This window comes from Gymnogyps californianus, chromosome 3 (assembly GCF_018139145.2).
Source record: "Gymnogyps californianus isolate 813 chromosome 3, ASM1813914v2, whole genome shotgun sequence".
In the NCBI taxonomy this organism is placed as follows: domain Eukaryota; kingdom Metazoa; phylum Chordata; class Aves; order Accipitriformes; family Cathartidae; genus Gymnogyps; species Gymnogyps californianus.
This window is the reverse complement of record NC_059473.1, coordinates 36,813,963-37,057,755: the sequence shown is the minus strand read 5'-3', so window position 1 is coordinate 37,057,755 and position 243,793 is coordinate 36,813,963. Positions and strand designations below refer to the sequence as shown.

General features: G+C 39.8%; 5 protein-coding genes across 9 annotated transcripts; 2 read left to right on the top strand and 3 right to left on the bottom strand.

Annotated features, from left to right (window-relative positions):
* Positions 1-1,054: 1,054 nt before the first annotated feature.
* Positions 1,055-75,037, bottom strand: STRN (striatin). Of its 3 annotated transcripts, XM_050894066.1 has the most exons (19): positions 74,720-75,037; positions 61,730-61,833; positions 54,206-54,279; positions 50,961-51,039; positions 48,741-48,905; positions 36,393-36,528; positions 34,313-34,448; positions 30,547-30,657; positions 28,153-28,239; positions 27,459-27,602; positions 24,607-24,743; positions 19,222-19,397; positions 18,156-18,203; positions 17,368-17,489; positions 16,359-16,526; positions 14,042-14,182; positions 11,687-11,794; positions 10,257-10,343; positions 1,055-10,170 (listed from the first exon to the last, which is right to left on the bottom strand). In XM_050894066.1, exons 1-19 carry the CDS (start codon positions 75,035-75,037, stop codon positions 10,001-10,003), a joined length of 2,511 nt encoding a protein of 836 aa, XP_050750023.1. In that variant the 3' UTR covers positions 1,055-10,000. The 3 variants fall into 3 exon arrangements, with proteins under 3 accessions (XP_050750023.1, XP_050750024.1, XP_050750025.1); XM_050894067.1 differs by lacking the exon at positions 28,153-28,239; XM_050894068.1 differs by lacking the exons at positions 27,459-27,602; positions 28,153-28,239; positions 30,547-30,657 and having other exon boundaries at positions 74,720-74,780.
* A 3,942-nt stretch (positions 75,038-78,979) lies between these two features.
* On the bottom strand, positions 78,980-135,170 carry HEATR5B (HEAT repeat containing 5B). Of its 2 annotated transcripts, XM_050894065.1 has the most exons (37): positions 135,045-135,170; positions 134,279-134,490; positions 132,499-132,607; positions 131,304-131,453; positions 130,622-130,799; positions 130,092-130,249; positions 128,813-129,062; positions 127,069-127,224; positions 125,419-125,669; positions 124,863-124,974; positions 123,481-123,633; positions 123,088-123,187; positions 122,289-122,398; positions 121,318-121,481; positions 119,106-119,281; positions 117,775-117,880; positions 115,797-115,987; positions 114,083-114,242; positions 111,073-111,262; positions 109,561-109,730; positions 107,121-107,265; positions 106,967-106,971; positions 106,045-106,225; positions 103,927-104,178; positions 101,687-101,868; positions 100,509-100,577; positions 98,189-98,368; positions 96,636-96,873; positions 95,728-95,988; positions 94,621-94,748; positions 94,291-94,435; positions 89,435-89,704; positions 86,905-87,129; positions 84,608-84,616; positions 84,223-84,371; positions 81,008-81,221; positions 78,980-79,375 (listed from the first exon to the last, which is right to left on the bottom strand). In XM_050894065.1, the coding sequence occupies exons 1-37, from the start codon at positions 135,168-135,170 to the stop codon at positions 79,071-79,073; spliced, it is 6,180 nt and encodes a 2,059-aa protein (XP_050750022.1). In that variant the 3' UTR covers positions 78,980-79,070. The 2 variants fall into 2 exon arrangements, with proteins under 2 accessions (XP_050750022.1, XP_050750020.1); XM_050894063.1 differs by lacking the exons at positions 84,608-84,616; positions 106,967-106,971 and having other exon boundaries at positions 84,223-84,374; positions 106,045-106,284; positions 130,628-130,799.
* Positions 135,171-138,440: 3,270 nt separating this feature from the next.
* Positions 138,441-147,313, top strand: GPATCH11 (G-patch domain containing 11). 2 transcript variants are annotated; one of them, XM_050895196.1, is made up of 9 exons: positions 138,441-138,803; positions 138,890-139,113; positions 140,138-140,179; positions 140,259-140,379; positions 141,117-141,207; positions 142,381-142,485; positions 143,301-143,382; positions 143,932-144,017; positions 146,891-147,313. In XM_050895196.1, exons 1-8 carry the CDS (start codon positions 138,757-138,759, stop codon positions 143,985-143,987), a joined length of 768 nt encoding a protein of 255 aa, XP_050751153.1. In that variant the 5' UTR covers positions 138,441-138,756; the 3' UTR covers positions 143,988-144,017; positions 146,891-147,313. The 2 variants fall into 2 exon arrangements, with proteins under 2 accessions (XP_050751153.1, XP_050751152.1); XM_050895195.1 differs by having other exon boundaries at positions 138,445-138,803; positions 138,890-139,116.
* Positions 147,130-166,419, bottom strand: EIF2AK2 (eukaryotic translation initiation factor 2 alpha kinase 2). Its single transcript, XM_050895194.1, has 16 exons — positions 166,369-166,419; positions 165,672-165,798; positions 161,950-162,064; positions 160,614-160,783; positions 159,686-159,812; positions 157,918-158,000; positions 156,887-156,971; positions 156,393-156,427; positions 156,091-156,225; positions 155,553-155,672; positions 154,161-154,268; positions 152,271-152,463; positions 150,017-150,142; positions 149,355-149,450; positions 147,328-147,390; positions 147,130-147,246 (listed from the first exon to the last, which is right to left on the bottom strand). The coding sequence occupies exons 2-16, from the start codon at positions 165,773-165,775 to the stop codon at positions 147,130-147,132; spliced, it is 1,677 nt and encodes a 558-aa protein (XP_050751151.1). The 5' UTR covers positions 165,776-165,798; positions 166,369-166,419.
* Positions 166,420-171,164: 4,745 nt separating this feature from the next.
* On the top strand, positions 171,165-175,503 carry NANP (N-acetylneuraminic acid phosphatase). Its single transcript, XM_050894856.1, has 2 exons — positions 171,165-171,254; positions 171,513-175,503. The coding sequence occupies exons 1-2, from the start codon at positions 171,165-171,167 to the stop codon at positions 172,206-172,208; spliced, it is 786 nt and encodes a 261-aa protein (XP_050750813.1). The 3' UTR covers positions 172,209-175,503.
* The last annotated feature ends 68,290 nt before the right edge of the window (positions 175,504-243,793 follow it).

The following is a 243,793-nucleotide window of genomic DNA, read 5'->3' as shown; positions in this document are numbered from 1 at the left end:
CTAGTTTAACCCCTTCTCTGACTTCTAATAAAAACTCTGATAATGCAGTTCAAGAACTCCAACACTCACAGAAATGACTTCTTTCTAAGCACAAAGAGAAACGGTAGTTAAAAGTTTCACCATATGGCCGAAGAGAATATACTCACTTTTCTCACACCCAAATCATTATGGGGACCCATCTTGTTCATAGGCAAACCCATAAGGATGTTAGGAAGGCCTCCCATGTGGGAGGGTCACTCCTACATCGCTCCTGAAATCTTCTTTCTCCCCGCCTCAGGAATCTTCTACTGACCCCCTCTGGAGGCAGAACACCGGGGTGAATGCAACTGTATTGTCATTTCATAAAGCAATTCCTCCTTTCCTATGGGGAGGGAAGATGAGTGGGACTAAATCAGAAGGGTTATTTTACCTACCATGAAGAGGAGATGAGAACTTCGCTTATCCCACCTACAAGCTTAGAAAAAACAGGATGGACTCGCTAACAAGTTGTTCTGCTCAGTTCTGTGTAGGTTCCCATACCACCCCCTCAACAGTGCCGTTCTGAGCATCTTCCCGTAGCAACGCGACTACCATCTGTGATGTGTGGTTTGCTCCCCCTCATCCTCTCCCCAAGGGCAGAACCATGCGCTTATTTTTATGTTAAATTAATGTTCTTCCCAGGAAGTGCACCATGTCTCGCTGCGATCAACGCACCGCTGACAGACCAGCTCCTGCACAACGGCACCGTACCCACGCTGCATGTCTGTTCACCCCATGAAGATACTGGGGACTGTGTGCCTACGTGCATGGAAAGATGCAGGGTGCCAACGGTGCCAAGACGGCAGAGCAGTACAAAACCAAGTCATACGGAGAACAGAAAAACAGAGACACTACTGTGCACGGTAACACGTTGCACAGTTCCAAAGGAAGTTCACACGAAGTTACTTCGTGCCCCTCCAAACGCATGTCTACTTGTTCTAGTCTGAGTGCACTTCCCCCTCCTCGTACACACTCTGAGACCACACACATCTTGTGATAAAACACAGAATTATGAACACAATACAAAATGTTGAAAAATAGTATTTATTAGCACCCAATTTACATAATTATATGGTACAAATGACACTTACTTGCTGCTGTAACATTAAATAAAGCTGCTTTTAAAAACCATTGCTTATTTCTGGAAGTCCATGTGATTTTGCTCAGCACAGAACGCAGGTACAGTATACAGCTACCCCACTTCACTACTGTCATACCAATACAAATACCTGCATGGTTACCTCAATGTGGTCTCATTTTAAACATCACACTAGCATAAGCAGATCTATATAATTTTAATGACAAAATATTTACTTGACTTATTCAGGCAAGTGAATGTAGCTTTAAATATAACCTATCCAAGAAGTTTCACAAAATATGAATTGCAGTGAAAAAGAGAAAATTCAGGGCTGCAATTGAGAAGCTCAAAAATATACTGGCATATTTCAAAATAATCTCCCTCTGAATTTTCTATCTTTGCCATTTTAGATATTTATCCAGGATTTTAAAGTACTGAATTTTAGTAAGAAGTTTAATATTAAGTGTTTAAAGAAGCATTTTCAATTAAAGCAAAAATTTATACTTTTTTAATAAATGCTTATCAAATCTTTGGAGAGCAAATCAGTTTTTCACTTTTCTCATGTCCCATGATTAAGAAGCCTTTCTGAAATCATGAAATACTTTAAATTTAGGGATGCTTACTCCCAAGAAAACTATTTCCTTCACAAGTTAGAAAACAGAATTTCTCATTTAAAATAACATTCACTTTTGTACCACAGTAGCATTTAAACAAGGTAATTTGGTGGTACTGAAATTCTGACACAGCCTTGTACTGAGCCATACACAAAAACTGACAAGCAGACTATTACTCAACGAGTAGGTATTTCTCATTTTGATCCACCACTCTGTAAGACACTTGAAGCCCAACATTGTTTCCAAGTAGTCATTTAAAACTGGCGTGCAAAATCATAACCTCAGCATAATTCTGAAGGGGAGTCTTAACTTCCTCTATTTGTTTATGTATCAGTCACAGTAGCCTTTTCATATCAACTATCTGTCATGGAAGTGACCCAAAACAGAAGAGTAGCAACTGTAATTACTAACATTTAAGTGGTTATCACCTGTGGTATCTTCTCCAAAAGAGAACTGTCAGGTAACTTAAGTTCAATAGTTATTCTTGTAGAGAGGAAAAAAAAAAAAGTATATTAATGTAAGCAACAAAACCAAATCCAAACTATGATCCATAAGGCAAAGAAATTTGTCTTTTTTAACCTGACAGTTTCTTTTAGAAGAAACCAATTGAAGATACTTATACGAAATACAATGCAGGTAGCTGATATGCTGACAAATGTCAACAGAAAATCTTACAGCAACAATAGGCTTCTCATCATGGATTTCCTTCTACAAGTTTTTTCAGATGCATGATTCAAGGAAAACATAGCACAAGACCGCTTTTCAGTCTGCTTGGGCTACAAAGGTACAAGAAATTATTAGCTAACATGCTCAGTTTGCATTTCCAGAAAAAGTGCTAACACATATGAAACAGTTTTCAAAACCTATGCATGTTTGTACATGTCTGACTGCAAGGAAACAATTCTAGGAGCCATACCTCTGAAAACAAGCTACATTCAAAAAGCACTATATCTTGATGACAGGAAGAATAAAAAAATAAATTCTTAATGGAAAAATATTAGCTTGAAGTCCATCGTTTATCCCTTATACAATGTTTTTGGCTGCTTTTAGTAAGTAATGCAAAAATAATGAAAATATTTGGCTTGGCAACAAGTTATCCCCTCCCTTTCAGAATAGTACAAATCCAGCTGCACAAATCTTTTCGCAATGTCCCAGTCTAATACTCTGGTGTGAGGACCAAGGGTTTCTTGAAATAGCAAGGAAGTAATTTTGGGAGCCTGCAATTCAAACTGAGGGAATGCAAGTAGACCAGACTTGAGGATCGTGTCAACACAAGGCTTTGAGCAGCTTAAAAACACACATGCAGGCATGGTTTAAACGTGGGTGTGATCTCCCAGGATCACAGCATGGCTTGGCAGCACGAGCAGAGCGAAACTAGTTTAACAAACAATACCACAACCCAGACTTAATCAGGAAGAAAGTTGGGCTAAAAAGCATATATTATTACTAAACACCTTTTTATCTCAGCCATAGTTTGGATTTTGTCATCTAGCAACAAATCTCTCCTGACAATGAACCAGTTGAGACCCACAAATTGTACTATTCAACTGGATTTACACCTTCTGTAGTGGAATTAATCTTAAATGATACAGCACTTGGTAAATTTTCACAACAGACTACAGAGCAGCAAGATTAAGTCAGCAGGTGGGGTAAGAGATAACTCAGTAGAATTAAATGAACTGGGAATAAGGAGGTACAAATCAGCCTTTTGGTGGTGGGAGGGGTAGGGCTGAAGCTGAAATCCCACCACCCTTCAAAAAACACTCTAAGAGAAAATCAATAGTCCTTTATGAAATTTACCCTGCAATGAAACTCCACTGCAGATGAGATTTTAAGATTCTCAGAAAATAAAGCCTAAAGGAAGATGTAACTGAGAAGATAAAAAACAGGTATCAAAAGGACAGATAACCTGCACAACAGGTATGTTCATTAGCACAGGCAGAGACATCATTTTAAAGGTCTTATTTCCCACCACCCTCCCTCCTGGGGGTAGTCCCAACAGCTGAACAAGAGCACTTGCCTGAGCAAGGACTATTTACACAAAGGTCATCCTAGTCCCACCCCACACCCCAGGTGTTTGTTCATTTGCTCTGTTGTATGTAATACTATCTTTTACAATGTGGGTTATTTCTTGTAAAACACCCCCTATATAACTGGATGGATGAACACTCTGGTTTTCATCAGTTTCTCTGCTGCTCAGTAGAAACACTGCAGAGGTTTTGACTAGCACTTTACAGGCCATTCGTTTCAGTGACGGTGTTCGTCTCTAAGCTTAAAGACACTGACGATTAAAGAGTCAAGACTGTTCACCTATTGTAACCCTCTTCAACTAAACATGTTATCAGATTTAGACAAAATATTCTCAACACCTTCACGTCCTTATGGAAAAAGGGATCTTCCTGAAACATCTGAGTAGTTTTTTCAGGGAAATCTTTGCTTCCTCTCTGTCACTCAATACTAATAGCTACACTGAGCACCCCTACAATGCTCACCAACAGCAGATGCCCAAGAAAACTCAAATTAACATGTCAATGATTGCAACATCTTATACAAACCAATTTACCATATGTAAGTAGTTTACTATCATATTCTGATTTCTTCACTCTTAACAGTGTAGTCCAAAACAACTTCCACTAAACAGCCATAAATTTCAGAATGTTTTTAAATGCTATATTATAAGCAGCATCATATTTTCACAGTTATTTCCATTAATCTTATCAGCTCACCCATTAGAAAATTGAAAGACATACATGCTAAGCGAGTCACAAATTACCTGGAACCACTGGTCCCATTCACATCTCATTTGCATGAGAAAGTACTGAAGGAGTATTTTTTACAGAATGGGCTATTTAATGTGAAGTGAGTCATACAGATGACACTGTATGTAATATATATTAAATATGTAGATTATGACTGAAGGAAAAAAAAGAAAAAAAAGGAGAAATAAGCCTAAAATTCTACTCTGCTTTCCAAATTTTGTGGCTTTGGTTCAATACTGACAGACATCATGAGACAAAGTCTTAGTCCTGCAATTTTGTTTTTAAATAAATGTTTATCCGGAAGCAAAAGAGTAGTCCCACTACAGTGCCTGAGAAACTTATCTTTGCATAACTGGGTTCCCAACATGAAGACTATGTCAGCAGAAGAGTAAGTTCTGTTCTTAGAATTTAAGTAATAAGCTATTACAAATCTCTTGCCATCTCCTCATCTAAAGTGACATAGTTTTGAAATATGAACAATCTCTACCTTTTACTTTGACACAAGAGTGCACAATTTGGAATCTGGATATATACGAGACTTTATCCTTCATACAACCTGCCACCAATGGACAAATGAATAAACCTGAAGAATCATTATGGGAAAGCCTCGCTAAACTTGTTACTCTAACCTTTTTCCTTTGCGATACCATCTGGCTAAACTCTGCACTGCTCCCCAGCTGAATTCTCCCACGATGACACCAGTCACACGGAGGACACATCGGTTCTGGCCATCTAACCCACTATCTATCCCCTACAGAGTTCAGCAAACGGTCTCTCTGCTTCCCTTGCTGTTCAGCACACAATCCAAATGACCACTGCCTACGTATCTTCAAAGTAAAAATACACATAATCTCATCTGCAGATACTCCCATGCTGCAGAAATTACTTGTGTCAGATTGCAAACCTGATGCTTCAGCAAAGAGGACTCAAAGGAGAACACTGCTACAGTCTCTTGTACAGGCACAGGGACAACCACAGTGGCTCATTTTCTTCCTTAAATCAACCCATGTTACTAGGTTTCACTAGGTTTACTAGGTATTTCACACAGGTGTCAAGTAGGCTCCGTAGGACAGTCTACAAAGACACTGCCAAACCACAGCCTGCAAATGCTTCCAAATACACATCTTCAAAGGCATTTAAAAAAAAACCCAAAACTTGCTTATCTGATGGTTATGCCCACTTTTTAATTTTTTGTTTCCTTTGGGATGGACTAACACTTCTGCCAATCGAACACTGCTCAAATGACACATCAGTTTATGGAAATTGCTGCTGCCCAAAATTACATTGTTAAAACATGAGGAAGAAGGTAGGGAAAGGGGACACATCTGTGATCAAACAGGTGTACTGAAAAAGGTGGTGTAACTAAGTCCTTTATCAATTACACATTTATTCAAAAGGACAAGTTTCTGGTTACTTTAAATTCACAACTGCAAAATGGTGTTGTATGACCTAATCACAAAGCTGTACGGTGAACATCACACACTTGCTCAAACACATTACATATGGGACTGCTTTAACATAACATTATTTGAAAACATACGGCCTAAAAAATAACCTACAGTACGTGGCATATAGTTCTACAGGCTTCTTGCTAAAAAACATAAGTTATCAAAATAAAGATGACTGAGATCCCAAAATATTCATCGAGTGACTTTCTTACAAGTAATAAAATCTTTTATGTGGTATGTCAAAAGTTTTCTCTTTGAGGCACAAAAAAAGAAAATGCAGACACTAGGATTTTGCAAGAGTGAAGAAAATGTTTTCCACAACATAATTATATCTAGAGCTTCTTCCAGGCTACCCCAAATCATTTTGTGCAAGCGTTTTGGTAACTGAATCAAATATGTGAAAGCAAACAGCACAGTGAAGTAAATTAGAAATAAAAATGAGAGTATTTAAACCTAGCGGACCAATTTTCAACATACAGAAGGACTGAAAATTCTCCCATTAAGTTAGTTAGTAAAATCAAAATCAGTAGCACAGGCTAACATACACAAAAATTACATGAGTTTACCGTTAAAAAATGTACCATGTAAATTAGATATGGGAAAAACAGTAATGGTAAAACGCCATATACTGATGTTGCACAAAAATGCTTTTTTGCAAGAATAAGCCTTAGGTCCAGTTTTGTTTACGTCTTCAATAGATGTATGTATCACATTCATGAAAGTTACCAATTACATTGAACCAGGAAGAACTGCACATAAAAGGGAAAAAATAAAAATAATTTAGTGCCCTCAGAGATTAGAAGTTCAAAGCTTATAAAACTCAGGATAATCATGAAACAGGGATTAAGTATCTAGCTGCAAAAGAAGCATAACAACATACTGAAAGTGAAGAACCACCTTGAGAAGCAACAATGCTCAAAAGTTACTTAAAACAGTTGTCAGAAATGAAGAAATACAATTTGGGTTTGTGAGACACTAGCCAGAAGACCAAAAGTTTGGTCTTCCTACACAAAAGCATCATGTTACAGAGGGGAAAAAAACCAACCAAACAAAAACCACCCTTAACAGATGACCTTCAGACTAAGTCCAACAAATCATGCATGTGGAATGGTGTTGAAGGCACCAAGATATGGAGAACCGAGCTAAAAAGCTGAAAACAAGAAAAAAGTTGTGTAAAAAGAGCAGACTAAAAAATAGCTTGAAGAAAGTGGAAAGGAATGGAAATATACAGCTAGAACCAGTGCGTGCATGCAGGTTCCAAATCACAAAGATGATGAGGAATATGTAAAATGGCACAAAACATGGCTTGGAATACTGGCAAGAAGTTACAAAAAAGAACCACTAAACATCATGTAAATCCTCCTGTCAGTGAGACGTAATCGTTTAAATAATCTTCGAAAGGAAGCCTAATTGTTTAGAACACATATAAAACCTCACTGGCCAAGACAATATCAAAATGCACAAGTCTACAACCCTGCTTTAGCAAGCTTGTAAGGTTATCTAGTCTATGGACTAGATAACCTAAATAGTTTTTGCATCTCTAACTCCTATGATGATGTTCAGAAGATCTGACAGGCTCATGCACAATACCCTGCAGTCCTACAAGTATGTGAGCAAGTACAGTAAAAAGACATTGACATCAATTATGAAGACCAGCACAAAAATATATATACTCCACAACCTCTTTGTAAGGCTACATTTGTTTTGTTTTGTTTTTTAAAGGCACCTCATCCTCTAGCTATTGCCAGCTTTTAAAAAAAAATCACTTTTCAGTTTGAGCAAGAGCTCAATAGTGAGAAGGAAACATCTTTCAATTCACATTTGAACAGCCACTTCTTACATTCCAATTGTAATCAGAATGACAGTCTTTAAAAACAAGCATGCCAGCCTATTAGTTTTATGTACAGCAATTTAAACAACTGTAACTACATATTGTATTGTGTAAGCAAAAAGCACAACATTCATTTCATACTCACACCATTATCCTTTGTATACACAAACTCAAGAGAACTCTTAATACTAAAACATTAAAATGCACCCATGGAGTCTTCCCTTACTAGACACATTTAATACATGTTTACAATATATATACACATATATAATATACATAACTTTTAGAATTTTTCAAATAAATCTTTGTAATTTCCTCTTCAAAAAGAAATAAAATAATGACACTGAAAGAATATGAGTCAAGTACACAGAACTCTCACAAAGTTGAATGCTCAGTTTTGCAGCCAAGTTTCCCCCTTTCCATCATAACCAAAACACTTTATAAAAACTAAATAATCTGAATTACTATTGTAGTCATCTGTTTCATGGTAAAAGTTCTAATCTTATCTATGGAAATATATTGCATATCAGTATCATGAAGTGACATATCTGAATATTCTGAGCAATAAAAGGTATTCCAGGATATTTTAGCAGTAAATATAATGTGTTGCAGGCTCAAACAGCACAGGTCAACCTTTTATTCCAAATAATATAGTTCATTTAAACTCTGAGATCAGCTTCAAATGTGGTCCCATCCCCAAATGCCACTCTAAAAACAACACAGTCAAACCCTATGTTGATATCTTTCAACAATTCCTTTTTAAAAAGTGTCAGTTTAAAGGTAAAGATTTATTTATCAGTTTCCAGTCTTAACCTCAGGCTGGCGCGTGGAAGAGTTGCATTGGGTTCTTTCCTACTCACATCAGCACCAGAAATCCTCTCCAGCAGAAATTCTGCCTTCCATTCCCATTAGAGGAAAACACCAACTTCAGGCTTATAAGCAGTAATAACTCTGATGACACGTAATAGAAAAGAATCCACTCACCTTCCTTTAAGAAGGGATAAAAAGACTAAAAGATCAGATTAAAAGTTATTTGTCATTCAAATCAACAGAGAAGCTCTGAATACATAAACAAAGCACATCTGTTGAGTAATTACCAGAAGCACTCATTCTTCAGGTAACCTAATCAACGGCACGATACACCCAGTGAAGCAGACAAGTTAAAAAGTTCCACAAATGGTGAATCTGGGAAATACCTCTAGAAGTAGCAGAATCTCTCAGACTGATGGAACTTGATATAGTTCCCACCTATTGCACTAGCAGGACTCATACAAAGCATCAGGTATAGGTTTAATCTTCAAAAGAAGTATTTTGGTGTTATCCTTAATGCCCAGAATGATACCCTTTTTAGCAGGAACAGAAAGAGGAGATGAATGTTTGATAGTTAAATTGTAGGACAGCTTCCTTGGAAAGCTCTGTGATAATTTCTTGTGCCAGATCTCCAAGAATAAACAGCATTATAAACCTGAATAAGTTAAATCTGCTACTACAGTATATACAGACTGCTTCAGTCTGTTGTTAATTGGGACTAGACTAAAGGCTCAGCTTCTAGCCACACACTAATACAGTCTTTAAAAAGTTATACAAATTTTTTTGCAAACTAAATATTTAGTGTATAACACAGAAGATATAACAAAAACTTTACTATATTTTAATTTATGTTAGTAATTTGCTTTCCTTTAATTGCATTTATCTTAGGCTAGCAGCCAGGTGGCTGAGATTAACTATCTGCTACTGCTCTCTGAACAAGATCTACTTTATTAATACCAAAGGGATGACAAAGTGCTTCTCACATGACACAGTAATGAGCATGTGAACTGACACTTTTTCCAGGTGATTTAATTTTAAGTACATTAAGATTCCTCAATGAGAAGCATCCTAGGAAGTTTCCCTCTTTTCCTACTCCCTGATGCAATTAGACCCCGTCTTTCCAGTACCCCATTTTATTAATACAGAATACATAGACCTAGTTTCACCCAAGGCCTGCCTGGACGAAAATTCACACCCTCTGAAATAAAAGCATTTCTTTTGTGTTTTAACTATTTGAAACTGAGAGTTTCCAAGCTCTCAGCACCAGCTGAGCTACAGAAACCAGAACAAACGTCAATTTAGAAAACAGCACCCTGCAAAACTAAACACTTACAAACATTCTCTGAATTATAGGGCAGGATAAGAAGACTCATGCCCTCCTCTTCTCTTTTGCGCAGCTGGTTAAATATATACAAAGCTAGAGTTGAAAGGGAAGCACTCTGTCATACAAACACTTTAGCCAGGGCATCTGCTCCTGCACTGGCAATATAACATTTGGAGGGGTGGAATGCCACATCATGAATGGACTCATCAAATTTTTTGCGATGAGCAGTAAATTCTTGGATGCAGGTCTTGCTTTCAAGATTCCACAAGCGAATCGAACAGTCATGACCTAAAAAAAGGGGAAACAGTTTTCTTTACAATTCTCATGTCTGCCACCATTATGAGAAAAAGAAATTGAAATCTGAAGGTACTTACTGCCAGACATCAAATACAAGCCATTAGGATCAACAGCTAAACTTGTAACTGCATCTAAGTGAGCTACCATGGAGTGGATCAGTTTTCCTTTGAAAGAAAAGATTTATTTAGGTTATTTTCTGCAATTCACTTTGTTATCTGTATTCACTGCTTAAACCCTACCACAGCTCATATTATAAATACATGATCTTGTCCCATGACTGAATCACTAAAATTATGCAAGAAGTCATTCTTTTAATTTTTACAGTCTCAGGAGAGCCACAGTACCAATATCACCAACTTTGTTAGACCTTTGTTTTATGTCTGCAAAACCACCGTGAAGCTGCAATCACTGTGCATTTTAAATATCTGCCTTTTAAGTGAATTAAGCGAGTTCAGGAATAAGATCCTGACTGGGAAGGAGGGCAGGGGCTGAGTATACTAATAAGCAATGAATATAAAATACATAAAAATATGGGATAATTTTAGTCAATTCAGAATAGTTATTCTATTATATTCTCAGCTTATTATAATTACAGTAATGATTTCATGTTAAAAATAAGAAATCATGTGTCAAATGTGGGGTGTTTTGTTGCAGAAGATAATAAAACAGAAAAAAAATGAGCGGCTGTTTCCTCTACTGTTTATTACAGAACTACATCATCAAACAAATCAGCTATTTTCAGCTTTTTCCTCAGCTTCCATTGGGTCCTTTCACCTCTTCTTATTTAACATACATCTGGGGAGTGGCAGACTTAAAATCAACAAGAATATTGAGAGATCTCAATTTAACTTTTAAGACAGCGTGACCTGGAAGCAGAGAAGTCACAAATAAGCAAGATTCGCAGTCAGAATACCAGATTAATACTACCATTCCTATCAAAAAGTCCTTTAAAACCTAAGAGATTTATAATTACACATCTCAGTGTGACTCTCACTACAAATTAGAAAAAGTGTTAAGCTGTCCAGCTGTTTCTGCAGAAGTGAGAGATTTGGAGAAATACAGTGGATCAAATTGAGAATGACGCCTACAAGGGAACTTCTACCTCCAAGCCATCAGGCAGAGGTCTTGGAAGCACTAAAGGAGCGCCAGAGCTTCCTGCCCTCAGATCAAAATAACACAGACAACACAACAGAAGAAACATGAACATAAGCACATAAAGATTTTGAAAAAGCTTCCTTTTATGTTAAATATTGATAACCCCCATACATAAGGCATTTTAAAAGAATGGACAGAGAATGATGCAGGTTCCTTATCACTGTGCCAATAAAGTTTTAAGCGGGCTGGCAATCTTTGGGCTCTACTGGTGATGAGAGGTTTGTGTTTCAGAGGATAGCCAATTCTTGACATCCCTCAGCATTTATGTGAATAATATTAATCATAACAAAATTCTGTTTATGTTTTATGTTATACAACCGCCATGACTAGGTCCTGCTGAAAAGATGCATACCTGTATTGTTGTCGTAGAATTTGATGTGTCTGTCTTCATGAGCAGTGATACTAATTGGAAGAGTTGGATGGCTGATGACTCTGTTTATCTGACAGGAGGAACTGACTGCTAAGAAAAAACCCACACATATCAATACACGTAAATTGCCAAGTTCTTTGAAAGATTGCTACTAAGAAAAAAATATGCAATCAATCTTATTTGCAAAATAATTCTTACCTTTATATAATGGAAACTCTCAGCTAGAACCTTATGTAATGTGGTTTACTCTAAAATACTTTCCAAATTACACACAGAGGCATACATAAACCATATGTATGAGTGTAAATACAAACAAATAAGGTCCAACTTTTGGCCACGGTTTTAGATGGGTGCATCAGGCAAGAATGTGAAGCCAAAAACTGAGTGGAAAATACCTTTTTTGCACTTCCCCACCTCCACACTCCTCCTCTCATCAAGCCAAACCTTCTTCATAACAGACAGTACAGGAAAATTAACACTGCGGGCAGTATGTTTCCAAGCAAACAAGATCCCATGCCCTCACCCTCACAGAGCAAAACCCACCTACTATTATTTGATATACATGGATTAAAATTCTTATTGAAGAAAAGGATGCTTGACTATTCATAGGAAAGCCATTTTCCTAGCCTTCAGGAATCTTGAAATATCATATATATATATATATACACACACACCAAAAAAGTATTGGAGTTTTTTGATTAACACAAATAGCCACTCCACAGAACACCAAAATAGTTATCTTCTTTCATGTGGCAGTTGACTGTAGTTAAACTGCTGCCAAAGAACACTCACATAATCTAATCAAAATTCTTACTAAAATAAACAAAATAGAATACTACTATAGGATCACTTGCTACTAAGGTGGTAAAGACTTCAATTTACATCTTTCTACAAAACTCTGAACCATCAAGTAGTGTCAGCATCCACAGGACACTTAAAAATTATGAAAGTGTAAATTAAGGAAAAAGACACATTCATATCAATAAACCCCCCTAAAATTACTAAAAGCATGAGAGACTGCGTCACAGCCAGCTATCCTCACAGTTTTAAAATGCCAAGCAGAGTGAGGCTTATACTAAACAGTAGAGTCCTTAAGCGGTGGTGGTAGGGCATTTCAGGTGACTCATTTTCCTCTTGCCTAGTTCTTGTAGAACTAATTATATTTTTTTTAAATACATGTAAGCTTTATAGTACTGTTACATAACTAAAGATACTAAACAGGGACTGCTGGTTGCCATACCACAGTCTCATTTTCTTAAAGGAATATTACTGAATTACAGTAAGGAGAAGGTGAAAAAAATGGGGGGGGAAGAAAGGTAACTTTCACTGAATAGAGATAACTGATTTAGGACTGCTTTTTCAGACAGGAACAAAGATGTGGGTTAAAAAAAGAAATCCTGCACAGTAAGGAATAATTTAAAAAAGGGAAATGGCACTTTCCATTCCCTCTTATAAAACTACAGAGTCATTTAACTATTTTAAAACAGACAAACAAAGCTAACAAGGAGGGCTTACTCCCTTTTAAAAATATAAGAAATAGCAGAATTCAGTGACATAAAACTTTTAGGGAAAAAAATTATCAAAATTTTTAAAAAGACTGAATGTTTATATTGTTATCAGGTTACCATTTTGGCCTCAATATGAAACGTCATGCTTCAGCTCATTCCGGTCTCTTTCCTAATGCCAGGGTAAAATAACTTACTGATTGCAGGCTCCTTACAGTTTCGTCTAAAACTTCTGATATTGGCCACTACCATGCTCCAAGGCATTATATGGGACCTTGTGAATACTATTCCACTGGAGCTTTGCTTTTCTCCTACAGTGAAAACTTCAACTAAATCCCAACTGCAAATGAGCCAAGAGCGTATATAAAACTTAGAAAAGGGATATCTCTAAGGAAAAATAAAAAAGAATACACACACACACTCCCAAATTTTTAATAAATTCAACTTTAGATTTTCCTGATATTACCTCTATCTTGCAATTTTGGACTGAAGAGAGAATGGAAATCTTGAAGATGCAAAGATCACTGGGCCGCATTAAAGAAACCTGTGCTTTTCCTTGTGCTACTGTTCCTTGAAGAGGAATTCAGACAGTGTGAGCTTGTTCCTTCTACCTTCTTTCAAAAGTATGTGCACTCTTCTGCTACTGAAATACCCACGAGGTCTGTTGTAGTAGTAATAATTTACTGTTACATCTCAAAACACAGCTTGTAACACAATTCATGTTAAAATTTATCATGACACTGCCTAATTGTTTGGAAACACCGAAAAGACTATCAACAGTATCGATCTTGAACAAGCAATTTTTTTGTTTTGGGGTTTTTCTGATACATACTAGTATCCACACTGGACTCCAGGGTAAGAATTCGTTGCTGTGTCTCCATGTTAAAAATGCTAGTGTGTCCACTGTTAAATGATGCTACCATGAGGCTTGGGTCACTGCTCACAAGATCTACCGACGAAGGGATTCCCATTTCTAGAAAACAATGTAGAGAACATTTTCATAAGATTTAGTTGGTGTAAAGAAAACCAAAAAACAAACAAAAAACCCCAACCAGTAAGCACTTCAATATCAAAAGGGCCATGATTATGAAAGGAAATGTTACATTTTAAAATCTACATTATGCCAATCTAAATAGATTGCCCTGTATGATCACTATTTTAATCCTATTTTTCCGATATGCATATCAACAACATTCTTTACTAAGATGCTGTATCTGGAACTGTGGCTGGACAGAAATCTACTTTGAAATTAAAAAAGTAAGAACTCCCTGCCCCCTTTTCCTTCTTTGAACTGTAAGAGCAATTCTCAAACAAACCTCCATTGCACCAAGTAAAAGGACATGAAATTGAAGTGGTGAAACCATTTACATGACGGATGATTAATGTTATTATTAACCTGGGCAAATTCAGAGCTTAAAAATCCCCAAAGCTTTCCAGGTGAAAATTTTATACACTGACACTGTCAGCATGGAAAGTTACATAAATACATTATAAACTCATATTACAAAGCTTCATCCATCCTGCCTATTATGGTATACATCTGATCTCCTGTAGCTATCTCAACACTACAGGACAGAAGGTCAAATCAGCAGAGCTCGGGTATAGGAAATATCCCTTAGAATTCTTCTCCTTGAACGTCCCGTTCACCACCCGCTATGTGAAAGAATAACAACGGTTGCAACAGATGCCAGGAGGAGGAGGAAGAGGTAGAGAGAGAGACACTGAATGTTAAGCAACCTAATGTCCATGGATCCAGATAGCGCAGGAATATCATCACCTCTCTAAACCTAAGATTCATGGCAGAAACATCTTTCTTGGACACATGACCTCAGGAATGTTGCTCAGGAATGGTGGTACTTATCTACAGGTACTCCAAAAAAAGCCAAAAAGGACTGGTGTGAGAAGAAAACATGTATTGTTTCTGAAGTGACCTTTTCTACCACTGCCATGCCTGCTTATCTGCAGTTTCCTGATAAGCCTACAATGGTTATTCTAAAGGACTTAAATGATGACTGCTAGATATTTTAGAGACTTTGTTCAAGGTTCTCATTAAGCCATAGAAAAACTCAGTTTCAAAGGAGGATCTCTGAATTTCACAACTGGGTTTCATTCAAGTTTGGAATATAAAAACCCCAAAGATTAGCTCTGTAAGGCAAGACTACTCCCCCTTAATTTAATAATTAAAACCAAAACCAACAAACACCCCCCCCAACCCCAAACAAAAAAAACACTACCAGGAAGTTTTCAAAGTAGACACGCAGGCAAGCTGGCAGCAAACCAGTTATGTTTTTCACAGAACTCTGCAGACCTTTGGAAACATAGTTCTGCAACAACTAAAATACATGAAACATTTCTATTTTGCTCAGTCTATTTTAACTAACAAGTAATGGCAGATCTGACCAGCTTTACACCATAATTCAGTAAGTCTGTTCAGTTATGCCAAAGTTTATTTTGCCTCAAAGTTGTTCTGAAGAGCCAAGGAACTGTCTCAGTCCATCAGCTCTAAGAGAGTTTGGCAATGCCAACGGGCTCATTCTAGAGCACTTACTCAGACAGCAACTTCAAGAAACTAGGCTCTAAACAGCAGGATTTTGATTTGTGCATGACATTTCAGTAACTAAATCCAAAGGAGTAAATTTTTGTGTAGCAGTGTTCAGGATGACTAGACGATTGCTATTTAGTTAATGCGCAAACTCAGAAATTCAACTGGAATCTCTGTGTTAGAGGCACAAGGAACATAATCTGGAAGGTACAATGACACTGGCCTGAGACGAAGCACTGCCTACTCCAAACCTCTGTTGGGGGAAGAAAGGGCTTTTTATTGTGGACAAATCAAAAGCAAGGGCCTAATGGAAACTCAGTTTGAATCTGAACTATGGAGTTGATACATTACACTCCATGGTTATAGTAACATCAGCAGATCATCTGCAACACTTGGCTTTTAGATGTATGTGATTGTCCCCCTGCGTGTAGGTATCTATTCAGCTGGTGTCAAAGGAGAAGGGACCCAAAATTCACTCTTCCCAAAAATATTCATAAAGATATAAAATCCAGCAAAACAAACAAGAAGGATTTCTATTCAGTAGCCAAAATTATGGCAGTCTGAACAGTGATGCTCATGAACTTTAAGGTAGGGCAATTTTCTGTACCTTGATTATCATTAAATATATTGAGAGCTGGAGCGATTTCTGTAGCTTTCCATAGACGTATAGTGCCGTCTGCTGAACAGGACAGCAAACGCTGGTGTGCTCCACTGTAAACCAGACCCCACACTGCATCTGTATGGCCTACAAAAGCACCTCTTAGAACAGAAGGATCTGTGAACAAAACACAACAAACCACACTTCAAAACAAAATTTGAATTAAGTCAATAGTGGTATCTTGGTCTGTGTTTATGGACCAACCTTAAGAAGCTAGTCCATAAAAAAACCCAAGACCAATCAGGTCATGTCAATATAGAAGTCTCAATTATTCTTGTATGAAGATGCTTGAATTTCATCAGCATACGTGGCATTCAGTTATCCAGTTTACAACTAATGGCACAAAACAATGTTTCAGCAGAAGAGACAGTATCAAAGTTGGCAAAACACACTCTGATTTTAAAATTCACTCTCAAACAACCATTAATGGCACATCAGTCCCTTTTTTCCAAAAGCCAGCTTTGAGGCCAACCACATCTGAAGCTATGAGAAGTGAAAAAAATGTTTTAAAACACAGACACAAGGCTGACATCCATTCAGATCTGGTAAATCTTACCGAACTGGCCTTTTTAGCTGTTTGCAGACAACATTAACAGCTTTGGTCTCAGACTATACAACCTCTTTTTATCTCAACTGCACAGAGATTTGTCAAAGAAAAGAACATTAAAATACACATTTGCTGTACTTGCCAAGTATCAGGTTTAGTCCTGTACTTTTTCAATCTAGCTGTTTCTCAAAATTGTGATGAGATCAAGGCCTTTTTTAAGAAAATGACAAATTTTATCTTCTCATCAACCGGCATCAGTATTAAAACAAAAGTTTACTTACTTGAAGCCAACATTCAATTTTCTCTTTTAAATTTTCAAAGAAGCGTTACCTACAAATTATACTATTTTAGCCACATAACGTTAATGTCACTAAACGTGTCATTTCACTGGTGTGTGTCACAGCAACGTACCATAAGAGTCATAGGGGTCGATGTTTGGGTTGGTTGTATTCCAGCCATGGATGAGGCCATCCGTTCCCCCACTGTAACACTGTTCACCATTACTGCTCATCACCACACAGAGCACTGGTCCACTGGAAGAACCCCCCCCAAAGAAACGTTGACTATTAACATTTTCATTATGTGAAAAATAATGTCAATGGAATCTTCAAATTTCCCTTTTAGATACAATTCACTTGCTGCACAGACTGCAACAAAAATTATGCATAGTCAGATCATATGTTACAACCCCACAAAAAAACCTTCACAATATTTGGTAACGTAACTACAATCAGGACAATTTAATCATTATGCACATGAAATATGACAAGTGTCACACTTTTAAACTATAGGCTTTGTTATTTTGCATAAACAGCTTTCTTGCCTTTTTTAAAGATCTAAGGCTCTTTCATGAAATCAGTTCAGTACATTTAAATTCACTGCAAACAGCTTCATTCTACAGATGCACGTATCTGACAAAAAGGCAAAAGCTGCAATGATGAACAGAACACCTAATCGAATTTGAACTGTATAATTTGCAGGTTTTTCTTTTTAAAACTGTGGTGTACCTAGCTCCAGACATAAACAATTATGCAGAAAGGAGATGAACATAGGCAGATATTTTAAATAACATGGGAACTAAAAGCATCACATGAAATCACTAGTTGACAAGGTGGAAATTACTTTTTTAAAAAATTCTGTGTCTGTTTAAAAATCATATATTCCTCAAAATATGACAACATTTCTCAGGAAATACTCACTTATGTGCTCTGAAGGTATATATTGGCTCTACATCAAGAGAAGCACTCCTAAATGAAGTACAAGAAAATGTTAACATGTATATGATCTTACACAATGCTTTACAAAAATGTGCCAGAATTGCTAAATTCTTAAAATCACTGCTACATCTTTTGAAGTGTTTCTCCCACAACTTCCTCTCCTAACATGATATTTCGTATGTCTAGGAATTCTTTGCATTCTTGCAAAATATTATAGGATTTGTTGGTTTGGTTTGCTTTTTTGTTTAAAGATCTTCAAGGTAGGGAGTCCACAAACTGTCACACACCAATCAAACCAGTAGGTAGGTGGGGAAGGAGTGGAGGGCCATCAGTATCACATGGAATATATCATTAAGTGTTCCAAATCCCTACCAGAGCAAAGGAGCTTATGACACCTTGTTTTTATATCAACGCTGTAGCACAGTTACAAACCACTTCAAAAACTGCTGCTCTGGACTTTACCAATCTGGTACTTGTTACAGACTGCAGGAAGACCACATGCTTCGCCCAGTCCTCCTAAAAGGTATGATGTACTCCCTTACTGTATTAGCCCCACTACGAATTTGCTTTCATTTCTGCAAATCCCCAGCAACATGCAAGATACAGTGTACCAAGGAACCTAGCAACATCTCAGTCAAAGTTTAAAGCTGTACACATGTATATGCATATATATGTATACATATATATGTATAAATGTATAAAAATGCATTTTTATACATTTACATACACATGCAAGCACACTAACAGGCCACATCCAAATATTTTCACTAGTAAATTAATATGCCATGTTACCTACAAGGAAAATATAAAAAAGTGAATGGTTTTCATTTTCACAAACAAAACACATTCACAAACACGCACAGATTTCTTCTGGCACTCTTTAGAAGTCTCCATCCTTCTCTAAGAGCTTGTTTTCCTACTCTTAAATTCAAGGAACAATTTCCATTAACTCCAAGGGCCATCCAGTGAAGTGGCATCTACAACTATGGTTTTTTTTTCTTTGTAAATGAAAACGTTTTTTGAAACAAAGCAAAAAAAAAAATCTTACTTTTTTGCTGGGGCTGTTTTTTGTAAATTCCACATTTTTAGTGTATGGTCCTCTGAAGCTGTTATTAAGACTGGTTCAACCGGATGAAAAGCGAGACCTCTTATTCCATCAAAGTGACTTCTTAATGTGAATTTGGGGTTCCAAGTCTTTCTCAATGCATCCTTATTGTTTGCTATCTAATTAAAAAAAAAAAATGCCAAATTTACAGTTAATCTGGAATGCACAAGGAAAGGAAGAAATCAGAAATTTAGTTTGGCATTTTCAGAAGATGTCAAATTACCTCACCCACTTTTTATAACAACCTGCTCTTGAGCAACAGTCCATTTAACACTGATCAGACAATTCAAAATGAGAACAAAGGTAGACGTATTCCACAAAGGCAACAAGTAATGTTGCATCCACAGTAATATATTATGTGCAAATCTGAAATACTCCACATCTGTTAAGTTACACAATTTAAAAGCTGGAAAGTACCTTTCTGACTGACACTGCTGTGAACTTACTTTGGTATTTGAAATTTGATCTATACCCACTGGCTCATTCATTAACACTGGGCCTGACTCAACCAAGCTGTAGTCCCTGAATATCCGAAGTATCACTGACATGGCACCTCTGAAGTAAAGATCTAAGAGAAACAGAGAAGGGTCTAGCAGCACAGAAAGGAACACAACCTAACTTACTCACCTAAGGCAACACAAGCTCTGTAACAATGCAAGACAAGTAAAGCTTGCCAGAAAAAAAAAGAAGGGGAAAAAAAGAAAAAGGGGTGTGTGTGTGTGTGTGCAAAAAGGACTTGGCTACACACTAAGAATGTAACTGGTAAGCAATAAGCTATCATATATACAGACACAACTATTTGGCAATAAACGCATTTTAGCAGACCCAAAAAGAAAGCCTTTAAAAAAAAAAAATAACAGTTACTTCAACATTGCCCCTTGGAACAAATGTTGACATAAAATGCCAAACAGACTTTTATGACTCTGTCAGTCAACACTGCCATAGTTAAGTTTACCTTCCCATAACCACTGCTAATAGTGGTTATGGTATCCTGGTTTTGGCTGGGATAGAGTTAACTCTCTTCTTAGCAGCTGGTACAGTGCTGTGTTTTGGATTTAGTGTGAGAATACTGTTGATAACACTCTGATGTTTTAGTTGTTGCTAAGTAGCGCTTATCTTAAGCCAAGGACTTTTCAGTCTCCCATGCTCTGCCAGCAAGCAGGTGTGCAAGAAGCTGGGAGGGAGCATAGCCGGGGCAGCTGACCTGAACTAGCCAAAGGGGTATTCCATACCATGGAACATCATTCCCAGTATATAAACAGGGGGGAGTTGGCCGGGAGGCGCGGATCACTGCTCAGGCATCGGTCAGCAGGTGGTGAGCAACTGCACTGTGCATCACTTGTATTTTCTTGAGTGTTATCTCTTTTTTTGTTATATTCCTTTTCATTACAATTATTATTATATTATTATTATTAGTTACTAGTGTGTTTTATTTTACTTTAGTTAAACTGTTCTTATCTCAACCCACGAGTTTTACTTTTTTTTTTCCCTCCTCCCCACCCCACTGGGAGGGGGAAGGGGAAGCGGCTGCATGGTGCTTAGTTGCTGGCTGGGGTTAAACCACAACATATGGAGAACCAGGAAAACAAACAATGGTAACTCAAATATTGATTATTTCATTATGTTGAAAGCTACAGATAATCCCAAATAATTTAGTATCATTAAACTGCAAAGAAGAGACAACTGTTTTGAGCCCCTTCAAGAATCTACATTTTATTCTGGAATGTGGGGCGGGGTGGGAGGGAAGGTTTAAGAACAAAAGTGCTTTTTCTTAAGTTTTGTTACTTCTGGATTTAATAATAAAAATATGCTTCAATTAAGAGGTTCTATAGATTTTAAACAATGAGAAAGGAGTCATAGCAAACAGCAGGTTTAGTCTCATCATATTCTTAGTAATTATGTACTGTCTTGCTCAGGGAGACAAGTCAGTTTCTTTGCCAGTTTACTGAGCTGAGTTGGCTCAACGAGGGAACAGACAAATGCTTGAGCTGATGCAAGGATGGGGCAGGACTGCAAAGTTAGCAGCTCTGGCAGATTTTCTGGAGATTGGCCAAGAAATTCTCAGCAAACAGAGTACAAGACGTACAGAGTATTCACAGATATCTGGAGAGGAATTTGGTTGCCTCAACACAGGCATCTAATGCTGATTAGGTGATGGAGGGAACCCCACCTGCCCTCCAACTGCCATACCAGCAGCCCAGGTCCTGTGTCACATCTGTGAAAGCCACAAAGACACTTCAGACAGCCTAACAGTGCATGCCAGTTCTGGCAGGCTAATATTCTCTATTTGCTTCTCATTCACTCAAAGATGTTCTTCCAAAGGAGTCCAAGATGATTAGCTTGTAAATTGGGAAGTAGATGGAGGGCAGTCCCAGCCAGCAGACCAGCAGCAGAGGTGGAAACAGATCCTAGCCCTGATGCACTGCCTGCCTGGCTGCACCACCATCACTCCTCTTTACCCACGAGTCTCTCACGAGGCTGGGTTACTAACACAGCAGCCAGCCTCCTTTTCTCTCTCCCCACTAAAATCTACAGTGAGGTAATGTGAGACTTGAAAAGCAGTTGGGGGGAGGAGGGGGAAGCGGGGGTAGGATGTTCAACCCCCAAATTAGCACCTGATCTGGATTTGCCACTAATAGTAATATTTGTGTCTATACAGACAACTTGAAAGCTCCAGAAACAGCAGTGATATGCAAGTAGGATTATGGACACTTCTCTTGTTCAAAGTTGCAGGAAATCAAGCAAGAGCCTACTGCAAAGTCCAAAACTTCCAAGTCAGTACATAGTATTAAATGTAATGATTTTGTAGTTTAGATACTCTTACGTACAGTACTCAGTCTATTATAATTTTATGAAGCTTCTTAATCTACCCAGAAGACTAGGGAAAAAAACAGAACCAACCTAAGTGAACATCTGTTAAGACACCAATGTGTAAAGGAAGGAAAAAGAAAAGATAAACTTAAGAGAGTATTGGCTACCAATCTGGGAAATTTCAACGTGTTACATATTCTAAAAAACTTACCCACAAAAGGAAAATTTTCTCTTTTAAGTAATGAATTCATAATCTCCATTACCAAGTGAAAACCATTCCTTAATTTACAGACAACCAAAGCAACGTGTAAAAAATGTAAACCATGAAATGAGGTAGGCTAATGTTGCCATGTTTTAGAAGAAAAGAACCCAGTAGAGATGTCAGTGGGATGAAAGGGACTGAAAATAGGAAAGTGTCTGCAACTCTTGAGAGCAAGTACATTTAAATACAGATCCACATGAATCTTTCAACTTCATTCTCCATATGAATCAAAATTGACACTTAAAAAAACCGTACTAAATTTCCACTAATCCTACCCGATTCACATTTGGCAGCTGGAAGAAGGTATGAAGTACTCCAAAACAAAAACATTATCTTATTTGTAAGCTAAACTTCCAGTGAAATTTGAAATGGAAAAACTAGCCTTTCATTTTGCTTTAATAAACAACACAGTGACAAGAGCAAGGAGCTTTGTAAACATTTTTTTTTTTTTTTAAATTGTCGGCACTAGAAAAAGGTAAGAGTTGAGGTAAGCATGACTATGAATTCCTGATCACAGGACTTCATAAAGGCATTTAACAAGTGAACAAACAGAAGTTAATATTCTCAACCATGCAGAATAGGATAGGGGTGGATAAAGAAATGCTAGATTCCATAAATGAAAGCTGTTAGTTAAGGACATGGAGACATGGACAAACACAATAGTTTATATGGACACTTGAACAATGAAATCAAGCACTGAAAGCATTAAGGTCTTGTACAGATGGTTTAGTTTTGTCATGTCCTCTGAATTTAAAAATTCAGCATCTAAGTTTTAGGTGTAACTGTAACAGAAATGAAATTTGTACATCATCTTACCCTTTTCTGGAGACAAAGTTAGGGAAGATTAGCAAAAAAATTAAGAGCTGAGCCCAAATTAGGAGATAATACTAAATACTGAATTTTAGCAGAGACGTCCTATATCATTGCAATCCTGATGATTCACAACACATCACATGCTCAGAAACTTGCTATAGTAGTAGAGCACATCTCTGCAGTGTCACTCTTAAAGTGCATGAAAACTTTTATTAACTATGTAATTTATTGCTTCACAAGTACATACAGGGGTAGAACTTCAAAGTAAGGACCTGCAGGTTGTTTCTGAAGTCTCAGATTTGATTTGTGATAGTAAAATCCCAGATGGTGATTACTTAAGTCAGATTTACGGAAGAGTAGGATTCCTCCCTGACACGCAATACTAAAAAATCATCTCTGAAATCCCTCAGTCTTGACAGAGCTGGGCAATGCAATAGCAAGATTAATCTGAAGTTGACAGATCACAAAGTAGCAGATGATTAAAGTCATGCCTGAAGTATCTTTTCCCAAGAAATCAGAAATACAGACAAAAATTGTGTATGACTGCAAAGAAGCAATTTTAAGAAAGATTTTTCATAAAAAGTGAAAGCAAAAGAAGCCGTAGGCTACACACATAGCCACAGAACTGCTGGCCACAAGAGCCTCCTAAAAAGTCTCTGGTCCAGCTTCCCATTTGAAATGAGACTATTGCCCACACCAGGCAATGGAAGCCACAGCTCTCCCCCAGCCAAGTCTTGAACATCTCCCAGGAGAGGGATTCCACAGTTTCTCTGGGCAACTTGCTTCAGTACCACCTCCTACATAACACTTTTCCCCCTAATGTCCAACCTGAACATAATTTGCTACTGCTTCCTCCTGTTTTAACACCTGGCACTATGGAGAAGCTTGGCTCTGCCATCCTTGTAAGCACCATTCCAGTACATGTAGGCTGCTATTCGAGCACCCCTTAGCCCCCTAACAACTGAACAAGACTAGCTCCCTTAACATCTCCTCACCCATCACATGCTACTGGACTCTCTCCAATTTGTTTACAACCCTCTTGAAGTGGAGGGGCCCAAAAGTCCATACAGGTATGGGCTCACCAGCCCCACGCAGAGGGGACATTAACTTCCCTCAATCTGCTGGCCATGCTACTCCTAATTTTGTTGAGTGTCACTGCGGTTACAAGTACCCTGCTGTATCACTATCACTAATTACATTTACTTTCAACTTTCAACTATTTGAATGACATGACAGGCAAATGAGAGAAGGAGAGAGGCTTGCAGAGAGCTTGAAGGCTGCTGTGTATGGGAAGAACAGATGTCAAGTAAAAATTTGTGACGTCCTCTGGCAGCATAATTTTAACAGGAAAATGTTTTCTGCTGAGTCTACACATATGTAACTTGCATCTGCCTTCAGCAAGTAGACAGTAGGACCTTGAGTTACCATTAATAACCACTTACATCGTAAGTCAGTGAATCTGCCTCATTGGCTACTGTAAGGCCTGCCAGTTCTCCAAGACCCAGCTCATTTTCAAGTGCTTCATCTGTTCCCATAATGAAAGATTTCCCTGAAGAAGGAGGGAATGTTAAAGCTTCCACTGCAAGAAAACAAAACAAAAATATCTGGAAACATGAGTTTATACAACATTGATTAATAAAAGCAAATTTTCCACTTCCAAAATACTAAACATCTCTCAAGTAGCTGAGGGCAAAAAGATATAAAAAGATGCATAAAAAATAGCCATTCTAAAGATAATCCGTGTACTTACCAATAAACAGTATCCTCTGAACATAATACTTACACTTGAGGTGTGCATGACTCAAGATAGTAAGTGTAATTAGCCACAGGAGGGAAAAGTACACTACCATTCACCCATATATAGTGCAAAAGTAACACAGAAAAGCTCAGGCCCTTCCCCAACTCTGCTATAAAATATGCGAATAGGCTCTGGAGAAGTAGCAAAAATGTAGACAAGAATAGCTGGTGGGAGCAGCTGGACTCTTCCTTCCTAACACCATATCCACACACATCCAAAAGTAGGTCTACAATGAAGCTGTTTACCTGCACTCCAATCTAGCAATACGAGTGGAAGCTGACAATTCATTGCTACTTGCAGAATCAGTTTAACTGCCAAACAGGTTAGTCAGCACTGAATTCCAGGTTTTTACTAGCAGTATCCAAACTTACTAATTCACAGCTACTATAGCATGCCTATAGGAGCCCCAGTCACTGTAACAAACACATCTATAGGCAGATTCACTAGAAACGGGAGGATCAAAGGCTAAGAGGAGTACAGTTCACACACACCACATAAGGCTCTGCATCAAGTGGTACAACTCAAAAGAAGTTGTGCCTTTACCAACTTCCCTGTACAATAGCTCTCCAAGTCTATACATCACAAAAGGGGGACTGAATAGATGAAAATGTGTTATCTTCTGGACACAAGAGACTTGACTCAATTTTATATACCTTTTGTCTCAAATTACAAGGGTTTTTCAGTAAATTACAATTTTTTCCCCTTTTAGCTCCATTGTAAATACAAGCCTTGGCAAATACTGTTGCTACCAGGGAGAGAGAAAAGGAAACGCCATCTCATTCCCAGCGTCTTATTTAGTCTAACAGCACCAATGCCAAGTTAAAACCAAGCAAACCATGGTTTACAATGAATAGCCTGATCTGTTCAGGCTGCTTCCCTCTTGTCCCGAAGGCATCAGGTTCAGATGCCATTCAATTTCCCTCCAGTACACCTAGCATAAAGGAAGCTAATCTCTTCGTGGTCTTTCCATTCCACTCTTGTATCTCTATTGAGTGTCCTGTTTGCTTTCTATTACTTTTTACAACCAAATAAAAGCCCTTTAAGCTCTGCCATTTGATTAGGTCTCTTAGTAATTACCTTTTAATCACAAACATCTCTTAATTTCTTCACCCTGAAGTCTAAACTACCATTCTCTTTTTCTCTCTTTTGAACTTACGATGTAATATTCCACTCAATACGCAATACATACAGGACATCAAATTTGAAAAGTTACTAGAATAAAAAAATTGTATGCCAAAAATATCATAGAGTCTCAGATTTATAAAGGAATACACAGCTAATAGTTTGTAATACTGAACTCAGACTGATAACAATCAGCTGTCCTCTTCTGGTTTTGTGAGAGTCCACCTGAGTCTCTGAATTAAAAAACACATTCTTGAAAGGACAGGAAAATAGAGCTCTGCTAATATGGCTCTCAGTACATGTGAGAAAAGTTGGAAAGGAAACATTCAACAAAAAATTCCTCCACTTCTCAAAGTGTTGCTAAGTTACCCCCTTCTTTCATAAAGAAAATCACTGAGCATGTAGGAAATAGAACTACTGAGATCTTTGGTAACTATGCCACACACCGGGGCTTTTTATGCATCTTAATTGTAACTTGGCCGATCTACTTTTTCCACACTCACTGAAAGACTGCTAAGTGAAACCCGTGTTTTGCTCATTTTTCAAAAGACGTATTTACCATTTAAATAAAGAGCACATGATATGATCTTCTACAAATTAATGTAGCCTCATATATTTATTTTATTGTGCTGCATATTATAGCAATTCAAATGTTGAATCAAATAGATGACTTAGCAACTTTCAGACATAATACTAATAAAGGTAACGACATGCCTCATTGCAAAGATGGGTGGCTTTTCATACTTGGACTAGCCGCTATGAGAATTTTTTTTAATTTTTGAAACACTATGAAACACTATGAATTTTGGAACATTATGAAAATTAATACACTGGCAAGCTGTAAGTTGTTCTGTATGATTCACCACACAATCACCACATGCATTTAAAAGCTATACCTAGCCACTTGTGTTTACCTGCAGAGCCCCTATCTTTGCAGTTAAAACAGAACACATATATATATGTGTGTGTATATATGTATATATATAGATACATTTCAAATTGCCTTCATGGGGAGAAAAACAGATGCTCTTATGCCCTGAGAGTTTATGTTCCACACTTGACTGCCAGGCCTGAGCACAAACAAAAGCAAGTGACTTAAGATCCTGATATTACAAAGCCACCAAGTGCCAAATGAGTTTTCTCCATCATGTTCAAAGGTATTCAGCCAAGACTTTACCTAGGTAGGTGTCTTGACCTTACTAATAGTGACCAGAGGGGAGGAATGGGAATGCCATTTATCACACTTACACAGAACTCATAATGCTGAATCAGTATTTGTAAAGTGCTTGCAAAGTCTTAGAGGATAATCTTTAAACAGAAGTAACTATAAACATCTACCCTTTACAAAGGCATATGCACACTTTTAATACTTACCTTCATCTGTTCTGTTTATCTCGTGTTCAATGAGCCTTGAGCTACTGGGCCTAGAAGAAGGTGCAACAGATGGCTGTAATGAAGGGAGATCATCAACATCTCTCAAGTTTGCAAGCATATCTTGCAGCTTTGACCTGTTGGGCCCTAACCAGAAAAAACAAAAAATTAAATGGTTTATGCATAGTTCATGACGGCACTACTTATATCAGATACGCTACAGCAGCACATGCAAGAATGGATCCTACCTTGCATTGTAACGTTACCACAGAAAAACTAATGAGCACCTATTTTCAGCAGTAACTAATCATCCAGCATGAAATGAGTTTCTTGAAAAGAAAGTGATAGAAGCAACTGAGAATTGTGAACGCACAATTTTCCCCACATTTATAAACTCTTACTGCTATTTGCATGGGATGCTGAAGAATGCCTCCAACTGAGTCACATTGGTTATTAGACTATTTATTTTTCCAAAACAATAGATGACATTTGTGAATATTTTTAAATTTGTGCATCAGGTACTTTGTGCAGCATGTTCTTATGACAACATGATTATTTTAAATTTATTTGTGCAGTAGTGTAGTATCGTGAACTATATAATCCAAAAAGTTATATTAAAATATAAATGCAGCTGGATTCACTGGCCTACTTCCTGAAGCTACATATGGTGAAGACCCATGCCCTTCTTGACACTTACCTGTGCTTTGCTCCATCATTTTCCCACATCCCTGTTTTGACTGTTTTATATAGGATTGAGGCTGAAACATATCTTCGGTAGTTTTTCCTGTTGTAAGTTTAATTAAGAATGGGAAAATGTCTTACCCATAGTCCATTATGTTTTTTCCTAGACCAGTAAATAATACAGCTATTTTTAAGCAGCTTTAACACAGAAGTGTACTCTAATATATGTATTCTCTCATAAAACCATTCTATGATTCTATTCTCTTATTACTTCACAGGAGTGTTTACTACAGCCTTGCAAAATCATAAGTTTACTAATGCAGTTGCAAACTCTACTTTCCCCACCCTAACCATAATGACTGATAATAAACTAAGTTGTATTTAACTTCTCTGTCACAAAAATATTACTTGATTCAGGAAAACAGTAAGTAGGATTTTGCAAGATTGTTTTACTGTAATACCTGATTTATAAAAACAGTATTTTACTTGGTAGCAGTTCAGTGTCTAAGCACCATTTATGATGAGATTAAAGTCACAGAAACACACTTTGTACAATTTAATGTCAAGAAATTTAGTCCCTTCTTTTTCCCTGGACTTCCTTCCTCACATTCTTCTTCACTACGTGCAATATCATGAATAGCTGAAAACAGGCTGTGATTCTTCCTGATTTTTCTGCATTGATGCCCTTCCAATGATGGTTTGTCCATGGAAAGATGCTTAATTTCTGTACTGCAGTAAACCATTTGGTCTCCCAAGATCAAACCAATCCAATCAATCCAAAAGGTACTGTAAATGTACTGAGCAGTAGTTATCTTCATGAAGGAGCACTGGATGTCCAAGTGCTGCCTTACATCAGGAATTTTTCTTATAAATATATAAAACATGTTCCAATAAAATCTATGTCTATATTAACAATTAAATACTAAGTTTTATTATGAAAAATAAAAAGCACTCAACAGCCGTTCAAGAATATAATTTCAACAGTTTGATTACATAATTTCTGCTAAATTAACCCTACAACTATTTACCCTGAACTACATAGCACATCTCTGTATTTTAAAAATCACAGACAAGTTACAAAAATCAATTTCATTGACGTCAGATATTGGTATGCCCTCTCTATCTTAACTATAAATTTAAAATCAATTTTGTGAAACATGAATACTTCAGATGGCCAGCTCAGCTTCTTGTCTGACTTGCAATTAATTTCCAGTAACTTAAATGATTCCAAAGATGACAAAAATATCACTTGAGAAATTTAAAAAATGGTAATGATTTACTTTTTTTCATAAAAAAGAAAAAAAGGTTTAGTGTATTTGATAGAATAATTTCAGCAACATAACCAACTGCTGAGCAGCAGCTTATCACAGTATCAACACAAAAAGTAACAAAACAAGTCAGCCTCAATGATGTGAGGATCTGACACCTTTTGCATCATTGTGCATGTCTCTTTGGAAGTGAGAATTTCCTTGGTATTCATAAGCATCTTCCCACAAAGGGAGAAACCTCCCTTGAATTTCTTACTGGGCTACATGCAATGTTATTAATTTACATCATTCACACATGAATTCTCAATATGGCTAGATGTTTGAAATATAGCTGTGAATATAGTGTTTCATTTTAAACACTTCATCTGAGTTCAAAAAGTTTTAAGGCTTACTTATCAAAAAACATTGATTTTACAAAACAGATTTGTATTTCAAGAAATGTAACAAAAAATATAATACAGGGCTAGAAACTGTATTTCAGATACTGATCACAGTTTTTTTGTTTAGATACCCAACATTTTTAAAGGCTAGTCCCACGTGTATGAAAGTCAATAAATAAATCCTGTGATTTACAAATAAACTGATGGTCAGAGTTGCTTCCTATTTCGAGCCCTGCATAACAAATTATGATGACAGCATGACTTTCATGTTGTGAATGTTAAGTATAAACAGGGGTAGAAATTAACCTGTTTTCTCCCTCTGTCATCTAATAGGATACTCAAGACAGTTTCTGGTTGGTTTTTTTTTTATTTACATACCAGATTTTAACTCTTCCTGTGAAACTGGCATGTTTCCAGCTAAGAAAGGGTTCTGAAGTCTTCTGTATTAACATGTGAACTATTAAACCAATGTCTTTTACAATTTAAGTTTCTGAATAACAAAAGTATAATCCATGCTCAAAGCAAGAATTTTTAATTAATCCAACACCTGGTTGGAAGAAGTTATATCTAATCCAACTATTTATCAAGTAACTTGATTGACTGTCATTAATTTCAACCCCTGAGAACTGGTGAACAGGAAAGCAGTCAGGAGCAGCAAAGTAAAAGAGTAAGTAATTTTAGGAAAACATTGAAAGAGAGATAGAATTAAGGGTGTGAAAGATGCGAGATTTATGATTTTAAGGTGCAATGTTTTCCACTTACTCTTCACCCCCTTTTTCCCCTTGCGCTCCTTTTTGTATTGTTCCTTGAGTTTGGTTATTACTCCCTGGTCGACATTCCAAGCTTCAGGCATGAGACACTGGTCTTCCTTTTCTAAACAAAGTGAAACAAATGAAACATCCTTTTTCAATAACATCACCAAGTGATCTCCACTGAAGGAGGTAACAGCTGCTGTCAATGGCATTTGTCTTTTATTTTAAACAGACAGAAATAGCACCAAGCTTGTGAAAGATGTAAAACTGCTACTCACATTCCACTTCTATTTGCTCAGAATTTTCTTAACAAAAAATTGAGATGAAATTTCACATGTCTAATTTCTATAACCAAGCACATAGCTGTTCATAACTGTAAGCAACATTTACTTTATAATAAATCAGAACATATTTTTCAGCTTTTTCTTTCCTCCAGGGAAAGAATTATTATACCTAGAAGCAGCAGCTATGTTACTGGTCAACATAACTTTATAACTCGGATGTTGTGTCACTGCATTTCAAATTCTCATTTCATTGTCTTTGTGCTACGTTGTCATTTACACAAAGCAGCAGCACATTTAAATAATTTTGGAACATAGCATACATGTCACCAAGGTTTGAATAAAATCTTAAAGCCCTAAAACCATGAAATTTCACAAAAAGGGGAAGGCCTGAGTTATTAGTCTTTGAAAAAATACACAAAACATTTCAACATGCCTAATGAAAAAAAAAATCCTCACTTTTTTTTTTTTTTTAAAACATGTCTCAAATTGCTTCCCCTGTGACATGATACAGAGAAGAAGTATTCTTCCAATAGTACAGTATTTGGAGATTTTGAACAAAACGTGTTATGTGAGTTCAAATCTTCAAGTCATTTTTTCCATATATGGAAAGACTGTACTGAGGCAGCTTAAAAAAATAATTTGCGAGGAGGGAAGTAGTACAGCTTTTCCTCATATATATTTATTTTCATGACCATTACAGCTACAAATTTTTTTTAAATGCATTATCTTTTTGCTTTGTTTTCCTCATTAAAATCTCAACCTTATTATTTAAAAATTAATTCCTTTCAGACCAAGTTTGCTTTGTACATCAATAAACTATTCTAGATCTTTTAAAATACGAAGAATAATAAACTTATCCTCAGACTAATATGCTGAAAGGGTATTAAATGTCTGTAGAGAAAGCACAACACTATCAATCACAATCTGAAGGAGTCACTATGATTAGACAGAAGATGCAAAACCAGACATGGGTTATTATGGGGACTGACTTGTTAGAAATTAAGTATGCTGAAAAAGACCTAGGGATCCTCCATCAACATCAAACTGGAGTCAGCAGCATACTCTTGCAGCAAAGGCAATCAACCGTACCCTGGGCTGTATTAACAAGAATGTAGCCAATAGGGTGAGGGAAGTGATTATTCCCCTCTATTTGGCACTTGTGAGACCACACCTTGAGTACTGCATCCAGTATAATATTTCTTATACTGGGAAACCTTGGAAGTATAATGCCAAGTATCTAGTATTGACGTAGTCCAGGGGAGCCACTAAGATGGTTAAGGCAGCTGGAGCAGATGAGCTACAAGGAGGGGCTGAGACTACTGTGAGTGTTCAGCGATGGCAAAAGAGGCATCTTAGTGCTGTCCACAACTACCTAATGGGCAGGTGTAGAGAAGACAGAGGCAGACTCTGCTCAGACTTGCATCACAGAAGACCAAGTACTTTTTACCATGAGCACAGTCAAATACCAGAATACTGTCCCTGAGAGTTTATGGGAACTCCTTTCTTGGCAGATATTCAAAACTTGACCAGAAGGCGGCCAGAGTAACCTGCTGCAAATGAACCTGAGCAGGAGGTTGGACTAGATGATCTCTCGCTACTCTGAACCCTCCAGTCATGATCCTACGCTCATGAGTGACAAATTAATTCAAGAAGCAAAGTCTTGAGGTCTTTTTGCAGCAGCTATGAAAATAGAGAGGTATTAATAAGCTGAAGAGAGACTCTAAAAAAGATGGTCTGTGGGCTAAGTCATGTCCTTTTAATACATATGCCCAATTAAGTACCACTAATGATCAAAAATTGCGTGAAGAACTCAAAAAAGGTTTATAGGTTATACACTTTAATCATGCTTTTCCTCCCTGGCTAGACAAGACTTTTTGCTCTCCTCCAACAAAAAGTTTAAATGGATTTATATTAGATTGTACTGTTGCCAGGAAAATACTTCATACACTAATTTTCTACAGACTGTCCCAGGATGCTTCCTGCATATCCCACAGGTTCTGTTCAATTTCACAAGTGCATCCTGAACTACTACTGTGCAAGTGCTTTATAGCTTAAAAATTACCTGAACGCTTCTGAGGACCTTTTAAGCAACATGCATTCAACAGATTACTGTAACTGATCAGTAGTGCTTGGGATCCAAAATGAAGCAAGGACTTCCTCTGTTTGCTTCTATCCTCGCTACACAACATCACTCTTCTATGCTACATTTAACAGTTTCACTTAAATCAAATTAATGTAAGTGATTCATAATGGCAGTTCCTTGAAGAAGCTTATTCTTATATAGTTACCACAAAAGACACAGGTTGTGAAACAAGTAATTGAAAAACATGAACATCTATAACTCAAAAACCCCCTTAATATTTCTAGAAATGAAACTACTACTTTCCATGATAATTTATTTTTAATGTTAGACTTTTGCTCATTTGTACTCAGCTGTCATCAATGAAAGTAAAAATAAACCAGAAGTTTGAATTTGAGAACAAAAAAGCTCCTGTTGGCCTACTAACTTTTCGGTGACACAAGCAATAGCTACACTTATCAAGCATAAATGGATAGAATTTTAAAGAGAGGTATCAGAACCACGCAATAAAAATATTTTTCGTAAAAAAGAGTAACATTTCTTAATTGGTCTGGTGAACAGAATACTGACTGCTGTATCTTATGATATTGAGACACATCCTCTTAAGCAGAGAGACTACACCACACTGAAAAATAATTTGGAGTCCAACCAGGAGTTGGACATGGCTTCAGTAAAATACAGCACCTCGGAGCTGTTAGCTCACATGGGAGCCACAGCTACCATGGCTTGTTTGTCTGTCAAGGTTTCACTTCCATTATAAAACTCAATTATTTCCCATTCATCTTCCATAGCTCCCTCTGTGTCCACTTATGCTTAAGACTTTCCAGAGCAGCTTAAGGAGGAAACAACTCCCCATCAAGGTAGTTAACCAGTGCTCTTCCTTCTTCCCTTCCCTATGCAGTGGGTTTATGCGGAATAATTATGTCAAGGTAAAGTGGATGCTGGCACTCTGGGTTGCAGGACATGAACCTCAAAGGACAGAGAACAGTTTGTGAAATGTCTCTCTAATGACTGTTAGATATCTCTCTATCAAAGTGGGTGAAAGCAAAGATGACAAAATAACTTTCACGTCATAATTGTAAAATGCAGCTTTATCGGAGCCCTTCATTAGCATGGGTCACTGGAAAAACACATTGAAATTCCACTCAAAATTCAAATTCCATCTGCCTTATTATTAAAGAAAAGGAAAAAGACAATAATGAGAAGCATAAACCTTGAAGAATCCTTACATTAAAGCAGTATACAGAAAAATGAGAATATTATGTCAAGTGGACTTCAGTCTGCTAATTCTTTACTATAGAAATACTCAAAAGGTGTTGTGATCGTGACAGAGATCTCAATTAATCAATCACTCACAATATATTCTTAGCACAATTTTTTTTGTCCTCGTACAATCCATTAAACTTCCTTACCCCAGTCCGTTCCATCTCCTGAACTTCTCGATTCCCCATCACCTTCATCTGAGGTAACCAAGAAGTCAAACTCTTTCAAAGCTTCTTCTGTATCTCTGTCTTCACTGCTGTCAGATAGCACTCTTTTCCTTACAATCTAAAAGGTCAGGAAGGAGAGAAAAAAGCTGAATTAAGTTACATGCACATCTTTATACCGAGCAGTACTGCCTTGTCTTCTATGCAAAATCCTAACAGGAAGTTGAAGAAGCAGAAAAGTATACATTAATAAGCAAATCTGGAATAAGCATATAGACTTTGTTCAAATTTCTAAGTCAAAATGAAATTTGTCTGTAGATCTTTCTTCCTGCAACCACCAATAATCAATCACTTGATAATGAATGCACACTGACCTAGACCACTACTATTTTTTTTTAATACCAGAAAAGTACAAACTTTCTCTTAATACGGATGAAGAAAAAAAAAAAAATGCCACACAAAACCCACAAATAAAAAACCCAGAACGCTGTAGAAAGGACTTCAGCAAAACCAAACTCACTCTGCTTCTCTGAAAATAGCCTTTTTAAGTCTCACGTCTGAAATCACTCTACATGTGGACTGAAAGACAAGTCTAGGAAAAAAAACCCACAACTGACAAGAGCTAATTTGCTTAGATTTAGCAAAAATCATTCCATCCTGAATACTTCCTTAGATATTGCTGTTATTTAAATACAGTACTTCCATGTTTAAACCACATTTCCCTTTGAAATTCAAAAGCAAATTTGGTAAAAAAAAAAAAATTTACCAAATTTTGGTAAAAGAAAAAATACATGTTTTAATGAAGAACCTTATTGTATTCTTTCTGCAATAAATTTACTCTTCCCTCAATATTCAATAAATTATTACTCTTCCCTCAATATTCAATAAATTATTCTTCCCTCAAAATAGACTAGATGCTTTACAATTATTTGACTAACAGGTGAGCTGATGCCACGATACATGAAATCTGTAGCATAAATTTTACTTCTACAGAAAAAGAAAAATTACATTCATCACAATAGTTTGACTTGGAACCTCGCTAAGGGTCTGAAAAGACTTCAATACATAGGCCAACATCCCATAGTGCATGAGGATGAATGACTGTTTCCTCTAAATACAATGAACCAATTTCAAGACCTGAAGCAATTCTAAACTTCAAGCTTCATTCCTTCAGTAGGCTTATTGAACATACTATATTACAGATGATTTTACAGAAGAGTCTCAGACATTAGTTCACAGCTCATGAATGACAGGAACAAGTTTACAAAGATCCTCATTAAAACTGATGATTTTTTAAGTGTTCATTCTTAAAACTGATCGTAGAAACAATCACATCGATCATAACTTATCTGCTTCAATTGTTAGGAAACACAATTCATTGAGTAAATATTAATCTTGAAAAGCAGAGGATAAAATTGAGTACTGATTGTATGTATCTATTTTATGTGATCATATGACCAAATCATATAGCAAAGTATAGATAATGACGGAGTTTCAGGTATTTGACTGAACAAATAAAAAAGTTTATTAACCACATGTTAGAGTTTTTCTAGTTATACTTTTTCTTCCTTCCACAAGCTATTTAAAGAGAAATGTGCTATTTCAGTTCTGTATCCTACAAGGATAAATTTCTACAAGTCATTTTAAATATCAATACATTTATATAAATATTCAAGAAACAATGCATTTTTGACATGCAACATTACCAACAATACCTCCAAACTAAGCTGAAAATTGTAAAAAAAGGACATCTGCTACCTTAAAAATTGTATCCCATATATATAAAAAATACTAGGCAGGATGGACTAGTAGAAAGACAATTTAAAAAACTTTAATCTATCACTGCTAACTTACAGCAATAAAGATGGCAAAGCTTAACTTGTATGCACAAACTCAGAAATGCATATATAATTCCTCTTATGCACACATGCTTGGACAGACCATCATAAAGATGCATTAATGATTTGCACGTGTACATACACAGTCATATACTTTGCATATAGGCATCTCATTAATCTCACTTTTTCTGTTCTTCGTAACTTTTTCAATTATTTTTTCCACTCACTGTTGCGGTATCAATGATTGTTTTCTCTCTTCCTTCAATATCTTCTTCATCTTCTTCATCACTAAAGTCTGCAGCTGCATTTTCAAGAAACTTGAAGGTCTCTAGCAGAGAGGCAGAGTCAGTCAATTCAGGTTTCCTAAACAACAACAACAACCACCACTATCGTGAGTCAAAAGAAATCATAACAAAGTCACTTTTGCAATTACCAGTATGTTCTGTATTATGACATCCAACAACACATGAGACTAAAATAAGCCTACAGGTAAAAATAGACTATTACAGGACAGGTAAAAATGTTTGTGGATTAAAAAACTAAACATCATCCATAAACTGTCTTATTAGAAGCAAAAACTATTCTTCATCCAGCTGCAATTACCAGGACAGACACTCCAATTTTTTATTTGAAAAGCATTTTAAAGCAACGTTCATCTGATACGTGCCTAAAAGCAACATCAATACTGATATACCATCACTGAAAGCCTCAGCAACAAGGACATGAGTTACAGCTACTAAGTTGGCCTCCCACATGTACATCAGGGTACAGGAAAACTTTGCTGTTGCTATCTGATGTTCCTCACCTTGCTGGGAAACATCAAACTCTAGATCTATCATTCATTAACTTTTGAGACATGATAAATTTGCCACTATAAAACAATATCATGGAAAAATATCATTGATGACTAAATAATGTTTATGCAGATGTTAACATCAAATGAATAAGGAAATGGATGAAGATTGGGTAAAATTACAACTGCACTGGCACAGATTCAGGCAGTGCCTCAGAACAGGAAGCATAAGGGTTGTCATATTAACAACTGAAGAGGAAGAATCCAAGAAGCAGCACTGTAACCATTATTAAAACTCTGATGAAAGTACAATTAAAGCAATCCTAAAATTACCAACAGGTACCGTGTTTTCTATGCAGAAGATGCACTTCTCCATCAATCCCTCAAAGATAAAGTGGTGAAAAAAAAAAAAAATTATTCAGCTTGAATTGTAATGATCACTTCCAGTAAAACCTCATACATTCTTTATATGACTTTACAGCAGTAAAGACAAGCTTTATTGTTTTCTTACCTTTAATCAGTAGTCTGTTCCTCATAGTTCATCACTAAATGCACATCATCTTGATTTTCACAACCACTGAAACAATAGAAGTCTCTCTCTCTTTTCAGAATTGTAGCTCTAAATTGTCTTGTACAGTCACCCTTACCACCAGCAAGTGCCTTGCTAATGCTACATTTTGCTTCTGCTGTGACCCATTTCAAAATGTTCAATCAACTAGCAAGCCTATATAGTAAGGCCTTTTAAACTCCCTGCAGCATAAACACCTGATTATCTGTCCATCACCCACTTATTCCAGTGTTTCTTCATAACACTTTTCAAAGGTTTATTACAGGAAACATCCACAGGCAAAAGCTCTGATGTGTAATAAGGCATGATAAGCAGCACACTTCCTTCTTTACGCAGTCTATGCTCAAGCAGTTCTACACTTACATGACAACAATTAGCAGGAGTGGCTTCTTCATAGCCCCAATATGTCTGCATCTCATTAAGACAATTTGCTATTCTACCCTTTTTTCATTTACTCATCTTTACAGCCCAAAAATACCAATAAAGATTTCACTTGCCATTAGAAATTTCACATACATAGCACCATAATATACCATGATGTACAGTATGTTTTCATGGTCACTGGTTTTACTGAGAATATTCCTTCCACTTTCTTATATCTTATCTTAGATAAGAACAATGTCAAACATGCTTCCAATTTGCCTTGCTTCTTGCAGTATTTTGACCCTCTTGTTTCTATCTCAAACCTGAAAGCACTCTGTAATATTTTTCTTTTTCCTTAAGTAATCACTACTTTGGCAGACTATAATACCTCATGAATCTGTAGTAATAATATATGTTTTCACAGAAATCCTATGGTACTGTTATTTTGCTGTTTCCAACACACAAATCTTGATAAGACAAAACTTGTAATGTGCTTCACTTGACTAACTTCTTGATTTTCAGCAACTTTTGTGTGTCCTGGTCAACTTTTAGTGGACTAAATCATCCGACCACAATTTTATTTCTGTTTTTTCCTCTGTATTTTGCTGTGTAAAAATCTGCCACGTAAAAACATCATGGCTACCGATCTATATTAGCAACTATCAGACATGCTACAGTAAATAGCAACGTATGAACTAATACCAAACATAGAATATAAAATTTTAATCAACAGAACTTGTTATTAAGAGACTGATATCCTTCTACAGGCACAAGTAGTTGCAGTAATTCATACCTAGATTTGGTTCTGTACTCATTTGATCTTAAATCAGGCGCTCTCACACTGAAGTTCAAAGTGAGCACCGGAAGAGAAGGTTATATCTTTTTTAAGTAACTGGTCTGAATTCAACTATCATATTAATTATTACGTACTTTAGTGGGCAGGATATATACACATAATTGTGTATCTCCATTTACACAGCGGGGTAAAAGACATCTCATGCATTGGAAAACACAGTAGTTTATCATGTATTTCAGAACTCCTGCACAGTACAAAAACGTATAAAGTCATTACAAATAATCTTCTGTGGTACTATGCTAAGGCACAACTTCCAAGAAAGAATTCATAAGGACGAAAAAAGAGAACAGAAGTGACAGAATATTTAAACTATTTAAAGGTTCTACAGGGAAAAGAAGCTTCAAGCTGACAAGCAGGTTGACTGGCTATACTGTACCCCAATACACTTTAGTTGTCAAATCAAAAGTAACTCAATAATTTAGCTATTTTTCATTTAGCTATTTTTCATCCTTTAGCAGCACATAAACATCATGCATTTTAGATATCACTGTCAGCACGAACACTTAGGAATACTGTAAAATATACTTAAGAAAATGTCTAGCCTTAGCTGATTTATGTTATGTGCTTTGATGGCAATTCGAAGCTTGCTTGTTTCATTATTTTCCATCTGTTTAGTTTGTTTCTCTTATGGGGTCATTCACAAAGCAACATAAAAAAGCAGTAGTTGCAAAAATATATTCAGAGATAGGGCAGTATAATAAATTACTTTAAATTCCATTTTAGAAAAAGAAACACAACTCAACATTTCCAGGGCTTTTGTATTCTAGAATACTTTTTAAAAAATTAATGGGTGAAAACAATAGAATGGAGCTCCAAAGGCAGGGACTGATACATGAACTGTAGTATTACAAGCATGAGTGAGGCAAGACTAGCAAGGTTCAGGACCTGTTGCAAATAAAGGGAGACCAAAAAAATCAAAAAGGTCAATTCCTCTTTACTGGACTGTCCTGGATCAAAACATATGCGAAGGAGAACATAATTTTCAAAGTGCAAGAACTTAGGTGTTACTTTTTCCTTCTTCCTCAGCCATACTGTCTAAAGAAAAACTGCTGGGGAAGAACAAGCCAGAAACCCCAGACAGCAGGAGCAGCTACAGAAGCTGCCAAAGCAGAGAGCATAGAGCAACCAGATTTTGGCAGGACTTCCTCAACCCTGTGGTCCTCAGCTCTTGTTCTGAATCTCTTTCCCACTGCTCCCTCCTCAGTCGTACTCTGCAACAGTATCCTTGCATGGTTTTCTCCCCAGCACCTAACCTTGCCTTCTTTCCTTGAGGGTTTCATCCCAGTTGACTTACCACTTCCTAACCAAACCTAAAAAAAAAAAAAAATAAAAATCATTTAACCAATATAACATCTTCTATCAGATACTGTTAACTCTGTGCATTACATCCTCCTCTCCAGTAGCCTTATCCAATTAGACAGGAAAGTCTTTGTGGCAGAGAGACTACCTGCTACTCGTGTCTGCACCTGATTAAGTACAAACAGGACTGCTTGTCACAAGCATAACAAGTACAATGAGTAGTGCCAGAAAGTAAAGTGTCGCTACACTAATGCTGCTGGGTTTTCCATCTTACTACTAATGGATAGGCAGTGTGCAGGTTTTGTGAATATTACTCTTGACACAGGGAACTTCTGATCCCCAAAGATAAGATACTCTTTCCTGTTTAAAACACAAAATTCCTGTTACAAATGGGCTGGTAACTGAAGTACTTACCTCTCTTAAAGCAACATAAACCTGAAATCACATGAATATTTTTCTCCTCAGGAGAAGTTGCCAGAATTTTCTGCAGCTGTGACTGCCCTGAAAATCTCATCCCAACTTGTATTTTACAGGCTGTTCAATTATTCAGATTTGTCTTAACCCCTTGGCCCCTTTAAGACTAAAAATAATAAGAATAATCTCTTCCCATGAAATCTAAGAAATATGATTTGTGGATATTCCACATGTACTATTTGAAGCAAGCGTGGCTCTCGCTGGGCCCCAGTGGGCCATACACCCAACTTCATGTTCTGTCCTACAGTGACATGGCTCAAGACAAGTATTTCTGTGTAAACATCCAGTTGGCCCTGACATCAAAATATTAGCAGCTTTACAAAATATATAGTGTTCAACTGGCTCTCAACATTTAATATTCAGAATCTTGAACATAAATCCTGTTTCTTACTGAGTGAAAAGTATAAATCATAACCTAACAGGAAAGGTGAAGTTGTTACGTGGAAACTAAAATAGCACATTGATGATACCTTTGCTGCTCCCAACACAATCCAGAATGTTTCATATGGCAAAGTCAAGTTTAACTTAGACTAAAGCCACATTACAGACATGTATTTTCTTTGTAACCAACACATTCAGTATTTCTATCATTACCTTCTCCTTTGTTGATAATAACTCTTGGGAGTCTGTGGCCATGTCCAGGGAGACTCTCATAAACTTCTCCCATGAACTGCCCAACCACAAGGCCATTAACTGCCTCGGTCCTACTCGCTCCCCGAAAGGAAAAAGTAGAGGGTTTTTTTGTTTGCTTGTTTTATCCAAGACATACACAAGTTATATTAAATAAAACCAGATTTTATTGATAAATTCAGAAGCAGGAAGAAATACCACAGTAAAGTTAAATAAACACAAGTTCAGCTTAGGCTGAGAAATGTTTCTGGGGGCCTGTACAGGAAAAAGCCTGTTGTGACCCAGCATTCAAAGCATTTAGCATACTCTTTCTTGAGCCATTTTCTTTGGCTCGGTTTCCTCCTACTATCAAAACGTGCTACTGCAAGGTCATAAGTTTTATTAATTCCCCACAGAATTTAGTTATTTCATGTTTTAACACACACAGTCTTTTCAATGTGGCTAGCTGAGTTCTTTCAAACTGGACACAGTAAATAAATGCATGCAAATTCAAATGTATTCCTTTCTGTGAGGACTGCCTTTAAGAACAGTTTGTTAAATCTTCAATACTGCGCAAAATCTTTCATAATGCAGCGCAGAAAATATCAAACTAATAATTTATAAAACTATGGAACACTTACAATCATCAAAATTTACACACAAGGAACACGGGGCAGGCTAGACAGTCTGTCACGATCTTTGAAACTTCTTATGAATTCACACCACACAATACAAGAACCAGTGCAATACATACTATGACTGGTAAGCAACACTTACAAAATGGTTTGGATGTAAATTGGAATCGCAAAGGAATGCCATTTAAAAAGGAAAGGCCACTTCTCTTGCCAAATCTTGTCAGATAACTATAATATGTCAAATAAACAAGCTTTTTAAAGAATAAAAATAAAAAATAAATTAAATGTTTGAAGAACCAAAGTAACTTTTAGAAGTTACTTCTTATTCTTTTTATTTCTCCATTCACCTCCCCTCTCTTTGCTTCTCTCTCTCCCCCACTGCACAACTTCTGTCTCTTTCTCCCCATTCCGTCTGTACCATGAGTCTTATGTGACATTTCCAAGAAGCATCCCTCAAACACTTAAGCCATAGATCTGTGCCAAGGAAATGAAAAGAGTGGTCCATTGTTACTACTTTCTTCACACAAAACCCCAATTTATCTTTTTTTTTTTTTTTTCTGCTTTAATGCATCTGTTGAAAGTGTCCAGGTCTGGCCTAAATCAGGTATCTTTGAAATGCCTGTTAGGTCACTGCAAGATGGAGGCAGGGACCAACAGGCAAAAGGTGGAAAAAACCACCAGTAAAGGGAATAAGGCAAACAGATTTTGGATTTTTTCTTTTTGTAATTCAATATTTTAGTCTCACATACTATTTTGGAAATCTTCTTCATGGCAGATATTACCTCAGGTTGTTAAATTCAGAGATAATTTTCCCAAATAAACCATTTTATAAGCTACTCAGCACACAACATTCATCAGCCAGTATGCAGCATTTTCATTACATGGGTCGGTGTTAATAGGATTTAGAGATGCAAAAGAGTTATTCAAGGCCTTCTGGTATAGAAAGACTTTCATTTGCTGAAGTGTCAGTTGGAATGATTTGTTGTACATCAGAAAGATAACATCTTTAAAATGTTTAATTTTAATCTTTGAAAAGGTATTTGGATTTGCTCTCAAATGTTGAGATTTAATGCCTTTTTGCTCATGCAAAGTATAGGCAGTGGAAGCCATATGCGGTTCAAAAGAAAAAAAAGGGCAGTAGATCAGTTTCAGAGAAAGACTGATATATCATTCAGGATCATTTTTCTTTAAAAAGTTTCTATTCGCTATTTAAACATAGTTCTAGTGATCAAACCCTTAGCAAGAACTCAGATAATTTATCTATATTGTTTTTACATATACACACATCCATATATATATGTGTATATACACACACATATGCTTGGTATACCCTCATTCCTTTCCAGTTCTATTCCTTTATCATATTTGCCTCCACTCATATCAAATGGTAGTCAAATACACACCTTCAAGAAGGTAAACTAATTTGACTATTTAGGTTTCAGTCAGTAAGATAAAGCTATTAAAAAATGAGGTAATAAGTGAACTGAAGATACTTAAATACTCTCATGTTTTCAAGGCTAAAAGTGAAATTTGCAGGCAGCTTTCATTTCTGTTTCAGTTTGTTGGGGAAAAGCACCCATTCCTCTCATTGCAGGTGTTAAGAATTTCAACTATTATTATAAAGTTATTATTTTAGTATCTATTTTTGAGTCCAGTCATGCCAAGTGGTACTTATCTTTTGTAATGGAAGTGAGCTGATTGATGAAACTGAAAACAGATTCCCTTTTAAATTCCATGAAATAAGTGGAAACAGGACTATCTCTATCTCAGGTTATCATATTAACATTTCATTTATGGAATCAAAATCTTGCAAGGTGCATTCAAAATCCACATGATGTCTTGAGTGCTAAAGTTTTCAAGAGGATCTGTACATTAGCAAATAAATAGGCAATGTAAGAATACAAGTTTGGCCACAGATGTAGCAGCTAGTAACACATAAAGACTGAAGCTACTTCACCTAATAGTAAGAAGAGAAACTGATTTGGCTGTAAAAGACTTTCAGACAATAGTAGTTTGTTCATCACTGTACCAAAAGAAGAAAAAAACAAAGAGGTGGGAGGAGTTCTCTGATGTAACTGCAACGCTCTAAGATATACAAAATTAAGCTGAGAGGTATGAGGGACCAGATGGCATTTTCTAAAATAACTGGAGCCTAGTAGAATTCAAGTTACATATTGTCTGCTGCAAATAAATATTATTGTCTTAAGTATTTGCACTATAGTAACTACTGTACACTTCTACATACCAAAGTAAACAGCATCAACTTCACAATAATCACCCCAAACATTCTCACCAGCCTTTCCCATAAAAAGGCTCAACTTACTGTCAATATCACAGCACTGAGTGTCCGAACCCCAGCTGTTGAAGTAGGTATAACTGGTATAACAGACAACAAGTTCTGGTATAACAGACAACTCGTAAAAATTTGTAAAAGATGTAGTGAGCTGAGCACAGGAGGAATATCCTCCCTACCCACCACAAAGTATACACTTCACACATCCCTGGGGTGAGATGAAAAATGCCAGGGCTTACCCTTAAAACAATCAAAGGCATTCCCCCCCCCCCAAAAAAAAAAAAAACAGAGAGAAGTGTGGGTGTCTTCTGTTGTCAGAAGTACAGTCAGAGGTAGATCAGAGGTATTGCTGAAGGAGGCTGAGCAGCACCAACACTATACACAGATTAATGGGCTTACACAAAAACTATGCTAAAAACAGACTGGGTTGAGAAGTATGTCAGCTCTTCCGCTCTTTTACTGGAATTTCTCTCAGTACCAATTTGTTTTGTTCTCCATCACTTTCATTTCACTGAGAAAGCATTGGTTGATTACCAATAAACAATAGTCAAAACATAAAGGAAGTTTTGTTTCCTGTTTCCATTACCTCCCCTCTCCTCCCAAAGAGGTAACCATATGGCAGCATAAAAGCATCAAATATGTTGTTTTTTTTTTTACTTTCTTTGCAATTTATCACGAGTGTTCAGTTGTACAGAAGGCAGTTGAGCCAATGTGTTCTTTCTGCAATTTACACGGCTATATGGAGAAATCTTTAAGGAAATTTAAAGCTAATGTGCCTTCCATTTTCCTGTTCCTGAAATGCATCATTGTATCCATTTTCCTTCTATTTTTCACTGTGCCATTTTCCCGTCTATTGTACATTATCTTCATCACATTCACCCACATTCTTTCCAAACTCGTATTGATTTGTCTTCATTGTTTCTCACCCACAAGCTTTCTCTTTATTCAATCCCTGTACTCTGCTTCTCACATTCTTCCTTCCATGTAAACATTTTTCTAAAAATCAGACTTAAAATCCGCAGTCTCAGCTGAATCCACAATATTATGCAGTTCTTCCAAGATCAAACAAATCAAATGTTCTATGAGCTGCGTTTTCTCACTTTAACAGAAGTATTCCTTGTTAGACTAGACTCATTTCCGTGCATTACATTTTGTCCAGCACTCTGCTCTTCAAATGTAACTAAAACATCTTCAGGTTGACCACTAGCCTCAGACTTGCTAGCAGATATTGACATCAATGTTCATTAAATGTCTTGAACCACAAAATTTGCCAAACTGCATTGGCTTGAGCAGTTCACAGGCTTCTGTGGTGACAGCAAAGCTTTCTCCTACAAAGAGTTTCACTGTATCTGTACAGCCACAGCGTGTCTTCCACCTGCATTTTAGTTTGCAACTGTCCCAATGTCTGGTGGTCCTCTCACACACACACATACGTCCTTAAACTTCCTGGGATTGCACTAAGGTTTCGGTTGGTTTCTTGTTCTTCCAACCTCTCACTGTAACTTTCCTCCTCTACCACTACCAAACTGCAGGCACTTGTTCATTGCTGTCCTGGTTTCGGCTGGGACAGAGTTAACTCTCTTCTCAGGAGCTGGTACAGTGCTGTGTTTTGGATTTAGTGTGAGAATACTGTTGATAACACTCTGATGTTGTAGTTGTTGCTAAGTAGCACTTATCTTAAGCCAAGGACTTTTCAGTCTCCCATGCTCTGCCAGCAAGCAGGTGTGCAAGAAGCTGGGAGGGAGCAGAGCCGGGGCAGCTGACCTGACCTAGCCAAAGGGGTATTCCATACCATGGAACGTCATGCCCAGTATATAAACAGGGGGGAGCTGGCCGGGAGGTGCAGATCGCAGCTCGGGAACTAACTGGGCATCGGTCAGCGGGTGGTGAGCAATTGCATTGTGCATCACTGGTTTTTTTCTCTCCCCCCCCCCCCCCCCCCTTTTTGTGTTATATTCCTTTTCATTACTATTATTATTATTATATTTCATTATTGTTATTGTTAGTATTATGTTTTACTTTAGTTATTAAACTGTTCTTATCTCAACCCACGAGTTTTACTTTTTTTTTCCCTTTCCTCCTCCTCACCCCACTGGGAGGGGGAAGGGGAAGCGGCTGCGTGGTGCTTAGTTGCTGACTGGGGTTAAACCACGACAATTGCACTCCTTCCAACAGTACAAGCTTGCTGCAGCCCCAATCCTCTTCTCTCTTTACATGCGTGCTAGGAATAACAAGAGGCTGCTAAAAGAGCTGCCAATCTTTTCGCCCTCCCAGTAAGCAGCCTAGCACTGGTGAGGTGCTTCAAAGAGTGCCCCTACCTCGACCGTGAGCCAGAATTTAGCTGAGCCACCGAAATTTTTCCCAGTTCTGCCAATTGGGTAGAAAAGTGTTGAATTAAGTTTTCAAACACAGTAAGAATTCCAGTTGGGATCAGGAGCAAGATCCACGTGCCTTAAATCTTAGTCACCTATGCAATGCTAATACTCTTCAAAAAGAAGCTGTTCTATACATGTTTAAGTAATGCTGACAATAGATGAGGCAGGTAACAGGTACGTATGAGCTAATCGAGAACATCTTATCTCATTTCTGATTTCCCATCTGCCATAAAGCTGCACTTTGAAATCTCAGAGGCAAGCAATGATGCAGTTGGCGGGAGGTGAACAGTGCCACATGCCACAGAAACAGTGAGGTGTAACATTTTACAGTATCTAGTAGCACAAGATGAAATAGCTGTTGAATAACAGGCACTCTCTGCCAGGAAGAAAGCCACAGAATGCCTCCTGCACGGAAAATTTAAAGAGATGGTCTGAAAGCGTACTCGAAATACCCAGAAGAATCACAGCATTGAAAGCTAGTCCTGTACTCAGGCTGACCAAGGAATTTTAGTAAAATCCCAACTTCTTCCTCTCAGTGAGGGAGATCTCAGCAGACATCCACAAACTCAAAATCACCCATGAAGACTGACATGACTATGTTGAACAAGATCCCTGGAAAATTCTTCCGCTGTAAAACCCTGGAGTCACTTCTCACACATCATGCATCAAAACATGCCCCTAAGCTTTCTAATACAGTCTGTCATCTTACGCATCACAAGTGAGATGAAAACAGTTTCTCAAAGCATGCAGCCTGACCAGCCTTGCAGCTGACAAGCTTGCAGAGCCTCTGTGGAAGGGAACTCATTTTTCTCCATCAGTGAATATCCTCAGCTATAGGGTAGACTACAAAGTGTTAAACCTAATACCAGATCTACCCAGAAAGCAAGTAGACAGGAAAGAAATGCAAATGTATCCAGAACTGTTATATCAAAACCACTGTCCAACCATTTCATCCATCTAATAACTACCTTATAAATACATCCATCTGTTTTAAAACCAAAGTAAACACATTTAAATAAATTTTAAAGTGTAAGAGCAGCAGCTTTATTTACCCACTTGCCCTGAGAAGAAGTGACCCCTTCACCAGAAATCAAAGTAAAATTGTTACTGTAATCTATCAAGCATTCCTTGTTCTTCAAAAACAAAGCTGCTGTACATAAATGACATGGCTTGTCAACTACGTAGCAGCACAATATATTTTAGTAGCTTGCGTGTTTTCTCATACGTTCAAATTTTCCACCTCACAGCGTTAAATTTAATTACATAACAATGAACTTCTGCCCTTATGTAACTTGTTGGCCTGAAGCTGCTGCAGCTATCTGCTGGGTATAACGAAATTTTACAAATGCTTTTCAAAAGACAGAATGTGTCATGCAACAGTATTAGACCTTAGAGAAAAAAAAAAAAAAAAAAAAGGTCTTGAATTTTGCCACATCAGTATAGAAAAGGAAAAAAGAGGGAGAATCTCTGAGGAAAGCTGTGCTTGCTGATGCAGCACAAACTACTGGGAACAGCTACCTCATGTATTGTTCAGACAAACAATTCTGCATCATTTTCATTATTTTTTCAAGTTTTGCAACTACAATATCTTAAACAAGAACAAATTGTTTTCCTGAAGCCTCTACAGTTAAGTTTCAGATTTAACTTACTTTTTTTTTTTTTTTAAACTCTGCATGGAAAAGAGAAGAAAATGGAAAAAAGCCTCTTATGTTTTCAACATTACTTAAAAGCAAAAGTAAGCACAACAAGCTTTTACTCTCCTTGACTGACTTTTCATGGTATTAGAAATATTGAAAGACAGAAATTAATACCTTACATTTCAGTCACATTTACATATGTACATCCATTAGCGGAAAATCAAAAACTTACAGGAATCAGAATGTAACAACTGACTTTGTTTTTCAGATCCAGTAAAAAAAATTCTGTATCTCACATAGATTACCATGTCATAGTCAGCACAGACCAGAAGAGCAGAGCCTGTAATTGATACGGTAAAGTCTCCAGCAATACAAATAAACCATTAACTTGAAACAACACTGACCTCTAACCACTTAGCAATTGTATCTCAAAGAGGCTTGATTTGACTTTGTGCTGCCACCCAGCTGAAAAAAAAACCAACTTATGGTGCTTTTAAGCTGTGAATCTTAAGAGTTACTTCCATACTTATTGCTTAATGTAATAAAATTAGTTAGAATTGCTCTAATCTCCAACTAGGGAAAAAATCCTGAAATCGTCTCAGTAAATAAAAATTTGTTCTACACCGTTAAGTGCATTTATGCAGAAAGATAACAATGTCATCTTGAGGCTTACCCAATCATTGCGTTTTCTTTAATCTGGCCCTCTGTGCCATTTACCATCGGCTCTTGATTTCTGTTTTCCTTCTCTGAAGCATCACTTGAGAGGCCCAATAAAGCTCGTACTCGTTTTGACTTCACATCCAATATCGTGTCAGTGTAGCCCACTTCTTGTAGATACCTATAGGAACAGAACTCATGCTAATCTTCCATGCACATCTCACTTATTCAAAACAGTAAATGGAAACGTCTCCCTCAACTCATCTTCAACCCCTTAGCTTAGCAAAGTATGGTGCTGTGCTAATGAAACATGCTTATAAATCATCCTGTACCAGCTGCAGAGGGATCGCCTGTTGCAGTACCAGCCTCTACAGTCACTGAGGGGGAAAAAAAAAAAAAAAAAAGAAAAAAAAAAATCAAAGAGCCTAGCAGTCAGAGGTTATACAATACGTTATTCATTCATTTACTAAAATGGATGGAAAAGCACTTTCATTTAAAATATTTACAACTGGCTTATAAAAATCACCACAGTTGCATGTACAACATGGCCATTTTATTCTTCAACATGTGGAAACTACACATAAAGCCTTACAAGAAGCATCAGATACGTTCCTTATGTAAGCATTATTAGAAGCCTAGAAAACAGAGGGAATAAAAACAAATTCTGTAGCTACTAGTAAGAGTTGTTATTTACAACAAAGACAAAATCTTTGTCTTGCCTTTTCCTTATTCTGCAATGGATCTGCAAAATATTGATTTGTCTTGCATATAAGGGCTGGGCAGCAAGAATCCCGGACTAGCTTGTATGAAAACCTCAAGGTCTAAAGTTGGCTCTTTCATCAATATGCCATATTGCCGGGGGGGGGGGGGGGGGGGGGGGGGGGGGGGGGCGGCAGAAGCAGGGGGGAAATAATGATTCTAAAAAAAAAAAAAAAAAAAAAAAGTAAAAAAAAAAAAAAGTAAAAATTGGTCTCTGTCCCTTCCTCTAGAATATGGAGTTAATAGCACTGTCTTCTCAGGAGCACTAGACTGATTAAATGGTCAATATTCTAGAGGACTCTAAAAAGGGGAAATGTTATTTTACAATAACAGCTGTTACAAATCAAGGACATGCACTTTTCCTGCAAGAACATTCTCCAATTATTTAACAACATCTTCCACATAACCACATTAGGAGAGAAATACTGATTGTTGGCTATATAAAAATCAAACAAGTCACCTATGCTAAACAGAGTCCATCAGTAATACGCACCCTGTATTCAGCACTGTGTCACTTATTCATGAATTGCGCTGAAAAGGAATGACTTGTCTTCAAAATCACTGATCCAAGTCAAGACCACTTTATTTACATTTATTTAACATACATGCAAAGATTTGAGCTCTTGCAAAAGAAAAGCATGTACAAGCCAACCAACAGACAAATTTAACTTTTGTATAATTCCTTGGAAAAAGGTCCTTTAATATAAGCTCCAGACTGTCCTTACTGTCTCCCTCCCCTCTCATTTAATCCTCTGTAACAGCCCCCAAAAAATTAGAAAGCAGAAGTTTTGCTAGCTGATCAGTAGACCTTAGAATCTATCAGCATAGGGCATGAGGCAAACACATGAAAAAACACATAGAGACACTCTGATGAGAGGTCTTTAAGAGACCTCTCCAATTTAAACGAAGGGTTGTAACCAAGGCAAAAAAACCACACAAAAATGTGACCAAATATCTTGGAAATTAATTAACTCATTATGACCACAATGCAAAAACTAATTTAGATTAATAGACATTTGCTTCATTGAGATGAACTGAGAATTAGAAAACTTCTAGTCTAACCTTCTGGATATTAGTCTTTTCTGCACCTTGAGCAGACCAAAATAAAAGTTATTCCTCGCCAACACCAGTTATTTTTATTTTACATAGCTCTTACTTGTGTGTGTTGTTTTGATTGCAAAAAGAATTGCAAAGTGTCATGACCCACTGTTCTCCCAAGCAGATTGTTCTCAGTGAGAGAAAAGCAAAGGAGATTAGGTGTTTGTGATTTGACAAGGCTTCTCATCTGAAGTTCTGAAATATTAAAATTTTTCAAAAACCTAGGAAAAGTAGGGCAGAAGCTGAATGAACTTCATCACACACACTAACTTCTTGAAAGAAAATCTAACAGAAAAAAATCATATACCACCATCATCACATTTCATTACCAGATTCTCTCCTTTGCATTCATTATTCAAGTCCTTTTTTCAACACTTACTGTCTTAGCAGCTGTCGTCCTTGTTTCCATATTAGCTGACTGTTCTGTTGTGGCTGAATCTCTGTCTCATTCCCTTCATCTGGAAAAGATTATTTAATTACGAACATTTTTTTCCTTGTCCTACTTTTTAAAAAGATGTCCATCCACTTGAAAAGACAAATGTGATTTGTGTTAAAATGATTAGGAATGGTTCAACAACAAAATAAAAGATTCAAAGTGCCAATAATCAATCAAGAGAGAAAAATATGCACATAGCATATAACTGTAGTACTACGTACACATAAAGACTGTCAGCTACATCCCACTGTATGAGAGCAAGTTACACTAGTCATCAGTGCCTTCCCTTCTGTCTCACATCCAAAAGCCCCATCGTACTCCTTTTTCTTTAAGGGCACACAATCACAGACATCTGAAGTTCCATTTTTGCATTAACCTTCCAATATAATTGCTGCTCATAATTTAAGTTTGAATACAAACATCTTTAACTGCTAACAGTATCAAATGCAACTGCAGCATGATATCTATTTACAACTTACTGTCCAACCAATTTCCTTAATATTTGACTGTTCAACATAAAACCAACAGACCTACTCACATCAACTTTAAATTCATCCATATTTGTATTAGTTTTCTGGAAGGAAAAAAAAAAATACAACAGGGGTTGTTTGTTTATTTTTTAACCTGAAAAGCTGTTGAAAAATTTTCACCACATTTTCCACAACCATAAATTTGTACCCAAACAGTACTACTCCAGGAAAATCCACAAAAAAAATTCTGTGGCTGTTCTCGTGAGAAACCTATCTGAATGCTGGCAACCAACAGCTACACATTTATTCCATATATAGCTTCATACTACATGATGGTGGGTTTTTTTCCCCCTCCTCCAGGAGATACATAAGCATATGCTTCCCAAGATAAAAGATCTTGGCTTATTATCTATGAAAGCGTCTACAAAACTTGAAACCCTTGTGGTCCAAACACTGAAGGATGAACAATCTTCTTGTGTAAACAAAAATTAAGAACCAGAAAAACCGGTGGTATAATCCTATGAGTAACTTGATATGTGATGTGGGAAAGCTGTTGTCCTTACCGGGAAGTCATTTACCTTTAAACAACTGAATTAAAATCCACACACAAAAAACCCACCACCCACCCAAAGAAGCTATCAAAGACTAATCAGAATTCACATGCAAGGAGAGCCATATGAATTTTATCCATCTCAAATTCACAAATCCATTTAACAGCAACCATAGGAAATAATCAGTTGCACACTGATTTTCTGGCAACAACTGAACACAGCTGGACCCAATGCACAACTACCAAAGCTCAGTCTATAAGAATTAAAACATGACTGAGATAAATCTGCCTGAAAATTCCTTTTGCAAGCAAAACCCCTTCTTCCGAAGGCACTATTAAGTATATCTACAGGCAAGAATTCTCTTTTGCTTAGTCTCCTCAAAACTGATGACTGCTAGCGGTAACAGCAGTTTACAGATGAGAATGAAGGGACTTGCATTACGAGCAAATAATAGCAGAAGATATCACAAGCAGTAAAAAAAAAAAACAACATTTAAAAAAAAGGCATCCCTTTATCAGGAGATTGAACTCTTTCTTCTAAACTGTATTACGGACTCCCCAAGAGATCATAAAGAAAACAAACCCCAAGGACCCATTTGGAAGAACTACTAGAAACACTTCCACAGTTTTTCCTGAGTGGGCAGGAAAAACGGGGCGGGGGAGACACAGACATACAAGTAAATATCTATAAAAGACAACTCCAAAGGAGCATGATAACAAAGTTTCTATTTTAAGTGTGTATCTTTAATCAGTCCAGATTTTATATAGAACAAAAGTGTACATTTCTGGCAGCTACATATATAGAATGCAATTGGATAAATCACGATAATGGAAGTTTAACGAAGGTAATTCCACTAATGTTCACTTTGCAGAAGTAATGCACTGGCTACGGCTCTGCTGGGCAAGCCAAGCCTTGCAGTACATTCCTCACCTGGAAACTGGAGCAACATGCTATAGCTGCATCCTGAGAAATTACAAAAACCAAGGATGTCTAGGATCTTGGTATGATCAGGACAAAGTTTTCTAGTGGTCCAGATACAGACTGGGGTCTTCCACTTAGTAACACCAAATTAAACTATTTCTTCAGTTAAGGAAATAACCTTGATAATAAAGTGTAGTAAGACCTCTCAAAAATTCATTATCTTGGACAAGAAAAGCCTGGTGTAAAGTTTCATCAGTTGGCATGGGGTTGGATTTTTTGTTTGTTTGGGTTTTTTTAATGACCTTCTAAATCCAATGAGATAAGAATTAACCATGACAGTAAATCAGACCATCCCTTCCACAAACCAAGTGACAGAGCTGAGGTCTGCAGACTTTCTATATTCTTCCTTTATGTACAGGTGGTTCTAGTTTCCTTGCTGTAGTAGGAGCATCAGGGGACTGAGATACAAAAATCATCACCTATTACTTCTCCTTTCAAGGGCTTGACCTATAACCAGATCTCTGTACCCCTTCTTTTTTTTCCTGAGGAAAGGATAGGGAGATAGAGAAAGGGATGAAAGGAAGTAGTTTAAATTCTTAATTCCTCAAGTTCAGTGCTTAAAACTATTTGTGTGAAGTAGGAGATGCAACCTCTAGAAAAACAAATCAGCTTTCCAGAGACCAAGGTGAAAAACTGTCCTCCCACAGCATAGCACTGAAGTTCGTTGTACGCATTTCCAATGTTCATTGGAATTTTGTAAATAAATTCCCCACTCTCAAACTCTCACTTATGTCTAATATGCACTTTCATTATTTTTCTCCTGGAATACCACTGAGCTAATTGAACAAAAAATTGTGTACTATACATTTCATGTCCTTTGCCATTAACTTTTTATTCAGAAAAATTATTCAAAGATAAAAGGATTATATAGTTATAAATCTAGTATCTCCCTGTTCCAAAACATCCACACACATTACTAAGGAAGAGAAAAATTATTCTCTCCAGGAGCAGTTTGTTGGTTTGGGTTTTTTTAAATCTAAACTCATTTGATTTATTAATAGACTCTTTCAGAGCATTAGCATATATTTTTAATTTTACAAGAGTAAAATACAGTCTTTATTAATTACCTCTATTCCCACTGCTTCCATTAAGTGGCTTATTTTATCAATGCTATCATTTCAGCATTTGCACAAACCACAGTTAAGCTTTTATGCCAGTAATGAACTCATTCTTAATAAATTCTTACCGGAATCATAGTTTGGTGGCTTCATATCTCCCTGATTCAATTCTGTGCCATATTTTAATTTGTGGTATTTAGCCCTGAGAGAAAAAAAAGAAAAAAGAAACTATTAGCACATTTAAAGGGTATCTCTAAACACATAAATATCATCTGTCTTCACTTGAAAAGCCACTCCTTTCTTCTAGGCTAGGAACAAAACAAAACAAATAATTTCAGCAGGACTTCAGATATGTAATTTTGCCTAATTATTTTTTCCAAGGTTGACACATAATTGCAAAGTGAATACTGATGAAACACAGGGATCAGCAGACTGCAGATTTTACAAAATGTTCTTGCTACAGAAATGGTTCCTTCCCTGTGGACACAGGCTACTCTCTGCTTCCCTCCCCACACCCCTTTTTTTCTAGCCGTCACTATGAAACATTTTTACTATCCATGTCAGTTCAGTGCCATCTACTTCGTATTTCCTATTGTCACCTCAATTAAGCAAACCTTAGTTTTACTCTTCGAAATGCTGGGCTTTCCAACAGCAGTAGGCCCTCGGTTAGAACTACTCTAAATGAGACTTAACACTGACAGCAGCCCATTTACATCAGTTTCTCTTAAAGCTGCTAGATCTGCCACTTGACCAAGTTCAAAAATGGAGACTACCAAAAATATTTAGCCTACGGAAGGCCTATTGTAATAAACCCCACAAAGCATGCTACATGATGACAATAAGAGTAGATAGAAGAAAAAGAGAAATGCTTTTTAATTTGAAAAGCTTCATCCTAAAGAGTCAATGTCTATAGACTTTTAAACACACAAAATTATGCCACAGTAGTACAGCAGTACAAATGCACATATAAGTTATTAAAGATTCATTAGAGTAGTCTTATAACACACTAACAGAGAAACTGAGGCAGAGAGCCTTAGCCAGTTTCACAATCTGTTCCCCCCTTCTCTCGCACTCACTGTAACTTTCGTCTCTATGATTGTTTTCTGCCAAACATGAAAATTTAGACAACTCAAAAAAACCTGATTCCCGATAAAGTTTTGTAGACATTCATAACTGAGTAGAAAAGTGTCACTCATACTAGTTCCTACCCTGAAAGAAAGGCAGGGAAGAATTCAGGCAACGTTGGGAACGCAGCCTGGCAGTAGCGGGACGACCAACTAGCACACACGCATGCACAGCTCCAGTGCAAATGTAGGGAGCTAGGTGTAAGGTGGCAAGATACAGGCTACAAAAGACAAAAAGAAAAAAAACCAAAACCCCCTCACATACACCAACATGAAAATGGGCTTCATTAGCTCCACTACTCACAAGGGAACTCTTTCACTTAAAATTTGTTTTTAAAAAAATTAATGGGTGTGACACTTCATAGTTGCATGAGGCAAATCTCACTAAGCTCAAATGACTGTATCAAGAATGACTGTAGATAATGTTTTCAAGTTACCTGCACCTCTTGACTGCTTCTCAGACATCTTCATTACATTACTGTTTTCTTTTGCCTTTTCCTATTTCATCAAGAAAACTCATCATTTCTAACAAAATCGTGCTGAGGGAAGTGATGCTTGGTAGTTCTTATGCTTCAGTATCAACAATACTAGCTTCCTACTAATCCAGCTGCATTTTAATTATAATAAACATTTAATTCTGGATGAGAAGGGTAAGTGCAGAGTGAAGAAATGCCTCTTAGGCATAGCAACAAAGACAGATAAAGGAACTGACTTCCTCCTCAAGAGCTAGAGCCCTAAGCTCTAACTCAGCTGAGCAGCAACCAGCAAGGAACGGAGAAAGGATGCACTTGAAATTTATTAACAGCAATGAGTGAAGGATAAACATTTTGGTCGGTACAGAAAAGAATAACCAAGAATAGAACAAAATTAAAGCTGAAAGCTCAATCAAAATATTTATCTTTCCTTTTCCAACTATCTGTTTCCTGTATCTCACCAGCAGAGAGATGTTACCCTGGTAAAACAACTGCATTTCATTATTGTTAAATACTAATGCTATGTATACTTGTTCCCCCACCATCACTAATAAAAAGCAATGACTAATCAAGAACTATGAAATCTTCTACTCTGTCACTAACTTACCTCACCAACTTAAAAAACTACACTTTGTCAAAAGCTTCAAGTTTTTACGTAGTCATCAATTCAAGTAACCCTAATGTTTAATCTATTTTGATTTGACTTATCAAAAGTGAGCAAATTTTAATACTTTAATCTGGATTAGTGACCTATACTGTGCTCTACTCAATTCCTGCAAATAATTTCAGAGAGCAGTTAGTTTTGTGGCATGAGGCATTTGCTTTTAGCTCACGGGTCTTATATAAAGTTCCATTATCCTCTGTGCATTCACTGATTTTCATATCAAAGTTTTGTTAATAAATTTCACCCTAAGAACCAAAGTAAAATGTTTGCTAGGTTAACTGAAAGGATCGTTCCTTGTACTTTTCCTATTCCTCAGATCTCTCACCTGTTCTCCAAAATCCATTTTTCAAAAATTCAGCCTGCATTTTTTTAAACTTCTCAGTATATTTATTCCAATCTGTTTAAATCTGTGTATGCTAATTTTTTAAATTTCTTTCCCTCTTAAATCAACAGTAATATTCTTCTTTCTTCTTATTGAAGTTTTCCCCACTCATTAAAGGCATTATCAAATCAGTTCAGCAACGTGAGATTATTCATTCTATCCATTCTAAACTATTAGTAGCAGGGGTTTTTAACTGGTTCCTCCCCATAATGCAACAGTTTTTAAAGCCTTTGTTATTCTTCTTTACTTCAATAGGATAACCTAGATTACACGGTCTTGTACGCCACTGACCCTTAAATTTATTTTAAGGCCAAGCTGGACTAAGATTTCATCTTTCAGAAGATTTAACTTTGTATATCAGCGGTAGAGACCAGTAGAAATACAGATATGGCAGAAGAATCATGTCCTAACAAAGACAGGCAATTGAAGAGCTGACAATCCCAAAAAGCAATCCTTATTTTTAATGTTGCTGGGAAAGTTAAAAACAAAAAGCCATAGACCTTTGCCTGCACAAAATGACAAAAAACCCAATGCCAAAGTCAAACTTGAATTAATTAGAATCAATTAGTATAAATTCAGATATCTGAGCAAGACACCAGTTAGATGTGAAACAGAAACATGAATATCATGTCAGAGTACTTGACCCAGTGAATTCACCTTCAGCTATGGCCAGCTTGTAAAGTTCAGAGGAATATTTAAAAAAAAAAAAAAAAAAAATCGATACAGATTGCTAACAGTCCATCAAGGAAATATCTTCTACACTTCTTCAGGCAGCAAGTATGAGATTTATTATTAGAAACTTTCTTATGATACAGCTGAAAATGTCACAGGTATGACAGACAAACAATCTTCTTTCTAAAGCACACTAAGGAAAGGGCTGAACACAATGATTCAGACTCCAAGACCAGAAGGGAGAGTCTTGACCATTCGGTTACACATATTGCAATCGAAGGCTATGAAACTTCTCACAAAAGAAACTTTAATTCTTTTCTACACAAATTCTGAATATAGCTTATTCCATTAGCATGTTTATATTTAATCTATTTCTACAATAACAGAATATCTCCTGCCCACTTGTCATGCTTAATTTCTCCGCTTTTTCAGAAATCACACAGTCCACGTATTAACAGCTTTAAACTGGCGCTCTAGAGTTCACATTGAACTCTAGTTCACACATCACAGCAGTGAGATACTATTATCACAAAAAAGAGCAAATGCATTTTTTCTGTAAATAAGTATAAAGAAAAATCAAAGTTTCTCCAACCTTTGTATCATCTGGTCAAAAACAAGGACAGTGGTTTTGGGGCAGGGGAAGGAGAGAAACAAATCATAAAGATGAGCCTTTATTATCTGAAACTTGTTCAACTTGGATGATTTACCTTCAATTTCCAAAAAGTACATCTGAATTATTAACAGTATGCAGAGACTGAAAAATGACTTGAAAATAACTAGCTGAAGGATACAACTTTATAGAAGGTATTTTCCATCTGAAAACTAGCCTTCAAGTTGTTTGGAAGAAAGCTATTTTGGGGCTGTGAGATAAGTATGAATATTACCACTGCTCTGGCTTTTGCACTTCATTACACAATTCTCCTTTTTTGATCAGCAGTATTTTCTTTAAACTATGTGTCTTCTATGCAAACAGTGCTTGGAGACATTCAACATGGCTGCCACAACACTTCAAGAGTTGCTTAGGAAAATGCTAAAAGCTTTCATCCTTCCAAATTTCCTAAGACAGAGAGCAGTGAAACTTTTCTGAATACTTCACACAGAAACAAGTTTGATCCCGATCAAAAAAGGCCACTATTTCTTGGAAATATCTGTCGCCAGACCTGAAGCATCTGATCCAGCTGTGCTGAGGGAGCCTGCCAAAACATCCGTAGAAGATCTGGGAGCCGCCGCCAAACCAAGAGACATAAACAAGAACAACTGCCAGGAACAGCACGGCGAGATATTCTACCCAAGGGAGAAGGCGCCAGCCTTATGCTGATCAGACACACCAGTGCAGAAAACAACACAAAATTGAATCAAGTGTTTCTAGAGACATGGCTCAGGAGTCCAGTTCTCTGGTTAAAATATGTTAAGACAGGAAATGAGCTAGACTAGATGAAATAAGACATGTACTTGAGAGAAACAGTATTACATTTCAGCCAGCTCCTGAAAATCCAGAGGAAACAATGCAATTTACTGGTGGTGGAGCAAGAATTGATAAAGTAATAAAACGTAACCCTCAACAGCCTCACACTGCAATCTACTGGATGTTGGCAAAACTACATCAAAACTACTGTTGAACAAATGATAATGCTTAACTATTAACTACCTCCTTCTAAGCTCTTTACTATTCAGTGTATTAAGACTCTTCAGCAGAAATAACTGGGCTTCCTACACACACAACAAAAAGGTTACTAACATAAAGACCAAACATTGAACTAAATTTGTCAGAAAAACAAGATAATCTGTAAAACTCATTTTCTACCTTACCCACTATAAAATTACATAAGTGCCATGAACTAGAGAACAATGACAATGCTTCCAAAGTTGTTTATTTATAGTAAACTTTGAAAACATTTGGTTGATAAAAGAAATGCTGAACACCCACTACACAGAACAGCAGCTCATAAAAGCACGTATCTGAGAAAACCAATGTCACTCATTTCTTGCTCCTGGTTTCCTGAGGGCACTGCAAACATGGGCTACTCTGGGCCACAATTTCATATTCTGTCCCATTACTCATAACTTATTTCATCTAGCTAAGAAAGATTTGGGGCGCTGCAAGGCCAGGGCAGAAATGAAGGAATGCAGGAATGCTTCCCTGCCCACTCCCATCCGCACCAATCTTCCCCTAACTTGACCAGAAATATTTTCCTCCTACCTTGCAGGATCTCATTTTCCAGCTCTGAGACCCCAGTGGAAACAGCCAGCATCCCAACTGACAACTGCCTGACCTGGCCAACAGCCGATTCAGGAAAATGCTGGGAAAGAGAGCAGTGCTTCCAAGCTCAGTATGTTGCCATTCTTTTAAGTATCAAGCAAGAACACTTGCTGGGAGACATTTCCAGCAGAAATACAAGACTGTTTCTTCAGAAAATGGCAAATAATACTGCTGTTTAAAACCATACACTCTTACAAATAGGTGTCTCCAGCACACACCATTCACAAGCATCACATTTACTTTAAAAACCATTGCACACCCATACTGAAACTGTCAAACTGGATCAGAACAGCTGACTGTAGCCTACTGACCTGAGTAACTGAGGCTAATACCACACACTGCAGAAAAAAATACAACAAAAGATAAGAAATACCTATGTAAAAACTGCTAATAAGAAACCACCAGGTGTTTTTCTCCTAATCTTGACAGTGACTACTGCATCAGGATTTAAATGTCTTAATTTAGGTGGATTTACCGAATGCAACTGGGGGGCATTTTCACTATCCACGTGGAAGTTTGATTTTTTTGTTGTTGTTGTTTGTTTGTTTTTAATCTTACAAAGCTTCTCTGATAGCACAAGGAAATGTGTTTACATAGTCTGGTAATTTTAGATAAATTGCTAATTCATCTGGGTTATAAACATGAAGTATGAGAGATATCCCTAAGTAATCAGGAATAGCTCCCTCAGTTTTGAAATACAAGAAGTCTTACAGAATTTATATACCTTAGAGCATATCTTTAACTGCACAAGAATGTACTCCATTGCCTCTGTCTTTTTAAAGTGACTCTAACCTTCACAATCATGCCTCAAATGTAAGCCTTTCAATGGCTATAAACTGCAATCTCCATTATGCATACATTTGATATTTTTTTGTGCTATTTGATATAAGATCAGTACCATAACAAGGCCTGGGCAAAAAGGGTATCTACCTTAAGCATTCCTCTGAGAACTCCCCAAAGGGGAAGAAGCAAGTACGCTGGAGCCCTAAGGCTACTGCTGGCCAGGAAACAGGCTGCAGCTCCATGCTAGCAGATGAATTGGTTGCTACCAGAAAGAGGCAAACTGGATGGTGCAAGGCATGTCACATGTGCTAAAGCAGCCCAGATAAGGTGAGCAAATCTAAATGCAATACAGTGATGTACAACTATTAGTGTCCTTTTTAAATTATCTAGCAGCAATATCCTATTCCTCATTTGCATATGTGTATATTTCTAATTGTATTTCTACTAATACAAACTATCTAAAAGAGGTTTATTTTATTATTATGTTATTAAAGAGAAGTAGGAATTATCTGATAGGAAAATGGTATGTAAGCAATGATTGCTTTGCAGTAGTACAATAAATATACTCTTTGGTCAAGAATTTTAAAAGACTTTTTACTCATAGAAACAAATTTAAAACTAAACTTGGCCTAAAATAAATCAGTTGAACAGAAAGACTTCCGGAAACATGATAAAAAACCAATTTGTTTGCCTCAAAGGTTAGAATAACAGGAAAGTATATGTAAGAATAAAATGGTAAAGTAGACTGGGGACTTCTACTGAAATCCCTGTGAACAAAGAAACAGACATTTGATTAACTGGTGAACACGAACATTCTTTCACTCCTCACACAATTAGCCTCCAGAAGATATTCCTGTAGAGTCTATCATACTGAAAACACTAAAAACTTAGCAAGATTAAAAACTAGTAATTACTAGACTGAAGACAGTTATTCAGTATTTCAGTTGTCAGAGATTATTAAACAAAGCTAGTACTTTGAATAAAAAGAGAATACACTGTAATTCTAGGGTATAATCTATACAGTTAGGTGGAATTTTACCAAGGAAAAAGTATTCATCATTGACCAGCCATGGGTTTTATTTGCATGTTTTTGGATCCATACTATGTTAGCTATTGTTTTTACCATAATGCAGACATTTAGACTACTAGGTTTATTTAGTATAATAATATTTGTCAGTTTGAGAACTGAATATATATAGAAGAAATATTTCTTGGTTTTGTCAAATACAAAGGCAAAAGAAAGTATCTGTCTTCAGAATTTCTTCATCATGTACTCATCACTAAAGCAGCGTACCTTTCCTGTTTAAGTGCATATTCCAGCATTTTGATTCTTCGCACTAGATCCTTCTTCAGATTTTCTTGTCCTTTCCTTTCACCTTGAAGAAAGGCGATCTGGGCCTGCAAAAGGAAGTGTTCAATTTAGAATCTGCTTCCTAAAACCATTCAGCATAGCTCTTAAGTGTGTGTGTCTCCCCCAAGTTATTTTAAAATTTATTTGTACAGTTCAAAAGAAATTGGCTCACTGTGTTTCATAAACATTAAACACTTAGACAAAACACTGCACAGATAAGCCTTCTAAACTGCATGCTCATTACAGATCAAAAAAAAAAAGATACAAAATAAAGCAATTTTAGTTTGTTTGACAGGGTTTATTTCCTCTCTTGGCTAAACATTTAATAAAGGATAAGGAATAGATAAAACAAGCATACAAAAAGCCTTCAGCAGATAAAAGCATTTACCAACAATAAGCAGGAGAACATGATGAAGTATTTCTGCTCACTAACTGTAGTAGTATATAATTAGTGTACGGTTCTATAGATACATGTTAGATACATGATACTAGTCAAAGAACCGAAGTACAGCATGTTCAGCTAAAAGAAAAATAAAACGCCATTTGCAATACAGTGCCAAGTGTTAATTATAATACTTACTAAAACAGGTTAAAGAAAGCTCTCCAGAAATACTGTAATTAAGAGAGAAAAAAAATGGAAAACAGGGAAAGGTGTTTTGGTGAGGGAGAGTAGGAGAGAAATGGTATAGAAGTAAGTGAAAATCAAGTGGAAAACAGACACCTAACCTTTATTGACTTCCAGGAGAGAATAAGTATTTAGTTGCCTGTGAAAAATCTCCTTTAAATAGAAAATGATGATATATACAAGATATTCATTCCTAATCATAAAAGCAGAACTACCTGCTTTTGTACCTCATGCTCAAATCAAGTCCATTATAAGAGGCAGGTTCTTGTGCTCTCTCAACCCATGAATACACTTTTAGACAAAAATACCTACGGGCAGTCACCACTTCACACCTCGGCCTCACCTGCATTGCAAGCCACCCGCCATTTTCAGGATCAGAAGGTTTCTGCCACCTTTGCAGATAAGTCTCCAAGTACCTCATCTGTCTCTTGAGAAGCACAAACAGGATAAAAGGCAACTGATCTAGACCATCAGCTGTTGAACACGAAGACCAGTAAGCCTTTCATTTATATAAATGCCCATTGCAGTTCTGTAAGCAGTGTTTTCTGTAGGTACTGCAGTCTGTACCAATCTCTAGGGAAAGCCAGGGAGAAACAAGCAGGAGTATACTCTCCTCACCTGCTGCAACCGTGCAAGTAGTCCTCAGATATTTTAGTTAATGGAGACAGACCCTTTTAAAAAAATAACTTATCTGACTTCAGATTTTTACCCCAAGGCGAGAAAAACAGTGTCTGTAAATGCCATTTTTCTCTCCAACAACTATAAAGGGAACGCACACAACTAACTCGGCTGAATTTTGGAGATCAGGCAAGATGAACTTACTCCAAAAGGCCATTTGCTGGTGGCCAGCTATAGCAGCTGCTCTAAAACATGACACCAGCTGACATAATTTCATTGCTCAAGTACAGTCAGTAAACAGCTTGACAGACACCTGAAGAATCCTTAACCACCAGTCACCAACTAGAGCAGCCAGTTTATGACGAGTGAAAAACACTGGCTGCTCTCCAATGAAGTCAGGCTTCACCTTCACTGGGGTAAATGTATTTCACTGCCAAAAAAACCTGAGCTGAATCAAAGCAAAGGCCTCTGTCACTCTGGCATTGAGCTTCTCCTCACTTAATAATCAAACTGGGATGAACAAAAAACTACAATTGAATTCTAACATTCGTTTTATGCTCAGGTTTAGGGAAAGACACAGAAGAAAGAAATGCTGGCTTTGGAGCCTGCATTTCCTACCCTGAAGAATGTAACTGTGCAAGAAGCATGTCAACTCAATAAGGTCATCATCTCTCTCAGTAACAAGAGGAACACCTCAAGCACATACAACTTAGTTTGCAGTAACTGTACAGACACCCAGATTATAATGCATATACGAGTACACTGTGATAGTGGTTTCTCTCTCCCTGCCTCCAAATAGGCCCAGCAGAAACAAACAAGTGCCCTTCTAGCCCAAAAGTGAGAGAACACCAAAGCACACTATTAAAAATAGTGGAACATGATATAAATATGCATTTGGCTGGAATGAAAAAGATCATCCAATGCGATCAGGACACAAGCTGAAGCGATCTATGATGTGACCTGCTGTCTGCACGCAATTTCTAGCTAAGAACAAACTGACTGAACAGGCTGGAATGAAGCATTTTTATCTGGCAGGTTGGCAAAGGACAGTCATTAATGACCTGGCTCACGCACTGCTCTACTACAAAGATCAAACCAGCACTACCATACTAACAGTTGAGGTTAAAGTCATCTTCCATTGGTAGCAGCCTAAACAAAGAAAAAAAAAATGCAACTTCTCAGTAGTTTTGACAGCTTACTTTTGTAAGAGAGAGAGACATAAATGGATTTGATTAAGAAATATCATACAACACCTCCTTCATGTGAAAATGAGCAGAGTCACACTTCTGATACAGGGCAGGCCTGGCTCCCTGACTTGTCTAACCATTTGAGAACCAAAATTCGAAACTGTTACCAGAAGCTTCTTAAGCACATAAAATAATGTCCTAGCTCTACCTCTGGAGCTGAAGCATCTACGTCTTATGATTCAACATGAAGGAAAAGGATTGTGCTCTATCTCCTCGAGGCCACTGGCAGGCTGTATGTATTATACACATATTGCACAGGAAGAAAGAGCACTGGAAGAAATATCAATGGATTCTTTGATATTTCAATGACATCTTTTACTGTCAGTGGTATGCCAATAATCTTACGGGTGTCTTATAACTTTTCTTTTTCCTGGACTTCCAAGAAATCCGTGTGTTTTACTCAAAAAGCATGCAGCAACAACAGAGTGAAATTCACAGCCCAAGAGCCGTCTCTCCAGCCCTATACAACTTATTGCCAGGATCTTTCAAGGTTACTATATACTTTACAGATCAGTAGTTTTACTGGCAAATCAAGAAACAGATAAGTGCACCAGAGGGCTTGAGAATAATTTTGCTCTCTCCTTGGAGGCTGCGCAGTTTCTAGCATAGTTTGTTCATTCTTTTCTTCTGAGTAGCATCCTTATGTCCAATACTCATTATTTTTGAGAAATTCTAGCTCTGAAAATGAAAATGCTTACATTTGGTCTTTTTCATAATATACAAAGGGGAGAATATTCCCCCTCTTTCCCACAGGATGTTAGCAACCCTTATCCCTCATTCATATAAGTACTGGATAACTACAATTAAGTCAGCCTCAGTGGACAACAAAGCATCAGTTATATATGTAAGCTCAAACTTTATTTAAGAAATTCTTAATGATAATATTCAGATTTGTAATGCACATAAGGACAGCATTAAAATAATAACTGAAATTTTATACTAACAATAATACTGTAACAGTCCGTATGTCATAAGCAGATTTCATTGTTTACACTGTTTGGCAATTAACTGAAAATATGCAGAGGAACCTAAATGTTCATACCATAAATGAAACAATTTGTAGTATAAATGAAAACTGAATGACTACACTGACTTTAAATATCTAAACCGACAAATGATGAGATCTAGCAGTATTTTCTCAGTCTCTAGGACAAAACAGTGATAACTCTAGGATCACCATTTCCGATCAAAATATGTGTGAAACGTAGACAACACCTGTCTAAATGTCTGTGCAGACATTTAAAGTGTAAGAGGTCTGGGTTTAAACATGACGAAAAGTATAACTGAACTGTACAACTACAGTTTTCTTGTAATTCAGATGTAAACAACAGAATTTTATCAATAGATTGAGACTCCACAGGCCATTTCCCATAGTTGCAGCTTTAGCACAAGGCAAACCTGAAGCCTGTGCTACCTGAGGGAGTAGGAGAGCAAAGGAGGATCACTTCCGCTCTAAATGATTTGCAACACTGTTCTACACTTGTGCTTTCGCCACTCCTGGGAAGGTTTGCCAAAAATTTCAAGAATTCACAAATATGCCCAACAAACAGGTTCTGCAACAACTGACCTTCTAGCTAATAAGGTTAAAATGCATCAAGTTGTAAGCTAGTCATTGCAAACCTCTAAACCACCTACAGGGATCACGCAAAAACTCATAGTGTTCCTAGCCTTATGGGTGGGGCGCATTGTCTCCATAAAGCACCCGGCCCCACTGGCTCCGCAGCGAGGAATCAAGGCAGCATCCGCCTCAAGTTTATTCCAGGCTAAGTGCTACAAGTTACTGTATTACAGCTCAACTGTGAAATTAAAAATCAAGAGTCAGGAGGAAAAAAAAAAACCACACAAAACAAAAAACACAACAAAAAACCAACAAACCAAAACCACACAAACCAGAGAATACTGGGAAAAGAGATGCCTGGAACAGCCTATTTCAGCTACAATTGTACAGTCCAGTATTTTGGGTTTTTTCCACTTTATCTCATTAAAGTTTTTAGTATTACCAACTGCAACAAAACTTAGAAGTTTCATGCGCATCCGGTCTAAATTAATAGCACTATAGCTATCTTAACTATTCCACTTCTTTACCAAGATATTTTAAGAATAACATTCATTCTTATATTAAAAAAAATTTCTAATGGGCAACAACATTGTTGTTTTATGAAATTCCCCAAAAGACTCTTAAGGTCACATTACTGTGAAATGGACAAAAGGGTGAGGCAATGTTTTAGGTAGCACTGGGTTAGAAACAACTTTTTTTAAAATGTTGTTGACTTCCTAATACAGGCTTAGCAGTCATAACAATATAATCAAATAATGAAATTGCATTTTAATAAATGTGAATTTTACCAATGTTTAAAAAAGTAAACTGAAATTTACACTTCCTGGAATCAGCAACCACAACAACAAGGATGTTAAAGTGTATTATACCTGCACACCTTTTTAGGCTGACACCTTGACATTACAAAACAGTAAGAGATTAAAAAAATATTTACCTTTAACAGAAAATGTTTAAAAAGAAACAATACTATGGCTGCTAAACAAATGATACATGTTTAGTATCAACTTCTATCAGTTCCTGAATTTTACAGCTCTTTCAAGTTAAAAGGTGATTTATTTTTTTTAATTCTTAAGACTCAAGAACTATAAAAAGCCTTTCCACTGTTTTCTTTAAAATATTTATCTTAATATTTTAAAGTAAACTTCACTTCAAATGTATGGGCACTTGAAGGTCAACAGGCATCATTTGACAAAGTAAGAGCTACTAAGACACGCAATGCTGTGTATACTGCTTCTGTAATGCAACAACAAGAGCACAAGGGAGGAAAAAAAACACAAGTATTGCAAAAAATATGTAGATAGCTAAAATAACTAAATACATATACGGATGAATCAGCCTGGAACAGTCGTGCTAACCGGTCTACCGAGATCTGCCAGGAGGATTCTGCAGGCTGCTGGGGTGCTCAGTATTTTAGATTATAGTTGGCTCACTGAAGCGCTACATATTTAAGTATATTTGTAAATAAGTGTAGGTATGCCCGGGAGGTGAGAGAAGAGATAAAAAACAGGTACAGAGGAGGGGGGAAGGGAAATATCAGTGGTCTAGTACAACTGGCAAACAATTTTTCAGGCACCATACTTAACATTGCAACACACACCTACTAGCACTCCGTGCCAAGAGAGGCTAGGAAGCTTTTGGAAGCGCCTATAGCTGTTTAAGATAACACAAAACTGAAGTGGGGCCACAGGCTGAAACGAGTGGTAGGCACTGAGGCATATTTAGCCTCACTCCACACAGAAGCGCTTCATCCCCTTCATCCGCACCTGCGCGCTCACCCTGGACGATAACGCCTCGTGGGACTAATGCACAGCACAATCTGCTACTGGCAAATTATTTCTGCTGGACTTCTCAGAGATGTCCTAAAACCGGCATCAGAGCTAAGCCCTGAAAAAATTAAACCATCCAAAAGAGATCAAAGGTTTAGCTTACAGTAAAAAAAAAAGGTTGAAAAAGCCATTTACTTACATTCTTCATCTCTTTGAAAAGATTGTTTGAAAAACAATTTCTTATCAGTGAATTCAAAACTCCTAATAGATCATCCAGAATCACAAATTATTTAGTAATCTACTTCTGGCAATACCTTGATTACTAATTTAAGCATGTCAACCAACAGGAACACTTCTCTTTCTGCAGTTTGAAGTGTTTTACTAGGCAGATCTCTGTTCAGATAGCCATATCCACTCTTCAGTGCTGCCCTTCACTGTTCTAACAACTGCAAACATCAAAATACTTGCGGAGTTAGCCAAGCAATGTATATTCAGTTTATTTAATCATTCTTCATAAGCAAAAATTTTCTCGAATCCTCCAGTCATTTTTGTAGTACACTTCCTTAAGTGGTGAGCGTTAACTTTTCTTTTTCCTTTTGGGTCCCAGGAGCATGCTCCATGTAGACTGATGTAAGGACAAAAAAAGAGCAAGTTTTAAATGTGATGTAATTCTATAGGCAACACTGCAATGACACGTCACAAAATAATCACATAGTATGAGCTGAAATCCAAACTGCAAATCTCAAACATAATTCCTTTCCACTTGCTGTACAAGAAAGGCAGAAATGCAGCAACAGCAGTCAGCACCAAGACTGATAAATAGACTTATGGCCTACATTTAAACTGAGACAATGGAAGTTCACAGGCCGAATGAATCACTTGGGGTATAGCAAGACAAGGGAGAACAAATCTGGAGGAGATTTTTAGATTCGGCTTTGGTAACAAAAAGAGGAGTGAACCAGACTTGACCACACAAGCACTTGCAAAGGCAACTGGCACACTCCCGTTTCTCGCTCCTGCAGCCAGGAGCAGCTACTCCTTGTATTCAGGCATGCACCACCACCCTGAACTGACCAGAGCATCAAGTGAAATAGATACAAAAATAACTGATTTTGTTCTCGTCTCCTGTTTACAAGCTTGGATATGAACATCGTGCATGCCATTTTTGTTCCGATGCTTTTGCAATCCTGCCCTATGTGACTGCCCTGAAGGGAAACATATTCCTGGCTAAGAGCAGAAAAAACGCAGTCTTTCCACACTGCGATCTTTAATTTAACTTCTTTGTCACTGGGTTATTTTCAAAATATTCAATATTAGTTAGCATATAGCAAAGTCTTTTCAAATAGGAAAAGAACATCTTCTAGATGAATCATCTACAGGCCATACAGAACAGGTCACTGGCAAAGTGAACCTTTGTTTTCGCATTTCAGAGTATTTTCATTTCTAGTGTATTCTCTGCAAAGCTTGGATCCTGAGCACTCTGAAGTAATTCAGAAGAGTTGTTTCAAGTATCTAAGTGTTTCTCAGCATTTCAAAACAAAACATAACACTCCTTCATCTATTTCTAAGTCAGTTCTTGCCACTTTTTAGCTAAGGAACTTAGAAAGGAGGACTTGACAAGGCCTGGCAGCCTTGTGAAGCCAAATATGTGAGTAGGTTGCTGACCAATACCTATTTTCTCAGAAGACTGTGTACAGATATCAGTTTTAGTTGAGGCTTGGCATTTGTACAGCCTTACTTCTTTTAGCATTAAATTAAGATGAACCAAAAGTCTCTGGAGATGCATGTGATCTTCCTTGGGGAATTTTACACAGCCTGTTCTAGAATTAGTAAATAGTTTCAATGTCTACTGAAATGTTGATAAAGGTTGAGTTATGTTTGCAACTTGTTGTTCAAACAGTGCAAAGTTACTTACCCCGATGCAATAAAACTGACATGAGCCAAGACCTTCAGCAGAAAAAGGAGGGCTACAATTTGAGTAGGACACAGATACAGATTTAAATTATAAACATGCACTAGTAAAGACACACAGGATGTTTCACCATATGCTAACCTGACATCGGAAACCAAAGTTTTCCACCCAGAATGTAACAACTTATTCCATTTTTGCTTAATTCAACAATTCTATAACAAAACATGAAAATCAGAAAATCCTCTTCTTTTTTAAAGCATAACTTTCTGTGAAAAGTGTTTGTAAGCTTTAAAGACCACTTGGAGACAATGTAACATTGGAAAACTGTTCATGCCATGTCAATATTTACAGCAGCACTTTCCTAAAAGAGTTAGGCCCATTTATGAAACACATTTTCATTACACTTTCATCTTTCCCAACTGAACACGCCTCAGTATTGTGACCATGGCTTATTTTCTTCCACCTTTCTTTTGATTTATCTGATCTGTATTTAAAACAATAAAGTTGAAAATATTGTCCTTCTGGGGTGGAGAGGAATTTAACATTAATCACTGTTTTCGTTGTAATAACTGCCTTATGAGAAAAAATATTTTATTGGAAGAATTGGCAGAAGTGCTGTAGAAGTCATCTTTCACAGAGAATCTCAGAGATTCGACTCACATCATCATATTTTAAAATCTTATACAAAACTTCTTCAAACTGTGTTTTATCTTCTATTTCATTGGCCAAACCAAATCTTTAGGAGTTTTCCATCAAGTAAATAACTGATTTCATCAACTCACTGCTCATCACTTTTTCTCTGAACAATATTTTCAGACTATCCAGCTATCAGAATGATTTTAACTAGAAACTTAATCCAATAAGAGGACCGTTATCTAAAAGCCAATAAACTGTAAATATCAACTATTTCTGAATCAAGTAACAAATGTCCTAAATCACACTATAGCCACAGCCATCTGTCTGATTTGCCCCTTCTCCTCACTACTTTAACTTGTCTATCTCCAAGGACAATCTTGCCACATAGCGTGCCTGGTTTCACCGCCTGCCTCTTGCCTCAGAAAAGCAGCAGCAAGGGGGAAGATCACCATCCATCCATGACCCCCCCCGACAAGACCTAACATTACTAAATCTGACTTCCATAACCGACCTCAAGTGCTTATCTATTAATTCCATCACATTCCTTCTATTACAGTTGTTTGCTATCATTTAACTACATTTTATCTCATTTCATTAACTCTTTCCCTATCATTTGGGTGGTGTGTTTTTTTTTCTTTTGGCACTGCCTTACAAGCAATATTTTTAACAAAGTTGTGGAAAGACAAGTACATTGTATCCACCCATTCTCCACAATTTCCTTGCAAACGTTTTCAAAGGGAAGTTTACCCAGGAAAAATAATTTTAATGTAACACTATCAGGTCCCACTACTCCATAGCAGCCTACTACTCTAAAGAAACAGTTATCAGTTAGAAGAAATGAAAACTTTAGTAGAGAAGAGGACAAGAGCTAGAAAATTCCTTAGCAGGATACAGGGAGTCTATACACTCAGTTACATACAGCATAGCAGTCTGTTGCAATTTAGAACATTTGTGAAATGCGGAGAAATGCCAAAGTCTGCAAATCAGCATTTTTGCCAGAAAAATGTTTGTCAGAAGCAAAACTTTCCACAGCAACATATGCATTGCTTGCAAAGACAAAATTTCTAGTCAAAACAAAAGCCATACACACACACACACACAAGCCTTCCAAGCTCATCCAGCCCAGAAGCAGCAGAGCTCAACAGCTTTGTCGCTTGCTGGGACAAGGACCTGCGTCGGCAGCACTCCGCCCTGCGGGGGGTCCGAGCCGCAGGGGCAGAGCCCCCATTGCTCTCTCCCAGGGGTGGCAGATGGCTAATTAAAAGGAAATAACATCCGCAACAGAGAACCACCCCCAACCAGTCAGAAGGCGTATGGTTAAGGCAAGACACCAATATGGGAGGCAGTTCAAACCCTGCTTGCCTCAAGCAAAGATACGAATTTCAGTGCCCTGCATATGCATTTGATCAAACTCTTGGCTATTTTGGGATGGGCTTGTCCAATACATAATGAAAAGTCTGAAATGCCTCAGAAACACAGTCCAGAAAAAATGCAGAATGAAACAAAACTGAAATTTAAAACTTTTGCAGAACAGGAAACCCTTTCTTGTCAACTCTCCCAACCAGCTGCTAGAAGAACCTAAGAAAAAATTACTCATTTCTGAAAAGATATGAAAATAAATGATAATGCTATAAAACACAGTTTGTGAATACTAAAATGAGGATTAATAATGTTAGTATTTATTCTAGTGAATTACTTCACAGGGCATCACAAAACTTTATTCTTAGGATAATTTTTCAATCTACAGATGCCAAAGTACTGTAAACAGAAAGTAAGCATTAAAAGTGAAATATGTAATTAGCAAATAAGCATCTAGGGGAACCCTGTATGAATCGGTTTTCATTCTTATTTGAAATACACAGTTTATTAATGATACCTGCATAGATATAAATACTCAAGTCCTCTCTCACCCTCAATGAGGAAGATTATATAATAGAGGCAACAATAATTTCAAAAGGTTCAAGAAAAATAATTGGAAAATCAGAGTAAACAGGAATATTTACCAGGGAAAGAAAAATATAGGCATTTGATAGGAAGACAAACCTTGGAAAGGCAGTACTAGACCAGTAACTAAGAACAGAGAGTAAGCTGCCCAGCCTGCCAACTCACAAATGTCATAAACTTGGGTGTGTGTCACCCAAACAAGCATCACATAATGCAACAGAAAGGTACTCTACCTGAATATTACATTTAGTTCCACACAATTAATTACAAGGAAAAGAAAAAGAAAAAAATAAAAAGAAGCCCAGAGGCAAAGAAAAGGAAGATAGGAAATCACAGTAGGACTGACTTACAAGGTGTTTTTTGGAGAGAGGGTATAGCTTAACTAACCAACAACTACAGAGCAGAAGCCAAGCACGGTAATACTGTGGCATAAAGTATCTGAAGTATTTAAATATCATGGCAGGTAAGAAACTGGAGATAAAAAAAGTCTACCTCTAAGAAACAAGATGAACTGCAGAAAGAATTTATGGGATACTAAGAAGACCATACAAAATAGGTCTTCTGTCACACAGCCTCCCAAGAGAGTGGATAACCTAACACTGAAATTTACATTGGATAGAAGACTAGTAAAGTACAATCAGGAGCACTGCATCTTTATCTCAAGAGAGAGAAACTGCCCAACCTCAAATTTCCGTTACTCTTTTAAACATTTCCAAATATACAGGCCAACAAAAGGCTTCAGGAGGAGTACGGAACCGGTTTTTAATTAATGCTGCTCATCCCTCAGCTGTACACGTACAACTTCTAAAAGCCATCCTGTAGTTGCTGAACCCCTAACACAACTCTCTCACATGGATCGAAGAACATTCAACTGCAAATGGTCACAGCAGATGTAATGCCTGATGTCTGTAGAGACAGCCAAGAATTTTGCACCTCTCTGAACTCCGCAGCAGATAAATGCTGTTACAGCTTGTGGCAATGCCAGCCACAGCTAATTATAACTTTATTGAGATGTTTTGGCAAGAGCCAAAGGTGTTCAAGCAAACGACTTGTAATCGGGTTATATTCCCAGTTCTGCCACTGATAATACACAACTTCCGCAAATAGTTTAAATACTCTACTTCTTTCCTCCTGTCTCATCCATAACACTTACCACGCTTTTGAGGGATGCTTGGGGGAGGAGGGGGGAGTAGGAATGGCATGCTAGCCTCTGTTGAAGGGCACTAGAAATATGCAAAGTGTTATTACTGTTAATGCATTGGCAGAATTTCTTAGGTCCTATAAAACAGATTTTTTTTCTCCAAAGCAATTTTTGAGATCTGTATCAGCTATGCAAAAATGTCAAGATATTTATGAGACTCCACTGGATATCTGACACATGATGTTCTTCTTATACATAGCTAAGCTAGTTACTTTCTACATACCATTTACTGGATGTAGTGAATAGAAACATGATTCAGCTACTAACAAATTTTTCATTGAATCATTGAAGGTAAAATAAAAATTACTCTTGTCCTCATGACCACTTCCTTTAAATTCCTACATGTCACATCTGCCACTCTTCTCAGAGCGGTTGTTTGATGTTACCATAGAAAATACAATTTAAAAGATGATTTCCCTACTAATTAAAAAAAAAAACCAACCCCCAAAAAACAGAGAAGTGGTTCACATTGCTAAAGAGGCTCAAGACTCTCTTGACAAAGATTGTACTTTCAAGGAAAGACATAGAAATGAGATGGACAGGAAGCAAGAGACAAAGAAAGGAGACCTAAAAAGGAAGCCGAGTAGACACTTTTCAGTCTCAAACGTGGCCAACTGAGAACCAAACAGCGGGCTGCTGGTAATGTGGACAGCGTTAAGGTTTACAACAGAGATCTTCTTGTAAACAAAGCCAAAGAGGAACAACAACGAAGGTTGCATTATCGACTGTTACTAGAGTTAATGTAACGTGCCCATCACTGAAGTATCTGACAGTAATGGCTCTAGGCCAGCAGTTCACAAATTCTTTAACCACAAGATCCCTATCAGTCGTTTAATGCATTAATGAGCGTATCAACCCCACCGCTTTTCAACTGAAAACACGACGTAACGTGTCCCGTAACACCAAAGGAGTTGCAGCCGGTCTCACAGGCCTGGCCAGGGGGCCGAGGGCCCAGGGGGACCGCGAACCAGCACCGAGGGCCGGGGGGGGAGCCGCCGGCCGCGGCGGGGCAGCGCCACAAGCGGGGCGCGCAGCTCGCCGGAGGCAATTTTTAACAGTGGGTTATGAAACCAGTGACAAGTTTAGGCGGCCAGCCCTGGAGGGGCACCCGGAAAACTCGGCAGAGGCGGCGAGAGCCGCGCGGCGGGCAGGGGCCGCTCCCCTCAGGGCCGGCCGCCATGTCACGCCCCTCCGCCCGGCGGCGGCGGCGGGGGGCGGCCGCCCTCTGAGGGGGAGGGAAACGGCCCGCAGCGGAGCCGGGCGGCCGCTCCCTCACGGGGGAAGGGACAAGGGGGAAGCCGGGGCTGCGGTTAAGGGCGGCCGCTCCCCTCCGGCTGCGCAGGGCCGGGGTCCCCCGGCCCTGCGCAGCCGGAGGGGAGCGGCCGCCGGAGCCGGGGGCGGGGGGGAAGGAGGTCGCGGGTATTACCTGCAGCTCCGCCCGCTCCGCCTCCCACTCGGCGCGCTCCGCCTCGAAGCGGCCCCACTCGTGCTGCAGGAAATGCAGGATGCCCGGCACGCTGTACTGAGCCCGGGACGCCGACACTGGTGCGGCGGCTCCGGAGGCTGAGACCCCCCCGCCGCCGCCGCCGCCGCCTCCTCCTCCTCCTGCTGCCGCCGCGGCGGCCGCTGCCGCCGCCGCCTCGCCCGGCTCCAGCCCCGGCCCACCCGCCGGCGGCGGCAGAAGCAGGGCGTTATTGTTGTTGTTGTTGCTGAAGAAAACGCCGGGCCCCGCTTGCTCGTCCATGGCCGGGCCGGGTCTGCCGCGCTCTCCGCCGCCGCCCCCTCCTCCGCGAGCCGCCGCCCGCACCCAGCCGCGTCCCGGCAGCAGCAACAACCTGGGCGCGTCCCGCCCGCCGTCACCGCCTGACAGCCCCCCCGCCGGCTGCTACGGTGGCCCGGCGGGAACAATCCCAGAGCGCGATTCGCCCCGGACACTCTCGAGGCATTCTGGGAAATGTAGTTCGGCTGGGTGGCGGGGCGCCCCGCGGAGGGAGAGGCGGGAAGATTTTTTTTGCCCAATCGCTTTTTTTCTCCTCCTGCCCTTATTTCGAGGAATGACGTTAGAGCGCGTGAGCCGCATCCCCATGACGTGCCATCCCAGGGTAGAGACCGGCAAGCCGTGACAGGGTGCAGCTGGCAACGCACCCCCGGGCCGAGTCGGCTGGGCGGGGGCGAGGGTGACCGCGGGGAGCCGCCCCGCTTCCCGCCGCGCAAAGCCGCGGCAGGAGGGGCAGGGCAGCTCCGAGAACCAGCGGAGCACAGATTAATCGTCATCTCCACCTCAGAGCAGGATTTAAATGACTTTGGCACACTCGCAGCCCACCCTGGGGACATAAAAAGCGCAGGTGTCTCGCAGCAGTTCCACAAACTTTGGTCAAGCCCTGCACTTTCACCCCCGGCTTTTCTGTTTTGGCCCTGTTCTGAGCAGTGCTCAGTGTCAAAGCACCGAAAACTATAAATCCATGCCAGGGCTACAGGGGTTTCTTGAAAATCTTTACAAATGCTGAAAAGGAGAGCAAAACAACATTTTTCAGGAATTACCATGCTGCCTCTTCTGCGAGGAAAGGGAAAACAAGATACTTTGAGACTGACAGCAAAGCCCTGGGCTGAGGGCGCAAGCTGTCAGCAGCACTGCTCTCTCCTACCTCTCCCAAAGACACAAAAAGACAAAGTTAGGCTTGCTTTCCATGCTGCATACGTACTAACACCAGAGGCTTGCTGAAGACAAACGCACCACTACCAACAGGCTTTACAGCAGGGCTAAGTGCTCGCAGTGTGTGAAAGATGGCACGTGGCCGCCCAGGCTGCTGCGGTAGGGTTGCTGTGGGTGCTGAGAATGGGCCCTGCCGTTCCTCACCGCGCCCTGGGTGCACCAGGAGCACCCCGCTGCTTACTCAAGCAGCGCATCCTGTTTCCTTCTGGCTGTTCCGAAACTGTACTCGCCCACTTTGTAACCGTGCCCTCAGAGATTAGAGCTGTGGCTGGTGGACGACCTCTTTGTGCTTTCAAAGAGGGAAAGACAACTAAGGAAGCTTACAGAGAGCGTCAGAGAGCAGAGGGGAACAGGAGTGAAAGCACAGAAGAGGGAGCGCGCTCTGGGGGACCTTGGCAGGGAACCGCGGTAGAACAACAAGGCTCACCCAGAAAGGAAGGAAGCGGCAGAGAGAGAGAGAGGAAAGACGTGAAGGGGAAACGGAGCAAACAAGCTTCATGAAAAAGCACATTAAAAAGGCCATTGACAAAGAAAAAGATGAAAAGGAGGGTGGCAAAGAACAATAAGCACTACGGGCATTTCAAGTCATTTTGGTTTTTTTAATCAAATGAAATTCGATGCCAAAATATTATGAAAAACCACATGGTTATACCTTTAGTATCAGGAGCAAGCAGAGAAGCAAACAAGGACTAAACTGGGGAAGGATGTATACAAATGGAAGTTGTGCATGTTGTATGCAGTCACACAGTATACAAAGAAAAGCCTCTCCGTTCTCTACCCCTCTACATCTAGCTAGTGCCATTTTCCCTTGCGCTTTTTTCTATTTTTCTACCAACTTCTTAGTTATGCTTGATTGCTACACTTCCCTCCCTCCCCCTTTCTGAGTTTTCAGACATCTTGTAAACTAGAGTCTAACTAAAACATAAAAGTGCTGAGATAAAAATTAAGGTAAATAAAACCTGATCATAGACAAAAAGTTTCCAACAAATATCGAAGTCATTAATTACTAGACTACCGGGGAGGGGGGGAGGGGAGGGATCTAAAACAGGTTATAAAGTTATTTTCTTAGTTTTACTTGCAAAGTTTTGTGTTCAATTTTGTACTGAAAGAGTTTCCTTAATACTTTCTCTCAAATGTTAAACAGGTTCAGAACTTCTTCTAAGCAATATAGCTTTGTAATGCTGGAAACACTTACTAAAGAGTGATATATTTTAATCAATTTAATTCCCACTACACATACAAAGATGAAAAAAGTAGTGAAATTACTTTCCTCCTCATATACAGCATATTGTTTTTACTTCTGCATGTATCTTCACTCCTGTAGGACAATGGAACAAGACTTGGAAGTTAACATCTTTATGAAAAAACATCTGCAAGATTAGAGTACGCACCACTTGTTGTGCCCTCACTTTAGTACTAAAATATTCACTGTGAAATAAAAGCTTTTCTGATTTTATGTTAAATATTTTGCACACACCAAATACGACAGGGTGAAAGAGCATTGTCTTGTCCTCCATTTTGCATAGGTACTCAAAGGGTTATATAAGGTCTTACGGGAAAAGAGACTAGAGGCAAGCGACTATGCAAAAATAATGATCTACAAATATTTCAACCAACTATCGATCATATTCAATTCTGTTTACTATCCTTTTGTTATATTTGGGTTGAAGTAGAAGCTTCTGAAATACGCAGTTTTTACAGAGTATCCAGAAAAACATCAGAGATGAAACTCAACAGGCCTAGCCAAGGCTTCTAGTTATGTGGCTTCTCTCTATAAAGCAAAATGTATAGAAAGATCCCTATGGAAACCCATAAACTCAACAACAGTGTCAAAAAATTCATGTCAGTCAGTCTTGTATACACAAGAAAATACATGGTTCTGCACTTCTGCCAATAAGAAGGGTGAAGTCTGGCAGCAGATAGACATTGGGAGTCACTGGCTCTGCGCTGTAAGCTTAGCACAGCACTTGAGCTCCAAGCTCCCAAATCTGCAGATCAGACTCACTCAGATGTGAAGGGAGCCACGTGCTTTTCAAAAAAGAAAAGCCTGGTAGGGGAAGGAAAAACTGGAGGAGCCTGGCTCTCACTTGTGTTCTGCTCCCTTAGTCAGTACACGTGCAAAGCGCTCAAGTAATTTGGCTCTGCAAACTTTATCAAGGACTACAGATAAGATATATCCACTGAGACTAAAATCTTGCCGCAAGCTTAAATACTTAGGAGTCTGGACAAAGAGCAGAGCACTGAATCATCATATTCAGCTACTGTCTGGCAGAATAGGAAGACTGCTAACACACAGCACCTTACAAGGGCCAAAATCTACACCTACAAAAATGCAGATAGCAGGCAGTTCTCTTTATAAACTCAATTTCCAATGCATTCTTTAAAAGTTATCTTAGAAGAGATGGGGATTAGATTCTTTGCATCCTTTATTAATTTTCAAGCATGGAAACGGATCTGAAAAATTAACACCACATAAATAAGGACAACTCATTGAGACAGCATGCTTGATCGTTCACTTTGAGAAAGGCTGCAAATTTTCAATTCTTTGTTTTTTTCATGCAAGCTGAAATGATCTACAAGGTCTGACAATCCCCTTCCCTACCTTGTCTTTAAAAGGAAAAAGTGCGTACTTCTACACTTGAAATTCCCCATGGTACATGGTAAGTACTTCATAAGTTTCCCCTCTTTCCCCTGTCCCCACTGTGTTAAGTGTGTTGGCACAATGGTAGGATAACAATCACCAGATTTCAAAAACCACTCAAAGGTTTGGGGTAGCTTTTAAAAATAAAAAAAACTATTTAGTCAGAAAGAGAATAGGTTTTTTTCGTGGATAATTTATAACACAAATTCATAAATACGATCACATTCAATTTCCTAAAAATCTATACAAATACAAGTAACACTACTTCCCTTGTAATGCATGGATTTCAAGTAATCACACAAAGCTCTATTAGACAGCCTTTCACATACAAATTACACAAAATTACAGACATATATGCAGTAACACATCAGGCATAATGTAATGCTTCTGACTACTTAATGGTCCAAAAATAATAAAAGTAATTCAAAAAAAGCTAGTTTTCAGTTTAATTGTTGGGGTGGAATGTACTGTGGGTGGTGGTTGCCTAGCAGCTGCTTTTGCTTTGCTGGCCTGACTCGCTCGGACTGCAGTTTCTAGACGTGTTTTTAATTCAGGAGCAGCTCCCATTACTGTCTTGAAAGCATGTGGGTAAAGTGGACCAATGTGCATTAGATTCTGAAGTGCAAATTCATGAAGATCCTTAGATGCTGTAGATGCAGAAGCAAAGGCATTTTCATTCAGTAAATAGGAGATCAGAGTGGGAACGAGAAGGGCAAGCAACTGGACTCCTAAAAGTGAAAGAAAAAAAAAATAATGTAATAACCATATCAGAGAACAAAACAAAAGAAAATTAATTTTATCAGTTACTAGACTGATAAGGGTAATTTTGTTTTCAGAATTGACAATAAACACTGTAATTAAAAAATTATCAAATAAAAAACCAACTGAAATGTAGATGGTTTCTTGGCCTTTGGTCACTCAAATCTTTCTTACTAGGATTGTGTTTCAGACTTCTATTATTGTTCATCACAGTTATTTTGTTCCTGACACTTCTTTAAAGATGCCTTTGCACCATCTGATTCCAGATCATTGATAAGAGATCATAAGATGTAGAGTGCCTATCATATTAAAGAATTTCAAAACACGTTTCAGGCAGACAGAAACATTATTCAATTGAATCTGAATATCCCTCCTCAGTGAGCATAACAGAACCGCTATTAGTATGCAAGTGTTCACAAAGAAGTCAGGGATGGTTATCTGCTATATTACTCCATTCTGGAAGATTCCAATCCAAAAACTAGCACCGCAGCCATACTTGGGTTAGCACGACCTAATGAGGCCACAGCCCAAAATGGCACAGGGATCAAAAGAGTTTATCTTTAGAACAAAAAAGCAGCTGAACTTAAGCGATAGAGGTAATTTTTGTATCTAGCAAGGATACAAGTACACCTTTGAAATGTGTAACAGTAATTGTAAATTTTGAGCTCAAAGAACTTAAACATTAATGGTAACTCATTTCTCTAAAATTTTTTAGGTTATCAGAGTATTATTGATTTTCCCCTAAAGGTATTCACTAAATTCATACTCATGGGGTGATTGTCTCCAGCCAGCATTAGCAAAAATCAGATGTTCTGTTTCCTCATTCACTTCAGTTACTCTCTCATTTTACATGTGTTTCAAACAGCTGTGCCAGAAGCAGAATGGGGCTCAAGAAAACATACATTAGTGTTTTATCATTAATGAAGAGAAATGCCAGCAGGGAGTACGGGGGCGGGGGGGCGGGGGGGTGGGACAGACGGGGACGGACACAGGGCAAACCCACATGAAACCAACTAATATTTTTACAAGGAACTTTATCAGCATTTAAAGCCAAATGTCTGCAGGGTAAGTCTTTAGAAAATGCATTGTTTCAGGTAGAGAATAACTGAACTTAAAGATAAACTATAAATAGTGTATTCTATCTACTGAAGCAAACAGGAGACTCCATCTACAATCAAGATATTCTGACCAGTACAATTCAATTTCTTGGGCTTTTCAGATAAACCTTGTTGAGCTGGTAGAAGCAACCTGATAAAAGTGATGAGTCTGCTAAAATAAATAAAAGTTAACAACAGGAAAAAGTAAATTTAAACTGTGTGAACTATTCATTTCCAAACAGAAGAAAACATCACTCACTACTGCAGTTCAGGTTTAGAATTCTTCTTCCTGCAATAACCAGAAACGCAAAGACTACAGCATATCGTACTGTATGTACTATACGAGTCCATGTACATAAAAGTTCTAGTACTGGAATTGCAAAAGCATGTTGCACAGACATGGTCTATTTGTGACTATGCCATCAAGTTCCTAACTGCAAGATTTCTAATGTTCAATATTCTATTTTAGCATTACACATTTCTCTAGAAAAACTAAATACTTACTATTCTGCTCCTCACCAAGAGCAACCAACGTTTCAAGGACTTTAATTCCTTCCTGGACTGCTAACAGCTCCAGGTTGTTGTTCGGGCGGCTCCTTTCCACAGCTTTCAACTTCTCAACCATGATAGGGGCCAATGAATGAATATATGGAGTTGCCAGGGCACGATTGGTGTGTTGGAACACAGAAAGCAGAAGCTGGTAACACTTGGCTTGGACCTAATCAAATCAAGATAAATACATTGTCCTGAAAGTTATTTGTTAACTCAGGGAATTCTAATAAACTCTGTTATCTATGTATATGAGATACACGTGATACCAAAAAAAAAAAAAAAAAAAAAAGACAACTAAAGGGGAAGGAAACATACTGAATAAGAGGAAAGCAGCAACACAGCCCATCTGCTAAAATAATATTAGCCCAGTTTTCAATAAAAGGAAGGTCAGTGAGAAAGAACATGCAGGTACTACATAGCAGTAACAATATGAACTCAGAGAAAATAAAGGAATAGTTAATGTCATACAAGTCAGTCACACAGATCCACAGAGAACTACATCTTTAATGCTCAGAACTACCAGCACTAATAGTAGATGTATCTGTAAAATCAGGAAATGTTATTCCAATCTCAGAAGGGTAAAAAAGCCCATCAAAATGACTCAGATCAAAGTGATCTTATTGCTGTAACATGAGCCAAGGCTGTAGCCAAAAGTGGCAGGCCTGTCCATCCTTCCTTCTCATTCTCCAACTTGTGCTGGTAGTAGCATAGGAGTATACGTGTAGCCATACAGTGAGCTGCATCACAGAACCCTCTCCTTGTCTTCCTTCTATTTTCTTTTTCCCTCCTCCCTCTTTTCTCTGGAAAGCAGAGATTAATAAAATCAATGTTTGGGAAAATGACTCACTGATGATCTTCTTTAGATGAACTTATGAATGCATTTTATTTGGGTGTACAAAGATCTTCCTCCAAAATCCCACACAAATAACCCAGAACTTTTGAAAAGGTAAAGCTCCACAACAAATACGAGGATAAAACATTGCACATGCTTTCAAACTGCACTCAAGTCTAAACAAGATGAGCTATTGAGCACATACTGAACAGAAACATTCTAGAGGAAGTATTATTGAACACAATGATCTGTGAGGAGAGCTGGGGATGAATGGAAATATAGATGTATAAATAAAAATATTGAATAAAAATGATAGATAATAAAAACTAATAGTAAGAAAATACAAGTCGTGCAGCTCAGGTTACTGTTAATTTACTAGTATACAGCTGCAAGTTTTCTATACAATTCAATTTTTAAGGTCTGAAGTAATAACACTTCTTCTAATACTGTTTGTATGCTTTCTAATGGAGCTCCATAGAAGAACATTTTCTCCTAATGCCTTACTCAGCATCATCTTTGACCTGTTTCAACAAATTATTCCTCTACCTCTCCATACCACTCCAAATAATTCCCTTCCCTTTCTGTCTACATTCTTTAAACTTTACTCCTTATTAGCTGTTAAGATTATTAGCCTTCGAAATAAGGAGTAAAAGTCTTTTTTTTTTACATGCATGTGTAATTCAAGTAGGAGTTTTATGAGTGCATCTGACAGCAGAATTTCATCCGAGCTTCTTTTATTCCATCTATATAATATAAAACTTTTGACTATTCTGCATTCACAGAAGTCTACAAAATCTCCTGTAAGGTAAAATCAGGGCTTCTTCAAAGTGTGTAAGGCACACTCTCATGTAAAACTTACCCATTAGCATTGGAGACAAGGGTCTCTCAACTGAGTTCCCTTGTTGGGGCAAAATGAAATTGAGCTTACAAGCCTTCTGGTTATTACCATACATGATACCTAACCTTTCAGACTTTTGCAGGTGGTAATAGTTTCAAAAATATTCCTGTATTTCTTATGAGGCAGCGGTATTTCTTTAGACAACTTTTTTCCATAATTGGTTCAATGTTTTAGTACAATCAGTATAATGCTTTTATTACAAACAGGTGTCTAGTTACTGACCCCAACAATGAGTGTTTTATAACTAGAATGAACACACAAGTATTACAGAGTATATGTTCTGCACATCAGCGAGGAGAGTGGACACAATCTGGCTGCTGTCAAAGCATTCTCTGTGAATTACAAAATAGTGGTAAGTTCCAGCTCACTGACAGCTTTCCAGCAGGGTGGTGGGCAAAGATAGACTTCTCTCACTGCTCATGTGTTTATACAGAGCTGAGAGAGAGTATGACATAAAAGTTTCTGCTTAATACAACTGCCATTTCGATTCATACACTAAAATTTTAAGTAGCTTTCCACCCGAAGTCAGGCTTCAGAACCAACTGAATTTTATGTCCACACTGGAAAACACCAGCCCTGTAGGAGAGAAGAATTACCAGTCTAAACAGGATTTTAAATGCCTCACTCTGACCCTAAACACATCAGCATTTTTTGCGTGTTTTTCTTCTCAGGAATCTCTGCAGCGCTCGCTTGTGGAAACACTATAGATTTTTCTCTTTAGCTTCCACCTGCAGATTTGTACACCCACTCAAACAAAGTGATGTATACATGGCTGGAACAGTTAAGCTTAACTATACAGCGTATTAGCCTGCTTGAACAAAGTCAGTCTACAACTTTTTAGTTTCCCTCTTTAGTGAGAAAATAATTTAGAAGATAATTCATAAAGACAAACCAAAGGGCAGAAGTGAAATCAGGAGACAGATGATTCACCATCTGTAGATGTTCTGATGGTGACCACAAAATTACATTTTTGCACTCAAACTGAGTTTTGTATGAACATGTAAAATAAGCACAGGTTTTGCACAAACAAATATAAAATTCACCAGAAATGTAGGCTGTACTTTTATCTACAGAAAAAGTGGTTTAGTTTGTATTATAAGAGATGAGCATTAATGTAGAAATGCCACCACTCTCTGGTAACCAACCTTTTCATTTGCTAAAATTTCACATACCAAAGATTTTTTTTCCTTTTAAAAAGCTGCAAGTCAAGAACCTGGCACAAGACCATGAACACACATTATCTAGAAGTACTTAGTTTGGGTTGTTTTGCTCACTAAACAGTTTCTATAGTGCACTGTTGAAAATTCTAGTTATTTTGACAAGCAATATCTGTCTCTGAAGTAAAGGCATCACAAAGCATTCAGGAAATACAGTAAATATATCACAATTAGTTTTTCACAGCTATATATCATTCACATTCCTAAAACATGATCTTACCCAAGGATCACAGGAATTTAATGCACTTTTAAATCTGTTCATACATCCATTTTGTAAAGACTGCACTCCAATTATTTCAGTGCTTGCTGACCAAAGGAAGAGAGCAATAGCTGTAAGTATGCTTACTTCATCAAGAACAGGCTTAGAGGCTTCTGAAAAACAAAAACAAACATGCTGTTAGCTTACCCCAAAAAGGGTTTAGAATTTATTTAGTAAAAGCCAGTGAACACAGATAAACTCATGAAGAGGAAATAAATGTACTTTAAATTATTTGCAACTGCATAAAAATATGCATCTACTTATTACAGAATCACTTTATCATTACTGACTGACAAAAAGCTGAGCAACTCTATACTAATAATTGTTTTAACAAAGTAAGTCAAACTTTCTGAAACTTCAATGTCAAGGAAAAAACATCACCCACATTTTCTCTGACCAAGTCATATTTTTTGCTTTCAACGTGTAAACAAGAGAGGAAAAAATGTATTTTTTAGATTCTTTCCCCATTAAAAACATACTTGGCTTTTTTTATATTCTCTTCAGCTGATACAGCAGAGTGAGAAACTGATATCCAGCACAGCAACAACTTTTACTTAACATGAAGTTTCACATAACAGACTAGCTGGTCTGACAGCTACCTGTCACCAATAGGAACAATCCCTTTCCCGCTTTTCAAATAGTCTGTATTTGCCATTGTAATCCTTTTTTTCTTTGCATAAGCTCTGTCTTCATGGATCTCATTCATGAATTTACATGAACAGGAAAAAAACAATTATATTTATATATAATTATTATATGTATAAAAAAAGTACTGTTCTGCTGCTTTTGTTGGCCAGATTGGTTCTGCTCTCCCTTCAGAGGCACAAAGAAACAGCAGAAATATAGTCAGCAAAAACAGCATGACTGCCCTTTACAGATGTCAGCTAGTCACTTGATTGGCTTAGCCATGATGTGAAACCTCACTTAAAAAAAAATACTCCAAGCATTTTAAGTGACAATTTAAAAAAAAAAAAAATTTAAATTTTAAATTTGTTTAAATTTTATTGAATTATGGGACTTGAAATCATATGCAGTACACCTTGCTTAGATTCTTGTGTGTGTAATGTGTCCCACTCCACAGAAGACTGGAAAAGAAAAGGAAAACATACACTCTTGCAAGGAACCAAGAAGGATTTCTGACGTCTGCAAAAAAGCCTAAACCCAGTAATGTTTCTGGAAAGAGGGACTGGGAAATCTTTACAGTAATAAAAGGCTGGAAGACAAGAGCTGATGTGACAAATCAAATTAGAAGTTTGACTTGGTTAATACAAATCTACTGATCCTTCCCCTTCAGACATTTTCAGGATCATTTGCAATTACCTACTCGCTCCCCATCTCTCACGAGTAACTCCATTCAAGCCTCTCTTCAGTCTCTATAAATGGCTCCTTGGGGATGTAATGGGATGTTTTTTGGCTGAACTACCATTATGCAAATGCCAAATCTTTGTCTCTCTCTTTTGCTAACTACACAGCTGAGACTGTGCATCTTTTTTGCTTTTCGGAGGGCAAGGCGAAGTACGAATGTGAACTAAGAGAAGTAGTCTGCAGTTCTCTAAAGAGACAGAGTAGACATCCTGCCGGTGGGTAACAGATTTTTTTTGGCAGGGGTAGGATTTTTTTCTCACCACTGAAAGCTTGTAATAGTACTGTGAATATCCTACTCCAGTACGAACCTTGTCGCAATCATCCCTTGCTGTCTTCACACTCATTCACTTTAACACTCACTGTCATTAAGACTATATGAATCATGTCAGCAAGCATTTAAAAGATACACTGATTACCATTTTTCTTGAGGTTTAATTCAAGGTGTCGAGTCCATGTATAGTACTGAACAATTACAGTTTCAGTGAAGAGATCAGTTCCCCTGCAAACACTGTTTTGGCAACTAAAATCTCCTTTCCTTTAAGCTAGCAGGTATTCTGTGGAAAGAGGAAAGGAGGGGTGGAAATGATAGTTTGCTCAAGCCTTGCCAACATGTCTAGAGTTGCCAGTAGTCACAGACATTGAGGCACAGTCCAGGAAGTGAAGTGAATTCCACTTGGAACTCCTTTAGATTTTACTTGCGAGACATTCAGCAGATGTCAGAAAGACCGATCAATATCAGAAGGTAGATTTCCAAGTTCCAGAGACAAGTCACTAGCTGAAACTACGAAGACTGGTAAGGTCAGCCTGACGAAAATCTAAAGCATGAAATAATCACATCATAATGGGATTCAAAATGGAAGAGGAAAGTCTGAACTAGTACAGAAAAATACCCTACGGAAAGGACCTGAGAGAGGCGGGGCAGCAAGATGAGTTGCAAAAGGCAAAATTTCTAACAGGAGGTTATGATCAATATTGTCAAAGAAAACAGACCAACAAGGACAAATCTGGGATGGGAACTCCTGAGATGTAACTATTTTCTTAAAGGCAATGCTGTGCTTGTCTTCAACACAACCTATTAAGTAACTCTGATCAGTTATGCTCTGTGCACTCAGGTCTTTCTCCCATTTCAATTTTACAAGCAATTCATCACCACTTTTAATCCCCAACCCTCACACATGAAGACTATTAAATTATAGGCAGATACAATACTTGCCTTTTCATTACAGCAAAACCCAGTTCTCTTTAATTTTAACTCTCCTGCACTGGGAAACCACTTACCAGGTTGAGAGTATTCCAAGATAGATGCCAGAGTGCTCCGGATAAGACCTGTCCATTGTTTCTGAGTTTCATCAGTCTTGACTGTTGGAAGAGTAACAATAGTTTTTATCCCTTGAAGGGCTGCACTCACTGGAGGTGGGACCTGATTATCTGCTGATTTTACTGCTGTTTCTTTCAATACTCTTGTAATCAGAAATAGGATAGTGGGTAAGATTGTCATACAGCCTAAAAAAAAAAAAAAAAAAAAAAAAAAAAAAAAGGACAAAATAGAATTTCTGAAGTTCTGAAGTTAATTCCAACAAGTGTGGTAGATAACCTCTTTAGCTTTCCCAATATGGATATATATGGCTAGGAGACAAAGGAGACACCAAGATAAACTGTAATTCAGGTAACAAGTGGTATGTGCCGTTCAATATTTTAATCACCAAATTCATTCATCAGTACTACTGAAGTGTATCATAACACAAGTCATACAATCCAACACTCAAAATGTTGCTGTCAATTCAGGAATGATGATTCAGCTATTTAAAGTTTTGCCCTACATGGCATGTGATACATGGTATGTATCATATTGAACACATCCAGATTGTTAAATATCTTAAAACAGGATCTGCATATCGCCAGGGTCCTATAAAGTAAACAACAACAATAAGAGGTCTGGAAACAGGTATCCAAACCAAGTTATGGCACTTTCCAAGGAAGCTGGTGTGTGGTACAAGCCCCAGAAGCAAAGTAACGAAGTTATCTGGGTGTCTCACATCTCAGGCAAAAGCTGTAGCCATCTGGCTACTCTACAAAGGAGACAAAATGATCCTCCTCGTCCTACTGCATTGCTTTTCTGAAGAAATCAACACCTATTTATATGTTTTGTGCAGCAAGTCATGCAGATGCAAGTTAGGCATACTCAAGAAATATTGGTCAGGTAACAACCAACCTGACTTCAGACACATGTGAACTTTATTAGAAGGAGTTTCAATAACACATGTAGTCTTGAAGCCCTGAAGGGTGCTATTGGGTTTAGGTGTGTAGTATCAATCTACAGCTCACTTCAGACCGTCAAGTCTCTTTCCATATCTTTTCTATGCCTCATGTTCCCACATCTGTGAAAACACAAATCCTGCCATTTTCCTACTTATGGGAATGCTATGAGGATAAATACACTAAGTAGAATAATTATGACTGGAAGGGACTGCTGGAGGTCATCTAGTCCAACCCCCTTTTTCAAAGCAGCAGTTCCTCTAGACCAGATTGCCCAGGATCTTGTCCAATGGAGACTGCAAGATGTTCATGTTTTAAAGAAAGAGGAAGAAATATAAAAAACCCTCTCAATCAAAGAAAGCGATGAATTCTCTTTGTTCACAGCTTCCCTTACATCCAATGGCTCAATTAGCACAAATGTTTGTGCACGTACTATCCCCCCCTCCCTACACCTATCAGCTGGCTACATCTTCTGGATGAGAAAAACACCCAACTCTAGCAGTCTCTGTAGACCAACAATAGTTTCTGAGCTACTTTCACGGGCCACTTGCGAAATGCTAGGAGTCATGCCTTCACTCCAGTCAACACGGAAGTAGTACTGTTACTCTTTTTGCCCACCCCACACCCCTCCCCCCAAAAACAGGGAGAAAGAGAAAAGAACCAAGAATCAAATAAAAACAGTGCAGGACTCCAGATCAGCTCAAAATCTACTATTTTTTAAAGAATTGTAAGACAGAAATTGTCCGAAGACAGCCCGTGTTGTGTTCTGAGCATGACTTTGTCCAAATATGTTATTTACCATGCACCTCATTAAGGGACCAACCTGCATCTCATTAAAGGACCAACCTCTAAAATGTCTTATCTACATCAGTAGATATGCCCAAACTTCCCAGAGATCCACAAGACAACTCTTAAGCAATTTGTTCTCTGAAAAGCAAAACTCAGAGCACAGCTTCCCATGCAATTGTGTCCTTTACTCCTGAACTCCACTCACTGCAATTACCCTAGTTTACACATATCCTTTGTGACAGTCTCCCTGGGCAGAAGAAAGCTCCATTTAGTTTAGAGTCACATCTGGGATGACTGACAGCCAACGGCTGCAAAACAAAGTGTACCACAGCTGAATTGTGCTGTTTTTTTCCCTCAGTAGGATTCTTTTTTCATCCAGCTGCTGCTTTTCATGAACTTCTCAGGAATTTAATTATCTCCGAGATACCTCTGTCCTTTTACAATATGATTAAAATTCGCCAAAAGGTTTCAAAATCATGAAAAAAGGAAGGGAAAAAACCAACAATAAAATCATAGTGATACAGAGCTCATTTCCTCAGCAAACTTGCAGCACACATGCAAATTTAAAATCAAATAATTTCCTTTACGTTGCTCACTGGAAAAGCCTCAATTCTTAATTTATTTCAGAACCTAAACATACTTTTCAATAGATGACCCTTAAAGTATCCCGTAAAAATATATTTACAGTTCGGTTTTAGCATCATATGCTCACTACGCTTCCCCTACAGTAACTACTCATACGTATTTTGTTACAATACCTTACCTGCTGGAGAACACAGAGACGGCAGGTCAGACAGTATAGTAACGGTGGCAGCCACAAGACGAGCACTTTCCTCAGAGAGGTGGGATTTGGCAGCAATGTGACTTGGAGAATCTGACACTTTTGAACTCAGATGGGGCATGTGCCGTACTAGAATAAACATGAGCAATTCCATGGCTGCAAAGACTAGAGATTTTCCAGGCACAAGACCACCACTCTCACCTCCCTCTCCTAAAGCAAGAGGATTTTCTTTTTCCTCAATGTCATCTTCATCTGAAAAAAGGAAAGGAAGATCCCATACCAAAGATTACATGAAACACTCTCTAAAAAAAAGTAAAAAATCAAGGAGAACAAGTTGCTTCACAGTAAGATATGACAAACATGGCTCATTTCAAACTAAATGTTTTAGTTAGAATGACTTAAAGGGGTTTAAAATGCTTTAGAAGTATTATGATTGCAACAATACTTATTAAAAATCCATCCAGAACTAGAAAAATAGTAATACTTACACACAAAATAAAAATGCAGTAATTATTTTGCTTCTTTTAAAACATTGTAAAATTAACAGCAATGACTGCCAAATAAATAGACATGACAATATTTTTTTTAATTTAATGGCTATTAATTAAATGTTCCACCCTGACAAAATCTTATTTCAGCCTAAATTGATTATGAAATAAGAGAACAGAAAAGCATTGTAGGATTCTATGTCTGAGTTCATGATTTCAGTGCATTCAGTTCAAAAAGTCTCTCTTTTGAATGGCAGCTTGGCCAGCTGCAGTCTTTCCTTCTCCCATTAAACAGCAAGAGAGATTCAGTAAGTCAAAGCTGGCCTGAAATACCCCTATGGAGCTCCTATGAATTTAAATGATTGCTAGTGTTATCGCATTCACTGATTTGAAAAATGCAGCTTACTGGGCCTACAGTAAAACAATTCCATTAATTCATATGAAGGAACAGAGCTGGCATTTTTAGCTGTGCTGGTTCCTCAAGGTCCAGCAAAATCCTCTCTCTGTTTTTATGCGGAAAATGGGCAAAAGCTAACAGTTGGGGTTTTTTCTCAACAGTATATTGTGCCAGACTAAGATGGGAGTTTTCCTTAGTAAGAGAATATTCTTTGGGTTTTACTTTACTTCTTTCAGGTAAAAGAAAACATGGCAGACCTAACCTAACCAGATATCAATGAACTATTTGCCAGGTTGCCACTTGGATACTAGTTTACCTGGCAAAGATGGAAACAGTACATCCAATGCAAGATTTTTAAATAAATGGTAAAGGGATGACTTAACAGGGAAATGCTCTGTTAAAAGGAAGAGGTTACTAAAAGTACCTCAGAGAGTAGCTTTCAGACTGATGCTAATACCCTTATCAAGGATATTCTTACATAAAGTAGAAATAAATTAACAGAACATGCTGACAAAAAGCCTAAGCAAAATACCAGAAGCTAAAATATCATACCAGAAGAAGCAGGGATAAAAGAAGAAAGAATGAATTTTACTAAAGCTCAATAAAGGCCAAGTAGAGGAACAGGATTTAGGTGTATCAACTCATCAGAGAATCTCAGAAAAATTTAAGTTGAAAGGGACCCTCCATAAGTAATCCAAGTCCAATCTCCTGTTCAAAACAGGGCCAACTTGAAAGCTAGAGCAGGTTGCTCAGGGCTGGTCCAGTTTTGACTATCTCCAAGCATGGAGATGCCACAACATCCCCAGGCTCGTGTTCTACTGCCTCACCAAACTAGACACTGCTCCAGATGCATCTTCACAAGCTCAAGTTGAAAGGACAATCATATCCCTTAATCTACTGGTCATGCTTTTCTAATGCAGTCCAGTAACAGAGTCTTCAGCATTGCATAGGCACACCACAGGTTCACATTCAAGTCATTATCCGGCAAATCTGCTGTCCAGTCTGCCAGCCCCCCAGCCTATACCAATGCACAGGGTTATTCCATCCCAAATGCAGGATTTTGCATTTGTCTTTGCTGAACTTCAGCAGGCTCTCAGTCCTGCAGCTCGAGATTCCCCTGAAAGGCAGCACTGCCCTCCAGTGTATCCACCACTTGCACAATTTGGTATCATCCACAAATTTGCTGAGGGTACATTCTGTCCTATCATCCAGGTTGTTAATGCCGATATTTAACAGTAGCAGACTCAATACTGAACTCTAAGGAACACCAGTTGCAACCAGCTGTCAGTTAGACTTGAATCACCAAACTCCATTCAAGCACAGCAGTCCAGCCAGTTATTCCCCTACTTTTCAGTCCACCTATCTCCAATTCCACAATGATACTCTGAGGTACTGGGTCAAAAGCCTTGCAAAAGTCAAGGTAAACAATATCCACCACTCCTCCTTCATCCAAAGCCAGTTATTTCATCACAGAGGGTGATTAGGAATTATTTGTCCTTGGTAAGTCTGTGCTCACTATTTCAAATCACATTCTTCTACTTCATGTACTCAGAAGTGGTTTCCAAGGGAATTTACTCCAAAATCTTTCAACACACACAGTAGGCTTACTGGCACATAGTATTACAAAACCTGCCTCATGTCTTTACTTATTGAAAGTTAGACATAGCATCTACTTTTTGCCATTCACTGGAAAGCTTCCTTGAGCACCACAGCTTTTCAAAGACGACTGCAGCAGCCTTGGCATGTCATCAGCCAGCTCCCTCAGATGCATCCCATCTGGTCCCAGGGTATGTTCAGCTTTTACCTAAGCGGTCCCTAACCTGATGCTTATCTACTGTAGGTAGCAATTCTCTCCGCTAAACTTGCTCACTAGACACAGACACACAGGAGGACTAAGCAAAGAAGATATAGTGCCTCAGTTTTTCCCCCAATGTGTTTTGCCATTAGATCACCCAATCCTTTCAGCAGCAGGTCCAAATTTCCTTGGTCTTTTTGCTGCCAACATATCTATAAAAGCCGTTCTTGTCACACTTGACATTCATCACCAGTCGCAGCTCCAGCCAAATCGTGGCTTTCCTAATTCCACTCCTCCATACCTGAGCGGATGTCTTCAGTAGTCTTCCTGGGCAGCTTGCCCCCACTTCCACCATCCATACACTTCCTTGTCACATTTGAGCTTGGTCAGAAGTTCCTGTTCAGCCAAGTCAGCCTCCTGCCAAGCCTGTCTGGCATCCTGCACTTTTGGATGAGCTATTTTTTGTCACCAAAGATGAACCATCTCTCTCTCCTTTGCCCTTCTGGGAAGCTTATCACAAGATCTCATCTGCAAGCTCCCTGCACAAGCCCAAGACTGCCAAGTCAGGCCAAAGCTTTTGCTCTGCTACTTGCTTTCTTCATTTCCCTCAGGATCATGAACTCCACTATCTCATAGCTGCTACAGCCACAGCTACCATTAACCTTCGTAACCATTTCTTCCGTATTAGTGAGGAGCAGATCCACTAAGCATCTCCCTTATTTGGACTGTCCAGCATCTGGACTGAAAAAACCTGTGCCTCATACGCTTCTAAAAGCTTCAGATTGTTAGCATCCTGCAGTGTTGCCCTTCCAGCACATGTCTGGATGGTAAAAGTTTCTCATGAGACTCCCATAGCTTGTGATTGGAAGGCTTCTTCCAGTTGGTTTAATATGGCTTCACCCACCTCCTCTTCTTGATTAGACAGTCTGTGGCAAACAAGAGAGTTCTTGACTGGTATCACCCTTCACTTCCTCTTAGTGGTATCAGTTCTGACCTGTCAAAGAGGGACAGCTGGCCCAGATACCTACCCCGACAGCTTGTTCCTCTTCTCCTCTTGCCAGATCTCTGTAGTGTTCTCCAACTGGATGTCTTTTGTTGCTGGAAGTCACAACCTTGCAGCCTCCACCTTTGTGCAAGTCTCATCCTGCAGGGCTGTATTCCAGCATAGCCTATGGCTGTCCCTCCTTCCATGACACATGGGTCTTGGGCTCCTGCACCTGCAGGATCTCTGCGAAGAACACGTCATTCTTCCATTTGCCTTTCCTGACACTACACAGTCTGCTCACCTTCACATGCATATTTCCTTCACATCTCACAGGTGAGACCAATGTCACCTCCAGCCCTGGCTGCACAGACAAGCACCTGGAGGACAGTCACATCAGGACTTTCATCTGAATTTCAAGCCAGGTCGTTAGACCTCTGATGTGCCAGAGGTGATTGTTCCTCAGTCAGCAGACTGTGTCTTGCTGTATGTCACTGCCATCATTATACTGACTCTAGCAGTCTTGTACGGTCTTGAGCAGCACTTCTGGGCTGCATGAGCATGCCTTTCCATGCCAACTGCCTTGCTCCTGTTTGCACATCCTGTTCCCAGAGCTCCTGGATGCTGACACGCCCTGAATGTCAGTGAAGTAAGAACCCAGGTGCAAGTCTGTTCCACTTCCTGGCAAGATCTCCTGGTCATGCAACTTTTCACACCGGTTCCAGTAGCAGTTCACTCACCTCATGAATGCCAGTTGTGCTGGGGACGCACCACAAGACCCTACATTGGGGGCTGAAGCATGAAACTTCAGAAAAAAAGGTAAGTGAAGTGCTAAGGAGGCAGTCAATAGAGAAACATTAATGAAACTGCAAAAGGTATTAGTAAGACCTTAAGTGGTGTGCTGGGTATAATTTTCATCACTCATATTCAAGAAAAATGAATGAAAACCATGACATGAAAAAAAAAAAATCGCTAGAATGATCAGAGGAAGAAAAACTACATCTTAGAAGAGTTAAGAAATCAGCAGGTAAGATAATGAATACATCAAAAGTATCTGTGGAATACACAGCATTTTCCTCAGTGTAACCATACTCTAATGTATTTGAATTCCTTTCCCAATATGAAAACCTGTTGCTTATTTACTCTGCAAAGCAAGCCGTGTTTTCAAAATCTTACTTAGGGTGTTCCTTTTTTCCTGCAAATAATCTTGAGCTGCTCTTACTATCTGCTGGACAACTCCTGTAACCAGTAGCTGGACTGAAGGAGGATCCCAGGTCAGGAGGAGTCGGTGAAGCACACTCAAGAGTTCAACACCAAGGAGCTACAGTAAAACAAAATACATATAAAAAAATTAATTAGGACTTAACAATTCCTAATTGTTATTTCACTTGCTTATGATGAGCAAATACTTTTCTCACACAAAAATAATTACAGCTTTTGTAATCATCACAGATGAAAGACCAAGACTTAGAAAAAGCTGATTGTTACAACATGCTCATACAGTACCTGATCCTCTGCAATATGGATCCTGGCACAAGGGGAATCCAATAAAGTATGAAGTGCTTGTAAACAAGAAGTAACATGCTCAACAGGCTCTTCAGGTCGTGGGGAACACAGAAACTGTATACTAACACCTGAAAAGAGCAATAATTAAAAAGAATGTTCACATCATCATAAAATCAAGTTGGTTTAATTTGTTTATAAGTATAGCAGATTCTTAACAACTTGAGAAAGATACATGTTTTTCTCAATTCTTCTTCCTTTAAAGGAAAAGAGAATTTATGTATTAGAAGCAGCAGAATTGTATTTGCTTTCTCTTCTGCATCATGTCTTCCCCAAAATTTGGCAGGAAAAATAATAAACAGTGACAGCAAGCAACTTCGATCACTGAATGGAAATCCACACTTTGTGCTAAAGATCTGTAAGTCAGACTTCTGAATCTTTCAATTGCAAACTGAGTTTTATTTTATTGAACTTTTTAAAATGTAAAGATAACTGAGATGAAGTTAAGCCTCAAAAATTATGCAATATTCATATTATACATATGGCACTTAATTCTGGTTTTAAATATCTGTGTATCTCAGCAAACTGTTGGAATTCCTCAGAATAAGTGATCACATCCACCTCTTAAAGCTGTTAGATAACAACAAATGGAAACAGTGAGTGCTACTCACAGATGAAAAACTGATGCAAAAGCTACTCCATGTGACTTGTCAAATATCAGTCTCTACTGAACTGTGTTTTTATGAGGGTATGTATTTTAATTAACCTTATAGCTTTTGTGTCTTTGAAACATAACATTTTGTGTCATCTGAATTATATTACAGTGTAGAAGAGTTCCTACTCATTTTATTCAATTACATAAATAAACTAGATACACAACTTGTCTATAAAAATCACAATAATCACACTGACAAATATTCTGTCAAAGCTATAAAGAACACAGAAGGCAGAGATACGGAGAGGAGGAAACAGAGATATTTTGAAACATTAATGTCCAGACATGTGATGCATTTTAAACTTCCCAGATTTCAAGCAAAGTATCTTTTCTTATTCCCATACCATTTCGTACCATAATGTGCTGCTACTGAACTCTAAACTTGTAACTCTTACCCAAAATTAAGTGCATTCTATCTTTGTTTATCTCCAGCAAAGATTTAGTGGTAGGTGGAGTTCCAGGTGTCTGGTTTAACATAATGGATGTAGCACATTTCTGTGAATTGGGCATTGCTGCAGCAGTCTCTTCTGTTGACTCTGAAGCGTTAAATCCTGTACTGTTTAGCCAAAGCGCCACTGCATGTAGTATGGGAGCCCAGGAGTTTCGGTAATGCAGTCTAGCTGTATCAATTGTTTCTGGAGTGTAAAATGCTCCCCCTGTTAAATTAGCAAAGCAAAGGTAAATTCTGAAATTCTCTGCAAATAATAAGACAAAAAGCACGTACTCTGAATTTATTAGTTCATTTACTCTGGGTGTGTTTTAATCACGTACATATTCATATGTAATCCCTGTTAGTGACAGTGCATTCCGATTCTCCCTGTGAAGGAGCCACATCAGTACCTCTCATAAGAAACTGCAATGGCCACGATGGAACAGTAAGCAGAGAGCAAGAGAGGCAGGCAAAGTCATCAGGTCTTGCAGCATTTTTCATATAGAACCCTCATTCTTAACTCAGTAAAATATTATAAGACAGTATCCGCTCTAATCTCATGGGCTATGTTTTTCCTATAGTAAACATCTTTTTGCATTTGATATCAAAGTATTAGAGGTGCAGAAGTATTCTTAATTCTACAAAGATGGTTTTAATGATCTCTGTGATCCAGATAAAGAATATCTTCATTGCAGATTGAAGGAAAAAAGCACACTCAAACTTCAAACACACAATCCTATTACACATAGGCAGGAATTTGTCACTTGCATAAAAAACACGCCTGCCAAGTAATTTATAGAATAATTTTGAAGTCTCAGCTAAGGGTTTCTTTCTGTTTTTCACAACAACACAAAACGAATTTCCAGTGCTTACCATCTGGTGGAAGCTGGGTAGCAAATTCAGCTGGTAAAGTTAAAAGAGCATAATCTTTCAGTGCAGCTAACCAGAGACGGCTAAGTGCAGGCAGCTCAGGTTGTACAAGTGTTATCAAACTGTCTGGTGGCAACTCATCTACAGTACCAAAATCATCCTCATCCTCCTCTGTGCTCTTTAAAACACGCTTTGGTTTGGTCTCTGCTTCTTTCTTTATTTTCATGGCAACAACGTACACCTAGAAGAAAAACAGACATGAAAGTACATGCTGTGAGATCCTAAAAAGAAAAAAAGCAGCAGCCTTTCCCATGTGCAAGTAACAGATTCCATACACAGACAACTCACCAGAAAATGACTGAGAAAAAGACATTTGCAATACAATTACATTTTATTTAAATATTTTTTCTTTTATTTCTACCAGTATATAACACTTAGGGGCATAAATGGCACTTTCCTAAAACAATCTGGCTACACACTTTTTTCCTTAAAAAGTGTCAATTACTGCTGCTTTACATAGACATATTGATTTGAATAACTGATTTCATTAAATCAATGCATCCTTATTGCAAAGATTTCTTTGACCTACATTAAGAGCTACTAGATAAATTAGAGTAATTGTCACTTTCTGGGAGCAGACTAGGTATCATAAAGACATGAAAATGGCTTTAAATGTGTTACATGAATACAAGAACATTTATATGTTTGTCTTTGATAAATGCTACGAGAGGATAAAAGGATTTTCAAAAACTTAGATAAATATGGGAATAAGCAGAAATATCAGAAAAATACAGTAAAAATAAGCATTTTTAGAAAAGAAATAGAATAGAAATGAGTGTCTTCACACAACAGATGCTCCATATCAAAGCTGAAAAGTACAGTATGAGGTGATTAACATTACACAGCTGAAATGTTAATACTTTCCTTTGTAATCTCAAAAGTAACTTCCAAGAAAATTTAATAAAAAAACCCCAAACCTTTAAATACTACACTAAGAGAAACCAAAATACCATTTGTGTAATTATATGTAGAGCTCTATAGCATGCAAGTAACATTTCAGGAAGCAAGGCAATGTAAGTAGTGCTAACTTGTCTTTTGTAAATAGTTGAAGATTTCTGGTATTCCAGCCATTCCCAACAATATCTACATTAAGCCTGTAATTTATTATGAACACTTTGACAAACTCCTAGTTAATTAACTGCAATATTTTCCCAGAATATATTTTAAGGTTGTTTGGTTTTTGTTTTTTTTAAGTTTAAGAGCAATAACATAGAAGAAAAATCAAAATCTGATAGGGTATGAATGTATACTTTAATACAGAAAAGTGCAGGAAAACAAAGAACAATCAAGTCTCACTGTAAATATGGATCAACAGAATGGCAGAAAAAGGAACACAGAAAGATAGAGAGATGAAAAACATCCCAGGACTGGAATTGCAACCGGTAAGAAGGAGGGCAGGTGCAAGGCTCACTGGCCGAACAGCCAGTGAGGTGTGAGGCTGCTATTACACTGCAAAACCTTTTCAAACTTTGAAAGTTTTAATGGTCAATGTTTACCTCAGCCCATGCTTTCAGAACTGCAAGTTTTTCCATGGTAGTCGCACTCTCTCGGTAAAGCTGGCTTGAAGATCCCTTTCCTGCTTGCACTTTATCCAGGGAAGAGACAAGAAGGTTGTGAACTCGGCGGAGATCATTCAGGTCACTTACAACCCCACTTCCTATCCAAGTGCTACATACCTAGACAACAAAGTTTAGAATCATTCTAAACTAGCAAAAAAACGAACAACCTTATAAATGGAAAAAAAAAAAATATCCTTAAGAAAACAAAAACCAAAACAACCACCACAAAAAACTTAGCAGCTCTCTTCCTGCTTAATATAAAAAAAATCCGAGGTTTTCCTTTTTCTCTCCTTACCCATGATAACAGGATTGCTCAGGTGAGTGGTTACAAAGGCTGTATTTGCAAAGCGTGTTACAATGGAACTTAATAGATACATGGATAATATTTAAAATAGTGTTTTAATCCTCCATTTGCATTCACTGTGAAGAACATATTGGACAGCAGTCAATAAAAGTACATCTTTAAAAACCCACACCTCTCACGTTATATATTAAGGCTCCATACTAATAAGAAGCTTTCAAGATCATTAATGTCAAGAAAACACCTAGAAATGAGTGAAATAAAAATCTTTAAACAACTGGGCTCTGATCTGGAACCAACAGTTCTAGATCTAGAACAATCAATACAAGACATGGTGGACAGACAGTTGGGTGTCTCCCCACTTTTCATTTGAATTAAATGGACCCAAACAGAAATACAAACATCATACAGATCGGCTGCTCCTGTCTAGTGCTATACATTGGCATTCATCCTCTGAAACACATTCACATCCAGACATAACACAGGCAATAAAAGAATTCTGGTGCACCTGCTTTTCTACTAAAAGAAAAAGGGACAAATTCTTTCAGAAGAGTTGCTTTGATTCTGGTGGTGATTCTACCAGGATGAGGAACAGAAGCAAAAAAACCACACAGAACTCAAGCGGTTCAGGTTTTACAAACTCTTTTTTCATGGCATTTTTGTCCTATCTCCAATTTACTGATTTTACTTTTAGAGAACCAGTTCCATGAAAGCCTTTGGAGAAGGGCCTCTCATGATCTGGAATGATGGACATATTTAAAGTAAACACAAACACAAAAAGTGTCCCGAAGGTGCACAGGACAAGGCTGTTGAAAGTTTGTCACAAATCCGTAATTCATTCGCAGTAGGACTAAGACCAGCTTCACTCCTGCTGCTGGACAAGTCAACAGCTGTTTCAGTAGTCACATAAAACTATAACAGCATCAAACTCATTCAGTGCAGCTCATCTCTGTCCATGTAACTTCTAGAGAGAGTTAAATATCCAAACCTAATCTCCAACCATTTGATCCTGTAAGTGCACACATCCACTTTGAAACTGGTTGAATAGGGAAGATTTTGACAAGTTATAAGGGATGTTACATGTTTTCACACAAACTGCCTCTTCATCTAGCTTTAAAAGCACAGAAACATTCTGTAAGGTAAGATGAGCACATTCTTTCCCATGTACAGATACCAAATCATGCCATATTTGATCTATCCTTACAAGTTTTGCTGGAAATTAAGAGTATAAAACAACAACACAAAATCACAGTCCTGCTGGACCAAGATTTACTAAACAAAACTCACATACACAAAGTTATCGTTTTAAAACTGATGTTTGCATAGCTAGTTAAACTGCTGTTTAAACTACAGTAGTAATTTAGCTGTGTAAACCACACACCAGATACTACCACAGCTATGTTGCTGATAGCTGTTTTAAAGTAGCACAAGATCACACACAAGAAAAAAAACCACACACACACACAAAAAAAATCTTTCACTGAATTTTCACTGAGAGGTGGTTACTATGACTGTAATGAGAATGCTCAGATCTTCTAAAAATCTAAAATAGAGTATTAATCTGAATGGAAGTTTAGTGTTTAAAGGTAAATTATCAGTAATCCGAATATTTGATCGGACTGAAAGGCATCTCAATAAATACAGTACTATTGGTCTTATTAAGCAAGGGTTGGTTTTGTTGGTTTTTTTTTCTTTTAGCAACAAATGCAGAATTGACATGAAGACGTAACTAGTTTCAGAAAGACTAAATATTTTCTGATGTAGCTCCCTAAAAGGACTTCTGCACTTCTGAGGAACAAAACTTATTACTAAGAGACTCAAAAGATGTTGCAAAAACATCACGGCTTACGTTTACAAAATTTTCCAGCCATTTGCTACTACTACTCTTCTGCATCCTTCTTCCAAAGAGAAGGAAAATCAGTTTGGCTTATACTATCTGAACATTTTCCTCTGTACCTGGCAGGCCTTTGCAGTTATATCGGAGGGTGTATCTTGGGAAAAAGCTGGCCTCAGAGCAGCTCCAACCTGTTGATAGGAAGAAAAATAAAAAAATCCAACTAAAACAATAGTGACACAACATTGTTCATCTCACCTTGTTTAAGGCTCAATCACATATACAGAACAAGCAAGACAAGATTGCCAATTTTGGCATTATAGTTACACCTCAAACTTATCCTTGCTGTCTAGCAGACATTTGCAATAGTATTCTTTAAACAACAACAACAAAGTCCTAAACCAGTTTTTTCTTACTTGCCCATTGCCTTTTTAAGCCTCAACTACCTTTGTCAAATATGTGGTATTACCTTCCTTCTGTTAATGAGTATCCTTTTAATCATTAAAGTATTACAGGTGCAATTTATGCTAAGGCTCAAGAAGCCAATGACTCTTTGATGTCCCAAGGAATAATGAAGTGAAATCAAATGTTTATGGTTGGATTTGCATCAAGTTCCCAAAATGACAAATACTGACAAAAAAAGCCTTTTAGGCAGTTGTTATAAGGCAGCATTTTTCTGAAACAAAAGGAACCAAGTCAAAGAGACAGAAGCAACAGTTACAGCACTATAGAAGGAAGAAGAAAAAGGCAGGAAGTGAAAAGGATGAAAGCCTGCCTTTAAAAAGTATTTGCAGAGACCTTGAACACACACTGACGACAAAAGAGGTGAAAGAGTTAAACTATGCAACAAAATAAAGCAATAATACCCCAAAATAAATCTTCAGCTGCCCACCTCCCATTCCTATACCTTTGTAGTTTTCATTTAAACAGAAGTATATTCATTAACTCCCAAGAAAAGAGATTTATGAGATTCAATCTGGAACTGAATCAGCGTTATTTACCAATTCCTAATTCTACAAATGAAATGTCACTCTCGCCAAAAATTAAATGTAACTTGTAGTATTTGGCTTTCAAGAATCAACAGCTACTGAATTTTTACTTTTGTCAGCTACTAAATTACAATAAATAGGAAGAGATACAAAAATAAATTTTGAAGAGGTAAATAAAAGTGTCCCTTCAGTACATTTTCACACACAAAAATCTCTTCACACGTCTTTTGAAGTTACAAAATGTTCTCAAAGCTAATACTAGCATATTGGCATAAATATACAATTTCCTGAACTTATAAAGGAGGTCTCACATTAGCCTGATACTGCTCCAGTATCACATGGCCTGGAAACTCTGGCTCAGGAACTGATGCAAATTTCTTGATAATGTCTTCAAGAGCTTGAAGACCCGCCATTCGTAACTGGTTGCTGTGATCAGTCGCAGCCATGAATGCCATTCGAATAAGGTCAGAGAGATGGAGTACTAAGAAGTCATCTTAGAACAAAACAGAAAGAACTATTTAGTAACTTAAAAGATAGCAAACATGACAGGTATTTGTAACATTTTCCTCATTGACGTGTACCAACTTTATCTGTTCTTTTTCAAAGGTCCACATTTAGGGTATGGAAGAAGGCAGGAAAGAATGTAACCTATTTTTCTTTCTTCCCCCCCTCAAGTGATACAAGGACTTTTATTCCTAAGACAACCTTCAAAATTAAGCACAAATTTGAAACAAAATGAAATATGATACAGAAGTTGCATTGAATAGAGTATGTAAATGTGGCTGAGTGGCTTAGAAGAGATTAGAACATGTAGTAAAGCTAATTTTAGTGATCCCCCACAAACCTACAGAAAATCTTCAAGGCAATTCCTGTTCGAGTCCTATGCTTATAGTGACCCCTGCTGATAAAGGAAAACCTCATCAAGTTTAAACACCTAAAAACTGAGTATGCCTCTAGTTGTCCTCCCAAAAGCCACACCCAAGGCTGTAAGTAAGCAGCAGACAACATGCAGAAAAGAACAATACATAACTCAGTAACACTTCTGAAAGGATTATTCTTCTCTATTTATTCATTTTATTTCTTTCCTTACTCTCAATTTGAAATTACCATGTGTTGTACAACTAATACGAAAATAAATTCTTTAAAAACATAATATCCAGGGTGACTAACAAAACCCACAAATTATGAAAGTTCTACATATTTTCAAGTCTCAAGGTAAAAAAGAAAAGTTTCTTTTGTAGCTGAAACTTTTCAGAGGCATGTCAGTAGAGAAAGACTGGAAATCACTTAAAAACTACAAGTGGTAAAGTCTGCACTTACTTTTTCAGACCATCACAGAGGTTAGTAAAATTTAAATATTTTGGAAGTTGAAGCTGAGGGAGTAGAAGTTTCCTGAGTTTTCCTTTTTACAATGATACCAAACACATCAAGTTCACTTTAAATAAACTCAGAGATGTAAATTCTCAGGATTATTATATGCAATCCTCTGCAGGATCCTATAAGTAGCAGTTATTTCATGATTTTCTCTATATACAACGCCACCTCAAAATAAACTTTCCCAAAACTCTTCCCTCTTGGTCTTCAAACAGTGACCTCAGCCTCAAATCAAGCCAGAAACAAGATTCCCACAAAACCAATGCACAGTGCTGGAACCAGACTGCATCAAAGCAGCACAAGCAAAGACTTGATAAATGTCCATATCATAACAGACACCCTCAACAACATAGACACTAAAATCCATTAATCCCATGCATTCTAGGATGCTCATGATATTCATCCTACATACACAAAGTCCTCATGAGCACCCCATGGGTGAAAGCAAACAATCACTATGCACCAGAACAAATACACATGGACAACTCAAGGACAGAAACCTCCCGCTATGTTAGAAAAATGCTTCTTCACAAAACAACTATGTCATCACTGACCTCTCAATTTTGACCCTCTAACTCATAAAAGTATCTTCAAAACATGAGCTTTAAAACTAATATTCATCACTCCCATGGATACCAAAAGAATGAACTTCATAAAGCAGCTGGGTCCATGTCTTATTGTAACTCCCTCCCACATCCCTATCTCCACAACCAATGCCACAGCAATAATTACCTGGTCTTATCTCTTTTTTCTTTCCTAGCATCCCTTCGGTCTGGAGACGCTAAAATAGTCTCTGAAGTCTAATTTATTGCTGTCGTTACGTTAAACTCAGAAACTGTTCCCAGCTCAACCTTAGCTAGAAGTTTACTGCTTCCATTTCAGACTTGAGAAAAGGTTTGCAAATCTAAGGGTTTTTTTCCCCAAGCAGATCAGTCTGTCAGAATTTATATTCTCCAGCAAACCTCGTTATTTGTGTTCATAGTACGGTAACTGCAGTGGTTCTACAACTACAGTTTTATTGACTTTTGCTGGCCATTTCCTTTGTTTTTAACCATTTGAATGAAAGGATAACTGCTTATATTTTTTTCTTGGTTGTGTAATCTTAAGCTGTAAGGAGGTGTCAAAAATAAAATAAAAAATCAAAAACAAAAACAAAACATGCACATTCTATAATTACTTTTTGGGTTTTTAAGTCTGGCTGAACGAGCCAGTGCCAGATCGAAGTGCGCCTTGTTCGCATTCTCACACAGCATGATAACTCGGCACAGACAGTCTGCTGCAAACACACGAGTTGCCCAACGAGGTGCTACAGAAGGCTTGGATTTATCCTCTTCACCCAAGGTGGTAAACATTGTATCATCGTCCATCTCATCTTTCTTCTCTGATTCTTCATCCTTCCCTCCTCCCAAGGGAGCAGCAGTGCTCATGTCTACAACAGAGAACAATTAAAAAAAAAAAAAAAATCCCACTGTTACAATCCACAGAAGACAGCTAAGGACATATTCAAGCCTTTCCTTACACTCGGATTCAAAACAGACTAATTCTTGTGTTGAAACAACAACATTTGAAAAATGTAGAAAGGCATAGGAATATCACTAAAAGAAAGGTTTCTAATCTGGGCTATATTACCCTTTATTTGGCTTAAATGATATGAAATAATTTCCTGTAATGTTAATTCTCCACAGATACCAACTACAGCTGAATCCTGTATCTAAACTTCTCAGCTTTGAAAATTAACCTATTAAATTGCCAATAAACAGGGTAAGGAGATTACCAGGCTCAGAACCAAAGAATCAGCTTGGCTTTGAACTATTCAGCTCCTGTTTCAAGTAAAAGCTAGAGCGCATGTTAAACTGAAACAAAACTACAAAGTTCCATGCCATGGGACAGATACGCAGCCAAATAGGCAGTTTATGGCACCCACAAATGTGCTTAACATTCAAAAAATTCTTTTCTCCAAGTGTGGCTGTGAGACTTCATTTTAGAAAATAAAATTACTTGAGGGATTACATTAAAAAAACCAAAATCCAAACAAGGACAAAAAACAACTCCCCAAACATGCATATACACTTCTACTATTCAGAAATGAGAACATAAAATCTCAATGACAAGGTCTAAATTAGCAAAATGCCAAGATACTGACAAAAATTCCTCTGGCAATAATTAGAGAAGAACGAGAAGAAATTATTCCAAGAGTAATCCACCCCAACTAAGGCATGTTTCTTAGAAAGTCTAAATTTAAGCAGCTGAAGAGCCAAGACATTCAATAAAGACAGAAAGAGGCTATGGCAAATCAAACATGGATGACGCCAATTCACAACAAGAGTGTTTTGAGAAGGCATCCAGGACCTTATGTGGCTGATGTGTAAATCTCTGCTTAAAAAGCAAACCAGATTTTGTTCATATGCCAGTTAGTTGGATCAAAGGAGTTCAAAATTAAGTTGCTGGCTTAAAGTACAGCTGAGAGAAATTTATTTAAATATGGTTCTCTCAGATATTATTTCACCTACTAATAAATAAGAGATTGGACAACCATGTTAAAAACTTTAAAACCCATCCCACATGAAATAAGAAAAGGACATGCCAACTTCAAACTCAGGAAATGAGGTCTTTCTCACTGGGCAGATATATGGTAACTACATTGCATAAAGAAATCATTGGTAGCATTACTCATCAGTAAACGTAAAGCTGGCAATATTTAGAAAGAGCTTCAGGATGAACTCACAGTATGCCAATAAACAAGTATAAATGCAAGGGAAATGAGCAGAATCTGCGTCACAACCATCCTACAAGCTGAAAAACAGGAATAAGGTCTCAGAGGACAAGATCTGTGCAAACAAGTCTGCAAAGCTGAACAACAGGCAAAAGTTTTATCACCATGGTAACTCATCATCACATCAGTAACTCACAAAACCTCATAAAAGAAAGCTCAGAGTGTGTACAGCACTCTTCTTTCTGTATGGTCCTGATGTATAAAGGCTAAAAGAATATGTCTGCTTTCACTAAGATACTGAAATGTCAGAGTAATAATCACACTGCTTCTCTGCTGGAAATCCTACTTTAAGGCAGCTAACTTTTTAATTTTAAAAGCAATATTCTCAAACTTAGCATAACATTGATGATTTCTTCTTTCTAAGGAAGTTTTAATACACTATAATCAAAGTTCTATATACAATATAAGCTACGTCTTAACTAGGATAAAAGACAAGCTCCAAAAAAATATTGCCAGAAGATGCTAATACTAAGGACATACTGTCGCTTATGTGAACACTATAGAACACTGTAGAACACTTACCACTGGAAGCTGCAAGGACATCCTTACAAAGCATTAGCCAGTGAGAAAGGTTTTCTACTGCCAGTGATGAAAGCATATGCCCCAGAGTATCGTGGATATCTGAGCACAACTTCCGATCAGTCTCCCGATCCAACATTCCAAAAAGGACACCTTCGAGGCCTGTCTCTGTTATATTAACCCCCTGATGCCGGGAATGAGCATCTCGCCGAGAACCAGCTCCTGGTGCAAAAGGGTTAATATCTGCAAAGTGATAATGAGAAACCTTTTCTGAAATCAGTAACTCAATTTTAAAATTGGGAATAACAGACTAGAATTGGACATTGTGTATTTGTGTGTGGATAGTTCAGGCAATGATACACTAAGATGCTACTGAATTTCTTCTGAATTAACACTAGAAAGATTTCAACACAGCAATTAATTTAATTTATTTTCTGCAAGGCAAATAACACCTCCTAGTATTACTTCAAAAAAAAAAAAAATTCTATCTCTTCAAGGTACATACCCCATGAATTTGTAAAAACCCCTAATAGTACTGGACTCTAAAGAATCTTTCCAGAGACAGATTTAACTGGTGTGATTTAATACGAGAGTAAGCTCACAATTCTATGTTTGTCTGAAGACTGTGCTGATCAACACTGTTGAGTCTCCTGTTTTCAGAATAAAATGATGCATGTAAGAATTGAACCAACTGGCAAAGTCCACAGGCTTTGCAGATGTGCTGCAAACAGAATATAACACAACCAGATATCTCAATCAAACAGCATACAATTAAGTCAATTTTCAAAAGAGCAAGACCTAAAATACCAGAAAAACTGTAAAATGTTTCCACTGTATATACACTGCATTCCCTATTTGATTGCCAGTCTTAATGGGGCAGAGAATTTTAAGTCTGAACTTCAAAAAAAGCTAAATTATAAGTTACTGGAGCTGGAAGGGACAGTTTTAGGGTTTTTTTTTTTTCTGTTGTTGAGGGGTGGTATTGGGGTTTTTTTTCCCCTCTCCGAAGGCAAACCACACATACGCACGCATATGTGCACTCAACTGTTACAAAAAGGCCACGTGAAAGAAATACTTACTGATGCCATTGTTTTCTTTGTCTCCAGCATTTTTCGCTAAGCTCATGGCATATTCACATACTTCTGCTGCTTCCCTCTGAGCAAGCTGTCGTAAGCATGCAACTGCAGCCCGGCGAAGGAGCAAGTGGGAGCTGCACAAATGAACCTAAAAATCAGAACCATTACAGATGAGTGAAATGCTGCACCCCCATATCAATAAATCAGCACTGAGAAGGACTAACAGCATTCTACTTTTCAATTATGTGCCCATGTGTGAGCTGCTGGGTACCAAGGCCTTTACAAGATCTTGAAAGTTCAGAAGTAAGCACTTTTTATAATGTACAAATATGAAAATAAAGCTGACATACACAGAGCTGACAGCTGTTATCTGGTTAAAGAGATAAGAGCTTAAATATTGGAACTACTGCACCAGTGTGATTTAGACTAATTACACTTCCCAATCTGTTACACTCTTCAGTGCTACTCAACCTCATATTCTGCTACAGGTGTGAATCACATTCTTTTAGACAAAAAGTCATCATCAGATGCACGACACATGACAGCTATCATAAAAACTTATTTCAAACTTGTAACAGAATTTATAGCGTAAGTTTTTCTAAGTGCCTCTCAATAAGACAGCTTCAGATTTCTTTGCTAACCAACATTGGCTTCTAATTCCTTTTGAATCACCTCAAGTACAAGCAAATATTTTTCTTATAGAAGAATTGTGCATGGTCCCTATTTTCCTGAGAGGAAGTAGCTGCACAGAGAACTGTATGTTTTTCCCACCATGGAAGAGATGAAGAGTGCTCTTTAAGAAACTCTGATTCTTTACTTACCCTGGGGAATTTGTTTTTAATAAACCAAATACACATTTGCTTTCTTGGTATTAGGTTATTATGTGGATGGAAATTGCTTTCCTAAATGAAAGGGCTGTATAGTTTATAAAGCATTTTAACAGTAGATCTTTATTCCACATATGAATACACAAGATTTTAGTCCTGAAAAAAACCCCAGACTTTAAAGAACCTCTAAATATCACACTGAGGTTGTTTTAATGGAACTAAAACACAGAACATTTAGGGGATTTAATTAACGGAAAGAGTAGTCCCTGTTTTAAGTTACAAAACAACAAACTAGTGGTCATGAAGCCAATGCAGGAAGAAGTACTGAAACTAGATTGTGGAACTGTGTGGTTTAATTTTGACACCTGGCATTAATTCCATTCAAAAGTGAGTTAGAAAGCAATGAAGAGTTTCCTGATGGGGCGGGTAAGGGAGACCTTGCCTACATACCTATGTATTTGCAGTATAAAGAAATCCACAAGACAATTCAGAGGAAAACTTATCAAACTAAGTATGACTTGGAAGTAAGGAATATGAAAAAAGAGAAGGAAAATAGCTTTTGTTTAGCAGAGGACCATAAAGGAACAGGAAAGAGGCAGCAGAAAACCCTGCGAAAAGTTCTCAAAACAGCACAAGTCATTCCTGTATGAACTTCGTTGTCTGTAATATTACCCACTGGTACTTACAGAGTAAATGGCTAAAGGGATTGTTTGTTATGTTGTACATAGTATTCATACAAAAGGGCCTACCTACTTTTGGGTACGTTGCACCCCTTTCATGCAAAATTTTGTGAAACGGCAAGTGACAGATTGCACTCCCAGGAGTGCTCCAGAGTCGGGGGGGAAGCAAGGGTCAATGCCGGGGGGGGGAAGCATGTAACAATGAGAGGACGCCCTAGGGAAAGTCTGGATGGCAGATGAAGAAAAAGGTCCAGTGTTGACGTAAGTATGATCGCACTCCTTCAGGTAACACAGAACCACCAGTTCTACAAAGAATGACACAAACAACTTTGCAAAACATCTAATAGACATGAGGGAGAAGCTTTTCAAATTTCTCAGTATTGGACTGCTGAACCCTCTAACACCCTTCCTCTTATAGTCGTATTTGGTATGTTTTGGGTTCCAGCCTCTGCCTCACTTCCAGGCTTAAGCCAGGACTTGCTGACAGAACACTAACGGAGGGAGAAAGCAACGCTAACAACAGCAGCACAAGAATTTGAATGTCAGCATCTACTACGCTGACAGTGGTAAAATAAATCCAAAATCTCCTACCTTTCCGCAACTCACTCACACTTCCCTCTGTGTGTGCAATCAGTTGGAGGAAACAGAGTGTTTCAGCATCTTTTTACTCACTCATATTATATATAAATGCTTGCTATCTTGTGCTATCTAGGGTGAAAGAGAATCAGACCCTATGACTTCAATTTGGGCAGCATTCTGAAAAGATCTAAAATGGCTTGGGGACAGACAACCTTTTATTGCACTCCAGTGTTTTTGCAAGTGTGACTTGCTTATTACATATGGGTATCCTTGACATCTTGCTAAGTACTTCTCCTGTCCTCTACTAAGCAAGTACACAAAACTTTGAGGAACAAAAGGGATGCATTTTGTACTCACACAAAGACTGGGAACCAGACTGGACAGGTTGACATGTCGTGGTGCAAACATATGAAGCTGCTGAAGGCAGGATATGGCAGCTGCCTGAACAAGCGAGTCTGAATGGTCTTGTGTGATTGCACATCCCACCAAACAGGAAGAACGGATTGTTGAAATTGTAGCTCCATTACCTAATGATGTAATACGATATCCTTAACACAGCAAAATCTTTATATGACAACTGTAGACTTTAAACCTTTGAGAAACAAGAATTTTTAATGCTTCAGAGTTCACAGATTAACATGCAACTTTTCTGAATTCCTACTGCAAATTAGTATCTACACAACTTCAAAGAAACACTACAGGGTGTTTCAATATCTCTTTTTTAGCTCATTTAAACAATGTCCTGTCCAAATGAAATTTTGGATCAATGATCTTCAGTCAGAAATATTTTGAGAATATCTTCCCAGGACATGAAACCAGTAAAATTATCTGAATTTAAATTTTGAAAGTCTCTTTCATTCTATACATATGGGCAACATTTCATGCAGTGAACCATTTCCTAAAATATCAGATAACACTTAAGCTAGCATACATGTACGCAAGTGATTTTAGTTAGCTCTATTAGACGAGTTGCACTGCTCTAATAGGACAAGCATTCAAAAGAACAGTATTTAATTTGAAAAATAATCCCACTCTATTTTAAGAATTAACCTGCATCAGGTTTATAAAAAAATCTTGAATTACAGAAAAATGGAACCTGCAGAAGACATTCTACATAAGCTGTTGTTTATTTTAAAAGTTAATGACACTCCAGATCAAAAGGTTAACACACAGCAAGCAGATACACAAGTTCAATTAAACCATCTAGAAATTTGTCATAACTAGAAATTTAAGTCCAGTTAAAATTTCACTAGTGGCTGGCTCTCTGGCACTGCATCAAAGACCATCCTACAAATAATCCTAAAAATCCCAGTTAGACAAAGTTACAAGTCCGTGTTTTTGCCATCTGAGACACAGAATTTCAGATATAGTTTTTGGCATGACAAGATCTTATTTTCTACAGTAAGGTACAGTGATCCAAGAATAACAAGAATGAGTGGAATTGAGTTATAGTTCACAGTATTATCAATTATGTCAAACTTAAGCTCTTGCTATCAGTTAAAAATAAAATCCACATGTGTTGAAAAAGCAGAGGAAAAATCTTGCCTCTTGCCCCACCTATACACAAAAACATGCATGGCAAAATATGTAGCAAGGGTGTTTTTTATCTTTTACCTACCATGCAAATTTGCCATTAGCCACACCATACATCACTGCAACTTCTTTACACAAATCTCAAACTGTAGTCAAAAAAGCCCCAACCAGTCAGAAGTAGCATCAGAAGTGAGGTTGCTTGCAGGACTGTAACTGAATTTGTCAACACACACCCCCCCCGCAACTAACAAAAATTCATTATCTTCCATTTAAGATTGTGATATATTATCTTTATACAAGTTATATTTTTTGTTTTCTCTTCAAATTCCTACTAACCTTGCAGCTCAGGCCCAACAGTAGTTATTATAGCTCCAAGACATCGGCCTAAGCATTGATGTACTTCCGTATGCGATGGTGGAACAGTTAAGAGCAGAGTAAGAACTAGAGAAAGCGTTGGCTCCACATATCCACGGTACATTGGTCCACTAGAGTCTACTATCAAGGCAAGTGAATGGAGAGACCAGGTCTATCAAAAAAACAAAGGAATATTTTTCAGTAATAAATTTAAGAAATGTAAACAGTTTTGTATGCAGACTGAGCCTAGCTCTGTACATCCTTGCTTAAACATGGCCAGTTAGCTACTCTGACTCCAGAAGTGTTTCAAAGATCTCAGAATCTCAGGCAATCACTTGGGAGTTTAAATATCTCTGGCATACTCTTTGGCCATCAGCAGTTTTGGGGATAATGAAGATGACAAAGAATTTGAGCAAAAAACGGTTAAGCACTTTGAAGAATAAAAATACAAAGACAAACACCACACCCACTTAAAAAAAAAAGGAAAAAAGAAGAGCAACTCTTAAGACAGGGGAAAAAGAATCGTTCCACTGTAAAACTGGACATAGAGTCTGAAATAGGCAGTTGACAAAGTCCTTAGTGGCGAGTGCCTTTGACATTCCAGTAGAAACTGATTTTCATGACAAGCTGAAAGGTTCACATGCATTTTCTAACGAATTTTCATATTAGACAGTGCAAGAGAAGAAAGCAGTGCTGTTCACAGTCAGTGTACTACGGGATGAGAAAAAAAATGGTGAAAGATCAACCCATTTCAGTTGCAAGATAAGTAAATAAGAAAAGAGCAAAATAATTTATTGTAATTGTCAAAGCAAGAAGTGGGCAAGGGGACAGTCTTTTTGGCCACTGACGTTTCATGGGAAATAAAGTCCCCTGACAGACCTGAAAGCATTAGCTATCTCTCCATAATATGCTACTAAATGATCTTATTTCAGAATTTTCTTCCATTAAATATGTGATGCAATTGCACTGAAAAGACTAAGTTAATAGAATATTACAGTTACAAAGCTAGACTCTTAGGAATGAGCTGGAAAACCTGCCTTTAAAACTGCTCCTTTTTAATCCTCTCTGATGCAACCCAAAAACCATTAGCACTAGCAATCACGTAACTACTTCTATAGTCCTAACCACATGGTAGCACATCACAGCTTATCCTTTCATTCCTGCAAATTTCCATTACTCGTATTCCCATACAGTTTCTGTGTATCCACACTGATCTGGTGAGGGATGAGGTTTAAAAGCTTAGCTTTTCACAGTGGCCTTGTGTCGTACTCTCAACAGAAAATAAGGTAGGTATGCAAGTTCTACCTGGGCTTCCCCTTTAATACTTCACATTTTTTTCATATAGCAGTAACCTTTTCCATTTTGTTTTTTAAATGAATGATACACAATTATACGCCTCAAAATTACTTGCTCATACATGAAGTAAGTTACGTATGCAAACTGAACTTTGTCTTACCTTAAATAAACTAAGGAATTTAAAAGAGACTTTAAATTGTATTTATAGATTATTATTTTTTAAACTTTATCTCCAAACAAAACTAGGCTTATTTTCCCAAGTGATAAGCTTGATTATTTTGGTATTTTTTTTTATTGCCCTGAGGAAAGAAATAAGAAGGTACTCTAGTACATATTCTATCAAGTTAACAAGTTAAACCAAGGTGGAAGTATGATTCTGTATAGTTACTGGGGGCTTCAGCTTCTCAATCTGTGGGTATAAAGTGCCCCTACTCATGGGTGGCACACTACTTCCTGCTGCTGAAGCATAATAGTCAGTCACTATTCCAGATAATCGTTTCCTTGCAGTAACTCATGAAAAGAATGACAAAAAATTACCTGTTATATCATGCAATTACACCATAATCTTTGAAGAACAATAATTATAGACAAGACACTTGCTTTTACTCAAAAAAGGTTTCTTTCTCTCTTTTTTTTTTTCCCCCTCCTTCTGAAGTAATTATTTTATTCTAGTGCTTTGATAGATTTCAGTGCTGGGGGAAAAAAAAAAAATCAGCACTTTTCCCTCTAACATTCAACTTCTTATTGTACAGACAGATGTACTGGTCCATCTAGCCCTCTCTTCTTTTTACAGCAGCAGCCACAAAGAGATGCTTAAGGGAGAGTAAAGACAGACCAAGACACTGACCTCTCAAATTTCTCCTGGGAGAGTAAAGACAGTGTGTTCTCCCATTTTTCAAGTATTTTCAACTTAGGAAACTTTCTGTGCTGCACACTGTTTATACATATTCAGCAACTCCAAAGGCATTGCTTTTTCAGCAGCATGTTTAATCCCCTTTTTACTTTTATCAGCAACTTTTAGCAGTCAAGTTGTCCTCCTGTGAGACTCCCCATGTCTATAGCCCATAGTGGATAGAAACCCCTCCCTGCCTTTGCCTTGTCTTGGACTTGGCTCCTACTAGTTCCCCTTTTGTCCCCTAACTGCAGTTTACCTTGCAACAGATTTTTGTTGTCGTAATATTACCCCCCAAAGATGATGTACTGCCATACTGTGTTCACAGTATCGCACATACAGAAACTACCTGGCAAAGAAAACTACTGCTCATCACCTGAGACTCCAGTAACTGATCACATGTTAACCATTAGCCAGTTATTAAAAACTTTAGTTTAGGCAGCTAAGGTACAAGTAACACATTTTGCTTTATAATTACAGTCAGTTAGGAATATGCCCACAGTGAATTACTCTGGCTCAGCTGACAAGCACACACTTCTCAGTCTGAATTAACACGACCACTTGCAACTGCCTCCCTAACTAACAGTGAGGTTCCATTTTAATTGCAGTACGTATTTAGGATTCTGTACTGTAAGAGTTTATAAGGAAAGTTCCGCTTTCTTCATGCTCCCTGGCACATGCTACATCCATAAGATTTGGCTTACATGTGACAATCTCCAGTAAAGAACATCTGAACAGGTAATTTAATTCTTAATTTTAATCCTGAACATTTTAAAGTAGTTTTGTCATGATTGTGTTTTTTACCTGGACTTCAGGAGAGGTTCCATCTTGTGCCAAAGCCAAGAGAATACTGACACTAGTTTTCAGATGCTGTCCAGAACCTATTCCACCAACATACCGATGAAGACAGCCCAGAGCCAAAGAATGGCCCGTTCTTGATACAACATCTCGAGCAGATTTTAACCTATCAATGTTTAAAGAAAAGGAAATAATGTAATTCACTAAGTTTGTTACAAAGAACCCTTCAAGTACCATAACAGTGCAAATGACTAACAGAATTTTGCAGGCCACCTTACAAGATCTTGAGAAGCCTTAACAACAAAAGCAAAAACAATGTACTTAATCTATACTGCTATTAAACCAGATTACATATAAGGCAAGTGGAAAAAAAAGATATTTTAATAGTTATTTTCTTTCTTCCTGGTCACAACTTGACATTTCAGATGAAGAAGAGTTTTAGAAGTGAAAGAATATAGGAAAAGCATCTAGTGTTTTCCAATGTTTCACAGCAGACTAATTTAATAATCAGAAAAGTCATTGCTAAACCACTGCAGTGAAAAGGAATCAAGAATGGAAAAATGACAACACATATTAAGGAATGACAAAGAAATCCACAGCTACATCTTCCACTGCAAAGTCAACTGAATAACTTTTTAATACAGCTGTTTTCTTCTACAGCTGATTTCTATGACTCTTCCGACAAAGTTTTTTTTAAATAGTGTTTTATTGATGAAACTAAAACAGAATGAATAGCATTCTGAATGACCTAGTTGTATGATGCAGTGACTTGTTGAATATTTTCCACAAAACTTCTGCTTCTGAATGCACGTCACATACATAACTTTTTAATTAAAAAGTTTTCAGGGGGTGGGGAAGAGAGAGAAAAGAAGGATATCCTAATCAGAACAGAGAAAGATTTTTTTTTTCCTGGTTGTCTGTATATGAGAGCCAAGCATGCTCTTAGCTATCAGTGAACAACAAAGTAAATGCAAATCTCAAAAAAATTACTTAACAGTGTCAACAGACTGGCAACAATTAACAACTTGAATCCTAGATAAGAAACCAAGGAGACAGTCCCAGTAATAGAAATTCAAGGAAAGACAGTAAAGATGATGTACTTCATTACAAGATGAAAAATTGAATTATCCAGAGGTAGGAGAGCTGGACTCAGGCTACATGCATGCAGCCTGACCAGCCAAAAATAAGGGCTGCAGCCCTGAGGCAGGTGCATTCTCATTCACACATAGGCTGATGTCTTAAATTTAAGCCAAAAATTGGGAAACAGTGTCTTGTTATCTCTACCAGTCATCTTTCTAAAGACCTGAGATGAACAACAGAATATGGAAAAAAATTATGGGCCAGTAGATAAGTTAAATCAATATGTAAAGAGGATGTTTTGATGAAACAGAACCACTATCACACAATTCATATTACAGACATACTTAGTGTAAGCTGCGTTTATCTATCTGAAGCAGTTTAGTCACCTTCAACTCATCAAAAACTATTCATTGGTATCATTTCACATTCCAAGTAGTTTAACAACTCAGTTTTTATTCCTGGAAGAACCCCATGAAATAAATCAAAAAGAGAAGACTCTGTTTGAAGGTTTGTTAGATATACATAATCATAGCAATCAAGCATGAAGAAAAGAGAATAATCAATATGGTATTTAGTAGAGGAATCTTCCAAACTACGTTAAATTATTTTTATTTCCTTTTCTGAATCAAAACCAACTTACTTATCAAAACTGTATTGAGCCATTCTAGCAATGAAAGAGGCTTCTCCAACCACTTGAGCCATTCTGCCAAGAGCTTCGCCTGCTGCACATCTCAAAATAGGGTTAGGATTATCAAGGGCACCCATTACCAGCGTCAGAGCAGATTTGCGGACTTCTTCTGGTCCTAACGTGCTCTTATTCTCAGCTAAACCCTACATGAAAAAAATATGAAAAAAAACATTCTAAAGCAGGGGAGAAAGGGAAGATACAAGAGCAATTTTACTATATTTGAGATCTTAAATTAAAAATGATGCACTTTTACTTTCATTTAAATTTGTGGTCATTTATCCTAAAATATACTGGTTGAAAATATTTAAACTCTAAATCAACAACATAGTCTTATGTTTGCCAACACTTTACCTATTTCACATACAGGAAGACCTGTTGCACCAGTCTTTTTTATCAAACGTATTACAGTGCTACATGCACCCTAGCATTACTGAATCTGAGCTAGCTTTACACAGGATACCTCAGAAAAAAAGAGAAGCTTTAAAATCTAACTGCAACATCTCTTTTTGTCAGACAGGAAAACCACAGCTCAGTTATGTTTCTGCAAGAATCACTTAAATCGAAGACATTTTAGGTACATGAAAATATTTTTTTCTTAATAATCACACCTTTGCAAACATTTATACAGTCTGTTATATGAACATTCTACAGAACAATAACACTAAACACTGCTTCTGCAGCTTCTTTGGTTCCCATATTTCATTAATAGCACATCACCTTTCACTACAACTTTCAAGAAGTCTTTTACTTTGGGAAAAATAATCAAACACATGTAAAGTACAAACACTGCATTTATCTGTGGCTCTACCAGAGATTCTCGTTTTCTGTTCTGAAATCCTCATTTCAGCTCAGTTTTGACAATACTTTGGCCATTTGGTATGGCATGGGAAATTCCAGGCATCTGTCTCAGAATCTACTTTTCAACTTGTAGCAACATGGTTCACGTTTTTAAGAACAAAGCAAGGAAGAGGGGTGCTGTTTTGCCAATGTATTTTGCCCATCAACTAAGGACATGGAGCCCTGGTAACAATTAGCTTAAACTAGGCAGCCATTTTTTGTATGGCAAAAGTCAGACAAGAAAAAACTCATCCAATCTTTAATTACAGGCTGGCACTTCTATGAGGGTAGCTTCCTCAGCGCACAGGACTTAGTTGCTCTGAAGATGAACAAGGATGACAATGACAGATGTTGTCCGACAGACTCATGAACTGGAAACTATATAAAACAGTATCAGGAAAAAAAAAAAATGAGAAATGCCTTAAGAAACTTGACTAGTAGAAAGAAAATCCTACACTCTAAGACACCGTTCCACAGAGACCTGAGGCCATGCGAGACACTGAAACCATGTATTTCTCAGGAATATTATTTGTGACTTGCTGTCTAGCTTCCTGACTTGATAGCATGAGATTGGATTTCCAAGTATAGATAGAGAACACAGAGCTGTAACTGAAGTCAGTGGGACTGGACATAAGCATCTAGAATTCTATGCAGTATTAGGGAGTCTTAAGAAGAAAAAATTAAGACATCCAAAATGGAAACCCAAATCTATTTTTGTTTTTATTTCCATGAGCCTCATCTGCACAATACTCTATGACATGAGTGGGTTTTTGAGTATACATGACAAAGTACTTAAATCCACGATCCATGAGTACAGTGCAAATAAAACTACAGGATTGAAAAAGAAAAAAAAAAAGGATAGTCTGAATACTATAGAATGCTGACTACTTGAGCCTCATCTGTTCTCTGTACTGATACATGCAGACAAGAGCTCACGGTAATATCTGAAAAAAATTTAATTTTGGTATTTTCAAACTTTTGAATGTTAAGTGGAAACTTTAGCAATGTTCTTCTAACAGCCTTTTGTATCGAATACAAATCGATGAATCAAACTGCTGAGCTTTGGCATCCATTACAAGTTTACAACTTTTACCTTCAAGGCACTAAGAACAGCAGTAAAGATATTAAGCTGCACAGCTTGCTGGCGAACACCTTTAGCCTGCTTGACACATTCAGCAAAGTGATCCAACATCTGTAATCTAAAACAAAGGAAAGAACATAATTTAAGTGATATTCTTTCAAAATACAAACTAAAACTCAGCTGGTAAAAAAACGCACACAACGAGAGCCTTTTAAGTTCAGTCACAGAATTTATGCTTCAGGGGCTGCAGAAGGTATTCACTTCAGGTAGAAAGGGTAGAGTTATTCTGAACATCCCTTTGCTGGTTCTTTTAGCTTATCCACAAATGTTTACTATTCCTTTTGAAGAAAACACCAAGAGGAAGTGAGTCTTCAGATACATTTGGCTGTATAACTAGAAAGCTATGAGGACAAGAGTGGAAAAATACTGCCTCTCCACTACCATTCAAAATAGTGTTACCCTCCATATTCCTATTATTGTTCCTATTGTTTTCCTCATTTAACCTCCATTTTCACCCCATTCTAACCATGCCAGAAAGTGTTACTGGGAGGAGGAGTACTCCCTAGAAGATACTGAGAACAGGAGTATAATGATTAATCTGCTTTAACTACTCGGCAGTACTCCCAGCCAAATCTTTCCATAGCTAACAACAGATATAGATCAAGTTGAATTACTGCAAGCTGGCCCCAAGTCTATCCTGCACTTACTGCAAAATGAGATTGCTAAGAAAAAACTGTTCCCATCAGGATTGCACTGAAGGATAATTTTACTTTGAAATGCGTCTTCGAGCTGCTTTCACTCTGTGCTCAGTGACGAATTAGCTAAACTGAATGACAGAAGTAGTCCTGACAACTCATAACTCTGCAAAGGTAATGTGGAACACAAAGGAAAATAAGCTGAATTCCATTCCCTCTTTTTCATCATGCATAAAATCATTTGCTGAGTATAAATCAAATTATCTTACTCGTGGAAGCCAAATGAAATTCAACAGATGCTACTGCTATGTTTTCAAGCCTGATTTGGTTAATTGCAATGGATATTTTTGCAGGAAATTTTGGTTGCAGAGATATTACTACTGTTAAATGCAGTAAGAGAAGAGAAGAATCTAGTCTCCACCTCTGAACCCTAATCTTCAAAACTGATAAAACTGATGAAATCACCGTATTTCTAAACTGAGTAGACATATTCTGGAATCCTGAGACACAATGAACACCAAATACTGAACTCTGAATTTAAAGACAGTTGATATCAAAGTAGATTATTTCAAGGAAAAAAATCAAAACATAATACTACCCAGAGAACAAGGCATTAGATTCTGAAATTGAACACTGATGTAAACTGACCTATGTTTGTAAGAGACATGAGGAAAAACCACACCAAAGAGAGCCACAGACGCATCGATGACAGATACTCCTAAAGGAAGGGGACCAGGTACAGCTTCACCAGCAGGGATGCGCAAATAAATAGAAGACGGATCATGTTCCAAAGCACCACTTCCAGACGCACTGTTTGGCTGAAGCTGCAAAACGCCACATAATATGAATACCTCTGAATATACCTTCGCACTTAAAATTTGGAACTAGAGATAACCAAAATACGTATACAATAGCTTAGAACAACAAAACAGCTTACAAACGTCTGAATGCAACTGCAGTGTCCCCATGCATATGCACACTAGCATTTACAGGGCCAGCTAAATCCCGGAGGGTCAAAGCAGTTAACAGCTGGATAAATGCACAAACTATCACTCCTGGTAGTAAGAGATGGAAATTAGAGAAAAGCAGATTAATTCTGGTACTAATGGTAGCTTCCGAACCACTGACTACAAAGTGACATTTCAGAAAAAAGGTTATTCATTCACACTCTGTTTGAGCATTGAGTTACAATACAGTATATTACATGATCAGTTTTGGCTGTAATGATTCCCTACACAAAGATTTAGAAACAGTACTAAAATTACTAACATTCCTATCATCGTGAAAATACTTCCTAACCATCATTCTTTCAGGAAACACAATTAAACAATCATCTATTTTCTCTGAAGAAAAACTCATTTTCATAACTTGTTCATTATTTAATCATGAAACAAAATTAGACTCTAGTAGCTCTGTATTCTTCTTAAAAGATCAGAAAACAGAGCAAACATTTGTTCAGACCTCCATATCACTAAAAAATAACATCACCAAGCACAAGAGGATTCTGTGATGCACTACAGGGCTCCGGTTACCAACAGTGACACTGTTTTACAGGTTAGAGGTCGAAAAAGGAAAAAAAAAAAAAAAAAAAAGGAGGTGGGGGGAGGGAGGAGCATCCCAGAAAGCTCTGTGGATTGACGACTGTGCTGGAAGTCTACTATGTCCACCACAACAAACAAGGGAAGTTTATAAAACCCTTTTTCCCTTTGACATGCTGATCTTTTCTCAGAAAGTCTCCCCTTGGTTTCTCACACTTGTATCAGTCTTGGCTTTTGGATCTGCTCAATCAAGACAGCTGCCTTCTGACAAACCTTGCCATTATTAGATAGGCTGTGGCAGAAGAGGCGTTTTCAGCTCCCCGCTTCTTCTCACGCCAAGAAATTTCTGAGAACCTGAGTTGCAAAGTTTATGATGGCACAGTTCAGCAAATGCTCAGAACAGTTAGTTGTCTAGGGAATACAGTTCACTGAGAAATCAAAAATCAGAGCAGAATTATGACGACAGAGATAGGTTGGTGGGTATACCCAGATGGACAAACATTTTTTCCTCCATGTCATCAAATCCTGAAATATATGAGGGTAAAAGGCTTGAAAAGAGGCAGCCAGCCCCTTCCTAGTCATCACAAATTAGGAAAGCAAAGAGAAGGCTATTACATAGTTTAGGAAACTATCTGGTAACATTAACAAATTGTTCCCTATGTTACATTCCTTCTGCAAGGGCCATAAGAAAAATGATTAACTGGATCAACATTACCGGTTGATCTGAAAAATTTTATTAAGAGAGACCCCCATAGCAATACTTGCTTCCTTTTTTTAAATTTTCAATTCCTATGTTTCAAAGACTCACTTTTTTTTTTCAGAAGTGTAGCGAATTCCTTATAATGCCAACAAAATTGTGTCAACACTTCCAAATGAAAGGTAAGATTTCATACTACACCTATAAAACCAGTTAAATCTTGTTTTGCTATAACACCATTTGCAATACTGATATTTTGACAGCAGTTTCATTATAAAACATGTTAAGTGGAACTTATAGATTTTTTTGAACCAGGATAAATATAAGAGAACGACTGCTAGACTAGGAAGATCAGAGGGGGAGTGGGTAGTGTTGTTTTATTTTAAAGAAATTAGGTTAGTTCACTAACCACAACCATATGAGTAGCCTTACGCAATTTATCTCAGCTGTAGGCAGTTTTTAATCAAAACAGTTCACTGTAGATGGAAGGACTTACATCTAACAAACCTCTGAAATAAGACTAAAACCAAGGTGTGAAGCTTCAGTTTTAGAAGGCTTCCCCCCACACACACACCACACAGACAGATAATGCAGATAATTCATTATTCTTCTAGTTTTTTACTACCTGGTCTTCAATTGACTTATGATCCGTTTCCTGCAGCCAAGAGCCAAGAAGAACACTATCATCATAATGACAAAGAGACCTTAGGAGTGATGTGGTTGTATTAGCAGAGTTGTCTGTCAAAGTAAATTCTGCTACCAACTCTCGAAGAAGCGCATTAAATGATCCTAAAAGGACAGATATTAAAAAGAATCATTGCTGCTTCTTATCCAAAACATTTCAGCTAGTGATCAGAAGTTACAAATCAAAGCATGTACCATTACCTCGATTTTACAGGTAGCAAACAGACAGAGAAGTAAACCTGGCAAGACTAGAGTTGAGAGCAAGGCTTCAAACAGAACTCTGGGCTCCCAATTCCCAAATCAATGTTCTAAACAACAGATTGGGCCATCCTTTCCAGGATGACAATCCAGATTTTGCAAAAATTTGCTTGTCCACACGATCATGTAAATTTAATGAATTAAGGAAAACAAACAAAACCCAAAAAGCTAATCTGTCAGATCATGTCAGATCATGTGACGGTGCCTGGCAATTTAATAACAATAGCATAAATCTGTCTAATAGATCAAATCAGGTTAAAAAAAAAAAAATAAACAAACCAAAACGAAATCTTCATTCTCACATATGCCCTTTGAGTATACTAAGAAATAATGTTCTCTATCTTTTAAGTAACAATGATGTAAAACACCTAAATTGGATTTCAGAACATGATCTCCATACCTCTCAATCCTATAAATGGGACTGTAACTTTTATACTAAGTGTTACTCTAATATTTTGCAATATTCATACTCTGTAGTTATACTGTCAAGATGACATACAGAAGATAAAGAATATAGTACAACATTCTTGTAGTATATTCTTCCTAGTATTCTATTTTGAATCTTATATCTGCTTCAAAGGCAAGCACCAAAAATACATCAAAAAGGAGTAAGCAGAATTTTACTCTAATGAAAATTGTTAAAAATTTATGTACCTTCATATGTCTTCGGAGGTAATAAAGCCAATATATCATAAAGTCTTAAACGGACCATAGCTGCACTAGCTTTGAGATGAGCTCCATGGGCTTTAATTACTGATGGAATGCTATAGAATCAAAAGAGAAAAAGAGACAACCAGAAATATTGCAGTTACTGAAGAGTATTTTCAGATTTCTTTTCACAAGATATGCGTCTAGCCAAGACAAGAAAACAGTGTTCAGAGAACTACTCTGAGCAACATCAGTACATTTTCAGAAGTAATTGTATGGAGCAAACTTTTTTTTTTTAAAAACACACACTGCCGTAAATCAGAGACATACCTCCCCAGAAGAAACTCCTATTTTAATCCCGGGAGGGGGGGGGCACATGACCAAACCAGAAAACCCAACCCAAAACTGTGTTTTTTCTTTTATTCCGTAAAACATTTAAAGTCTTTTCATTAGTACATTTCATAGGAGGAGAGTGTATTGATTAACATCTAGTATACCAGTATCTTAGTTTTCTCATTTCTTGCACAAGGATAAGCAAATCATGAATTGAAAAGCTCACTGAACTGGAAATTCAAAACACAGTTAACTAAAGTTACTATGGCAGGCCCTTCAGCACAGGCTATGCAAGAATATACTTTTACAAAGCTACCGCCCATAAACACAATGCTCATAACAGTTTTTCTCAACATGGACAAGCAGCAACAGCACAGTACTAGGTCAGAATATGAATTAAAACAAGTTAGTTCTAGTATTTCAGGTCTGGGAAAGGACAAAAGTGAATAAAGAGCAAAAACTGCCTACTTACTGCGACATCATTGTCATGGCACATTCTATGGGTGTCATCAATTTCCTGATCACATCCTCAGTAAGGAGCTCAGGACAATGAGCAACAAAACTTCTCATAGCTAATAACAAAATAGTTTAAATTAAAATTTTACTGAAACAAACAAATACAAAGCATGAGCAAGATACAGATCCTAAGAGAATATCAAAAAAGCAGCAATTAAAAATGTTTATTCAAAGGCTGTGTGACATGTTCATAAAACTATATGCCAAAACCAGGTCACACTGATGAAAATCTGACACATCTTACTCATTTTCAAAGAAAGCAGGGAAGTTATGAGAGTTCTCTCTACAATACTTGGGATTGGGTTTTGGTTTACTGCGCACTTGTAATCCCGAAGTTTAAAATTCTTACCGCACAGAGCTCCAGCACGGCCTTCCAGTGTTACTTGCCAGGTAAAAGAATCTCCTCTTGCCTTCTCTGCTTCCAACTCCTTCAGAGAACGTGGAAACACGTTTCGCCATAGCAGCAACATCTTAGGCAGATGATACCGAACAACAGAAGGACCTATGCAAAAAAATAAAGTGACAGTACAATAAACACTCATATTTAACTAAGCGTGAAAAATCTGCCATGAAGGCTTTTGCTCTTTAAGCTATTTTTCTCTTATTTTACTTCTCTTCCTTTTCTCCCTATTTGAACAATGAAAAACAAAGGTAATTCTTTCTCATTTCAAGGTTGAAAGTGTGGCAAATAAATAGTATAGGTAAGTCTTTTTGTTGATATCAGTACTAAAAATAGGAAATAGGCAATTCTATACATTGTCATGTAATATGTAATCACTGCCAACTGTCTTTTAACTATCTTTTTATTCTGACTTCTAATTTTTTTTATATTACTATTTTGAAGGCAAGCTCTTTAGCCTATCCTAACTTGTTCATAAAATGAGTAGAAGAATAACTGACAGTTACTGATTATGCGACTAGTTTAATGGTCAAGTTTAAAGAAAACTTCTGAAAAAGCTTCAGAAGATCCAGTGCAAGTGCATTAAAAATATATTGGAGAAGGACAACCAAAATAGGGCTACACTGTTAGAAAAACATGACAATAAGCTGGCAAAAAAGAGACAATTTAGAGAAGCAAGATGAAACACAAAATGGTGTTTGCTGAGAGATCAAAATACTGCAGAATGCATCTGAACTTCATCATATTTTCCAGTATAAAAAAAACCTCAAACAAAAAAACCCCACTATTGCTGCAAAATTCAAGAGTATACTTGAAACCTCTCAAAATATAGCTTCTGGTATTTCTGTGATGGCAGACATGAACATGAGGATGGCTTTTTTGAAAGACAACTGGATGTCTTTTAAACTAATAACACTTCTAATCAGTACTGTTGCCTATCCAGAGGCACACATGCAACTTGATGGAATGCTCATTATGTTTTATTTACAGTCCATTTCTTCTGCACCACGGTATTAAGGAAGGAAGACTATGGGCAATTTTGCCCTTTTCATAGAATGACTAAAGGCTGGGTTTCTAAAAACAGAGCAGAATTTTTTTTTAGGTACAACACCTTCTACTATCCTTCAGCTTACATAAACACTAATACTTCACTTCTCCCCAGCATAAACAACACTGCTGAAATAAATGCACTAAAACTTTGTTTCCCTTGGTATAAATACTCTTGTGCTAGATACTGAACTGATTATATGTAGAGACCATTTGCCACAGTGGATAATCAGAAATGTTGGACAAGCATTAAAATAAACCAAAAAGCAACTGTTTTTACACACCTAAAGTCATAAGCGCTCCAAGTAAAAGCCATCCAGCTTGAGTCCGCTGCAAGGAGAGTCTGCTGTTCTGTGCAGCAGTTCGTAACAGATCCTCAGCAATACTGACCACCATCTGCACCAATGACAAAACCCAATGGATTTTAAAAATATAAATTAAGCCACTGCTAGCTACTGCTACACATCCACCCTTACAGACTATAAAGATGTTCTCAAATCATTTAAATTGACCTTCCATAAAGAATGAATGCAGATCACATTTCATGCAGATGATTAGTGTTTTACATATGACAATACAGACAGTAATATTCTCTTCAGCAATTATTCATTAATATGCCAAACAAGAATGCAAATTTGAAAAAGAGAGGGGAAAAAAGCTGGTATATATTGCAACTGAAATACTACAAACACACGCTCTGGCCATTGCTCTCTTGCTAGGCACAAGTTCAATTTCAATAATGCTTTCACTCGTTACCATGTCACACATTTTGCAAAGCTATTACTTCTAGATAAAAGGTATCTTTTAGTACGCTCACAGATGAAACACTCATTATCTCACCTTTCCTTTGGCGTGAGGAATACCTAAGGGGCACTGATGCACACCACCTAACAAAGCAGCCATTGCAAAACTGTAGCCACTAACAGCTTCAGGGGAGGTCTTCAGATTGTTGAGTCTTTCTGCACATCTATCTAAAAATGGAGTCAACTGAAAAGGCAATGCCACAGCTACACACCGCAAGCACCATGCGGCAGCAAGTCGAGCAGCCATGCTGGGATGAAGAAGAACTGAAGTTACTGTCTCCAACAGACCTATAGAAAATAGAATTTACAGTCTTAAAGTTATGATGTGCTTTTTAATATACGTAGACAAGTAAACTGAATCGATACAGACAGGCGACATGAAAGTTAAGAAAGTCAGAATTAAAGTACTTGAATTTTATGACTTGGCCTTTTTTTTTAAGGAAAGACAGAAGTATTATTAGCATTATGCTGCTCCACATCAGGTTTTACACTGACTTCTACTACTTGAACAACTGAAAAGAGACAGTAATCCTATATAAGGGAACAGGCACTGGATGACATGATTCCTACAATCCGCCCATCTTTTACACAGATTGCCAATAGCAGAGCAACAGTAACTGATCTTGGGTTTACTTCACATTGTGGACAAGCACATGCTATACATGTCACTGACTGCTGTACTCTGCTTTTGACACAGTGCCGTCTCCCCTGCACCAAGTTACCATCCTTCTACACTTTCCAAACCTCCATGCCTAGCTAATCCCGCTTTCTAACTGTGAGCTCTTCAGTCCAACTTCTCCACACCAACACCTTCCTTAGTCCAGACCTCTAACTTTGCAAACTCCTACTTCAAAGCCCCCAATGCTGCCTTATCTCTTGCTTTCTCTGTAGCTAGTGAACAACTTCTACCTGCTTACTTCATAGCAGCTAGAAGAAATAACACTGAGATACAGTCCCCTCTGTTCTTACAGGGCACAGCAGCCAGAAGGAATAAATACAAGCACAGTCTTCCCCACCCCATAGTTGGAGCAAAATCAGTATGAGAAGAATGTCATATGCATCAAGACAACAATCTACATAATGAAATGTCTAAAGGAGCTTGCCCTTCCATTGGAAAAAACACAGGTATCCACAAACTGAAAAAACTTAAAACTGCAACACTACAGTATAAACATGGACTCAGATGGTAAAACAAACAAGAAGAAAATCCCACACAAACGTTAGTCAACTTAAGCCAGATAACTAGCTTTTTAAAATGGGACTATTCACAGCTTCATCTTGACAAAATACTCTTAACCTTCCCACAGAAATCTGATATCTGAAGGCAATACAGCTTTCTAGGAGCAAATATTTCAGACATTATACAGCAAACAATGTATTTCCAATAAAACCATTATCGGAAACAAATCAATGCTAAAAATCACAACTTTACAACTTTACTCACCCTAAAAAAGAGCTTCAGGCAGACTTTGATCAAAATAGTTGCTTAATACTTGTCAAACTTGAACTAAAATTAGGGTACTAAACACATTGAGCTGGACAAACGTAGCTACCTGGAGTACTACAGGGAGTGTCAGTTCCATCAATTTATTTCTTACATATTAATTTATTATTTAACTAGATTTAATGATATTTCATATTCATTGCTCAAATGTCTCATTTATTCTATTTAAATTTATTTGCATACCAATAGAGGGTTCTTGAATAAGAGGAGAGGCAGTGGCATTCAGACTCTGAACTAGACTACCCAGTTCCTGGAGGGCACACACCATCACATGCTGGCTTGCAGCTACATCAGCAGCTCCTGATTTATTTTCACTGTTAGCATCATTCACTACTGCTTCTGCAGAAAAGAAAACAAAAGTATCTTGCTTAACTACCATTTGAATCACACCTGAACATATACAGGATAGAAAGGGACAGTTTAGTTTTGACGTCAACCCTACGTTAAAACAAAACCACAAGTTTAGTCAGTGTGAACTCGCAAAGCAAACACATTCTGAAGAGAAATAGTTTTACAGCTATCAGCCAAACAGAATCATCCAAAGACCATGAAAAACAGATGCCCAGCAGTTACTATGGATGGCAGTGCACTCAGAGGTAGGATTAATAGTATAACACAACAAAAGCAGGTACACACATATACAGCATGTGTGTATTGTATCTATGCACAGTAACTAAAAATACCATCTTGACATACCTAGGTTTTGCATACAAATTTGCATGCATATATATGGAACTACAAAAAAAAAAAACCAAACCACCCAGACCTTCAGTAAATAATTAACACAACCTCTAATCATCTTAAAGTTATCCAATTAAGTTCCTAGATCCCACTGTAGGTTCTTTCTCCTACACAATATCCCAGAAGCAGCAACCGTCACTTCAAAGAAAAGGGACTTCAGTATCAGCTTAATATTTATATGTCTACTACAGTACAAATTTAGAAAATCATCCCCCTTATATGAAGGGAAGCGATCATTACCAATTAAAAATCCTTTCAATTTATCATCAAATTCATCAGAAATGCTCAAAAAATGAAACAGTTCTTCCGATCATCCAAATACATAATGGAATTTCCTGCAACTCTGACAAGGTGGCAGGAGGAGAAATTTCTGCAACTGCTTAATCTCAGAAGCAGCATTTCCAATAGACTTATTTTCCTGGAAGTAATACTTATTGTAATCAGAACCCGTTTAAGATTCCATATCTACCCTATAAAAAAATAGTTACGAGAAGAACCTGAAAAAGTTTCAAAATCAATTCCATTTCCATATGTTAAACATTACTTTAAACTCAAATTAGATAGCAGCAGAAAAGCAGAAGAAACATGTTTGGTAAATGCGTTGTTGTGCAATTCCAGTTTACTTTCTCAATCTCCAGCTTGAATTAACTCATTTCATAAGAAACAAATGCCAACACAGTTTTGTCAGTCCTCTTAGTGATTACATATTCTGCAAAGTTCTGCAAAGGGGCCACATTTTTCTTCTCTAATTCCAGTCTTCAGATTACACCTTTATTTGTCACCTGTAAAGTCCAATTGGATATCAGTATGGATATTAGTGGGGGATACACAAGGACCTACAAGATCCTGACCTACAGGATCTTCAAGACTGGTAGTAAAGAACTCTGCGTGACTTTCAATACAACCTATCCCAAGATAGGTTGCAAACGCATACTTTTTTCCCCACTTCCATTCTAAGCAAATGCAATGTCAAAAGCTATCACAGGATGACAAGCCAGTTTTACACAATCACTTTTCAAGTAGAACTTACATTTTGGATATCATATTTCAAACAGAAAGTAGCTGAGTTATCTTTTACCATAACAACAAAATTGCTCCTCACTGTAGAAGAAAGCTGAAAAACGGCTGACCCAGTATAATGACAGTAACTTTCAACTGGTCTCAAATAAAGAAAAATGGTTCTCACCCACTGCCTTCATTTGTTTACCAATAGCTTGACAGATATCTTTGGCAGCTGCAATCTGTGCTTTCTCCCCAAGTAAGCTGCCCACAGTTGCTCTCAGGATAAAGGACACGCATCTTCGAGAGTAAACTGCCTCCACGTGGGTCTGAGTTGCACGAGGATGGGAGACCAGATCAAGTACGTGCGACAAAAACGTAGCAAAGTTGCGCTCCAACCACTGACCTCCTAATGTTGTAACAAAGACAACGTAGGCCTGCAAATTCAGAAGTTACATACAGATCCAATTAAAACAGAAACAAAGGACTATATTCAGTCACCAAAGACTAAAGACTACAGTTATGCATAATGCAGTACAGTAGCAATACCAGTTAGTAATAAGCAACCCTAATGATGCTAAGCAGGATGAATCAATCCAAGCGCCAGGTCTTTGTTGTTGAAACTAAACTGTTTCCAGTGCCAAGAATAGCTCCTGTACTGCTACACATACTGTGAAGTGCAAAATACTCTTTGGATGACAGCAAGAAAACCCAGTCCATTGCTCTAAATGTGTCTCTTTTTAAAAATTTTAAGAACATAATGTCAATAACAGCAGCAACATGAACGTGTTCTAATTCACAATGAAGACCGGGCATTTTTGCCAAGTTCACCTGAAAAAGGCTGAGAAAAATAAAAGGGTTTCACAAAATACCCTACGATCAAAAAAATCTAGATTCTGGCAAGTTACTGCAGTGTATTGAAATATATGTCAGAGCGAGAATGCCTAAATTTGAAGAGATGCTGCTGCCACCTTTCTCTATCAGACAAGTGGAGCTTCCACATTCAGCCGATTTCATCTACTCGAGACAGACATATGGAGAGAAGAAACATAGTTTAAGAAATCAGGGCCACAAACTTTACCCAGCAGCTGAAAAGAGAGCCAGTACATATAAAAGGACAACAGTGTGTCCTCCCTAAAAAGAAATAAAATTTAAATACGGAGCTGAAGTCTTTAACATACTATGTTTTCAAATATTTTTGCAAGTTAATCCCTCTTAATATACGCTGATCAAATAAGCTTTCCTTAGCACATATTTTAATCTATTGTTACTGCACATCAATAATCAAAGAAAGTAGCTTAGGTGAATGACACCACATGTACGTCTCACAAAACAGGTGAGTCAAAGTAGACTTGTAAGTTAACTTATAAATGAATAAAGTGGGTATTTTTCCTACTAAAAGGGTTACAATTATGTAGAAATGTTACTTTATTAAAAAAATTTAAAAAATAGGGCTTATGACAAACCTGGGTAACACCGACTCGCACTTCCCTATTGACAGATCCTCCTACTTTTAACATCTCTCCACCACTCTTTAGGAAACCAGATCCTCCTCGTAGAAATCCTGTGGCCATGAGCTCCAAGACCTCCTCAAGCGTGGCTCTCTTCACATTCTGTCGCATCACTTTTGCAAAAAGAAAACTAATCATTTAATCCCAAAGTTCCAACCAATACAAGCAATGATCTTGAAACCAGACTTATCAATTCAAAACTGTCTTGCAAACATAAATCTAACATTTCAGATAACAGCTTGTTTTCACGCTTAAAAAATAAGCTACTTTTGCCACATGGTTTTTGATAGTTTGCTCTCTCTTTCTTTGTATGACTACGACAGAGATTCAGCACTCTTTACTCTTTTTAGCTTAGAGTTTATAAAACCAAACAATCCACCTACAAGCTTCCATCTACCAGAACAATAATGTATCGTGCAACACTGTCATGTTAACACAGTACTGAAGGTGCAGTTTGTCTATTTGGAAATGGAATCCAGAAGGACTTATACCTGTTGCTTGTTTTGGTATCAGTGCTGTAGCCATGACCGTTCCCAAAAGCTTTGACACTGCAACTCGCACACCATAGTTTGAGTTTTCCAGAGCCTTAAAGCACAGCGTTGCAACATTCTCTAGTTCAGCTGTCCACATAAACACCGCTTCATTCTGTAATTCCAGCAGACACTGTAGGAAAAAAAGACTTGCTGAGCACCAATGGAAACCATTCTTACCTTTTATCTAAGTATCAGTGTAATTGTCAGGTTTATTCAGCAAATATTTTAATATGAATATTTTAAGAGTTAATTTCCCCCCACACACACTCTACCATTCACCCAGTAACTTAGCTGAGTAAAGAATCAGAAGACTCATGGAATAGGTTAATACATAAATAAAAATTAAAAGAGGAAAGCACAACAAAAGAACTATGTGACAAAAAACCTCTCCCACTGAGGCTCACAGCTAATATATTCTATCTCATATTTGTTTAAGAAGTGGGGAAGACAGTATTACAGTACCTTTGTTTACATGAAATAAGTCAAATGTCTGAGCCTTCAGTGTAAACTAGTAACGACTTACCTTGCCCAAGTAATTATCAAATTTCCTATCATAAACAACAGGTCACAGTTCAACTGCAGGTACTTCAGTCACAGCACAAGAATTTCTAGGACTGGTGAGAAACACACCCACCTTAGCCACTGCGCATCGCACAGCCATAGATCTGTCCGTCAACAGAGATCGGGCATTCTTATAAATATCACGGTGACAAGAAGCTGCTGCTCCTCCAAGTCCATTTAGGACTTTCTGTAAACTCATCAGAATTTCACTGCGGCCCTGAGACTGCATGCACACACACACAAAAAAACATTTATGCAAAAATGTGGACACAGTACTTATAGCAAAAACCAGGTGCATAATTCTGTATTTTCCTGCTTCTGCGCAGGAATATTTTTGGAAACATTGATAATATAGTTCACTGAAGTCATATACAACTGACATCTAGCTGGTTTTGGAAAACAGTAAGCACTATATACAGCTTTACTGAAACTGCCTCAGTTGTCACATAAATTAAGATCAGCCCACGCAATCCAACAAACTGGCCCTAGACAAGATGCTTCTGTCCTGCCCCACCATTTGTCTGCTGCAGCCTCGGGAAAAAAGAAAAAACAGTTGATATGAGAGAACAGGAAGCCCAAGTAGTCAACAGCTTCCTACTATACCTGCACACAAGCAGGTACTTACAGCTGGAGGGCACAAAAAAACAAAAACAAAAAATCACACAGGTATGACAACACAGCCGAAGAAAACAGCTGCCAGGACAAGATCCACACAATCAGTACTCCTTCCAATTTGTCATAGGTTTTAAAACAAAAACAAAAACCACCAAAAAAAACCCCAACAAACAAAAACCCAACAGAGCTATTTGCGTCAAATCAGACCCACGGACAGCCCAGGACACAGTCTCTCAATATTATGACACACTCTCTCTTTTCAGGGCACAATGTATCCTGCTCACATGCAGAGTAACATCTTTGTTGCAAAACTTAAGTGTTTATTATTCATTTTTAAACAACTGAATGTTTACTCAGGGTACATGGGCAGAAATCCTAACGCAGTAGTTGTATGTACCATTTCTAACCATTTTGCAATTTTAATTACTGATGCCACTATGAAGCAACTACTATTATATTCATATGACAAAACTCTAAATACGCTGCAGTAAAAATACATGCACATGTTTAACTTGACACTAACTATGTAAGTGATTTGCATTTTTCTAGGTAGAAGGCAAACAATCCAGGCATTTTGGCAAACATCTTTGGACAAAGCAGGTTTCAGTTTAAATGGAATCAAGACCACATATATAAAATCATCTGAAACTTACCTCTGCACTTTTCAGAGACTTTAAAAGATTATTCACTGTTTCTGGAAAAGAACTACCCAGCATTCTGCCCATTTTTTCATAAAATGCTCCAACACATGCCACAGCAGCCCTATGAAAAAAGACATTAAACCATGTACTCTTTTTCTGTATCATCTAAATGAAGACAAATACTTAAATAGAAATGTATGTTTTAATCATCGATGAATAAAAATCTATTTATTATCCACTAGTTATACTGTCTGTTTAACAACGTGCATTTAAATCATTTTTCTTGTTTACCAAAAAAGTAACAGAAAAGTTATTAGCTTCTAAGAACACAAATGTATTTGAGCAGGTATTATTACAGGATCTACACACAGAGTGAAAAATTCTGGAGAATACAAGTATATGCTGAAATCTCAGCAAGATTAGGGTTTTGTGTTTCAATAAACTGTCTCTTTTCCAAGCACCTGCAAGATAACCCCTACCCTTTAATATATCCTGACACATTTTTGTAGATACTGAATGATGGGGTTTTTCCAAGCCTAAGAACTTAAAATGCATAAATTATTGCATAACACACAAAAAAAAATTATAGGCACTGTAAAAATCACTGGATCCATAAACAGTTACATACACGTTTTCCTTGCCCTGCCATTTGAGATTAGGAATATTTTAAGTAACACTGTACTACAGTTATATACACAAATTGCTCCAGGACAGTCACAGAAGCAGCTCCTGAACACATGCACTTTTTCATCACAAAGGAAAAAGGGGTTTTTTTTAAGCCTGAAATTCTTGGGTAAATGACTTTTTAGCAAAGCTATCTGTTACAAACTCATTACAACCTACCCTTTAACAGGCATGTCTCCTACACAATTCTTCTACACAAACACTAAAAACTGAAGTTTGAAATCATACAGTAAAAGACCTTCTGGACTACCACTTGAGTGGGCAGCGTAAGTTTCAGAGCTTGTTATAGTACAAAACCCTTCCCACTTCTATAAGCTCCTCACAGAGTTGCAACAGCTTCAAATAAAAGGAGTACAGTACCTGCCCAAATGGTGACTATTTCAGATTTTATTGTTAAACCCTATTGTTATGACAGTGTCTGAAGGCAAGCCCAAATTGGGGTTCACTAGATGCTGTGAACATATGAAGCAGTATGTGTGGAAAAGTACTAAAAACAGTTTCAGCGGAAGCTGTTTGTAGCATCAACCAAATTCCTACCAGTGAGACTACTCCTCTAAGTAAAGACGAACTGGATCACACACACATGCACACACACATCCAAGTATACAGACTCTGAGAGACTTGTGTGGTATATCACACTAGGGGAATATAAACAGGCAACCTTTGATGAGGAAAAAAAAACTTGAACATTTGGTTACAATTCTCTGGGCATAGATAATGCTCTTGTTTGACAATCTGCAGGTTCCATCTTAAATGGGGTACCTGAGCGCAATCAGCAATAATCCCACTGGTGGCATCTCTTCATTGCATTACTTCATCAACTGTTATCCTCTCCATGACATAAGCATGTGAAGAAACATAAGGTAGTCCCTTGCCTAGAGGAAAGCATCTCACTTTCAGATAGCCATGTATGTGTCACCTTTGAGTCCTGCCCTCCACAATCTCAATCCTGCTCTTTTCTCTGCTGTATCAAGCATATGCAAACTCCAAATAAGCATGCAAGATATAAGTAAACATAATGTGCACATATACAGGCAGATTTTTCTGTAATATCCAGGACTACTTTGCTTAAAAATCATTCCCCTTTCCCTAATAATATTAAACATACAGTTTTGTGGGCAGGTAGGCTGCAGTATCATCTTTGCTCTTGATGATATCATTACACTTGTCAAGTGTCTGAAAAACAGTAAATGTGTCTCCAATGCTGTAGAGAGCAGCAAGATTTTTTGCTAGTAGTTTTCGCGTAGGTGGCCCAGGGGAACTGCTGATGAGTCCTGTTAGCTGTTCTACAAGTTTCTTCTGTTTTTCCTTGACATCTGTCTGTGAAGGGACCAAAAATAAATAAAATAAGAAAAGTCATTTAATTCTGTGTTTTGCCTCCAACACGCAGAAAAACCTCCAAGAGACTGAAGTAAATCTTATACCACTCCCACTTGTATGTAATTCATCCAATTGCTTGTCTCACAGAGATTTGAGATACATTCAATGACAGCAGACAGATGCTAAATGCTCAGAATTAGCTGCTACCCTATTTAATTTTTACTTTTTTAAAATACTTACTAAAAATACAGTAACACCTGCCTAGAATGTCTTTTAATCCTCTTTACCATCAAGAATCCCTACTCTGGGAGGGAAGGTTTTGCCTTCCAAATATTTACGACAATGAAGAACTCAAACCAAGCTATGTGTTATATGACAGAGAGTCATATTGACTGCCTACAATTAAACACTTAAAAGCTACGAACTAATACAGAGGCTCTTCAGGCTGAATCTGAAGTCATACAGTTATCACTTAGCCATTACCTGTCACCTTTCTCTAGCATGAAATTAATACAAATGTTTTAGAAAGATGGTGGGAAAAAACATTAAATTACCTTGTTAGCAGCTACCAGCACTTTATCCAAAAATCTTAACCACTCAAAGATAAAGACTGGTCTCTTTGCTTCTGTGATTTGAGCTAATGCTTCCTCATTCAGTAACAAACTATGAGCCAGCTCCATAACTGGTTAAATTGCAGTTTTATTGTAAATTCGTGTAGCAACTCTAAAATAAAAATGTAAATATTAGTATAAAGTATAGTACAACAGTACAAAGCTTTGAAAGTCAAATGAAAATATGAAGATGAAATCTATAGATTATAGTATCATGGTTCCAGCCTGCTTGGACTTCTCTTAGCTAAGCAGTCCCACATAAAAACTACTCACATATTTACAATTGAGTACATCCATTAGTATTTCAGGGAACAGAGTTGTTAATTGTAAAAAGAGCACCTACAGGCAACTTCAGGGTGCTAACTCTTAGCCAAGAAACTTATACTGAAGTCCCTGTTTAAAGGAAAAAAAACCACACAAAAGAGGTAAAGGAGTCATCTCACTGTCTCTTACATAAATCAGAATAAGGATTGCCCCTAATCAAGACACTTGACCACACTCCTGAAGCTTGGGCATGAACCTGGCCACCTTCTCAACACCTTCAACAGACAAGGTGAGAAGGAGATGAGCCTATCACAAGTACGAATTTCCACCCATCACAGATTTGAGACAGGCAGGAACAGTGACAGCATTTGGCATCACTGACCTAAGACTTCCCAGATCCCACCAGCCTTGCTTTAAGCGCTGGACAAATAAGCCCTCTGAAACCCAGCAAGCCTTATGTGCAACCGCCTGGAATACAAGCGGCAGCCAAATGACTGCAAGTCTCCCCAACAGGCAAAATACTACAGATCAAACACTAGATATCCTGCTCAAACAGTGAATGGGGGGTAGCAACAAAGCACTACCAAAAGCACACTATCAGTTTAAGCAAACTCTCTGCAGACAACTTAATCTTAGCAAACCACATTTAAACAAACTGTAGCTGCTTAATGCAGAACAGATAGAAAAAATAAAACTTATCTAAAAATCACAAAATTAAGTCAACCATCTTCAGCAAAAAGAAACTCAAAAAGCAAAAAAAAACAATCTCAAAACCTGAATGCAGTGATGCTGAAACTAGGATCTCAGGCAAAACAGAAAAAGCAAAGCAACTAAGGAGTGTTATGTAAGACATCATCTTTCGACAGCTGCACCATTCCACTTGTGCTCTCACGTGCTCACAGCTGCTTCCTCATTCATGGTCAAACCCAACAAATTCTTAAAGTCAAATGAAGTGATTTAAATTAATCATTCTAGGTTTTTTTAAAACAGTCCCCAGATTAGACAGTAGTAAGGGGTGACATATTAACACTACAACTGTATTATGGTTCTAAATTCACCTTAATGACTCAATGCTGGTTAAAACTAAAGCATCACAATGTCTGTAATACTAAGGTTGTTCCCTGCTCTTCGGTACTTTGCATTATGATATTTTTCACTGCATACATCTCCAGAGACAGATAGGCAAAGGTGGAAGAGCCACATATGGAAGCACACACAGCCCTCCCCCGACACCTCCAAAGACATCTTCTGGCTTTTTTTTTTTTTCCCTTAAGTTATAAAGAATTGAGGAGTTATTGCCTGTCAGCAACGCACAGACACATCGCCTCAAAACACCTTTACATGAGAGTAGAGCGAAACACAATGAATAACAGCACTATGATTCTTTGGATAGCATCCCAGAGATCTACACTGCTCGTCACACCAGCACAGCACAGGAGTACCGTACAACAGCACAGCTCATTACTCCTTTTCCTCCCCAGATAAAAGTTTCAATTTTCCCCTGGCCTTTAGAGCCATGAACCGCTTAAACACCTTCCACACACTCCCTTACCTCTTCATCTAAATTTAGGAAACACAAGCTCTGAGCAACCAAATCTGCACGTACATTCAGCTGTGCCACTGAAGCACAAGGGATAGGATACAAGGAACAATTACTCATTCTGCTAATTGAAGACTGAGAGTCTAACATAGAGCTATGCAGGCAGGGCAATCCAAAGCTCACCTACATTGGCCAAAGGTTTCCTCCAAAATTCAGCAAAAAATGCCAGCAAGTTCTACTGATTCTGGCGAGGGCTCGGTCTTACCGTGCATGTTACAAGTAATAAATACACCGTTATCTCCCACAGGATGCACAGCAAAAGCCTACCAAAGTCAATTAGTGTCCAGTAAGTTATGTTTAAGCATTACAGAGATTATAAAACATTCAGATGTACTAGAGTTCCTTTCTGTTCTCCAGCTATTTTTCTATAGCTAAATCAACTATTTAGATCTTCATCACGCACACACTTCAGTGAAGTAACTGAGAAAGCTGAAAAACGGACAAGTTTAGGAGAAGTGACATCCTCCTGAAGAACTGCATCAGGTGACAAGGCTTTTGTGCCTGGGTCCTTCTACCTGTATCGGTTACTGTAATAAGCTGTAGCACCTCTCCCAGTGCATCTTGCCTGGTTCAAAAACCCCTCAAGAAGTAACGCCTCGAGACCGCGTTACAGCGCTAGCTATACACCAATTCCTCAGTAAACGAATTTACTAAAGAACAGCCAGAAGCGTGCTGCCTTCTATACACACACCCCCCCCTCCACGTATGCACATATGCATACCCACCCCCCACACGCAGTCAAGCGCCGGCGCCTCTCCTCTCGGGGCAGCCGGAGGCAGCAGGCAGCGGCGCCGAGCCGAGCCGCGGAGGGGAAGCGCGGACCCACCGGCCCGCTCCGCCGCAGCCCCCCGGGCCGGGCCGACACAGCCCGCCCGCCCACCGCCCTTAACGGTCACGGCGCGCGCGTTACGCCCCTACCGTGCGGCAGCCGCGTCCTGCCAGCTCCGGGCTGCGCGAGGCGTGACAACGCGGCCGCGGCCCCTGGGGGGAGGGGGCACGGTCACGGACACGCGCGGGCACGCTCCACCGCACGCGCCCCCTCACCCGCCGCGCCCGCGCCGCCCCGGCCCGCGTAGCGAGGCGCCCCCCCGCCGCGGGGGCATCACCGGCGGGCTTGGCGGCTTCAACCCCCACCGTGCCCCGGTCCAGCTGGCAGGGAGGGAACCGGCGGGGCGGGGAGGGGAGGGGGGAGGGCTGTGACACGAGCGGCTTCGCCCCCAGGCCCGGCGCCAGCCCCGGCCCCGACGCACCTCGGCAGCGCGGAGGCACCTGCAGCCCCGCAGCAGGAAGCGGGAGGCGCGCAGGCGCCGGCGGGCGGGGCGGCGGCCGCGCGCAGGCGCCGCGAGCGGGCCGGGCCGAGCGGAGCCGGGTGAGTGCGCGGGTTCCCTGGGCCGTCCCTTCCGCGCCGTCTGAGGCTTTGCAGGCGCCTGGGCAGCGGGCGAAGGCTTCCGGGGGTTGAGAGGCGTCGCGGCCGCCGGTGGTCGGCGGTAGCGGAGCCCGGAAAAACGCGCTGTGGGCGTGAAGCCTGGCGCGGGTGCCCCGGGGGAGAGAGGGAGCGCCGGCCCGGCCCGGCCCGGGGTCCCTTGCGGTCCGCCGGGTTCACGTGTTTTCGTCCATCAGCCCCTTCAGCCTCCGGCCGCGTACCGAGCGCGGCAGGCCTGAGCGGCAAGGGTTTCTCCGTTTGAAAACGGGTTCTGCGTTTCAGGTGATCTGCAGAGAAATAAAATGCGTGATAAAGCGTACTGACGGTGTTCATAGGAAAGGGGTCGGAACAGGGCATGCGTGCTAAACATGGAGGAAGATGAAGAGGAAGACTACATGTCTGATTTATTTCTTAAGTAAGTAGATGGCTCTTTTTTTCCCCTCAAGTGATTGTAAACGTAAAAAAAAATAGTTACTATTTGCTGGAATTATTAACTCTTAGACAGGATGTAAGGCCAGGCTTGCCCATGGTGAGGCGGATGAAGGAAGCTATTCAGAAGGAAGAAAAGCAAAAAGAAGCCAATGAGAAGAACAGACAAAAGAGTATAAAAGAAGAAGAAAAAGAGAGACGTGACATGGTATTGAAAAGTGCATTGGGCAATGAGAACAAAGGCTTTGCTTTGCTCCAGAAGATGGGCTACAAGAGCGGCCAGGCCCTTGGCAAAAGCGGTAAGCTTGTCAGTGTCTGGAAGTGTATGCCTATATTCATAGAATCATAGAATCGTTTAGGCTGGAAAAGACCTTTAAGATCATCAAGTCCCACTGTTAACCTAGCACTGCCAAGTCCACCACTAAACCATGTCCCTAAGCACCACATCTACGTGTCTTTTAAATACGTTCAGGTGTACCTTTATGTTTTACAGACTGTAGCTGCTACTTCATTTGTAGACAGGGTCAATAAATGCCTCCCTGAGAGCCCTAGCGTTACTGAACTGTGAATGTGTTGTGGCAGAACAAAAGATGAGAGCAAATCTCTAAAAACTGAAATAAAAATGGTACAGGCTATCGAGAGATGCGAGGGAAGCAGCAGTACTTGCTGCTCAGTAAATGCACTTCCATATGTGCATGCCTACAGGAATTGCGTTAAGGATGTTTTGATGGTCTTGCAAAGCTGATAGTGTTAAAAAAAAAGTCAAGCCCTCCTATAGAATTTATAGTTGGATTCTGAAGAAGAAATGGTGCATGCTGGCCTACTCTTATGAAGCCTTAAAAGATGAAGTAAAATCAGTAAAACAAAGCATCAATAACTGCTGTGCTGGTTCAGCATGTCTCTAGCAGACAATTGGCAAATGAACTGGCCCAGACAGATTATTTTTATTCTTCATCTTTGTCAAGTTGTGAGATTCTAGAATGAAAAATGCTACAGAAGGCTGTAACAAAGTAGTCTTCATCCCAGGTATGTTATACCTGTCAAGTTAACACCATTTTCTTTCAGTTGGGTAGTATCCTGAAAAAAGTATATAGCAATCCAGCAGACAAACTAAAAAAGAGAGGGAGTTCCAGTTCAGCTGGGTCATTTGTAATGCACTAAATGTACATTGATTTGGGATTTCTCAACTTCCAAGCAACAAAATCACAAGAAAATGTACATATTTAATGGCAAAAGCAGCTTACCTACTTGAATATACTGCACAAATCATAGTTTGAGAAAAACCTGATTTCTTAAATTGACCTATTTTTTCCCTCACAGGAGAAGGCATTGTTGAACCTATTCCTCTGAACATAAAAACAGGTTTGTGATACTTCCTAATTTACTTAGTTGGGTATCAGAGCTTCTCAACTGCTTACATTCATCTTTTGAACTTACATAGGCAGAAGTGGACTTGGTCACGAGGAATTAAAAAAGCGAAAAGCTGAAGAAAAACTGGAGAACTATAGGCAAAAACTCCATATGAAAAAACAAGCAAATGAACAAGCTGCAGATCAGTTCAGGTAAAATGATATAACTGATATTCCAAGCAATGTCGAAACGGCGATTCGTTTTATGCTTTAAGTTTGGTTATTCTTTTAATGAGTTACTATTTGCGAATGTTTTGAATGAGAGGTAAGAGTTGAAATACAGAGTAATTCTTCCTCAGTTCTAAAGCAAAAGCAGATGAACACTGTAATGCTGAAAGTGGGTGCTGCATCATTTATTTTTGTAAATGTTAATAATGCAAACAATATACATAGTAACTTTTCTCAAGTCATTTGCAACTTTTTAAATCAGAGAACCATGTCATCTTTTTTAATATAAAATCCACAGATAATCCTGAGCAATGTTGCTACAATCATTTTAAAAAACAAATTTAAATTTGTTTTGGTTTTGTTGTTTTTATTTTCTCCTGATTTGCTTGTTACAAAGTGGAGAAGGAAAGCCTAGGGAAGGCTGTATCTTTTGCAGATGTTTAGTGAACCACTTTTTTTGTGTCTTACGAAAACCTGATGAAGAAACAGTGTTCAGTGTAGTGTGATCAAAAAAGCACTGTCTTGAAGGTATAATTCCCAAGAAATACATGTGTGTTCCCACAGAAACAATGTCAGAAGGACTTCTTAACTTCAATGTTGTCCTGGCCTGAGAGAATTAGTAGGGCTAGAATCTTAGATTTTCTATTTTAGAAAAGCTACTGACTATGATGCATCTGACTTTGTCTACCTGCTTATTTTAGCTATCTACTTTTTCTTAACAGAGTAAGATTCAAAAACAAACAAGAAGAACGTAAGATGGAAGGGGACCTCCGAAAAAGCCAGAGGGCCTGCCAGCAATTAGATATGCAAAAAGTGAGACCTATATTTTTGGGGGGTTGGAAGGAAGGCTTATAGGTTAGAGATACAGGCTACAAACAAAGTAGTGATTCAGTTCTTGGAAGTTCTCTAAAATTGTGGGATAACTAGCCTGAAGTCTTGATGTTTGGCAACACTTCACTCCTCTTAAAATATTTCAAAGTATATGTTTGCACCATTAAGATGCCTGAAAGCGTACACCAACCTCGTGGCAACTTAGCTGAGGACCCATGTTAATTTGCGTCATCAGAGCTTACCTGTTTTTGCTCCTGCATTCTTGTGGCTGCTTTTGAGCTGTTTGCATATCTTTCAGTAGCCAATGACAGGCTGTCCTAAATGATGGTGCTGTTTGCCTCAAGTGAGGGACCAACATCATCACAGAATGGTTGATGTTGGAAGGGACTCTGGAGATCGTCTAGTCCAACCCTCCTGCTCAAGCAGGTTCACCTAAAGCAGGTTGTCCAGGACGATGTCCAGACAGCTCTTGAGTATCTCTAAGGATGGGGATCATCATTGAGGGAATCAGCCGATTCACTAAAGAAGCATTTAAACAAAAAACCCATAACAAAGTACCTTCCACCTGCAAGGAATAACATGGGTAGTAACAGTGAACTACTATAAATTTTTGCCACTTGAAAACTTCCAAGTATTTTTCTTTTCTCTATTAACCTGTTAGAGGTTAATACCGCCCCACAAGTTCTGCTGAGATTGTTTGATACTCCTTAGTCTGCTTCAGACAAAGTCAGCTGAATTAGCTTAGATCATCTTTGTTGACTCTTCTTCCTTTAACTTCACCTGAGGTGAATTAGGAAGCACTGTGTAATCTCTTGATAAAATAACTTGGGGCAGCATGTCTTCAACTGATAAAAAAGGCTATCTGTTCACAGCCTTGGTGTGAGATTATGTTGCTGTGTAGCCTTACACATACTGAACATAGATGGAATAGAACTTAATGTTAGCATACATTTACTTGTTTTTTAAAAAGTGAATAATCCTTCTTGTGGACCGCTGTACTTAGTTTCCCACTACAGCTTTAGTAATTCTTAGTTATACTATACAGGAAAGTTTTAAAACCTAACTTCTCACCTATTAGAAATTGTTTTTATCCAGCATCTTACAAGAAAACCTACAAAGGCAGATAATTTTCATTTAAATCCTTCATTATTTAAGGATATTGATGTTCCCAAGGAGACCTGGTATTGGCTAGAACCTGAAGAGGAAGACAAAAAGGATGAGGAAGACAAGGAAGATGAATGCACAAGCTCAGACTTAAGTGTAAGCTCTGCAACTAAATTAATGGCTTGATTCAGAATTAAATTTAATATTCCTTTAAAAAGTATGTATGTATACATACATATATGTATAAAGGATATATGTATACATGTCATTTTCCAAGCTGTAGTGAATGGCCTCTTTGCAATCTTAGAGCAGTGATTTTTATAGCAGTTACACGATAAAATATAAAACATGAAACTACTGATTTATTGCTCACCTGTTTTGAAGCTGATCTTTGGAAAAAGTAGCCTAGAAATTAAGCTCTAAACATTTTTGTGTCTTAGCCAAGATACGCAAGATCCCGTATTTGATCAAAGTTATTTGCTTTTGAGTTTTAATTTTGGATGCCTCATCTCATGTCGTAGGCTGAATTTTAGAATCACTAAGTAATTTCTGAAAATGCTTCACAGATTATCTCAAGATGGACCCTGGAAATTCACATTTTTTGCGAACTAGATTACACAGGTGTTGTTAGCCTTATGTGTTTGATTTGCAGAGATTAGGTGTGAAAAATTCCACCAAAAATATCATATACTTGAAATAAGGTAGCTAGGTAATATTTTTAGCTCTGTCTTCAATGCAGGTTTCTTAGCTGGAAAGAAGGATGAGCAAACAACAGCCATGAACTTCCCAGAGATCATTAATTCCTGTGCTGTATGCTACAAATTTGGGAAACTTCATGCCTTACTGAGCTACAGTATTGTGTAGCTTTTCCATAGCAAAAGGTTAAACAGTGTATTTTAGCAAAGCTAGTAGCTCAAACTGTTCTATGTCACATGTGTCCCAGATCATTGCATACCTGTACATATCTCTAGGTATCAGAAAAGCTGCACATCCTGACTGCCTATTTGAGAGAACACCACTTTTATTGCATTTGGTGTGGAACAACCTATGAAGGTGAGAGTAAACCTGTCTTGTAAATGTTTTACTTTGCTTATGCAGCTAGACTCAAATAGTACAATATATCCTTTATGTTTCTCTTACTGCAGTCTTTTAAATCTACATAGCAAATCTTCCTTCCAGGCTGCTGGTTTTTGCCCAAAGCTTTGTACATTTTGATTATAAGCCAGTTTTTAGGTGTTTACATGCACACACAAAAAAACCCGAACAACACAGCCAACCATACTGGCATTTATTTGAATTGGTATTCATACTAATTTTGTTTTGAGAAAACAAAATTCAGGTATTAAAACTAGTACCATAAAAAGATGCAAAAGCTTGCAGGTGTTTCTGAAACAGTTAGAACACTATCCAGTTTCACTGTACCAAAGAGGGTAGAATTTGTGTTCACTGCTTTAAAACAAGTTTGGAATTAATAACTTGCAAACCTTCTTGAATTCTATTTAATCTGCTTTACATGGATTCTTCAAATAATTCTAGCAACTTCCCCCACTTCCCGCCCCCCCCGAGCTGGAATTACTCACTTTTTCTCTGTTTGTCCTGTAGACTCTGAAGATTTATCTTCAAACTGCCCTGGAGACAGTGCTGCAGATCATGACTAAAGCTTTTCTAAAGGAAGGAGTCCTAGCTAAGTATGTATAGTTCATAATGTCTTTTAGAAGGTTCGGAGGTGTGCCATACTGAAGAATTCACGCCAAAGTATGCAGAAGAATAGTTATGTTGACAGGTTAAACTCACATTTCTGAAGCATCTTAGGGATTTTCTGCTTGATGCACAATTTAATAGGAATTAAAACTTTGCATTTATAATTGAACTACCATAATTGAGAGGCAGGTTAAGCCTTCCACAGTCTTTGGTTATGCCCTGCCCAACTGAACAAGATCAGCTGATAATAAAATTAAAGTTTGAGTAAGGGAATAAATATTGCCTAGTTACTCTGTTGTGTTAAACAGGGTTTTTTTAATCTTTACTGAGATGACTAAACATTAGACTTTTTTTTTCCGTACTATCTTATTATTTGAACCAATATTCCGTTGTATGTAAAGGTGCATATTTTGCATAACTAAATAGTACCAGATCATGTTGTTGGGTTTTTTTAATAAAAAATACATTTTAATAGACCTTTTATTTTTAGGGAACAGCAGTTGCTACTGTAAACAGTCTCTAATAGAAAGGTAATGCTGAAGTATACAAATACTACGAAAAAAAAGTATCAAAAACTACTGGGACAAGCTCAATATTACTTAACAGTAAGAAGGTAATGGGATTGTGGGTGCTCTGTCCAAGAACTGTAAAGGATATTCAGCCAAAGTTTGTCACATATCCATTTTTGTATTATAAGAGTAGTTTTATGGGTAAAAGGGAAGAGGAAGTGGAACTAGTGGTATTTTGTCTGTGTCGGGATATCATTTCTCCCAGATCTTGACCACTGCAAAGAAATACTGATTAGTCCAGAATATTAAAATGTTCTGTGTATCCCAGCCAGGGGTCAGGTTAGGAAAGCTAAAGCCCTGATAGAATTAAATCTGGCCAGGGATGTCAAGGACAACAAGAAAAGCTTCTATAGGTACGCTGGTGATAAAAGGAGGACTAGGCAAAATGTGGTCCCTCTCCAGAAGGAAATGGGAGACCTGGTTACCCAGCACATGTAGAAGGCTGCGGTACTCAGTGACTTTTTTGCCTCAGTCTTCACTGGCAAGTACTCCAGCCACGCCGCCCAAGTCGCAGAAGGCAAAGGTAGGGACTGGGAGAATGAAGAACCGCCCACTGTAGGAGAAGATTGGGTTTGAGACCATCTAAGGAACCTGAAGGTGCACAAGTCCATGGGACCTGGTGAGATGCATCTGCGGGTGCTGAGGGAACTGGTGGATGAGGTGGCTAAGCCACTATCCATCATATTTCAGAAGTCGTGGCAGTCGGGGAAGTTCCCACTGACTGGAAAAGGGAAGACATGACCCCCCATTTTTAAAAAGGGAAAAAGGAAGACCCGGGGAACTACAGGCTAGTCAGTCTCACCTCTGTGCCTGGCAAGATCATGAAGCGGATCCTCCTGGAAACTATGCTAAGGCACATGGAAAATAAGGAAGCAATTGGTGACAGCCAACATGGCTTCACTAAGGGCAAAGCGTGCCTGACAAATTTGTGGCCTTCTACGATGGTGTTACAGCGCTGGTGGATAAGGGAAGAGCAACAGCCATCATCTACCTGGACTTGTGCAAAGCATTTGACACTGTCCTGCACGACATCCTTGTCTCTAAATTGGAGAGCCATGGATTTGATGGATGGACCACTCGGTGGATAAGGAATTGGCTGGATGGTCACACTCAAAGAGTTGCGGTCAACGGATCCATGTCCAAGTGGAGAGCAGTGACAAGTGGCGTTCCTCAGGGATCAGTATTGGGAGCGGCGCTGTTTCACATCTTTGTCGGTGACATGGACAGTGGGACTGAGTGCACCCTCAGCGAGTTTGCCAATGACACCAAGCTGTGTGCTGCGCTCGACACGCTGGAGGGAAGGGATGCCATCCAGAGGGACCTTGACAGGCTTGAGAACTGGGCCCATGCAAACCTCATGAAGTTCAACAAGGCCAAGTGCAAGGTCCTGCACATGGGTCGGCCAATCCCAAGCACAAATACAGGCTGGCAACGAGTGGATTGAGAGCAGCCCTGCAGAGGAGGACTTGGGGTATTAGTGGATGAAAAACTGAATATGAGCCAGCAATGTGCACTCGCAGCCCAGAAGGCCAACCATATCCTGGGCTGCATCAAAAGAAGTGTGGCCAGCAGGTCGAGGGAGTTGATTCTCCCCTCTACTCTGCTCTCGTGAGACCCCACCTGGAGTACTGTGTTCAGCTCTGGCGCCTCCAGCATGGGAAAGACATGGACCTGTTGGAGCAAGTCCAGGGAAGGGCCACGAAGATGATCAGGGGGCTGGAGCACCTCTCCTATGAAGACAAGCTGAGAGACTTGGGCTTGTTCAGCCTGCAGAAGAGAAGGCTCTGGGAAGACCTTACAGCAGCCTTCCAGTACCTAATGGGGGCCTACAAGAAAGCTGGAGAGGGACTTTTTACAAGGGCATGTAGTGACAGGACAAAGAGTAGTGGCTTTAAACTCAAAGAGGGTAGATTTAGACTAGATGTAAGGAAGAAGTTCTTCACTGTGAGGGTGGTGAGGCACCGGAACAGGTTGCCCAGAGAGGCTGTGGATGCCCCATCCGTGCAAGTGTTCAAGGCCAGGTTGGATGGGGATTTGAGCAACCTGGTCTAGAGGAAGGTGTCCCTGCCCGTGGCAGGGGGTTGGAACTAGATGATCTTTAAGGTCCCTTCCAACCCAAACCATTCTCTGATTCTGTGATAATAGATGCAGCACATGTTAAGATCATGCATACAGGGCTTTGCCACAGGCCAGTTAGCACCACAACAACTTAAATCTTCTAGGAGACAAGGACTAGGTTCCTGTACTTATTGTACAATATAGTTCAGCTCATCCATAACCTGTGTTTCCAGGTAAAAATCGCAAGTGATCGCTTGCAGAAATACGCTGTCCTGGTCTGCAGCTGATGGGCGTGAATGGTGATGTAACCCTTCTGGCTGATGAGTTCCTCAATGGCAGGAAGGCAAAACACCAAGGAAAAGACATACCCTAAGTCCTGCTGTTGCTTCTGACATTTACTGTTATTTCATCAGTTTCAACAGACATCAAACTCTGGATTTAAACACAGTCTGAAAGCCTTTCAAAAGGGCATTTACCGAGTATGAGTTTTAAGTGAGTTGTTTTTATCAGACTTGAAAAACTCAAGTATTTCAGATGCAGAGTATCTTCCTGAAGAGTCTCTTGAAAGCATCTTTTTGATTATGGGTGCCTGCAAAAAGAAATTAAATGTCAATAAATTATTTTTTATGAGTAAATAAACTAACTGAAATAATGTATTAAGATCCCATACCTTTGTTGGAAATTGGTTGGTGAAGCTCTCTGGAAGTTGACCTGCTCTAACATCATGCCATACCTGAAATTCACAAGAGAACAGTTTCAGTGTGTTTTCATTGATTATATTTTGCATCTCACTTTACGACCCGTCTAATTTACTGAAGTAATTAGGAAAATACAAATCTACAAAAAAGGTAAGGCTTCAAAAAGAAAGTAACTGTAAACAGTTGAAAGTTTTTTCCATTTAGTTGTACTTTGTTTTGTTTTTTATGGTCTCTTCATCAGCTGTTGTCCCTTTTTAAGCTTAAAAGTTTCACACTCTACAATGATGCGTTTGTTTCAGCAATCCTCTCTATTTCAGAACCATTATCATTCTTTCCTTAATTTAGAAGTAGTGGTTTTATATCCTCTTAGCACATTTAAAAAAAAAAAAAAAGGCAAGATGACTAAATTTCCTAGTTTGGCTGTTACTATTTGCAAGCCAAGCAGGTGTGCTTCCTCCCTTTTACCTTGACATAGAAATAAGTGTGTGGTACTGAACACTGCAGAAAATGCTATGTGGAGTTCAAAGCAACTAACATACAGAGGATTTCTAATTATATGCTTTCAGAAACTGTTTCTGGGTAACAACTGTTTTTTCCACATGATGTAGTTTTCTGGGTAAACAGAGCAGTCCACATCATTCACTTTGCTGTTAACGAGTGTAATGTGTGCCTGAAGAAGATGACAGTCATATTCTCACACACTTGGCTATGCATCCTGCGTCATTAGCTAGTCTTATGGATGCTATAGCCTGGCTTAGCATGCCCTTATAACCAGTATCCAGTAAAACAACAGCTCCCATGAACTTCAAGCTTTTTCCCTACTCTCCAGCAGTAGCTTTAGGCCTGTGACCCTACCTGCTGGTGATCATCAGTTGAACCAGTTACTCAGCTCATAATCATCAACTTCGCTTTTGCATGATGTTCTTTCAGCAGGGCTTGCCAGCACCATACAACAGAGTTTATCATGCCCCATTAAGTGAAATTATTTTCTAAGCTGATGGAGCAGCTGAAGACCATCCTAGACCCATCCACATGACTTCCCCACCTGTCTACAGACACAAGATTTTTATGCTTTAAGGAAACAAGACTAAATGATTGGTCTTGCCCTTTTGACTGTAAACACCGTGGGACTGTGGACACATTTGCACAGTCAGCTGTGAGCAGGAACAAGATGTCTTAGAAAATACTACAAGGTAGCTAAACAGAGCCAAGTTGAACCTGCGAGGTGAGCAGACACATTGTTATGGTATGGTTTTCTCATATTGGCAAAAGGACCAAACTAACAGTGCTCAAGAGCTTCTGGGTCCAACCATGTACATATATCTTAAAATTACTTTAGACAAGATACTCAGCAGCTACATCGCTGTCCTACAAATATGGAAGTTTGAGCATATGAGCCGTTACACTAATCAGGTGCAAAGTACCAAGAAAAAGCAGAGACACATAAAAGATACCTTTTCAAAAAAAGCTTAAGTAACACTGGTTTTCTTTTTAAAGTAACATCGTTTTCAATTAAAGCTACATATTCCAAATCACTTTTGTTTTCATTTTGGAAAACTGCAAGTGTTTTGGCTTGATAGAAACTTTGTTCTTGCTCCACTGTGCAGTGAATATGAGAGCGTGGCAGAGACAAAACTCTCCCATTCATAATTTTTATTTTCTAAAATTAGAAAAATACTTCAAATACTCTGATCAAAGAAAACGATTTATCAGAAACTTGAAATCTTTTTTGCTAGACATTGTTCTTCAGCATGCTTAGGCTTTAATGTGTATGTCAGTAGGACATAAGTGAAATAAAACCAGTAGTATTTCTTTACTTCAGTTACTACATTTCAGCCGAGGTGTGAGGACTTACGGGCCTTACAGAAAAGAATAGAGGGGAAAGTGTAAGTGGAGACAGTACTCTAGGTTTACAGATTCCTTCTAGCATGCAATCAGCATGCGATACCAGCAGCAAGGCAAAACAATGACAGACTTGTTTTTGTTAAAGATTACCTACCTTAATTTTCTCATGACCACTGAATGCCGAAAGAATTTCAAACCAAATTAATCCCAGTGCATAAATATCTACTTCCTTTCCATATGTGTCCCCGAACTACAAAGATTAGAACAAGAACAATATAGGCATCAAATCCAACTGGACAGCACTTATTGAAGCAAAATTTGAAGTTAGTAGAAATTACCACCCCAAGGCTACAGGACTGGCCCTACTTGATCTTATCAGTCGTTAACCCTTTCTGCTACAGACCTGTTAAATAGTGACTTATGTCACATTAAACACACTGAAATTAAGACTTCTACAGACCTATACAGATAAGGCATGTCAATATCTCTCTGTCACAAATAATGAAAAAAACAGAAGGACTCAAATGCCACAGTTAACAGAGGTCCTAAATTCAAACTGAAATACATAGCTGGCAGCCTGCTTTTGCAAGAGCATTCCTTACAGCATGCAGTGTCAGACCCTGTAGGTTACCACAGCGAAATAAAATCACCACACTTGTAGACAGCTTTCTGCAGAATACGGTTATCCTCATATACAATCATACCAGTGAACTTTAGGCAACTTGGTTTAGTACTGGGATTGGTATTGAGAACATCCAATGCTGAGTTTATAATGCAAATCTAGTTACAGAGACACTAATATAGCAGGATAATTACCTGTTCTGGTGCCATATATGATTTTGTTCCTCTGTTCTCAGTCAGAGTCCCATATGCCACAGAAGTCACAAGACCGAAGTCGCCTATTTTTATTTTATCTTCATGTGATATGAATATATTCTGAGGCTATATATTTAAAAAAAAACAAAAAAGCACCATATGACCAAGGTTCATCATCAAGCATAATCAGCCACAGAAGTGCTCCCCATAAAATTTGATAATTGTTCACAGAAATTAGCATTAAGAAACTGATGGGGTGAGAAACAGAAAAAAGTTCAATTAATTTTTAAAAACACAAACTAAATTTAAAGTAGTACATGCCACAGTATGTGGCATTCTTTTTCCACTAGCTCAGTCATAACTGTATCATGCTTTAGTGCTCTTCAGATACATTGTGCATATAACATTTCTTATCCAGAAGTGCTTTTTAGTCTTCAATCCTAGCCCTGGGATTTGATAGACTGGGGCAAAGCAATTGGGCTCACATAGAATTCCACTCAAATCATAGTTTCTCCTAGGCACAGCAAGATTATCTATACTAAGTCAATTGCAGAGTTAGGGCTTACTACAGGCATCTTACAGCATCACTTTTAAGTTTCCATTGAACTTCCCATTTTTAAATTCAACAAAGTCATAAGCAACTAAAAATAGAGTTCTATATGCAAGTTTCCCAAAGAAGATAGATAAACTACATTTCTGACTGTTATTAAAACCAAATAGCTTCATGCTGTCTTTTACTCAAAGAAGCTCAACTGGTCTGTAAGGCTAAGAGAGATCTAATATTTATCAGGAAGAGATCTTTGTGTCAAGAATGCCCAATGCAGTTCTTCTGTTCAAGTCTGACCATGTCCACACACATTTAATACAGTACCTATACCTGGCTACACTATTTGAAGATTCCGTTCATACCAGGCACAAATGGGATTCATCTCAGCTTGAACCTATTCTGCAGCTTTGATTCTGGGATTTGGAGATCTCAGATGGCCAAGCATCTAAGTTGACAGCAGATCAAAGTGGGGAGAAAAGTTCCTAAATTCAAATGCAGACAAGTTAGCAAGAGGACTTGGAAACAGGTTATAGCCAGATGCCATGGATAAGGGACTGGGGCAGCAGATTCATAGGAATAGGGAAAAGTAGGAGATTGAGCTGAGATGAAAATAAAGTAGGACTGAAGGAGCAAGAAAATACAAAGCACAGAGTAGGAAGAGCTAAGAATTAATGGGTGAGGAGAGAAGGCACCTATTAGGCCTCTTTTTCGCAGGCATCTAGAGAAAATAATGAGTGTATACTTGTGGTTCGTTCCAGTATTGTAGCAATAAGCCTGATAGAAAAGCTCTAGAAGATATGAAGATTCTACTAGTGGGCAGTGAACATGATCTGGAACTACACTGTGAATGCAAAATGCGAAAGATTTCAATCTCTGGCTCAAGAAGTCCATAAATTTCAGGTTACTGGAAGTCTTGAGAGGAAGGGAATATGCATCAAGGACAGCATCACTGTATCATCTCTCAGCTCTAATACTCTCCAGGTGTTTGGAATTAGCCACTATACGAGGAGAACAGCATCCTAGATCAGCATTTAATGTGACCCACTACAGCCATTTTTAGGTAGGAACACGACCACATTAATGACTTCTTCACAGAGTGATTTAAAACTCTGCAAGCAACATTATAGCTGGCATATGAAGCCCTGAAGGCTTGCAACTCTGTCCTTTATAATCTTTATATTGAAATAAAGTCTTTTTATGATTGTGCACTTGCAGAGACTGAAATTCTATGCAAAAAAATAGCATTCGAATATTTGTATGCATACGTGACACGAGAGCAACTAGAGTATGTTGTTATCAAACACAGCATGTATTAGGATAGATAAACTATCCCTTTACAATACAGCAAGAGCAAACTTCCTAGACTCAACTTTTCACTTTAATTATTTTATCAAGTAAAGTTAGTATTTCTTTTTCCAGTAGGCAGTCTTGTGACCCAGTAACACATAATACAGTGAAAATGCCTGTTAACTGATGACTACTGATTTTTTGAACTACTGCACTCTGAGATCCTCCAGTTTACTTTCTGATTTTAGGATGAAGTCCAGCCAGTTGCTGAAAAAAATTTCATCACTAGCAATATCAGAAGAGGCACACTACTAGGGTACATAATAGACTAAACAAAGACTAGAACAATTTAACATTTTCTGAAATTCCAGTAAGTACTATTTTGATCTAATTTTTTTTTTAATTACCTATCCTACTTACCTTGAGGTCTCGATGAATTAACCCTTCAGAATGAATATATTTCACTCCCTTCAGTATTTGTAAAAATTTGTTTTGTGCCATCTCATGGTACTTTCGGTCTCGTCTGTTCTTTTCAATCCAGTTTTCCAATGGCCCTTGTTCACACAATTCCATTTGGATGAAAAGACAGATCATTTCTTTGTTTGACTTCTGCCTGCAAAAGAAAATTATATACCGTATTGAAATTGATGGCTTGGGAGGAACTGTATCTTGCCAATGATTCTCAGGTTCCTCTTCTTTAAAAAACCTTTTTGTTAATTATTATTATTTTCGGATTTCCACAAAACAAAGTCTGCAAGTCCCTTGATTTTAAAAAAGATCCTAGACCAATTTGTACTAGCTATAAATAAATAGAACTGCAAACCAAAGAATCCCTGCTCAGTTGCTACATACTCCTGGAATATTCCTAATGTTTTGCTTGCTTCCTTGTTCACACTGAAAGTTTTCTGAGTGCCCAAATTCTGCTCCCCTCGTATCTAGAGGCATGTCCTATACAGGAAGAAATAGCACTGTCCTTGGCTCCCATCTTGCCCTCTAGGAACTGCTGGAAGTCCCTGGCAAGTATTCTCTATTCTGCTCAACAAACACAGCATTAGCCTTCCTCTCCTACCCAGCATGATCACGTTCTTTCAAACTCTGTCCCTTCAAGAAGGTAGCGCGGTGACCATCTTTGACATCAGTCTGCGAGTTAGAGAAACCCTTCTGAGAGCTGGAAATCTAGATGAAATATATTCACCCACCTGACAGCCTCACACTTTCCAGAAGAGTTCCCTCACTATCAGTCCACAGGATAGGCTGAGGCTGGAGATGGTGAGGGGAAGGACAATATGAAGAGCAGGAGGCACCACTTTTTCCTACTTGCACTGTGTGATCTGAGTGCCCTGGATAAAGCCACCTGAGGCACTGAAAGAACAAGCATTAAGTGGCTCGGGACTCTCTAAAGCCTTGAGGTCAGGGCACTAAGTGGAATTCCAGGCTAGGATCTCAGCTTTGAGGACTTTTTTCCTGTCTTTTACCCAATAACTGTTCAATATAAAATGCATACGTGATATTGAGACTCCAGCGTATTAATGGTTGGGGTTTGACATGAGACTTTTCCTCCCCAATTTTATTCCTCATTTACTGAGCACACTGGACAGATATCATGCCAACCATAATTTTGAATCCATTAATATTTTTTGGCTCTAGGTAAGTGTGGCAACCTATCTAAAGGATATGAATTTACAGCTAGTGAAAAAAGCTTACCACAGAAGCTTTGAGAAGTTAATAACCTAACTCACGAGTAAAACTCACCACTGTCTTCCCAGAAGTCTTGGTGTTGAAGGACTACCTCTAAATGAAAGAGCATTTCATTTTGTATTTCTGTTCTCAACAACTAAAACTGTTTCAGGCATCATGGTTAAAATGCTAACTTAGAGAAATAATTAAATCTATGGGAGCTACTGGCTGACCAGTACTTATTAAAAAATGAAACTTCCAATCAGGAATTTGGCAGCCAACTGCCAGACAATTTTTTAGTTTCTGTTGTTAATTCTAGCCCCAAATTTTGAGTTCTGCATTCTTACACTGCTCTATAGATTCAGCAAGTTCTGTATATTAAGAGAGAGGAGAAAGATAGAATTACATAATGTATCTTATTCATCAAGGAGAAGAAGATATGAATATACTTAATTATATACTACCTGCTGCTGAAAAGTACTGTGCCTTTTTTCCTAACAGTAACTATGTAGGTATGTGTACGCATTTATATTTGCATAATGATTTATAACCAATCATCAGCCTTTCTTTTTACAACACAAAATTCACTATGGCAAAAAAGTTTGTGAGTGCAAACTACTATCTTGTAGTTACCTTGAGTCTGGATAAGTTACATAGTCATACCCTTTCCAGCTACAGTAATACCGCACTATGTTTTCGTGGTCAAGTCTTGCAAGTTCTTTTACTTCACGCTTTACATTCCTATTTGCAGGGGAAAAAAAACAACAACAACAACAACAAAAAAAAAAACCAAAAAAACCCAAATGGCATTTCCCTGTAAAAATTTAATACTAAGTTCAATAAAAGACATGATATCAAGTAGGAGTATACAGATAGTTTTACATTAATTTAGAAAAAGAACGTAATATTCTCCTTCATACAGGTTCACAATTGTAGTTACAAATTCTGTGGATTTTCTTTCATCTGCTCAGTTACTCAAAGTGCAAAAATGTTTTAACCATATTAGAAATGAAAGCCCCACTCAAAAAAAAGCCAAAAAAGGAGATAGCTGCAATGCGTAATTACATTAGGTAGCCAAACACAGTGTAGCAAACACCCATGTTTTCTTTTCACCTCTATGAAGTTTCTTTACATATACAGAAGTCAGTGTAAATACTCATGAAGAACTATTACTGAATTTGGCCTGCACTTGTTGTTGTAACATTGCCTAGTGAAGTAAGTTCAAACCCATCAGCAGACCAGCAGTCTTTTATTTGAAGAATCAGTAGAATGTTTTTTAGTATAGTTCTCAGGATTGCAATACAAATGAAAATAACATATGTTTGTGAAGAACACAAGAATTTGAAGGGCAGTTACACAATGGAAGGGCAAGTATCTCCAACAACTTGAAACTTTTTTAATAGATTACCTAAAAGAAATTCAAGTTTTTCAGCTGCTGATAAAATACTTCACTAGGTACTGGTTACAGAAAATGACTTTAAAAAAAAAAATTAAGATCATCATTCTCTGTTGAGATTTATAAAGGACAAGTAACAGTGTGAGAATAATGACTACATGGGTCATATATAAAGCATTTTCCAATTACAAACCACAAAATGTATTACTTTCCTTTTTCTCTATTTTCCCTAATTATAGTCGTTATGCATTACTGATATGTAAATTTTCCATGTAACCTGTCAAAAGTAACAGGGCTGCTTTCAATGTTTTATTAATCAGTGAGTTTTCTTCAAATACTTTTTGCAATATTAATAACCAGAGCACTGGTTGTTCAGGGAAAGTAGAACTTAACAAATCTACTTTTTTACAGCTGCATCTGAAATTATTCCAGTGCATGCAAAAATTAACAAAGTTGCATGCCATTTTCAGCTTCACTTAGAAATAAATAAAACAGTTTACCAGAAAGAATGGACAATAATGAAAATTGCTTAAATGCTCCTAGGATTATTAAAGAGACAAAAGAAAGTACTAAAATCTTGATTAAGGTTGTCCTAAAATAAAAAACAGAAGTAAATATACAGTACGTACTTTGTGAAGCGAACTCGTTTGACTGCATAGGTTCTCTCATCAAGCTTTGCTGTTGCTTTGAAAACATTCCCAAAACCACCTTCACCAATAGGCTCTATATTTTTAAAACTCTCAAGGAATCTTAAAAAAAAACCAGACATATAACTTATGTATACTTAACATTAAATTTACAAGATATAAAAATGATCCTGACAGATCTAATACATCTGCTGAAATATACAGGTCTAAATCATAGTCTTGAAGATTAAAAAAACCAAGGGAAACTGACCCTTGAAATCATGTAGGGTAATTACCGTCACATCTTCACACAAGTGAATTTTGGCTGTAAGCATTAAATATCATTGCATGTCAGTTGCTATACTATATTTGAAATTTCCAGAAGAAAAAATAATATCTCAAATACCAATTTTCTTTGAAAGTTCTTTTTACAGCATTTTTTTCCCACATTCTATTATAAATAAACAAACAGATCTAGACCACTACATACTGTAACTGCCATACAGATCTTATTAAAAAAAAAAAAAAAAATCCTTCTTACCTTTTATTCACAGTGTATGGACTTTCATTCTCCTCACTGGTATTTGTGTCCAAATCTGGCAAACTTTCATCTGAATCTGACATCTTTTTTTTCTCTTCCTTGTTTCTTGCATTATCAAAATTAGCTGCCAATTTTCTTTAATAAGGATAAAAGCAAAACTTATAATGAGCCGTTTTTGTAATGTGTGACAAGAGAAAAGAAACATACCTCCCAACAGTGGCATTTCTTTGCTAGATATAGAAACACTAAAGTGGTCTGCAATATAGTTTATGGGAGATAGCAACCTAGAAATAAACACGTACCTTTTGGCTTTCAGGGCAGAACTTTGTGCATCTCTCTACATGAAAAAGAGAAAAAAACTAACTGAGATATCCTGAATATATTCACTATACTTAGTTTAAAACGTGTCTGAGAATGTATCTAGGAATTGTCTATAAATGTGTTCATACCTTATATAAACAATGTAATAAGAATGAAGCCATATCTGAGCTTAAAATTTTTCACATATGCTATGTATGACATCATCATTCTTCCCACAGAAAAATATGAGCTTAGTTTGATCCCCTTTCTTAGGAGTACTGCCCATTTGGTCAACAGTACATAAATTGGGTCCACAGTACAGAAGTAAATGACTAACGGTTAACAGTAAGAAAGCACTGAATATTCTTAGGAAAAATGCACATGTTTTCTAGTGATTAGTGGATAAAAGAACAAGCTGATGCTACACTCTGACAAGAAGCTTGCTCTATTCAGGGTCTAAAATGTAATTACGAGGAAGACCATTTTCATACTATACCGGAGAAGGTGAAGGCTTTTCACATACTGCCATGTCTTTCATTTTTTCTACCAATTTCGCAGATGAGTCTTCAAAGCAAATGCAGCTGTTATTGAAAAATAATAGACTAGTTTTAGGTGAAAGTAACACAATCATAAATAAAATGATTGCCACAAGAAAAAAAGAAGCATAAAAAATACATAGGTTTTAAAAGCAAAACCTGAAAAAGCAGTAACAATCATGACTGATTTAAACTACAGAACTTTATGCTGGAAAGCTAATAAAACAACAACATTTTGTAATATACTCCTCTATTTCTATGATATGGTATCATGATATCTAGATGTCTATATGATATATATTCTATTATATCCTTTAATTAAATAGGTTAACTACAGATATTTATTTCAAGGCAGTACAGCCACTTCTAGCATTGTACATATCAGCTTGCTTTACAAAGAACATAAAAGAAGTGGTAGTGGCACTACAGTCAAATTAACTGCTGGACACAAAAGGCTTGACCTAGGGTTCCCAAATCACAAACTTTAAGCATGTGCATTTTCTTTCGCTAAGCAAATTTTCCCTTTGCTGGAAATGAAGATTTATGGAGAATGAAAAAGGAAAAAAAAAAAAAAACAGAGAAGAAAGCAGAATGTGGAGCACAGGAAAGTACCGAAATTGAATTATACTGAGTTCACAAGAGTGTCACAATAGGAAAATGAGTGTTAAAAATGGCATGAAATAATGCTACTGAATGAGGTAGGTTATTCCATTTACATCACAGTAAAAATGCTTCTGAAAGAACTACTCATGGCAAAATATAAATAAATCAGAAAGCTCTAAAATTATTATAAGCTAACCCGTAAGGACTCAAATAAAACTGCACAAGTACAACAAATTTTGCGCTGAAGTCTAAGAAATATAAGCTCAAATTAAATGGCTTTACACTGCAATAAAGAAACTATGACAGATTTTATTTAGAACTAGATCACATGACCCTCTAAGATTAGTAAATACATGTTGTTATCACATTATCAGTGAACCCAGCTTACTCCGAGTCAGACTGCGTTGGCACTCGAGAGGAATTACTATGTTCGCTAAATGTAGAATTGCTGTTAGATTTTTCACTTCCCACCTGAAAAAAGAAAAAAGAAGAATGGTTAACAAAACTGTGTAAAAAAAAATCCTTAGGGCAAAAGATGCCGTTCAAAGAGGGGAGAGGGAAGATTACAAGGTCCTAAGTGGAAGTTGCTAACTGCACTGAATATTCAAAGCCCTGCAGAAGAAACGGATCTGCCTAACTTCCACCCAGCGGAGTGAAACACAGGGCCCTGTCACAGTGAGCATTTTCCCACTCATATTGAGACTATATAGACACATTTGCAGAAGTAGAGTCTGGGATCTATTAAAAATCAGGATAAGAGTAACAGTTATTAATAGCAAATGTTTGCATTTTTTACTGCATATGCAATTGTCTGGGTGGAAAACGAGATATATGTAGGCTTTGGTATATGTAATCAGCAGAACTGAAAATCTGAGTCTGTACAAAAAGACATTCAATGTCTTCAGTGTGAAAACCCTGCAAAACCAGGATTACTAAATCGGGGTCGACTGAAAAAACTAATCCTAAACACTTAGTAGAGGTTCTTCCCCTTTTCCCCCTCCCCCATGTCATAAGAGCATAAATGTAACATTAAAAGCAACACCTACAATTGTTACAGACCATAACCTGACAAAAAGTAAAAAAAACTTAAGGGCTTATGTTTCAATTATAGCCAACAAACAAAACCCTTTTTTTTTAATTCAGGAGTACTGGGCCTTTACTGCTTTTTGCTAGTTACATTTTGTTTGTTACACAGACATCGCTGGGAATTAATAAAAATTAAAAGCAAACCAAAACAACCCACCCTAAATTTAGAATAATTGCTACAGAGGTTCTGCTTGAGGTAGTAAATTTCAAACTTTGATGAAAATGCAAAGACCCATGAGCTCGCAACACAGGAAAATATTAAGGAAGGATCCTAGAGCTATAATAGGCCATTAATTACATGGGTAACTTAACAACAATAAAGAAGCATTTAAAATTCACAGTAACCAGCCAAATCATGAAAAAAGTACTTAAAGTAAAAAAGATTTCTTTCCTCCCCCATACTGCCTTCCTTCCCTTTAAACTACACTTCATTTAAGTTAGTTCATATGTACTGTTCTGTGCATTTCAGAAGTGGGTTTGGATCACTGTTAGAATTCTGATAATTTTTTGCACATATGGAAATATTATCGCCAACATGAAGACACCAGCTCTGCTCTCCAGAGGACGGTGTTAGCAATTGCTTCACTAGACTCTGCCTTGGAACACTACAGAAGGCAAGTCCTGTTGATTCTCACTCCTGCTTTTGCCTTTCTCACATTTCACAATAGATTTTTGATTCAACAGAAGGCAGTAAGAGATTTATGTTCATAGCCAGTCAGCTCGACAACACTTCACACAGGAGACAACCAGTATATTAGAGGAGTCAGGATTCAGAAATTTTTAATATATGTGCATCCTTGAATGACAACATATCAGACCATATTCTGAAATACACAGAGAATATCAACTGTGAGATTTTTTTAATCCAGCAATTGAATATAGAAACACAACATGAATTTTACCAACAGAATCCTGTAGCCCAACCAACCCACCAAAATATGGGCTGTTTCCCTCTTAAGTGGAATCCAAGGAATATGCTTTTAAATACAATGAGGAAATCTTTTCAAACTGTTCAAAGATTAAAGATACAAGAATTAAACTTCTGTCTTAAGGCTAAATATAGCACATACTGTTAGAACGCCTTGCTCCTTCAGCTTCTCAAACGCTTGTTTTGCAGCAGCTTGTTCTGCAGCAGCTAGAGACGTTCCAGTGCCACTTCCATACATAAAACCACTAATTGTACAGTTACAAGAAAACCTGTAAAATACAACAGGGAATAAAGTCTTATATCCCATATGACAAGTCTTAATTTAATGATTTTAAACACTACAGTCAATTGACATTATAGAATGGAAATCTGAAATATAAATCTTCAGGACAGTATTTCCAATACACATTTAATCTAATTAATAATGGTAGATAACTAATTTGACATACCTTCAAGATAACCAATTTTTGGAGAGTGAATATTTAGCATTTTTTAAGGTTGAACTCCTCAAAGCATCATATCATATGCACCCACAATCACAAATTATCTGCAGTTTAGGTTTTAAAATGGGTAATTTTGCAGGGGAAGAGAGGAGGAGTTTTCTAGCAGACATCGTCAAGAGAATTAAAATATGTAGATATTCTTTATCATCCCTCAGCTGTAATTAATTGGAACGTTTCAACAACTCACTGACTGGAATACATACAGAAGGAGACACAAACAGGCTCTCCTTGGCACTTGGTTCCTAGGGGTCTCCAAAATACATGCCGAGAGGTCCACAAAGGTACCAGAGCTACAAGCAAGATAACTGACAATTTGTCAACACTGACTACCATTTTATCATCATGCCACCTCTTCTCCCAGCTAAACAAACTCAGTCCTCTCGGCCTCTCCTCCTATGCCGTATCTTCCTACACCTTAATGGCCCTCCACTGGATTCTCTCCAGACTACCTCCAAATTTTTTTTGTAGTTCTAAAGATACATCTAACACTACTCAGGGTAACTAACAGTAGTGTTAGTAAACACAAAGAAGTATTAAAAGCAAGTACGAAGACAAAGTACATCTTACATGGGAGCATGGGCGTCTCCAGTAAATTTTTTGTTAGGATAATCAACTATTTGCAATGTCCTTTGTGAATACGTATTTAGTAGGCTGACATAGTCGCTGTCTGGCACAGGTAATAAGGCCATTCGAGTTGTCATTAATTCTGCAGCTTGCATATTTGAAGGACTCTCTGGCTATAAAACAAACAAAATATGTAACTTAAAAACTTCAGCTTAATAAATAGATTAACAGTGCACAAGATCTAATATAGCTGCAAGGTTTGTCAGCATTTCAAAATATTTTTAAGAAATCCCAAATTTGCATTAACGGAGTCCCTTGTGGCAAAGGACAGCCACCCCAACCCAGAATTATTACATTTTTAATTTCCAAAGAAATGTAAATCCAGTTTTCCAAGTATTGCACCAATGTCTTTAACAACCTATCACCATGTGTCCTCCCACCTCTTTTAAGAAAAGACAGGGAACGAGCTGTGAAATGTCTCATAAAAAAAAAAAGCAACTGCTGCCTTCTGAATTTTCTCACAGCCTGACCAGAGCCAAGAAAAGGGATGGCAGCAGGGTGCTGCTGATGCTGCCATTAGCAAGGGCTGCAAATGCTCCTGTGCATGTACAAGAGGGGAAAGAAGGACTTTTCAGCTGTCTCATGATTAGGCAGCATTAATAATATATTAGCAAACATGCAGCAGTTGTGTTAAAGTAATGATGGTGACACAATAAAAAGCATATGGAAACATTTGACTCAGAAGGTGCTAAGAAGCATTCAGAGTCAAAAAGAAAAATAAAGAATGGCTACCACAAAACATGGGGCAGAAAACAGAAGAGCAAAATTCAAACCTAAACTAAATCAAGGAAGGACAAAGAGGATAGAATCAACTATACAGTAAAGAATATAACGACAAGGAAACAAAGATAAATCAGATCAAGTGAAAGTAAGCAATTTTATGAGCAGAGTGGCAACAGACGCACTGAATGATGCCCTGCAAATGTTTTGAAGACATTAAATTACTGAACAGTTGTCAAGAGGAAAAAGGAACACTGTCTACTCTGGATATACCAAGGCAGCTTAACAAAGCCAAATACATTTCCTCATCCTCCTAAAACAGCAGAGGAAGAAACACCTTCGATATTACATACCAACCCTGTAGTAGAACAATAGGGAAAACAGTACAATGGTAAAAAGTAGAAAAGCACTGAATAAGACAGAACAAAGACAACCTAAATAAATAATTAGAAACTCTTCCAAATTAAAGAAAACAACAATATTTTACTGGCTACTTTTAGAGATTCATCTTCAACCTTTACTAGCAAAAAAACAAACAAACAAAAAAAATCCTACTCACCTGTTTCTCAATCATTTCCCACGATTTTTTTGCTGCTACTGCTTTTGCGTCCTTCTTATTTTTACCAGTGCCTGTACCATATTCTACATCATTTATTTTAACCACAACTGTGAACCTGCAATGAAGGAAACTTTCTAAAACATTGTTACATTTTGTCTCATATATACTTAATAACTTTCTCAGATTCAACTTTCTTTTTATTATCTACAAAGCACTATAAGTTAACTGTGGAGGTATTTAAGTATTCATGTGTTTTTATTATATCTAACTCCTGATTATCATAATTCTTTAGTAGAAATGTTTTTTAAATGTTTCCTCCCTAGTCACAAATGCATGTACTTTATTAGTTCTAACAGTATTTTTAAATGCTTAACTGCTTTTTAAAAGCAAAATTATTTAAATTTTTAAAAGCAAAAGAATGCATAAGGTCAGCATTGTTACAGGCAAGGTTGTGAAGCCCTAGCACCAGGACACATCTCAGCACTGCAAAACCATATGGAGAGGAAAGATTAGCTAATCTTGATTTCATGGATCCAGACATGACTTTACACTCACGTTCGATACACCGCTACATACACTATTTAGTAAGTGCAAAAAAGGTGTCTGGTGCTTCATGAGACATGAATTTAAAGGTGGGCCCAAAAACCAAACAAAAAAACCCAGTCCTGCCCTTCCACACTCAACCACTGATCCCTTCCCCCTCCATTGCACAACTGTGCACACACTGCTTCCCATACAGCAGCTCCGTGAGTGAGTCGGAACAGGGAACTGACGCAGCTCAGGACTGACTGTACTGGGTCTGGCTGGGATGGAGTTAACTTTCTTCATAGCAGCTGGTATGGTGCTATGTTGTGGACTTGGGACTAAAACAGTGTTGATAACACAACAATGTTTTACCTATTGCTGAGCAGCGTTTGCACAGCATCAAAGCCTTTTCTTTTTGCCCACTCTGGCCTCCCAGCAAGCAGGCTGGGGGTGTGTGAGTAGTCGGGAAGGGACACAGCCAGGGCAGCTGGCCAGAGCAATATTTCATGCCATACGGCATCACGCTCAGCAATAAAAGCTGGGGGAAGAAGGAGGAAGAGGGGACATTTGGGGTTATAATGTTTGTCTTCCCAAGTAACCATTATGCATGATGAAGCCCTGCTTTCCTGGAAATGGCTAAACGTCTGCCTGCCAATGGGAAGTAGTGAATGAATTCCTTATTTTGCTTTGGTTGCACACACAGCTTTGCTTCACTTATTAAACTGCCTTTATCTCGATCCACAAGTTTTTCTCCCTTTCACCCTTCCGATTCTCTCCCCCATCCCACTGGGGGGAAGCGAGTGGCTGGCTGGCTGGCGGCTGCGCTGCCGCCTGGGGTCAGCCCCCCACAGTGACCTAATAACGAATTGTTGGTTTTCAGCCAAATCAGTTCTTACCCAGATCCGACCTGTCCTGCAGCTGCAAAATCCCTAATGTTTCTGCTACTGCCTTTGCACAAAAAGCAACAGAAGAGAAAACAACAACTAGATTTCTGCTTTTGACAGCAGCACAGACTTGCGTCATGTTAAAGTGACCATTAACCTCAGGGTACGTCTGTACTTCAGACTGCAGCAGAGCACACAGATACACAAGCTCACAGTCAACAAGATAGATTCACACAAAGAAACAGTCTAGGTATAACACCATGAGTTTCTCTGTGGGACAATTTGTCTCAAATACTGGAATGACTTCAGGAATTCACTTTTTTCATGATTCCAACTTCACTCTCCACTTCCCTTTAATGAAATGTTTGGGTGGAAAACAATGCAGATGCAGAATAGTGCTTGCAGTCATTGTGTAAGCAAGCCTTAAGGAGAGCTCTTAAGGAGGTAAACAGTAGGACAAGGCACACTACAGTGTGCCACATACTCTACACATAGGAAACAGCATATGAAAAAAAAAAAAAGCGTGAAAGAAAGATCGTTCTTCAGGAAAGGGTTTGTTAGCCAACCCATATCTAGGCACTGAATACTACACACATTCAGCTATGACTTCACATCCAAAATTCATCATTTTATTTAAGCATCCTGAGGAAATCTGCAGTCTGAGTCTCAATGACCCATGAGTTAATTATCCGAGTTGAGGATTATCTGAATGAGTGTTACATGAGTTGGTCCCAAATGTACAGTCACACGTATCCACCATGGAGCCCAAGTTAATAAGCACTGCCTAGACTTGACAGGTTTAGGCAGGGCTGGCCTGGTTGCCCACACACTACGTTCCCAGCACAAGAAAGCTCGCAGCCACACAGGACTCAGCCAGCCTGGGCTCTCTCAACCTTCTTACATTGCATTCAGCACTGACTCTGCCAGACATTGCAGTGGAAGCAGCTACAGCACCAAAACCAGGACAGGACAGGAGGAGGTGACAGGAGGTGTCTCTGCATCATGCCTCAGACAACTGCAGGAGGACTTCTGAGATGGGACGCAGCATAGAAGAGTTAGGGAGCCAGCTCAGGACCAGCAGTGGCCAATGCATCCCGTTAGCAGGCAGAGCACTGGGAAAGAACACCACAAGGGCACCAAAGGACGTTTACAGCACTCATCACTGTAGCCAGACACTGTACGTTGTACTCCTTGGAACAGCCCAAGTTATCCAGGGTTTTCCTAGATACCACTGTCACACCTCACATGACTTACAGATACAAAAGAATGGGTTGAATTATATTTGTGAATGTAGCAGAGCACACAGAAAAAAATGAAAAAGCACAATAAATGGGATGAGTAAATTTGAAATCTGTGTAAATTCTGTTAGTCCTATGCCATCACTTTTGAAGCATGAAGATGTAGCTGTGTGACCACAGCTGTGGCCATTACTGCGATAAGGGTTACTTTTTTGAATTACATGAGCCACATGAGGAAAAAATTAAGATAACTGATTAACATTTGAGACCCAGATAATACTTATTAATTTATTCTGGGACTACGGTCAGGTCTAAGAGTAAGTCAGCACAGACAGTGCTGGCTGGCAACATGGAAAACACTAAAAGAAACATACTAATTATTAGCATAAGGCTTGTCTTCATGCAAACTAGCAAAAATTTTAAAAAAATCACAGAAGTAAACATCATAGATCTCGAGTATCTATGATCTCTGGCAAGGGAAAAAAATTACCAAAACACCATATTTGTGTTAAAAAATAAAACATATTCCATCACCTGTAATTGTCTTTAAAAGTAAAAGCAAAACAGCTTAAGCAAAAGACCCTCTCTTGTAACAGATGTTCAAAAATTAACTACACATAAAACATGTTGGTACCCAATCAATTAATACACACCCAACCTTTATGGTTAGAAATTAACAACATAAGTCACAAGTAATTTCCACACTTTGTAAAGGTAAATAAAAATCAAAGCACTTAAGTCAGCACAGATCATAAACTGAAATACTTGGTGCAACCCACCCCACCTCCTGAGAGATTCCATGGCAGATGCATAACATACTTACAGTATAGTTACCAGTAACAGGTGCATTGCTGTTGCTTCCCAAAAAAGGGCCATGAACTCTGAAATAAGTTTTCTCCTCAAACTCTATCACATGAAATCCTCCCCACCCACCTACCACTCAATTTATGGTCTCAACCAGACTTCCTGCCACATATACACTTTCAGCAAATTAACTTTTGTGATTGCAAGCTTTACCCAGTTTGTTCATTGCAGGAAGAGTCCTGATGTTTATTGAAATGCATAGTGAACTTACTCAGGATCATGAGATGGGCCGGTCATCCTGACGTTGGCATAAACCAGTGTAAGTTTGTGCTTCTGACAGTAATTGTTGATCTTCTCCATACACTCACGTTCCATTTTGACACAATCTCAGAAAGGTTCTGCAAAGCAACACTCAAAGATAGGTCTGTGCCTCCAGGCACAGTATAGAGACAGCCCCTAATCCTGGCAGATCACTGCTGTGATATAAAATAGAAAACTGGTGCCAGTAACATAAAGTTCACGGAAAACTAATTCTAATTTCTAATCCAAGTGGTCGACCTGCAACTGTTTTTGAAGACTCATTGCTTGGAATAAGAGATTTAGAAAGCAGAATAGAGAATTTAGTGAAGATTTCTTAGCCAATTTCTTGGCAGGAAAAGGCTGAATCATTCACCGAATCGGGGGGGGGGGGGGGGGGGGAATCAGTAACGTCTCTCCAGACAGAATTAGAATCTATTCCTTCAGAGGGGAACCAAGAGGCATTTTAACATATCCTTTCAAACCGCGATGACTGTCAGGCTCAGTGACGCCTACCGAAGATGAATCCAGGCTCCCGGCCGCGGAGCAGCCGGCGGGCAGCCGCTGAGCGCCGCGGGCGGGCAGCGCCGCTTAAGCCGGGGTGCGGGCGGCCTGCCTCGGCGGGACCGGACGGATCCCCTGCCCTCCCCGCTCCTCCGCCCCGCCGTTACCTCCGAGCCGCGGCAGACGCCCCAGGACCCCGCCAGGAGCTCCAGCAGCACGGTGCAGCACGGCGCAGCGCGGCAACAACAGGCCGCTCGCAGGCGCCGCCCAGTTTCGTTTCCCGCGGCACCGCCCGCCCGGCTGGAAGCGAAACCGAAAGGGCGGGAGGCAGCCCCGCAGCCCTGGATGCGGTACGGCGGGCGGGCGGCCACCGCCGAGCTCCGGTCCTGCGGCCGCGGGCTGCGCGGGGGCGGCTCCGGTGCCGAGGCCGCAGGGAGCCGCGCCCTGCCCAGCGCACCTAGCCGCGGCTCTGCCACCTCCGCTTTGCTCGGCGCTGCTTAACTTACTGGAGAGGAGGGCCGCGAGGCAAACAAGTCGCTTCTCAGAGGTATCTCACACGCTGTAGTATTACCCCACCGGCATTTTTCCCTGACTAGCTGTTACCTTTTTCTGTTACAAATGATCCAAGGCAGCTACCGTAACCACACGCTACAGCTCATCTATATGGACATTGGAGAGTAGTGATGCACCCAGCTTTTCCCAAATACATCCAAATATTTTTTTTTTAGTAGCCCTTGTCCCTCTCTGACTAGCCGGTCAACACTCATATCCCTTACAAAGTGTGACAGAGTTAACTACATTTCCAAATGTTCTTGGTGTTCGTATCAGTATTCCGCTACTCTGCAATACTGCAATGGTCTCAACCTCAGCAGCTTCCCAAAGAAATGAATTCCAAACCATAGTTAGGGCACGTAACAAAAAGCATTTCCTTTCACACATTTTGAGTTTTCAATTCAGTTGCTATCCTGTTGGTTGGATATTATTTTATTGCATCGTAGTATTTTATTGCATCCCATTTTACTGCAATCTCTCTCTAAGTTTTTCCTCAGCCCTTAAACACCTTCTCTACCCTTCCAATTCTACATCTGTGGGAATTCTTTAATGAGGTGATCAGTAAGCACAAGTCATTCCAAATGAAGCTGTACCACTAATGTAAATTACAGGGGAAAAAAAATCAACATACTTTTTTACATGGTGCTTCATCACGTTCCTCCTATGTTGATAAGAGCCGATTTTAGAAAGGTGGTCTTCCACTTTTTAGAGATCACACCAAAGTGTACATACTGAATTTAGAAAAGTTAAAAAAAAAAAAGTGTAACTTAAGTGGTTTTTCTTCCAGCCTGGATTGTCTGCACTTATCAGAACTGAATGTTGTTAGTCAATCCATTCAATCTGCTCAGATCTCTTTAAACTTTTCACAGTTGTGTTTTGGTCTCAGCGACCAAATAACTTTCTCCAACACAAGAGCAATTTCTCATCTCTCATTGTTTAACCCTTCTTTAAACTTAAAACAGGTTATGAGTATCACTTAACATTAAGGCACTTCATGGTAAATTTCTTACTGGGATAAAGAAAAAGAAAAAATCAGCCACCAAATTAATAATATATTCTGGAGAAGCAGGAAAGAAAATAAATCTCCAAGATTAGTTTCCAGAGGCTATATCTAAAGTATAGAGCAGATGTGTTTCACTGTGTGCACTCAACATCTACTCCTGATCACCCAGATACATAACCTATTGGACTGTGCTTTGATTCCCACCCCCACCCCCGCAAGATCTCTCTCCAGTAGAAACCAGACAGCTGTAGAGCAGAGAAGGAAAACAGCAGTAAGCTTCAGGCCTCATCCTTAGTATGAGGAAATGACTTGGGCACCCACTGGCACCCAAGAAGCTCACCTGCTCTCCCATAGCACCGATACAACCAACAAGGAACCCATTCAGACACCAGTGGGAATGCAGATAAAAACATCAGAGAGCTCAAAACGCTAAACTTCTAAGTATAATCATCTTGCAGAAAAAAAGGACAAACCATGATATGAGTCACATCATTCTGAAACTATTATTTCCATATGTATGGACAAAACAGGCTTTCTTTGAAAATGTTCATGACATTCTTCCTTGTTAAAACCCACCTAGAGCAATCCCATTAAGTCTATGTATGGACCTCATTTAAAGATACCAAAATGGCATTCTTACATTATCACTTCTAGAATGTGCAATACACCTCATGTTTCATCTTGGCTCCTACTTAGGTTTCTGACCACTGTTCTTTTCCCAGCTCTGAGCTTCTGTGAGGCATTTCTAGCCTCTACCGAGCCTGCAGAAAGAACAATGAGAAAGTACTGCGCATGTCTGAAAGCATAAGATTGCACAGAGATCACGCATGCTGAAATGCAGATAGAAAAAGCTGTCACGAGTGCCCTTATTTGCCAACCATGGGGTTCATACAAATACTGCATGGCAAATGGCTGGCTGAAGTTAAACAAGCTTGCGGTGACTTTTACAAGTATACACGAAGGCACATTTTACAACTGCAGTCCTACTCTGAAGCGAACATAAGTTTTCCATGCACAGTCAGTCGATGAGAAAAATGAAAATAAAATAATAAGTTTAAAATATAATTATAATCCATGGTTTAACTGCCTCAATTCTGTATCTGAAAGCTTCTGGTAAAGATACATATCTCATAAAATCTTTTAAGACTTTTTTTTCCAATTATGACCTCTTTGGCCAACTGTCAAAGAAAGCACAAAAGATTATTTTTATGTAAATGTACCTTTTCTGAAAGGTACACATTTCATAGGATCCACTGCTCACTGACTGGAACACAGGGCTGTCTGAAACAGATGCCATCTTCTTAAGTGGAGAGAATCCTAGAAATTCAGCTATTTTTAATCATTCTTCAGTGTAAATTCTGAAAAATAGTAATTCAGTAGAGGCATGTGATATCCGCATGCCGAACACCTTTTCTGTTTTATCAAATGAAAGTAGCACATTTTATTACAAGTCAACTAGAGCAATTTTATTAAAACTCCTCTTATTTCCTTAACTACAGGATCCTTAGCCATGTCTGTTTCTTCTCAGAATCCCTCCCTCTCCTTAAATGCCTGCCTTTTGTAGTTTTACTTGCCATACACCAAGCTCTTTGGCACGATTTTTTTTTGGCCTTATGTGCGACCCAATGTCTTTTATCAGGCAAGGACATTGCTATCAAAAGGTGCAGTTTTCAGAACTGAAAGCGGCCTGGAGTGAACTTCCAGTTCCTCTGGTAAGATATAAAGTTTCCTCCACCTTTGTGAATTGCACTTAATTATTAATGTCTAATCGACATTAGCAGTATTAACAGAAATCAAATCAAGAAAATTTGCTTGCTGGCTGATTAAAAAAAAAAATGTGTTTATCAAAACATGTTGTCAAAGACCAATAGGAATATTACTTCAGCAATCAAGCCTGTTGTTAAACTTCACCCTGGGGAAAACGATCTGTTCTGAAGCAGCAGTTGGTACATACACCTGTAAAGTAGAACTTGTTCTGCGATGCCTTTCAGGTTAATTTGCTCTAGCAAATATTGACCTTTGGAATTTCAAATATTCTAGTATGATACCAGTTCCCCAAATACGGAAGTATTTATACTGGAGTCATTGGACTTGACTTTACCACGAACAAATCCTCCTGGTGCTGTGCAACGCGTTGTGGCTTGCTTTGCCCGCAGGCGACTCTGCGAACAGCGGCGGCGGGAGAGACGTGGTGCCTGCCCGCCGAACTGAACCCAATCTCTGGCGTGTACGTCCTCCTCCCCCTCCTCCGTGCAGCTCCCTTTTCACCAACGCCTGTTCAAGGAACGCTCCGGCGTTTGCCAACACCCACGGACTTTGGCATCTTTGGGCGCCACGCAGCGACGCCGCGAAGAGCACTTACTGATAACATTTCATAAGGGTGATCGCAGGCTTCACCAGCGACAGCAGCCGCGGTCACGACAGCAGTAAGGCAGCGAGCCCCGGCGGCGGCACAGTGAGCGGAGCTGCCGCTGGAAGGAGGGAGCGGGGCGGGGGGCGACAGTGCCGGCCGGGAGCGGGCAGGAAAGCCGCGGGGGCCGCCGCGCAACCGCTCCCGGGTGGAAAAGCTGCGGGGGGGGGGAATCCTTTCACGGTAAAGTTGTCCCCTGGCAGCATTTCAACGGATATTTTCAAATCAGACACCAGGTCTCGGTTGCCTCACCCAGAAAGCACTCCTTAACAGAGAAAGGGAAAAAAAAAAACCCACAACCAACCAAAACACAAAACCAAAAAGCGAAAGTAGCGGCCCCATCCACCGCCACTTTCGGGTTCCCGTATCGCCGCTTTCCACACGCACCGCTCCCCCCTCTCCCCTCAGACAGCTGTCTCCTCCTCCCCGGCTCAGCAGCAGCACCAGCAGCCGCCGCTGCCACGGCTCCCCTTCCTCTTGCGTACCGCACGCCGCCCCACGGCCGGCACAAGAGACGCGCACGACACTGCGGCTCCCGGCAGCAGCCGGGGCACGGGAGCTCCCCCCGCGGCCCTTCTGCCCCGCCCCAGCCCAGCACAAGACCCCCGGGGGTCCGGGCGGGGTCTCCTCGCAGCCCCGCTCCAGGGCCCTGCGTGATTTCAACACCCCCGCTTTCAGCGGGGCGCCCCGGGGCACCTGGGCATGCGGTGCTCCACCCGCAGCCCAGCACGCACCGGGGAGCGCCTTTTACGGCAGCGGGACGGGACGGGACGGCCGCCCCACCCCCGCGCGTCTCTAACTCCCTCACGGGCGTGACGCAGCACTCCCGGGCGCGACGAGGCCCCGCCCCTGCGCCGGCGAGGGGCGGGGCCGGGGCGGGCCGGGCGCCCCGCTCCGCTGTGCCCCGGCACGGGCGGCTCTGGCGGCGGCTGGGGCGCTCCCCGCCGCCCTCGCGGCTCGGCCGTTAGAGCGGGGCGGCTCTCGCGAGAGGCGGCGCCATGGGGGTGCACGGCGTCAAGGCGGTGTTCTTCGACTTGGACAACACGCTGGTCGACACGGCGGCGGCCGGGCGGCGCGCCATCGAGGAGGTACTGCCCCTGTCCCCTCACGGCCCTCCGACAAGGGGCCGGCGGCCGCGGGCCTTCCCGGCCCGGCGACCGCGGCGCCGCGCGTCTCCCGCTCCCCTCCCCGCCGGCCGCGGTGCCGCCTGACCGGCACCGACACGCAGCCGGAGGCCCCTCGGGGGCCGTTACCGGGCGCGGCGCGCTCCTGGGAGCGAGGGGGGCGCGCGCGGCGCCAGGCACCGTGCGTGTAGCGCACTGCTGAGGGCCTCTTGTCTGTTAAAGGTGATAAATGCCCTGCAGTCAAAGCACCACTACGGTGAGGGAGAAGCCCGTGTCATCTGCGACAAGGTCCAGGCCAAGCTTCTCAAGGAGTGTCACGATCCCGCCAAGATGTGCATCACCGACCTGCGGATTTCGCACTGGGAGGAGGCGATCCAAGAGACGATCGGGGGGGAGGCGAACCGAAACCTGGCCGCCGAGTGCTATTTCCTGTGGAAAACGACCCGCCTCCAGCACCTCACCCTGGCCGAGGACACGCGGGGCATGCTCACCGAGCTGCGGAAAGGGGTCCGCTTGCTGCTCTTAACTAACGGCGACAAACAGACGCAGAGGGAGAAGATCGAAGCGTGCGCCTGTCAGCCCTACTTCGATGCCATCGTTGTGGGAGGAGAGCAGAAAGAAGAGAAACCGGCGCCATCCATATTTCATTACTGTTGCGATCTCCTGGGGGTGCAGCCCGCGGAGTGCGTTATGGTTGGTGACTCTCTAGACACAGATATTCAAGGAGGCCTGAATGCGGGCTTGAAAGCAACTGTCTGGTTAAACAAAGCAATGACTACCCCAGTTGATACCTCCCCAGTACCTCATTATATTATTTCTTCTGTTCTGGATCTTCCAGCAGTTTTACAGAAGATGGAGCACAAAATTAATGCTAGGTTAGGAACTGACCATATTGCTAGTAGTAATGAAGCACATTGATGGTTCCAGCATACAATCAGACGTGCTGAGCTGTTAGGTGACTCACAATCTTTTAAAAAATTTGACCCTAGGATTTTGAACTCATATATGGTATGCTTTCTTAAACAGCAGATGGATGAATGAGAGCACAGTTGTCAGTGAAAACAGGATAAAAACAAAGATTTAGATTAATTTAAAAGATGCAAGTGCAGTTAGTTTAAAACAACTGCCTCTGTCTGGAAATTATTTTGACAGACTGTGGCTAAAGTCTATCTGTCTCTGACCTAAGTTGCCAGTCTCTTGTTTTTATAGTGGAAAAGAAAATTGGAATGTTTTGATCTTTCACATGCTTTGCTGACTTGTAAGTTTAGCAGAAGCTGCAGTTCAAACCTTGTTTGCAGTGCGTAAAAGAAGGTGAGAAAGAGAGTGTGGTACAATCTGGTAAATCTTCGCAATTGATCTGCAGTTTATCTCAGGAACTGGAGTGAATTTTGCTATTTCTAAAACCAGAATTTATTGACAGAATTTATTATGTGACAGACCATTAGAAAATGCTCTACCTTTGATCTTTTTTTCAAGTTTTGAAGTTTTAGAATTTTTTTCAGACTTTGCAGTGACTTTTATGGAATCTGTACCTCTTGCCAAAAGTACTTAAATGTACATTAGAAATTTGCATTTGTATGGGGGACCATTTATCAGAGGGACTTGATGGAGAAGTTTTTACTTTATATTATCTTGGTGCTTATGCAGATATGCAGTATACTTGTAATTCAGATTATGATTTCTGTTGGAATGTAATTGATAAAACAGGGATATTTTCAATGGTCTTACTGTACTGTCAGACTCTTTAAAAGCTAATATTATTGTTCTGTCTGATTTTATTAGTGAATTTTGATCAGACTTTTTGGAGAAACTGGTCTTGGTCTTGCTCAGGTGTATGACTACTCAGATTCAACTGCAGGATCAGTGCTTTTTTTGACTGTTTTAGTGGCACTGCTATACAATCCCTCCTCACTCCAGTTTCTACATGTATTTCATGTGATTTACTCTGGAGAAAATATGAGCTAGTTGTTTGTAAATGGCTTTCATGACTCTCTTCCAGGAAATGGGAAATTATGTCATATATATTACAGTACTGTGTACAACTTTATAATGTGTATGTGCTCTTTCCACTAGATGGAGGAGATGACTCTCTAAAACACAAAGATTTCTCTTTCCCAGATCATTATCTTAATAATTTAATTTTTCTGTACTTCATATTCTTACTATATAATGGGAAAGTATTCACATATTAAATGGAAATGTAAACACTTGTTGGAAAACCTGTGTTTTTCAAAACCTGTTTGCTATATATACATTGGGCTGAATATCTGACCATATATGAGCAATCAAATTTTATATTTTAGAATAAATCCATGACAAATCTTTTGAGAAGAGGGATATTGAGGTGCTGGCAGAAGAGTGTCTGGCATGTGGGCAGCAATAAAAGATCAGCAGAAAGTACAGAAACCTACCAGGAAATGGGTGTGTAGAAGGAAACGTATATACAAGAAAGGTTCCTTTGTTTAACTTGACATGAATTTAAGTTAATGTAGTTAAGTCTTGCATAGGATGATAGATTCAGTTTAGAGGAGGCTATTACTGATCTGCGTTAAATTATTTGGCAAAGAGTTTAGGTTGCATCAAAATCTGTTGCTCCTACATTGAGGGGAAAAAAAAGAAAAGGAAATACTCATTAAAGTTTGAACCCCTTTCATCCAGTTGTCCCTTAAAAAAGGTAAAGCAGTCCAGATTCTTCATGTTATCTAGCCAAGACCTTTGAGACATCAGGATCAATGAAGAGAACTGAGGCAGGCCCCACCTGTACCTTTGAGGAAATGGGCATATGCTAAAATGATCCAATTACAGTGGCAGAGTAAGTTGCCACATGTAACGTGAGCCAGTGGGACTGACTTGACACACTGTTGTTACTGAAGTAAGCCCTAAGTTAAGATTTTATTTTGCATTTGGAAGAGCATGAAAACAGCGACTGGTTTAGCTGATGAGCAAAGCATTGCTAATAACATTCCTTATAACCAAGGACTGAGAGAAAAATAGTAAAGATCATTGAGCCTATGAGGAATATTGTGTAAAAATAGAAATGTATCCAAAAGCTTAGATGGATCCCTGAAAAGATAATGTATTTGAAGTAATCTGTTTTAACCATACTGTCTGATACAAAAGCAACAACTTTGCTTACAACAGCGTCCCAAAGGAGCTGCAGTATAACTGCATTGTTTGCACAGCATCAGGGTAGTAGAACTTGGGTCTGAATGAGGTTTCTGATACAGCTGAGATTTAAAATAACAAATGGTAATAATTCACAATTCTGGTTGTGGGCTTGAAGGATATATATTCACCAGGTTACCATTTTTTAATATAAGTTGAGGCTCATATTCTCTTGCCACTGCATCATTCTGAAGTAGGATGCTGAGCCTGCTTACTGTATAAAAGGTCTCTTGTTTTAGAAGAGACCGTTCTTTGTTTTGCACATGGCCAGCCGTTTTCTTAAATCTATGAATCTACGAAAAACCACTGTAACTGGACACTTAGGTGATAGTGTGGTCTGTAGAGGCCACACCCAAGGATATTTTTTCCATTGCTGAGTACTGTACCAGGCTGGATGTGACTACCGGTGTCCAGATAGGGCAATAGTGTTGTGCTTCTATAAAACAAGAAGAAACAATAGAAGGGATTTCTCTATCTAGGGGTCATCTCAGAAGCAGTTACCCAGTAAGCTGGATTAGGTATCTGGAGTATCTCTGAATAGTCAAGATGTTTTTCTTGGATGGAGCTCTTACAGAAAGCCTAACGAAAAATAATTCTATTTAACGAAATGGAAACATAAATGTAGCGATGGGATAATTTTCACATCAGAAGCAGGAGTAGATCAATAAAGCAGTCTATATATGGTTCCAGTTAAGTTCTGGTTTTGCCTAGTGTTATGCTCTATTAGCTAAGTTGTCTAGTTTAAATTATATTGCCAAAACACGCTAAATGAAGAGAGGAAAAAGAAATTCCATCTATATTTTTAAAAACTTTTTTTTTCAGTTAACTATTACCTCCTGAGATTAATCTACAGTAACTTTGACTTTAGTGAAATGAACTGAAACAATAGTTTAATACCAACTGTATTTTAATTCTTGATTTAAAATAACCCATGTACTAGTCTAATAAAAGTATTTTGTTTATAAAACATTTCTTTTAACGCTCTGTATTACTGTGGATAACTGTTTGTGACCAGGTTTACAACAAAGGGCAAGAGTTCTGTTTGTTTTTTAAAAGAGCACAGAATTAGGCTTCAAAATCCGTGACCTCATGTTTAGATGTGGTGGCTGGGTGTAGTTTCCATCATTTCAAACAGAGGCTGGAACATAATTATGTATTTATGAAGCTTCTTGGCTGGACTGTGTCTATTGAATTCCTAACTGCAGTTCATTGCTAGCTGAACCTGACTTGCCAAGCTGAATGCCAGCTCAGATATGCCTACGTGTCCTGACGTCATGGCACTGGCTGCTGCTGCAGCATAAGAACAGACTGCAAAGCAGATAAATAAATACAGTAACCTCAAGTGCAGGGGACCCATTTCAGCAGGTTAAGGGTGCACAAAGCTGTATCTGAGCTATGGCTGCACTCACCTCTGCGTGACTTAGGGGAGGGGAGAGAGGGAGGTTGCTCACCTCGTGGCACTCTCGGCTGCAGAAGAGCAAGCTGTCCGTCCCCTGATAGTTTTCCAGTGGGTAATGAACAAATTGTCCATCTTCTGGACCTGTGGAGATAGATGGAGAGAGGTGGAAAGGTACTTAAAGGTACTCTAGGTGAGGGTAGGGTGTTAAACTGAGTAAAGGGGGTCTCGGCCTCTATCGCGGGCGCTCGGCTGTGCCAGCTAGCTGTCTGAAGTATCGCAGATCTGCACAGCACAGCATCTGTGTTCTTGTTGAGGAAGCTTTGTACGTGTAAGGCATTAAGCTGGACAGTGACAGCCTCAGAAAAGAGGACGTTTTCTTATGCGCTTGAAAAACTTCAGCGCAAAGTTAGAGTTCTTAGAAGGTGACCCGAATGTTTTATACAGGAGATAAGTACCTTTCATTAGAATACTAAGTTAATGCAAAGAGATAAGATGTTTGGATGGGGTAACAGCTAAAGGTTTTCATATTTCCTGAAGTACAGACAGCGGACAACTTCCTGTGCCCCAGCTAACCTGAACTGGTTCTCTTTGTCTTTTCCTCTGAAGCTTCTGTTACTTGACAACACCAGTAATAGGGCTTTGAACTAAATTGAAGTAGTCTGATCCATCACAGCAATTTCTCCTGTTCACATATGTAATGATTCTTTTTTCAACTTCAGCAATAAAATGTGGGGGTTTTTACTCCCAGGTTATCTTGAGGCCTTTAATTTAAAATTAAAATTTAAAATTTAAAATCCTACCGTAATTCTATACTAACAAAACTCATCATCTGGAAATCATTTGAACATGTTGAGAAGTACAACAAATAGAAACTCAATGTATCTCTGCTGTATGTAGCGGCATACTGTTCTTTTGTGCACAGCTTTTACTATCAGCCTTGCAGTGGGATTGTCTCCATTATAACTCGCTTTCTAGATCACACTGTGCACATACAAGAGACATAACAATGCAGAGATGATGTCAGCTGTGTCTAAAGCAAAAACTGCCATTTTCTGCCTATGTTGCAAGGGACCTAGACACAGAGAATCACGTTGCCTGCTCCGTATAGCATATTTTGACCTTTTATTCCATCTACTAAAAACAAGGTTGCATGAGAGCCTTCTGCTGAACAGCCCTCAAATGCCAGAAAAAAGATGCATTTAAAAAATATGAAATTAAATTATGGTGCTAATACATGAAATTTCAGTCCTTTAGAAGTGCAAGCCATGTTTCTCAAGTCAACACCTAACCAAAGACCGGATGATAACTTCGCATAGGGTCTAATTTAACATAGGAAAATGTTTGCATCAGTGGAACTTCACAAGGTTAAGTAAGATTTGTATGCTCATTTCTGTAAGATCACCTCCAAGTGACTTCTGCCTTCCGCTTCTCCTCCCTCAGCTAATTGATCTCCATCATCTATTTTGTTGGTTGCATTTCCATATCTTTCTGAATCACTACGGTATCTAGCATTTGGGAAGAAGTTTGCAGAGGACCGCAATAAAAAGTAATGGAAGAGCGCCAGCTTTTGTAGCAAGATCGTGTTAAGTACATACATTTAGTACCAGCTCCTTGGCAGCTGCATGCTGTAAGCATGTGTTTGGGCTGTGTTTGTTTTAAATGGTCTTTCCTCCAAAGAAACTTCCATTCATATCACACAGACTAGGCAAATTTGTCAATTTGTAAAAAAAAAATATAATGTAAAAATGTGGGTGGAAAAAAAAGCCTCCAAACAAGATCCTCTGTTAGTCACCCATAGGTATCAAGGTTTATAAGGCAAGTTTAAAATACCAAATATGAGATACTTTTCTCCAAGTTTCAAAATAAACAATGATCAGTTGACTTAAGAAGTGAACATTGTGAGGAAAACAAAACACTACTCATCATTTCAGCAGTTTCCCAGTGTCTGTTCAGTCTGTTCATCACTGGCTGTCATCATTTTTCTGTCAACTATATTTAAGAACAACTTTGTCACACTGAGAAAATCCAACTTCTTTATATTTTGGAAATAACGTTACTAGGCAACATGGAAGGAACTATGTATGTAGCTTCAACTACATTTTAATACACATTTTACTTAAAGTATTTAATGTATTAATGCTCTTTTTTATTAAGTTCTTTTCTGTATTTTGCCCTGGAAATGTTTATTTTGCTAAACCATCAATATTGCAAAAATGCAACAAAATACAGGGCCAGTAAGGTACAGAGATGTATCTGAGTATATATGGCTGTGGTTATCTAAGAGCTGTGCTTTGCATCAAGGATTTAGGAAATTTTTTTGTACTTCTCAGTGATTCTAGGAAGTCGCTTAGAATAGTTATGGCTCGGTTTCCCCAGAGACGAAGATGGAAAGCATGAAGATGAAGTGGAAAGCATTGCCCTTTGTCTTGCTTTCCAGTCAAAATCCAGCCTGGCAAGCATCAGATGAGCAAATTTTTATTTACTTGTGTTGTTGCTGAGTCTGCTCAGTGGTACTGCATTCACGCAGATGTGGGAAGACCATTTTCCCGAGGCAGTGACCACTGTAACAGAAAGGTCCAACTGGAAGTGAAATCATTACGTGTCAAAATACATCAACTACTCAAATACGTATTTTATTAGTTCTTCTGCTATGTGACTATTAAGAATCTCAGTAAATTCTTCTCTTTTATTCTTTTCATGAATTAGGCCAACAAGTATCCTCAAAGTTACCGTGCTGTTTTCATCAGAGCACTAATGTGTTGTAGGTCTGTCTGTCTGATAAAGTCAGGCTTAACCGTTTTCCTTTGTGCTGCTGGTTGGGTGGTCTTTGCTGTTAATGATGTGGCCTGTTAAATCTCACTGGGGTTAGGATTTATCAGGAAGTCTGCAGTGGATGGACTGACAGCCTTTGTTTTCCAAACTGTTGATGCCTTCCATTGTGTTTTGTTTCAGACATTTAAATGAGAAGGGTCCTGAATGTTCTAAGTCCTTTTTTCCTTTCAGGAAGAGAATGCATAAACGACACAAACAGCTTGTTTATTTTTCTTTCAGTAAATGTAACTGGGTAAAAATACTTTTTTGCTTCCATCCCTCTCATCTGAAAGTATTTTAAAAGGTACCTATTAACTTGATGTCTAAACTACTTTGATATATTAGTTATCTTTATCCTGTTACTTTGTGAAACATTGTATGTCTGTTTTCAAAACTGCTACTGCTGCAGCCAGAGGTTCATCTTAATATTGTATTATTGTAGTTTTACACTGCATTTCTACGCTGTATCTCAAAATGAAAACAAGCCCCTACCTTAGACATATTTTACTTTGAGATAAATCTACCTAGTCAACAGTTTCTTTTTGTTTTATTTTGAATACTGTGCCCCCTGTTTAACGATGTTCTGTCCACCCAAACCACTTCCCGTTTGTTTTTCTCTTTTCTGTAGAGCAGCAGTGTTTGTGCATATTTGCAGGGTGAGCAGCATGCAATAGATGTATGCAAAATGCAGAGAAAAAAAACCTTTGGCTTCTAATAGCCTCTGTGTTAAGATTTGCATTCCCAACATTTTACAGGACTTGGCAGTTTTTAGGTTGACTTAATAGCCTTCTCTGCAGCTTAAGTTCTGTCAGCAGTGAATGATGAGCAAAGAAGATGCTTTTGAATACTGTGTAATAATTTTATAATATGCTGCCAGGAAGAATTGTAATTGGCCTGGATTCTCCATTTTAGTGCCACAGTACAACTGTTCAGGTATCAGCAGGTTCATGCTGGCATAAAACATTTTAAGGATATTCAAAAATAGGCCTCACTGTTTTTCTATTTCTATTTTCTATCACGAAGGACCAGTGCTGTATTTGGGGTTCTATGCACTTGCTCTGAAATGGGGTTTGATTAAGAAAACGGCTTTTTTTTCTGTATTGCTGAGTGCTAAAGTGATGTCCTTAAGGAGTCACAGTGCTGCTACTAAACTATCCTTTCCACATTAAAAGATGCAAATGTATTTTAGGATAATTTTTGGGTGGCTAATTTAGGAGTGAAGAAAGAGAAAACTAGAGCTTAATAATAGGACCATTTCTTGATTACAAGCAGTTAGTGTCTGAAGTAGGGTTGAAAAGAAACTCCTATCATTTGGGTATTTAAAAATATACCCAATTTATTATACTCACAGTTGCTCATCTAAGTTTCTTAAAATCAGTATTTTTATATAACATAAATTTTAAAAGAAATCAGTAACAAGAATAATGCAATTAGTAGTCTGCTGGAGACTTCATTCTCATTTTCAGTGTTTCCTCAGCAGGTGGCATTAGAGGTTTGTTAAACGTAGATACAAGCACAGTTTTGGGGGTTTGGGTTTTTTTTTTTTTCTGTTCTCCTTATTTTTTTCTCCATCACTGTTTTAAAAATAAAACATACCTGGTACCCATAAACAAGGTCAGAGCAGTTTTCTTTTCACTTCACACTACCCTCCAGACATCATAAATGATGATGAGATCCTATTTTACTAGGCATTGTAAACATACATGGCAAAATAGCCCTGCTTAGAAGAGGTTTTGATCTAGGTTGGATAAGTAGTATCTTTATTTTAAGTATGAGGATCTGCGGCGCATTTTGCAAACTGCACAACAGTCAGTTGAAAAAGAGCATGATTAGGAGGATCAGCACCAAGTTTGTCATAACATCACAGTGCCAAACAAAATCCAGCCTTCTAAGGTACTGGTGCACTGTGCTTGAGCTGAATTTGATTTATATCATTTAGGTATTGGATTTATTTAAGAAAAAGGAACATTTTTTTCCTGCAGCTGATGCTGCAGTGGCATCTTTATGATTTCAAAATTCTCCTGATGAGCTCCTCTTTCTATGATTAGACAACACACTAGCACATTATTTCTATGACCTCACGTAAAGGATTACTATAAGCTGTTACCTGCTACTACATCGTATTTTTCTCACTCTGTGGAGTTCTTGCCTGCATCCCCAGACCAGCAATTCAGGCCATGGTTCTAAAGTCAGCACCCCCGTTCCTATTCGGGCACCTGAAAACGTGGGCTGATTTTCATTCACAAACCCAGTGACATTGTGTTTAGCATCTCCCCCCGGCTACTGACTTGAATTTTGGCGCTCAGTGACGGCTTTAGGTCCCCGCATGAGGAAGCCTTGAACACAGGCAGGAATTTCTGCTGCATTTTTCCTCGGTGCTCAGCAGGTGGCAGTTGAGGATCAGTTTTCAGCAGAATCAGCTCACAGGCTACAACACCCCTGTGCAACTGGAGTAGCCCATCGAAGGATATCTCCACCCCAGTAATCACATTGACCCTAAGAGCATAGAAAAACTGATCAACACCTGCAGCGGGCTTCTGCATTTCAGAAACTTGTTCCACAATGTATAGGGCTCGCCCAGCACATCTCATACAGTAATCACTTGGCACTCGTCAGATATGTGGTGTGCAGGCAGGACGACTGCCCAGTGTGCATGCTGTTGAGCCTCTGTGTGTGCTGCTGTTGAGCCATCTGCAGCTCCAGGGCTGCCAGATCACCAGCAGCACGGCTGGATCTGCTGCTACTGCTCCAGTCAACCAGAGTAGGAAAATCCCCACGTTTTGTCCTGACAGAATTTATAAGATGACAAAGACAACATGCCCAGTGAGATAAAGGGTGCGCCCACTGTGAGGTACAGAAACACTGCTGTCTCCATCTTAGCAGAGAGGGAACAACACTCAGAAAACCAGAGTGACTGGCTGATAGTCACACAGCAAGCTTGGGGTGGAGACAGGGCTCACAACCAGATACGTCTGGCCCTGGATAGTGGCCTTGGCCATTGAACATGAGGCAAAGCCTCCTCCGAAGCTCTCTGAGGCCTAAGGCAACAGCATGGTGGCAGGGTCTGTCCATATAATGAGAATAAACAGTGCAGCATTGGAGTGGTTCAAAATGTTCGCTTGCACTCAGAAACTCCTCTCACCTGAGAGCATGACTGTGCAGGAGAAGTATTGCTTCAGGGAAGCACGTCTGACAAGTAATTGTGAATTAGGGTACACACTCAAAAAAACCCCCATTTCTGCACTGGCTGCCTGTCTTCTCCTGAAAGCGCCTGGAACATTTTTGGGCTTTCTCAATAGGCCTAGTGTTAGAGGAGGTCTTTCTCCATGTTAAGTAATATTATCAGATGTTTGCACATCTTTCCTTGACGCTTAGAAGGCAGGATGCTGCATTGCCTAAGCGACTGGCTGTTTGACACACGCACCAAATGTGGGGAATGCAATGATTTTATAGGATCTTTGTGCCTTAGTCAGGCCAGAATGACACAAAACACCAAAACTTTGATGCTAAAAGTCTGGAAGAGTTAGTGTAAATGGTGAATGCAGCTTTGACCACTGAGATTGTAAAAGTCTGCATCACAAGACTGACTAGGAATTATGTGCCTCATGCCATATTTGCTACCCTCCTTTTCCTTTTCCTTTTCCTGCCCATTCAGCTCCTCTCTCTTGTTTCATCCACTTTTCAGGGTGTGTTTGTTAAGCTCCCTTGGGCGAGCAGTCTTACTACAAGTTTCTACAGTGCCTAGCATAAAGTAAGCCCAGGAGACTGGCCAGCGCATCATGCCCAAAGTAAGCACAGCTAATAATTGTTTTGTTTTAATGAATAATATTTCTTCATTATGCAATGAAAAGCAGACCTTCTAAAAGCTTCAGTGCTTTTCCATGCACCGAAGACAGCAAATTTAGAAGGTAAAAAGGCCAAAATCCAACATGTCTTCAGATTTCCACAGGTCATACCAGAAAAATAACTGGTATTTGTCCTGTTCTTACTTGCTGCTCTTTGGGTCAGACTCCGGTTGTGCTTTCACTGAGGTGGATAGAGAAGAAGTCCATTAAGAGCAAAGCATGCATGAGTAAGGTGAGCAGTGGAAAAGTCTGGCCTGCCGCTTGTGAAGTAACTGCTATCACATGTCCTTGACAATCATTTTAGCCCATGTCTGTTACCTCACTGTAGCAAAGCAAACCAGGGGTGATGTCCTCTCCTACAGATCAAAGTCAGTGGGAATTCCCTTTGAGCAAAAGTAGCAGCTGTTACCTGCAAGAGGCTCAGGGATCATGTTCACCTGGAATTTCCCAAGACAAAACCCATAGCTGCTGGCAGGTATTTGTCAGCATGCGGCAGTCTGGCGTGCAGAAAACGAACACACGGTATGTAGAGTAGCGAGCACTTTAACCTGAATATTGCTGGGAGGAAAGTGGAGAAATCCTGGGCAGTGATGCCCAAGGATCTCTGCAGGTGAGCACAAGGCAAGTGGGAATTACATCAATATCAGGAAACAGGGACATCCTACATGTTAAATGCAGAATTAATTCCCACAGCATGTTGTGACTACCGAAGTATAAACGGCTTCAGAAAGGTTAAACCAATTTGTGGAGGATGCATCCAAAAGAATATGCTGAACAGAATGGTCTGGATACAGCTTATGCCTCTGGAAGTCTCTACCACACCGATGGCCAGCAGCTAAAACTGCTTACCAGGGAAAGGAGCAGCCTAGAAAATGCCTCACTTTCTATCCTCCTCCTCAGTCATCTACCGCATGCCACCCCTGCAGACAGCACACTAGACTGACTCACTGAGCTGGCCCCAGACAGATGTCCTCATACAATATTTTCCCCCCAAAAATCTCAAGAAAATATCCCAGAATTAAGACAAAATTTATATAATTTGTATATAGCTTGCATTTCTCATTTAGAAAAGATTATGATATGAGCTTCTTACACCTTGCAAACAAATACCTCAGAAAACCAGGCAAAACATGCAGGTATTTCAGATACAATCACTGTGCCCACTGGCACCTACCACCTTCGTTACCTCCCAGCTTCTAACTGACACCTGGAGGAAAGTGTTTTCAAATACACTTTTGGGACCTGCCTAGTTCACCCAGCACATGAAAACTCCATAATAGTTACTTAAAATATCCCATGGAACTACATGGCCCAAAGAAAATACCTGAGAGAAGTCATATGGAAAGAAACATCTCACCCCTACCTTACTACAAAACTGTAATGCACATCCCTAATTAAGAATAAATTATAGCCCTCCACTTCTCTGTGCGAGGATACTTCCTTCAGCTGGTACTTACTGAGTTACAAATATCACCACTGCTCTCCTTATATTCTTTTAAGTGGTGTTTGTTATGTTTAGTGTGTTTCCAGGGATGGGGCATCTACCACCTCTCTGGGCAACCTGTCCCAGTGTTTCACCACTCTCATTGTAAAAATTTCTTCCTTACATCTAGTCTAAACCTACCCTCTTTTAGTTTAAAACCACTACCCCTTGTCCTATCGCAACAGGCCCTGCTAAAAAGTTTGTCTCTACCTTTTTTATAGGCCCCCTTTAAGTACTGGAAGGCTGCTGTAAGGTCTCCCCGGAGCCTTCTCTTCTGCAGGCTGAACAAGCCCAAGTCTCTCAGCCTGTCTTCAAACGAGAGGTGCTCCAGCCCTCTGATCGTCTTTGTGGCCCTCCTCTGGACTCACTCCAACAGATCCATGTTTTTTCCATGCTGGGGGCTCCAGAGCTGAACGCAGTACTCCAGGGGGGGTCTCATGAGAGCAGAGTAGAGGGGGAGAATCACCTCCCTCAACCTGCTGGTCACGCTTCTTTTGATGCAGCCCAGGATTCTGTTGGCCTTCTGGGCTGCAAATGGAGATTGCTGGGTCATGTTGAGCTTTTCATCCACCAGTACCCCCAAGTCCTTCTCCGCAGGGCTGCTCTCAATCACTTCATCCCCTAGCCTGTATTGATACCGGGGGTTGCCCCAACCCAGGTGCAGGACCTTGCACTTGGCTTTGTTGAACTTCATGAGGTTCACACGGGCCCACCTCTCAAGCCTGTCAAGGTCCCTCTGGATGGCATCCCGTCCCTCAGGCATGTCAACCGCACCACTCAGCTTGGTGTTGTCCGCAAACTTGCTGAGGGTGCATTCGATCCCACTGTCTGTGTCACTGATGAAGACATTAAACAGTGCTGGTCCCAGTATGGGCCCCTGAGGGACACCACTTGTCATCGATCTCCATCTGGACATTGAGCCATTGACCACTACCCTCTGGATGTGACCATCCAACCAATTCCTCATCCACTGAACAGTCCACCCATCAAGTCCATACCTCTCCAATTTAGAGAGAAGGATGTTGTGGGGGACCGTGTCAAAGGCCTTACAGAAGTCCAGATAGATGACATATGTAGTATACAAAGTACTGCTGATGATCAGAGCCAGAAATAAGAAATTTTTTTAATACTGCTTTAAAAGAATATATTTCTATAAGTGGACACTAACAATTTACCTCTCTAAATGTGACATTACTGGATTTTACAGCTTTTGATGTGATCTTTGCCCTGGGAAGAAGTTATGAGTAAAGCTATGCACTGCACAAGTTTCAGTCTAAAACCAGCTCTCAGAGAGCAAGGAGAGCCCTTGCGAGCCTACAAAGATTTCAACATGTACAAGCACCGTCAATCTGCTCTCAGGTTTAAAGTTAGGTTTGTACCTTAATACCCTGTTTAAGCAGAGCCTCAGTGACTTGCGTATGTGATAAGCACAAGCACATGCAACTGCAGATGGCCCCCTGACCCTGTTCATTGGTACAGCTCTGGTCATCTTCATGTATTTTTTAAACATTCACATGGACCTTTTTACCCCTCCTATTCTTTTCCAGTGCCTACAAATATTTTTCCACTGAACTTATCCAACAGCTTCTTCCTAGATAGGCTAGCCAGCTTTCCCAGGTTGTATATTTCTTAGGGCTAAATTGTATCAGAAGTTTTCTGTATCGATTCTTTAGAAAAAAATGCAGAAACTAACAAAAAGCGGCACTTGTGAATTAGATCTGTGATTATAATACCATCTGATCATATAGCAAGCAATCCCTCATCTTAATGAACAGCACTAGATATATTGCTACATAATATATTAAGCATAAACCACAAATAGATAATATCATTTTGATGAATAAACAGAATAGCTATTATTTGTAGCATCAAGAATCGGCAGGTGTGTTTGTCAGTCTCTGTTTGGTGTGAGACTACGTGCCAGAAGTTCTCTGGAAATATTTACACTTTCACATATATTCTGTTTTTCATTATTTGGTCACTGTAACCATCTCAAAATTGCTTTCCGCAGACCCCTGTCAAAGCTTACTAGTCCAATTTTGTGTTACTTGAGACACAATGATTCAGCAGTACTGGCTTAAAAAGCTTTTTTTGCATACACACAAATCAGTTCCTTGCTGCTGCCAGGCTAAACAAACTGTGGCCTCTTTCCAGAAAAAAAGAAAGGAACTCCTTATTTGAACTCAAGATGTTGTAAGTTTATCTTAATGAGGTGGTTACAGTCTTCAGCACTCGTTTTTTAATTATTTGGATGAATCCTCTCTGACTCAGTGAAATGGAATAGTAGGATATTAATCTGGGCTAGAAAAATCCAATTACCAGAAACAAGCGGGCAGCTTTTCTAAACAACATCCATTACATTCTGCAGGATCCCAGTTTTAATTAAAACAAACAAAGCTCTGGTGTTCTGGGTACAAAGGAGGACTCCAAGCTTTCCAGTCTGGTTTGGGCTCAGCTGCCAGTTCTGTCTTCCCTTGGCTTTATCTATATTCAAAGTCATACCAATTTAACTCCCAAGCAGTTTTTAATCACATTTAATGAAATAGATGCTAACTGCTGCAGAAATGCACTTAAATAAGGTTTATATCAGCCTAGTTAATTGAGTTTATCGCCACCTTCAACTGGTATATATAACTTTTAAAACTGAATAAAGAATGTCTTCAGATTATATGACTAAATTTAAATTATACAGCATAATTTTGAAGGTAAATGTTACCTATGTTGGGGAACCCCAGTTTTGGGAGAGGACTTAGGCAGCCACAATCCCTGTGGAAAGACCAAAAGGAGAGCTCCACAAATCACCAGCTTGGGGCTGGGCATCATCGGGGTGTAGGTTTGCACTGAGAGCTGCTCCTTGCACTGTCAAACCATAGCTGGACAGGAATTTAATGTGCTGTTAATGTACTCAGGATAACGTTTCAGTGAGTAACAAATAAACGAGCTGCGATCTGTATTAAAAGGACTGGATAAAATATTAAATTAAACCAGTGTGCCATGATAGCAGAGCTGCAAAGACAGTAGTTTTCAAAAGCCGAGAGGCATTTCTATTTTATACACTAGAAATAAAAATGAAGATATGTGCACATTCAATTATACGTGGCCCTAAGGAGACATGGTCCCTACCCAAAGGAGCAGAAGTTCTAAACAAACAAATTGCAGAAGGCAAAATTCAGTGATTTATAAAATAATAGCTCTTAAGTGATGAACTGGCCCTACTGGTGACAGGATACCTTATTCTGATGGATACTTTCTTCTGCTAAAATAGCAAAATAACTTCCTTATCCCAGATGCAAGCAAATCTCATATTTTGAGATCTTAAACTAAATGGCTTGTTCTCTCACAACGTGTTGATAATGTATCATCCAACTCAGCTAAACAGATCCAGCCACAAGCAGAGAGAGACCTTTTTAACAACGATTTCTATTTAAAAATAACTTTAATGCTGTGGGTCATGAAAACCTAATCTGTTTTCAAAGAAAATTATAATCTGATACTGTTAACAAGCTTTTTGCCCTTGCCTGTTCAACCACAAAGCAATCTCAAATGGTTTTGCCTGTATTTGGAATTCCCCCTTTATCAGCAACTCTGCACACTCCCTTAAACAACCCATTGTCATTGCAGCCAAGACACTATTTGTTATTTTAAGGATCCAGCAGGTAGGACAAAAATACTACTGCAATATATTGAAATAGCAGATAATTGTGGTGAAAGAAGCTGCACAAATGAATGGCAGAGGAGTTTCATTTAGTGAATTCAGTGTGTCCAGAGAGTGTACCACCACTCACAGCAGGTAGCAGTACTACCCCTCCATATCCCAGGTCATAGATGAAGCAGCTCCTGTTTTATTTTGGGGTTCTGATCACCTGATTACCCACATGGCATATGTTTTCATTTGCTGCTGGGCTTCAGACTAGGACAAAACAGCCGGTTCCGTTGGTGACAAAGCCCAAACATTTTTCTCTAGTGACCAGCAACAGTGCATATTAGTTAGCTAACTAATTAGTTAGCTAGCTAACTATATTAATTGGTAGCTGCTAAAAGACATCCTTCAGACTCGGCTCTCACCAGGCTGAAAAGAGCATACCAATTCCTATGTCCCTCACCCCACGCCAAGCTTGGTGGCCCAAGCTCTACATCCCAAGATGGGGCACAGATTTACAGGACTCTTAATTCCTCCACAGTAACCGAAAGCTGCATTTACCATTCCTCTTTCTTTGCAGTATTAAACTTTGACTTGATTGGGAAGTGTAAATGTCACGGGTGAGATCCGAGCTGGTGTCAGTTGGAATAGCCCCACTGAAGACAGGGAAGCTCTGCTGGTGTACATCGGCTGAGCATCTCACCAAGCTTCCATGGTAGGGATGTCTCTTCAGGTTCATGGTATCCCCGCTGGAGAAGAGAAATTTTATTTTCATCCTTTATCTTCTTTCTCTTTTTCTCTCTTCCTCCTTCTCTCTCTCTCTTTTTCTCTCTTTCTCTCTACACAACTGATCATTTGGGTGTTTTTTGACTTCTGCAATGGCACTGCAGGAATTACCACTGCAAATCAGAACAGTCTACTAAGTCCACTCCCCTTTCCCGACAGCTGTCATTACCAGGTGTTTTCGAGGACAACGTAGGAGGCGCGCTCAGCAGTTCCCACCACACTGGAGAGCACTCAGTTGTGAATGCAGTGAAGTGAGAGGACGCAGACCCCTCATACACAGATAGATTATTTCAGCTTTCTGTAATACTTATTTTTATTATGTAAGTACCGGATTTGATTTTGGATTTTACTAATTCTGTCTGTTAATTCTATTCTTAGAGTTCTTTACCAAACTAAGATGCATTTTAGTATTTCCTGTACATATACACTGTGAAAGTAATGGTCAAATGAATATTTTTAAATACCTTCATGTCATTATTCCTTTAGGAAAAGATGCTGAACTGATCTCTAAACCATACTCGGCTGTATGTACCTGTAGTATTTCACTTTGCATACACCACCTCTTCAAACTCTAAGTAATATTTTCTTCTCTACTTTTACTTCAGATGAAAGGCTCTTAATTTCCTTTACTATTTTCATTATTCTTTTTTTCCATCTGTCTTATGTTCTAATTGAGATTCTCATTATTGAACTCCCTGTTCCCAGTCCTCTTTCTTGATTTTTCCTAGTTCTATTTTTGAAAAGTCTTGAAAAAAAAGTCTCTGAAATACCTAATTACATGAAAGTGAGGATAATGCAGAGACTGTTAGGCTCTGGTGTGATTTACCTAGCTTGGAGAAGTTAGCATTTTCTGAGAATACACTTTGAAGCGGCTAAGTTTCATGGGAAAATTGAAAGAACTTAATTACATTGGAGTACAATACTATGTTGCCACCCTTACCATCATATTTAATAGCACAAAACTGTTTAATAGTTTTTGTCTTAGAAATTATTGAAGTGTTGCATCACTTTTAGATCTCAGCATTTTTTTTAATGTCTTGTTTATAAAAAAATGCAATCTCAAGTCGAACAGTTTGGAGAAGATTTGAGAATGCTGATTACATCTGGGAAACATTTTGGAAAATTTGTTTTCCAAAGAAAACTCTGAAGCTGAATATGACTAAATTATCTTTAAGAAGTAAGAGGTGTTGAACCAATGAATTTCATTCACTGTGAAGGCAATCGTGCTTTCATTTTTCCTGCCCAGCCAAAGAATTTAGAAACCAGTCATTCACACATTTCCAGTCTCTTTTCTCCAGTCTAGTAAATAATTAATTTAAGAAAGACTACATTAAGAGAACAAAAAGCAAGTGAGTAGGTCCTAGACTATGGACTGCAGATGATTCAGGAGGACATGGAAAGTGATCCCCACCTTGTGCTTTTAGATAAAAGCACGCTGGCAAAAACGTTCCTCTCTTCCGCTCCCACAACATTTTTGTGGGGTCGTCGTGGCCACTAATCAAAAAAATCCTTGAGAAGCACTGAGTCCTCCCAAAATGCCTATTTCGCCAAAGGGAGAAGTTTTCATCCCAGTGTTATCACTCAGGTGCTCCTTGCTTTCCTCAGGCTTGCACGACTTTCCCAATAATAGGAAAGCTCACCATAAGGATAATGAAAGATCACCATGCCCACTGGAAGAGTTAGACTGAGTGATCTCATGAGAAAGGGACAACCTGTGTTTGGAGCTTTTCATCCTAGGAAGGCAGTACTATTTTTCACTGTTTTGATGATTATGATGATGATTACTATTATTATTATCTCATTCACATTATACCCACACTTAGGTCTGCCGCAGGGGAAAGAGCCCACAGGGGGGGAGCGAATGCAGGGGAAGAGCCAAGGTCTCTCCCCCATCTCCCTGCAACTCGTGGTCACCTGCTCCCCAGGGCAGGCATGTCGCAGGGACGCGGACAGTGCCTGCTCCTGAACTTGCATCCAAATTTCAGGGAAGCCCAAAACCTTCCCTCCACAAGGGCTTTGTTTTGGAGGCAGGGCTGAGGGTTCCACAGCTGCAGGCACCCAGACAATAAGGCTGGCTAATGCGCAGGCTGTATATTTAATTTCCCATGGGAGTGTTGCTGCTGAAGGAGCATTGTACAGGCAGATATGGCAGAGCTATTGCCAAGGCTTATTTCATTTAATTGCAGTGCCTCATTACTGACAAACATCCATTCCAGTTCATGAAAGGTGTAGGCTATTTTATAGAGTGCCTTATGGCTCCCATTTATATTCTCCCGAGTTTGATCTCGCCAGGTATTTGAACTAGATGCCATCAGACACCAACAAATGCTTATTATATATAATGAAGAAGGAAGGCCAAGCAGGAGGTGAGAAATTTCTGAAACAGCACCTTAGCTGAAACATGAACTAAACAGGAAAACTGAAACAGTAACGTGTGCAAGGTATATATATATATATGTGTGTGTATATATATGTATATACACCCCCCCCATATATATATAGACAGATTCAATAACTAAACGTAATTTATTTTTACAACTGGCTACATCAAAGCTGGGTTTTGTTAAAACACTTCAGCTTTGTGAGGCCGCTGGGTACTCACAGTGGTCTTTTTCTTTGTCAAGTGCTTCTTCTCACAGAGGGATCATGCCACTGGGTGAAACTTAAGAATTAGGAGAACTCTTCCAAGGAGCACACTGTCACAGTGGCCTGGTTTTGGCTGGATAGAGTTAATTTTCTTCTCAGTAGCTGGTACAGTGCTGTGTTTTGGATTTAGTGTGAGAATAATGTTGATAACACCCTGATGGTTTCATTGTTGCTAAGTAGCGCTTATCTTAAGCCAAGGACTTTTCAGTTTCCCATGCTCTGCCAGCAAGCAGGTGTGCAAGAAGCTGGGAGGGAGCACAGCCAGGACAGCTGACCCGAACGAGCCAAAGGGGTATTCCATACCATACAACGTCATGCTCAGTATATAAACTGGGGGGAGCTGGCCGGGAGGCACAGATCGCTGCTCTGGCATCGGTCAGTGGGTGGTGAGCAAGTGCATTGTGCATCACTTGTCTTTTCTTGGGTTTTAATTCTCTCTCTCTCTTTTTTTTGTTATATTCCTTTTCATTACAATTATTAGCATTATTATTATATTATTATTATTATTAGTAGTAGTAGTATTCTATTTTATTTTACTTTAGTTATTGTCCTGGTTTTGGCTGGGACAGAGTTAACTCCCTTCTTAGTAGCTGGTACAGTGCTGTGTTTTGGATTTAGTGTGAGAATGATGTTGATAACACTCCGATGTTTTAGTTGTTGCTAAGTAGCGCTTATCTTAAGCCAAGGACTTTTCAGTTTCCCATGCTCTGCCAGCAAGCAGGTGTGCAAGAAGCTGGGAGGGAGCATAGCTGGGGCAGCTGACCAGAACTAGCCAAAGGGATATTCCATACCATGGAACATCATGCTCAGTATATAAACAGGGGGGAGCTGGCCAGGAGGGGCGGATTGCGGCTCTGGCATCGGTCAGCAGGTGGTGAGCAATTGCATTGTTATTGTGCATCACTTGTCTTTTCTTATTTCTTTTTTTTGGTTGTATTCTTTTTCATTACAATTATTATTATTAGTTAGTAGTGTATTTTTATTTTTACTTTAGTTATTAAACTGTTCTTATCTCAACCCACAAGTTTTACTTTTTTCCTTTCCTCCTCCCCACCCCACTGGGAGGGGGGAGGGGGAAGCGGCTGCGTGGTGCTTCGTTGCTGGCTGGGGTTAAACCACGACAGTTATTAAACTTCTCTTACCTCAACCCACGAGTTTTACTTTGTATTGGGTTTGTGTGGCAAGGTTTTGGTAGCGGGGGGGCTACAGGGGTGGCTTCTATAAGATGCCAGAGGTTTCCCCTATGGCCCATAGAGCCAATGCCAGCTGGCTCCAAGACGGACCCACTGCTGGCCAAGGCTGAGCCAATCAGCGATGGTGGTAGCGCCTCTGGGATAACATATTTAAGAAGGGGGAAAAAAACCTGAGCAATTGCAGCCAGAGAGAGGAGTGAGAATACGTGAGAGGAACAACTCTGCAGACACCAAGGTCAGGGAAGAAGGAGGGGGAGGAGGTGCTCCAGGCACCAGAGCAGAGATTCCCCTGCACTCCATGGTGAAGACCATGATGAGGCAGGCTGTCCCCCTGCAGCCCATGGAAGTTAACAGTGGAGCAGATATCCACCTGCAGCCTGCGGACACCCCACACCAGACCAGGTGGATGCCCGAAGGACTCTGTGACCCCTTGGGAAGCCCGCATTGGAGCAGGCTCCTGGCAGGACCTGTGGACCTGTGGAGAGAGGAGCCCATGCTGGAGCAGGTTTGCTGGCAGGACTTGTGACCCCGCGGGGGACCCACGCTGGAGCAGTCTGTTCCTGAAGGACTGCACCCCGTGGAAGGGACCCACGCTGGAGCAGTTCAAGAAGAACTGCAGCCCGTGGGAAGGACTCACGTTGGAGAAGTTCGTGGAGGACTGTCTCCCGTGGGAGGGACCCCACGCTGGAGCAGAGGAAGAGTGTGAGGAGTCCTCCCCCTGAGGAGGAAGGAGCGGCAGAAACAACGTGTGATGAACTGACCAAAACCCCCATTCCCCGTCCCCCTGTGCCACTTGGGGGAGGAGGTAGAGCATTTGGGAGTAAAGTTAAGCCTGGGAAGAAGGGAGGGGTGGGGGGAAGGTGTTTTTAGGATTTGGCTTTATTTCTCATTATCCTGCTCTGATTTGACTGGTAATAAATTAAATTAATTTTTTTCCCCAAGTTGAGTCTGTTTTGCCTATGATGGTAATTGGTGAGTGATCTCCCTGTCCTTATCTCGACCCATAAGCTTTTCATTATATTTTCTCTCCCTTGTCCAGTTGAGGAGGGGAGTGATAGAGCAGCTTTGGTGGGTACCTGGCGTCCAGCCAGGGTCAACCCATCACATACTTTTTTCCCGATCCTCCTCCCCATCCCACTGGGAGCGGGGAGGGATGAGCGGCTGCATGGTGCTTAGTTGCTGGCTGGGATTAAACCACAACACACAGCTCTTACTGCATAGTCCCCAGTAGGGAACAGTAATGACAGACTATCTGCTGCCATGCTGGTTTATGACCGTTGAAGTATGGTTATGCAGTTAACAGTGTCATTGTTCAAAACCATTTTGGAGTAAAATGTGTACCTGTGATTTTGAACTCACTTTACCCTTCCCTGTGGGCCTTGTGGGGCAACAAAAATCCAAGGTCTGTGAATATCAGCCTGTCCCCAGCCACGCTCAAACACTGTGTTCATGCTCCCAAGACCACAGCAGTGCCAAACTGACCGAAGCTCCTAAGGGTGACAAATCCAGGTCCACCACACATCAGATTTCCTGCCTCTTCTGCTTAACATGATGGGGGTAAAAAAAGCAAGCACTGCAGGGCAATAAAAAAATAAAACCACAGGTATGGCCAACTTGCATCCTACAGGTGATACAAGAAGGTCTTATGTCAGAAGTACTACTAGCAGAGACAAAAATAAATATTGGAAGGAGTGGTTTGGATTTACCAAAGTGTAATTAAAAGCAGGAGAGTGGAGTACTAGCAGCAATGCTATGAGTCTCCCTAGCAAATTGCCTGTGTGCATACAGTGAGCTAACGAAGCAACCCGTATGTTTTAACACTGTTAGCAGAGGCGGGCAATGGAGCAGTAATCTGGGGAATAGGGTTAAGCTGAATGGGGAGAGAAGAAAAGGTTTCGTACAACAAGTCAGGATTTCAGGAGAGTATTTGGTACGTCACATGAATCGTACTAAAAGCTATATGCGAACTGTTTTGAGTATATATACAGCAAGGTAGGTTAAAACTAGCTGAAAGCGATTAGGCAGGATGTTTTACAGACCTAGCAGGACAGACCCAGTGAAGCTGGAAGAGAGAGGAGGAAGCAGCGAGTGGCCAGGAGCAGGCACTGCCCACGGCTGCGTGCGAGTGCCACTGAGCTGTGCCCTGCTTGGGCACACACACACACCCACAGCCACCGGCCAGGGGACACCACGGTGATGGGAGAGCCTGGGATGCTTAGGAAAGCAAGCGACTGATCTGGATCAGCTATCAGAGTGGAGGGAACTAGTAGGGCCTCGCTGGCGTCAGTGAGCACAGCTGAAATTGGGGAGAGGAGGTGACAAGGAAGCCTCCTGAGCTACTAAGTCCCCTGGAGCCCTTCCACTACAGCTGATTCTCACCCGAGTGCCTGGGAAAGCCCTGCACCCTGTGCCGCTGCTCCTTCCGCCCTGGGGCAGGGGGAACGGGAAAGCTATTTCCACATTTGGATGTCGGACCTGGCCTGCAAGACAGAGTCCCGGCTGCTGTGTCACTAGCACGGAGATGTGAGAACAACATCTGCTTCCAGCGGGTTTTGCTCAATGCACAGAGGAGCTCTGCGATTCCTGGCACTGCTCTTTTGCAGATGTTTCACGGCACGTACTTCACGCCCCAGCACCTCACGGACTATCTCACAGTGGGTATAAAACACCTACTTAGCCAATGGCAACTAGTGTCTTTCTTCTCACGCACCTTTTTATGTCCTGGCAGCCCACCTCGCACCATGTCTTCTGGCTCTCTCCAGTTACAAGGTGGGCGTCCAGCTGACGTCAGCTCACCCTTGTGTGTCATCCCACCGACAGCATGTAACAGGCAGCTGCCTCTCCTGCAAAGCCTGAAGCATGAAGGGGCGAGTTTCTCAGGTGGGAGCTGAGGGATGGAGGGATTAAGTGAGGTGCTGAGACAAAAACCACATCAGCGCTCACAACTGGACTCCAGCTTTGGCTGGAACTCAGGAAAAAAAGGAGAGTTTATGACCTTTGGAAGAAGGGGCAGGCAACTCATGAGGACTACAAGGATGTTGTGAGGTTATGCAGGGAGAAAATTAGAAGGGCCAAAGCCCAACTAGAACTTAATCTGGCTACTGCCGTAAAAGACAATAAAAAATGTTTCTATAAATACATTAGCAATGGAAGTAGGGCTAAGGAGAATCTCCACCCTTTATTGGAAGTGAGGGGAAACATAGTGACAAAGTATGAGGAAAAGGCTGAGGTACTTAATGCCTTCTTTGCCTCAGTCTTTAATAGTAGGACCAGTTGTTCTCCGGGTACACAGCCCCCTGAACTGGAAGACAGGGACGGGGAGAAGAAAGAAGCCCCCATAATCCAAGGCCAAATGGTTAGCAACCTGCTACACCACTCAGACACACACAAGTCTATGGGGCCAGATGGGATCCACCCAAGGGTACTGAGGGAGCTGGCAGAAGTGCTCACCAAGCCACTTTCAATCATTTTTCAGCAGTCCTGGCTAACGAGGGAGGTCCCAGTTGACTGGAAGTTAGCAAATGTGATGCCCATCTGCAAGAAGGGCCAGAAGGAGGATCCCGGGAACTACAAGCCTGTCAGTCTGACCTCGGTGCTGGGGAAGGTTATGGAGCAGATCATCTTGAGTGCCATCACGCAGCATGTACAGGACAACCAGGTGATCCAGCCCAGTCAGCATGGGTTTATGAAAAGCAGGTCCTGCTTCACTAACCTGATCTCCTTGTATGACAAGGTGACCTGCTTAGTGGATGAGGGAAAAGTTGTGGATGTTGTCTACCCAGACTTTAGTAAAGCCTTTGACACCACTTCCCACAGCATTCTCCTGGAGAAACTGGCTGCTCATGGCTTGGACGAGTGCACTGTTCGCTGGGTAAAAAACTGGCTGGATGGCCGGGCCCAAAGAGTTCTGCTGAATGGAGTTAAATCCAGTTGATGGCCGGTCACAAGCAGTGTTCCCCAGGGCTCAGTATTGGGGCCAGTTCTGTTTAATATCTTTATCAATGATCTGGACAAGGGGATTGAGTGCACCCTCAAGTAAGTTTGCAGATGACACCAAGTTGGGCGGGAGTGTTGATCTGCTTGAGGGAAGGAAGGCTCTACAGAGGGATCTGGACAGGCTGGATCGATGGGCCGAGGCCAACTGTATGAGGTTCAACAAGGCTAAGTGCTGGGTCCTGCACTTGGGTCACAACAACCCCATGCAATGCTACAGACCTGGGGAAGAGTGGCTGGAAAGCTGCCTGGCGGAAAAGGACCTGGGGGTGTTGGTCGACAGCCAGCTGAATATGAGCCGGCAGTGTGCCCAGGTGGCCAAGAAGGCCAATGGCATCCTGGCTTGTATCAGAAATAGCGTGGCCAGCAGGACTAGGGATTGTCCCCTGTACTCGGCACTGGTGAGGCCGCACCTCGAATACTGTGTTCAGTTTTGGGCCCCTCACTACAAGCAAGACATTGAGGTGCTGCAGCATGTCCAAAGAAGGGCAATGAAGCTGGTGAAGGGTCTAGAGAACAAGTCTTATGAGGAGCAGCTGAGGGAACTGGAGTTGTTTAGCGTGGAGAAAAGGAGGCTCAGGGGAGACCTTATCGCTCTCTACAACTACCTGAAAGGAGGTTGTAGCGAGGTGGGTGTCCGTCTCTTCTCCCAAGTAACAAGCAACAGGACAAGAGGAAATGGTCTCAAGTTGCACCAGGGGAGGTTTAGATTGGCTATTAGGAAAAATTTCTTCACCGAAAGGGTTGTCAAGCGTTGGAACAGGCTGCCCAGGGAAGTGGTTGAGTCACCATCCCCGGAGGTATTTAAAAGATGTCTAGATGTGGAGCTTAGGGACATGGTTTAGTGGTGGACTTGGCAGTGTTAGGTTAATGGTTGGATTCAATGACCTTAAGGGTCTTTTCCAACCTAAACGATTCTATGAGTCTATGATTTCATGTCTTGGTCTTAGTTTTACAGGGGTGCAAGTGTGACCATGAACCCACCTGAGCAGCTGTCTTCCTTCTTCTAGCCCCTGGCATGGGGCAACTCCCCTGTCCTTTTAAAGCATGTCTCTAGTCACTCCTCTCCCTCTTCCCCGCTCTCCTCTTGTCTTTTTATCCCATCTCTGCTCTTCTTTCTTATAACCGACCTGCCTTTTCCTCTCACCTGGCCCCATCTTTCCTCTCACTTTCCTCACGCTGCCTCCTCTCTTCACAGTCTCCTCTCTCATCCTCGCTCCCAAACACTGTTGCCAGCCTCAGCCCACACTGGGGGTGAAGGGGTGGGGTCGGGCTGCCGATGTCAAACTGGGACTCGTGCCGCAGTCCTAGGACTGCTGCTGTCCCACTGCCAGTGCTGGTGGCACCAGCTGCTGCGCTGGGGAAACGTCAGCACCGAAATCCCGCATCGCCTGCAGCCGCACGTCTCCCAGGCCCAAGGAGGACAGCAGAAAACACTTTGTTCTTGCTACCCGCCCACGGCATAACTGCAGCTGCATATTTGTCTCTCAAAATAAATAGGAAAGGCTGTCCAAGCCCCAAGGCCCATCACTGGCGGCCCAGGTGATCAGGGGAAGCACTGCTGAGTTCCTGAGCAGTTCACAGTTTTTGGCAGTGGTAGATGAATCAATCGCATGTCAGCCACCCCAGCGTACGGGGTGCAGCCGAAGACTGGTACCTTTCCTCTTAATTCGGGGGAGCAGAGGTACGAAGGGCACTGGGAGGAGCTGGGGCTCCTCTCAGGTGGCACTAGGGAGCAAACCTGCCCCACGCTTGCTGGCACCATCGCCCTACAGCCAGCAGGCCCCCACCCGGGGTTTTCACCCTGGCAGCTTGTGCACCCCTTTCCTGAAAGTCAGAGGCAGGTACTCGCCTCATCCCTCTCCTGGCTTGCCGGCAAGCCTCAGGACAGGCTCTGCCCTGGCGAACCCATCGCTCACAGTCAGCAAAGAGCATTCAGCTACATAAACAAGATGCCCTGCTCTCCGAGTCATTAGCACCACTGGCTTTAGGAGCTGAGTAAGCCATTAGTTTCTCCCAGAAATATCACTTTCCCTTGATAGCTTTCCAGGGTAATGTTGCCAAAGCCTTCCTGGATGGTACAAGTAACACCCTTTCTCTTTTATCTTCATTTTAAGTTCCCAGGCAAAGCTGTGAGACAGGGACGGCTCCCTGGGCGTGATACTACTGTCAGCAGGACCAAAGCTTGCACAGACTCACTTTCCTCCCTCAAAGCCTAGCTCTAATCCTCAGCAAAAAGCTGTAGTCCAATTTACAGCATATTTTCTCATCCCTAAACAGCTGGAATGTCAAGTCCTTCTGCAAAACTCACACCCTTACAAACCAATGATACATAATGAAATAGCAGTTCCAGCTTACGGCAAACAAGCACCAAGAGCAGAAAACAATTTTTTCCTCAAGAGCATTTGTCCTCTTCACTGATAGGGCAGGTTTTAAGAATCCCTGTCCTTTTTTAAAAATCACACATAAAAATATGGGAAAGCACCTGCAAAACACATAGTGCTGTGTTAAGATGGCACATTCTTAGTGGTCTCAAAACACTGATACTATTGTTTTAATGAATGCCCCCAAACAATTCTTCAGCTTGTCTTGGCCCTAGATAAGACAGGCACAATGGGAGAACTTGATTCCATGTTTGATCAGTATTTGGCAATTTGACTTCCTAAATCCTTCTCCTTCACATCACAATCCTCACCCTCTCCAGTTCTTCCCATTAACACCTTCTCGTAACAGCTCAGGGCTGACCTTGGCTTTTGAAACCAAAGGCAGGACTCTTATGATCAGGCATTTACCAATAGATGAGAAAAGAAATACTGAATGTCAGCCTTCAAATACTCCTTCTATAGAAACCATTACTGTTTCCCAGCTAAATGTGACAATAGTCACATGTGGGCCAAACCTGGCTTCCACTACAGTCTATGGGAATTAATTTTCCCAAATATCTTCACTGGTCCTGGTTCTGTGATAAATTAATTTCATTTCATTTTCGTGGATATGAGGATTTGCTCCAAGTGACTTGCAAGAGGTTGCAAAATAAACTCATATAGTATAAAAAGGTGGGGGAAAATACCTGCATTCTAAGACCAGTTCTTTGCATGAAGTTTCATCCCATAGATCAGCCCAAACCCGCTATTAGAGTTTGTTACATAAATGACATTTAAGACCGTGAGCATTAACGGGAAAGTTACAGTAACATTAGAGCACAGTAGCTGCAGTCAGCCCATTCACTTTCTCACCAAAAGAACGTAAAGCATGTTTTAAACAGACATATGACTGTTTCCTCATATCACATACTTAATTAGAACAGATAAATTAAATTACTTCCTTTGCCTGTATGGCATAAAAACCCTGTATAATTACAGAAGAGAAGGCCATCCTGCAGGCCATTTTGTGGCATTATAACTGTGCTGATTCACCTGATCTTGAGCCAAGCTCCACTTTAATCTTCTGAGTCCTGTTTTGGTTTGAGGAACAGCCAAACACACCCAGTTGGGCCGTATAGATTAGGTTTCCCACTATTCAGTAAAAAAGGGAAAAAAAGATTAAGTTACTTTTCTGACATAGGGGTTTTTTTCAATAGTAAACTATTGTGATCCATAAGATCCATAAGGGTTTAATGAAAAAAGAGAAGAGCGGAAGGAAGATCGCTAGGCAATTTCTTTTATGCATTTTATGAGTTAACGGGCAAGGGAATTTTCTTTGGGTCAGGGAATGCTGTTGCTTTAGTTGCCACAGAGTGTCCCTACAGCCCTCAGTACAAAGTGGTCCTGACCTACAGTAGTGCGGATAATAATGATAGCAGGAATAAGGACAAAGATGATGATGATGATTCTAATAATAACTTTCAGCTGTGACTGCAAACAGTGTCCCAACCAGCACTGACCAGCAGACTTGATCCTGGTTTCAAAATGTCCTTCACAAATCCAGACACAAGACCTGCAGAGACTGGGTGATGATGTAGCAGGCTTTCTGGTACAACATGAGCTGTGAACTCCTGGTCAGCAGCTGAGACCTTTGGTTTCCATCCGTGCCTGAGCAATGGTCTGTCCCTGGCAGAAACATCCAGCTTTGGTGTGGGAACTCCGAGTGCTGGAGACTTTCTCACCTCCTGCCATTTCAGCAGCTAATTGCACCCAGTGCTAAACTTGGATGACTTCAACTTTGAGAAACTAAATCTTGTTCTGCCTTTATCTGTGAGATTAAAGAGCCCCATGGTTTCAGGTATCCTCCCCTCCCCTTTGCGTACACACTCAGACTCTGATTGAATTACCTCTTCACTTTCTCTGCAATTAGTTAAATGAACTGTGCCCATCAGCCTCCCGTTTCCCAAGCCACTGCTCTCTCCCCAGCTCTTTGCAGCTGGCCCCAGCCCGGGGGCAGACACTGATGGCAGGGGGAGCTGCCACGGCTGTGCCCTGCTGTCCCATCCCGCACTCCTGGCGCTGGGGTGCTCCGCACCCTGTAGCCCCCACGGGTGTCTCCTTGGGCATGGGCACCCCTGACATGGACACCCTTTGGTACAAGCCCCCTGAGCTCCCACAGAAGTGATACGGACCCCTTTGTCCAGGCTTTCCCGCTGCCTGGTTGCTCCTATCACACCAAAGGAGCCACAATGTGCATTTTTCCCTGTGGCCTCCCTTAGCTGTCAATTCCTATTCCTCTGATTTTTGTGCCATCTGCAACTGTGTCTTCCAGTCAGCCAGCAGTTTGTGTTTCTTCCATACCACTGGTGAATTCCAGCCAGCCTTTTCATGTGACTCGTTCCCCATGAAACACATTTCACCAAAATCTCCTGTGGGCTGGTAATTCCCCACTAACACTTTGCGATCCCTTCAGGCCAGTTAATTCAGCAGATGACTTCTTGACTACTGTCTTTTAGGCACTGACTGCAACAGGAACAGAGTCAATCGCCCAGGGCCTAAGTCCACCTCTGATTTCTTAAGAGCAGGCTTCCTTTACCCAAAAACATTTTTTTCCTTTTAATTGGAAATGGAATCTTGGAATCCAGTCTTTAATTGGAAATCTTCTTCAGCAGAAGACAGTGTACATGTGAGTGCCATGGGGTTGGCAGGTTCCCACTGTACTTGGGTGGACCAGCCTCATGGATGTCCTTGCTGTGTGTCCTACAAAGAAGTCTGGGGTGGCCTGGGGGTGGTCAGCCCCCATGGGGCAGGGTAGGTAGGCCCAGGTGCTTTAGAGGGAAGCCACATTGGCCTTTGCATGCAGTCTTTTTATCTATTTTCTGTAACTTTTACATCCGGAAACTATCCCAAGTCTTCAAAGGATCAGTCCTATGTTTTTGCTTCTTATTTTAGTAAAGTTCACAGAAAAATAAGGTTTTTTTCCTGGTCAGGCACAAGTCTCAACCCTAGCAGAAAGGCAGACAGACCTTCTGTGAAATTCAGAAGGAAATCCTCGTTGAACAAAACCAATCAGAACTATCAAAAAGAGTAATCAACAAGAAAGTGTTTGTATTTATGGATGACATTGCCTTTCCCTGCCTAAAGGAAGGGACAGACTAGAAATTACTGGAGTTCACTAAATCTTCTTCCTATCCTGTATATTCAGTGGTGAACACTGAAGAACTGCAGTCTCAATTTATGCCAGGGGACTGGTTATCTTCCAGTCTCACTCACAGGACCAAGGTGAGCACTGACTTTCCAGTCAACGTAGTCACTTCTGCCTGCTAGCATATTAGAGGTCCGGTGAAGAAAGTGAAATACAGCTCCCCTGAGAGATGGAGCTGAACATCATGCACCATATCCTGCAATTTCATAACTGGCAAGTGGTGAAGGCTCCCTTTGCTTCTGCTAAAGACTGGCTAACCACACAACTATACCATAGCATAGGCATGGAGGATGCAGTGTACAAAGAATGAATACATAGCAACCATGAGAGTATTTGGTGATAGTGCCATAATTGGTAGACAAATGAAGGCAACAAGAAGCCATGACCAAACCAGAAGCTCTCTGCAGTGCACAGATAGATGCTTCTTTGTCCTGGGAGCAAGTGGACAGTGAATGGTGAATGAGTAATCATTTGGTTATGTAAAACCCACATTTCTGCAAGTTTCACACCTGAAGACCTGCAGTCAATATCCTTATTTCCTCACAAGTCCAATCACCAGTGACAAGAACTTTCTCCTCTGCCCGTGACCTTAGTTTGAGATATAAAGTTGCAACCATTTCAGTGTTCCTAAACCTATAATGCATCAAAAGCAAACATCACAGACAGGAATACATCCTGTAATGCCTGGTTGTTGAAGAGATAAAGAAACCACTTTCTTTGCCAGTATCCCATGCATGTCGGAACTCAGTAATAATATGTTTTGATCTACCAGCCTGCTATGTTGACATACTGAAACAAAAAGTGCTTCCACTCAGCCAAAACCACATATCTTGGCAGTCTACATCCTGAAAGACAACAAAGACGTAGTCTAAAAACTTGGCAACTGTCCTGGCACGCTACACCTTGGGCTTAGCAAGTCAGTCACGCTATGCTGGCTCTGGTTTTACCATAATGCAATAACAAAATGGGAAATTCTGGAGTTTTGGTCCTCAACACATTCGTCTCTGCTTGCCTTCAGAAGCAAGGTAACTCTCTGAGCTAGGAAGTCATGCTCCTTCCTGTAATCCACTGCTGGTGAATGAAAGGTGTTAACTGGAGAAAAATACTTAGCGCTTACTGTAACTCCCTTTCTCTCATTTGCCTATTCGCTATGGTAGGTGTTTTCTAAGACCTGAATAATTGCACCATGAACATAACACTTGCACACCTCTTTTTAAACATTAACCAACAAATTAGATATCAGATTCAGCCAGGGGCCCTGGAGGCAGATTAACAGAAGTGTCTACCCTTGGTGAAAAGACACTGCACTAGCATGTTTCTAGTGGGATACTAGGCTGGAGGAGAGCAAAGGAGAGAAAATGGGGAAAACTTCAGGGGTTTAGGAGGGGCTTGGGCAATTTCCAAACAGGAGGCAGTCATCAAATATTATGTCTTATGGACGGACTGTGATACCCAAATTAAAAAGTCATTGTGCTAATTGCATAGAAGGGGAACTAGTCACCTCTCGGGTTAGCTTTATTAACTCTAACACAATGCTGAAAGCACCAGAGCTATGTTAATCTGTGCCACTTCAGGATCTGGCCTTATTCTGCAGAATGATGGCTGTGAAAACATTAAATCAGCTTTTGAGGGCTTGAGAAAATATAAAGAATCTACTGTAAAACTCTTATAACACAATGAATCTCACCTCTTTGGGCTAAAGCCAGTGCATAAACAGTGTACTGTGCCAAAGAAATGGTGCTGGTTAATACTGGTAGATGCAAAAATCGGTTGTTCACTGGAGATGAAAAAAAAAAAGAATTTCAAGGCAGAAATTCAGATCAGGGAACCATCAGAAAAGCAAACCTGACATCTGCACCAGGCAAAACAGCAGAAATGTTCAGAAGAGCACAGCCAGTAGGCACATGGATAAATAAAGTATATCAATAAAAAGCTGCAGGGTTTCTGCGAAGTAAAGTTGTATGTCACAAATCTACTAGAATTATCTGAAGGCAACAAACATGCAAACAAACCAGATCTCACTGCTATTGTCTAACTGGGTTTCTAAAAGGCATTTGAAGCAGGTCATTCACAGAAGGCTCTTAAAGAAATTAAACTGATCTAGAAAATGAGAGAAAGAGAGACTTCTCAGATGGATAAAGGCTGTTAAGAGTTAAGGAATAACAGTGGGAATAATGTGGTGGTTGTAAAGATACTTGTCTTCTCTTCTCACAGTCTTTTCTCCCACACCCAAAATATACCCAAGCCTTCCGCCTCTCACTTGAAAATTGGGATCAGTCAGCCACAGTTTTTTTCATCTATTTTTCCCTTTGAAAAACAAGATTTTGTTCATAACTTGAGAAGATAGTACTGTAGATATTTTCCCTTTTCAGTGACACTTCAGAGGGAAACACTGGCACCACTGAAGATGGGAGGCAGTGAGAGCACCCATTCTGTTGGCAGAAGATCAAACGTTGTGCCTGTCTTCGGCAAGGACTTGGCAAACAGTGAACCAGTGATCCAGCCCTCAATACCAGCAAGAGTTGTCGAACAAGCGACTATACAATCAGTTTGCAAATACTTAGAAGACATCAACAAGACAAAATGATCAGCATGGGTATCTGAAGAACAGTCTCTGGCTTGGTGGATAAGTTGGAAGCATTACATGCAGATACTTCTTGACTTCAGTAAGGTTTTTAGTAGCATCACATGATACTCACAAAAGCAAGTTAATGGACATTGGTATAAACATAATGTGCCCAGCTGGTTGAAAAAAACACTTTGAAGGAGCACTTCTCAGGAGTTTGGTGTCTCCCTTTACATGTGCTCCTCCACGGGCCTTTCCTGAGCAGAGCTGTAATCAATATTCCAGTGAACAGCTTAGAGGACAGAGGAGAGTGGGCTGAAAGGTGACAAACCATGCTGGAAGGTTTTTAAAGCATTTTGGAGAATGGGACTAGAATTCAAACTGAGTATGAGGAATCAGAAAGAGCAAAACCCAAACAAAGATGACATTCAGTAACAACAGTGCACAGTGCAATACTTGGGAAAGAAAAATTAAACACACAAGTAAGTGCTTAGTTAAAAAGGGAGGCTGGGGTTGAGGCTGATTCTAAGCTGAATATAAAATAATAATTTAATGCTTTTAATTCATCTCAGCTGTACTAATAGCAGCATCATACATATCTCACAGGAGATAATGATAGCTTTCTTCTCTTTGCTAGAAAAGACCTCAGATGCCACATTGTGTTTGGTTATAAAAGACATGGAGAAACTGGAGAGAGAGTCTGGATTACAAGACATTGAAGTATTGACTATGAGAGAAGATTGGTCTTGCTTACCCTAGATGCAGGCAGGATTGGGGAAGGCAATTAGATAGTAATTTTCCAATTGATTGCTCTAAAGGTTATTTGAGAGAGGATTGTGATAAATTTCTGTCCACGGCCACTCAGAGAAAATAAGAAGAAATTATCTTAATTTGCAGCAAAGAAGATTTAATTTGGATGCTGGGAAAAAAACCAACCTTTTTGACTGGAGTCCTGAACTAGCGGAATAGACTCATTAGAGATGTTGGAAGTTTTCAGAAACCCACTGGACAAACCCTTTCAGGGAATGCCTAAATGCAGTTCATCTTCTCTCAGTGAAAGGACTTGACATAGATCTTCTCTAAGGGTTCTTCCAAACACCATCTTCTGAGTCTGCAATTTCATCTTTAAGTAGTGGATCTTTGTTTCTGAACTTAGATATATATATGTTCACCACTTTTTATTCACACTGAGATTGAGTCAACTTTATACCCAGTAATAGCTGGCCCATATGTTGCATGCTTTGCTGATTTGTATATGATTGTTATTATATTTGCTGTTCTCAGCTCAGCCAAATAACGTACAGACGTTCTATGCTTTATCAATAATTTTTCTACCATTCACCAGTAAATGAGGAAACAAGTATGAAAGGTGATGATTCCACAGTATCTGCTGTCCGTGCTGTGATACTGCCTACAGGCTATAACTGACAATCCACCAAATGAGTACAGCCCGTGTGAATCACTGTTACGAGGCGTTCAGTACGTTTACAGTTCCATGCACCCCTATAAAATCACATCTTGGTTGCCAAGAAAATGTCTCTAAGCTTTAAAGATCTTTTTTTTTTTTTTCCCAACTACTGGGGGGAAACAATAGTCTGACAAAAATTAATTCATATATGTGAAGTTCTGCTCAATATTTTGTGACAACTGCTAAGAAACCTCTTGATATACTGTGTGGCATCTGTACAGAACAGAATATGCTGCATACAAATAGGAAACAGATGTCTTCTAAGTGAAAGGATAAATTCTAATCTTAGTCATTACATGCTGACTTTTTCTCTTCCCCCACAGAAATCTGTTCTTTAGGTTTTCATTTTCTTTTTTAAACTACACTATTTTTATTACTGATCACTACAGAATATTTTGTGAGTCAGGGTTGGGTTTTTTTTTCCCCAAAGTAAATGTGAAGTTCTTGTTCAGCGAAAATATAACCTTACTGTATAAAAAAACCTTCTTAAGATAGCACATTTACCTACCCTAATGACCATCCCTACATAGGCTGTATGTCAGCTACTACCATCAATATTTATTCACCCAACACAGACTTTCTGTTTTTCTTCACAGGCCAGGCTTTGGAGAACAGGCACAGAGGTAGTACCTGTAGTATCTCTGCTTGTCCTGTGTTAGGTCTCGTGACAAGTGCAACATCAGCTCATTCACAGACGGGGCCCCTAAACATTGGCCACCTTTAGGAGGTGGCATCCAGAGAATACTGTGCTGCCCTTACACGGAGCATACAGTAATAGAAAGAAGAAAAAAACTCAGAAGATTTAAGGAAAACATTTTAAAGTATCTACCAGGCACAAATTAACATGAGTGCCAGAATAAGAGGATGCTGAAACAAAAGGAGGGCATAAAACTAGGGTAATAATAATAATAAAAGTACTAGTAATGTATGGTAAGTTCTTTTCTTTCATTGCTCGCCTGATTGTTCTAAGGCAGGAATCTGTCACCAGAGAGTGAGAGTAGTATTAATAACGTCAGGCAGGCATGGCCCAATACCTCTTTGTCTGATTTAATGTGCTATAGGAGACAGGGACAGCTGGAATCTCTTGCAATTTTCAGCTGAGTGTTAAGGAAACCTGGCTGGTTTTCATCCAGATATGTTCAGATGTGAAATTTATGAGCTTAGGTGGAACACATCTGAAACTCAATGGTTTTTCATGGTATAAAGCCTTCCGTCTCATTTTGGCTAGACTTGCCATTGGGAGATTTTGTATTAATCCCAGATTGTAAGCCAGAGCAACATTAGTGGGTGTGAACCTGGAGGAACCATCCAAGCAGAAAATGGTTTTCATGAAAACCCAAACCATCACATTTTGAGCAGCTCTGCTTTATTTCAACAATTTTTGGCTTAAGAGATTAGGCAGATGGCTAAAAACCTGCTGGTCTCATGCCCCCTTGTCTGCAGCCACTTTCCAAAGGATAGGAATTATGTTCGAATTCCAATTTCGTCATGCACCCTCCAACACACAGGCTATCAGCCAATTCAGCAGTTGTGCAAACAGACTCCTGCCCATTAAAAGTCTACAGAGATGTGCCACTCATGGCAAGTCCTGAATTAACCCAGTGATAAAATGGTGAGTGCCTTCATGGATTAGTTTTGTGCCTCTTTTTTTCACTTGAAAATGTCTGAAATAATTTTAATGTGTTAGGACATTCTGCCTCTGAATAGAACATATTTTAAGAAACGCATAGTGTGGGAATCTGCTATGCATCCTACAGACACAGAGAAAGCACTCAAAAAGGGGAGAAGACAAGCAGAGATGGCTTTGACCTGTCCTTATACCTTCTGGATGCAGCGTTGCTCCAGCAGTCCAAATAAATCCTCACAGGCGCTGCAAGGTGCCCTAAATCACCCCTCTTGCAAAGAGCAGCATTTCTGAACAGGAGTGCCACCAAGTGATGTTACCGCCTTCCAAAGCCAGCCCCGCTTTTGACATGCTTCCCATGGCCAGGTTTGGGTGAGCTCATTAGATGACACCTCTTCGCCATCTTAATTCCTGACCTGCAGTGTCATCCCTCTTCATCTTCAAAGCTATTGGATCCCTTTTATAAATCTCTCTCCCCCTCAACCAAAGCACAAACCCGTACGTTCTTCAGTTTCTGGGTAATACCACTGTGAAGGTGAGTATTTTGGTCCACTACACATAACTGTATTGCAAAGTGATATTCATATCTTATCAGATGATTGGAGTAAAATGGGCGTTGTCTTTCTGGACAGCCAACAATGGCAGAAATGTATCCACGTGACAATCTGATTATGTTTCTCATAGTGGACAAAGTATTCAATTCTGTGCTTACTTCTATTTAAACTTATATTCTTCATGAAAGATACTAGAATACAGTTTTATTTAACATCTGTACTAATAACTTCTGAGAACTGAGAAACAGTACAATGGGAGCAGAGATAAGAAATGGGAAGAAAGTAAATCAATAGGCTTACTCTCTTACTCAAATTTAAATATTTAAATTTGTGGGATTAATGCTTAATTGACATGACTAAGAAAAATGTTGGCTTTCTGTTGGGGGAATACCATTCATATACATGGTTCACTAAATGAAGAAATCTGGGAATATGTGATGCTGGAAGAGATGTGAAAAATCAGGACTGGTGTAGAGGCCCAAGCCGAATATGAAATTGCAGTCAAGCTGCCACAGTGCGGGGACCTTGTAGCAGAGCAGATGATGGATACTCCTACATTTTGCTGAACTCCCAGAGGGGGCTGTAGTCTGGGCAGAAAGGCAGCAACATTTCATTTCTGCAGTCATTGCAAGTTTATAGTCCTACTTAGTCTGTTTAAATGTGGTAAGTTCCTGATTATACTACATTATTATGCTTCAGCCAGGTGGTTGTCAACTCTGATCCTGTAATGGCAACTTTTCTTATCCTGGAAATACGTCACACAAGATGACCAGCCTCATCAGCTGCTCCCTTTTAGCTAGGAAAGCCTCACAGATGCCTGATGCTGCAGCTACGGACTTGTCCTGGTGACTTGTCATATGAGTACGGCTTTGCAAACACATGTATTCAAATACTCGTACACTAACAATGGTGATTTTTGTCCTCAACTTGATTTCCAGGGGCAAGTCTTTAAGCTGTTGGTTGGGGCTGGATGGGTGGGAGAGGATCACCATGGGGTCTCCTGTTGGCAGTGCAGATCAGAGGTGGGGAGCAAAGGCACCGCCCCCCTCTTCCCCCCACTGCATCTGCACGTGTTCTTTGCAATGCTGAAAAGCTTTTTACAATGAATGGTGCCAGTGATACAGTAAGAAATCTGGGCCTTGGATGGATGCAGGAATACATAAATAAGCAATGAAATGAGGAGTAAAAGAAAAAGCAAAAGGGACTTCAGTGGCTGTACTTGTTTTTCTTGGATCTTCTTTGGAGTGTTTGCTTTCTCTCTCTGAAATTATTTGGGTGAACTGGTGACTCCATGGTGTTTATTACTTTAATTACCAATGAACCATGCAGATGAAATGTATTGAATAATAAAGCTGTAGACAGATGTACTCTGCAGATCGTCATGCACAACTGTAAATTTGGGAAAAGAGCAAGATTTCACTTACCACGTTTAATTGGGCACAGACCAGAAGGACTCAGGAATTTATAGCTAATGTTTTCATCCATTAAAAAAAAGATGTTTCTGATTTGTAAATTATTGGTTTAATTCAATGTAGATCACGTCAGCAGGAGCACCTTGGAGTCATCATTGCTTCCAGAGCTTGACTTACTTGACAGATGTCTGGAGGAGGGACGAGTGGAAGTCAGGAGGAGCGCAGAACAGAGCACACTGCAAATAATTAAAAGGCATAGGCAACCGAATGCATTGGATAAAAAACATTGATTCATGTTTTCTTGCAGCCAGTGGCCAGTGCGGGAAGCATATTAGAAGCACAGAAAATAAGGATTCCCCATCAGCACCAAATGGGTCATAAAAGGCAAGTGAAACTGCCAAAGGCCCTAGAGACACAGGCAACTGCTGCCCAGCTCCCAGTTACAGGAGAGGTTGCTCGACGTGGCCACCTCTTTGCTCTACCTATTTTTTACAAAGTATAAAGTGTCCTGTGAGGAACAAACTTTGAACTAGTCATTAGCAGAATTAATTTGTCTTGTCCCCTTCAACAAATGGTATCAGCTCTGCTCGTGTAAGAGGAAAAAAGAGCAGTAACAATGCACAGCCATGAGTGGCAATCCCAAAGTGAAAACAACTGCAGACCTGCAAAGCCTTCTTCAGGGGGGTGGCAGAGGGAGAACGGGGGAGTGCAGATGTCGCATGGGAAGGGTCTGTGCTAAGTGACCCCATGCCCCAAGTTTCTTTATTTTAGGGTTTTTTTTTTTTTTACTCCCAGTAAAAAAACCCTCAGATGCTGGAATTTTCTAGACAGAAATCATTGTCTTTGTGCTGTGTTTAGAGTATAATACCAATTACAGGCCCATTTGAATGCCCACAGGAAGTCTTTCCATTGGCTTCATTGCTCTTTGGTTATTCTCTGTATTCTCATCCCGTTGTCAGCTTCTTGCTGATAAATATGTGATAGAAATAATTATTGATACTTGTGGTGTGGCAAAATGGAAAAGTAAATACCTAAGAAAGCAGTGCTCCTGATAGCAGCCAGCCTTTTCTGAAATTATATATTCTGATTTTGAAGCAATGCTAATAAGTGAACATGGCAGCTAACAAGACTGTCTTCACCAGCCAAAAGCATCATGTCATTAATGGAGTTACATAATGTGAATAATCTTAACCATGAAGACCTAAAACCCTTCCTTCATCCAATACCTGACATGACACTAAACACAGAATCAGGCTCCTTTCCCTTTGGCAGAGGACTGGCAAAAGTACCACGTTTTTCACAGTCACCTTTAATCCCAACAGGCAGAGCTTAGGAAATACTGCAGGGCATTGCATCCCAGCTTACTTAGGTATTGGCCTTTCCGCCAGCCACGGTTCGTCGGGTCTTGCTGGTCACCCTCGGCCGCAGAGCTGCCTGGTGTCATTATGCACCAAAAAGCAACAATGGAGGCTCAGCTGGCTTCAAAGGACGCAGGACCTGCGGCTCGGGCTGAGAGGGGCTGACAAAGAGCGAGGAAAAGTCAGGCTTCAGTAACTTTTAATGACAGCTTTTGTTAGGGTTAAAAAAACAACTCAGCCATTGTGCTGTGATTCAGTCTGAAGGGGAGCCCATCACCCTTGCCGCTACAGGTCGCAGCACTGCGAGCGAGGTTGTTACCCTCAAAATTAACCATTCGGAGCTATAGCAACAAGCGTGCAATGCCAAGCCGAGATGCAAAACTCACTGCTGCCTGCCAGATTGGAGACTGATTGCTGCCACTTCTGCCATCTCATCCTGCTTGCAGGATCCCACCTCGCCTATCAAATTACATTTTTGTTCCAAGTGGGAAAAAGCAATTTTTTTCAGCCAAGTCCATCTTCGTCCCCTTCCCAGGTCACCTAATCAGCCCCTAGAGTAATACACTGACTGGTGCAGATGGACACTTCAAACAGCACTAGCTGGAGAAAGTCACAAATAAATTATCGTCCTTTATTTGTCCCGTTTCCTAGTATTTCTTTGGCTAACAGAAAAGAAAGTTTAACATTTTAGAAAGCTCTTATCGTCCTTTCCTGCTTTTACTGGAAAAAAAAAATATTGAAGCAAAAATCAGCAGTCAGGATTGGTAGGAACCAATGGAGGAGACTTCCCAAGCCCTTGAAACTCTCCAGAAATGCCATATACTTGACCTTTTTTCTCATCAGTCCCACCCACATGAGCCCTTGGATATCTTTCTGGCTTTAAGAGCGTTGTGTCTGCCAACATCATGGACGAAATCTGTCCCAGTCTTAGTACGTTGGCCACATCTTCTGTGATCCTCTACTGAGGATAAACTCTCCTCATCATTCACCTCTCAGTAACTTCCCTGTGTCCAGAATGGACTACGTTCCCATTAGATGAGTGAAGCAAAGTGAAAATCCAGCTGTTGGTGCTTCTTTTCTTCTGAGCAGTATTTATTTACTATGATTTGTGCTGCAATAGCTCCTAAAAGCCCCAGAGACACGGGCCCTGGGATGATATGGGCTATACATGAGATACAGCTACACACCCTGAAAGTTTACAGTCTAAAATAAGAAGACAAACAACTCAGATGTTATTGCAGACAAAGAAACTCACACATCATGAAATTAAACAGTCCCAGCGGGAGAAAGATTTGCTTGGGTCTGTGGATAAGATTGGCAGAAATTCATCCCCCGAGAATATCAGTATAAAATGTGAGCTTAGAACAACATCAATTACCATATATTTAATAATTTAAATGACATATACTTCATCTGTGCCTTATTTAACATCAGAATAGCCCATCTATTTCAATGCTCTGATATCTTCTTCACTGGCTGGATTTCTGCTGCACTACTGGCAGAGCAATGTTCACAATGAGTTTTATCATCAATTCCTTCTGAATTCCTGTTTCTCAGGCACTTTCATTCTATAAAACAGCTCTTTGTGGCAGTTATCATCTTGAACTTACAATAGCTTCACATCAAGAATTCAGAGGTATTACATGACTGTTATTTTAACGTCATTTGTGTATTCAGTTGCACAGAATTATGAAATGTAATTATGAGAAGGCGTTTAGAGAATTTATGTATAAGACATTTCACAGTCATTAGCAACCTCAGCAAAGCCCTGTTGGGCCAACACAGGAAGGCAGAGAGAAATGCTCCTATTTTTCTAGCGCTCTGGAGTGTTTTTCCCATTTGTTGATTCTAGAAATACTTTCAAGCGAAACCTAGTTCCAGGAGCATGGGAAATTGCCCTAGATTTACATCCATACACTGCAGAGGAAAAAAAAACTGATCCCGCACAATAAATCATTCTCCATTTCATTTCAATATGCAATCGCATGACAGCACGCTGGGGAAAATGGAAATGTAATGGTATCACAGCTGCGCATGGGCACACCAGCAGGAGGACAAACCCAAGATAATACTGAGTTCAGAAGTTCAGATCCAGCACAGGGTTATAAAAGCTGAATTACAACCTTTGCTGGACTCAAGTCCTTAGAGCAACTCCCCCCCCGCACCACACACACACAGTGTCTTGTGTCCTACAGCAGAATAACTGGGGTGCTTAGAAATGACAGACTTCAAGCGTGAATATTTCTGCCCTTTCCTCACTATTTGCAGTAACTTCTCAGAAGAATCATGAACTTGCTCTTTCCCTCCTAATTATGGGAGTTGCAAAAGACACAGCACACCAGATTTTCAATAATTTTCAGTCCTTTTTTTTAGCATAATGGAAATGTCATGGCAATAGCATGATGCATTCACACATGATAATAGCTCTGTTTGCAGGAATAAAAAATTCCACAAAATGAACATACTTCTCAGTGTACTTAGGGTAAAAATCTATTGGATTTTAATGCCTCAGGATGTGAAAAATCAACGTTTAACCCAAGGTGCTCATCACGTTTGGATGGAAGCACCACTCCTAACCCAAAATGGCTGCCGGGCTGGCTAGGAGAGAGGGGAGGAGAGAAGAGCTGCAGAGAACGTGCGAGGTTGAGCACCTCCTGCAAACTTATGCGCCTTCGCTGGCCAGCAAACCGACCGTCTCAAAAACACCACCTCAGCCAGGGTAAGGCTTCATAAGGTTTTTCACACTGCTAAGTGTATTTTGTAGGAAATGGAGCTCCCTGGGGTCCGATGCCCACCCTCTCCTCCACCCATGCTCAATGGTTCAGAGAAGCGAAGCCACGACGGGAATCTTCCCTGATTTTTGTTTTAATCACCATTCCTGGGTTTCTTTGCTGTTTTAATTCAGAACAGAGCCCGTAGCAGGAAGAAGGTATGGGGAGAGGACAAGGGTGCCCTACACATCTCCTGGGAGGGCTCCTGCCCACCACAGCTGAAACCACAGAGATTTTTGTGGGACTTCAGCAAAGGAACAGACCAGACGAGAAAGGCAAAGGGAGCCAGTGAAGGAATTTAGCAAAATGGTGGTTTTGTTACTGTGGCTTGCTGCTGGGCTCCTTTCTGACAGTGATCCAAGGAAACTCCCAGAAGGTCAGAAGACATGTACTGAAGGGGTTTATTGGCTTGTGTGGCCCCGGAAAGACCTAGTTGGTGCCATATGCAGCAGGTCTCTAATTCGTTTTTGTTTGCTGTTTTCCTAAAGAGGGTACCCTTTTGCATCTGAGAACCTAAAATTAGGCTCTTAAATCTGAATGTAAGCCCTTAAATAAAGGTTGCCAAACATTTTAGTGGGATTTGGCAGCGCCTGGGCTATTACTGAATTCCTCATTGCAGGCGACATCTCACTGCAATACGACCATATATTTTTAACACAATGGATTTCACAGCAACCATGAACTCTGTCACAACCCAGGGGATGAGCCTAATCCAATATCCACCAGACCTCTGTCTCACAGGAGATATCCATCACAATTTGGCCAAAAACACTGCAACGGTTACATCTCATCATGATTTAGCAAAAGCGATCGAACAAAAGAGTTCCTGAAATAAAGTCACTGAAATCTGCTTCCTTCAACACACCTTACAAAATCTTTTTCCTCCCAAATTTATCTTTCTTTTCTCATCTTTAGGAATCACTTAGAACTATAGCTCCCCTCTTTTAACCTACGGCCATTTCTCACTCTTTCGGTTGACCCACCATGATTTCATGCCATTCCAGCATCTTTTCACTACAAGCAAAATCCATGTACCAATTCGTACTGTGTATTCCCTTCTCCTCCTTGCCTAGATTTTCCTAAAACACTTCTATACTTACACGGTCACCTACAACAAACTAAGAAAAGCACTTGGAAAACCTATTTCTTTCCAGTAGGGAACGAAATAGCTTTTGCTACTCTTTCAGTTATATTGGCTGCTACAGTGATAGGGTCCCCATAGGAGCTTGGGTACATATGTTTTGCTGGAGGCTTACCGCATTGCCCATGATTTCCAATCAAAGGACCCTGGAACAAACAAAAATCATAACCCTGTCCCCCCATCTTTCTCAAACAATATCTGAAAGTAGAAAAGAACACTCATTTGTCTTTTTAAAAATGATATTTTAATTACTCATGTCATGCCTCAGCAAAACGGCTAGCCTTTTGTTAAAATGGGGCTTAATTGCGTTACGGAGCCTTCATGAGACCCTCGCACATAAAGCACTTTTCTTCAGACTTTCAAGACCTAAATTTGCAGTTGGCTCCTGACCAGCGCACTCGAGCAGATAGGCACGTAGGTAGCGGGCAGACCCCTTGTTGATGAAGTAATCATAGTTGACTGCCTCGCCTGTGCTATTCCACAAATATGCCCGCAAACAAAAATTGGATATGCATGTTGGTTTTCATTTTGAATTCATTCAAAAAAAAAAATGCCCTTGGTATGTCAGAAAGCATGGAGACACCTTCACGGACTGTTGGCTACGCCTCAGCAAAGCTTTACAACAGTCTGTTAGACAAAAAAGAGACTGATGCAGATACCTTAATAAGCATCCCATCTGTGAGGTCATTGGGATATTTCAAACAACTTTCAGCTCTCATTAGTTTAGCGGTTTCCACAAGCATGTCCTTATCTTTTGTAACTTTTGCAGCCAAACTTCCTGGGAAAGCCTCTGAGCTGGTTGACATTTTTACCCATGGGTCAGTCTGCAGTAATGAGCCACCAATTTATGTGTCCTTTGCACTCTCGGGCAGTATATGTTTATATTAACCTTTCATGTTGTGAATTTTTTCCTTTATCCGTGTAATTCTCTGGCTTCTACCATGCAAATCTCATTATTCCTAATAGGCTGCAATTAGGATCTCCAAGCTGTTGATCACAGTCATTGGGAACAGTGAAGGGCATTTTCCAAGAATAAGTGCTTTTTCTGCTATATTAATGATGGAATGTGTAACAGAGACTATGCCTGAAAAGTAATAGTGAACAATGGAGCTGCAGGCTAATGGGAATCCTTATCAACTCTCTGGTTTTGTACCTTCAATTAACCCAGAAGGTATAGCATAATCTATTGCCCCACATAAAACATGCTATGCACGACGTTGCACAGAAATGAGGTTTACGATTTTTCAAGTCTGCTAGGCCTGAATGAGTAAATGGGTATTTATTACAATTTCTTACAGTTTTATGCACTTGAAAGAGATAAAGCAGGTTCATCAGCACTTGACCATATGCTAGGTCTTTATCGCACTAATGAGTACCCCTTTAAAGAGGATGTTGTAACGCTATTTTCTTTTCTAAGAACTCCCATGTCTGTATTCAGAATTTGTTGGACTGAAACATGCTGCTTCTTAAGGTGCAAGAGGGTAATATGCACAGTCCTTATTCAGATCTTTCTTTGGCTGCTGCTGTTTTCTCAGTTTTGCGTGAAGGACATGGGTGGAAAAGGAGAACTGGTGAAGCACTGGTAGCAGATGGATGCAGTATGAAGAAGTAAGAAGAGATACCAAGGAATACTTATCTGCAGGGCCTTAAAAGATAAAAACAAAATTTTTGAATAGGATGCAAAAAGCAAGGACAGCCCCAGGAGTGAGCCAAAAGTGTGTGTGCATGCGCATGGTTGGAGGGGTGTCTGCCCAAATCAAGACGAAGGGACAAATACGATTTGGGGAAGAAAGTGAAAAATGTAGCCTAAGCAGAAGACATTGCAGTATTTCAGGAGTGGGATAGTCAACAGTTGGACTAAAGTTTTGGTGGGAAGGCTGAAGTAGCAGTAAAATAGAGAAGAGATTACAAAAAAAGGCCTGGATGGGAGCAGTGCAAATGGGCAGTAAATCATCAAAGACTACCATGATCTGAAAAGCCCAAGGCTGGGCGGGGCAATGGAGAAGGTTAGGAAGGACAGAGGAGGATGGGAGAGACTGATTTCACACTTGGAGGTACAAAGCTATATTCTGATCACATTTTATACTCCAACTGTCTTCATTTTGGTCTGCTGTAAATTGAACATAAGGTTTATTCTCTCCATTATTAACCTTCCTTTTCCAGCGCTGTGTGTTGGCTCATTTGATGCGTACAACAAAGGTCTTTTCAAAGCAAATAGAAAATGTTTATAAGGCTCCAAATGACCTCAGTAAGGAGAGGAAAACTCTCCAGTCCAGACTTTCTCAGCTACCCACTGCCTGCACGGGCTCCTCTGCCTTCCCATAGACGCCCACCAAAATTAATAAAACCTGAAAAAAGTCTGTTGGGAAGCACCACTCAGATCGTATTCGCATCACCAGGAAGAGCCTTGAGTTTGGATGTAACTAGTTCTGTGAGTTTGATAACCATTTCTCTCATTTCCTTCTTGATGTCTACCTAACATACTAATTTTATTCTGCATTGCCTATTTACAGTTTACAGTAGACACCAGCAATGGCTTTTCTGTTGGTACTTTCCATAACAACCCTTTCACATAGAGCTTTCTTTGGAACTGCATAAACAATCCGCTCTCCCAGGCAGGCTGGCTTCTAGGTTTCTCCCTTCACTCTTTTTGTACTCCCTTACAAATCTTATAAAATACGATCTTTAAACACAACAGTCATCACATGCTTCATGATATTTATCTGTATTTTCCTGTTGGTTGGTTTTCATCTTTACAACTTGTGTACTTGGATAGAGTCAGTATGTTTTTTCTTTCACTGTTCCATAAAATAGGACTGGCTTATGCACATTTGAAAAGGGAATTTCAACAACAGTAAAATCCCTTTCCTGTCTCAGAGAGAAATGTTACTGTGGGTTAAACGCTATGTTTTCCTGATGCAAGCTTGATGCAGTTCAGAACAGACAAGTGAAATGTAACCTTGGACCAAAAAAAAGTGAGGTAAGGAAGAGAGGTTAAATAGCCAGTCCTGGGCAATGAGAACTAAATGCAAATAGTAGGCAATGCTTTCCAAAGGACTTCTGCAAAGATACGTCAAAACAGTATTTGCATCCAAAAAAGGCTGTATTTGCATATGAGACTGAAGATTTGTGTACGTTTTATGATCCTGAAGTACCACACACAAACCATTTATGAAACACTAAGCTTTTGCTGTGGATGTCCTCCAGAGATGTCACCTTTCCTATACTTTGTGATATGGGATATTAACTTTTGGAACTGACAGAAGTACAGACATCTAGAAGGAGAGCAAATTTAACCCAAACGTTCTAATCAGGTCTTGGTCTCCTCTCTTCAAAAGCCTTCATAGGAAACCCCTTCATAGGAAACCCCTTCACAGGACTTGCAGTAAAAGCAGGGGTTAATGTTTTAGGCATCTAAGATAGCAGTATCTCTTTTGTTTATTTGAACTGATACATCTCAGACTGATGATTCACAGCATCATGGTAACTGTTCTGCAGAACCAGGTTAAACAATACAATTTAGTGTCTTCAGCAACCATTTAATGGCAGGTTGTCAATAATCAGGCCACTCATCCCAATTATTTGGGAAGCAACTAATCTGTAAGACGTCCTTTCTCTCTGTTTCCTGGAAGCTGCCAAAGATGCAATAAAGGCAGCTTTGCCTCCAGGAGCCTGGCGTAGCCTTGCACGCTGCCAGCCGTCTCCATCTGCGAGGGCACACAAACGCTGCGTGGTTCTAATTCCACAAAGCATTGACCTCAAGATGCAGATATGTGTTTAGTGACACAAAGACTTACACAAATGTAAAAAAAATGTAAAGCAAGTAAGATTATCGGGAAGAACAACTGCTGTCAGAAACCTGACTTTATGCTCTGTAAGATACACAAAGGCAGTATTTATGGGTAATTATTAGCCCTCCTGTGCCCTTCACAGATTAATTACTCTATTGTAGGGTTTTTGCGGGGACAGACATAGCCTAGATCTCAATGTGGTAGCTTAAACATGGGTGTTTAGAGGCATCTGAGATGTCCTGGGTCTCTTTGCCCCCAGATGCTACCCAGAAGATTGTCTCCTGTAGATCCTGTGTCATGTTTGTCTGTCCTGCACAGATGTCTCATATCCATATGTATGAGAAATTAATCATTCAAGAATGGACTAGCAAATTCCCAGAGCATCTAACAGCCAAAGAGTCTGCAGGGCAATACCCCACTGGCCCAGAGGCCTGCTCATAATCAGGCAATGAAAGTCATCACAACATGAAGAGACATCTCCTTCAGCAGGTGGTAGTCTAGATTTGTCAGCAAGCAACAAGAGAGTGGAGAGAACGCTCAAAACAATTTGGTCACCATGAGCCCTGCCACAAGGGTGAGACGGGACCCTGCGCACACACCACCCCCTTTGCCTGGGGAACGTTCCTGTTCGCAAACAGGGAACCGCATGCAATGCATGAAGTGATGGAGAACCTGCCTCACATCTGGACACACCTCTTCAGTTTCTTAACTCCAAAAGCACCTTTCCTCCCTTAGGAGATCATCAAATGAAGGAGATACCAAGGCTGAAGCCAGGCCTGAATTCGTAGCATATCATCTACCCCTGAGTAACCTCCTGTGGTTACCCTGTGGTACCCGTAGGAAATGCAAGGGACGTATGCCTCCCAGGAAGCCTATGCAATATAGCACAGGGTAATAACGTGATCACGACCTATCATTTCTGGCTAGCTGACCTACCGTCGCAGTAACTTGTTTGCCCGCATAAACCTAATGGAAACATAGTGCATGCTAAAATGCCAGCATGAAAACAAGATAAATATCCATTACATTGTCATCAGACCAATTTTAATCTTAATCTTTCAGGGCTAAACAATCGCTTCTGCTGAGGGCTCCAGATGGGATAAAAAGAATGCAAACAGCAGTCTAATCAGCATGACAGAAAGGGAAGATGTGGGAGCAGAGCCTTGTTTTCTACTATTTGAAACCCAGCCAATGAGTCATTTAATCTGCAGCAACATGTATAGTACCAGTAGCTTGTAAATGAGATGATTAATATAAATTTTAAAACTTTTTTTTTAAGATGTAAAGTTGCAGATAGTTTCCTGTAGGCAGGTGGAACACCACCTCTGGCAACATCCAAACTGTCTGAAAGAATTAAGCATCAAATTTCTTTCAGCAACCTGTGTAAGTACTTGGCCAATTTCAGTAGATACAATCTCACTAATAATATTTCTTGCACTTTCTTTCACATTGTTTTTGGTTGGATCTTTTTAAGGTTTTTTTGGAAAACAACTGAAACAGAGAGAGGTTTTAAAATTAGATCCCCTCTTTTTCCAAATATTTACTTTTCTCTCCATATCTGACTAAGCTTGTATTGCAATAACTCTGTGTTTTCTAAGCTGGAAAGGTGCTTCATGCTTAATCAGTAGGTGCTGATGGGTTTTTTTTCCTGCTTTCTATTTAAAAAGAAATTCTCCATAAAGGGAGATAGCAGGGGAAAAAAACACAGCGAGGTAGGCTGCAGAAAAGCAGCTATGTAAGCTTCACTCTTTCAGCCTGTATCCTCCATTTACCTTTAGTAGACTGAGAACAGTTATTTAAAATAAACTAAAATAAGGGACTCAAGAAGTGCACATGGGTGCTTACCCTGCCCGGGCTGAAGCCGTCTCCACCGCACACAGGCAGGCTTCGGCACTCAGGTGAGAAGAGGGACGAGGACACGAGGAAATTCAACCTCTTCCAATTTTAGTTAGATTAGTGAGAGCGAAATACTGCCTGCGGTTCCCGGGGGCAAAGTGCCAAACCATTTGCCTGTGCAGCCGTGTGTGGGTGCCAGGCTGTGCCAGAGCTCGCTGGTGGGACAGGGAAAGGGCAGCACTCCTCCGCACGCAGGGTGGGCTCGCTCGCCGCTCACTTTCAGAAGGGTGGGTCAGGAAAGTTTGTCCTCAAAACCAATACGAGCCATGGCTTTTCCCTCAGATCAGCTCACTAGTATTTCACTTCCAAAGGCCTGTTTGTAAAGCTGGCTCTACAGGACTTGGTAGTATCTTTGATCTAGATTATTTTAACTGAGATCTTGGCATGGGAAAGCAGCCATAGTCTAAGAGCGCAATTTAAATCCGACTGAAATCGCTGGAGAGACTCCAGCTGGGTTCAGTGCACCTTGAATTAGGTATAATGAAACATCTTCTGCCAACACATTACAAAGCATGGTTGCAAAGTGCCGACAGAGACAGGTTGCCTTCACACTGGACCAACATGAGGGCAGTGCAAGCTCCTCATGTAAGAAGTACTTACAGACTTGTACTGTGTAAATATTCTCTCTTTCCAGATTACAGTCCCATTTGGAGAAACTTCAAGGGTTGCCAACAGCTTCTAGCATTATCCCACATTTCTACGGATTCAAATGATAAATTGATATATCTCTGTTAAATAAAATTGAATAAAGTTCTTTTCAAAAGAGCAAAAACATTTGTAAAATAAATTGAACTGTAGCTCTCATTATCTTTCTTAACTGTTCAAATCCCCCAGTCCTCTCCACTCTCATGCAGCGGATATCCCACTTTTTAAACATTTGTTCCAGCACTAACTGCACTGACTTTATTAAGGTGATTCCATTTCTGCTGTGGTTGAAATTGCTGTGGTGACTTCACTGTAAGGTTCACTGACGATGACGCAGGCAAAAAAAAAGAAAGGAGGCCAAGTGTGAATTAGACTCTACTTCTGCAAATATTTCTGTACAGATGGATGCACGCACAAAAGTGATCTCACTGAAGTCAATGGGACGAAATACCAGCACAAAGGGTATAGGTAAGTGCCTACGGTAAGGTACATAATTAAGCTTTCACAGCCAACAGGTAAGTTTGATATAATTGGGGAGGTAAGAGCGTGGACAGACCCTGGAGGCAGCTAATGATAGGACATGCTCTTCAGTTTCTTGCTGCAAGCACAGTTAAATAAGTCTTCTTAATGCTACAGCCAAACATCCTATAGGATGGAGAATATGGATTCAGTGCTGGCTGTGGAACAGCTACCCTTACAAAGAGTCTGAGAGATGTCTGCCCTGAAGAAAGGCAGCACTCTGCTAAATCAGTTTTAAACTAATTCACATGAAGTGGCACAAAATTAAAGTCGCTCTGCAACAGTGAACCTGTTTCAGGACCGTCTCAAGTTCACAACAGCAGGTTTTGATTTGTATGCGAAAGACCACGTTCAGTGAGCTTGCTGCCAATTAAGATTATTTATAGATAACATGATATTTAATTTCAAACCTCACAGTTTCAAGGAAGCAAGGGCAGGCCCTGAATGAATACAAATGGGAGACTCCCAACAGCATTGGCATACGTCAAGAAATAACATTTGGCTGCAGTCAGACATCCCGGAGCGATGCAGCAGCGTAGGGACAAGATATCCCTGCCCTCCCTTGTCTGGGCTGCCACCTCCTGGCTTGTGAGAGCCCTCCTGTCCCTTTCAGTCCCCATGAGCTCAGCTAGTGTCAGCAAAACCAAGTAACTTCAACTGAAAGAGTCCTGAGGGGACAACGACACACATTTTGCAGGAGGTGGGGGCTGCAGCCAGCCCCCCGCGGTGCAGATGTGCCACAAGCCACATCTGGGGATACTCCACAACAGCAAGCCTCGCTTCTGAACACCATTGAAACCTTGCCACTGTCGGGCTCTTTATCCAAAACTTTGCTTTTCATGCAGGTATTTAGAATTTTAAAAATTATTTTGAAGTATTTTTGAAAGTGTCGCTTTCCTGGCAGGATTACATCAAAGCCAGGACAGGTTGCATACACTACCAAGTCACAGAGCAGCAAGCCGAGAGCACCCCAGGCTCAGAAGCTCCCAAAGGCAAGGAGCTGCTGGCAGGTTTTAACAGGCTCCCTCCAATGGAGATTTTTAATAAGCACAAAACACCACAGCAATAAAATGTAATGTGCTAACCTGCGGTAAGCTTGAGAATGAGCTTCCCAAGGAAACCTTGCAGTTGATTTTCAGAGAGGCACAGCCTACGCCTTACCCCAATCTATCTGGCCTGGCAGCTACTGAGCCTGTTGGCACAGGGCTTATCCAGTCCTTAACTACAAATCGTAACCATCAAATTAAAATTCATTAAAAAAAGGCTAGGTGAGTTATTGTCAGTGATTCTTAGAGGCGATGACAGTGTACCCTATGAAATAGGCACGCATTACGCTGGATCCTGTCAACTACGCTGCATTACGCTGAATGTGATGAGGTATTTCTCATTATTACCTGCTGAGAAAAAATAAGGGTGTTGCCAGCAACAGCAATATTATTGCTAATGTCACAGATGAGTAAAATCTCAGTTACAATGGTGTATAAAGTTCTTGCTATCTGTGTGTTCAGGAAAGATGAATTCTGTCTGAGACAGGCAGGGAAGGGCCACCAAGATGGTAAGAGAATGGGAATGCATGATGCAAGAGAAAACTGAAGGAATTTATCCTGACAAAAGAAAAACTGAGATATTATGTTGCTGCTATTTAATACCCGGGGGCGAGCACCATGGCAGGAGAAGATCCAACCAAGCCGATTGTCAGAAGGAGAGCGCTCCGGAGCAGCCTGCCTGTAGGAGCAGTGAAGGCAAACAACCTAATCTAAGAATGAACCTTATTTTCAGTTTTTTACAGGTTTTAAATGAAATGTTTGGGGGTTTTTGGTGTACAAAAATCAAAAAGGTCCTTCTCTTTCTCAGTTCTTATATTTTACAAATTGCCGCACTGTGGCACTGTCAGCAGGGTTTCTCAGCTCTGCCACGCTGCCTTCTGTGTATTGCACATTATCAAAATGCAAAATCCTCTGGCTTCTGTTAATATGGTTAGCCAAGGTGACTGGTGCAGTAGCAACAGGCAAGAGGTGATAACTTTCCTGTGGTCAAGTTGCAAATTATTGATCTATAGTCTATTACACTGAAAGGAGAATGGTGTAGCATGTTGTATTAATATAGCTGCATATTTCTTAATCCATCAGGGAGAAAAGCACTGCTTTCTGCTGTACATGTTTTAAGATTTTTAGTTGTTAAAATAATTTAAAATATCATTAATCAATATCAGTAGATTTAAAGAAGGGTAAAATGCAATTATGTGGGAAGCCTGTACTCACAGTCCATCCATCAAAATGCAAAAGATTAATTTTCTGGAAGTAGCAAATAAACTGATATGAAAATTATTATTAGTGCTTTCTAAATATATCTCCAAATCTGCTCATATCCCAAAAGCCTTGCTAAGAAGAGTGCAAAGGTGGTTAGCACAGTAACAGTGACCAAGAGATGATAACTACTGTATTGTTCCTATGATCAAGTTGCGAATTAGAGATCAAGACTGGGACATATGGAGAGAGGACAGCAGTCCTGATGGGATCTATCTTGGCAGGATTGATAAATAATGACAAAACTGCCAACCCAAGAATGAAAAAACATGAGTTGAACCTGATTCACTATAATGATTTGAATTTTATTATTTTTTTATATACATAATAGAACTTAGAAAATGCATTTGTCTCCTGGTTTGATAGCCCAGGTTTTTCCTGAGACCAGAAAAACTGAAACGTACTAAAAGCAAAAGGGAAGGGACAAAACTAGCATTCACATGCCATCAGGATGTAGGATAAATATTATGGGGCTGTGGGACTGAATTAAACAATGGCAATGCTGCATTGGCTGAAATAAACAAAATGCTCACATACCAACTGTTTCAAAAGAAATTAAGATAAATGGCTTTCTCAGAACAGATCTGTTTTCTGGTTATTGGATGTTGTTTTACTCCTCAGTAAGGTAAGTTCGGTGAGAGATCTCTTTGATTTATAAAACACTTTCTTTGTTGCAAAATCCCATCTATAAACAAACAAATTTATTGCAAATTAAGCTGCAATTGCTCCTATTATACTGTCAGTTCCGATTAACTTCACCATAATCTGGTACATCAGTTTATTATAACAGGCAGACACGGGTTTCTTCTCATGAGAACAAAGTAATGGATATGGGGAATGAAGACGTTTGTTTTTAAGGCTGTAATCTGTTCTAATGCAGCTAAAACCACCAACAACAAGAATGTGAACAGTGATGGATCCACAAACGCTGTGGATGTTGTCTACCCAGACTTTGGTAAAGCCTTTGACACCACTTCCCACAGCATTCTCCTGGAGAAACTGGCTGCTCATGGCTTGGACGAGTGCACTCTTCGCTGGGTAAAAAACTGGCTGGATGGCCGGGCCCAAAGAGTTCTGCTGAATGGAGTTAAATCCAGTTGATGGCCGGTCACAAGCGGTGTTCCCCAGGGCTCAGTATTGGGGCCAGTTCTGTTTAATATCTTTATCAATGATCTGGACAAGGGGATTGAGTGCACCCTCAAGTAAGTTTGCAGATGACACCAAGTTGGGCGGGAGTGTTGATCTGCTTGAGGGAAGGAAGGCTCTACAGAGGGATCTGGACAGGCTGGATCGATGGGCCGAGGCCAACTGTATGAGGTTCAACAAGGCTAAGTGCCGGGTCCTGCACTTGGGTCACAACAACCCCATGCGATGCTACAGACCTGGGGAAGAGTGGCTGGAAAGCTGCCTGGCGGAAAAGGACCTGGGGGTGTTGGTCGACAGCCAGCTGAATATGAGCCGGCAGTGTGCCCAGGTGGCCAAGAAGGCCAAGAAGGCCAATGGCATCCTGGCTTGTATCAGAAATAGCGTGGCCAGCAGGACTAGGGATTGTCCCCTTGTACTCGGCACTGGTGAGGCTGCACCTCGAATACTGTGTTCAGTTTTGGGCCCCTCACTACAAGAAAGCATTGAGGTGCTGCAGCATGTCCAAAGAAGGGCAATGAAGCTGGTGAAGGGTCTAGAGAACAAGTCTTCTGAGGGGTGGCTGAGGGAACTGGAGTTGTTTAGCGTGGAGAAAAGGAGGCTCAGGGGAGACCTTATCGCTCTCTACAACTACCTGAAAGGAGGTTGTAGCGAGGTGGGTGTCCGTCTCTTCTCCCAAGTAACAAGCAACAGGACAAGAGGAAATGGTCTCAAGTTGCACCAGGGGAGGTTTAGATTGGCTATTAGGAAAAATTTCTTCACCAAAAGGGTTGTCAAGCGTTGGAACAGGCTGCCCAGGGAAGTGGTTGAGTCACCATCCCCGGAGGTATTTAAAAGATGTCTAGATGTGGAGCTTAGGGACATGGTTTAGTGGTGGACTTGGCAGCGTTAGGTTACTGGTTGGACTCGATGGTCTTAAAGGTCTTTTCCAACCTAAATGATTCAATGATTCTATGATTTTGGTGCTGGCCTAAAACAAGCACTGGCATTCTTCTCACTGAGAAAATCCCCCATGATGAGACCTTGTCCAGTATCAGTTTAATGGCCTCTGCACCGCTCGCTGTAATGATGAGGGTGCCACTTTCCAACCCACATCGCCCAGGCAGGTGGCATGGAAAGTTTAGTTTAATAATTTTCCCTTGTTGTTTAAACAGGCTAAGTAGATTTCATTTTTGCCAAATACTTTACACGGAATAAATCATTCGAGAGCCTGGACAGTTATGCTGAAAGAATTAATTTCTGTGTGACAACACCTGTCATCACTTTTCCATTGAATCAAAAAACAGATCTCGAAGACAGCTACAGTTGAATAAGTTAGTCTTTTATTTACAAAGCAAAAAGTAACTGTGCTTCGTAAAAGCTTCAAATATTTTGTTTGATGGCTAATGTTAGAAGGAAATAAAACAGTTTTAAGAATGAATATGAAGATAGTCTGAAATGCCTCACTGTGGTTTGCTAAGTATTTTTTCCCACATGACAAAGCAAGCTTTCATCTTATTTTCTGGCCGGTGGGTCTAGATTTCACAATGTGGGTGACACAGATGACACAACTGTGGGTCTACATCTCTTGGCTCTTCCCTCTGTTCTTACCAGAGGGGCATGGGGACAACAGCCAGGTCTTTCCTCTCCTACAACAAGAACTTCACCTTTTCTTACCTGTAGATTCCTTCTTCACCTCTTGACACAACCCCTGCGTTCAAAAGAGGCATGCCCTGAGCTGATAAAAATTGGAGGAAAGGAGCAAGCAGTGACCATGCAATTGCCCAGAGGGAGAAAAATAGGGAGGGAGAATCTTGCAGGCTGACATCTTTACAGGAACAAAATAACATATCAATAAATCTCCTCTTCTGCAATGATCCAGCAAGTACCAAAATCCTCCTTTTTGGAGCAGAAGCACTTAGATCTGGAGGTGACCAACTAGCATACATACCAATAATGACCAGCCACAAAAATCCTACTCTGTTCAAAACTTACTCGTTGTTATAAGTATTCAGGACTTGCTCAAATAAATTCCCCAAACAAACATTTCCAACAGGGAAACAGGCTCTCCCATCTCTCTAAAATCTTGAAGAAAAAGGAGAGGCTGAATTCTTCTCCCTAGGCGATGACACTGAAAACCCAAAGATTGGGAAAAATCCAAACTAGACACTGACAAAGTGTTGTCCATGAAACTGCAGCACCCCATAGCAGCTAGGCACACTCCTGATACACAGGCAAATTAATATGTTGCTTAACACCAATGAGGTTTGACAGGTATGTTTACCTACAGGCTCAAAAGATCAAATGATGAAGAGCATTGAAGTTGTAAGTTTAATGCTGAGAGGGTTGATTTGTGCAAATTTCACAACTATCTCAGGTTTACATCCCTTCTAAACCTGTTTCTGAGCCTTTTCAAAGTACCTCTGAACACTCCCGCTACTCACAGAAGTATCCAGTCCTCTTCCCAGTCTTGCTGACTCCTGAGCCTAGTTGCTATTTCTTGGCAATGAGTCTCAAGCTCCAGCTGTACATTACATAAAATGCATTTCCTTTAATCTATTTGGAATTTGCTCATATTTCATCTCTGACTGTCCCCTTGCTCCTGTGTTGTGAGAAAGGTAATAAAAGCAACAAATCTAACTGCTCTAAATGCTTTACTATGTTGTCTAATTTTACACATTCCCTTTTGCTTATACCTTCTCAAATGAGAAAGCTCCAAACTTTTCACTCTCTGTGGAAGCTTGGATTCAGTGGAGGGGGCAGGAGCAGCCTCTTTCTACTCTTCCTGTGCTAGGAGGGGAAACTGGGAAAGCTTTGCTACCTCTACAATCAGAAAGGGACCAACACATCATGCCTCGTGAGGAATATCTAAAGACATGAAGATCAAACTGCTGGACCAAGCATGTTCCAGAGAAAGCAAGGTTTTTTTCATGCATCAGCCTGAGGCATCATTAGAAAATCATTTGCTTGCAGATTTCTTGGTTCTCAGGTTGAGGAAGGCAATAAGTAAATTAGACTATCAGGTGCTTTCCTGGGTGACTCTGTCTCTGTGCTGTCAGTTACTAATAAAAGCAGCTCCCACCTCAGATTTCAGTGGATGAAACATGAGTAATTCGTTTAGTCACCTTAAGACGCTTCTAAATCCAATGCTGCGTTCTTTCCTTTCAAGTTAGAAACTTCACTCCTCTTCTAAAGCGTCGCTGACGGCAAGTGTTGCAAAGTTCTGCAAATCATTATCTTTCAACCACATTTCTCTTGTTATTGTTAGGTTTCAACGTTACCATTTCAAATCCATCTAAGAAATGTGTTTCCTAAAAGGAATAGTGATTACACTGCAATGCTGGGCTAAGGAGAATACAAGCTTTGGTCTAGTGAAAGCAGAGACTCAGATTTCAAATGTCATTGTTTGTTTAATACTTTTCACAGCAAAATCTGATTTCCCATATTACAGATATGAAATTACTGAAGAACTGAAAACTACCATGTACTACATGGTATAAAACTTACTGTAAGTGAGTGTCCTCATCTCAAAAACCTTAGCAGGAAAGCGGACCTAAATGTCTTGTTCATGCAATGCACACAATTTTTAAAGAGTCACAAATTACAAAACCTGAAATACTTGGATTCTCCACAGCTCAGGCTATTTTAACTTTCCTCCCAGAGCCATTTCATCCCTTTGAGCCACATCAGTGACTTGGGGAGGTCTCATATATTGTTTCATAATGCAAAACTCAAAAGCTTCATCTGAAACTAGAAACCATTCAGCTACTTCTGAAGTTGTAATAAGGGAGTATGGGCAGAAATAGAGAGTTTTCTCATAAATAAATGCAGATGAGCTGATTGCATCTAGATCTGGATCCCTACTGACGTTACCACAGTCAGTGGTCAAAAAGACAGAGCACAGGAGTTCCGGCAGCAAATCTCTCTCTAATAGCTGTAGATGAGTTTGTTGCTGCCCCAGCAAGAAGCAAACTGTATCAACTGTAAAAAATATGAGCTGGGATTGACTAGTCTGAGGCCATGAGGAAAAAAGACTGGGCTGACTGCGACAGACGTCGGACAAACCACCTGCTTTGGAAACCCAAGCCAATGCCCCAAGTCCTTAGTATGCATATTCACGGTATCCAAAACATGCAGACTAAATAGCTTAGAAAAGGCTCAAATGATCCTAGAAAGCTGCCTGTCCCTGCACTGCTCCGAGGCGTGCTCACTGCCCAAAGTTTTATGCGATACCAACTTTTACGGGCATGCCGAGGTGGGCACATACCCACTGTGTGCCCTGTCCATCCCCAGGCCAGTCCCTTCTGGCACTGGGTGCTTCAGCAGCTTTGATGCAGCCCCACACACACCACCAGCAGGGGATGGGGACAGAGGAGACCTGCCATCCTCAGCCCTCTGGGGATCCAATTGGGCCTGATGCTGCTGCTGGGAAAAGCCATGTCTAAAGACTGACTGACAGTCAGAGACTTCTCCTTGGAGATGAGAAGAAGGAAAAGAAATATCAGTAATGTTACAGTTCTACAGATTAAAAAGAGATTATAAATAGAAGCTGAAAAGGCTGTCACGTAAACAATAAAATTGGCAAAATATCACTTCGGTTTTGCTCAGTATTGTTTTTTGATCAAAAACTTGTGTGCTATTAATGCTCTCTCTCCAGCACAGCATGAGAGAGAAGAACATGACACACCAGAAAAGAAGGAGTGCTGAAGAACGATCGATGTAGCAATGCCTCATAGCTATTTAGTGGAAAGCTGGACTGAGAAACAACATATATGCGTAAAAAGTAGGTGCAGTATTAAGCCCTGTGGGGCTCCATAATGCATAAACTAACCAGAAAACAAATTTATCAAGAGACTGAGGTGGAAGACAGGAGAAATATGCTCTCATAAGGTCTTTCATAAGATTCAAGACTTTAGCACCCACAAAAGCACTGCCTTACTCCTGGCCAAGAGACATAAGCTACTCACCATGCATGCTTTCATTAGCCCTACAAAGAGTGGTGTGAGCAGTGAAACTAATGAACCTGCCCCTGTGCGTTTGTGTCTTGTGGTTGAATTGTCTATTAAAGGATGAGCTTGTGATGAAGCCTGCCCTTCAGCAAACCTCTGATGATACATCTCTCTTCTGTCCAGTCTGACTGAAGTTTATAGGAATGTCCAGGACCCCGGGGATCTCTGTCCCTCTAGTCCAGACTGGCCAGTGGATTCAAAAGCTGTTTGCGGGGCATTAAGACACACACATATGTGCAGTCAGCAAGTACTGCTCTTCCCTTGCCTCCCCAGGAGGCTAGCTAAAACCAGACGCTCTCCTCATCTGCTTATTAAAGGAAAACATCCAAGAGAAATGTGGACAAATATTTTGCAGAACTGCTGCTTACTTCTTTTAAATAATTGCTGCATTAAGGGAAGTTGGAACAGCCTCAGAGATCAACACATACTTCAGATTTCATGAATAGCTGAGCTTGAAAAGCCAGGAAGGAAAACAGTCCAAAAAGGCTGTAGGTGGTCAAGCACATCTGCTAAGACACTTGAACGGGATCAGACTGTGAAAAAACAACAATGAAAAACAAAGTGAGACCAGCACTGCAATGGCAATAGGACACAGAGCCTTCCCCTTCTGTACAATTTTCTGACCAAAATATCCCAGGTCCTAGAGAAAGACAGCTCTGAATCTGTCCTGGAACTAGGCACTGGAACCAAAGTGACATACAGAGAGCTGGTTTTACTCCATTTCACACCTTCTAAGCACATATTTTATATGTGCTTCCAATGTAAAAGATAAGAAATATAGCAAATAGACTTAGCAGGCAATAGCCATTTCCAGCCTGTTTAACTGCATGAAATTGTTTCAATAAACGTAAACATAAACAATATAAAGGGAAGCTAATACTTCAATAACATTAACAATCTTTGGTTATTCAGTCCTCTGATGACCCAAAAGGAAAATAAATGTATCAAGCTGGGCATGTGACTGATGCTCATTTTTGTCACTTTTCCTCTAGTAATCTTGTACAATTTATTATGTTTGTGGTTTACAACTTAGATAAAAACAGAGCAGCATCCTGAAATACAGACTTATAAATGTCAAAATATAAGCAAATTTGCTTCTGCACTATCAGACTATTTATCTTATTAAAGACTAGTCTTATTACATAAGATCTACGTGCTGTGCACTTATAAACCACATTATCAGCTTCATTTAACTTCAATCAAATTCATGCCCTAACAAGTACTTATCAAGATAATATGAATGACATCACGTATTTTGCCATAAGGTGTTTTACAACTCATACCTGGCTAGACAGTGTTTATTCCTCAAACTCTTCCGTAATTACAGATATTGCTTAAGTATCTTGTGTGTGTGTGCTAGTGCTCTGAAACGCCCCATGTAAACACACCTTGGAAAACTGACTTACCACCTGTGGGGGAAATGATATCATACTTCCTTGGTGGTATTACCATAAACCCCCAGTTCACATTTGCTTGTAATATGAGACACGGGAAACACATGCTGCATGTAGCTAGAAGAAAAAAATGACACATCTCACTTTTTAATCATTTCAACTTTCCACAGCATAGCCAAGTTTTTTGTGGTGTTTTTTTAGTGTAACGTTCTTTACCAATGATTGTCTTCATTCTCATCCGCAACCTTTTCAAGCTGGTGTTCTCATCGCAGCGTATGTCTCTCATGCTAGAAGACACCGGCTTTGTCACAGAAGACAATTTTAGTGAAAATAAGGGAATCAGCCACATATAGCGTGGAAAAACTGGTCTACTGTTAACACACAGGTTTAGCCTGAATCCTCCCATCTTCCCTGAAGAAGGTCCAAGTCAACAGAAATGCTACTGAGTGTGCTAAGCCAGAGAAGATTTGTGAGGACTGAACACAAGAAGAACCTTACTGGGATACAGAAATGCCTTGTAACTTCCACCAAATCCCATAGCAATCCCACATTTCATGTGGCTAATAAGGAAAGTGCCTGATAATGGGGTGCAGTAGTTAAATGAGTCCTCTACATCAGCTACGAGCAGAGAAATGTACCATGGTCATGGAGCAACTGCACTTCTACCGGCTTCAGAGAGGAAATTTGTCCTAGTAGGAATTGGTCTCTGCATTAGGGTCTTTCATGTCTGCCCAGTTTTCATAATTGCCCTCTTTCTGTTTTCTGTTCAAAACAGAGCAGATATTTTAAATGACAAAAGATATGCCACTGAAATGTCTTAGTTCCACAGTCACTGGAGATAGTTTCTGAAGAGATGACATGGACAGTTACTGAAGGAAAGAAATGAAAGATAGCTTTGCTGAAGAAGATGGTCCTACCTGTGGACTCCACCCAAATACGCACACACTGCTGTATTTTTTCAAGCATCAAAACAGACTAGCTGGGAGATGAGGAGAAGTCAGGAATAATGAAAGTGTTTTCCAAGCAGATCATAAAAATAACTCCTGCTAAAGTAGAAATAGCTGCTCCTGGGGACCTGTAAACCCCTGTGTCATTCCCAGGGGAAGAGGAAATACTCTTAACTATCACAGCACTGTTTTGATAATAAACTAATAAAAGCAATGAAATTCAAAGGTAGCTACACATCCACATATTTAACTATTATAACTTCTTCATACTGCATTTGTTCAACCTTTTTCATTACCTCACAAGATCTTGCTGCAGGACATATAGTATTGAAAAGAAATTGCTTCCCGCTCTGAAAAGAGAGCCACAAGATAATACAAATAGCACTCCTAGTGTTGTGTGCCACAAGATTTATCTGGGGAAAAAAAAAAAAATCTTTTTTTTACTCACTTGTGCTCTTTCGGATACTCAGTCCAGTTTTAGGCTCTGGCTTTAAGAACAACACAGAGCAATAGCAAGGTGCCTGGAAAAAAATTAATGAGAATCTTCATATACCTAGGAGCTATAATCTAAGGAGGCTGGGAGGCTCCATCTAGAGAAGAATGAGGGGAGATACCACGTCAGACTTCAAATATATAAAAGGCTGCAGACAGAAGAACCTATTCTCCGGATCCTTGATGGATAAAAAGTGATGTGTCTGAACTGCAAGAAGGAAACATGAAGCGTGACATTTGGGAAAGGGCAACAAAGCCCCAGACATACTGTCAAAGTACAAAGTGGGATCTCCATCGGGAAGGGTTTTCAGGAGAGCTCAGACACACATCTGTTGGAAGGGTTACAGGCATGTTTGATCCAGGCTTGGCAGCAGCAGGGTGGGCTGTGTTATCCCTGGAGATCCTACTCAGTCCTCCATGGCTCCAGCTCTGTACTCCCTCTCTGCAATTTCCAGCTGTAGTTTTCGGCTGCTTGACCTCCTAGGCTGCTCCATGTTGCGCATGGGGACACAAAGCCAAGGAACAAGGGGTCACAGTGGGGAGCTCTGTGTCCTCTGGATGCTCACACACGCGTTGCTGATACTGTGAGCAGTGCATCTGCAGGCGAGGCTGTGGCTCCAGGTCTCTGCACGTGAGCCGTGCACGTGTTTCTTCTCCCATGAGTCAGGGCATGACCACATCCACAGCGGAGTTGGAGTCGTTTGTCCCAGGTGATAACTAACAGATGTAATAAAAGATGCACTCCTTGACCACACAGGGAGTTGACTATTTTTTGCCACAAGTATTTTTCTACCACATTTGGTGTTTTAAACCTGTGTTTTGTTGCCGGATTTCCCAAAAGAGTTTATAAGAAGTGCCAGGAAAATGTTTCAAGTAGGGTGAGCCAGTGTCATCAGTCAGCTTCATCACTTGGCATCAAGATGGAAGTGAGTGTGGTGCCTAGCTGATTTTAATACAGGTCTGGCTTGTCAAAACAAACTTTGGGAAACAGCAGAAACAGGTGCATGTATTTATTTCTCCTGGTATAGAAGATGCTTGGTTTTTTCTCACATTTTCTTAGTAAGATGGACAATATCTGTCAAAAGTTATCTATCAGTGGGAACACTTAGCAAGAGTCTGCTTGAATGTAAAAAGATATTAGGTATAACAGGTAATGCCAGGCAAAAGTATAAAAAAGGAAAATGAGTCTGTAGATAAAGTACAGGAACAGAAGTAATTAAATTTGATTTTACTGCCAAGCAAGTAAAAAATGTCAGGGATGGCCTCTGGAAAGTCCCTAATCATGTTGTTTCAGTGTTTTCCTCTCTAAATGGAATTTTAATAATTACCCACCTCACAAGTGTGCTGTACTGCTGTGCTGCGGAGTGATTGCGAAAGGGTCCGCGATTACATCACAAAAAAATGTTATTCACGTTATTATCACTATGATCTGTGTACATTTATGCAAACACATCTGCGTCCCCAGGTGATCTATTTCAGATGCTGGCTGGAATTTAGAGGTAAGTAACTACTTACACTTAGATTGTTCCTCCATAGCTTAGTACAATTGATTGACAGAGATACTTATTCCAGATTACAAACTGTTTTGCTGCATAATCTGGACAGTTGCCTAGATTTTAAATCAAGAGCAAATAGTGAAGAGCCCACTCAAAATTCATCCTGTAATATGTAACAAGGATGCTGTAGAGCAAAATATGTCAAGGAGGGGTACATTAAAACCACAGTAAACAACCCTTTTTAAAATGCCCAACGCGGGCTTAGTAAACAGAATCCACGTACTTGATGGAAGAGTAAGAATTACACACCATACAGAACAAATCAGGCTAGAACTCGATAATACAACTCCACAAGGCAAGTATACTTGGAATATAGATCTAAAATACCTGGGCTATGTAAAACTGCTACAAGCTCGCTCTGTCGGTTCAGATTATTCCAGAACACTCTGAAGAGATATGGTCACCTATACAGAGTTTATGCCAGACTAGGTAGGATTTTTTCATACTGCTCTTATGGGTATCATATCTCCTTACACATCTGGCATAAAGCATAAAAACTGTGTCAGAACAAGTTTGTCCTGCCAGATGATCTGGTAGTGCACTGGGGTGGCATTAGCATGCATCCACAGATCCTACAGCTCAGCGTGCTGGGAGGCGACTGGCCAGAGAGGTGTGTGCATGCTGCACTACTACTTTGGCTTCCAAGAAATAAGAGCTTAAAGGAGAGTTAAATGAAGGGGTTGTAGTTGTTATCGTTACCAGAAAGGAGGAATGCTCATCAGTGTGAACATTAAAAATCACAGTAAAATCATCTAACAAGACTGTCAACTAACAGGATTGAAAAAGCACTCAGATATGAGTGACATTACCAGGACTAAGAAGAGTCAGCTTTAGACTCATGCAAAAGAAGAGGTGTATGGGCTTGCACAGAGCAGGCAGCTCCCTGGCTGCCTTCCACCTGCAGCGCTTGGTAAAATTGCATTAAAGCGCATAAAAGTGCACCAGGGCCACCATCATCCCTGCTCCGCAAAGCCATCTCAGGCCACAACAATCCTGAAATGGGCCACAGTCAAACTCATTCACCCTCATCAAAACAAGGTAAAACCATGTACATGCCAACAACAGCAGAGAAACATTTTTCTAACTTGCCAAAACCTCCAATGGCTAGCCTTTTCCAGTGCTCTGTTGTCTTGGTACAAAGGTTTTCCTAGTGTTTAAATTTTGTGTAATGATCAGGTAAGTTTTGACCATACATCCATTAGAGCTAGAAAAAAGCCTCAGTCCTCATTACTTTTTAAGATATCCACCTAAATACTGAAGTCCTTGTCAGCCTAAGCAAGCCAAAGAGTTTCCATCTCTTAAACTTTGCTATAGTTCTTGCTGCTCTGCTCTTACCTCCCTCCAGTCCATCCACACGTCTCTTGAATACAGTGCTTAAATTAAATTTGACAGAGTTCCCCTGCTGTGACTTCATCAGGGCAGGAAGAGACTTACAGTCACCACTCGTGTCTTCCATATTATTCTGCTTCTTATCCATGGCAGATTGACATCTGCCTTTTGCAACATCCTCACACTTTCTGTTTAATTTGTGATCTGTCATGACACCAACCTCCCTGATGCTTGTGCAGAGGCTGCCTTCTCAGGCAAGGTTGCTGCTTAGGGGCATGAGCATTGAAAATACTGACTATTAGATAGATACCATGAACCAATCTCATTTGTGTCTAGTTCTCTGCACTTTTATTACTTCATCTTCTTGGTGTCCAGTCTTCCCCGCAGTATACCCAAATCACTTGGGATACTAAGCTTGTTTCCTGTACTCACAGCCTGTCGAAGCCTTCCTCTCTAATTTGAATCAGTGTGGAAATACTGACTTACACCAAATGGCCCATCATTTCTCTTGATTGGAATAACCTAAGGAAAAGTATGCTGCTTAAGTCAAGGGGATAATTTTGCAAATGTTGAGTTTATCAACATTTTTCAAAAGTTTTACTTTCTCAGCATTTTAAGAAATCTGCTATGCAAAAATGCTTAATATAAGATTGGCACCATCACTTTTTCCATAGGCACTATAAACAGTGAAGCTGCTCGTGTGCTGAAACTGTTGCTTAATCACACCTACTGAGACTGTCTGTATCTCCCTCCTCTCTCACACCTGGACGACGCACTCTTTCGGGAAGTGACTTCCCATTCCACTCTACCTCAACAGCAGTAAGTGCCATGCAGGCAGAGCTCTGCCCACTACGGAAACAGCAACAGTAAATAACACTGCAGCAGATTGTTACTGCTACTGTATTTTACATGTGCACTGCTTCAGACTCGGGCATCCATTTCTGTGATCCTAATCCAGCTGAAGGTCACAGTAGCTGGTTTGCCCTCCTGATCTAATGTCAGGTTTCCTATCTGGGAATTCAAAATCTTCAGTAGACAGAAGACGTGCCTCATGCTCCAGCAGCCACTGTGTTGCGACACGAGCATTGCAAATGCTGAGTATTAGATAGATAGCACGAACCAATCTCAATCACTCTACTTACATCAAAAACCCCATTATCTTCAGTAGGACTTTTTCTTGCCTGCACAAGTGAAATGTGGGCCTGCTGCTTCTTTACAGCTTCTTCATATCTGCCTCCTCACACTTCTCTTTTGATAACGTAACCCAGGATTACTTTAATAAAGGAAAAGGAAAATATTTTACTATGCTTGTCACATGCTCTTTCACAGCCTGCACGCCGGTGGGCTTTCTTGCCCAGGGGAAAGGGAAAGGTCAAGGCACAGAAATACCCAAGTCTTCTTCAGCTTTTGCTCCGGGATACAGTTTATTATCTAAACATCAAATTCATAAAGTAACACAAAGCAAAGCTATTCCCTCATCCAAAGCCAGCTGCAGGGGCTCCCAGGCTTTCCGTGCCAGAAAAAGGGCACACATCTTCATCTAAACCCCTGCTGAATCAAGTGACAAGCAGGCAGCCTGTAACCCTTTCCTGACTGTTTAACCCTGTCACAACAGGGATTGCTGTTGTGAACGTTTTATTCCAGGGCTGGAGCAGTTTTACACTCTTCCAGGCTTTTGAGTGCACAACACTTTAAGGGTTTGTTTTGTGCATCGATACTTACAGCATTATTAGATAATTTTGCTAAACATATTTAAAAATCAGGCTATGGAGTGCTATATGTGATTTTTTTTTTTTAACAAAATGGAAACCTTTCTTCATCAGAACAAGCCTGTACATACATTTTAGCTTTCAGAAATATACTGACCACAGAAAGACCAACCATGTGTTTAAGAGTTTACGACCTCTGAGAAGCTGCTATTAGATGTGAGTTTTCTACACTCAGCCAAAGTATCAAGACAAATGGGGAAGAATAACAATGAAGATATGCAAAAGTGTTATGTATTTTGGATGCTTAGAACTGAAAAACATGATGGTAAACAGTAAACTAATAAGAAAAAGAAGAGTTTTTTAAAATAAAACCAATTCCTCTAACGGACAGATAAGCTGGAGGGTTGCAAACAGGAAGCAAGAAATAGCAGAGCAGAGAGGAGAAAAGCAAACAGATTTATTTTCAAGGCTGCTTCAGATAAATGCTTCTCACAAGCAGACTACAGTTGCCTGCTGTACTGTGGGCTTGTGAAGATGGAAGGCAATGTTGGTTTATTTGCCTTAAAAACAGGAGTAAAAACTCAGTCCCTCAATTGCTATCCTGCAAATTTAAACATCATTTTCCTGGATGCTGGCTGTACAAGGTTTATCTTAACAAGCTAGAGAACAGTAGAACGGATACTGGGCAGATCCACATACTATTATCACTCCTAATTTTATGGGGAAGCTGATGCACAGAAAAGATTAAATGTGCTTATGTCCAGAAACATAAACTTACACGGTGCTCTTGTAACAATAGGTCCATCTTGTCTTCTGTTATTTTAACAATCATTTTATGATGCCCTCATTTGTAAGAGTAGCACTTGACTCTCTGTACCTTGTCCCACTGTCTCTGAGGGATGTGTGAGTAGCAAAGTCTGTCCCATAAGTCCCATAAAACTGCATTTAACTCACGTTGTTTTCACTTCCCTGGAGATAAGAAGTGGTGCTGAGAATGAACGGGATCCTGTCCCTTTCCTGAACCTCCAAACAAAATGTCTAATTAATTCCTTTGGTGCAGCCTTTAACACTGGGTTAAGACACATGCCAGAAATAAAACCACTCAAGTTTCAGACCTCAAGGTTAGTTTACTTGCTTGGCAGATAAAACCACTTCCTTTCTGCTTGAAGACCTAGCTAATTTGATGTGGAATCACTGAAATGAAGTTTTTAAAAAATGTCACTAGGCTTTCTCTGTGGTTACTTTCAAGGGTGAGCAAGTCAGTGTGCGGGCTCACCACTGGACCCCACATCTCCTTGCAGTCGTCTGCTGTAACTACTAGACTAACTACTCTCTCTTCCTCTCCTGCAGGACCAGGCAACCCATGAGTGGTGGATATTCTTTAAATCTTGGTACGGGAGGCTAGCTCAAATGACATCTCTTCAAGCAGTGTCGGGGGCTGAGACCCATGCAAAAAAATGTGAATCCCCTCTCCATCACAGGCCCCCATGCCTCAGTAGTGCTGCATCCCTGCACACTCCGCACTGACTCCGTTGCCACAAATTGTCTCATTTATAGCTTCCTCCTCCACCTCCAATCTTCTCCCAGCCATGCCAGAGTATGTACAAACAGGGAGGTGTAAATATCCTACCTGCCTTTTTTGCCTAATTTTCATAAAGCTTTCATGAGATCAGTTGCAGGAGCAGCCACGAACAAACTACAGCCCGGATAACGTCATCATACATTCCTTGCCTGAAGAGAGGGCAAGACTTGGGCTCTGCACAAAATTGCAAGATAGGCCTTTACATAACTGGTGGATTAAGTAGGAACCAAATCAGGTTCTGTCACTTTAAAACTTTCCTCCACCCTCCATCACCTCCATCCATCAGTTGCCTGCAGCATGTATATTGAGGAATTGCGTGCAAACCTTACCATAACCCAAGGCTTAACATAAACTATACTCTTTCAGGTCATTGGCAAATAACAGGTATATCCGGTTGTGCCTTTGTACTTGCCTGCACACAAATTAAAAGTGCATGTAAAGTTACAATAATCAAAGTCAGTCAGGGGGAAGGGGAGGAGAGCAGGGGGATAATAACTGGGGGATCAGGTTATTTATCTTCACAGGGAAGCCACTGAGAGGAGCTTGCTTGCATGCCATTTACGCCTCAAAAGAAAGATGGGCAAACCTGACTTTTGGCCAAAGCCGTCCCCTAGAGCGCCCCAAGCTGTGCCTAATCCTGCCTTCTCCCTGCATCTGGTAAAGCACCCTGTTACCTCCACTGCTGCTACCTCTTGCCCACAGTGCCACACAGCATTTTACGCTTCCTCCTTGACTGTAGGATGAGAGTGTTTCTATGGGAGAGGACAGCGGCCAAGACGGACTTTGGGCTTTCTTCTTTGGGAGACCTTTCTCTCATTGTCTCAGCTACCGCTGCTTTTGCCTTTGCCATGAGGGTGCACCTCCAGTGCAACGCTGTTTCTGCAGCTGCTTCATCCCCTGTTCCCTGACAGACCCAGCACCCCGCAGGGTGACCCCAGATCCGCTCTGCCGCCCTGGGGTGGGCACGGGCTCCCGCACTGCTCTCCCTTCTGGAGGCAGCCAGCAAGCCTTTGTGTAGGCACCCTGAGCCTGGGTGTGGGCCGCTTGGGAAAGGGAAGAATTTATGGCAATTTTTTTCTGTCTTTCTCCCTTGGCGTGCCATGAGATTAACAGACATTAGCAAATGCCTCTTCCCGGAGTGCTGTGACAAGACGAAACCTGCCCTGACTGGCACCTGCAGTCTGCTTCCCTCGTGGTCTTTGATCTGCCATTGCTGAAGGTTAGAAGACCTGAATGGCTCAGAAACAGACACTTCCTTGGGTTTGCTTCCAAACGCTAGGAGCAATCTGTATGTGTCAAGAGTGTTTTCTCTCTCTGCCGAATTTAGAGGGCTAGAGGAAATCTTTATTATTATTATTTGTCTTACAGGAGAAGTCAACTGTCTTGATCAAGATTGCAGCCCTTACGTGGAATACTGTAAAAATCTCCTAAGCGCAATTTTTCCATCATTGACCACAGATACCACAAAGGGAGCTTCCCTTATGCCCTTGGTTTGAATATACTTTCTCGAAGTCTTTCTTCAAATTAAAAAATGTGCAAATAAACAACTCCCATTTCCCATACCCCAGGGAAGAGTATGAATAATTTTATAGGCTGGAGTATTACCCGCATACATCCCAGTCCCTAGTATTTGAGTCATTTCATTTACCACTGAAATGCAGTTACCGCTGGAGGCTAATACACCAAACCCTTGCACAATAGAGCAGAGGAAGCCAAGAATGCCCTGCTGCAGAGGGATGTGCAAATGTTTCCTCAGCTGAGCTTCAGCAGCCAAATCACTGAAGGTCCTGGTTTGGATTCACGCATTTCCATCTGACAGGATACTTCAGCAAAGCCAATGTAGCCAGAACCACTGTTTCTGGTGGAAAATCTATCACTCTGCAGCTTCTTCACAAATACTACTCAACATTTTATTGATCTGCAGTAATGGAAGGGAAGAAGGAGGGTGAGCATGTTCCCTGGCTCATTTGAGCAGGGCTATCTAAGCGGTGACATTTACAAGAAACTCCTTGACTGACAGTGAAATTTCCTAGGTCCGTGACATGACTCTTCTTTGGGAAATCCCAGCTAAAGGCCTGTCTCTTCATGATTAAAAGCTACGGAAAGCCCTCATGATGCACAAATTATTGCGTTCCTGTTCGGTTCAGCTGCCATCTCGACAATCAGTTTGTGCCCAGCACCACCTTCTCTCTCAGAACACCTGAAACCTGAAAGGAGCAGTACTAAGGACAATATTTTTTTAAAATACTGAAAACTTCCATTATAAAATTTCAATCTTTTGGATGAGAAATTACCCCAGACGCTATGGAGTCTATGCCTAATAGCATAGGCAAGTTTGGTGTATCCACTTGAAAGTGCAGGTAAGCAGAACAGGCTTTTCAGAAGTTAGAACTGAAGCTCAAAGAAGAGAGACACACACTGCCAGCCCTGTGAAAACACTGGATGAGCACAAGTAGCCAAGACCTGCCTTTTGCACATGACACTACGCTTCAGCAACAGTCTTAGTCTGACTCCAAAAGAGAAAGCATATACATATATGTACACACACTATACTAGACCCCTGGCATAACTTTCTGAAGTACTCTTAGATGTTTGCAGCCCAGTCCAAGAACCCCCTTAAGCAGCAAGATTGGAGGTATCATAACAGGGGACAAAGTAGTGCTCACACCTCTGTGCAGCTCCCTTACCTAGATCAGACCTGCATCCCCCACTGCATAACCAGGTTTATTCTCCAAAGGAAGGAGAATTCTGAAATTCAACTTGGATTGCTCTTGAGGCTACTAGATTCAAATTGTGTTGCCTATTTTAATATTTTGATGAGTTTTTCTGCTGTCAAGGCACCAAAGAATGGTTACACACACAATACAAACTGAAGAACCCAAATGACCAATATTTGTATCATGCGAAAATATTGCTTGGGAAGTGGTAAGCTGAACATTCATAGGCTGGGCTAAGCAATGGCTAGGACACCTAGGACACAAGATAGGAAAACCCATGTTCTCATCAAAGAACTGTAAGTTTCGTCATTCCATCTGGGCTTCACTATCTTCTCTCTCTGTGCGGAAGAGTCATGGTATCTATTTGCACAGAGTTCCCTTAGCTGGAAACTCCAGGTCCTCCATTACTTATAACTTTGTCCAACTTTAATCATCTGGTCTGAAATTTTCTATCCCCAAAAAATCCATGTTCTACATTGTAATTTTTAGAAATGTTCAGTCCAAAACCAGCTGAATCCATTTATAAGAACAAGGAAAGTAAGTGTTATTAAAACATGGTGGTGGCCTTTTCTTTGAAAAGCTTTGTAGCCTCAAGCTCTAAAGCAGGGACTTGACATTCGTCTGGTTAATGTCTTTTCTCCCACATTTGTGCCTTTTACTCTTCCCTTGATAATTCACTCAAATTTGGACAAATTTCCAAACTCCGAAAAATCATATTTTGCACATCTGTAGTAAAGACTTTGTAGAACTTCACAGGTAAATCTTCAAAACCTTCACCCCTACAGAATATGGTTCTGCCTGTGAGTGAAGTAGACTTTGCTTCCAGCTGTAGCTCAGGGCTGTTTTGAGCTAGCATCCGTCACTACACTGAGCATACAAGTGCACTGGCATTTTCTAAAATGGCAAATACTAAAATCTTAGAGTTAATAAAGCAATTGCACTACAAACTTTGTACCATCACTACTAATACAACACTCAACAAAGCCTGGAAAACAAATGAGAAATATAATATTACTGCTTGTTAACATGTTAATAATATTGGCCCTAAGCAATGTTATCATTTTTAAGCTTTGGAGTGACCTAGCACATCATACAGGCTATAAGGTTTCTATACTTCAAAATAAAGCTGGACTTTGGCAACACAGCTCTTGGTTCTGCAAACCTCAGAAACAGTGTGAGGATGCAAAGCTGCCAGATGCCCCAGGGAGCCCCTTTGCTAAAGAGGGAGAGCGAGCAGGCACAACAGTTTGCCCACACATCATATGTTGAGGACAGACACAATAATGCACATCCTGAGCAGTGTCTAAACCTTCCTAAATGTTGTCATTTCATCTGTCTTCTTCAGAGTACTTCTTTCAGAGTACTTTAATAAAGAGCATTTGGATAGTATAAATACAAAGACGCACACAAAACACCACGGATGAGTGCCCAACAGTGTGTAAATTAGATTTTGCTCTTTTGCCTCGTAGCAGAAGGCGGTTTAAAAAGGCTTCTCAAAAGGTAGCCACAAAGGGATCAGCTCTGTGTTTTCCTCTCAAGAAAGACTTAGCTGTGTGGTTTCATCTAATACTGTCAAGAAAAGACAGCAAACTTTGGAAAGAAATGTTGTAGGAATCTGGCAATGCAAAATTAAAACAGTGTCATAATCAAGTTTGATGCCTGAATTACATATAACACTATGTCCTCATTTCTGTAATCATACCTGTGTGTTACCTGTGTGGAAGCAGACCACAATGTATGCCTTTAATTTGCAAGTAACATGGAAAATGCAAACAGATGGAGAGGCTACAATTCAGACTAGCACTGAGCTGAGCCCCAGCAAGTACTGGAAGGTTTCTTACCTTCCCACAGCAGCTGGGGGAATTTGGCTCAGAATTAGAAGCCCAATTTAGGCTTTTCAGTAGCAAGGGAGAGTTGAAAATGTGATCTGGGAAGTCAGTGGGAATGCAGGGAAGAGTGAAAGTCCAAGGGAAGCTGCAAGTTAATGAAGGTTAAGAATGCAGTATGTAACCACAAATATATATGCTTTAAAAAGCATACCACAAATGCTTTATTTTAGGCCTGTT

What these genes read in the sequence shown, in the direction of transcription:
- STRN (XM_050894066.1), bottom strand. Translation starts at nt 75,037, where the DNA reads ATGGACGAGCAAGCGGGGCCCGGCGTTTTCTTCAGCAACAACAACAAC. An exon ending in CGGAGCGGGCGGAGCTGCAG is followed by an intron (nt 61,834 to 74,719) that starts GTAATACCCGCG and finishes TTCCTTTTGCAG; the next exon opens with GCCCAGATCGCCTTTCTTCA. An exon ending in GATAAACAGAACAGATGAAG is followed by an intron (nt 24,744 to 27,458) that starts GTAAGTATTAAA and finishes GTTTTCTTGCAG; the next exon opens with TGGAAGCTTTAACATTCCCT.
- EIF2AK2 (XM_050895194.1), bottom strand. Translation starts at nt 165,775, where the DNA reads ATGGAACGTGAGTGTATGGAGAAGATCAACAATTACTGTCAGAAGCAC. An exon ending in GGCCCATCTCATGATCCTGA is followed by an intron (nt 162,065 to 165,671) that starts GTAAGTTCACTA and finishes CCTTCATTGCAG; the next exon opens with GTTCACAGTTGTGGTTAAAA. An exon ending in TCTGCCCTGAAAGCCAAAAG is followed by an intron (nt 156,226 to 156,392) that starts GTACGTGTTTAT and finishes TCCTTATTAAAG; the next exon opens with AAAATTGGCAGCTAATTTTG.
- GPATCH11 (XM_050895195.1), top strand. Translation starts at nt 138,757, where the DNA reads ATGGAGGAAGATGAAGAGGAAGACTACATGTCTGATTTATTTCTTAA. An exon ending in ATGTCTGATTTATTTCTTAA is followed by an intron (nt 138,804 to 138,889) that starts GTAAGTAGATGG and finishes ATTAACTCTTAG; the next exon opens with ACAGGATGTAAGGCCAGGCT. An exon ending in GTGTGGAACAACCTATGAAG is followed by an intron (nt 143,383 to 143,931) that starts GTGAGAGTAAAC and finishes TTTGTCCTGTAG; the next exon opens with ACTCTGAAGATTTATCTTCA.
- HEATR5B (XM_050894063.1), bottom strand. Translation starts at nt 135,170, where the DNA reads ATGGAGCTGGCTCATAGTTTGTTACTGAATGAGGAAGCATTAGCTCAA. An exon ending in CATGTCTCTTACAAACATAG is followed by an intron (nt 117,881 to 119,105) that starts GTCAGTTTACAT and finishes CCTTTGTTTTAG; the next exon opens with ATTACAGATGTTGGATCACT. An exon ending in GAACCTCTCCTGAAGTCCAG is followed by an intron (nt 111,263 to 114,082) that starts GTAAAAAACACA and finishes TTTTTTTGATAG; the next exon opens with ACCTGGTCTCTCCATTCACT.
- NANP (XM_050894856.1), top strand. Translation starts at nt 171,165, where the DNA reads ATGGGGGTGCACGGCGTCAAGGCGGTGTTCTTCGACTTGGACAACACG. An exon ending in GGCGGCGCGCCATCGAGGAG is followed by an intron (nt 171,255 to 171,512) that starts GTACTGCCCCTG and finishes TGTCTGTTAAAG; the next exon opens with GTGATAAATGCCCTGCAGTC.